The sequence below is a fragment of the Pithys albifrons genome, chromosome 7, assembly GCF_047495875.1.
Source record: "Pithys albifrons albifrons isolate INPA30051 chromosome 7, PitAlb_v1, whole genome shotgun sequence".
Classification (NCBI taxonomy): Eukaryota; Metazoa; Chordata; class Aves; order Passeriformes; family Thamnophilidae; genus Pithys; species Pithys albifrons.
Window position 1 is genome coordinate 33,162,702 of NC_092464.1, and position 288,358 is coordinate 33,451,059.

The following is a 288,358-nucleotide window of genomic DNA, read 5'->3' on the forward strand; positions in this document are numbered from 1 at the left end:
GTGTTTGCTCTAAGTAGCAGAGGTTAGCCTTCACCATTGGGGAAAGAATTTGAACCTTGGATGGAATCAAACTCCTAAGAACTTATTTTATTTTTTTTAACTGCTGATACCTGCATTTGGTATTTGGTCTTTTAAGCCTGATTTTGCCATCGAGTACTTTGCATTTGGAAGATTCCAAGTAATTTCCAGCTTGAGCAATTACCATATTAGCTGTCATATAACCTTGACTGCTGGCCTTACCATTAGTGGTGTGGGATATTACAAGGAAACATGAACTCTCATGAGCAATGGTACTGGTGATTTGAGAGCGGTTGTATCTTTCCCAGAAGCATCAATGAATCGAAAATCAGTCCTAGAGCCTACACCTAGTGTGTCGTGAACTGTGTTCTGTCCTGTATTGGGACAAGAGCTCAAACAACTGTAGACTCAGTGTAGATACAGAAAGAGCACAATTGCAGCCCCTGCAATAGCACCAGAGGGTACAGAGTGCTGAGATCCCATGGTAAGGAGCAGCACACAGCTACATAAGTGTTTGCATCTAGAGAGTGGTTGCACCTGGCCTTGCTATAAGTCACTTTTATCCTGCCTTTGAGCCATGTCTTGCATTCTTCAGACACAGATAGAAATCTAGATAAGATATAAATTCAGAGACCTGAAACAAGAATCAGATTGTGATTAGAAGAAAGCACATGGCCTTGTGACCTGGCCAGATTCTGTGTACCAGTTTTACAAATCCAACCTACAGTTGTATACTTTCTCTACTTGTCTTTTTTTTTTCCTGAAACAGCTGTGCACTGTTGAATATCAACTGTTCTATCCCCTTCTCCCTTCCCTGCTCCAGATTCCGGTATTTGACTGATAGACAAATAGATAGTATCTCTGCATAACATATATCTGAGTTTATAATGTAATTTGGTCTCTCATAGGCTGAAGTCCAATACACTGCTAGGTTACAGGCAGTTACCACTATTATCTAGCTTTGCTTTGAGTAAACTTGTGCCTGGGAAAGTACTACTGACATCTTCCAATTTAGACTGAAAATGTAATTAATTGTTTTCTGTTTGAGGTTTTTTCTTTAATGAGAAATGAAAAGCCAGGTAGGATGGAAGTGCTATTAAAATCACTGGCAGTCCATTAAGAGAAAGAAAAAAGGATTTTTACCTTTTCCAATAGAACTAACTTGAATGTGGCTTTCAGGCATTGCTGCTTCTAAATTTTACTTTAAAAAGAAGTTCTGAACTTTACACTATTTGATTTTTAGTAAAAAATTTAAGAAGTAGAGAGGAAGCCCTCTCATGTGTACACAGCTTTTGAAATGCATAAAAATGCTCCAGAGCTCCTAGGAAGTGGTCTGCTAAAATCCGAAGTCAAAACAAAAATGAGGACCCTGTATGTAATGTGTAATGCTGCTAAAAACTGCAACTAACTATTTTTGCTAATTTTATTTATAAAAGTGCCCGTGGGCCAAAAAGAAGTGGAATTTTAATAAATTAGGCACTGCTTAGACACAGAATGAAGATAATCCATGCCTTATGAAATAAATTAGACTGAAAAACAATAAGGAAAAAGGTATACAGTTAATAAATACTGTAAAAAGGATAGTTCCGTTATATATTACAGATCCTTTAAAACATATTTTCTTTGCATAAAATATCATAGAAGCTATTTTAATATTCCAGTGCAATGCAAACCACTAGAAAAATATAATTTCTATTTGATTTATAAACTATTCTCTATAAATGACAGAAAACCAGAAATGTAAAGTATCTCAAAAGTCAAACAGTCCTTGACCCTGTTTGAAGGCAAGATGAATCATACCTCTGATAGTCTGGAGGTTCTCAAAGACTGATGATGATGGAAATTCTGCCATATTTCCTAGGCAATGTGCAAAAATAATATCTTGCATGAGATAGTTTAACCAATAACCAGAAATTCAACCCTGCCAACAGCCTTTGTCCTGTGAGAAACATAAAGTAGCTAGCTCGTCCCTCCCCTTTGGCAGGTGCTGCCCAAAATTTGTCAGTTTATTCTCAGTTGCCTCCTCTGCCAGAAATTTGTCTGAGGCAAAGGAAATGAGAGCTTTGTCTGTAGCTCCCACAGATAGATTAGTATTGTACAACTCCATACATCTGTATCGTAACCATCCTCATTACCCAGAAGAAATTGGACAAAGAGGTTCAGGAGGCCCTGTTTTCCCTGGCTTTCCAAAATGCATTCCACACCAAAAATGATGTTTTCACCAGAGAAAAGACTCAGAACAAAAGAATACCATTAGTACTACAAGCCATTTTTTCTCAAATGAGAAGCAATTTTGTGAAAGAAATTAACTGAAGGAACAAAAAGTACAGAGTTGGGGTCTGTTTAGACCATGTAGTATAAGTAATGGAGACACTGTCTTCCATGTGTGTACAGTCAGGTTTTTTTTAAGGCTGGTTTGCTCTAGTGGCCATAATTAGGTTTCTTTCAAATACTTTTCAGACTTTTAGAATGAGCCCCAATCTTAAAATTACATATTACAGTCTTACAAGCATTTGAAAATTAAAGAGGAAATGGAAGTTATGTAAAATCAATACTGTTGAAATAATTCCTTAACTACTCTTCCCATGGTATCATATTTGTCACAAGAATTTGATCCCTAGATGTGGTTGTAAGTAAAATGAGTCTTTTCTGAAATGTAAAATATCTAATCAGCAGTTATTTTCTTCTTTGTTCTCCTTTCAAATCCCTGTACCTTTTTCAACCATTTCGTGTTTTTTCTTCAGTATTTGGACTTTACTTCTTCATTCAGAGAGAAAAGTGTCTTCTCATGCTGCTGTCATCTCTGCCAGACTGATCTGTGGGTTCCTTTCAATGAATTTGCTCTGGCAGATAGCAGGGAACAGGCAGCAATACTTGCTACTGACAATGTTTATCTTCTACTAGATTTTCACCAGAGACACAGTTTTTGCTGGTAATTGAGCTGGAGACATGAATGGCAATGTATTTTGTCTTGAAAAGATTTGCAGCCAAAGAGTTTGGGGAAGGAACATCCTTTTGTAGCCAGAGCTACAACAATTTAGGGAAGAGGACTTTGCAGTCTGAAGCTGCTAATTTGCTATTCATTTCTGTGTTGTAAGGGGTGGTTCTTCCTGCCCTCAGCTGATTATTAATTTGGCCTTGAAGCATGAGGATACAGAGCCTCTCTGGCAACATTTTCTGTAAGAAGAACACTGTTAGGAAATGAGCTGAGCTTACTCATGTAGGCTGCTGAGCCATGGCTTTTCTGATATGCTTAGGTTCACAAATGATTTGATTCCCTGGAGTTTATTTGAAGTTTTTAATTAAAATTCTCTCCATTGGTACTCTGATTTTATTGAATGTGACAAAGATTTCTTGGGACTTGATTTTTCTTTAAACTACAGTCCCTTTATAGCCATCACATAGTGTAAAAGAATTTTGAAGTGTGTGTAAATGACATAATTTTAACAATATAAAGGAAACCTTTGGGAAAATGAGAATGCCTGTATTCTGTTTTTCTAGAATTTCATCTTTGTGTGTCCGGACTAGAGACAAGATGGTGAAGTAGGAGAATTTTTACATTTTCGTTCAAGAACTTGTTTCATATATGAATACCTTGTCAAGACATTTCACAAGCATTATTTTCACAATTTTGCCATGCTTCTCTTTCACTTTGAGGGATGTCCTTCTCTGAGAAGGAGGTTATGGAAAAGGAAAAAACTAAGACATTTTCTGGTGGCCAAAAAAGACTTCAGATATGCAAGGATTCTTCCTAAAGCAGAGCAACCAACAGCCAATGGTTACTGAGCCCCAAAAGAGAGCAAGCAATTAAAAGTATAGAACTTCAGCCATCTTATTACTACCCCATTGGGTAGTTGTAGCTTGGATTCTGGTCCATGCTCCCAGTATAAGTGGTTTTGTTTTATTGGATAAATCATACTAGAACTGTCTTTCCCTGTAGATACTGCTCCTGTGAACTCACTGAGTCATTGAATCATTGAGTAATTTGAATAGGAAGGGAATTCAGGGGGTTTCTAGTCCAACCTCATGGACCATAAAAGAACATTTATAAGAGAACATCATTTTGGTTGGGGCTTTATCCAGCTGAGTCTCGAAAACCTCCAAGGACAGAGACTCTACAACTCATTTGAATGCAGTAGGTAGTAGGTCCTTTACTGAGCTTGTTACTGAGACCTGAGGAATAAACAAAGGTTTTATTTTTAATTTAACTTTGTTTAGCTTAACCTTCTACCACTTATGGCCATGCAGTCTAGTGAAAGGGATTGAATACTGTCACTTTCACTGCTTTCTAATGATGAAACAGGTTTCCTGTATCTACAGCCTGAATTTCTCTTTATTTCATCTATGTCTATTTTTTCTAATCCTTTAGTCATGCAACACTCAGAAGCCTGGCTCCATCTTCCAAATAACCTCCATAACACTGCCAGGCTAGTGTTATGTCCCACTCAAAGCCATCCCTACTCCAGACTGAACAAGTACAGTTCCCTGGCTTAAAAAACCCTTGGTTGCTCTTGATTTTTTTTGCTGCCAGAGGACACCCCTTACTCATGTTCAGTTTGTTGTCTACCAACACTCCCTGGGCCTTTTCAGAATAGCTGATCCCCAACTAGGCATTTTTGCCCAACCCCTAACATTTTCTCCTAGCCTGAATCAGTGCAAGGAGTTAGTTTGCCTTTGGTACAGAACTCAGCATTTGTTCTTCATGAATTTCATGAGGTTCATTCTTTCAGCATCTCAAGCTCTTCCTGGAGGGCAGCCTTTCCCGCCAGCCCTTTAAGTGTACCCCAACTGCTCTCATCTGCAAAACTGTGGAGCAATTGTCACTGTGAACTCCTTCAGGTCATTGTTAATGATGTAAATCAGGACACGTTTCAGGACAGACCCTTGTGGTTCTCCACTTGTTACACTTGGTACTGTCCTCTGGCTAGAGCACAGTCCGTTAACCACTGCTATCTTGGCCTAACCATCCAGTTGACGGCTCATCCAGACTGAAACGTGTGAACTCAGGTAAAAGAATGTTGTGTGAGAGTGTCAGAAACCTTGCTGTATTTTATTAAGCTTTTGTAAGCCTTGCTTAAGTCTTGACATCCATAAATCCAGCCACTTTACTTAAGAAATGCTTTCAGGTTGGTTAGACATGATTTACTTTAAATCCATGCTTTACTCTAAATCCATGCTTTATTTTTCCAGTCACCTTCTTCATATGCTTAGAAATGTGTTCCAAGAGGACTTGCTTCAGGATTTCCCCAGGAACATAAGTGAAGCTGTCCCTCCTGTAGTCTCTCAAATCATTCTGTTGGCCTTTTCTGAAGATGGGTACAAATTTGCCTTTCTTCAGTTGTCAGACACCTCCTTTGATATCTGTTGTAGACACCAGCCTTGTAAGGACATCAGTCAGCCCACTCAGCTCTTTCAGGTGCAGCACATCTGGTCCCACTGACTTGCACAAGCTGAGTTCTTGCAAGAAAGCCCTGTCATGATTTTCATTGGCTGCTGTTACGTCTCTTTCTCCTTGCACAGAAAACTGAGGGACCTTGGGGTGAAGAACGAAGGAAAAAAAGTGGAATGAAGCACCTAAACCAGCTGCATCTGTTGTCACTTAAATCACCTACCCTATTCAGTAACAGAACATTTTCATGGTTCAGTGCTATGGAACTTTCGTGCATAGCTCTGTATTCAGGAGAATACTGTAGACAGTAGATCCTTTACTGAACTTGTTACTGAGACCTGAGGAGTAAACAGAGATTTTATTTTTAATTTAACTTCATTTAGCTGAACCTTCTACAAGTCATGGCCATGCAACCAAGTGAAAGAAAGGGATTAAATATTCTTCATATAAGAAAGATAAGCACTTTCACTCCTGTGAAGAAGTCCTGAAATTGTCCTTATGTAAGCTCATCTTATGTTTTCAGATTTTCTTGGCAGGTAACCCAAATTTCAAGATGGTGGTGAGGTTTTGTTTTGGTGGACTTTTTCTGTGCTCTGAATGTGGGCTGTGAGTTGAGCATGCACAGAGGATGTGCACAGGGGAAAAGTATAGGTCACCTGAAAATAATCAGTACTTTTAAAATAAATATCTTTGACACAGGGATCATGGAAATTACTGTTCTTTGTGTTTGAGGTACAGCTCATGGAAACAGAATTGTTTTCATAATACTGGTTTTCAAAGAGTGTTGTTTTGCTGTTGTGCTTCCTCCACCTCATAAGAAAAAACCCCACCAACTCATAAAGAGTATCACATTCACATAAATAACATAAATGTTGCAGAAAAAATAGCTAAATATTGTCAGTTGCAGCTAATATAATTTCTCTAATGCACACATTGATGGAAAATAAAATACAAGTATACACACAGAACACCTACAACAATATGTTCAGGCAATTGAAGAAAATGAACAGAACTTCCAAACTAAATATTCCAAACACATTTCATTTCAGCTCCTAGCTAAGAACTCATCATCATTTGGGACTATGTCTTCCTGCCTAAACCACTACTAAGATGCAAATTCTGTAACATCCCTGACCTAACCAGAGGGAAATGTGCACTTGCAACCTGCAACATCTTAATCAATGCAATTCCCACGTCTAGTCAGTGACAACTATTTTTGAACTGGAATACCCGTCACAGGTGGAGGAGTTTTTGACAGATTTCAGACAGTAATGCACTTAGGTAATCATGTTCAGGGAATTTTTTTTATTTTTTTTTTCTTAACAAACACAAGAATTGTAATTCTAAAACTCTGACAGTGTAGTGGAGCAGAAGTGGCATAAGAAAATAATGCTGCTTTCTCTGTCTGGCCAAATACAGTCTCTGTTCTCTGATAAAGGCAAGAGCTTGTTGCTTTAGAAGGTTGTACCTCTGCTCCCCAATAATAACCTTGTTAATTGTATAGTGCTGTATACAGTGGAAAGATTTTTCCTGACCCCGCAGGGAACTAGTGCTGTGAAGCATGAGATTTGATTAGCCTTATTATCTTAGCTTGCCCAGTTACCAATGTTGTAAGCTGCCATGAAATTATCCACCCCTTTTAAAAATAAAGCCATACTATTTGTCTTCATTATCTCCTCCCATGGAGTTGAATTCCACATGCAAACAGACCTCAGAGATGAAAATAGCACAGGAATTAGACATATAGTCTTTTAACTCTGTAGGTGCTGGGGTTTTTTATTCTTTCATATTGCCTTTACATGTAAACAAACATTCTCCTAATTATTGTGGGTTTGATCATCCACCCCTAAAAGAAAGCTGGCTTTATTTTACCATCAATATTTGTAATCATCTTCATGACCTTTTAATGAGCTCCTCCAAGACGGCTTGGAAAATTGTGTCATTTCTTAGAGATTTTGCTGCATTTGCCGGATCATTTTTAAAATCTTCAATAGTGTCTTGTGTACAGAAATGAAATCAAACTGTACACCAAAAATAAATAAAAGCACTAATAATAAATAAAAATTCCTCAGTTTTCTGGCAAAAAGAACTTCCTAAAAAATATCTTGGATGGTGTGCCAGTGGATATATAAACAAGTATCATCAAAGGATTCCCAAATGGTAATAAACACAGAAAAGAAGCTGATACTTTATTGTCTTAATTTATCAGATCATGAAGACAGCATATTTTAGGGGTTATCAAATAAAGAAGCCGTCTAGAGTTCCAGCTGTTTTAAGACTGATCATAATAACTGATTAACCAAGTTAGACATTGGTTAATGAAAGTACACACAACACTGGATTTGCTGAGTATGCCAGTAATCAGTTTAAAATTTCATTTAAAAATATACACTGTCTCAAAGTCCTTCGGTCTAAGTGCTCAACACCAGTTAGCCACAATAACTAAGTGTGAAAAGGGTAACTTAACTCATAAGAAGCTCTTCTGTGTGTACATCTGTTCATTTTGTCATTAAAATAGTCATCAGAACAGTGATAGAGAATTCAGAATTCAGATCCAGAGTTCTGCAGAGCACGGGACAAAAAAATTTCAGCATACTTGACACCAGTCAATAGGTAATTTCTCCACTGTTGTGGCAGTGCTGGTGGTGGTTACAGGTTCTGTTTTCCATGCATACAACCAGTACTGTAAGGTGACTGAAAACCACATCGTTCTCCTTCCCACATTCTGTATACAGGAGTGTCTGCTCCTTTAACTCCTCTAAGATCAGGGTAGGAGACCCAGCAAAACCAAAAGACTGGATAAAGACCTCTCTCTTACTTGCAGCACCAGCAGAAAACTGTCACATTAGCCACCCTGGTCCCTGCAGCTTTACAAAAAGGAGCAGCAGACTTCACAATAAAAGAAACCCTTTGCTTGAGTGAGATCTGTATCATCAAAGGCAGAGTTCAAAGCTCTGCAGAGTCATAAACTCCAGTTCTAGTGAATGTTAATCAATCAGCCCAAAAGTATGAGGGCTGGAGCTACCCTACCATTTAGTCATTGTGCTCCCTGAATCCTGTGACTTGACAGAGACTGAGATAATCCCTGGCATAAAGCAACTCAGTTTTGGCACTATTCTGACTTATGCCTAGCTGACCATGATCACTAGCCAGAAATTGCTGGGACATAAGTCAGCCCTGGCCAGGTCTCCATCTTCTCTTCCCTAAACTGGGAACAGTGTGAGGTTGGGTCAAAGAGCAGTAATTGCCCATGAAACAGATAAAAGAGATTTACAGTCATTTGTGTGCTGTGGGAGTGGTGCAAAGCTCTCAGATTGAACAGAACCAGCAGGGTCCCAAGGACCAGGGGATCTCTGCTATGACCAGCATGTAAACGTAAGTAGTAAAGAGCCAAAAGGATATGATAATTCCTGCCAGAGGGTAAAAATCAATTTCTAAATTCTTCTCTAAAACAATGCATTTCTCTTTCCCCACTGACCCTAATGGGTCAAATGGATTAAATAGTGGGCAAAAAATGGTGTGCAACCATTTGGGACACATTCCGTAGAGGGCTTTAATAGCTAAATAGCAGCTGTGCAGGCCAGAATGGAAGACATTCAAAGGGCTGTGGAGCAGTCAAAGTATTTTGTGTTTAGATATTTCTGTTACAGCCAAAACCAGGCTCTCATGTTTCACAGGTTTGGATTCAAGCTTTGAGTAGAACTGTTATAAGGAACCGCTAAGTTTTGCAGTAAGGCAATTTTCCTTCATTGGCCACAAAGGTAAAGTCAGAACATCATGAGAGATGTCAGTATAATTTGCTACAACACTTTCTCCTTGATAGAATCATGCTCAGTCTCCACAAATGCAGGGACTGCAAGAGAAGAAGTCAACAAGATGTTGAGTTGTGAAATACGAGATGAGATGACATTTATGTGTTTTGTGGCTCTGGTTCAAAAGATTTTCCATTAGAACATCACAAAAAAATAAGCGAGGGGCAAAGAAGAGAGAATAATCTGGAGTTATTTTTTGGGGAGTGAAGATTTTCTATGCCTGTCAGTTTTTCCATTGTAGCTGCAGGGGTTCAAACACCAAAAGGGTGGTAGAGGTCATAATGTAGCTTCGAATCCCTCATACCATTTTAGTTTCCTTTCCATTTAATAAGGAAAAGATAACTGCTTGTGAAGCAAATTACCAAAAATATGTTCAATTTGGACATTTTACTGAGAAATTGCAGGAGGGCTGTAAGCTGTTTGGACCTGGGGATGCATAATTCCACATGCTTGTGAAGCTCTCAGCACAGGGTTGCTACTGTAATTTGAAGCATAGGTAAAAATAATTCCTGAAGGAATTTTACATGCTGGTTTTCTAAGATGAGGTGCACAAGATCTTATTTACTTGATGCAACTTTATTGGTCAATCTGAGAAAGGTTTTTCACCTGCTGGCTGCTGTTCCACAGTTTTTGTAATTATGCTCATCATATATATATAGGCTGCTTTCTTGGATATATTTGATTGCATAGAAATCGGTTTGTTATCTGGTAGGAAAGCACAATCTGAACCCATTAAAATGAAAATTGGTCACTAGTGGATTTTCTGTTCAAAGTCTGCCCTCACGTACTTCTGTTTTTCCCCATGGCTCCCAAAGGGAGAGCCAAGTGTGAATTGCAGTCAGCTTGTTATGAAGGGTTAGCATGTCATGCGAGGCTATGAAGTATTTTTAAAACAGCAAAATTAAGCAGATTGCCATCAGACTGTACACTTGGATTCAAAAAATTTCAGGAAAGTCAGTATGAGAAAGAAAAAGAAAATGAAAACAAGCTGAAGAATGAAGTGTTTGGGGTATGAACATTTTCTTTCCTGGGGCAAATTTTACCATTAGATAAAAGCAAAAAAAATCCACCAAAAAACTGCATGCAAGACTGACCGTGTGCAACCCAAATTTCCCTAAATCCAAGAGAATCCAAAGGTGAGAGCCTCTGTAGAAGCAAAAAGTGAAAGCTACTCTATTATCGCGGTTCAAAACAAATGACATGTTTAAAGCAAACAGTGACCAGAAGTGCAGCAAAACTGTTTTTTTCGGTGTTGTTTCCATCTCAGTGGTCTTGCAGGTTATTGGGATCACGGGAAACTCCCCGTCTTCCCTTTCCCCTGCGAAATACGTGACTTGTGCCCTGCTGTGTGTCTCGCACTCGTTGACTGCACAGGCAGCGCCACGTGTCGCGCAGCGTGTGCCCTGCGGGATCGGACCGCGGAGTCCGAACCAGCGCGGGCAAAGGCCGAACGCCGTCCGGGACCGCCTGCCCTCCGCGCCGTGGGGACACGGACACGGACACGCGCGCTCTGTCGCTTGCCAGCGCTCCCCGGTGGCCCTCACACACCTGTGCTTGAACACGAACACACGCGTGTCCCCTCACACAGCCCTGCGCCTTCCCGACACACCCACACGTGTCGCCTCACACACACGCGGTCACGCACCACACACGGACACGCACTGACCCCTCTGCCCGCCGCAGTCACATACGGCCTGTCCCACGCACACGCTGTGACACGCGGCCACACACACACACGCCCTCCAACACTGACGCGCAGGCACACACTGAGCCCTCTGGCCCTCAGTCTCCTGCACACGCACACACTCGCACACAGTCTGAAACCGACACAGGCACACACACCCTCCCACACACACTGACACACACGCACACACACACTCGCACAAACACCCTCCCACACTGACACACACTCTGACACACACACACACACACGCACACACATACACTGACACACGCACTGACACACGCACGCACACACTCCCTCCCACACTGACACGCATACGCACGCACACACACTGACACACGCACACACACCCTCCCACACCGACACGCACACACACACTCGCACACGCACGCACACACATACACACACGCACACTCGTACTCTGACACACGCCCACTCCCGGCTCGCGCCTGGCCGGTTCCCGCGGGCGCGGGCCCTGGACGGGGCGCGGGAGGAGCTCTCGCTCCATTGCCGCGGAGGCCGCGCGCGCGCGCGCTCGCCGGCGGTGGGCGGGGGCGGCGGAGCGGCGGCGGGAGCGCGTGCCACAGCCACGCCGGCGGCGCGCGCCGAGGCGGGCGCAGAGCGGCGGCACCTCCGGCTCGCCCCGTCCCTCCGGGAGACCCGTGCACCGGCGACCGTCCATGGGGCCGAGCGGCACCCCTTGAAAGAGGAGGGGACGAGGAGCAGCGGGAGTCGGTGCCGGCCGGTGAGTGCCCGTACCAGCGGGGAGGTCGCATGTGCGCGGCGCGGGGAAAGAGGGTTGGTCCACCCGCTTCTCCTCTCCCTCCAAGCCGGCGGGGAAATGGTGGTGGGAGGCGGGGTCCCGCAGCCATCCCGGCCGAGCCGCTCTCCCGGCGGCGGGGGCGGAGGCGCCCCGTGTGCTTGTGGCGTGGGGGTGAAAGAGCCACCCGCAGGTAGCGGAGCCGGGCGGGCCTGCAGGGGAGCGAACATGGCAGCGCCGGAGTCCGGGAAGAGAGATTTTTTGCCCCCAGAGCCAGGATTAACCCTCCTCCTCCCGCCTCCGGATGCGTCCCCGGGAGACTCGCGCTTCATCTGCCGCTCTGGATTATCCACCCGCCCACCCTCTTTCCCCCACCTCCTTTCCCGGTATTTTCTCTCCTCCTGGAGATTATCAGGTTTCCCGCCCCTCCCTCTCCGGGATCCTCCGCCTCCCCCCTCCGAGGGGATTATCTCCCCCCTTCCCTGCCGGATTATTCCCCCGGTTCGCTGTCCCTGTCCCTCACTCCCCGCTTATGCTTCTCCGCAGCCTCGCCTCCCGGGGATTATCTCCGCTCCCTTTGGGGTGATTTCTTCCCCTCTTGATCTCTGCCCCGGCCTTTTCCCTGCCTATTTTCCTCCCGAGGAAGTCAACCCTCCCCTTCCGTCTGCCTCTGGGGAGGGGGGCGAAAATGTGGTTGTGATCGGGTGGGCAGGAGTTTCCAGCAGTGCTCTCATCTCCTCGGTCGCTGTACGAGTACTACAGGCAAGTGGATGGAGATGGCAGGAGAGGAGGCAGCGGGGAGGGATGTGCGGAGCTTGTAGCGGAGTTCAGCCTGTGGCATTGTGCTCCCTATGTAGAAAAATACCTGCACCCTTTCCGCGATGTTACATCTGATGGAGGTGAAGGAGGGCCGATCTGAATCAGTGCTTTAAAAAGAAACACATGGCTGAGTGGTAGAGCCTTAACGGGGAAACAGCCAGCAGCCTCCGAGTTTCTTTGAGGACGGAACAGCACACAGGAGTAGCATTGTAAGTGGGAGGGTGCTTGGTTGACATTGCTGCTGACTTGGGTACCTTTTCTGTTGGCTTGCAAGGCAGCTGGTTTAGGCTGTTGCTCGGTGGTGAGGAGGAAGAAGACAGGTATCTTTCGCCTCGGCTCTGATGTTAATGTGATGCGTTACGATCTGCGTGCTGGCAGCGGAAAACGAGCGTGCTCCTAAAGCGGAGAGGGAAGGTTCATCATTCTGCCTGCTGTGTAGGTTAGATCATTATCCTTTTGTGACTCCTGGTCTTTGTGCTCGTGGGTTCGCTGGAGGAGAGTTGCAGATCTTCTGGCCATCTTGCAGCACAAGGCCTAGCATTATATCCATTAAACTTCTCCCACTTGGCTTTGAGAGGAGGAGAGGCTGTGAGAAATTGTAGAGAGGCTGGGCAGCTATAAATAGATGTCGGACTAGAGGAGGCTTTGAAATCTTAGCACGCTGCTTCTGAACACATAGTGCCTGTTAAACTGGTTGGTTTGACACCAGCATCATAATGTTTCCTTTTATTTCTGCTGAGGTGGTTGACTTTTAACAGTTTGTCATGTAGCTGGACCATACAACATCTGCCAAAACATTCTTCAAAAGGACAGAGACAAAATTCTAATTTGCATGAAGTGCTGATAATTGGAGTCTCGTTTGAGCTCATTTAAATGTGAATTTTAAAGGCCCCTTCAGAGAAATCTTTAATTTTCTCTTCACTCCCTTGAAACACTTGGAAATTATGCTCTTGGTCTCCCTAATTTTTTCTCAAAGTATTGCACTATACAGGTTACTTGAGGTCCGTGTTGCTGTGAAAAATCTGCAGTACTGAGGTATGGTGTCATAATGCTGGTAGCACTGTTGGGTTTTTACTTTGTTTTTGAGGTGTGTTGTGGGGTTTTTTAATGGAATCTTTGACATCTAACAAAAAGTGTGTATATTCAGCTTCTTTGGATTCCGAGTGCTTGCATTTGTTTTAGATCCCGTGGATCACTGCTCTTTTGCTCTTTCAGCCTGTCTTACCAAGAACTAATTAATATGGAAATTATTGACAAATATACTGTACTAGCTCTGTGGAATGGTGTCTGTTCTGCTGCTGTATTAGTGTGCTAACTGCATACTGAAAGTCTCTAAAATGATTGAAAAACTGTTGCACCTTAAGTGCAACTGGACTTCTCTTGAACTACCTCTTGTGCCCTTTTTTTTTTCTTAAAAATTATTGGAAGCTGTTAACTTAAGTCATTGTTTTGTTTTTATGTTTTGTTTTTAATATAAGAAAGGAAGTAATGGCTGGCTAATAGGAAAGTCTTCATGAAGGCTAATAGGATGAATATCTGCAAGAACCCTGACTTTTAGGACATTCCTTATTTAAAGCATAAAATTTTAATCTCATCTTTTGTTTCCTTTTCTGAATTCGTGTGTATGCAAATCTCAGGGAGGTAGAAAGGAACAGAAATCTCTGCAATAGTAAGTACTCGTTTTGGTATTTTTAGTTGATGTTCAACCACAGTAAAAGCAGGAAAACCAAGTAATCTACAAAATAATTTGGCTTTATTTGAGCCGTAAAGGATGTGATCAGACCATTATCTTCAAACACTGTATCTTCAGCCAGCGTCAACCTCCAGCTTGATATTAGGTCATTGTGTTGGGTATTTTTATGTGCAGAAGCAAAGGTCAGTGGTCTGGAGAAAACTTCATAGTACCACAAAGACAAGCAAAATACTCTTTAGTGTGTCTTCGTACAGTGACTCAGTCCCTGAATCATTCTGTTACTCTAAATGTATTTGTTTGTCAAAATTACTTAGAGTTTGAATGCAATTTTATAAAAGTTCAGTGTCCTGCTTTAAACCCATGCCTTCTGCTATAGCTACAGGTGAGTTAAAGTTCTTGTTTGGTTGACTGTCCCAGGCTTGTTACTGCCCTTTGATGCTCCGTGCTGGACTCTGATCTCTAGATCAGTGAGTCTTGTCTTTATTCTGTAAAAAAAGGGGGAAGATTTTCTTTTTACTTATGAGGCAGGTATGCACATGAAATTGTGATAGCATTTGCCGTTGTACTTTAGGTGTTGCAGTCTGCATCCAGAGGTGAAATGAATTATACTGTCTCAAGATCTGAAAAGATAAAAAAATCACACAAGTTTAAATAAAGTGCTGTGATTTCTTTTGTATGTAAGGTAAAAATGGATAAAAACTGAAGTGGGTTTGCCTGGCTCATGTGGTGAAAACCTGACTTTTTAGAAGCTTCTTGCAACTGGAGGGGCACAAACACTGTTGGGCTTTGTTGTGTGGAAATGCAAAGTAGGTTATGATGGCAGGGTTAAGAGTGAGTCTGTTATATGGAAAGTGGTTTTGCTGTCCACCACAAGAGAAGAAGCTTATAAAGGGTCTTGCAAAAGAGCGAGTTTAGTTCAGGCAGACATGTGAGAGACAGGCTGAAATACAGGTGTGCTGGTTACGAATGCTGTTCGAGGGCTTAGCTGATGCCATGGTCATTATAACCATTTGCGGCTGGATCTCACTGCAACAAAACTAGTACAGCAAAGCATAGGGGTGGTAATGTTCTATGCTTTGGCTTAAAATTGCTTTTTTAAGAATAAAGCAAGACTGAATTGTGTGGTTATGGCTTATGTCATCTGTACAAGAATAATGGAGACAAAAAAAGAGGAAGAGAGAGAAGTCAGGAGAGGTGTTTTTCCATGTCAAAAGGTTAACATTCTTATTTTGGGTTAATTAGAGTCACATTCATTTCACAACCTGTGCTAAATAATACAAACCTGAAAATGTGAGGTTCTCTACTTTTACCATCATGTTTAATTATTTTCAATATGCCAAGAATGCTTCATACTAGCAACCATTCTGTGGGGTTTGCACATCAGTTATTTAAAGAACTTGCTCTAATATTAGTGTCCAGGTCTCATAAAGGCATAGTGGAAATAAGCAAGATACAGAAGTAAGATGAGGTTTCAGATTTACTAGCAAAAAAAATGTTGTTTAGGATGTTACTTATATATGTTTTTTAGAGATAGTGATTTGTTTTGCATTCTGACAAGAAACTGACTGGGGACTGTGTGACATCCACGCTGACTGCAGGGAATGGCCGTGGTTTCTACAAAGTTGGGTTTGGGAGAGCAGGACACAACACGTGAGGGACATGACATGTGAGGGACACATGTCACACATCAATTCTTCGTCTCTTACACAAAAATAATTGCTCTTTTGCTCACCTGAATCCCAAGGGTTCAAATTACTGTTTCAGTTAAATTCACTTCTCCAGCAGGTGGAGACACAACTGTTGATTTCAAGTAAGCTTAAGCTTTCATTTTTGTTTGCAAACATTTTGTCAAGGCTGTTGAAATAGTGAAAATTAGGAGGTAAGAAAAAATTTAAATTTTTATTTTAAGGTAGTTCATGTAAGGCTTTTTTACTGAAATAGTGTTGGCATTCAGGTATTGTTTCTGCAGAAAGAGTGACTACTCCAGTAGTTTGGTTTTAATTTTCTAATTAAGGCCTTATCTCTGCCCACTGGTCAAATGTGCATTAATGAAAAGTTAAAGTGATACCTTTTTAAATATCTTAACACAGAATGGAGGAAAGTAAATTGAGTGTAAATAGGCTGGGGGAAAAATGACTGGGTAAAGTTTTTTTTATAAGATTAGTGGTACAATGTGGGGAACACTTACTTAAATCAGCAGGGGAATAAAAGAAAAATGTAGCAGCCATTCTGACTGTGTTATTCAATTCCTTGATAATTAAAAAAAATTAATTCCACGTGCTTTCATTAGTTGTGCAGAGATCTGCACATAGGTATCATGTAAGAGGTTTTATATGTAAAATATGTCAGCAGCTTTTTATTTGATGTTGATTTATTTTTATCAAGTCAGTGGGCCAGTTGGTAAGTCAGCCTTTATGTATCTTGTTAAAATTCCACCCCATGCCTTTCCTGATCTTCTGTTGAAGTTTACAGAAGTCTTTTTGGCAAGATGAAACTGCTTATGCAGCAGAAGTCCTGAAGCTGGAAAGGCAAACTGTAGTCTAGTGAATGAAGTGAGAGAAAAGTTTTATTTCTCCTTTCCAAGCACTTCTGGCTTACTGTATTGTGAGCTTTTGTGCTGTAGCAAAGCACAGTGTTGCTGGACAGAAATTGCTTGAACAATACAAAGTTTGCTGTAGTCATGAAGCTGCTTACAGCTTTACATTCATCTTTTGAGTTACTGGAGGGAGTTGTAATTAACAATTGAAAGTTTAGTTTATTCATTCCTTGGTAAAGAACATGAGGGCAGGGAGGAATCAGTAAGTGAAACTTAATGGCCATGGAGTGTGTGATGGTAATGCAGTCATCTGAATTCAGATCAGGCAGACAGTTGCACTTCCCAGATCTACTGGTACAGCTTTGCCTCTTACACTGGGGGTATGCAACAGCAAAATGGGATGAGCATGGCTTGATTTGGTTACTTCTGACTCCTTTATATAGATTTAATTTATGCAGTATTTAAACAACTTCTGGATTGTCTGGTTGATGTGGTTGGTGTTTGTCATATGTGATCTTCCCTCAGAGGACAAACTGTGTGTGCACTGCTACATTTGGTCTTTAAAGCTGTGTTCAAGTGAGATTTATTTATGAAGTGCAACTCTGGTGTTACTGGGGCCAGCTTTGTGATTTTTGTTTCATTCTTTAATACCTTTCTGTGGGTGGCCCACTTGCTGCACGGATATTTGACCTTGGCATGAGCCAGTTGTGTGAGAGTTGTCCATCATTAGCTCTGTGATAATCTTACAGGTGTCTTGGCTCAAGAGGGATCAAATGGACACACTACTTTTAAGCACTGCACTCAAGATAAACCAGTAACCAGTCTTGCTCGGTTTTAAACAATATTTCTGCAACACTAGCTGGTCACGCAGCTCTCTGTGTGGCACCTTCACCACCATTCGCCCACTTAGCTCCCTTGAGACAGGTCTTAGGGATCCAGACATTGTTAGAAATCTTGCTGTTTGGATGGGAGAGTAACAGGGTGTGTACACTGGTGAGAGGGTAAGAGGATTTGGGTGTCGTTAACAGGTGCAGAAAGGTGTTTTGTGTTTAATGATTTCCCAGCGTGGAGCCCGAGCGCGCGGGGTCGCCTCGGAAAGGCGGCTCGAGCGCGCCCTCGCGTGGCCACGGCGGGACGATGGGATGGGATGGGATAGGATGGGATGGGATGGGATGGGACGCGCCGGCTGTGCGGGTGCCGGCGTGCTTAGTAGGTACACTGATAAATAAACCAGCGCTTCTTAACAAATAAGTAGATGAATACATTGAAAAAAAATCTGCTGTAGCCAAAACCCGATGCAGTTAGAATCTTGCTCTCGTAGTTGGATCAAAAAGTGGCTCCCATCCAGTAGTCGATTAGTTGAGGAGATCGGTGCAGTCTCCTTGCTGGAACTGTTTGTGTTGTCGTCTGGAAGCTTGCAGGTTTACTGCTGACTGGAATTTATTAGCTATGAATTGAAGCGTGCACATTTAACTGTCAAATCTTGGCAAATAGCTCTGCAAACAGCACAGACTAACGAGACAGCAGCAGAAGGAAATGCGTAGTTCTCACCAAGTTTGCCGTACAGTTCTCACTCTCAGGTCAGATTCCATGCTGTTCAGGAACAGCAGGGGCCTTCTGAAGGAAGAACTTCATTGATACTAATGAGTAGGAAATGGAAAAGAGAAGGATGGACTGTTCAGCAGCTGGACACCTAATAAAGTGGAAGGTCTCAAGGTATATTGTAAGTAACTTGAGATTTCTAAGGTAACTGAGTGCTTCACAGATGATTTCAAGTTTCTAGTATTGTTTTGTTTCTTTTTAACTGTTCAAAACTTGAGCTTCTGGCTCCTACTATAGATTGGGGATTTTTAGGCAAGACATCAGGTTACGCCTTGTTTGACCATACACTTTGTTTCTCTATAAAGCCACCAAACTACTTTGAGACAGTTTTGTATCACAGTGAGACTATCAGAATGGTACTGTTAGGTCTTGCTATTAGTTAGAGTTGCTGAAATAAAACACTTCATTAAGTAAGTTTGCGCTCATAAGAATATAGTGTTTGGTTTTCTTAGATAATTGTATTTGTACAAAGCACTGGCAAAAACCTGCACGGAGAAACTTTCAGTGAAACCAGTAGGAATTCTTTCTTTAGAGTTACAAGAATTAGTCTAATTACAAATTCGGCCAGAAGTTCCTTTTTAAGAAAGTTCCAGAGCAATCTGCTGTTTAGCTTAGAAAGTATGGGCACTATATGGAGAAATGCAACTGTATGTCTGTTCATACTTAACATCTGGTGTGATACAGTCGTACCAGGTATACAGATCTGTTACCACCACCGAGACAGATGATTTTACAGAACGTGTACTTTTGTACACAAAATTCCTTTCTCAGTGTGTATGTCATTATGAGGGTTTTACACATTTCAAATAATAATAAAAATATAAAATCCCTTGGGCCTCCCTACCACAGGCATAAGTGATTTTACTTTGCAAATATAATTACTGTACTTCCAGAAGGTAATCTCTCTGGACAGCTATAGACCAGTTTGAATTAGATTACTCTGGTTTTACCTCCAGGGTGAGTTAATAACGTTGAGTTTTATTTTTCTGTAATTACTTCAAAATTCAGATCACTTTTAATGCTTGCCATTCTTCTGTATTGCTAGATCGGGAGAGCCAAGAGTACTTGTATTTGAGAGGTTAACATTAACCTTTTTTCACCTGTAACTTTATTTCCTTCAGGTGGGTATCTGCTCTGTTCCTCAGCTTCATATGGCTTATGTTGTATTCATTTGGTCTCAGTTGCAGAGTTTCTTAATTTGGAAATACTTACTTAATAAGCAGAGAGTAAGCACACTAAATCTTTCAGCTGTGACATTTAACCAAGTCTAGCTAGAGCAATGTTTTTGTTAAATCTGTATTTCCAGAGTTCTGTGTTTGCAAACCTTTCCAGTAGCTTGGCAGTAAGCTGCATGAATAAAACAAGTTACTGCTTTTACTTCTATTACAAAATCTTGGGACAGAAAACCAGTCAGTATGAAAAAAACAGAGGAGCAGAGTTGATTGTGGGAGATACTCAGTCAAGAAAATGTTTTTCCCATTTTCTTCATGAACTTCACCAGGAAGTGCAAATCTCTGGATAAATGACTGGACCACGGTGGGACACTAATTCAAAAATACAAATGCTTTTATGGAAATGACCTGTTTCTATTTGGATTTTACTTATTTTAAAAAGTAGCAGTGCACTTAAGCACTAAATGAGAGAAATCTACAGAGATGAATTTGTAAGTGGACATATTTGTTTGATAATATTGTGCTGCTTTGAAATAGACAGAAGGATATCGTTATTGTTTTGTGGTCTCGGGACATGACTTCCTGTTTGTGTTGAATCGAGGATGAGCCAGGATATCTGTAGAGACAGTTCATTTTAGATCTGTAGTTCCATCTGGTGTCAAAGTGCAGGAGTGTATTGTACTAATGCAAGATTTGTGAAATACAGCGTTAAAGGATAAAAGTTGTTACTTGCATTGTCCGTGAAGTCCCTATAGCTTTGCCACATGGCATGTGTCCATTGCAAACCTTGAAGTACTTGGGTGCTCTTTAATACAGTAGGTTTTCTGATAATAAGACCTGTTGTTGGATCAGACTGGAGGTCCATCTAAGTCCTTTTTTCAGCATGCAATGCAACTTCTGAAACCATTCACACTGTATCAGGAGCTCCTGTTAACATTATCTGTGAGCAGATTTTCAAGAAGGCAGAAGACGTGGATGTCTCTTGATGAGAAGGACCTGGAGCCAGAAAATGTAGTGTCTGGATAGCCTTAAATTCAGCTTCCAGATAGGGGGATAGAGAAGCATAAAATGGTCCCTGAGTGCATAGACATCATTATCCAAAAACTGATGAAGAATTTCATTTTGCTAATCTGCAACGGTGTCAGAATCCAAAATTTAATGCATTGTTCATGACTAAAATAGCATCTTATGTAATTGCCCTGGGCCTACACATTAACAGCTTCCAAAATGATCTGATAGCTTTGCAGAGGGGATTGAAAACTAAGACAGCAGAATGACTGATAATGCCAAAGGTGTAAGACTTGAAGGTCTCTAGAAAGTCCATCCCTTTGTAACCAACACTTGCCACCCTTTCTCTTTCGGTGCTTTTCTACGAGTCATTAGGGAGCCAGTATAAACGCAAGAGGATGAGCTACAGTTCCAGACACAGGTTACAGCTGTGGGTATTATGGCTACCTCTAAGGAAAAGATTCCTATTTCTGATGCTGCAGTGAAGAAAGACCTTGCATCGAGACGTTTCTGCTGTTTGATGTGATCTTGCTCTGTGTGAAGGTATTACCCATTTGAGCTGAACCAGGGTTGTTAGCAGTAATGAGGTGGGAGTGGCAGTCCTTTAAATAATAGATATGTTTTATTTTGTTTGTGTGCGTGTGCAGGACTGTACACATATATGTACACATACATAGAGAGAGGGAATTTTTAGTAAAATACAGTATTTTATATATATGTATTAAGATGTTTGCGTGTGTGTAAAAAGAACACTTATCTGTAAACAGGAGGACTTTTCATCTGTGAGCTGTCTAGGAAAGCATAAAAACCAAGTAAGCATACATGACATTTTCCCCAGGTAATCTCTCAGAATCTGGCTAATGTTTAACTTTAAGATTTTTGAACCACGTTAGGCTTGTGACTTGTTTATGTAGTTTGTGTTGTGTGCTTTTGCTACTCAGGATGCTTCCATTTCAAAACTAGTCTCCACTTTCTAATGGACCAGTATTCATACATAAATTGCTACTCTGCACTAGAGAGCTGGTTGATTATACATGAGAAACTCTTATTCTTGGATTGGATTACTGTTTAGTTTCTTTAAATAATTGACATGGGTTTTCACTGAAGTGCTTGATAACTGAGATGTGATATGTGTATCATTGTAGCCTACTGTGAAGATTGAGCCAGTACTAGTTCTTGTTTTGGTAACAGAGCTGGTGGCAAGTTTGCAGCAGATTAATGATTACCCATATATTAGTTTAGAAAGCGTTTCAGACTGACCAGGATGCCCACAGATTGTTCTTTGGTTGGCCATTGCTCCATTCTGGCTAATGATGTGTCCAGGTGAAACAGCAGAAATAGATGTTTAGCCTGTTTACATATTCCCTGTTCTCCAGAAATGACTCCTGCTGGCACACTGCGTAAGGTGCACCTGGCTTTGGCCAAGATCTTGGTGTGGCTTTAAAGGTACTGCTTTCAATGTGAGGTTTTAATAAACACAGAAAGATACAGAGTGATGGGACTAAAGAGTGAACATTTTAGTAGTTTGAATTGGTTCATCACTGCACACTTTGAACTTCCAGTCTGTTCTGATAACAGGTGGTCACCTGAAGCTAAAGGGAAGAATTCTGGATTAGTAATGGAAATACTCTTTTGAGTTAGACTGACAGTGTAGTATCTTATATTTGGCAATATCTTCAACTGTTCTGTGGAAATGCATAGGTAGTAAGGGAACAGGTCACTGTTTCAGATTGCTGTGATAAAAAAACATTGTTCCTAAAGTCCCTCTTCACATTGTCCTGTGTCTGTACTCAGAACTGGGAACAAACTGCAGTAACTGGCTCATCTTTCACTTGCCTCAGTCATTCTGCAGGGTAGTTTGTTATCCTCGGTATCACTTGGAAAACACTTCCAAGTTTACAGTAGTAAGGAAAGACTTTTCAGCTTCTAGATCTAGTCCTCTCATGCCAGTGGGAAGGATGGAGTTGGGAGTTCTAGACTGCCTTGTGTTAACAGTGAACAGGAGATGTATTTTGTTGAGTGAAATCAGCTTGATGTGAGATCTTAGAAGCCAAACAGTGATTTCTATACGGAATAACAGTGTAGTGCTGTCTTTCTACTATCTGTTGGAAATGTGGTTTCAGGGACACAGAGAGATGTAAAGATTTCTTTCCCCTTTTCATTCCGTCATGTTTTCTCTTCTTGGTAAAAGTCAAAGTTCTCATGTTTGATCCCTTCATCAGTCGGGTGAAGAGGCGATAAAGAAGCGCTGTCCCAATACAGGTTTCTAAAAAAGTATTAAAAATAGGTTTTCAAGGTGACTTTCCTATTACCTTTTAAGAAGAAGTGTAGTCACTGGCAAACCCGTAGTTGGGCCTAAGTGGAATGTAGAAGCTCTTAGGCTTGACATAAGTTGCGAATTATTTAAAAGTAAGAGCACTTCTGTTACCAAAAATTTGATCTATGCTTTTTGAGGTGCTCTTTCTTCTTGTGAGGAGAGATTTTGGTAGTGGTAGGTGGAAAAACCAAATAACTATGTGGAGGGTTTTGGTGTTTTGTGTTTTTTTTTTTTTTTAATTTAGTTTAGAAATAATGCGACAGTGGAGTTCAGAAAAAATTGACTGACTTTTCTTATTCCAAGTTGCACCAGGAAGGGGAGGTTTTCCTCTTTTCCTCTTATTGGTACATCTTACTTGGAGAAGTGACAATGGTGTGGCTTAACTTTTGTTCTCAAAACCAGGTATGGTAAGTGAGACTTGATCAGACTTGTGTTTTCTCTTGCTGAAGAAATAGATCCTTTGGGAAAAAAATGGAGATGAAGTTCAGCATGCATGTATTTCTTATATAGAAATAGGAGAAAAAGAAGTAAAATTTACCAGCTGTACATTGAATATTGTCTTGTCAGATGATGCCCAGAAATACTCTTGTGCATCTGAAGATGTTGGACGCATCATAAATCTTAGCTAATATTATCTAGAATTGCTATACTCTAGCAAAATTAGACTCTTGCTAGAGCTTCTGTTACGTAGTTTTTAGAGTTCATTGGCAGTTTCTGGCTGAGTTAAAAAGATTAGAAAGGCAAAAGAAGTGAGGAGTCACGAGGACTCTAGATCCTGGCCATCTTATTTTAAAATAGAATTTAAACATGTTAGAAAAACCTCCATATGTCTATAGCACAGGCTGTTTTTAATCAAACCACTCATTCTTTTTATGCAGTTAAGCTGCCATTTTGGTTTTACTTTCTACTTAAGCATTTGGGTGTACTTAGGAAACACGAGGGGTACTTTCTTGGGAGAAGAGAAATAAGCAGTGAATGGAAGGATGGTGGAAAAAATCTTGAGTATATATGAACCAAATAGGTTAATCAGGAGTTATACTGTGTGACATTTCACAGTTTGTACTTAAGGAAATATATGCAAATACCTCTTGTCAGCCTATTTTGAGGGGATCTGAACATATAAACCTCTGAATGAGTCATTCAAGTAGGTCACTTCCTTCCTTTTTGCTCTTTTTTTTTTGGTTGGCATAAGTCCCCAGGCCAGCTTTAACAGATGACTTAACTTTGAAGTCACAGGGACTACTTACTTGCCTGCAGCTGAACATACAATTCAGTGCTTTCCAATAATACTTCAGCAGATTTCACTTCTCTCCAATACTGTCCAACCCCACTTTTTTGGAGACAGCAGGCTGAGAGGAGCACAGTGAGTGGCAAGTTGAACCTACACAGGTTTGGAAACCTCCCTTTCTTTCTCATTAAAGAAGCAACATAATGAATCTTCCAGGCAGAAGTGCCAGGCTCTGTACATGAAGTCAGGTGGAGCAGGTGACAGTCCCATTTAAACACCCCTTTCAGCATGATGTGAGCACCATGTTTTGGTGCTACACTGTGTACAAAAATGTCAGACTGGGTGTGGTTTCCGGGGCCATCAGCTGGAACATATAAGACATTTCACATTTTTTCTTTTTCCTTCTGAGCCACTCCTTTTGCTGTATCTAGTTTTTCTAACTCCATCATAATGTGTTGCCTATTTTCCAGCCATTTTTTCATTTTATTCAATAATTTTTCAAATAATTGGGTATTAAGTAAATGTTCAGGACTTTTGTGTCTCAAACAAAATTTTACTTTTATATCTGTGTAGGAGAGATGACCAACTTTTCTGTGCATGATAGGGTTTAAATTTTGGTTAAATGTTTTAAACGCTGAGTTTGGGGGGTGTGTGCACTCGGTTGTTGTTATGGCTGGTATAAATTGAAAATGTACAGAAAAAGATGACTGCAAAAAAACCCATGAGAGATAATTTGACACTAAGATGATCTTGAATTTCTGCATCTCAGTGGTGATTGAACTCATTAAAATATATCTTCCACTCCTTCCAAAATATAATCCAACAAAAACTTTCAAAGGATTAAAATCAGTTTTCGGAGAGGCATCTTTGTATGAAGTGTCGGCAGTGCTGCATCTGCAAGTTTGTTTGGGATGCTCTTTCTGTACTGTGTGTCTTTTGTGGAACGTATTTCGCTTTCTCAGAGCTCCTAAGACACTGTGTGTGCATTGGCTTTGCTTTGCTGCTAGTGCTGTAAATTCAAGTAAAAATGTTTTGGGAAAACAGGAATGTCTCAGATGCAGCTGCAGTGATATTTCCGTGCTTCAAGTGTATGGTAGACTCCTGCAGCTCTGCTGCACTCGGTAATTTGTGCTGCAGTGTGCACTTCTCATCTTGTCAGTCTTTGCATTGTTTTGCTGTATCTTTCATACAGAAAAATCTACCTGTTCTTAGAAACCTCCATGACTGAAGAGCAAGGCTGGTAGAATTACTATACTGATTTATTCATTTTATGAAGTCTTGAAGACAGTCTTCCTGATAATTTAGAATGAGAGGTCTGACAAATGTGTGCATGTTCCTTTATCACTAAAAGATACCTGGGTTGGGTTCAGGTATCTGTGTGGAACAAGAACTGTCGCTGAGCGATGGTCTTTGCTAAAGATTTAGGAAAACTGCAGACAGTGCTTTGCCTGTAAGTCTTTGGTAAATACTCTTTCGGGGAAGGGCTCTACAGCATTCTGTTGTTAGTATTGTGTTCAAAATGGGTGAAAATATTTTTCAGTTTGTATTGAAGTTTCTGGTTTGCACACAAGACCAGGAAATTACAGGGCTTTTTCGTGTGCTCTGCTTTAACTTGTTTGATATGCTAACAATTAATTTATTAATTACAGAAAGATCAGTTTTGAGCACATGTGAAATTTATGTAATTGCATTGTGAATTTCAAGTACTCAGAATGTATATAAAAATTATCTTTAGTCTATTTAATTCTCTACCCTTTCAGCCATAATGTAATCCTATGCTAAGCCAACATGATGCATGCATGATTATATTTTTATCTTTCATAGCCCTTGATCTCCATTGTTCTGGACATGGGGATGGTAATTAATTTGTGAAAAGAATTTTTCATTACAGACATCTGGCTTCTTTTTTGAACTTCTGGCAGGAGCTCATTCAAACCAGTCTCTTTGGTATTAAAAGGCAAGTGTTGATTCCTTGTGTTTGAAAGTTGACTTATCTGGGTCTGAACTTATGCTGAAAAGTGATGTGGTATTTAAATCCTGACACTGTGCTTGGAAAAACAGAATCTCTGACAGAGTTGCTGCAATTGAGAAAGCTTCTTTCATGTTTCAACTGCTTTAGTCATTGAACACAAATTCCTTCTTATGGAATCAAGTGTGATTGCTATTTTCTCCTATGACAAGTTTCTGTAGAGAAATACTTGGTGCCATCAGTAAGCTTGATTTATGTAAAGGTTGTTCTGTTAATGAAAATAAAAAAATACCTTTCCAAGCAATATGGTGTTATTGCTAAAGTCTTTTCCAAACTGAGCACTCTAAAGGGAGTTTCAACATGAAGATCTGATGCTTCTAATGGATCTCTCTGTGTGGGGACTAATTACAGTAGGTGGACCAGCAATCCAGCGAGCGCTTGTCAGACTGCTGGGCTAGTGCCTTTGTTAGTGTGGCACTGGATCTGTCCTACAGCAGGTGTTCTGACAGTCTACCTGCATCGAATTTACCTTCATTATATCTGTTTCTTCAAGCTATTTTCCCCTCTTTACTGGACTGAAAAGCAAGCTAAAGTGCAGCATGCAGCCTTACAGTTTTGCACACACACGTAGCTGCCTTGCAGGGTGCATGTAGCTGAGCTATCATGTTCTCTTGATTTAGGGAAGTGCAAGCCTGGGCTGCTTAAAAATATCAGCTGCTCTTTGAGTCGATACAGTCAGCAGGTTCTGTCCTGAGTGCAGGACTTGTTCCTGCAGCACATGACAAGCGGAATGTGTGCACGTCTCCTGGGGACGATGTTAACAGAGAGGGGCTCTGAAAAGCTGGAGCAGAATCAGGATTTCATTTGGGCTTTGGGCATGTCTTCAGGAACAATGTAGTGGAAAACGAAAGAACTGTAGTTGGTTGTTTGAAAAATAACTAAACAAGTCAATTTTCTTTCTACAAAGAGGAATTTACATTTTCTGAAAGTGCATTCTTAGGCTGTGTTTTGTTTCAGACCTATCCAAATTCTGAGGAAGAATGGGGCCATTTGACTTAAGGTCTGAATTAGCTTGAGACAATGACTACTCCATCTATTTCTTTCTGTTTTGTGTGCTACATAACCTCTCTGCTGAGCTAGGACTTGTTTTCTCTGTTACCAGTAGTTATGAATGTCATTAATGTGTTTTTGACCTTGTAACACCCAGGGAGTGTTGGTGTCTCATCGTTATGGAAAAAGCCATCATTGCCCTTTCAAGTTTTCTTGAGAACTTGAGGGGTAACTTCATGTTAAATTATTCCTCAATCTTAAAGCTGGTTGTGTCTAAAGAACCAATTTATCTGCAGGAGGTTACACTGCTCTCTTTTTATGCTGTTTTCAGGCCCAATACTCTTCTGGGAAAGAGGAATTTAATGGGGAGTATAATAAGCAGGAACTACCATGGATGGAACTGGCTACTCTGAGAACTCACACAGTGTGATGAGTTAGTTCTCTCAATTGCCATGCTGAAGGTGGTCAGCAAAGCAATTGCTCTTTCCCAGGCCAGGACCCAGAATTCATAAAACCTTCATGTGAAAAAACTGAAACATAGAATTAGTTCTCTATTGCAATGAAATTCCAAGGTTGGGGACAGAGAAGAGAATCAGAGTTCCTAACCTACCATTTCTCATTGTACATGGGAGGACTTTTAGGCTATTTTGGGAGTCCTCTCCAGGCCTTTTCTGTTGATGGCAATGGTAGGTTGTTCTGGCTGCTGATATGCAGGGAATTGGGCCTCAAAACTTGTGTGAATCTGAGAGTTTCTGTTCTCAAAGACCAGTGAGGTTCTAGCTTGTACCATTACCTGCTCCCACCCCTTTCTCTTGAGTCCTGTAAGTAAGTGCAGGAAACAACAGAACAAAGGATTTGAGTGAAAACCAAGAAAATTGGCTTTTATTGTTTCGGCATAAATAGATTTGAAGAGAGTATGTATGAATACTTCTAAGAAACAGCAATTGCAGTTTGAACTCAAGAAAGACGTTATCTTAAAACTATTTAATTTTTTCCCCTCTGTAGACTTTCCCCATGGTTCAGATGCAGCCAAAAACCCAAGTTCCATCATGACCTTATTTTTACAAGAAAAGATGTTATAAAAGAGATCATGTAATAAGTAAAAGTTGTAGTTTTAGACATCTCTACTATCAGATTTACAGCAATTTGCCTGTCTCAGAAAATGATAGAAAGCCTTGACAGACATTGTTCTTCACTGAGTTTTGCACTGGTGTGAACTGTCTAAGAAGAAAAGTTCAGCTGTCTTTGCATTTGCCAGTACTTCTTTTGGAAAAAAATTCCAAACCAAACAAAAAAAAAAACCCCAAACCCACATTTGAACTGAAAATGTGCAGAACTTGGCTCGTGCAACAGTAATTGAGTGATTTGTGTACTGTGGGTGAGTGGAAGTGCATACTTGAGTAATTACTGCTATCAAAGAAGAGAAGGAAATTGAAAAGAGTTACTGGTGGACAGTGTGAAGCTCAAGGTCAACCAAGGCTTTCCAAAGAAGGAGTGGAATAGAACGATGTTTAAAACTCATTATGTAATTGGTAAAATTGTAACTATTTGGTCACAAGTTATTCACTGTAAGCCTTTACTTAAAAGTTCTCTGGTTTTGCTTCAGTTGAGGTGACCAAGGGTATGTGACAGAAAATTTAGAAGTTTCAAGGCAAAACTTAATGAAACCAAACTTGGTGTTCTAAGGAAATGGAGTAGAAAATTTCCAACATGTCATTATGCCTCATGTACAGTTTTGAAGAAAACCCCTTGCAGTTTCACTGCCTGTTCCCACCTTACACAACACAGAACACTGTCATTCAGGGTTTACAGCACTGAGTTGGAAATTGACTTTAAAGTGGAGGTGGTGACCATTCAAAGTGACAATTTTCTTAGGAAACATGAAGTTCTTAATGCAAGCTGCCCAAAGACAACTAGAAAAAACCTTCTCCCTGTTATTGTGCCTAGATATTCTTGAATTGAAATCAAGATTTCCCACTTTTCATTAAGCATTTGCAATCATAAATAAATCCTGATAGTAGTTCCGAAGGTGAAACACGTGACTAAGGGCAGTGTGAGTTACTGCAAGGAGTTTGCCGGGTCCCTTCAAAACACGAGTATCAAAGTTAACATTTTTGTTCCTTCTCCAGAGTTCTTGAACATACACTTCACAGGACTAAAGGAAAGTTACTGCGGAGGAGAATAAATAGGCAGTTGTGTAAATCTCATCTGTGTTAAACTGAAAGAAGAGTTTAGAATAGAGTCTCTTAATTAGGGAAGGACGGAGATGGCATTTGGGCAGTCCTGCAGGTCAAGTAAAAATTTAACATGCTGTCATGTTGTTTTGCCATCTCTGTATCAAAGTACAAAGGTTTTATGTGGTATTTTTTCACTATTTAGAAACATCAACAGTGTTGTTCTGCAAACAAAGTTGGAAATGCCATTTTCTTTCCACCTCATCCTAGTAACATTCCAAGTGTTTTTTGGAAATTTTCTTTATAGGTAAAGGTTTAGCTGTGTCCTTAAAATAAACAAGAACTGTGTCATGTGGCGAGGGTAGTGAAGTAAACATTTTTCTCTTTTCCTGTTGCAAGTCACCTTGAACTATAACATCATTAATTTAACTAATTGCTTTTATTGCTTCCCAGTAAGTTTTTTTGGGCAGAGATGGAGAGTTGCTTGCATGGGAGAGATTAGTTTTGTGGAAGTGGGAATGTTAGAGTTTAGGGAGATGAACTTCAAATGGAACTGCTGGAAAGTGATCATGTAAAATTGAAAACCAAGGTCCTGGGACAGAGATAATTCAATCTAAATTTTATAAATTTTGCAGATTTACTCCCATCTTAAATTTTTCACCTTCAGACTGTGATGCAGTGGAAAACTGGGTGAAATTAAGTAGACTCTGAATGAACTGAAAACTTCCTTATCAAGTTTTGTCTGGTAGGTCTTTTTCCTTCTATAGAAAAATGGGCTAGATATAATAGTAATATAATCAAATATATTTTTAATTCTTGATTAAAGAATATGTTAAGATAGTCTATTTTCCAAAGTGTTTTAATTTATTATTTTGCTCCAGAAAACTGTCTTATATTTCGGTTCTATGCATCTAAATTTATTGAGCGATTTTCAAATGTTTCTGTAGCATCTGTAATAGAACCTGAAAAATATTTTTAGGCCTGCATTGATACAGATCTGATTTAAATACTCCAGTGCTTTAGGTGGAAGAGATAATTTAATAAATACTTTGCAGTAATATAAGCCTGAAGTAGGGCATGCATGAAACGTTAATGGATGGGTGTGACGTGTTTAAACGGGCATAGGTGTAGTTTTTGGAGTGTCTGAATCATAATGGAGCAATCAGATTTTGAAAGTGCTGTGTTTGGATGCTTTCATTTAGAAAAGCATTCTGCTGTTATGAAATAAGTCCGAGAATGTGTTACAGCACAACCTTACTTCACTTGATATTAAAGCTCTTTATCATAAAATTCCTTATTGTTAGAATTCCTCAGCATCTCCTACTCTTCAAGCTGCAGAAAGAAGTTTTGTTAAAAGCAACAGTAGTAGTGGACAATGTGTGGTTTCTGGTGGATTTTGTTGTCTAAGTATTTTCACTGAAGAAAAAGAGGATCAAAACCCAAGTGCCAAAAACTGACTTGAAGCTTAGAGGAGTAGTAGTAGACAAAATATACATGTGGTGTTTTCACTGAAGAAAGAGGATGCTGTTCAGCTGCAAATTTAAGGTTTGGGGAAGAGTGAGGTTCAAAATGATCTGTATTATTTTGTGACAGACCAATAGATTGATCTGACAGTATGATATAACTGTAAGAAAGACAAAATGGATCCTATTATCTATCTGTATTACTAGAAAGGGTAGTATTAACAGTGTCAGTCAAGGCACTTGTGAGACTCTTTTCTAAAATGTTTTGCACAGTTCTGACTGTGTTGAAAAAAGATGCAGACTGGAAGGGGCACAGGCGAGTTTTGCCAGGTTTGCTTCTTTTCTGGTCAGTATAGAAGAGGAGAAATTTCCCTTTGTAGGGCAGAACATTTCCCTCTTTGGGTTAGAAGAATGAAAACTGAGGCATTGTTTGCAAGATATGTAAAAAAAAAAATAAGTTTAAGAATGGAGACCAGAAAGCATCGCTTAAGTTAGATTTCCTGTTAACCAAGATTAAGGAAATGCCCAAGTATCTGAAGTGTGGACAGTCTGTTGAGTGATCAGGTACTTTCAGATGGAAGGATACAAGTACCCCTGGGGTGCAAACTGCAGTGGAACCAGCAACATCTCTGGTAATCAGAATCATCATGGGTTTCTGGAGGTGCACTGTTGTTACTTTGCTAAGCAGTGGAACATCTAATTTTGTTTATTAGAAGAACCTTGTTGCAGACAAACCACCTTACAAAATAACTCTGTAAGGAATGTTCTGAACCACAGCATTTACACTGACAGTAGATTTGTGACAACCCTTGTGAATTTTAGCTTCTTCTTTGACTATGCCTGCCTAGTGTTCCTAGATGAAAGTGCAGCTGGTTAAAAAAGCATGTTCATAGCAGAACCTGAGCCAGTTGCTGTCAAGGCACCTGGTCCCAAGTGGGGCACAACATGCAGCTTTGCCTTTTTCAACATGACAGCGTTGACTGGAGATTGTCAAGTTGCAAGCATGCAATAAGTACTTTGAGTGGAATTCTGCTTTCCCTTTGCAAGGGAAGGTATAATTTCTCTTCAGGTACAGTTTTTGGACTTACATGAAGAAGGGATCTAATTGAGGAAGAAATCTTGATTTCCAGTTGGCCTTAGGTTGAATTTTTGAATGGGATAAAACTGTATAGATGGTTCTGCATGAATTTGCCTTGGGTTTTCCACCAAGAAAAGTGGTACAATACACTGTTTATTGTTTTTCCTTTTTGTTTGTGTCCTAGTTACAGGGGTTGGGACTAGTTTATCACTATGTGGGTATAACCAAAACTGTATATTCTACACCCTTTATGTCATTTTGCAGCAGCTGCCCAGGGCACACCTGACCCCTTCAGGCCACAGGCTGGGTGTTAAAGGAGCCTGAGAGACAGAGGAGTGTCTTCACACCACTAACTCAGGTGTGATAACTCCCCTCCAGGAGGCATTAGGACCTCCACACCCAGCCTGAGGGGTCATGTCTGCTAATTGGCCATTAGGGAGTGGCATATGAGGCAGCTGCAACAACCTAGAACATCAGAGATTCCAGAAATATCCCAGGACTCACAGACTTAATTCATCCCTCGTGAAAATCCTCACCCTCGGGGGGGGGGGGGGGGGGGGGGGGGTACTGGGCACTCCCACCTTAACCTGAGCATATATAATCTTTGGACTTTGGGACTTCTGGTACCACTCATCAGATCCTGAGGAGGATGAGAACCTCTACAGGACTGCGACCCCCACTCTGGACCAGACTGTGACCATCATCCTCACCAAGGTTTTCCTTTCGTTTGACTTTGTACTGAGGGAGGACCACATGGCATGCAGCACATGGGCTAATGAACATCATTCTGTTCCTGCCCCATTGTGCTGGGTTATACATCTATTTTTGTGGGCTAAAACCAGTTTTTCTCTGTATCTTTGTATTTATTGTAATCTCTGTAGTAAATTATAACTCTTGATTTGTAATCTCTCTTGAGTTGGGTTCATTTCTCCCTCTGGTTTCCCTTTAAACCAGCACATTTTGTTACACATAGTGCTCTTGTGGGTATACAACTGTGGTCTTTACTTATGTTAGTATGTCAGTTCTGCTATCCTCAGGTTCTCTCATCCTGCAACAGATAAATAATTTTGAGTCCTGTGGCAGAAATACAGGGTTTCATTTGGAAGGGTGCACATTAGAGAAAAGAAATACTTCAAAAGCTGTGCTTGCTTTGTTGCATCTGTTTTGCTGGCATTTTGGACTTCATAAATACTGATGTTAATAGCAGAGTGACTGCAGAGAATAAAAGTTTCTTCATGCAGCTGCTACTTGCAAAATAGTAGGGAGGATGATTGATGTGATACAATAAGCTCAGCCTATTACATAAATTCAGTGGAGTGCAGGATATATCCTGAAACTTTTGTGGAATTTCTATTATAACTTTGAATACAAAGTCGTATCTTAGACTGCACATCCACTGAATGTGTTTTGCCTTCATTTAAAAATCTGCTTTAAAATATTCTCCTGTAATTGAACCACTAAAGTAGTTGAAGAACAGTAGTACAGTCTTTCTTGTCCAAAGTTGAAATTTCTCCTGGGGCATGTCCTAGAATTCAGTTAAAGTACAGTAGTCTTAGTGTGACTTCAACATATAATTTTCCTAACATCCATACCTGAAATGAAAGAACACTTAAAAAAAATCCTTTTAAAATACTTCTAGTTGACTTGCTTTTACACACTCCAGTTTGTGTTGTATGGTCATGGAAGATTTTGCATTAAATTCCTTCTGTATTCTTCTATGTACTTGTGTGTGCATCCTCAGTTATCTGTGCCTGAAGCTTGCGTTGTCTTCCTCTAATAAAGAAAAGTCACAAAACTTGTCATACCTAATACCTGTATAGGTTTATCTTCAAAGCATCAAGCTTAGTTAGCGAGCATCAAGTTAATTGCCTTTATACTTTACGAAATACTTTTCTTTGCAATCCTTTAAGAAAGAGGATTTTAACGTAATTTCCACAATACTGGATTTTAGTGTATCTCTTATCAATATCTTCTTGTCTGTCCTGATACATATATTCAAATAATACTTAACCTTTTAATTTTGCTGGTTTTGGAGTTGTGATGCTTTGTTCCCCTTTTATCTTTGCTGAGATAATTTTTAAATAGAGCTTTTCCTTCCAAAAGATGCAGCTGTAAGGTCCATCTGTTCAACAGAAAATTTGTGCTTCATCTTTTTTTAGACAAACTTCACAGCCTGGAAGAAGAATGTCTGCACTGTTCAGGATGGGAAAGGGTTGTTCACTCTTCCCCACAGCTTTTCTGACCTTCACAGCCATGAGAAATGGGCATGTAAGATGTAGTTGAGCCAGGTTTGATAAGGGTAGGGACTGCTTGAGCTTCTATTTTTAGCTGTGTTAAAATAACTCCACCTTGGCTTGCCAGTAGACTTGGAGAAAATGAACTGAAAAAATTAATAAACATTTCTAAACATTTATGTAATTTTTTTTCAACATGCAAAAATTCAGTGGGCAGAATTTCAGTATCTAGAAGAACCCTCATCAATTAGACTTTTCCTCCTTCCTTTGCAAATTCATTGCCATGTGTGATTCTGCAGCCAGTAAAGTGAGCAAGCTACAGACAGCAGCTTCCTTCATTAAGCAATCTTACTGTCTTTTAGAGGAGATGCTCTGTGTTTACTGCATGAGGAAGGGGTCTTGTTTGGAAAAGCTGCCCGTGTGATGTTACAAGGGATTGCTGCCCAGGAACGTTTGTTTAAGGTGTCTGACTACAAGGCTGGAGCTGCACTGGCCCAACGCTGTCTGTTTGGCAATGTCTGTCAGACAGTAGATGCAAAGACTGTGAGTGCTTGAGAGCCCAAGTGCTGTGGTACCCGATTGCAGTCGGCAGCGTGTGTGGAGTTAGGTGTGACTACTTTGGAGCCTGATGAGCTTCCGACATCGGGCGGCATCAGGGCGTACTTGGATGTGACACCTCCTGGGACTACCAGGGGCTGTAGGTTCTAGTCCTGAGGACTTCACTGTCACTTGTCCAAGCTTGCTCGGCCGTGGCAGATGGACCTGAGGAGTTAAAGGGTGGGGCCAGTTCTGCGCACGCTGAGCCTCACCTAAAACATCCGCTGCACAGGCTGGAAGGGCACACCCGAGTGGGGAGAGCCCTGCCCAAATCTGTGTTCACAAAGCCTCTTTGTGATGATGATGACTTTGTAGCGTGGTGTAGAGGAGCAGGGGAACTGCAGGGGCCCTTCCCTTCCATAGGGCTTCTCTGGAGCTGTTGCTGAACGTGATCTCTGCTCCATGGATACAACTGGTGGCTGTGAAAACACAAACATAATGTATGTACTCATTTCCTAATGCTTTCCCAGAGACTGAAGAGAAAAATCTAGTTTTTGAAACTTACTCGAGCAGTAGTAACAGACGACTTTGTTAGTCTTGGTCAATAAACTTGGAATGAACTTGTTACATGTTTTCAAAATGTTACCTCATTTATAGGTACTCCTTTTTTAGACTGCCAAAAATGCTGTAATTTATCACTACGGAGAGAAGTGGCCAACACAAAATAACTTTTTTTTCTTTGCCTTACCTTAAAGCATAAATCCATTATTTTGAAACCATGAATGCAAATGGCAGAGTTGTGCTTTCATTAGTTAAGGGCTGGAGAAGTTTCAAATTAATCTTCTTTTGCCTGAGCTTATTTGGTGCCTTGTGAAGCTTTCCTTTTGCATATATCCATCTTGAAAAGTTTTAAATCACATAAGAAACTATTTCCAAAGTTTATGTATGTCACAAGATTTTAATCTAACTTTCTAGACTTTGTGAGATGCACCTGCCTCACCAAAAGTCCTTGAGGTATTTATTATACCTTCCTATCCTGATGAGTAGGCCATGTGGAAATAAATATGCATGTTTATTTAAATATATTATGCATAATTTTCTTTTAATTCCTGTTATTTTGTAAGCTTGGAGACCAGTAAAATGAAACTGAGCTAAAAAAAATCTGCACGGTATCAACTCTGGAAAGCTTTAATTTTCCCCAGTGAGTGACACATTTGTCTTCTGTCTGCAAATCTGTAAAATTTATTTAAATGTATGCTTCCTCTTTCCTTTACATGGAATTAATATAGACAAGAATTAGGCACTGAAGGAAAGAGTAAAACCAATTTTGATGAAATAGTTTGAGTTCAGATCTTGGTGAAAACCTGTCTTTTTCTTACAAATACAAGAAGAGTTATCATAGGATCTTTTATTTGATCTGAATTTACTATTGTAAAATATAGTGTGTAGATTAAATCTTGGAAGCATCCTTTGGTTGTCTGAAGAGCTGTGTGAATTAGGAGGAGTTATTTATGGCTAGTAAGTTTTGCATTAGTAGGGGGGATTTCTGTATTCTCATCTCTCAGGATGCTGCTGTTTGCCACAGAGGTCAAGTTACTTGCCTTCCCCACTGTTTCCTTTTTGATACAGGATTCAATTGGTGATCCAGTTTTCCCAAGTTTGGAGTCATATGCATAGTGGGATTAATTGTTCAATGCATCCAGTATCTCTTGCTTGAGGCTTTAAGCTTGCTATGGTTATGAAGACGTTCTTTGAAAATTGACTGTGGACATAAATTCTAACTGTGTGTGTGTTTTCTCTGTCACCAAATCCAGGGACTGGAGTGGAGAGGGACCTGTTGTAATCTCATTTTCTGTGAGGAGTTCCAGGTCAGACTCAGTTGTGTGTCACTATTTCCTAAGAATCCCTTTGTTTCAGCACCTGCCTCAGCTGAGAGCCTGTGTCTGCTGCTGGGTTCCTCCTGTGGTGTCTGGAGGCTGTTGTCAGTGTGTGTTTTATGATGATGATTCTGTTTGCCATTGTAGACAGCCATGCCTATCTCATGCTGTCCTCACAAAAGCAAATCCTTTTGTTTTGAGATGGGAGTTTAAAGTTTTACACAGATGGGTCTTTGAATTCAGAAAAAGGCTTGTCTTCAGAGAGAGAAGGAGGTGCATAGCAGAGCTCGCAGAGTTAGTATGTTCTTACTAATTTCCTCTAAAAGATTGGGCAAGAGAGACCCAATTAATTTTCTGCTGAAATAAAAACACAAATTTGCTTTTTATTGGAAACCAAAGTATTCAACAATAAGAAACACTTCTGCCAGCCTGGCTTGTGTAGTCTGTTCATGTAGTCGTTGTTCTACAGCACTTTCTGCTCTCCCAGTGAGTAACTTCATCAACATTTTAAGGGCAGATTTGCCCTTGAGGCTCAAAAGGTAATTTTGATGGGATATTTAGATTTGGTAGTCTACAGACTCCTCGGTTCCATCTGTTTCTTCCTTGATAGGACAGAATCTTTTAAGTAAAACTTTGCTATGTAAGTACTTCCATCTTCAACTTTCATTCCTTCTGCTCACAGACAAGATAATTCTAAAAGTGCTAAGGTGGCTTTACCCCGGAAAGAAAAAAATGAAATTGTTTAAAAGACTTCTACTTGAAATTCTGTGTGTATCTACATTATTCTGGAAGATCATTATAATTAAGCCTGGAACCAGCATATCTCCTGCTGTTTGTTTTTAATAAGATCTTTTTTTCCCTGGAAATGAATAAACAGAAGCCTGTTGAAGAGATACACAAGAAGATGGTCTATAATATATTTTTCAAAGTGTCTTCACCTCCTCTCTTCTCTGCCCTTAAATAGTTTCTGAGTAAATCGAACTGTCTGAAAGTACAAGTACGAATATCTAAGGTGTATGTAGGTCAGTACATTGTTTAGACTTTCAAAGCTATTTTCACATGTAAGCAAATATTAGCATTTCACATTAAATGGGAACTGTGTTTGAAACTGGCCCATGACTTGCATAATAAATGCAAAACACTGAAATTAAAATGCTTAGTCTAGTCTGTGACAAAAAGTACCCATGTATTTGTTGCCTGTTCTTCTTAAATAAACCAGCTGACATAATTCCTGTTGGAAGATGCTCTTGGTGAGTTTTTGAAAAATAACATTTGATCATGTTCTGAATTTCCCAGATGAATTTAAAGCAGTGAAACATGGTGGGGCATATAAACACAGCGAAGCATGTGAATGTTCTTGTGCCTACCATGTGTTAGGTAACAGGTACAAAGGCTTTGTTGAAACTTAAGCTTTTTCTCCTGTTAAAATTTTTTTGCTTAACATTGTAGCTGGCTAAAATAAAGGAGTACTTAACAGTAGTATTTTTATTCAACTACTTTGAAAGATCTCCCCTTTTAGAAGGGGACATGAGCTACACTGAGGCAATAGGAAGCCTCGTATTGTATTCAAATGTAAACAATTCAGGAGGAGTAAAGGTGCTTCATCCTGACTTACGTATGCCTGGCTCTTTGTTTTGCTGTCTAATATTGATGCAACACTTTTGATAGCTATGAAGACTCTTTGCCATCATGGCTGTGCCATGAGAGAAGGCAACCAACCATCAGACACACAGAAAGAGAAAGCTGTTCTGGAAAGAGCTGGCTTTGGTTTTGATGACCCGGGATGCAAATCAGCCTGTGTGGATTATTTAAACTCTGTATGTTGTAAAGTTGGCTGCTCTATTCCCAGAATGCTGAAATATGTTAAGGTAGTTCCGATGCTACATGTTTGTGAAACCTTTATTGAATAAAATATTAATTTGAAAGTACCCTGTCTATTTGCAAAAAACTTGAGACATTCTTTTGAAGCTTAATGTTGCTCTTAGCAGTTTCTCGTAGATGATAAAGCTTTTGTGTAGGGACTTTATTTTTTAATTTCATCTTTCAAGATAGGCAAAGCGTTAACTAAGAAAGAACTTATTATCATAGGGATAGAATGTGTAAAGAATGTCTTTATTATGCGTGTCTTTGTCACCATCAAGTGCTGGAATTGCAACTGACAGTTCAGATGCTTTGACCTGAAGGAAGCTTACTCTTTTCTCTGATTATTTATAGGAGCAAAAGGCTAACCTGAAATCCCTTGAAAGCAATTTACATAACTGTTAAAAGTGTAATGAAAGCTTATTAGTGTAACACAGTATTATGCAGCACCTGGTATATGACGTAAATTGGTAAGAAACATCTGTCTACTTCTGCAGATATTGCAGCTTGCATGGCTTACACATACAGAGTCATGAGTGTGTAACTGGAAACTGAGAAAATGTGAAACAAGGCAGGTGCCTGTAGCTGAACTAGTCAAGGTGTAGGACATACCTAGTCTGAGGAAGTTGTGATTGTTTACACGGTAATTTGGTGACTCTACAAAATGTGTGATTGCTGTCAGCACTTTGTCTGTTATAAAGTGGAAATAATACTCCTTCAAAGTCTGAAAGCCTGAAGTGTCTTTTTCCCTCCTACTCATAGTTTCACAGAAAATTCACTTTTTGGAAGCGGGAAGTATGTCTAAAACAGGTTAAAAATAATGCAGTCTTTTGACATGCACTGCTGTAGTTAAAATGGGACACATCAGACAATTTGATTGAAAAAAGGCAGTTCCACTTGACAGACAGAATGGCCAGAATTTTTTTCTTGTGATGGAATTTTCTAGGAAGAATGGAAATCAGAAAGTAGGTGTTGAGAAATGCTGTTTGTTCTGTTACTGTGCAGTGTTTCATAATAGCTTTCATTATACAGCAGTGAGGAAAGTTAAGGGTAAATTCCTCTGTGGGAGAGAGGGCATATAGGCTTAGGCTTTTCTAATTCTCTTGGTGTATACTGCTCTGCAACATGCAGAGCATTGCAGAACACAGTGGTTGTTCCAAGGCTTTACCTCTGTTGGGGATCTCAGTAGGAGATTTTGTTACTATACCTGTGTGTGTGTCTATTTGATTGTGCACATACAGCTCGGTAGGAGTTCAAAAGGATGCAGTTAAGAACAAAGTTTCCTCAGGACAAGACAGCCGGGGTGGTGAGACTTTCTGACTTTTCCTTGGCCAGTATTGTTCACTGTCACCCAAGTTGCTGCAGTTGTGTCTGCAAGTCCGTAGATAGCCAGGAAAATCTCCACTGAGGGTACTGGACAGGCACAATACATTTCTTGTTGCAAGACACTTTTGCCTTTGCAGTGTGTTGTTGGCACCAAGTGGGTGTCAGCACCTGCACTTAGTGCCAGAGTGCAGTAAGTCAAAACTGGTTGTAAAGGACTGCTGGGGATGGACACAAGTATCCCCAAGGTTAACAGCTGACTTGGAAGCAAGTTTTTGGTTTAAAAAGATTGATTGGGAATTACGTGTTCATTTCAAGAACAGTGAATCTGCCTATACGAGCTTTGGAAAACCTGTAGTTGGCTGGTGTTGTATGTGTGAGGGCTGGAAACGTCTTCTAAAATGAGATTAAATGAGAAGAGTAGTGAATGAGTTGCTTTTATTGTATTTGGAAGATTATGGATACCTTATACACAGTTTGTTTTTTTAAATCTTCTGAGTGGTAGCAAGTCTTGAAAGAACATGCTGGGCCTGGGTTTAAGTCATTTGTGATGGTAAGAGTTGGGATAGATCCTTTATTTCCATCTTTCAAACACATGGTAACAAGTTCTTTTTGTATTATGTTCATTTGTTTTCAGTAGACATATTTGCTTAACATCTATAAAGTAAATATTATGGTGTTCCCCAGAGCTTTTGCTCCTCACAGAAGCCTGTTTGGGTCAGTACTTACGCTCTGTTTTTGTTTTGCCAGCAGCCATGCAGCAGGTCTTAGACAACCTTACTGATCTGCCGACATCGACAGGCGCTGAAGAAATAGACCTCATTTTTCTTAAAGGAATTATGGAAAACCCTATCGTAAGATCACTTGCTAAGGTATTTAAACTTGCTACTTTGAGTGGAATCTGGAAATATTTAAACTCTTAAATTATACTGTGAACTCTGAGTATGGATTAAGACATTAATGGCTTTCATGTATGGTATGTCTTATTAAAAGAATTGAAGGCAAACTTGAAGGTGAAGATTGTTATGGAGTAATTTCTGTGCACTCTGATTAATTGTTATATGGAAGATTTTAGAGAAATAAGAAAAATTCAGAGACTACAAAAATAATGTGATTACATTATCTATGAAGAAAAAAGTCAAAATACTTGAAATTAGAAGCAGTTGATTTTAATGTAGTCTTGTAACCACTGTTGTGTGCAAAACCAATATGCCTTCTGACTTAAAGCGTTTTTGCCAAAGATTGAAAGTGAGAGCAGTAACCTTCTTTCTCCCATGGCATAAGCAACTTTTCTTTTGTCTTTAGCTCGAAACTACTTTCTGATCAGCCCGAGAAAGAACTGTCTCCATGCCCATTCCTGGATCTCAGAATAATGCTGTTACCTTTGATTGTCAGCTCTCCACGGATTGTCCTTAGTTTTGGGTTACAAAAGTATTTTATTTATAGATGGTAGCAATCAATTATAAATATGTAAGATGATATTTGCAAAAAAATCTTTGGACTGTGCAATTAAAGTCTAGCTGGTCTTCCCAGTCGGACATGCAGTCAAATATTGTACAGCACTTAGTAAATTCTTTCTTAGCCTTACTTAATAAAAATAAGCTCCTTTCATGAGGAAAACGCAGTTAACTTAAATGCAGCTGTCTCTTTAATAGGAACAGACATCTGAAAGCAATGCCCTCTGGGCAGGTGTGCAATACTCTGTAAAGCTAAAGGGTTGTTGTGCAGGGATTTTGCTCGGTATAAAAAGCTGGAGAGGAAAGTTCCTCCTGAGAATTCATAGAAGAATTTACTTCTGTTAAGTTGTTAAAAAAATTAGTTTTCAGTCGAAGACATTTCATAGTAATAAACTTAGAAGTAATAGAAGTGCCTCATCTGCTGGTGAGATGACTGTGGAGGGAAAGATTTTGGACTAAATTTACTACAGTAAGTAAAAGCATTTTCTTACTGAAGTTGGAAACAACTCTCTAAGTATCTGCTGCATAGGTCATCTTTAATACTTACCGTGAAGAAAATGTTAATTGGAAAGTTTTTTTCTTATCAAAAATTTGACTTTAATGGCTAATTACAATTATGTGGAATTTAATGACTAGTAGATGTAAAAAAAGTGCTTGTAATGGAAACAGATTCTTAACTGTACACATTTTATCTAGAATGCTGGAAGGTTTTAATTGTGTTCACATGGCATGACCACACTCTTATCTTCTTTTGTAATGATTTGGGAAAAAATCCCCGTCTTAGCCAGCAGACCTAAAAAAAGGATAAGGTCAAAACACATTTCGTGAACTGTATGTTCATCTATATATCCATTTCTCCCTAAAAATATGTAAAACTTATTTTTATATTAAAAGAGCTGGTTTTAACAGAATTAGCAATTCTTGGAACCCTGAGATGGCCACATTATTTAAGCAGGCCAGAGTAATTTTTGTGTCCCTTTATTAGCCAGTTATTAAGACTAATCATTATGTGTAAAGTGTGCCATAAAGGACAAAAGCAACTTAGGGAAATGTGCTACAAGCCATACAAACTTACTTTTCAGTCCTTAAGAAAAAAAGAAAGCAAGCAAAAACCATAGCAGTCAGTTTATAATATTTTGCAGTGCAAAGCTTGGCTGATCTTTTAAAACTGGGTTAAGTTCATTTCACACTTACTCTGTGCAGAATAAAGCCATGAAGGTAGAAATTACAGATCTTTTTTGGGATAGAGTTCTTTGACAGTATCTTTCTGTTTTTCAGTGGGTGGTAGGGGAAAGGGGAAGTAACCATAATCATTGTAAAATATATTTTCCTGTCACTTAGCAATGTTTATAGAATCATAGATGGTTTGGGTGGGAAGGGACCTTTAAAGGTCAGCTAGTCCAACCCCCCTGCAGTGAGCAGGGACATTTTCAACTAGATCAGGTTGCTCAGAGCCCTGTCCAGCTTGACCTTGAACATTGCCAGGGGTGGAGGGTCTGCAGCCTTTCTCTGGGCAACCTGTTACAGTGTCTCACCACTCTCATCCTAAAAACATTGTTCCTTGTATCTAAGAGCATTCTACCCTCTTTCAATTTGAAATCATTATGCCTTGTCCTATCACTACAGGCCCTCCTAAAAAGTTTGTTCCCATCTTTGTAAGCCCCCTTGAAGTATTGAAAGGCTGGCATTGGGTCTTCCCAGGGTCTTCTCTTTTCCAGGCCTAACAATCCCAACTTGCTCTCTTTCCTGTGCTGACGTTTGTGTTCAATCCTAACTAGCCTTTAAAATCATGCTTTTTGGAAAACGGTTGTTGAGCTTGAAGCATGCATGAATTTTACTCAGTTTTGCTACTGAACTGCCTTATTGGAATTCTCTTCTCCTGGATTGTTAACTCTTCTTTTGAACCTCAAAACTTAATTTTCTTTCTGCAGTCACACTGTTGCTTTCAGCATTATAGCACAGTCTACAGCATACCAGCTCAATGCCTGAGTCAGACCAAGGAAACATCTTAGGAATAATCTATAAAAGTTGAGTTCAGTATTTAGGATGACAGATTGTTGTAGGTAGAAGCCTTACTATTTGAACATTTGGCAAATACAATAAATATTGAATGCACTGAAAGACTCAGTTCAGTGTCACTGTTTCTGAAATGATGAATTGAAATGGAAAAAATTGCAGTGTCTAAGTTAGGTATTCTTGTTTGTTTGTTTTTTAAATTATTCATACCACTCCATATGGTCCTGCTACTCAATATATTACAGGATCAGAGACTGTTCACTGATAAAAATTCCTATTCTCTTTTATACACATGGCCTTGATTTTGGAGTAAAGGGTGAGGGTGTTTGTAATTAGATTATACTCAGTGTTAGTGGTAGTATGTCAAAAAGAATGTGTGAGAAAGAAGGTAACCCATATTCTCTAAACTTAGAAAGGTTTTGCAGTTGGATTATCTTTAAAAGTCATAAGATTTGTGTTTTTACTGGTTTTGCAGTGAAAGAAGTGAACTTTAAAAGAAGGATATTGTTTACTGTATGTATTATGTACAAAGTAGCATTCCCTTATTAAGGAGAATGTGTGTAGGTGCCAAGCTTCTTACGACTTTGCAATCACAGTTATTTGGTTTGTTTGTGTTGGTGTTGGGGAATGTTTGAAATGTTTTTATGTTAGTTTAGCCTTTCCAAAGTTTGATCATCAGTCCTGCAGAAATACCATTTTATAGATATGAAGTAGAATTTAATAGTCAGATGATTTCAGGAATCAGTTTTCTGGTTTTAGAAAAATTTTATTTTAAAGTCTGTTTTAAAGCACTAATAAAGTAAAGTGCGTGCATACCTTCAAATTATATATGTGGGAAGTATATATAGGTGACTCTCATATCTATTGTTTGGGTTTTTTATATGCCAAAGTGATTAGTCTTTTTTAAATTTCTTGTTGCTACAGTATTGGAAATAACTCTTAATTGTGTATATTGAGAATCCTAGGGTTCTTCTGCCTCTTCTTTTTCCCTAATTCTATGATACAGCACTACCTGTAATAATTAAGTGGAATATTCAGATTTATGAGATGTCTCTCTTGCTTCTCAAAGCTCCTGCCTTTCAATGAGTTTCCGTATCTGCAGTGTTTAGGAAAGGATTATGTCTGCAGGAATAGCTCTAGAAATAGATGAAAAGTGATCAGAGAATTGCAGGACAGTTGAGATTGGAAGGGACCTCTGGAGGGCATCTGGTCCACCTGCCTGCTCAAGTACGGCCACCTGATTTTCCAGGACCACATCCACACAACTTTTGAGTATCTCCAGGGGGTGAGAGTCCATCCTCTCTGGGCAACCTGTGCCAGTGCTCAGTCACCTTCTAAAAAGTATTTCCTGAGGTTCACACAGAGGTTCCTGTGTTTCAGTTTGTGTCCCCTGCCTCCAGTTCTGTCACTGGGTGCCACTGAAAAAGGCCTGGCTCCATCCTCTTTGCAGAGTATACCTTTAGGTATTTATACACATAGATGAAGTCACCCTGAGCCTTATCTTCTCCAGGCTGAACATTCTCAGCTCTCTCAGCTTTTCCTCAAATGGAAGGTGCTCCAGACTCTTCATCATATTTGTGGCCCTTCATTGGGCTCTCCAGAATGTCCAGAACTGTACACAGTGTTCCAGGTGTGGCCTCACCAATGCTGAGTAACACTCATACTTCTGGTAACACTCATCTTAATGCAGCCCAGGATGCTTTAGCTGCCTTTGCTGCAGACTTTTTTGTAGAATTTCCTTTAGTTATGGCAGGATTTTCTTTAGAATATGCTGTTTTGAAGGTGTTTCAATAGGAGGAGTCTGGGGTAAGTGCTTCTCTTGCAGACTTTATTTTTTTTCTGAGCTCCCATAGTTCATTTTTTGTCTTTCTTCAAGAAGGTGTGCTTTTATGGAGTCCTGAAGCAGGAAAGATCCTGAGGTGTTACATGATTCTGAGAGGACTGCATGGTGTCTATAGCATAGAGGTTACAGGAAATAAGGATGTACAAGCTTCTCTGACAGTTGCTGCTTATGAAGTTTCCTGGGTCACACAGTTAAGCATGCAAAGTCCTTCAGCAGTATAAAGATGAAATATACAGGTTTTCCTAAGTGTAATTTTTGTTGCTTTCCTGCTTGGTTGCACCAAGAAATTACTTTAGAAGTTTAAAATTGGAACCACTTGAAACATTTACAATATAGTCTCATATATTTAATCTTACAGGCTCATGAGCGACTGGAAGATTCTAAACTTGAGGCTGTCAGTGACAACAACCTGGAGTTGGTGAATGAAATTCTTGAAGACATCAGTCCCTTAGTAAATAAAGATGAAAATATTGCAGAATTGGTTGGAATACTCAAGGAACCTCATTTTCAGGTGCCACCTTTTTACTGTATGTTACGATCTTACTGTATTGGTGTCCACATATGGATCTAGGAATAATAATGAAACAAAACCTGAACCTGAACTGTAGCAAACAGTAAGATTTTACTCCAAATGAAAGGTAAAGCAGAAAGATTTTATTCTTTGATATCACCTCAGGAATACCTTCACTCACTGTATTAAAATCTACTGGAGTTTCTGTTCTAAATCTTGGACAAATATTTACTTTCCATATGACTCGGGTTTCTGTAACATTCCCTGAAGGCTTCATCCTTAACATTTCCAGGTGATCTCAGTTCCCAATACACCGAGCATTCTGCATTTCGGTTCAGCTCTTGACATTCATACTCATGTGTAAGGTTTGCTGAGTGAATGAACATGACTCTTCTGTGATCTGATCTGCACTTCAGCTGAATTTCAGACTCTGCATTCCTCTCCCTGTTGCTCTGCTTAAGTGAAATGTTGACATATGCTTGTCAAGAGCAGATGTTTTTCCATAGCTGCCCTTCTATGACCAGCTTTCGTACTGACCCTTAAAGGTTAGGGTTTGAAAGTCCTTGCTAGATTCTGGCCTTTCTATGCAGGGTTCAGTGGACTTTAGTACTTAGTTCTAGGTATCCTGTAGAAGAACATAAGCAAAGCTTTTGTCGCAGTCCAAATGAGCTTCTTTTGGCACAAAGTATGCAGTCATAGACATTTTTGGGGTTTAAACACACTTTTTTCCCTGAGTTTTCAGTTACAAACTATAGAAACAGCAGTGAGGTGCATTACTGTTTAACATGAATAAATGCTGGAAATGCTGTCAAGCTGTGTTGTGAGCTGCTGGAAGAAGGAACACTTTAAGAGCTTTTGAGGTAATAGCTCTTCTGAGTGCTGACAGTTCCACTGCCTCTTTTGAAGAGCAGTGTGTTGGCCTCCTGTCCAGAAAGGCATCATAGTTAAGTGATCAAAGACTATGATTTGGGGACTTACTGGCGAATAAACCTGCAGATCAGTCTTTATCCCTTAGCAGAAATTGGTACTTGAAAAGGAGAGGAAGAGTTTGGAGGAATTGATATTAAAATGCAAAAGGATTAGAATTGGGGGCCAGCTGATGCAGTGACAGACCTGACAAAGATCTGTTCTGTTAGATAGAGAAACTAAAGCTGAAAGTTAAAGAGGATGAATCAAAAGATGAAAAGGACATAGTAATCAAAGTGCTGCACTTTGAAAGGTGCTGTAGCAATGATTTCTGGAGAGAGATGGCAAAAACCAGAAAGCAGCTGGGCAAAGGATCTTTGGGGTGGAGACTGAAAATGGCCTGTAGGAGAGTGAGATTAAAAAAGAATTTTATTTAGGGTGAATAGACAATACTGAGGCAAACCCAGCATTAACTCCTATTCAGTGGTCAGATTTACGGAGAGGCACAGCATGATGCTGGTGTCAAATACTCCATTAGTTCAGGCTTAAGCAACTTAAACATGTAATCTAAAAGTTCCAAAGTATCTGGCAAACTAAAATGTCAGTATTTATGTTATTTCTTGTATATTTTTTTGTTGTTCGATTTATAAGGAGCGGATGTGAAATTGAATCTATGCTACCTTGACTTTACAGTTTTGCTCTGATCTTTTGTTGGTGTTCCCTAATTGCATGTTAAAGGTCCATTTAACAAACATCTCTTACGTTTCCCTTCCCTATCCCAGCAGTAGGCATCTAATGAAGACTGTAAGGCTGGGACAAGCCAACAATATTTTGTGGGGATTTAGTGATTTTTTGCTCAGACTTGTAAATGAGAAGTAGTATCATCCACTAGTGGTTCTCTTCTTCCATGAGCTTATTCAGTTGTTTTTTGAACTCATGTGAAAATCCATCATTCACAGCATCCCACATCAGAGTGGAGACTGTGCTCTTTTGGTTTTGACACTGTCTCCTGTCAATTTCACTTAATATCCCCTTGCTTTTGTGTAGGAAGAAAATGAACAGTTTTTCTTAATCAACTTTTCCATGTTACTAGTCATTTGAGAGCCCTGATTGTGTCTGTCTCAAATAAAATGAAGGGAAGCAAAGCTGTATACAGTGTGGATTTATGAAGTGGTGTCATAATTTTCATTGTATCTCCTTCACATGGTCTAAAAGTTCCTCATATTTAGTTTGCCCTTTTAACAGCTGGTGAACGGACTAGAATAGTTCAGTTCCAGTCCAACTGCCTGACCAGTTCAGGGCTGACTGAAAATTAAAGCATATTGTTAAGAGTGATGTCCAAATGCCAAGCCTGTTCCTGTGTTTGACCAGCCTTTCATTAAGAAGGAGGTACCTCTAGGCTCAGCAGACATAGAGGTGGGTTGGTTGTTAAGCTTGATGGGTTTTGTACTGTTTACATCTCTGGGTTACCATTTCTGAGTCTGTCAGTTAATATGTTAAACTAGGATTATGTTTTTCCTTGCAGTCTGTGTTGAATTTTATTTGCCTTGTTCTCACTCTGTTGCTCATGAAGTGCCTCTGCAGGTTAGTCAGTTGTTTTAATCCTTGAATAGTTTAGCAGCATCAGCAAACCCTGTCATTTCACTTCTCATCCCCATTTCCTACAGCATTTATCTGACATGTCAGTGTATCGGCAGGTACAGAACTGAGCACAGATGCCTGTGGGAAATCCCCTGGTGACATGACAACTAAATACTATATTCCTGGCACCAGTTTTTCTGTCTTTTAACCAATATTTTCATCCACTTGAGACCGTTACTGCTTATCCTGTTGTAGTTTTGTTTCTTTAAAAGACTTCTGTCAAAGGTCTTGTAAAAATTGATCCACATTAACAACTCTTAAGTGCTTTATTGCTGTGCTTTGTGACTCTTGTAAGGAACCTGATTAGATTTGAGAAGCATGACTTCTCTTCATTAAAGCATGTTGATTCTTTCCTGTCATGTATTTTGTCCAGTCATTCTGGGATTTATGAAAACTACTAATTTGTTTAGTATCAACATTAGACTTCATGTTTTGCCATTTGTTGACTCTTCCTTAGAACCCAGTTTAAAAATTCATGTCATGATTATTGCATGCTGCTGCTTTCCCTATAATGTTGGGTGGGTCAGGGATAGATAAGAGAAATAAGCTATTTTTAGATAGCATAGAAAGGACAAAAAGTGTGAAAGAAAGAGGAAAGACTATTTGATGGTTAAGATAGTTAAATATTGGAGAACTAACCTATTCATCACTCTGCCAGAATTGGAATTCATTTAAAAAAAGAAGTCTGAAGCAGCTTTAACTCGTATTTCTTTTAATGTATTTTCTCAGTGCCTGTTGTCAGGCCTTCAGTGTCATTCGCAGAAACAATGAGCACTTTTGGTTGCTGCCTACAGGCAAAAAGACTACTTACTTCTTTAAAGTATATCTGCTGTGATTCAATTTTTAAGCTTAAAATTAAAGCATAGTTTTTGACCCTTAGTTTTATGGTTCCATTACCCATGGGGGAGGCAGGCAATACACCAGCTGAGATCAAAGTACTATTATTTTCATGAAGTGTTTTTATTTAACTGAGACTGTATTTACAACATTCTAGAAAGGCTTCTAGGACAGTTTGCAGACCAAAATGTGGATACAATAGTCTTTCTAAGGCTTGGGGAAGCTATATATATGTCTCCCTCTCTGAAAAGGAAACAGAAAATTACCTTCATACGCTAGAAATGAGTGCTGTCCTTTCTGCCTCATTTGGTGCAGAGGCATATTCCAAATTCTGCTAGAAGGAAAAAAGGGAAAATGCGTCAATTGCAATTATAGAAAATGTTATTTGTGTCCTTTCTCCAGTTCAGTAAATGTGTGAACAAGCCACCCTGACTCTTCTAAAGTTTCACAGGCACTATTCTGTAACTGGTTTAGAGGCTGATTCTGTATTTTACAATGAATGGTGCCACTTTATCACAGTATCACCTTACAGTTGTAACCAACCTTAGCATAAAAGTTTCAAATGTGGTATAAAAGTCATCAGTTTATTTGAATGCATCATTTAGTGCTAAAAGTACCAAATTACAGAACCTAATTTCTTTTACACATTTCTGTAATAGAACATTGGGAAAGTACCTGCTTCTGGAGTACAGGTGCATATGTGGCTATAGTATTATGTTTGCCTGACTTTGCTCCATTTTCTGTTTCTCATTTCACTCCATTCTTTCCTTCTGCTTTTAACTCTTTTTAGTTTTAACTGAACTTTTCAGGGGTCAAAGTGTGGAAGTTCTAAGGAGTTCCACAGTATTGATGGCTGGCAGCCCATATGTGTTGAAGAAGCAGAGGGCACACGCAGCACATGGCAAAGGCTGTAGCAAGTCTTACCAGACAGTAGCTGGAGCACAGAAGAAAAGAATGGTTGCCTTGAGGGAAAAGGGAGCAGTTGAAAATTACCACACTGTTGAAGTGGTTAAATATGCAGAAGAGTCACTTCTGCTTATGGAAGAGCTTGTTCAATTACTTTCCAAGAATAGGCAAGCTATTCATCCTAAATTGTAGATTCTGCTGACAATAAAATCTTCATCTGAAAAGCAGCCAGTATTTTCTTCTGTGAGGTTTATAACAGCTGATCATACCTTTAAAATGTTTCATTTAGGAAAGTGATCTTGAGTTGTCTCCTAGACAGATTGTAATTTGTAGGGTTATTTTCCCACATATACCTTCCTCCTTACTAGCCTGCCTGATTTCTCTAAGATCATAAATATTTTCCTCACTTTTTCAGAAGTGCCTTTAAAATTGCTTTATAACATGTATAGATTGTGCTGAGAATTTTTTCAGGAAAAACAGATTTTGAGTTTGAACTTGGCTTCAGCACTGTAGGGAGCCTTGGGTGTTTAATGTTTCTCTGTTTACTGAATTTTTACTTACTTTTATTTTTTTTACCTGTCAAATATGTGCAGCCACAGAAAACTACAGTAAAGAAGTCAGTATCTTCTAGGTTTGTAGGTTATTTTATGACAGCATCTTGCATAGGGGAGTAATACTGGCTGCCACAGGACTGTGTACCCATTGTGCTTTGTAGAGTTCTTGTAAATTCCTTACTCTCTGACAACATTGCCATTTTTTTCCATAAGACCCTTTCTACAGCTGTTCAGCCTTGGTTAGTCAGCTGATCGTGTTTACAGGAGGAAATTTTGCATGGAGCAAACTTTGCACTGTTCTATGGTTGTTGATTGTTCAGTCCATGCTGTTTTGCAGACTGGCAGTGGTTTTATAAGTGTTCTAGGTCCAGTGTGGAAAGGTCAGATTCCAGGAGAGCTCTGGAGTTCAGGAGCACAGGATATCACTTTTTTCCGATACCACAAGAAAGAAACAAGAGAAGTTCATGCAAATGTATTTCTCAGCTCACTCAGCCAGGTTGCTGAAATAAGAAAGTAACTGAGCGACGTAGTTGGTGAGTGGTCCGGCAGTGGTGCAGACACATGGCCCCTGTTGCCAGGTGGGTGCTTTAGTGTTCTTCAGGATTGTAGGCCATGACCTGGCTGGCTGGAAACAGCCTCATAAAACTGGTACAGATCTTGAGTTTCAGAGCTGACAGTTAGGGGTGGGATAGTAGTAAGTTAGCAGTGGCTGGTTGCAAGGAAACCAATGAACTACTTTTCTTAAAGAAATCACTTTATAATTGTGGGCAGCAGTGTACAGTCCCTGATAGTCCTTCTGTGGCTCAGCCATCATGTAAATAGCAGGAAAAAGATCCTGTGATTGAGAGATAATTAAGAAGTAGTTAAAACAATTCATGCTTATCCATAAAACTGAGTGGTTAAAAATGTGTAATGGCATCAGGTTTAAGAACTGAAGAATCTTACAGACCATGTTAATCTGAAAAGGATGACACAGACTGTTAGCTTCGTAGTCATTTTGACTGTGGATAAAATTATAATCCATAAATTGCATTACCATCAAAGGGCAGGGAGCTGTACAAGCATGGTTACGTGTAAGCTCTGTGAAAGGTATAATGGTTGTGGCCAGAAAGTTCGGGAACAAGTTGTTCTACCATGTGACCAAAAGAAAACTGGAATTATTATGTTGATATATCTACCTGGTTTTATCAGGGTAATGTGTTAAAATGTCTAGCTGATGCTGGTTGTTTCATTTTGGAAATGTAGAAAGGTCTGGAAAAAATGTTGCTTGCAAACATTGGCAGAGAGAGAACTATTCTCCTGGTTTTTGGATTGGACGTGTCTTAGATAGTGAAGAATTAGAAACTGCTACCATCTGACAGCTGCTTGATTTAAACAAATGATTGTTTTTCATATTTAACTAGATTTGGTTTACGTCCACAGAATCAAAGCAGCCACAATAAACAGCTGTCTTTACAGTCTTAATGGAAGGGGCAAAATCAGTGAATTAATACAGGTTCGTTGTGTAATGAGCAGATTTAAATGATTGTTCAGGTTTGTGACACTTTGAGGACTTGCACGCTGAGCTTAGCACTAAACTAATTTGGTTACACAACCTTTAGCTTGGAGGTGGCTTACAGAAGGATGGAGCAGACTGCATAGCAATATCATTCATGTTCCCTACGAGCCTGCTCTGCTTTATAGTAGTTTGCTGACTTCCTCTGGCACGTGCTTGTCAGTATCCAGGCAGTAGTCTGACTTAAGACCATACCTCACCAGGTCACTGAAACAAAGCTATGTTGTTTGAGACCTAGTAGGCATCTCCACTGCCTGCTTCTTTTCTTCTCTCTGTATCTGTCAGTGTGACTCTGTGGTGTAAGATGCTTTATCTTGAACTACAATAGCTGTATGATAGTATATGATAGTATACCCATAGTATATGACAGCTATAGTATCCCTTTTCCTCTCACAGAATTATAGAATGGTTTGGGTTGGAATGGATCTTAAAGGTTTTGGTTCCAACCGTCCCACCACAGGCAGGGACACCTTCCACTAGAAGTTGACAGAAGTCTCCACTGTCTTAGTTCACAAGTTTGATTTTTGTTTACCTGTATGTATTGTAGTACAAACTTCTCTTTAAATCTTAAGGTATCTTTTATAAGAAAATCATGCCTAAATTGCATTGTCTTCCAAGCATGATGATATTCATTGGATCTCCCTCTTTTCCTTTGTATATATGTGGACTGGTGAGAACACTGTTAACTGTAAGGTCTGAGCTCTTGTCTTCCACAAAGTAGATTCTGTCAACTTGGATTCATTTGGTGCTAGAATTCTGCCTTGGCTTTGTGTAAGCAGGAAGCATTCATTCTCTAGATTGCTAGAAATCCTTGCTTACCTGTAATTATCCAAATTACTGCTGAGGAGTATGTTACTACATTAAACATGAATATCTAATGATTAGCTATCTCATTTTTTGCTATAGGTTGTTTGTTTACTGTAACAGTTTGCTGGGATACTTTCTCATTAGGTTAAAGACTATTTTAGGGACTCCCTTTTCTGCCTCCTTCCCCTTTGAGATCACCCATTCCTCCCAAATTAATTGCATTTCTCCTATATTTCCTTAAGAAGCAGCATTTGTATTTACAAAAGAGAGCATATTTGCTCATGCTGTTGGCTTATCAATCCGTGTGAGGACTGTTGATGTCAGTTTTTGCTTCATTCCATGTGAAGTGACAGTTTTATGATCTGGTCGCAAAAGGGCAGAGTTAGTGGTTATTCAGCACTAAATCCTTTTGCAAATGGTTATTTCAGGATTTAAAGAAAGACCTTTTCTGTTCCTTTGCAGTCACTCTTGGAAGCACATGATATTGTGGCTTCAAAATGTTACGATTCCCCTCCTTCTAGCCCAGAAGTCAATAATTCTTCAGTGAACAACCAGGTTGTTCCAGTAGATGCCATTCGTATCCTTGGAATTCACAAAAGAGCAGGAGAACCACTGGTAAGTAATTGAAGATGAGTCTGTCTTTAGATTAAAATGCAATTGAAATCATTTGCATATGCCTGATTTCTTGCATTATCTTTTTATCATTTCCATTGTTATGTTGTGTAATATAATGGGTGGAGATGTTGAAGTAAGAAAATACTTATGTGTACTCCATGCCATTCTCTCTGAGAAATAATAGGGTAGTGAGTAGGCAGTCACTAGGCTGAATAACTTGCTAGCATAACTAACTAACACAATATCTGTTTGGTCCTGATACGAGATGACAGGATTGCATGCAACCAAGACCAGCACAGTCATTTTTCAGCCTATGAGAACCTTGTCTGAAAGCACTTTCATGTCGCCTGATACTTCTCTGTGTATTGGAAGCTCTTACACTGTAATAACTGTTACTGTCTGTTTTCATTGGAATAGGTGGGATATCCCGTAGCGGTGTATTTTTGCTTGAGATATGGGTAAAATTAAATTGAGATTCAAACAGTGGTAAACTGGGTCTCATATACCTCTTTCAGGGTGTCACATTTAGAGTTGAGAACAATGATCTGGTAATAGCACGAATTCTTCATGGGGGAATGATAGATCGACAAGGTCTTCTGCATGTAGGTGACATTATTAAAGAGGTAAATGGCCATGAGGTTGGAAACAATCCAAAAGAATTGCAAGAACTGCTGAAAAACATTAGTGGAAGTGTGACTTTGAAGATTCTTCCCAGCTACAGAGACACCGTCATTCCTCAACAGGTCAGTAACACATTTCTAATGATTGTCAAAAGAACTGCTTTTAGTATTGTATTCCGTAAGGTTATTTTAAGATCTTGGATTAGACATATTTTGATTATTTTGTGTATATAATGCTAGGAAGAAGGCTAAAATGTAGATGTCCATATTAATTTAAAGACATTTTTGAAATGTGCAAAAATTAATGTACATTCAGTATATTAATTAATCCCAGGCAGTTAAATGCCACCCTGATGCACAATCCTGTCAGATCTTGGAAGCAAAGCAGGGTCAGTCCCAGTTAGTTCTTGGATTGGAGACCTCCTGACAATACCAGGGGCTGTAGGTTCTAGTCCTGAGGACTTCACTTTCACTGTCCAAGCTCGCTCGGCCTTGGCAGATGAATCTGAGGAGTTAAAGGGTGGGGCCAGTTCTACACACGCTGAGCCTCACCTAAAACATCCACTGCACAGGCTGGAAGGGCACACCCACGTGGGGGAAGCCCTTCCCAAATCTTCGTTTGCAAAGCCCAGCCATGAATGAATGAATGATGAATTAATGCCACACCTAATATGCCTGTCTGGAAAAATTCTACTTAGTATCTGAAATTGATGACCATTTATATGAAGCATGTTTTTTTAACATCAAGTGATCTCTGATGACCCAGCCACAATCACTCTAACATGCAGTGAACTACATGCATTTATAACCTGATTGGTGTCCAAGTTACATGTTTTGTGGAATTCAGAAACATACTGAATTCAACAGATGAGCTTGAACTCGCTGACTTAAAGTAGGGACCTGGATGGTGGCTATTGCTTATCCTTTTGTTGTTGCTGTAGGCTGTCATTTTCTCTGTGGCAGAAGTAACTTGTTGCTCTAAATCAGTGCCTTTGAAACGCCTTTTAAGATGCTCCTTCAGGTAGTGGGTCTTAATGCCTGTGATTGTAACAGGCTGTGTTTACACAGAGTGGAGCCTGAGGGACTGTGCTGTATTTGAGGCAGCGCTTCCTCTGCTTCCCAGCCTGGTACAAAGAAAGTCAAAGATAAGTTTCCAGTTGACTGATGCAACTTACTGTTTCTTCCCCTGCATCAAATTTGAGTTCTAAGCAGTCATGTATCTTGTCTGTTTTAAAACACTGAGTTCATGGCAAAAGTAATTTGTAAGATTCCACAACTGTGAATACAGTACTCATATTCTGAGAACTTTTCTGTAGTTTTCAGTGATTTTAAAACTTCGAATACTAATTGAGTTGTATATACTGAAATGCAAAAATGAGTGTTTTGTAATACATTGTCCAAATGAAACAGTCTTTTTTTTTTAGCATGAAGCTCCTTCAGCCAAGGTTTGCATTGTTGATTTTTCTGTCCCAGCTTGTATATCCGTTTTCCCCCATAGTTTGTATTTTACATGCCAAATGTCAAGTTTTTTATGTTGTAGGTAAAGACACTACTTCACTTTGACAGATAAATTAGTCAGAATGTATTTTATAATGTCTAAGCTTTATTGATTTTTGCACTTTTCAGGTTTTTGTGAAGTGTCATTTTGATTATAATCCTTATAATGACAACCTCATTCCATGCAAAGAAGCAGGTTTGAAATTTTCTAAAGGAGAAATTCTTCAGATTGTAAACCGGGAAGATCCAAATTGGTGGCAGGTTAGTAAAAAGATTAAAATAAATAAAATAAAAAACTGAAAAGCATCAGTAGTTGCCTTAATAATAAACTCTTCAAATTAAGATCTACTCCTGTTTAGCAGTAGATACAAGAAAAAATACCTACACTGCAATCCAATTGCAAGTTAATACCAAGATATTAACAGTTGAAACACTAGTGGAAATGAAATGTTTTAAGTTGTGTATGTAACATTTATTTTACTGTTAGTGTTGTTTGTTTTGTATCATAGTGTACAATTTCTAGAAAAAAGCCTTAGGTTGACTGTATTAATTGTGATAAGCCTTCTCTGTTAGTGACTGGGGAAGAAGTGGACCCCTTCCTGAGTGCTCAGAGTTGAGGAGAGAGAGAGAGGTTAGTCTTAAGGATTTGAAGAAGGGTGAGAATAGCTGTTTGGAGAAGCTGTATCTTTCATTTCTACAGTGGTGGTCAGTGTCTGTGAGCATGTTCATAGTCACAGTTTGGCACTATTTCACATATTAACGGTTCATCCTGTTTTCAGGTCGTATTTCTACATTCAGTTGTTCAGTAGAAATGTAATCCGGTGCTTCTGTTATTTTAATTTTTTCCAAGAAATTATATACAGAATTAAACATCATCAGTGCCTTTGAAAGTGGGACAAGTGAATCTTTAAACACTTTTATCAACTGAGATACTCAGAATTGGAAGTGGCAAAGAATTTAGCATTATTAATTTCCCTTGCTACCCCTATGTTGTTCATCCTTTGCAAGGTAACAAGCAGTAGAGACAGACATTACTTGAGAACAGTATATATGACTTCTTTAAAAGCAACAAAAATATTTGAATATGCATCATCAACTGCTGAATTTTGTTACTTGTCAGTGACAGTAACAACAGAAAGAAAGAGAATAAAAAGTGTCAGGGAAGGCAGAAAATTTATTACTGCCAACTTAATTAGTTTCAGAAGTTCACACTCCAAAACTGTGGAGTAGTTTGACATTTAGCTACCATGCTGATTATTGTATTGCTTTTCAAATTCTCCAGCTGTAACTTGTGGGAGTCCAATAGAAATAAATCTTCAATACTCAATCAGTGGCAAAATTGAAATGTGCTAAATCGCTGTAGTGTATTGCCATGTGGATCATGCCCCTGGGAAGAAAACTTACTTTCTAGAAATGCCAGACTGTTAATGAGAACTTCATACTGTAAAAAATGAGTTAGTCGTAGGTAAAAGCATACAAGTTGAAAAGCAAACACTTCCTGTTAGCAAATGTAAGATTTATTCAAGCAAAAGATTTATGGAGAGTTACAACATTTTGTAACTGTGTGTTTGTATGCATTAAGCTTGCTGAGAACTGACCTTGCCATGAAATTATTTTATAGAGAATCTTAGCCAAATTTTCATTACTAGGAATACTTAAATCACTAAGATTTTAAATGTGTAGTTATTTAGTGCAAAAAGTTTCAGGGTATGATTAGGCATGTTGCTAATGGAATTTAGTGTGAAATAACAATTAATAAGCTGCACTGGAACCTGTTTGGAGCAGCTCAAGAATGCAAAATAAGTGTATTGAGTACTAGAAAATCTTGAAATTCATGACCTGTGAGTTCAGTATCTGGAGCCATAGAATTCCATTTTGGATTTTCATGCTAAACATTTATGGCTGTAGGAGCTTTCTAATGTAATGGGAACCAATAACAAAACTTGTATCTATTTAGTTTAAGTTTCTAAACTTCAATACTCAATGGCAAAACACTGTTCCTGTAAAGGAGAATTTTAATATCCACGTCTGAGTTTGAATTTCCAACTTTCAGTAGGAAATGTATCAATACTCACCACTGAGAAACTCTGGTATAGTGTTGAAGTCAGTCAACACCATGTTGATGAGAAAATGCTTCTCACAAGTTACATTTTTTGTTGTATTTTTTTCCCCAGGCTAGTCATGTCAAAGAAGGAGGAAGTGCAGGTCTAATTCCCAGCCAGTTCTTGGAAGAAAAGAGGAAGGCCTTTGTTAGGAGGGACTGGGACAACTCAGGTGAGATTTAGTGAATTCCAGGAATAGATTTTGTTTTAGCTCCATTGGTTTGGCTTTCCTGCCTTCATAAATAATAGAAAACTCCTGTGTGAGATTACACAGATATTGTGAAATGGTAAATACTGTATTTTGGCTTTGATTGAAGGACAAAGGCTAAAGTCTCTGCTTAGTATTCAAAGATACACGAATCAGTTTTGCCACCTGCTGATAAAAAGCTGAATGAGGTGGAACAGACATAGGAATTAACTTTTCTTTTTTTAAATTATGGGGTTTGTAGTACACACTGAAAGTTCATAACCAAACATGGGTTTTTTGGTTGCTGTTTGCAAAGCCTTGTAGGACAATAATATTTTTTGTCTCTCTTTGTTAGGTTCTTCCTCTACCATTTGTGTATGTAAATAGATGCTTTCTCCTGCCTTAGAACATACAAAATTCTGAAATAGTCCCTATATATTAATTAATCTAAACTTCCATATATTCATGTAAATAAGCTTTGGGAAAACACATTTAACAAATATTGTGAGTTCGTCTCTTTTTATTTTTAGGGCCATTTTGTGGAACAATAAGCAGCAAAAAAAAGAAGAAGATGATGTATCTCACTACAAGAAATGCAGGTATCTCTTAATATTACATATGAGTCAAAGTTCTCAAGGCTTCTAAACTGTCAGTCTTGTGTATCCAAAGCGGAAGATTTAGAGTAAGATATTTGATTATAAATTTCATAGATCAGATAGTTTTTATTGTTTAAAAGCAATAGTAACCAATGAAAATATGGCCATGCTGAGTTACAGCATTTGATAGATGAAAGCCAGAGAAAACCTGGGTGTTAAAAGAGAAGAAAAGCTAAAGCTTTGTTGCCAACAGGTGGAGGGGATGGAATCCTTCCCTTCTACTCGTCATCAGTGAGGCCACACCTGAAGTGTACTGGACACCTCCCCAGCACAAGAGAGACTTGGGCATACAAAAATGGTGAAGGGACTGGAGATCTCTTCTGTGAGAAGAGGTCTGAGAGAGCTGGGACTGTTCAGCCTGGAGAAGTGAAGGCTCAGGGCAGGTCTCATCAATGTGTATAAAATACATGAAGGGAGAGCGCGAAGAGGGTCAAGCTGGGCTCTTCCAGAGTAGCTTAGTGACAGGGCAAGAGTCAACACAGGAGGTTCACTCTGAATATCAGAAAACACTTTTTCCACTGTGAGGGTGACTGGGCACTGGCACAGGTTGTCCAGAGAGGTTGTCTGGATGTGGTACTGGGCAACTATTTCTGGGTGGTCCTGCTTGGGCATTGCATTTGGACTGCATGCCCTCCAGAGGTAACTCCAACCTCAACTTTCCTGTGATTCTGTGAAAGCTCATTAATTGTTAATCACAGTTTTTCCCTTCTGGTCAAACTCAGATTTTTCTCCTTGGGAGTAAAGGTGAGAATCTGACCTTATGCTGTCTATGGAGGGATAAGTATTTCACTCCCAAACCAATTTCAAGCAAGAAGGCTTGTATCAGACTTACTGCCCTTTGAGTACTATTTATATTCATAGGGTCTGTTGAAATATAGCAGGACTGTTTAGTTTTTGGTTTTTTTCTTACTGTGCTGACTGTGTATTAAACATTTTTTGTACATTCTTTGATGCAGAATTTGATCGTCATGAAATCCAGATCTATGAGGAAGTAGCCAAAATGCCTCCTTTTCAAAGGAAAACACTGGTCTTGATTGGGGCCCAAGGAGTGGGGCGAAGAAGTTTGAAGAACAGGTTTATAGTACTGAATCCTACTAGGTTTGGAACTACAGTGCCATGTAAGTTTGTCAGCATTCCAATTGTCATCTCATACATTGTGTCTGTGATTATCTGGAAAATATCTGATGTTTATCCCAGTGACTTGGTGTAGGAGTAATTTTGTCAGAGTATAAAAATTGTATAGAGTGAGAAAATGAAAGGCTCTTCATCTTTTCAGACAACTGAACTAACATATGATGACTGTGAAAATATTTGTAACTAGCAGTTAAATGTTAACTGATGCCACTGAAAATAAATTTTTGTCTGTGCAGTATTTCAGTCTGGGGGTTTCTTCAGTGTCAGTCACCACCTGTTGTTACTGAGGGGATTCTAGAAGTTTCTAGTAGCCTACTGTAATGAACAGCCAGTGGAGTTTCTCAGGTTTGCCTTTAGTTTTCGACCTGTGGAAGCAACCTAGACATTATAAATTGTTGCTTTAGTATGAGAAATGTAGGGAATAACAGTGAACTTAAAATAAAACTCAAGTGTTTGTGCTTTCCAAGATTTGTATAACAATCTCATATTTTAATATATATAATCTGAAGCCCATGGTCTTTCATTTTTTTCTCCCTATTAACTGCAGAAAAAATGTTCCTCCCTTACTGAAGTATTGTTTTCTTGCCTTCTTTCAGATAATTTGCTCATTCACAAGACCTTTATTGTTTTAACTTCTCCCTTCTTTTTCATTGCTGACCAGAGAAGTACTCCCTAAGCAACATTATTATTCTCTGCCATATGCTTTTCAGAATTTCAAAAAGAGTCTGTTCCCTTCTTTGCCCACTGTTTTCAGTGGGCAAAAAGTAGATCTGATAATAACAGGGGAGGGGGGACACATCTGAAAAATGAATTGTGCAGCATAAGGGAACCAGTCTTTCTCATTTTCTGAATCTCTAACACCAAAACTGGCCAGGGTGCTTAGAATTGGTATGTAGGGCTGATATCAAGGTTGACTTCACAGTGTTACTTTTTTAAGGAAATCTTGCTCTGAGAACCTCATTATTTTATATTGGCAAAATAGTAAGAGACTTTTATTGCTTCTAAAATTCTAAAAAAGACCTTAGAATTACTTGTGTCTCTAAAATGCTGCGTAAATGCTTAAATATATATAAGTAATACAACACAGTGTTAAAGTGCTTTTACTTGGAGTTCTTGAACACCCTTCAAATGCATAAAAATTAACTTTTCCCAATCTTGACAATCTAATCATGCACAGGCAGTACCTAATTTATTGTTTATAGAATCTCCTCTCTGCTATAGATATTAACTGGGACAATCAGTAATCTTAGTTGGTCTCAGTTTCTTCATTAGAAGAAAATTCCCCAAGTTATTCACAAACTGATATATATGGAATTTTTCAGGGGTTGGTAAATGGCTGAAATGGATCCTGTATGCAATAGGGAGAAGCATGTTCTTGGTGTTGAGTTCTAACCCAGCACATGGTGCTGTGGTTTCTCTTCAGTGCAGGTAGCTGAACTGCTGAGTCGTCTTCTGGCTGTAAACTGTTAAAGCCTGTTCTCTAAAATTTATATCAAGTGGTTATGATAGTAAATTTTTTATTGTATTAATAACCATTATAAACTTTCTTTAATTTAATCGTCAAAATTTTGGGTTTTTTGATCATGGGGCAAACTCTGTGTTGCCCAGTCTCATCAAACCAGATGGGCTTCATTTATCTAGGGAGGGCAAAAGAACTGTAGCCCATAAGTTGGCAGGGTTGGTTAGGAGGGCTTTAAACTAGGTTTGAAGGGGGAAGGGACGGCAACTGGGCTCTCCAGAGATAGGCCTAAGGGCATAGAGCCCGAGTTGAGAATGAAATCAATGGCCCAGCTGAAGTGCATGTACACCAATGCACGCAGTATGGGAAACAAACAAGAGGAGCTGGAAGCCATAGTGCAGCAGGAAAACTATGACATAGTTGCTGTCACAGAAACGTGGTGGGATGACTCACATGACTGGAGTGCTGCTATGGGGGGCTACAAGCTCTTCAGAAAGGACAGGCAGGGAAGGAGAGGTGGAGGGGTGGCTTTCTATGTTAGAGAGTCTCTTGACTGTTGAAGTTGAGGTCAGCAGTGACAAGGTTGAGTGCCTGTGGGCCAGAATCAGGGGCAAGGCCAACAAGGCTGACACCCTTGTGGGAGTCTGTTACAGACCGCCCAACCAGGATGATGAAGGAGATGAATTATTCTACAAGCAGCTGGCAGATGTCTCAAAATCTCCAGCCCTTGTTCTTGTGGGTGACTTTAACCTGCCAGGTATCTCCTGGGAGCTTCATACTGCAGAGAAGAGGCAGTCAAGGAGGTTCCTGGAGTGTATAGAGAACAATTTCCTTCATCAACTGGTAAATGAGCCTACCAAGGGTAAGGCCCCGCTAGACCTATTGTTTACAGAGAGGGGCTGGTAGATGATGCAGTGGTTGGAGGCCGCCTGGGGCATAGTGACCATGAAATAATAGAATTTTCAGTCCTCAGGGATGTAAGGAGAGCCACCATTAAAACCTCTACTTTGGACTTCCAGAGAGCAGATTTTGGCCTATTCAAAAACTGATTCAGAGCATACCCTGGGAAACAACCCTTAAAGGCAAGGGGGTCCAGGAGGGATGGACATGTTTTAAGAAGGAAATTTTGAGTGCACAGCAACAGGCTGTCCCAGTGTGCCGAAAGGCCAGCCGGAGGGGAAGACGGCCAGCTTGGTTAAATAGGGAGATTCTGAAAGAAATCAGGGATAAAAAGAAAGTTTACAGACTATGGAAAAAAGGGCTGGCTACATATGTAGAATTTACAGATAGAGCTAAGTCATGCAGGAAAAGAATTAGGGAAAGAAAAGTGGAATTTGAAGTAAATTTGGTTATTTCAGTTAGGGATAACAAAACGTCCTTTTATAAATACATTAATAACAAAAGGAGGGCAAGGAAAACCTCCATTCTCTGTTGGACTTGAAGGGAAATACAGTTAAGGAAGGTGAGGAGAAGGCTGAGGTACTTAACACCTACTTTGCCTCAGTTTTCACCAGTAAGACAAGTGGCCCTCAAGACAACTGGCCTCTATAGCTGGTAGACACGGAGAGGGAGCTGAATACACCTCCTGTATTCCAGGAGGAAATAGTTATTGACTTACTGAGCCAGCTGGATCCTAACAAGTCTATGGGACCAGATGGGATCCATCCCAGGGTGATGAGGGAGCTGGCAGAAGAGCTTGCCAAACCGCTCTCCATCATCTTCCAACAGTCCTGGCTCTCTGGGGAGGTCCCAGATGATTGGAGGTTGGCCAATGTCACCCCAATTCACAAAAAGGGCTGCAAGCAGGACCCTGGCAACTACAGGCCTGTTAGCCTGACCTCCGTGCCTGGCAGGGTTATGGAGCAGTTCATCCTGAGTGCAATCACACAGCACCTTCAGGGTGGACAAGGGATTAGACCCAGCCAGCATGGGTTTAGGAGGGGCAGGTCCTGTCTGACCAACCTGATCTCTTTTTACGATCAGGTGACCCACCTGGTGGATGAGGGGAAGGCTGTGGATGTGGTCTATCTGGACTTCAGCAAGGCCTTTGACACTGTCTCCCATAATATACTCCTGGAAAAGCTGGTAGCCCATGGCCTGGACAAGTGTACCCTCTCCTGGATTAAGAGCTGGCTGGAGGGTTGGGCCCAGAGAGTGCTGGTGAACGGAGCTGCATCCAGCTGGTGGCCAGTCACCAGTGGTGTTCCCCAGGGGCCTGTGTTGGGTCCAGTCCTGTTTAACATCTTTATTGATGATTTAGATGAGGAGATTGAGTCCATCATCAGCAAATTTACTGATGACACCAAGCTGGGAGGGAGTGTCAACCTGCTGGAAGGCAGGAGGGCTTTGCAGAGGGATCTGTATAGACTTGAGAGATGGGCTGATTCCAATGGGATGAAGTTCAATAAGGCCAAGTGCCGGGTCCTGCACTTTGGCCACAACAACCCCCTGCAGCGCTACAGGCTGGGCACAGAGTGGCTGGAGAGCAGCCAGGCAGAAAGGGACCTTGGAGTACTAACTGACAGGAAGCTCAACATGAGCCAACAGTGTGCCCAGGTGGCCAAGAAGGCCAATGGGATCCTGGCCTGTATCAAAAATAGCGTGGCCAGCAGGACCAGGGAAGTGATCCTTCCCCTGTACTCTGCGTTGGTGAGGCCACACCTTGAGTACTGTGTTCAGTTCTGGGCCCCTCAGTTCAGAAAGGATATTGAGGTGCTGGAGCGAGTCCAGAGAATAGCAACAAGGCTGGTGAAGGGACTGGAGCACAAGCCCTATGGGGAGAGGCTGAGGGAGCTGGGGTTGTTTAGCCTGGAGAACAGGAGGCTCAGAGGTGACCTCAGCATTGTCTAGAACTACCTGAAGGGAAGTTATAGCCAGGTGGGGGCTGGTCTCTTCTCCCAGGCACTCAGCAATAGGACAAGGGGGCACGGGCTCAAGCTCTGCCAGGAGAAATTTAAGTTGGATATCAGAAAAAAATTCTTTCCAGAGAGAGTAATCAGGCATTGGAATGGGCTGCCCAGAGAGGTGGTGGATTCACCATCCCTAGAGATTTTTAAATGCAGATTGGACGTGGCGCTGGGTGCCATGATCTAGTAAATGGACTAGAGTTGGACCAAGGGTTGGACTCGATGATCTTGGAGGTCTTTTCCAACCCAATCGATTCTATGATTCTATGATTCTGTTAAATTGTGGCTAAAACCAGATGTTCTGGCAGTATGTTTATCACTAATAGCTTCAGATCGTTTTCCCTGGGACTTGAGTTTTCTATCATATTAAAGTTGATAGGAATTAGTGGAAGGTGGAGATTGCTTTCCACATGTGTCAGCAAATTGGAACAAGTGCCAATACAAGTATTACCAAAGGAATCCATTCACTGCTAAGTTTAATATGTTGAAGCATTCAAATCTGATTAAATACAGGTACTGGGTAGTTAATAGGGTGATAGGACAGCAAAGTCAACAATAATAGTACAATATGATAATTTATTTTATTTTTACTTTCTTGCTTAATACCAATATCCAAGATAGTTGAAAATTTTTTACTTAAATATTGGCTTTAATCTTTCTGCATTTACCTTATTTTAAAGGGTAAGATGTCCTGCAAGGCAGAATTAGCTGGCTTCCCCTAGGATTCTGCAACAGTGGCTGGGCTGCTTCTGATGTTTCAGTAACTTTCTTTATAGCCAGCTGAGGTAATTCTACCCTGAATAACAGGGGTAAACACAATGAGGAAAGGTTTGAGGGGTGGGGTGAGGCAGTTTTTGTTGTGTCTTCAGTTATTTTCAGAAGTACATTTGGCATTTGAGAGTTAAACTTCCATTTGATTTCCAAGTCACTTAAATAATTATTTTATGTGAATAAGTCAAAAGCAACATGAATGAGTATTGTATATGGTGTGAAGGAGTAATACAAAGGAAGGAGGCAAATGGGTGAGTAAGCAACACAGAGGAAAGAATAGAAATAAAGGAGGAGCGGTTCTCAGTTTTAAAACTTGCACTAGAATAATGAATTAATCTGTACATGGACAATTACAGCTGTATATTAATGTATATCATACTCTCCCTAATTTAATATGCAGTCCACTCTCATATTTGTATTCCAAATATAAAAAGAAAACATTCAATTTATATTTTAAATTTTTTGTTTAGTTACTTCACGAAAGCCAAGGGATGATGAGAAAGATGGGCAAGCGTACAGATTTGTGTCACGAGCTGAGATGGAGATGGATATTAAAGCTGGAAGATACTTAGAACATGGGGAGTATGAAGGAAATCTTTATGGCACCAAAATTGATTCTATCCTTGAAGTTGTTCAGACAGGAAGGACCTGCATCTTGGACGTAAATCCACAGGTATATAATTTATAGTTTACAAGTGTAGGAGTACAGCGTTGAAGAGGTAAAGAGGTATGCCTTGAAATTTGAAGGCTTCTTACCTGGTTTCATGATTACAATATCAGCTGGATTCATGCATTTGTGGCACCTCACTGGAATGAGTAAGAGAAAGATGGAAAAAAACCAACTTAAATTCTGCATGAAAAAAGAGTCTTGCAGAGTAGTAAATAATCTTTTTAGCCCAGGAAAGAATGATGTTGAGAATTTCAAAAGGCAGTATAGGAGTTTCTAATATAGAAGTAAAAATCTTTGCTTATATGTTCCTGTCTTTTCTAACAGGTTAGTTTTGCAGTGCCCCTTAAGTAAAAAAGGTATGTGGTGAGTCATTCTCAAACTTTGCAGATTTTTTCTTTTCCTTTGCTTCTAGGCCCTGAAAATACTGAGGACTTCAGAATTCATGCCCTATGTAGTGTTCATTGCTGCTCCAGAGCTGGAGACTTTGCGAGCTATGCACAAGGCTGTGGTAGATGCTGGAATTACAACCAAACTTCTCACTGTAAGCAGATGATTTCTTATTTATTTGCTTTTGCTTTGAACAGGTTATTCTGAGATTTTTTAAAAAAATTTACTTTTCTTTTTAGATGGAATTTTTTCTGAAATTAATGTCTGTAAGAAAAATTAGACAAGACTTTTGCTGATTACTTAGTAGAAGTTAATCAAATACTATGTATAAGGAAGATTGCTTCTTTCTTAAAAATAGACCTCTTAGAAGGAAGTGTTGATTACAAAAATTACTTGTGATGTGTTCTTTGGAAAGTGTCACCTTTGATTATTGGCAGCAAATGGTACATATTTCATGGTTCTTTTCATTGTTCTTTTATGCAAATGTCTTTTCTTCACTTTCCCCATCTCTTCCCCCACATAGTCTTTGTTCAGTTTTGTCTTATAATACCTGTGTGCTTTAAAAATGGAATCTGTAGTCCTTGGGAAAGATATTGCAGCTTATGTTAAAAAGACTGTGCCAAACAAACAACAAAAAATCCCAACCATCCAACAAAGAAATCCCCAATGAAAACAACCAATAATGCTGGTAGTCCTTGTTTTCACTGCTGCAGCTCTGAGAATGGCTGAGAGCTGCCAGAATAGGAAGTGTTGAACAGCTTCGCTTCCCCTGAAGTTCCTTGGAGTTGTCATATAAAGTGAAGTGTCCCATTTTATTTATTAGATCTTCCCTCCCTTTCTGAGACATGTGGTGTAGCAGAGGGAAATGAGACCTGCTTCCTCAAGCACAGCAGATTATAAATATTCTGTGTGGGCATGAACTTTCCCAGCTGCAGGAGCAAAGCAAAGAAACCAGATTGAGCAGTTAACAAAACTATCCTCTATGTTCTGCAAGACCTTCCCTGTCGAATTAAAACAGTGGTTTGCTGACAACTCACAAAGTGCTGCAGCTTAGTAGCAGTATCTTGAATAATGCTGATGGGGCATTCAAAGCAATAAAATGGGGAGTGGGTTAGTATTTCCACTAAATGAATGTGTGATTTTTAGTCATGGATTCTGGTGATTATACATTCTGGCATCTCTGTGGATGCTCAGCCTTTCCTCCTCCCTGCCCCAAATGACCTCTGAATTTTGTGGTGCATATACAAGAAGGCAGTGTTAAAACTGTCCAGAGAAGTATAAACATAATTTCCTGCATTTCCTAATATTTGATTCCCTAAGGGACATCCTTCCCTCTGTATTTATTCTCCTTATGAATAATAAAGAGCGTAGTTACATTTCAAGTAGGCATTTATGTGTCTTTATGGGTTCTGAATCACGTCTGTGTGCATGTATATAGAGTATGATTTCCTATTTCATATTCTTGTGCTTCCTGAACAAATGAAAACCAAATATCATTTAAAGTATCATGTGCTGCTTGTTAATGGGTCTATTATTTCAAGCATTCTAAGCCATTCCATTACAAAAATCCTGGCTCTTGTAGTCATACATTTACTTGTTTCCTTCATTTACTGTGAAGGAAAGGCTATTCACAAACTTAGTTTTTCATTTTGGCTTTTGTATTGACAGTTGTATCTAGACTTGAAAATATGAAATATCATAAAGGGGGACAAATCTTGTGACTGCTTACAAACAAAAATTTTGTTGTGCAAAAGTTCACACACTTTTATTGATTTTCTTCAAAATCGCAAGATTCACAAACATTTTCTTGCCATAGTTAACATTATTGGCACAGCTTGTAACTTTTTTGGCCCTTTTAATGTATTTTAACTAAAGTTACATGTGGATGTAATGTAAACTGAAAACTTATTTTTAAAGTATATACATAGCTTTAAATAGTCAGTTATGGTACTGAAAAGATATTTCACTGTATTTATAAGGATTTGCCAAGTCTTATCATCAAATCTTTAGTAAGATTTTGATTTAGTAATCCTTAAAAATCTCTTCCACAGGACACTGATCTGAAAAAAACAGTGGATGAAAGTGCCCGGATCCAGAGGGCGTACAACCACTACTTTGACCTGACCATTGTCAATGACAACCTGGACAAAGCCTTCGAGAAGCTTCAGACGGCCATTGAGAGGCTGAGGCTGGAGCCGCAGTGGGTGCCCATCAGCTGGGTGTACTGAGGGTCTCGAGAGGGGCTTACGTAACAAATAACAGCAGCCAATGTGACATGTAGATACCGGTGATAACCTACAGCACCTGTGCATTTTTACTCTGTGTATATTCAAAAGTACACTGTTCTGAATTTTTATAAAAATGTTGAAGAGAAAGTGTACTTAAATATGTAATTTATTTTAATTTTTCTAACTTTTTACAGATAACCTTTCTATTCATATCACATGAAGGAAATGCGTTTAAGCATTTTTCTATGTTTTGGTTTAGTACCTTTGCCTTTTTCATCTAAGAAACTTTCAGTCATTCACTTCAACATGTACATCTTGGTCTTACATTTTCACTGTGATTAAAAAGAGGATACTTGAAACAATTTTTGTAAAATTTGTTAATGTCAGTGTTTAACTGATCAAAAGTCTATAGCTCTTACTAGGAAAGAACACTTACTTCTTCGTTTTTTTTTTAATTCCTTAAAGAATAAAAATTTCATAGGAGCAGAATTTTAAATACTACAAGCAGCAACAAACAGCTCCATTGCTCCAGCTTCTTTTGGCTTTATGTTGGTGTATTCCTGATGTTTCACAAGTTCCTTATATCTCTTGATTAGATAACTTTTGTGTAGGTTCCCTTATATCTGTCTCCTAAAATAGCATAGAGCAATACCTTGCAAGCTGCTTATTAGGCTTTCTTGGGAGCCAGCCTGTTAGCCCATTAGAGTTGAAGTACTGATGTTAGAAAGTCATATGCAAGGTAATTCAGTGCAATTTGAATAATGATGAAGTAGCTTGAGAGAGAATCTGATAATATGGAGCCTTGTAGGTGACACTTAATGTTTAGGACTATTTATTCACACTTGTGAAAACACATTGCTTCAAGGAAAAAAAAAGGCATTTTCTTTTCTTAGAACATTGTTCTGTATTTGTATAGTGATCGATCTGTGGCTTCATTTCCTGTGATGTCTAGGTGGCTTCTAAATTATCGTTTAAATATTTTTGTGTGGTCAACTGCTGTATTTTATGAGTGTTGTGTTAATGGCATTTCTGTGCTTTCTCTTACATTGTTTTTAATTGCATTTTTCATTAGATAGCTTGTGAATTGGAAGATTACTGCTAAAAAGCAACGTTGTTTATACCTTTTTTGTTTCATGGTGTATTTCCTTTTATTTAGTGACAATTCTCCCCTCAGTAGGGTCACTGATATAATTCATGTTAGGTTCAAGTTCATCAATCAGAACTTAGGTGGATGTAAATTTCTACTTAATGAGAACAGAATGAAAATACAGCTTGTTGCTCAGATGAGCTCTTTTGGTGATCATGTTTTACATTAGAGTGTCAGCTGTTGTATATAGTCACATTCACCATCACGTACTGGGTTAGGTGTCTAAACTGAAGAAGTCTCTGTTTAATTTCTCTTCCATCTAGTGACAGGCACCTGGCTTCTGGATTCTTTTTAAACGTCCAAGTGTGACATAGAATGCTATCAAAAGGCAGCTTCCTCAGAACTGTTTTTGGAGGAAGACGGGCTTAGACACTGAAATAGTATTGCTTCCTGGCGTTCTCAAAAGACTTGTATGTGCACAAGAAAAAAAGATGGAGTTAATGCAGTATAGGAAAAGTGTGTTAAAAACCCCCTCAAAACACCTGTATACTACAGATGATTTTTACAAAGCCTATAAAGTTGGTTGTTGTGGGGAAAAGGGGCAGAGGGGACTTGAAATCCCAGTGTATGTGTAAAACATCAGTTGAACTTGTGTATAGCACGGGAAATCTTTGTGGCTCTTGATACTGAGATTTCAGTCTTGTAGAGGGAATCTAAAATTATCTAAGGAAAATTTGTACCACTACTTTGTTTTATTGCTATACTTTTCAGGATGTGTTTTCTCTGGTTTTGTTTGTTTGGCAGAGCTTTTAAACATGGCACCAGCATGGAACTCTTAGTTTCCTTTCCCAGGAAACATGTTCTGTGATCCTATCACTCAGAGGCTGCTTTGAGAAATGGATCAAGTCTTGTATGTAGCAGTAAATGATAGCAGGGCTGTTGCTTGGCTATTTTAATGATTTGCTTTTGGCACTCTATGCTGAACATGACTGGACTGTGTTTGTGTACTGTGTCATAGGAGACCTCCATATGCTGTAAATAAGATGTGCTGTCTGGACAGATATGATGCCTTTTCATTGCGAGTTAGAAAATTACTCTTATTTGTGATGCCAAAAGTGAGCTGAGTTCACTCTCCCCTAATGAATGGAATGAGAAGAATCGTCAGTTTACACCCCATAGTACTTTATATTGCAAACATCACTTTCGTCTTTTTTTCCGTAGGTTTACTTAAACAGATGAAACACGTGAAACCTGGACACTAAGGTTTAGTCAGGAAAAGCTCTCTGCTCCATTTGTTTCCATCCTAGGGAGAATACTGTTGAAAAAGTCTCCCTAGTTAGCAATCTCCAAAATAGCCGCATATTTGCTAAAGCATAATGCTTTAGCATTTGGCACAGGTTCACACTGTGTGTTTAAATCACGCAGTGAGCACAGTGGAGCCTGGTGACTGAGCACTGGGTGGTGGTAGTGTAGATGCCAATGAGCAGTACAATTCTTAAGCAATAAGAGAAGATGGCTTGCTTAGGTTGCAGGCAAAGATCGTGTGGAAGTGTCTGCAGGTTTTATCTGAGTGTCCACATGCCAGGTTTTAAGGAGAACAACAACCCAAACACCACATTCCTTGCATCTGTTTGTTAAATCTTGAGGCACGTGTTTAATGCTGAGAGGGGGAGAGAGTTTGGCTTGTGTTTTGTGGTGGTGGGGTTTGGTTTTGTTTTTTAGCAGAAACAGACTTTTGTGAGATACTCTGCTTAGTTTGTCACTACCTGGTAGGATGACTAGGATGAGAATGACAGTTACTTTTTTTTAAAAAGAGTGTTCTTGGAGGTTCTTACAATGCTGGTGCCATCTCAGTCACATCCACAGCGGTGACAGTCTCTGCCTGCCAGGGTATGCTAGATCAGCTGTTAGACAGGGACCTGTACATTGTGCAATTAGGGAAGAAAGATACCATGAAACGCTCATTCTGAGCAAGTGAAAGCATTTCAGAGAACGGCTCTTTTAAGTATTTCAGAGGAGTTGAAATAACTGGGATTTCATGTATCTCATTCTGCACTAAACATTCATTTTTTGGAGGCTAACAGGAAAACTTTTTACATTGACTGTTAATGATTACAATAGGTGTGTCTGAGCGAGGTGAAGATGCTGCTAAATGTTTAAGATACGTGGTATGTATCACAAGATAAATATTTAAGTAGTTTAGAAAAGTAAGTTATCAAATAGTTGTCTGTGTATATGTATGTATGTGGATGGTAAAACAAAAAATGCTCATGTTGGTTATCACATTACTAAGCTACCATGACTTAATCCAGAAATTTACCTGCATGTGAGACTTTAGAACTGGTACACTTCTCTACCTGCTTTATTGTGTTTACTAATGTATATTTTTCTAAATATACATATATTTCAATCTAAAAAATTCTATATTTATCTGTAATTTCTATCTGTTTTGGACAGTGCATGAGGTGCTGTAAAATTCTGTACATATAGAGACTTATAGAAGAAACACTGTCGTTGCCCTGTGAATGAAAAGTTATACATAGAAGTACAGTCAGTATGCCAAGACCCGTAAGTTATTTCCCTGAATTCACCAAAAATTCCCTTAAGTGTGCACCAGTCTCAACTCTCATGTAAATACCCTGGTGCATGTACGCAGGTAATTTACCTTGCTGTCCTTATGAAATGTTACTAGCAGGTCTACTTTAGGTTCTGCATCATGTGACAAGATGCAGTCCCAAGTTTAGTGGGATAGTTATAATGGAAAGTGGGATAATTATAATAGAGTATGTCATCTTGCATAGATTTATAAAGGTCTTTCAAAGTGTTTTGCAGATGTACAATGAAGGTAAAATTGGAGCAGAATCACAGGCCTTTATAGGCAAGGAAAATCGAATTTTTAACCAGTACAGTATCCATAACTTGTGCCATGTTCTCAGATCAGGGCAGCTCTGTGTACTTAAGTCATACAAAAGCTTTGTGAAGCAGGATGGCAGATCAGCTCATTGCTTTTGAATTTGTGTTTATATAAACTGTCACATCTTGGATATGCTCAAAATGTGACATTTATTTCCCCATTCTCTGTACTCTCTGCATCTTCTAAGATCATACCTAAGTGACTTGCTGTACAAATTGCTTGCAGCTCAGTGCTCAGGAAGTCATCTGTGTTTGGTTTTGTTTTGAAGAGGGTGATTCGGCTAAGAAATAGGAAACTTTTTTCTCTTTGGAACACCAAAAAACCTTGGCTAGGGTATCCCCTTGAGCCCAGCTGGCTCTCTGCTGTGCTTAAGGACCAGTGGAGGACAATCGAGCAAAGCACTCCAGAAAAAAGGAACCATGGGTTCTTACATGTCCTTACGCATTAGCTAATACTGTGAACATAAATTCAAACTTCCTTCACCTATTCCTTGGTTTCCCATCCAGGCTTCCTCCAGCTTCTTCATTTGGACTGAACCTTGAGGCAGATCCTGTTCGTTACTTGTTGTGCCCATAGGTGCAGCTCGAAGGCAACAACAGCTGGAGCTCTGTCATGTCTCGCAAATCTGTATGGACTGTTGGCTTCATGCAGGGTTTCCTGCCTCACCCAAATTCCCAAGAGTTAAAGTACCGCATTGTTATTGCCAAACTTCATGATACTGCATCTGCAAAAGTGGTGAGATCACTTTATTGATGTCTACGTAGTGGTTACTGGATACAAAGACTTGTAGTCTGTTAGACCTCTTGCCTTAAGTACCTCTCAGCTCCCAGCTGCCCCCTGAAACCTCTCCCAGGCCATTCAAAAGGCTGTCTGTACTTAAAGGTACTTTAATTTGCAGGCTTTGGTGGATTGTCATGACTGATAGTGCTGAAGTGAAGTCCTGCCTCTTTTTTTTTCTCCTGGCTTTCTTTTTTTTGGCCTGTCATTCTTAATTTTCATGTATGTTTAACAGGCTTACTGGTGGGAATTGTCTGGAATTCTCAACTCGTGTCTTGTAGTGGAAATAGTGGGCAATATAAACACCAGTCATTTAGGACTGGTATAACTCACTGGTTTTAGGCCCAAGAGAGACACTAAAAGTAAAAACAGAGAAAAAAATGCTTCTAAAATAACTAATCCCAATTTTTGGCAGCATTGGCTTCCAAACATACTAAAAGTATGCTCATATACACACACTCACATAGGCAGAACTTAGTGGTAAATACTGCAAGTAATTCAGGCAGTATCTACTAATTTACCTGAATTCTTCATGGTGTGATACTATTCCACAAATAATTGCTTTTTCAGCTGCTGAATTCTGAGTCCATTTGCTGGTATTGCAGCTGGGCTTTACCTGTACAGGCTTAAAAACAAACCCCAGCTTGGTGAAGGCCGTTAGGCAATTTCACCTACAAAAAGGAGTTATTCAGCAGAGCTTGAGCAATATTTGTATTTTATGGAATAAATTGCGCTTGAAGTAAATCAGTTTTGTTCTTAGTATTTGGAACCTTGTATGTTCATTGGGCAGGAAGTTCCTTTTGCTACTAGGGCAGTAGTCAGACAACATCGTTAAAAGTAGCCCTGGAAACTCTCCCATTAAGCCTTTTCCCTTTTAAGTCAGTAGCTCCATGCTAATGCTCCTCCCTGCAGTTTTGGCTGTCCTCGTGGTTGAGCCAAGTATTACTCCTCAAGTAGCCATTTTTCTAGAACACAGTAGAGCCTCTTCCAAAACCCCAAGTAACTTCTCCGTTATTTGACCTCTCACATGATATAGAGCAAAGTGAATGGCACTGTTTGTACAGTTCCAGGAGTGGAAGCCAAATTTTTGGCTACAAAAAAATGTGACTGATATTTGTTCGTGACCTAACTGTTGAAATATATTCCCCCACCCCCACCCCATGAAAATGCACATTGAGCATCCCTTCCTCACCCCCAGTCTCCCATCCTATATTGCCCATGTGTAACATTTGTGCACTGTGGTATAAGGAAGGGAACCACCTCTGTGGATTTTAAAATACAAGTTTTCCACTCTCTCCCCCTACACTAGGCTAAGAACTGTAGGATCTCGGTAAGTGTTTGGGTTTAAATATTTATTAGAACTCTGTCACCATGCATTTCCTTACCTTGCTTCTTCTCACAACTGGTTTTGCTGGTTGGAAGCTCTCATGGTTTTTTGTTTGGGTTGTGTTCTTTTTTTTCATTTCTACAGTGTAGTAAATTAAACTGAATTTGACATTTGTAAAATTTGCAAAACTGCTCTCCATTAAAAAAAAATTGTTTATTTAGTTGAAAACTTCCACAAAAAAAATCTTAACTATCAGCTAAACTTTTTAATGTAAATGTAAAAATTATTTAGTACCTAATTGTTTGAATATAGTACTGTAGAGCAGGCCTAGGATATGGGACTTGTTAGCATTGTAACTTCATACTGATAAAGTCAGCTACTATTTGGGATGTTTTTAAATTGTGACTTGTTTTCTAAACACCCCCCCGGTCTTTTTCACAGCTAGTATTTTCACAATAAACGCAGCCAAACATAAAAACGTTAATGTAAAAAATGATGAAATTCTGTTAATTCCCAACAAAATATTTTTGTATATAATAAAGATTTAATATTGAAAAAAATGTAATTTGCTTTTTTGCCTTCTTTTTTGTCATATTCTTGAATATTAGGCAAGTAAGGTACCAGGGAGCTGTCGGTGCACCCTCTGCCTTTTTGTCTTCAGCAAAGTTGCTTTTCTTTCAGTTGCTCTTCTTTAGCTCGATGTTCATGTGTGCCAAATCCCCACTCCAGGCACAGGGAGACACTGGGGCCCCTTCAGCCACCCTGTGAATGTCACCATTGCTGAAGCTGGGTGCCCTATTTTCAGAGCGCTGCTGCACCAAGGGAGTCACTCTCCTGGGCCTGCACTGTAATTAGCCAGTGTACAAAAGCCCAAGGTCTTCAGGATGGAGCAGCCTGAAGGAGGTAAATGCTGGTTATTGGCAGCAAGGCAGAGCCTGCTGGCCTCTGGAGATAGCATATGCTCTCTAAAAAGAGGCTGCTACCCGCCTTCCAGATTGCAAAGGTATGGATTCTTTCGCTTCCTCCTGGGAAATGCAAAGAGAAGTAGTATTTTGGGGAGGTGAGTCAGAGTGCAAAATCTAATCTCTTATGAGACAATCTTCAGCCTTGTCTGAAGCACCCTACAGCTCTTTACCATTTCCCTTCCTAGGGAAGACAATATCTAACCCTAAATCATTTTCTGTATGAGGCTAGCCTGTCACAAAGAACTGCTGGTTTGTCCAAGATGTAGTGGATGCACATCTAGCTTTTCTGAGGTGGATTATGAATTCATTTGGACCAGTGCAGCTTTGATGGGATCCCTGAAGAGAGTATGTTCTTGGCTTAGAGAAGGGCAGAACTGAAGTTGAGAGAGACAGACTGCTTCGTTTGCTCTCTTGGATCTTCTTAATCCCTGTCTGAGCTATTTCTAAAATTGATGTGCATAACAATCCTGCATTCAAGAGCATGGAAGAAGGAACTGGAGAGAAAATGGTGATCATACAACCTGCCTTAGTGTTTCTTTTTTTGTCCAGTTTTTCTGCTCACTCAGTTCTAAAAGGGCCCTTCTACCCTCCCTGCTGTTCCAGAGAGGCTTTTGTGATCACAGGAGTTCTGCTGAAAGCTGGGAAACCCTTCCACAAAGCACCTAAAGGGACAAAGCCAAGACCCAAGCACAGCCAATGACTTCTGCAGATGCACCGATCAATCCTAAAAGCAGGGCAGCAGACGAGGTGAGGAGCCAACAGACTCAAGCGATCCTCAGGCCGAGCAGGAAGACTGGGATGCCCAGAACACACTCCTGTTTGCCCAAGCATCTCTCCTGTTGCCCCAGTCTGAGGCTGCCCATTCAGTGGATTAAGCTGAAGCAAAAGCCTAATTACATCTGAAGCCAAAACAGCTGGAAACAAACAAAACCTTTTTAAATTATCTCTGTGGAACACCCAGCCTGGGGCAGGGGGGTTTCCTACCTCTTTAAACAAGTTCCATCTTCTACATCCGTGACACATCACTCCTTGAAAGCAGTTACACAATATAGTGCACACAAGGCTCACACCAAAACACTATAAGGAAGATCAGAGTACAGGGACAGTGGCACCATGTGGATGCCCACACGGCCACTTGCCATCTGTGTGCACCACCTTTAAAAGTCTTTTTGGAACCCTCAAAACAATGAAAATTACATGCATGAGGTTATAAGTTATTCTATTGTTTTGACATAAAATTTAATAGAAAGTTATGATAAATTAGTTACAGAGGCAATTTTTGAGTAATGATTGGCAAAAGAAGACTCTCCCATTTACACCCATCACGCCAGAAGCAGTTGCACACTTCCATCCTCCTAAAGGATCCCTCCACCTATACCACTGCAAGGTTCAGGCAACACCATCAGCTTCAGTTAACAGATGACACCCAGAAAAGCCCAAGGCACCAGTGTGCAGAGCCACCCTGAGCTCTCAGGGTATAGAAAGTTTCCACAGTGCTTTTCTGAATGTCCTCAGGGAAAGCTGAACTGAGGTGACTTTTTGAAGACTTCTTAGACAATCTATTCAAGACCATGTGGGGAATAGAGCAGTAAAAAACCCAGGACTCCTACCTACCAGCTATGCTGCAGGGCCCGATTACTGATCACCCTCACATAAGTGCCTGCTTGTTTGTCTGCCAGCCATTTCTTACCTGCAAGCACTGGTACTCTGCTTACCTGGAACATCAACTTTCCAAGCCCACATGTACAATGAACTATGATGGAAAAAAGGTGAAATAGTTTAAAGCACACAGTGCTCTACTAATGCTTTGCTGTTAGTCAAAGAAACAAGCAAAATATTTTCACTTAAAATGTCCTATGGGTAAAATGATCATTTTTGTGGTATGCAGCAGGAACCCTTCATGTGCACACACCAAAAGGCATTGCTGTACCTCAAAGTTCAGAATGTAATTTAAACAGCTGAAAATTGCTAAGGTGAGCAAAAACCTATTAGGAAACAGAAATGCTGTACAAATGCATAAATCCCTAAGGTGGCCTTGGTTTCTTAAAAAAAGGGGTTTATATTTCCTGCATTGTGCAGAAAAAGCCAAACAACAATTAATAACAACCTAATCAAGTACTTCTTTGAGAGTCCTCCATTTCATTTGCTCCAGAGTAAAGGCATTCTGCACATCCAGTCTTAAAGGAGCGAGACAGTTGCTGCATTGCAGAACCCTGATTCCCACAGCCTGCTTGTCTGCTTGCTTACAAAAAGCGGTTTGTACTTTGCTGTTTTCTCCCATGCATATTAATGCAAGCAATCAGGTTTCTACTGCCCTGCAGATCTGACAATTACACCAGCTCTTCAATTTTTGTTCCTTGCTTCTCTTTTTTAATTCTTCCCCTTCATCGCTTATATTGTATGTATTTTCCACTGGAACTGCAGAGGAACTTCAGGGGTGCAAAGGGTGTCCCCCGGTGTTACGAGTGCCCCCTGACTGCCCTAACCTCTGGCTGTGCTGCCCTAAGTACCCAATGGAGCAGCTCTACTGCTTAGCCCAAACACACCAACACTACAGAGCTACAGAACAGCAAGCAGGCTAAACATAACCTCAGTAAAGCTCCTATACGTTCCCACCTAAAGCATGAAGTCCATACAGTGCAACATAAAGAACAAGTGGGAAGAATCGAGGTTCTTTCATAGTTACAACTTTTACAGAAGACTCTGTCATTTCCAGATTAATGTTTGATGAAGTAAAAAGCCTTTGCACGACATCAAATCTTCCTCTGTCAGTGAGAGCGGCCACTGAAGGACTGCCCAGCGCCACAGTGCCATCGGCTGAAGCAATGTCAGGCTGCATTTATGAGAGAGCAAAAGACAAGTGACATGAAAACATTTTCCAAGCAGTGCTCTTCCTGCAATCGCACAACTCGGTTCTTTTGTACAAAACCACCACAGAGCTTACAAGGCAGCAGCAAAAGGGCAAGATTCCCTATACTATTAACCTTGAGAAGTATGACGTACTGATCCGGGACCAAAGCTCTATGGCATTGTTTAAGGAGAAACATCTTTCCTACTGCTCCCTAGGTTCAAACTCTCTCAACTGCAGACCACACTTAACTCTCACTCTGAGCAAATAGTACCACTCCCCTTGCCCATACATATTTAAAGGGGTTTTTTTGTAAGTGAGCTTAAAAAACAAAAAAAAAAAATGATAAAAACATACAATTATTTGAATTGGAAGGGACATTAGAGATCATCTAGTTCAAATTCCCTTCTGCTGTGGGCAGGGACACTTTTCACCAGACCAGGTTACTCAAAGTCCCATTCTACCTGCCCTTAAACATTTCTAGGGATGAGGCATCCACAATTTCGAGCAACCTCACCACGCTCACAGTAAACAATTTCTTACTAGCATCTGGATTCAAACCTACCCTCTTTCAGTTTGAATCCATTCCTCCTTGTCCTGTCACTACATGCTCTTGTAAAAAGTCTTTGTCCAGCTTTTTTGTAGGCTCCCTTCAGGTACTGGAAGGCCACCCTGAAGCCTTCTCCTCTCCAGGCTGAACAAACCCAATTCTCTCACCCTTTCCTCACAGGAGAGGTGCTCCATCCCTCTAATGCCCTGCACCATTCCTTCAGCAGTTTCAATAAATGGCCTCAGAGTTTTGGGACTTCAGAATTTGCCAAGGCTCAAGCACTGCTGCTACCGAAGTGGAATTTGTGTTTCCCAAGGGGAGGTGATTACTGTTACTGAGACTTTAAAACAGTGAGACTATTAGCAAATTAAAATGTAAGCTTAAGTTAAAATTTTCTTTTGCTCATAACCCATGAAATTTCCCAAATACAGAAATGTTCAGAAGTCAGGTATCCACCTGCAGTAAATTATGTGCTTCATTTGCCACTGTCAAGACTGACCTTGGCTAAGCACTGCCTGTGGCTGAAATTCACACTGGAGCTTGACATCTCCTTTTCTGGGTGAGAAACATGGTAAGACCAAGGACATGGTCATTCCTGCTGATGAGCCCACAGGCCACACAGCCATAGCCCCATTACTCACCAAACAACACAATGCCGGAACAACCTGAAGATCACAGCAGGCACGCAGCAGGACCAGAGTGCAATCGGACATCTCTGCGAAGGAAACATTAACAGGGAAAGATTGTTTACAGTGAATGCTGGACAAGGCTGGCTGCTGGAAGCGGGGCTTTGACAGAGAGTTCTGCTTTAGGATTCTCCTCAGCTGCATGTTTGGAAGAGGCTGATCCAGCCTAATCCTGCCTGCAGAATAAAATGGGATGGGCTGTGGGTCTGACTATCTCTGCCCTTGAGAAAAGACACCAGTAGAAAAGAGATTTCCTCCCCATCATCCTTGTCTCCTCCCTATGTATCTCCTCAGTGTCTCACCCCAAGTCTACAGGTTGCAAAAATTGACTTAGGCCTCAAATCAAGAACTGTGCTCTCAAAATCTATATGAGATACTGACTTCTGCAAACCACAATTTGAGAGGATTGACATAGCTGAGACTGCCTTGGGGCTGGGAGATGGACCTGATGATCCCTGTAGTGCCCTTCAACTCTGTAACAAAAAGACTATAATTCCTAACTGAAGCAACAGGCATAAAACAGCTTTCAAATCTTGATCCACCTACACTTATGCCTGGACTTTAGCAAGAGACAGGTGATAATGCAACATGCTCAATTAACTGCGCCCTGCTGTTAACAGCATCTGACAAGTGTTACCACATCAGCAGGTTTCTGTTTTCTATTTCTTTCCTGTCTCCACAAATGAGTTAAGCTTTCTTACCTGGGTACTGTGCATATATGGATGCACATTGACATTCTACTACACAGTGCCACATCTACACTGGACTTCCCTTCATCACCCTAATGTCAGGAAATTGTTTCTTTACGAGAGAGAAAATTCCAGGGAAGTCTGCCCTGGACTTTGCAGATATCTTTTAATTAACACTGTGGTGCCAACTAGATTGAGAGGATGGCATTTGTTTGACATTTATGTTTAATCTCCCGTATCAGCAGCTGCAGAACAACCCTCTAATTGCAGCATCTCTATGTTACATCCATTTTTGCTAAATTTAGTTTGCACAATATACACTGTTACACAGGAGACAACACCTGATTTGTACTTCTCAGCATTTAAGCAGGAAGAACTGCCATGCAGTAAGTACAGGAATTAGCTTGCCAAACTGCAAATGCCCACACTCAGCAAAGTCGAGCAGTCTTGGGGGAATGTGTATTTTACATGCAAAACCTGTCAGTGATTGAGGGCTGAATTTAATTTGCAGCCAGGAATGCTAAGCATAGTATACCAAACTCAAAAAGGGAACTGAACAATTTATGTTCGCTCAGCTCACCAGCTGTTCAAAGAAAGCCATAAATGCTTAATCATGAAGGAGCTTCTAAAAGAAAAATAAAATAAAAAAAAGCACTCTTCACAACGTACCAGAGAGAGCACTGATGAGAAGGTGAGCAGCTGAGAAAAGTTCTTCATCCTGAGGCTGATATTTCTGCAATAGCTCACTCTGTAAACTGCACCCTAAAAGCTGCAAGAAGTTAAGGAGGTCTCTTTGTTGTGCAAGTTTTAACTCCTCCAGATCTGGCTTCTCTCCTGTGCAGATATCATCAAACTGAAAGCAAAAGAATAAGCAAAACTTCTTGAAAAAGAAAAATTCAAGCACAGGAGAACATTAGTGCTAATCTGAAATTACTTTTAGAAAGAAAGCTGAAATTCCTTCATCTTACCACATCCCCCAGGGCAGTCATTGTTTCTTCATGCGGAAAGAGTTCACAAAGGGTTTTATATAAAGCTCTTTGCTTGTCTTCTGGAAGCTTCACAAAGGGCTGGAACTGGGTCTTCAACCATGACAGATCTTTCCCAAGAAAGCAGAAAGAAGTAAAACTTAAGTATTTCTATACAAATGGCAGTAAAAACAGGTAGCATTTTTGCTATGTGTTTCATAAGCCCATTTATCACCACACCCTGACATCCCAACTTCTGTGAGCACAAGTTATCATGCAAGGCTGAAACAGATCTGATTATAATTCCTAAGAGGCCAAGGAAGCCTCAGTGAAAACTCTAAGAAAGAAGAACAGCTGCCAAGCATCAGCATTTGGTGTTCAGTATTTTTAATATTTTAGAATTCAGTATTTTAATGCTAATCAGACTAATCACAGATTAAGTTTTCATTTTAAAGTTTATCTCCAGAGTATGTTAATTTGTAAGGCAGAATGAAGAGTTCTGCTCATAAAATTACTTAATCTGTGGTTAGTATGAATTACAATCATGTAAGTCCACACACAGATCTATCAGGACCCTAAATTCTTGTCTTCATATTTCATCAGGTACAAAAAAGAATTACAGCCCTTCACCCCTGAACTAATTATTATTAAAAAAAACCAGGATCAAAATGTCATCTTAATTGAAATCCCAAATCCATTATGGTACATACAACAGAAGTACAAAAGAGTGCACTGCACTGATTTCACAATTCAACTAAGATAATGAAACTAAATAGTTTGTGACACCAAATCACCACTTTGCCAAAAAAAAAAGTTTTCAAATCAATAATGCCAGCTGGCAATTTAGAATGCCTTTTTCCCACATTCCAAAAATATGGGCAGGCAAGTTGTTCTCAACCTTGTTTAAAAGAAATTTTCCTTCATGCCACTCCAGTCAAGAAACATGCTTTCTTTAAAGATGTCCTTTATCCCTAAACAGTTACTTCACTGGGGGCAAAAAAAGCCCAGCCACAGGCAGATATTTTTTGTATTTAATGCAATCGTATGACTGTCTATACAAATAACAGAGAAGGAAACCTACTTTCAAATCAGAAACAATTCTTTTAGCTTTTTTTCCTCCAACAGATAGTGCAGGTTAATTAATTAAAAGAAATCTCCAAGCCTTTTAAGCAAGAAAGCCACAAAGGTGTGTCAAGCTAAAATAAAACACAGAACAGCAGCAAACCATTCTTTCACAAGAAAGTGGGTTTTATATACACATGAAGACAGTTACTCCTTCCAAGCAAGTCTACATAGGAGAATGACAGAATTTATTTCAGGACAACAAATAATCTGTTTTGGCCACAGTCTATTGAACAACCATTAACAAAGCGTGAAATTTATAGATAACAGAAGTGATGTTCATCAGCAGAAACAGCTGTAAGAACTCTACCAAAAACTAATGAAAAGTGTGTTCTGAGGCCTTGAATGGTTTTCCCTTTTTTCATTCCTCCAGTAGCAACCCCATCCCTTTTTTCTACATTCCTACAATAAACAACTTGTACCTGGCCCATTATACCAATTTGCAAACTTCTATTTAATTCACATTTAAATTTTGTTAGTTATAAAGCTTCTCAGGAAATAATGAGGCTAAGTGAAGGTGGGGGAGATGTCTTTGTAATTTTCAGACTTAAAATAGCCTCTAACTAAGAAGCTTTACTGAGAGTGCTTTTCAAATAATGACAAAGTATTTCAATGACCCTTTCTGAATGAAAGCATAAATCATCACTAATCTTACAGAGGTTATCTGGAATCTAACAGAGCTGGCATAAACACCTGACTTTGTAAGACCATATTTATGACAAATGGATTCAGGATGTTCCTAGGAACAGTCCACTGCATATACCCATGGCAGAACCAGTCTTTTATATCCTCTCAGTGCATTCCCCCAAGAGTTCCTGATAAGGGCTATTGAAAGGAACTAACAGGACTTCTTACATACTATTGTACAAGATTATTTATCCTTATCGTGTTGCTTAATTCACTGTAAGGGAACCTTATAACACATTTCTGGTAATACCTTGTTTCAATACACTTAGAGAAGCATCACTGGGAACGAGGTTTTCAGTCCCAGAGTGTATCTCATTATCAACGGCATCTGGGTGATAAAGAAATGAAGCATCTCTGAATAGAGATGAATGGGGATAATTTGAGCCTTCTGTACTTTCTTTTTCAAAACCTCCTTGTTGTTCATCTAGCAGACAGAACTCTGTAATTAGAAATGCAATTAAAAACAATAATTAATAAAATACACAAGCAGTTACTAAATAAGATGCAAGTTAGTATTTTCTAGTGTTCTCGCATGTGATTTCTCCATGTCTTGTTTCTTCCAGATGGAAAGAATGCCAACCATTGGCTATGCATGCGAATTACTGAGCATTACTGCAGCCCTGGTGTTTGTGCAGCATGTACAGATGAAGGTCCTGCGGTGCAGCTGCCACCTAGAAAATGTGACACCAGCTCCTGTGAACTAAAGTAATGTAGGCCGCAAATTCCATGAAAACTTCTCTCCAACACTGTAAACCTGAACGCTGCACATAGGAGATGCAGCTATGAATTCCTGACATGCTGCAATGCAGGCCTCCTGATCCACTCATGACGGAGACACATGAAAGCACTCTGAGGTTCCTAAGAACTCTTGAGAGTCCTTCACAGAGCTTCTTTTGGTCATGGTGCTGACAGGTTCCTCTTTTTAGCCAAGCCACAGATCCATCCTCAAGTTCTCCAGATGAGTGGAAAAAAGGAGGCTTTTGAGAGTCTCTAAAGGATATTACCCAGGCACGTTCCCTAACAGAATCACTCAGCAATATACTGTCTCTTTGCAGTAACTTCATGGAGAAAATAGTATGTCCTGATGGATTATCCTTTCTGCCTCATATTTGTGACCTCACCCAGACAGGACTGCCCTTTTCCTGCCATCCCAGTGCCTTCAGCTTGACAAAGTTGAGGGAATCCTGGAAGGTACATGGAGCCTTTGTAAGAGTTATGCTGAGAATTCTGGAGTACTGAGTTCTGTGCTCATGCATCCAGCATCGTGCCCCAAAGATGCAGAATACAATCAAAGCCCTAAGCATATTATGATCATCTTTTATTTCAAGATTTGAATCCATACCCCTGGGACTCTGTAGGAGGTCTGAGGAACACAGGCAGGCTGGCAAGACAAACTCAATTTTAAAGTAATACCTGACAGCAAAGGGAAGAAAACATAACTAATCAAGCACAATGCTCACGTGTACCAGGCACAAAACCTAAATATAACCTTCCTGCAGTTTTAAGAGCCTGTCTCACTAAATTAAGGACATTCAAAGCAGATGAGAAAGCATGGAGAGCACTCCATCAGCAAAAAGGTTTTTCAAAGGGAAAGCAGACAAAGAGATCTCTGCCACAGAGGAAGAAATACGACAGACCTTTATGCTTGCATAACCCTTTGCAGAGAAGAGTGAGCAGAAAGCGATTAACACAAGCTAAGAACTTCCCAAAGCAACAAGACTTTGGTCAGCAGCTGAGGCACCATCACGCCAACTCACACGTTACTTTCATTGACGATAACAAGGCTTTCACATGAACCCTGAGGAGGAAGACAGAATGACGCTAATAAGGGAAATCAAACTTTTCAGATGATACTGTGTGTTAAGAGATAAAGACCCTGCTGTTAACTCTTGTAAGAGGAAATTCAGAGGAAAACATCGGACTCAAAAATTTGTATTAATAGGACTGTTAATTAATTCTGTATTGAATTTAAGCTCTGCCAGTGGAGGTTTAGGTTGGATGTTAGGAGGGAATTCTTCACATAAAGGGTGATCAGGCATTGGAATGGGCTGCCCAAGGAGGTGGTGCATTCTCCATCCCTGAAGGATTTTAAGGCAAGACTGGATGTGGCACTTATTGCCATGGGTTAGTGACCCCAGTGGTAGTGCATCAAGGGTTGGACTTGATGATCTCAGAGGTCTTTTCCAACCCAGCTGATTCTATGATTCTATGAATTCCATTACATTCCTATATGACAAACCTCCAACAGTGCAGTTAGAACTTGTTATTTAGAAATGTTAACAAAAATGCACAAAACCCAGAGATGATCAATAAAAGCAATCAAATAGACACTTGTGTGGAAAAGTGGAAGAGATTAGGACTGTTTAATTTACAGGTACTTAAGAGGAAGCAAGCCACACATTTTATTTTTTATAAAAATGTCCAAGCATGTCCAACCACATCAGCCAGAACATTTTAAAGAAAATTTATATAGCATTTTGTCTAACAGAGTAACTCAAGCACCGCCAGTGGCAAAGAAAAACAGACAATAAAATGTTTACATGCACCTTATTCCGTAATTATCTCTGAAGAGAATTCCATTAGGTTACACCTACTACTGGTCACTTTCAGTCTCATGAGAAAGGACTACATTAGTCCTTGGATTTAACTTCAAAGTCTATTTCTATTTCCATAAAAAACCACTGATCACTGCTGCTCAGACATTAACAAGTTGAAGTTTAGGCACCACCATACTTACTGTTGCAGGCAAATCCCTAATTTTCTTGACAGTTCCTCCCCTTTACCTTCTCAGTGACACTGAGGCAAAGGAAAATAGCACAAATTCAAAAGGAAGAGAGGCAAGACATAGGTTGTTTGAGATAAAACATGAAACAAGCTGTGCTGTTTTGAAACTTGAAAAATATTAATGTTAAATGTGGAAAAAGTGAAAAAAGAAGCAGAAGTGGAAAAAGAGCAGAGAAATACAGATCATTATAAGCTAGCAGGACACAGGAATTTTATCTAGAAACCACTTAAGTAGGTTATCAGCTATACACCTATATAGTCAGATAGCCTTAATTGCACCTCATTACTTTGAATTACAGTTCTATTATAACTGTGAAGTCAACGTCCTCTGCCATTATCTCTGTGTTCAGTCTGCGTCAGAGCAATTCCACATTTCAGAAACTTTTCACAGGTTACATAATATTTACTTCTATTCCTGAGCCTACAGACTTCCTTAATATCAGAAGTCAATTCAACAAGAATGAAGGAGTATGATCATCTGTGTTTCTTAGCCAGATTAAGTGCATCCTGGATTCAAATCTCAACTGTACTTCAATTACTTCTTCAGTGTATCTCCTGTTTCTCTCCACCTCAGTCCTTTGCAACTTCCAGCTACACACAGTCCATCTGAGTTCCTTTCTTCTTGCGTAATAGTCCCTGAAACTACCTTTAGGTCAGGGAGTTAAAATGAGGATAAACAAGAAAGAAAAACGCAAGTGATTCTTCAGAACACAGTTACAACTCCCCCCAAAGCCAATTTCAACTTTTTTTTTAACCTGAAAAATATTTGACCTGACGTAAGTACTGCATGACCAGAAAACATGACAAGGACATTTCTGCAAACATTCTGAGGGAAATCTGTATATGAAAGTGTAAGTTAGAAAAATTTAAATTCCATTCCTGTATGAAAAATTCTTTTCTTGGCATGACTGTTGTGTAAACATTCCTGGTTGGCCATTGATTTGCATTCAGGTCACTCTCCTGCCAACAGGTGAGGGGAACAGCTTGGGCAAGGGCCAGCTAGCTGGAAGCAAAATTGCAGAAAAAGACCCGAACAACAAATTTGAGAGGATCGGCACTGTGCCCCTGCAGTTACTGAAGTTTGCTGCATACAGGGCTGTACTGACAACAGTGTAGCCAGTGGACTGATGAAACTGAGTTTTCAATTTGGGCAACTCTATTCAGAGTGTTGTGTCTGGTTTTGGACTCCCCAGTACAAGCCCCATATTCACATACTGCAGCAAACTGCCACCAAGATCTCTGGGCGCTGGAGAACAAGTATGAGGAGAGGCTGAGAGACTGGGTTTGTCCAGCCTGGAGAAGGCATTGCTAAGGGAGAACCTTACTGCTATCTGTAACTACCCAATGGAAGTGTGAAGAGAAGGCAGTGACAGACTCTTCTGTATGGTGACAGGACTGAAGGAAAGAGACATAAGTTACAGGGAACTTCTCATTAGATATTAAGGAAAAAAAAGTTCACCACCACATTCATCAAACATGGTAACAGGCTGCCCAGAGGAGCAATGGAATCTCTTGTCTCCGGAGATAATCAAAACATTAGAATACACAAGGATACAAGCAATCTGATCAAACTCTTGAGCTTAGATCTAAGTTCAAAAGTTGGCCCTGCCTTGGCTCAGGCTTGAGCTAGATGATCCTGCAGTCCTCTGAAGCCCAAGTTATTCTGAGTTTACAATATTTTCAAGTAAGTGAAAAAGCATTACTAAAACAGAAGTGCAGCATTTCCAGCACAAATATCAAGGCAAAGGAGACCACACAGCATCATCACCTTCATGCACAAGGAAATCCAAAACTCACTGCCAGACAGATAGCTTTGTCCAAAGCTGAACTGTGTGCCACAGATAATGAGCTTTTCACTTACCAAACTGGCCATTGTGCTTTATAAACAGTTCAATTACACCATAGGCAATAGTGGTTGCAGGAGGAATTTCGAGGATCACACTAGAATCCTTCACCATACTTCCGTTTTCACTTACTGAAACCTAGAAGACAGATTTATTCACCATTTATCTGATTCAGCTATTGTATAGTTTAAACACAGAATTAAGGTGAAAAATACAGAGAAAGAATATGCTTTATTCTCTGTGATGTCTAACTAAAGAACATGTTACGTTTGCCATCTGCAAGAGGAACTAGAGGAAGAGCGAGGTAGAAGCACAATGCCAAGTGAAGCTCTCAAACTCTTAGCTACCCTGTCCTAGCACACAGCTGAGCTCCAGGTGCAGCTTTTGCCACACATGGAACACCACATCACTAGGAAATGGACACCCACTTCAGTATCCTGCACTGCCCAATTTTATCTTTGCATTTCTTTTGCCCAGTTGGAGATTTGTCCCCAGAAGGTGGCACTTGCACAGAGGGTTGTTGTACTGCAGCTCCCAGATTTCTGCCACTGGAAACACCCTGGACACGGAAGTGATTCATCTCCAGCTTTAAAAAAACACTTAAAATGAATAAGCATATGTTTTGACTTCGGCAATTTCTTCTCAATTCATAAGCAGTTTTTCAGGTATCCTCATAATGGAGTTAATTTCTAGTCCCATGATTGAAAACAAATAGCTTCCCAATAAATATGAAAACTCAGTAGACACTGCAACCATTTGTGATGAATGATTACTTGGCTTTTCAAATAAATTTTCTTCAGCAATGCATTTTTCTATTCAGCATTCAATGAATTGCTATAGATTTGCTTTATGTTCTGCTGTAGGCAGGAATATACATAGAAATTGAATAGCAATGTGATAGTATTGGTGGAAACTACATTGCAGACTCACACTAAAAGATGGCATCTTTTGTCAGAAAGGCAACAGAAAAACATTTTACCTTTCTGAAGTTTTACAGTTAAGCAGTACAGTGAGTTCAACATGTTAAGGAAGCATGAAAAATACTCTGAAGGCTATCTAGAGAAACTGTAATTTCTCAGATAATCTGCAATATTCCTTGTTGATTTTAGTAACTTACCTTTACTGTTTTTGCAGTGCATCCCATCACACCACTGACTTTTTCTTCTGTCTGGATACGTTCAGAAATAGTACACCTCTGAGTTGTTACTATCTTTTCTCTCAAGATGCACAGGACTTCACGTTTTCTCTCTATTACTTGTTGCAGTAAACTACTGCTTAGATCTATTGTTCTGAAAAAGAAAAGACAATATTAACAACATCAATACTAGAATTTTCTTAATTGATTGAAGAAGCTTTTATTGTAAAAACAACAAAGGTGTATAAGCAGTCTCCTCAAAATTACTATGTCTCTTTTTTTATTTGGTAGCAGGAAGTATCTGTATTTCACAGGAAGTCCCGACACACATATTGAAGTCTTGATTCCTTACTCTTGAGCAAAAACTTTAAGCTTCCAGGGTAATATGAAAACAACCAGCCAGGCTTGCAGACATGGACTGAATCTTCTCCCACTGTAAATTCACACTGCCATTAACACAGCCATGGCAGGGGATGCTGACTAACAGTGCTGATGGAACACTAACAGTGCAACATGTCAATGCCAACCCTCACTGCTTGCTATGATCTGTTTTGGTGTTGCTGAAGTGGGATTAGCACTGACCAAGTACTTCAAAGGGCAGGATGAGAAAACACTGAAGATTTCACAGATTTCAAGACTCCAGAAGATTAGTGAAAAAAACCACCCACTACAAACTCCTGTGTTACTCATTCATACAGACTCAAAAATCAAAATTAGTGACTAGAACTATCACAATCCAAAATAAAACTAGCTGTGGGAAGGACCTCAAATCTCTAGCCCATGCCCAAACTTAACTCCATCCCTACTCCACAGTGTAATTCAGCACATGTTTAAGTGCTGCTGGAGACAGTTCTAACATTAGGCTCTTCTTAGAATGAGCAGAAGACAGAAAGTGAACTCCAAGAAACAATATAGGTTTATTTTCTAAAAAAATCTTACAAAATCCACTACCTTGCCTTTTGAGGTGTTAACAGATTTTCTGGTAACAGTTAAAGCAACTTCTTAATTGTATTTAATTGATTAAAATTATATTATACTTTTGAAAAATACTCACTGGACATCCTCAGATGAGATGTCATATGTTCCATGAACAGATAAGTCTAGCAAGACACTTGGAAGATTAAAGAATTGCTATCCCTGGCTCAAGTTATTGAATCTTTTCTCCTCCCTTTTAATGTAAATGGCTATTCATGGAGCTAAATGGCAATTCCCCAAAAATGTGACAGAAAGACATGTCTGACTCCATTTAAATCGAGATATCTCCACTTTTAATTAAAAAGTTTTAGATTTATTAGATTTTGGAGTTTTGAATTTATGCAGTTTGCTAAAGTCTGAAGTTAACTTGGTTTTTTTATTGAATTAAAAATATCCTCAGGCAATTTTTGATCTTTGGAGAGTTACATGCTTATATGAAAGTTCAATCAGTTGGAATGAACTGTCTGAAAACCTTAAAGCTGATTGTTTAAACAAGGGAAAGAAAATACCTCTGAAGCAATGCAGCAGCCACTAGAAAAGCATCCCCCAGACATTCCTGAGATTATTAATATAAAACTCTCTTTTTCTTTTGGTGCATAGCCATGCTTTATGCTTGGAATGCAATGAATCTTTGGATTAAGCTAAGACTGAAGAAATGTCAAGCAATCACAAACATCACTGCTCTCAGAAGTGCCTGCCAACCAGAGCCATTAGTTATCACAGTAACACACCACCAAGCCTATCATATACTTCACAATAATTATTTATGTTCCTGAAGTGGTGTGCTAAGCATCTAGAAAATACAAATTAATGCACTAAGACCTGCAATATTAACATTTGACCTGGGAAACCACAGGGGAAAAAATACAATAAAGAAGCATAAAAGCAGTTTGTAATTTTCTTTCACGTATGTTCTTTTGTCTGTTTTAGAGGATGACAAACTTGCTAGATATCCCCAAAATTTAGGGGCAAAAAAGCCCCACACAATCTAAGGTAGAAGAATGTAGATTAAATAAAGATTTGCTATTTCTGAGCGAGTGCTAATGAAAGAAGGTTACCTGATTCTATACAAATGAAATACCAAAATAATTCAAGAGACTTTTTCTTCCATCTGCTTCTGCAGTATTTTGCCCGGAGCAGGACTGGCTCAGACCCTGCCACCCTCTTGGCTCTGAGGGCCAGCAGCAGAGCTAATAGCAGAGTGGCAGAGTTAGAAGGCATACTGTAACTTGCAAAGAGGCACAGTGAACAAATTCAAGAGGCAGCGCTGGATTTGCTGCCACACCACTGGAGTCTACAGAGCAACACCAACAGGCAGGGCCCAAAGCTCCCTGCTGGGCCCCTGATGCAGCGATGCCATCTCAGAGGTGAGCTGGGGTCCCCTGCACAGAGCTGCATGTGTGGCAGAGACAGGCCCACTGCCTCAGCCTCAAGATTTGAGTGACTTCAGTGGGACAGGCACAATTGGAAAGCCAGCAGAAATGCTCCCCTCTGCCCAGTATGTTTAGTCAGTATTGAATTCAGAGATTTAAACACGTACCTTTACCCACAGCTACAAATACCTTTTCTTCTAGGGCAGCACAGTTAAATGCTCTCCTCTAGACTTCTGGCACTGAACTTTCCATCATAAAACAGACTATAGGGTTGTGTGTGGGTACATCATGAGTTATTACTGGGGCACAGTCTGTTGAAGACAAAATATTCTGCCCTTCTCAGCAACTTAAACAAGACATGATATGAGGTAAGCAAATACCCAACTTATCTGAATTATCATTGAAAACAATCATCAAGAGTAAAATACATCAGGGTTAAAGTCTGACAATCAAAGCAGGGCTTCAAGTATTGCAGGGCAATGGCCACTAAATCTATGACTATTTTTACAAGAGCTGAACTTGCTAGCGTAACACTCCAAAGATGAAGAATATATCGGAGTAACACATGATGGCTGAGTTAAATGCCTGAGAATACATGCATGCATGCATTGCCTTTTTTTATGTTACAGGTCACATTTCAGAGCTTTAATTTCTCTGCTACAATCATCATTCTTATTGTCTCTTCCATTATCTATTGTACAGGAGCCCTCACCAACCTTGTGCCGGCTGTCCCACATCACTGTGCTCCTGAGCTGAAGCACTCCAAAGTAAGACTATAAAATACAATGAATTTTGGGTTGCTAAGTCCCATTATCCAACATCCAGAGTATGAGCCTATATAAATAAAGATAATTTAAAAGGATTACGAGGTTTTGCTTGATTGTTTGTTCTGCTTAAATAACCTCCCGGAGGTCAATGATTTACTACGCTGGAAGCTCTATAGGTCAAACATGTACAGAAAATGATCACTTGAGTTTTGGTCTCACTCCACATTTAACTGGATAAAACACTTCCCATTCTCCTGCAACGCAAAGACTTCCTTCACCTTCATTCAACTTTTCTCTTCCTGCATGAGAAAAGCAGTGGAAAATAGAGGCAAAAAGATAATTTTCTGCAGACTGGAGGCAGAAAAGAAGGCAGAACAGCAGAAACCAAATGATGCCAAAAGAAAACAGACAACACCTAGCAATATTGCAGACTCTCAGTTAAAGCAGAGAGGAGGAGCCTGCTCCAAATCCCCCTCCTGAAACTGAGCGTCGTTCCTTTAGGCACAGAATTTGACCTAATCATCCACAAAGAAGAGGCCTTAGGACTATTTTACCTTTGTATCTTGCCTAATCTTCTCAGTAACTCACCCCATGAACCCCCAAGTAAGATGTTTGCCAATTTACTACAGATACCAACAAGAATGGTTGCTCCTGTGAGCACACTCCAGCCTCACCCTGAACTCAGCACTGCTGCCTGCCTGCACAGATTTTCACTAGTCCAAACTACCCATGAGTGAAAAACCATTGCTCAGAGCAATGTCACCTCAACACACGTCCTCTCCTGGCTGTAGAGACATGGGCAGCCCACACTCATAGCTTCTTCTACACTGCATTTATAATGTGCAACAGTCTGATGTCTTCCATACAATTGCTGCTTGCTGCACAGAGTATTCATACCTCTTTGATCCTGCTCTGATAGAGACCTCTAGATAAGTGCCATGGAGTAAAATCCACGAGATCTCCCTCTGCCACTTTCCACCAAACACAGATGCATAATATTTCTTCTGTTAATTCATTTCAAATATAATCTCTCTGACCTACTTCTTACAGAACACAGCATCTGCAACAATCAGCTTATTGATGGCATTTCACTGATTTCCCTACAGAATAACCTGACAATTACTTCACAGAATACCTTCCCCAAGAATACATGTGTCCTTCAGATAGTCATATACATTAATAAGATCCTTCCCCCCAGAGCCTTCTCTTCTCCAAGCTAAACAGTCCCATCTCTTTCAGCCTTTCCACAAATGTGAGATGTTACAGTTGTTTTCATCATCACGCTGGCCCTTCACTGCACTCTCTCCAATATGTCCATCTCTCCCTTGCAGTAGGAAACTGTACACTGCACTCCAGATCTGGCCTCACCAGTGCTGAGCAGAGGGGCAGGATCACCTCCCACAGTTGCCGGCAATACTCCTCCTCATGCAGTCCAGGTACCACTGGCCTTTGCAGCAGGGACACACTACTGACTCATACCCAACCTGATGCCCACCAGGACTCCCAGGACCTTTTCTGCAAAGCTGCTTTCCAACTGGTCAGTCCCCAGCATGTACTGATGCCTGGGGTTGTTCCATGTGCAGCACTTTGCACTTCCCTTTTGCTGAACTGCATGAGGTTCTCACCAAAGCAGCCTGCTCAGGTCTCTGTGGATGGCAGCAGGACCCTCCGGGTGTATCAGCCACTCCTTCCAGCTTTGGGCCATCAGCAAACTTGCTGAGGGTAGACTCACTGACCCCATCACTCAGATGATTAATGAAGATGTTCAATAGGACTGGACATAGCATTGTCTCCTGGGGTACATAATTAGTCACTGGCCTCTAACTAGACTTTGTACCACCAATCAATACGTTCTGGGTCCAGCCATTCAGCCAGTTTTCAACCCACCTTACTGTCTGCTCATACAGTCCATACTTCATCAACTTCTCTCTGAGTATTGCATGGCAGACAGTACTGAATATCTTGAAATAAAAGATGGAATATACTCCTAAATCCATAGCAACCCAATTGAGTTAAGGGCACAGGACTCTGACCCAACATCGGTATGAACTAGTGAGCACAATGTAATACAAAAGCAAGAGTAACGTAAAATGAAATATGCCAAGTTTATATACCTAAAAGTATTAACTTTATTTTAATATTGCATACTATATTAATAAATGTGTTCTACATTTACAATTACATTGCTTCTGCAAACAACGATGCAGAAATCCTGCATCCTTCAGCTGTCATCCCTTTTCAAAAAAGGAGCCAGTGCAGCATCTGGAATCTAATTAAAAGATCAGTAGGATCTTCAGGAGGTTCACCTAAGAAGTGACAGGAAACCAATTTGCTGGCACTGAGCACTTCCAGCTTGCTAAACTCTGAACACTCATATGACTTAGTTTAAAAGGCATATCAGCTTTGACTTTTTAGAGTTTTCTGTTATTTATCTGCAACTTTGACTTAATCAACCTAATACAAGAACATCTTTAAAATGTAACTTAATTTGGCAATATATGTAGAATAAATGAAGCAATGATTGATCAAACAAGCACAAGCACCATGTGTCAGTTAATGACATCAAGAACACTTTGCTGACTGCCATTTCACAAGGGCTGACAGGTAAACATCCTCTTAGTATTGCACCACTCTGCATCCAAAAATCACTAACTTGTAGGCACCAGCATTCCTGAATTGCACACAATGTTCCATGAACAAGATGAAAGCTTGAAGCTTGGACACAATCAATCATAAATCATAGAATATTTATGAACAAGCAAGCCAAATTTCATCTATAACGTATTACCACAATTTCCAGTGAGCCTCCATATTACACTGAAGAATAAAAAAAAGTCTGCTATCCTCATCATTTTCAGTGACCTGGCAGAAGGCAGACTGACTCGATGCCAATTATACACCGTGTATCATAAACTTTAATAAGCTATAACCACCTTTACTATGAAGTAAGAACTAGCTCCTTGCATAAAGCAATACACACATCGATCTCATTTACAGTTACATATAGATTGTACAGCAACTGACTTACAACAATCAAAAGAGAGAAAATATATTTTGAGTATTTAGTTGCCCTCAGGATTACAATCCCAAAATGTGCTGATTTGCTATGGGAGGATTCTCTGTGTGAACAGAGTAGGTAACTTACTTCACAAAACAAAGTAAAAGCTTACTGATCTAAATCACAGTTATTGTAGTTATCAAAGTTATTGTAGGACTTTATCTAGTGCTAGAAACAAGATTATATATCTTGACTGACACAATTTTCCCAATCCTAGATGCATATTAATTTTACAGACTTGGTACACACATTTAACCCAGTATTTTCTGCTTTTAATAAGGCATTTAGTACAAAGAGAGCAAGGTGGCTTATTAGAATAAATTTGCTGACTTCTGAATGCTTATAATAAAAAGAACACCAGCCATTTGTTCCTGTGAAAATGGAGAATTGGTTATTTCTAGAACATCAGTGTATCTAAAGCAAATTTATACTGCTTCTGACAACTTCTGCACTGATAACAAAAACTTATCATCTTTATCTTCAGAGCATCAGAAAAGGCTATTAAAATACATTACATCCCCTGCTACAGATCTAGAGTACAACGCTGTCACAACAAACCACCTTCGTTTCCCAGGAGTCAGGACCTGCAATACAGAGGAGAACCCTGACTTGTCAGCTGCTTGCCAAGTAGGCTTTGGACCATGTCTGTCTTATTGCAACATTAAATAAATCCAATTTCAGAGCAGGACAGGAAGTAAGGAAGTGTTGCTTATCTTGAAAAATGTAGACTACCATTCCTCTCAGTTAACACAGTGTATAATAGGAAGAAAATCTTTATTTTCTTCAACTAGTAGAACATGTGTTGACCATGTTTGCTCATCTTTGCTATTCCTTCAACTTCAAATAATCCAGTTTTCTAGCACAGTCACTCACACACACAAAATTACAAAGCCTGCTTACAAGAACATTAGTAGTTCTGAATTCAGTTTCCATAGCATTTGCTCCAGTAACAAAAATGGCTTTCAGTCTATGGCAACACTACAGAATTGATTGTTCAGTGATTGCAGCTGGCCCCAGCCTTTCCATCTCAGTAACCCTTCCTGGCCATTACAATGCCCACATTCGAAACATACCTGTCCTTGACATCTTTCATAAGCTGCTGCAAGTCAATCTCCTGCTTCCTCAGGTTTCCAAATGAGGACTCGTTTTCCACATAGCCCTTCCCTCCAGTTCCCAGGCTGACCTTTACGAATGATGCTTCAATACTTCCTTGGACAAAATCTTCAAACTTTCCCGTGTATTTGGCAAAGTCAGACTCCACAATCACTAGGAAAGCAATAAAAGTCATTTCTACCTGTGAAGGGAAGTGCTGAAACAGTCCTGAAGTTATTGGAAAAACAGTTAGAGAAAATAGGGTAAGTTAGTGAAGGCAAGGAACAGCATCAGAAGGTAAATAATAGAATTTACAGCTCTGCAACTCTTTTTCTGGCTTCCTTCATGTTTTCATCATCTTTCCTCTGCTACCTTTTATATTTTGCCATTTTAGGAAAACATAAGGTGACTGAAATACTGAGCTCAGATGCTATGAAAAATTTATAAAGAATGACTGAAACTTATTTCAGCTACAAAAAACCCTACAAACCAGACCTGCTTGTACAATAGGGTTAGTATTTTGGCATTATCTTGGCATATCTCTTTATAGGGCTGTCTCAAAGCTCACTGAAAACCACTGAAAGCAGCTGTTTTACAACAACTTTGAATCTTATACACCTGTATGCCTCAGGTGACTCAGAATCAGCTAATCTTCCAAGTCACCTATAGTAAACATATCAAGGACTTGTTTTTTTCCTATATGGAATTGTGGCACTTCCAGAAATTTGGGATTCCATCTCGTTAATCATAAAACCTGCACTGTTGTGGTTGGATGAAGAAAGAAGCACAAGGGTCAACCATTTTTAACAGTCTATGCAAGACCAAAGGAAGGAGTGGTAAAACTTTATTGGCTTGGCCTGGGAAAGCATCCCCAGGGCTACTGTCACCAACCAGACACTGTTTATTCACTTTCTGACCTAGAGCACAGTACACTTTCATGCTGCTATCACATACTGGAACATGAAAGGAGTACCAGAGTAATTAAAAAAGATTTCAAGGCACTGACCTGATCTCTTCATGGGACAGGAGCACAGGTAGTAATTGCCTCAGTTCCTGTGCTAGCTGGGATGAATGAGGAGAGGCTTAGGAAAGCCCAGCTTACCAATAGGTGGCTTAGGGGATGGTGCTATCGTCAAAATGTTGGGTTTTTTGATCATGGGGCAAACTCCGTGTTGCCCAGTCTCGTCAAACCAGATGGGCTTCATTTATCTACGGAGGGTAAAAGAACTGTAGCCCATAAGTTGGCAGGGTTGGTTAGGAGGGCTTTAAACTAGATTTGAAGGGGGAAGGGACGGCAACTGGGCTCTCCAGAGATAGGCCTAAGGGCATAGAGCCCGAGTTGAGAATGAAATCAATGGCCCAGCTGAAGTGCATGTACACCAATGCACGCAGTATGGGAAACAAACAAGAGGAGCTGGAAGCCATAGTGCAGCAGGAAAACTATGACATAGTTGCTGTCACAGAAACGTGGTGGGATGAATCACATGACTGGAGTGCTGCTATGGGGGGCTACAAGCTCTTCAGAAAGGACAGGCAGGGAAGGAGAGGTGGAGGGGTGGCTTTCTATGTTAGAGAGTCTCTTGACTCTGTTGAAGTTGAGGTCAGCAGTGACAAGGTTGAGTGCCTGTGGGCCAGAATCAGGGGCAAGGCCAACAAGGCTGACACCCTTGTGGGAGTCTGTTACAGACCGCCCAACCAGGATGATGAAGGAGATGAATTATTCTACAAGCAGCTGGCAGATGTCTCAAAATCTCCAGCCCTTGTTCTTGTGGGTGACTTTAACCTGCCAGATATCTCCTGGGAGCTTCATACTGCAGAGAAGAGGCAGTCAAGGAGGTTCCTGGAGTGTACAGAGGACAATTTCCTTCATCAACTGGTGAATGAGCCTACCAGGGGTAAGGCCCCGCTAGACCTATTGTTTACAGAGAGGGGCTGGTAGATGATGCAGTGGTTGGAGACCGCCTGGGGCATAGTGACCATGAAATAATAGAATTTTCAGTCCTCAGGGATGTAAGGAGAGCCACCATTAAAACCTCTACTTTGGACTTCCAGAGAGCAGATTTTGGCCTATTCAAAAACTGATTCAGAGCATACCCTGGGAAACAACCCTTAAAGGCAAGGGGGTCCAGGAGGGATGGACATGTTTTAAGAAGGAAATTTTGAGTGCACAGCAACAGGCTGTCCCAGTGTGCCGAAAGGCCAGCCGGAGGGGAAGACAGCCAGCTTGGTTAAATAGGGAGATTCTGGAAGAAATCAGGGATAAAAAGAAAGTTTACAGACTATGGAAAAAAGGGCTGGCTACTTACAAAGAATTTACAGATAGAGCTAGGTCATGCAGGAAAAAAATTAGGGAAAGAAAAGTGGAATTTGAAGTAAATTTGGTTATTTCAGTTAGGGATAACAAAACGTCCTTTTATAAATACATTAATAACAAAAGGAGGGCAAGGAAAACCTCCATTCTCTGTTGGACTTGAAGGGAAATACAGTTAAGGAAGGTGAGGAGAAGGCTGAGGTACTTAACACCTACTTTGCCTCAGTTTTCACCAGTAAGACAAGTGGCCCTCAAGACAACTGGCCTCTATAGCTGGTAGACACGGAGAGGGAGCTGAATAGCCTTCCTGTATTCCAGGAGGAAATAGTTATTGACTTACTGAGCCAGCTGGATCCTAACAAGTCTATGGGACCAGATGGGATCCATCCCAGGGTGATGAGGGAGCTGGCAGAAGAGCTTGCCAAACCGCTCTCCATCATCTTCCAACAGTCCTGGCTCTCTGGGGAGGTCCCAGATGATTGGAGGTTGGCCAATGTCACCCCAATTCACAAAAAGGGCTGCAAGCAGGACCCTGGCAACTACAGGCCTGTCAGCCTGACCTCCGTGCCTGGCAGGGTTATGGAGCAGTTCATCCTGAGTGCAATCACACAGCACCTTCAGGGTGGACAAGGGATTAGACCCAGTCAGCATGGGTTTAGGAGGGGCAGGTCCTGTCTGACCAACCTGATCTCTTTTTACGATCAGGTGACCCACCTGGTGGATGAGGGGAAGGCTGTGGATGTGGTCTATCTGGACTTCAGCAAGGCCTTTGACACTGTCTCCCATAATATACTCCTGGAAAAGCTGGTAGCCCATGGCCTGGACAAGTGTACCCTCTCCTGGATTAAGAGCTGGCTGGAGGGTCGGGCCCAGAGAGTGCTGGTGAACGGAGCTGCATCCAGCTGGCGGCCAGTCACTAGTGGTGTTCCCCAGGGGTCTGTGTTGGGTCCAGTCCTGTTTAACATCTTTATTGATGATTTAGATGAGGGGATTGAGTCCATCATCAGCAAATTTACTGATGACACCAAGTTGGGAGGGAGTGTCAACCTGCTGGAAGGCAGGAGGGCTCTGCAGAGGGATCTGGATAGACTTGAGAGATGGGCTGATTCCAATGGGATGAAGTTCAATAAGGCCAAGTGCCGGGTCCTGCACTTTGGCCACAACAGCCCCCTGCAGCGCTACAGGCTGGGCACAGAGTGGCTGGAGAGCAGCCAGGCAGAAAGGGACCTTGGAGTACTAACTGACAGGAAGCTCAACATGAGCCAACAGTGTGCCCAGGTGGCCAAAAAGGCCAATGGGATCCTGGCCTGTATCAAAAATAGCGTGGCCACCAGGACCAGGGAAGTGATCCTTCCCCTGTACTCTGCGTTGGTGAGGCCACACCTTGAGTACTGTGTTCAGTTCTGGGCCCCTCAGATCAGGAAAGATATTGAGGTGCTGGAGCGAGTCCAGAGAAGAGCAACAAGGCTGGTGAAGGGACTCACCCAGGCACTCAGCAATAGGACAAGGGGGCATGGGCTTAAGCTCTGTCAGGGGAAATTTAAGTTGGATATCAGAAAAAAATTCTTTCCAGAGAGAGTAATCAGGCATTGGAATGGGCTGCCCAGAGAGGTGGTGGATTCACCATCCCTAGAGATTTTTAAACGCAGATTGGACGTGGCGCTGAGTGCCATGATCTAGTAAATGGACTAGAGTTGGACCAAGGGTTGGACTCAATGATCTTGGAGGTCTTTTCCAACCCAATCGATTCTATGATTCTATACTTTAGGGAAGTTCTGTGGCTGCAGACATCACTGTTATTAAACAGCAGGACTGTACAGCCTGACAACCTTCAGCACTCAATTTCAATAGCCTACGCAGGCAAAACTTTCCATTTTTTATAACAAATTTGTATCATTACCAGTTTGAATTAAATGAATAGTCAAGTGAGAAAAGTAGCATTCCTATCATTTCCACAGATGGAGAACACTTCAGAGCATTCCTCTGAAAGAAGTCCTCTAGTAACAAAATTAAAAATATAACAAAACAGACCAGGATTTGTATTCTTTTGATCTGCAGTAATAGTGCTGCCCGAGTATGGCTTTACCTGGTTTTATTGGCTTGTCTTCAGTAAGCACATCACTCAGGGTAACTGTCAAGAAATGGTACTTGGGCTTCTGCCAGCACCAGAATTTCCTCCTCTTGGTAACTAAGCTCAAAAGCTGCAGCTTGTCTGAGGCGTTCAGGTGGGAGACAGGGATCAGGTCACCTCCACTGTCAGTTTCTCTCACAAAATTCTTTGTTGCTTTTGCAAACATCTTGGGGAATCAATCAAGCCTGAAAGAATACACATGTTTTCAAACTACAGTTGTAAAGGATAAATATTTACATTGTCACTTTCAGAAGTTCTTCATAGCATTGGTATTAATGCAGGAACAGGTAGTGTTTTCACCCCATCTTCTCCACTCTGTGCTGGGAACCACAGTTCAAACAATTTCTCCCAAAATAAAAAACTTTTCACAGTAACACAATTAAAAGAAACATTCACAGGTTATTAACCTACTAGAGAGGAAAAAAACCTTAGCCTACCTGAAACTCTATGAAAAAGCATCTACTAACGAGCACCTCGCAGAGACTGGCTGGGATATGGAGTGCACTGGGGCAATGGCAGAGGATTAAATAATCCTTCTTTTATTACCTAATGTAAAACTATTGCACTCCATATAAGGTAAGTAGGTATTACTCACACGAATTATCTTTATCTTTTTAATAGTGAGTAAACACATGTAGGGATAATAACAACTATTCTATAAAAAGCAACAAATATTTGAGCTGGCAGCTTTGCTAGTAAGTTTTGTTCCTGAACTACAACCCTGGAAACTTTCCATTATTTTTTCCTTTATGAATTCTTTTTTATCTTCAGCATTTTCAAATTTTCTGTTTACCATTTAGCTAACTACAGCTAAATTGAACATATGTTACTTGCAAATGCTATTCATATCCACTAAACAGCTACATACATATCCTTATTATAGCTTTTCAATGATTTTAATTAAAAAATACCAGCATCTCTTATCGTGTAAGACTTTCTTTATTCCCAGCAATGCATTTTGCTGTATTTAAAAGGATTTTTTTTTCAGTATGAGAAATTGGATAAATGCAAAGAAGAAAGTGTAAAATGACCATTCGCAAGTGCTAAATATACAAATCTAATAAATTAATATTTGATCCTTTTAAGAAATCTAATCTTTATTAGTTCTTCAATTCTGTATTTTTTGAGCTAATGATATCCCCAGAATTAAATCAGGTTTTTAAAAATCTGGCAGTATTCCTCTGAATCTCCCAGCTGACACTGACTGGAAAGTTCAACTAAGATCATAAGATGTCTCAGCTGGATATTCACACATTCATGATTAATTACCTGCCTCATCCTGCAGAGATCTTAGATTTGTCATTGACAAATACGGGCCACAGTAAGATAGAACAGACTTTAAACAAAAATTGATATTGCAGGGAGTACTCAGGATTATCAACAGAAAATGGAAACCTGAATAAAGATACTAGTGCTTGGACCACAGGCTCCACATTTTAGTTAGGGGGAAAAAAGCCTTCCTGCAGATGGAAACTTACCTTTCCATTAGTTTTTCCCAAATCCCATTTCAGATATTTTACACAGTATTTACTAATTTATGTTGAGGTATCTACTCTCCTCTATGGCCTAGTCCATGTAACAAGTAAAGGGTGTTTTCTAACAACACCTGCATCAAAAGGATTTAAGCAATGTCAAAGTCGCTTAACATTTTACTAAAGAGTCTTCTGGGGCTTTCACTGTAATTGCAGCTGCCACAAACCCTGTAGCACAGCCTCAGCCATATGCACTGGGAATATTTCCACTGACTTTCTTGTTTTCTGACCTTTTCCTAAGAAGAACTAAGACTGATTTTTGCGTTCTTAAATTTCTCCTCTTTAAATTTCCCTGGTTTAATTTCAGTGAGAACACTTTAACAGAACAAAGCAGTGCAGCTCCACCGCAGAAGTAAAAAACCAAACAAAACTAGTTTTCTTTATCCCTGAGACTTCTTTTGCAGGACACTGTATTTTGCAAACAGCCAGATGACAGATTTGTCATGGAGGGGACCCTAAAGAAAATTCTCATTGCCGGCATTAGTGGCCTTTCCCCAGCATAACCTTCTTCAAACACTTCTCTGCATTACACGACTGCTCACTCATTCTGATCCTCTTCCTACACAAGCAATTTACATGAGCATAGCCTCTGAAAAGAAAAAGGCCACCAATTTCTAAGGATTTTATCGTAACAGAAATTGCAAAAATCAATTCCTAGTATTGTTACACACTCACTAAATCTCACGTGAAGAACCACTGCACCATTCTATGAAACATCCAATTCATGGTGTTTTGTCTTCACTTCCAGACACCACACTTTGATTGGCAAAAAGAACATCCAGGAAAGTGCCCAGAGTGCTTGTAAGGACTAAGGAGACTCACCAAGCAGGAAAGGCAGGTCAGTTTTCAGCCTCAAAATGGTAAAGTCAGTGTCTTCCACACTTTGCTGTGCTGGGAATGTCTTTGCAGGGAGCATATTTGCTGGTGTAGCTGTCCCTGCAAAGCAAGAACATTCTATCCAAATTCCTATTTACGACTCCTTGGATATAGTGCCTTTAACACAAATTCGACAATGCACCCAAATATCTAGTTTCACTAGTTCACAAAACAAAGACAGGCAGCAATTGCATGTGCCCTTAGCCAACACTGGGGAGTTAATACAGCCACTGGGACCAACAGCATCCTGACTGAATGGACATGGAGTGGTTATGGACCCAGCACTAAGAAAATTGCCTTTGGAGCTTCTTCCTCTGGAAACTTTAATAGAGCTGTGCTTGGTTTGGTAGAATTAAAACGGAAGGTATCAAAGTTATTAGGAAACACCTGTCAGAGTAAATTCACTCTTGCAGATTGACAGCCAGGCATAAAAGCAGAAAAGGAAGGAGGAACACTTCCTTGCCTACTGAGAAATTTAAAATTAGCCTGAACCTCAGCTACAGAAGGATTATTCAATGGCAGATATAAAATCAAGTGAATATAATTACAGTAACTTCACTGTCTACTTAAACAAACAAAGCTCACCCGGTTTGTTTTATCACAGCTCCCTAACTTGATATAGTGGGGCATTAGATCCAAATTTATCACAGCTCCCTAACTCAGTATTGGGTCATTAGAGCCAAAGCAACATTTTATGAATAACTAGCATTTACCTCTGTCAGCACAAAAGCAAGTTCTCAGCAGTGGCCAGTTATTTCTTACATTCTGTATCCTTTACATAAAACACAAAAATACCTTTTTTTTTGCGTGTGTGTGTTTTACCATAAGGTTACACAGCACACTGGGCACAGTACTCAGGGAATTACAGAACAGGAGTACAACCAGATTGCCAAATATCAGCACATCCCTTGTCAACTTTAGTTATAAGGAAACACAGTCCCTGAAGGACAGAGGACCAGGCAGGAGCCGCGGTGCTGGGAGAGCTGTCAGGCATTACAGACACAGTATCTGTAAGCGCTAACACACAAAGCCTAGCCGGGCTGTTCACACAATGCATTTCAGTCCTTGAACGGACGTGGTCCCCAGGAGCACATCCAACAGATTTTAGCACTGGATGTGGCCCTTTTGTGCCTCAGCCCCTCCGCAGCACGTGTCCCCCCGAGCTCGATGCCGCACAGGGGCTGGGGCAGCCGGGCGGGACGCGGCGCCTCTCCCGGGCACGTCCCGACAGGTGCGAGGGCTGGGGAGGGGCCCGAGCCGTCGAGTCCCGGCTGCGTACACCCCGCCCGGCTCGGGCAGGAAAGCACGGCCCCGCCGGGACACCCTCGAAGGCACCGCTCGGCCTCGCCCCGGGGCGGGAAGGACAGCGGGGCTCATCCCGGCCCTCCTCCTGCCCCCAGGAAGGGCGGCGCGGCAGCGGCCGGGACATGGCGGGGGCAGCCGGGCCCCGCCGCCGCCGCCGGCCCGCTCCCGTACTCACAGAATTCCCGGCGCTCCCCGCCGCCCGCACCGGGATGCGGCGCTCCGCCCGCTGGGCGTGCCGGGCCGGGCCGAGCCGCGCCCCGAGGCGAGACACGGCGAGCGGAGGGCGCTGTGTGGGCAGGCTCGGGCCGCTCCCGCCGCACACGGACCGCTGCTGGCCGGGCCGCGGCAGCGCAAGCCCCGCCCGGGTCCCCCGGCCGAGCGGCGCGGCGGGCGGGACCCGGGCGCTGCCGGCATGGCCCTCGGGGCCCCCGCGGCCTCCCTCGCTGTCCCTGCCTGTGGCTGCCCTGCCATGCCTGCCCGCGGCCTCCTCGCCATCCCTGCTAACGGCTGCCCTGCCATCCCTGCCCGCGGCCTCCCTCGCCATCCATGCCCGTGGCTACCTTGCCATCCCTGCCCGCGGCCGCCCTGCAATCCCCGGCGCAGCGAGCACGGCCGGGCACAGGCGCCCACTGGGAAACCCCTCCGTGGGGATACCCCGTGACGGGCTCAGGTGGGGGGGGCTGATCATTCCCGTTGGGATAAGACAGCTGGTTTGACGTGATTGCCCCCTGTCTGGTAACACAGGCCTTTCCCTACAGGTAATGCCAGGCAGCGATGTCCCGTGACACCGTTAAGATAGGAATTTTTGTGACATCCTCTCAAACCTGGCTCGGGTCGCCCATGGTCAGAGATGCACAGCGCCAGTGCAGAGTCTGCGGGGAGCGACGGCCCTGCCAGCCTTTGGCTGCGGCTTTGCAGGGGGTTTGTGGGTTTTGCCCTTTTTTGTCGCCCATGAGGTGGGCCTTGCGAGGCCACTGTGGTCCGAAGGGAAGCTCCCAGTCCAAGGCCGCCCGCCCCTCGACCCTGCGCAGCAGCACCCTGGAAAAGAAGAGGTGTGGTCGGTGGATGACGTAGGGCAGGTTTGCGGACCACGGCATGAAATTCTCATCTCTGGAACTGTATCTCAGACCTCTGAAAACAACACAACACCACAATAAAACAATTCGGTTGTTTATGATGCCAAAGGAGCAATACAGTGAGAAGCCGATGAGTCTGCAGAAACTCAAGGAGTAGTTTTTCAAGATAATAAATATCAAAGAAATCTTTGTCAAGTGAACGATGCCACAGGCTGGGTACTTGTCTTGTGGTTTGAGGAGAGAGCATTTGAGGCTACGAGGTGTAGTCACAAATGTCACATCACCAGATCTTAAAAGACTAACACCCAGGCTTTCAAAGAAAGGGAAGTTGAAAGCTTAAATGTCCTTAAATGAACAATCCTGGGTAAGAGGTAACAGGTAACAGACATAGCTAAAGGGGATCCATTTCTTCCTTAGCTACTTAAGTATCCACACCTTCCAGTTAATTTCAGCAGATTCTAATCCATTTCCCCTTTCTGATTTCCCCAGGTAACGCCCTTACTGAATCGGTGATAAAATAGATTTCCCTTCTGGGTTTGCACCTGCTTACAGAAATTTGAACAAATAGCCAGGATGGAACTAAGTGCCTGCATTTATGATAATTAAATTTTTATGAACCAAGAAAAAATTATAAAACTCCATTCTTAGAGCCTCATCCTGAGCAAAAGCACCCACACATCCTCAGGAGATCTCTTTTTATGATCAGGACCAAGCTGCAGAATTGCTAGCTCCAGTAATAATCTAGCCAGTAATAGTACACATTTCATAAGCTATCATGTGTTTTTCCAGGGAGTGGCAATGTGTGATCCATTTCAAATGCAAGAGTCTGCTAAAGCATATTTTGAGAAATCAAGGCAGGAAGTTGCACTGAACCACATTACCATGGAAATATTCACTGAGGAAGGAGGACCTAAATAAAACAAGTGAAACTTTCTAGTCATTTTAAGGACATTGCCAGCAGTTGCATGCACACCAAATAAAGGGCGTCCACACCAGGAATATTTCCATGTTTTCAAGAAAAATCTTCAACAAAAGTCTTCCAACCAGTTGAAAGACGCACACTGATGTAGGATAGTTTTCAGATGCTTCTCATTAGAAGAGACAGAAACATAGGTCTCAGTGTTAGCAAACACTTTGGAGTTATGCAGAAATTAACTTAGAGCCTTCAAAGTCTGTTACCCAAACTGGCTGCAAATAGGAGATGTTTATGATTGAACAACCAATTTGAGAATTCAGCCTTCATGGAAATGTTCTTCAGGCGCACACTGCAGTCAAAATTCCCAGCCCACCGTCACTTTGGGATCTGCTGGGATGCCAGCAAGGAGAACATCGTGACAGAGAAAGACACATTCTTAGCGTGGTGTGTACTGGGTTCTGTCTGCCAAATGCTCCATCTCGTGAGCTAAAGCATGAAATGCATCACTGCTGCATTAGAAGATCATTCTGCATTTCTCTTGTATGAGAAGATCCTCTTGCGGAAGGAGCAGATGGAACAAAACACAAGCTTTTGCTGCTGGGACAAACTGCTTTTGATATGGGACAAGTTCTTGGTCCCTCAGATAATAAGTAAAGTGAGGCAATTGACAGGAGAACTTCACAGCCACAACTTAAAAAATTAGTAATGCACATAAGAAGTGAGTAAGAACACAAAAGGTAGTAGTCTGAAAGGAAACAAAAGACCCCAACAAGATAGTTGTATGCTTTTTGAGCAGGGCTGCGTGAAATTCCTCAGACATATTTAAGATAAGAAATCACTGAGCAAGCCACCACAAGATGTCAGCATTGCAGAATGTTTTATCCTACCAGGAATAGAAAAGGTCTTTTCATCTGATAAGCATTTGGTATTAGCTTTATTACTGTATGTAGTGCCTCGTAGCCATCAATGTGTTCTTTTCGGCTGCATCCAGCCTGGCTAGAAAGTGCTCACTCAAATTTTGCCTGTATTTTGAGGTATCCAGAAGTCATCCAAAGGTCTCTCTTGCTGCATGCTGGGCTTTTTTTTTTAAGCCTCACACCGTCTGGAGAAGGATCTGCTGGCCTCAGTACTATGGAGGAAGTGGAAAAAAAGTGTGAAACTATTTTGGGCTTCTATTTAGAAGAGAAGGATAATTGGGGTAGCAAATCTTTTTAAAGGTGTCCAGCAACATGGGCCAAATCACCAGCAAAAGAATGAACTTTTTTCCCTGTTTCTCTTTGTAAGAACAAAAGTTCTGAGAAGCGTTTTATTTGTTTGTTTCCTTATTTCTTTCAAATCAACTGACTGGCCTAATTTGTCTTTCCCATTAAAATTAATCTCCTGTTTTGGTGGGATGCTGTGTCCTTTTCGTCTTTACCATTCAGTCTTCTGAAACATTTCCTCTTGCAAACAACAGCTTTCTGGGCCTCCTGCTGTTACAGCTGTCACCAGCCCTGCCACCATGCCAGCAGCGAGTGACAGGCTTAGCAAAGTGCAAGGGACTGTGTCCTGCCTAGGAGAGGTGAGTGGGAAGGTGGAGGTACAATCCTATGCCATGTGGTCTAAGACCCTCCCTGAGCAGGGAGGTTGGACTGCATGACCCACTGTGGTCCCTTCCAACCTGACCCATTTTGTGATTCCATGAAAATGCTGCAGCTGCCATTTGAACAGAGTGGGAACTACTACACAGCAGTGATGTCCTGCAAATTTGTACTGGTGGTGGCCAGAGATAGTCACACAGCTCTGGGTTGTTGACACTATTTGTTATATTGCGGTTACACCTACAGAGCAGGTCTTCACTATGCTGGGAAAACCTTTCATGTATGTAATATTGTGTTGGCCTGTTCTCTTGACAATTAAAAATGTAATTTATACACTCTATCACAAGACTAAAATGACACGGTGTCCTTGTTGCTTTCACTGCCCTTGTTTTTTTGAATGATGCATTGATTTGGGTGAAAGGCATCTGCAACAGGTGAAGCAAATACCTTTAGGTGGATGGCTTTTTTACTGCCAAGGAGGGTACTCTTAGCAACTGGGAGACAGGAATGCACTTTCTCCTGATAAACTGGTCGCAGTCAGTCTGAGCTGGGGGGGGCTTAGTTCTTCTGCAGCTGCTGTCCAGCCTCACGGCTGCCAACACACCACAGTGTGAGCAATGCAGTTTTTAAGAGAGAAGGAAGACCAGCCCTGTCCTGAGTGGAAGCATTAGTAGGAAAGGAAACAATGAGCAACTGGTACTGGGAAAGCAGGAACTGCAGTTATTCTTTTGGCTAGGACCTCCTGACTGCACACGTCAATACTGAGAACTGGATTTCAATAACATATACTCCTTCCTCTCATTCCTTTCCCCCATCAAAACAAACAATTCCTGGTATCAAGACCAAAGCATCCATGTGAGCATCAGCTTTAGGAAGCTTTGCAGCTAGATAGAATACAGTGGAGCTCCTGCTAAGGTCTTTCTTGCAATATGGCACATCCAGATCTGTTTTCCAGTTCCTAATATTCACAAAAGGTGAGAATATAATATCCTTAAGTTCTCTACTCTCCATCAACTTTAACAGGAGCTTTACTCTGTCTCCAGAATGAAAAAGGGACAGGTTAAGGATGGACTATGCTCACCATCCTCTAGTCCCACCAAAGGACTTAAGAATTTGGTGTACTATTTTTGAACTTCATAAGAAAATTGATTTTTCCATCCAAAAACCCCATATAGCTCTAGTTGCATTCACAGGATTTGTTTCACTGACTAAAGTGCAAGTAACAAACAATTAATACAATTAGGATGATCTCTTCACTCCATCTTCAGTCTGTCAATTGCTGAAATGATAACAAATCTCAGAGTAAACAAAACAGTAAATCTCTCTTGCTCTTAGACAGGTTCTCATCTACTGATAAATCTACACAACCTTCCTTGCTCTAGGCAGCAATCTAGGCATTGCAGACATATCCTTATAAAAATCTAAGGAGGAAAGGATTTTTCAAGGCATGTACTGCAGTAACCCAAAGTAGACTTACTGCAGCCTTTTTTTTTATTTTTAATACAAATTAAAAAGTAAGAAACTGGTAATTTAGGAAAACAATTTTTAAAAGAAGTTTTAAGAAAGAAAAGCAATGTTAACTAAGCAAATAAAACATCTTTGCAAATTCTAACAACTGGTGTTAGTAAAACAGCAAGCAAAACATCAGCTCAAAAAAATCCTCAACGTGAAGTAGTGTCCTAGCTAGAAGAGAAAGACAATATTTCTTGAAGTCTGTGAAATTATAGTCAGAAATATCAGCTGATGTTCATACACAATGTCTGGTGTTCCAGGAATTCATTACTGTTTCAAGAGTCTGTAAAAACTTACATCAATAATTCCACAGAGACAAATTCTCAGTTAAATTTAGCCTCAGTTATACTCAGCTCAGCAGAGCAGTGTTGATTTACCTCAAATAAGAGTTTACACATAGTAATATCAAATATTTCCCTTGGTACAGAGTAAGCAAATATACAAATTCATAAGCATAGAGCAGAATTTGGTATCTGGCCAGTTTTTAACCCCATTTAAAAACAGAGTAACTCTACAAATTCTTATGCATCTGCTTCACCAGAGGGGTCTAAGTTAAAAATCAATAAACCAAGCACAAAAAGCAATCATTGCAAGATGAAAGAACTATAACACAGGCATTAAAAACCAAAACAAAACAGCCAAGATGTGTCAGTTACTATGCAGGGCAAGCTCGGCTGTCAGTGTTTGTCCTCACGCTATGGTGGTTTGAATCCTTTTGCAGTAAACAAAATGACTTTAAAGGAGACATTAATGTAAATGAACTGATCTTAAACACAAATTGGATGCAAGGTCTATATAAGACAAGTTTACCTTGCACTTCTGTAGGGAAGAATAGCCTGTTTTGTCTGGGAAGCACTGATCACACTGGGTATTTGGCATGGTATTAGCTCAAGTGGCAGTCATGAGAAATTCCCTCCATGTCCATTTCTCTCTAAGTTCCTGCTGCCCTACATGTTTACAATTAGGGCACCAATAATGAACATCCCATGCCATCTTTCTCTCCATTTTATAGTTACGAAAAAAATATTACTGCTTCTGTAAGCCATGGCTTTTCCAGCAACTTGAACTAAATGCTTGTTATTTCAGGTATCAATTAAATCTCATTAGATCTCTTTTAAATAATCAGCAAAGAAGAAATTCTCCCTGACATAATGAGAAAGCTTCTAAGTTCTTAAGCCAATAGACAGGAATTGATTCCTACACACTATAAAAGCTGTTTTTCTTTTGGCTATGTACAACAGCTGAGGATATTTTGCTTGGTAACAGATATATGGATCTAGTTTTCTCACCTCTTCCTGGAACCTCCATGCTCCCTCCCACCAAATCTTTGTAGACACTGAGCCTGGTAAATTCTGGAGAATTGCAGTCAGGAATTTCATGTTGGTCAGAAATTATACTCTCTATACTCCAACGTTTTCCAAGATCCTAGTCCATCCATATTGTATCTTACATATATATGGTAGGACTGTGAGAGACAGTTGAGATCTGACTGGAAGAGCTGTCCTCCAAGGGAAAACTGGCCACATTGATCTCCTTTCTTTCCAATTATTTATTTTATCCAGTAAATACTACATTTCCTTGGTTTTAAAAGTTGTTTTATGGACATTTGGTTTGTGGTTTACACATTCATGCTAAAACATAATATTTATGCTGCACATCTGTCTGCTAAAAACTGCTTTTAAAAATAAACTTCCAGCTGTAAATGGATTCCATCAGCTTACCCCTTTCCCTGCCCCAGTATCTGGCATGACAGCCATGCAGAAGAGCTGTACAGAGCAGTACAACTGGAAGATCACACAACCACCAGAGAGATTTGTAAGTGGTAAACAAGGCTTCTAGCAGATGGAAGCTCTTTCCTACTTGCTATTTTGGAAAGTGTACAAAGCACAGATCACTACAGCAGCAAGACTTTTTTCAGCTGTCACTAACAACCTTTAAAGAAAGGTGCTTACAATCCCTGGGAAAAAGTCAGGGTGCTCTATGACCTTTTGCAAGTATGATTTATTAACATACAACTAAATTGGTTACAGACAAAAATAATAAATCAAATTGCACATCAAAGTGCTCCAGCATTATTACAACTTTTTGGAGTAAGTGAAGCAAAAACTAGGAAGGGTCCTGACTACAGAAAGATATCTCAAATATCTGAAAGTCAGTGATAATCTGAAAGTCAATAATAACTTTAACATATAAGATACCATTCCTCATCCCAAAATCACTAATGCTCTATGAAAACAAACAACAAATTCAGCATTTAGAAGCTTTGCGTATGTAGTACCTCATACACGTGGGCGGTCCTGTGGTGTAAAGGAGAGCACTCTGGACTCTGAATCCCAAGGACATGAGTTTGAGTCTCAGTGGGGACTGTGTCCTGGCAGTTCAATGCCTCCCTGCAATCCGATCCCATCAGATCTCAGATGCTGAGCAGGGTCAGCCCTGGTTAGTACCAGGTGCTGTGACAGTTCCGAGGACTTCACTGTCACTGTCCAAGCTCGCTCGGCTGTGGCAAATGGACCCTTAGGACTTAAAATGGTGGAGCCAGTTCTGTGCACGCTGTGCCTCACCTAAAAGATCCACTGCAAAGGCTGGAAGGACACACTCGTGGGGAGAGCCCTTCCCACATCTTCGTTCACAAAGTCTGGCCATACATACCTCATACATGTGGCATGTTTTTCCAGTAATGGAACTAATAAAGTACAGTTAACACAAATACAGGACTGCCTGATTCTCAGGGATGCCAACCATCTCCAACATAAGGAGTTGAAGAAGCTCATCACCTCTGGTGTATCAACATCCCACAGAGTTTCATATGCTTTAATATAGTTTTGTTTTATACAACAAAAACACCAAATCCACAATTTATATAAAAAAATGAACCATTTAAAATAATTCTTTAACATATGGCAACTATTTATGTGGAAAATTTCTCTTATTGCTTTAAAAAGCTGCAGCAACAACAGTATCTAAGAAATGAGCAGTACAATAACACATTTGGTGATAAGTTATAGCATTTACTAAGTTTCAACAGATAAGCCCGATAACATGCAGTTTCTTATGAACCCACAGCTGCACCCAACAGTAGCTAGAAAATAGAAAGGATAAGTTAGTGAATACTGTGAATTTTATTTATAATAGGAATAATCTGTGAATGAAAACACACTCAACCAATAAAACCCTTGCATTTTAACATCACTCCTTTGAATAGCACCATCTGATTCTAGCCCTTGCAAGACATATTCATGTCTCTCTATTATATATGCACTGTGGGCCAAGTTTTGCACTCTTCACCTTGATCCCTCTGTATGAGTTGTATACCCCCAAAAAAGCTGTATTGAACTAAGTAAGATATGCCAAAAGTTTCCTGCTCTGCCAAGCTGGTCATTTGGAGAGATAACACAAGAGACTTACACAAAAGCAGATACAAGGCCATTAATAATTAGGAGTATGTTGAGCAGATACAGCTGCCCATTTCCACAGCCCACTACCCTTGCCAGGTCTGATTCCAGAGTGCAAGTGGGATGAAAGTCTTGTTCACAGTCAAGGAAAAGATACAGAAGTAGGCCACAATGTTTATGGGGAGAGATATTAACTATGGATTTTAGGCATAATTTATCATTTAAAAGCTTTTTAGAATGGACTGTTTTCCTATTCACCAGATATTTTTTTAATAAAGAGAAAAATGGGACACTGAATAAGGACTTGAAGACATAAGGGACCACATAGAAAACCTAAACAGGACTGTAAACACCCGAAGGAAAGTGGGGGGCACAGAAAGGTGTGAGATCTTTGTTAGGTTGGGTTTTTGAAGGGGGTTTGTTTGTTTGTTCTGAAACCAGCACTGGAGCTTTGTGCAACCTGAAAGCTGCCCCTGGTTGGGCCATGGTTCTGGCCCTGTGAATTGGTGTTCCTTTCTGCAGAGTGACCTGGGTTCAACACTGAACTGCCAGACAGTAAGGTGACTGTGTTTGCAACCACTCTATCCGTTAGGAGCCAGGTTTTCAAAGACAGCAGCAATCTTGTTTCTAGTCCTATAAAGAAAACTGGTGGAAAAACAGATCTCTAGGGTGTTTTTGTATTGAAATTTGGGCTAGTTTTGGTCTTCCTTCCAGGCATCTAATTTTCGGAGCTCTGTATAAAGAATCTAAGTCCAGACTGCTATCTGTATTTCAAAAATCATCTAAAAGAAGTAGATCCATGTGGGCAAACTAACACATCAAACATATCTTAGAGAACAGAGATTCAGAAAGGAATGCAATGATTTATGGTGCATTCCATTCCACTTGGTCTAATGGGCACTTTATGCTACCTGGAGTTCCCTCCTGAACAAGTGATGCTTAGTCATAATCCCAAATTTACATTGTACCAAAATCAGAAAGTAAGCATCAAGCCTGCAAATCTGAAAGTAGAGCTGTGGATTTCTGTTCCTCTGAACACTATCCCCTGAATGTTTTTTTTCTTTCTATGCTTTGCAATTTGAAAACTGAGCCAGTGTTTTAAGACCCAAAGGCCTGAGCTGCTCCACCAGCTTAACATAAGTTTATAGAGAGTGTGAAGAGATACACGAAGAAAAGAAGAACTGGATGAGTGCCTCTCAAACTGACCTCCAAAATCTAATGTTTATAGACTCATGAAATAGGAGAGCTATAACAGCAGGCAAGGGTCATCAGAATACTTTAAGACTGATTCACTGAGTTACAGAGTGTGGGGTTCACTGCTGTGTCTGAAAAGCAGCAGTTAAATTGCCTGATGCATTCTTTTTACCATTCAGGGTAGAAATAGTGGGAAAGAAGTCCAACCAAAGTCAGTTATTAAAAACAGCAGTTGTCTTAGTTATATTGAAGAAAGCTAACATAAATTTTTTACAAATCAACACAGCTGAAATTTTGGGGAAGAAAATTACCAAAATTTCATATTTTACCAAGAATAACTCTATAGAATATATTAAGGTTTGTGAATGATGAATATATTTTTATGCAGAAATACACAGAAGTAACATCAAGACTTTTTTTTCCACTTCTTAATATACAGTTGACAGAAGTTTAATAACTAAACCCAATTATTTCATACAAAAGTAAGCAGGGAAAGCTATACCGCAGTTGTAAACGAGGTCAGAGGAACATTCACAGCTGGTTACATTGTGTTTGCAGGTGCATATAAGAGATTTTAAAAAGTGTCTAGTACTTGTTCAATGATTTTGCTTCACACATGTAAGAAATGTCCTGGATAATTCTCAGGAATTATTTTTATGAAGATGATACTAAAATTCTCTAGTTTACCTTCTAGATATGGACATTTTGATAAAGAAAACTTTACAAAAGGATTGCTCAGCCCAGTGCTTCCTGTGATCACTCCCATGCATTTTAGACAGTTTAGAATGTAAAATACAAGGCAACACTGCCAGTCTGATTTCTCAAAAATCAGGACTCAAATAAACAAAACTCATCTCATATTGGGTAACACCTTCTGATTTTAATGCATTACAATTTTTAACTTTGCCTTTTGGCATCTAATTCTTTAATTTCAGATGCTATCAACCATTAGGTCATATGACAGAGTATGGGGGAATTCTGTCCACACAGAGACTATACAAACCCAACAGTATAATATTCAGATATATATCTGATTTATGTGCAAATCAAACAGTACCACAGAAGTTGCCAAATATGACAACAAGCAAGCTTAGTGCATCCTCCACAAACTTCGCTCCTTTTCCAAAAAGCTTTTTTTTATTTCCCTTTCCTCTTTTGTTGTCAAATGAATCTTATTTTTAGTATAAACAGTAATTGCCAACAGCAAAGATAACTACAATTATCAACTCATTTCTGTGCCAAGTTTTGATAGTAAATACAAGGATAAAACACAGGAAGGGAACAAGCTATGAAGACAATCTCATTTTCCTCGAAAAGCCAAACAGCCCCCAAAGGTTAAAGATTTTGTTTGGAATCAAAGCCCAGATTTTGTCTTGATATAAATGTGAACCTTGCTTTTTTTGTAAGCTGCTGGCATGATAGTCAAGTTTTTAAAAGACATATTAAATAGAAATAATAATGCTGACTTCTTTGGTAATAAATTAACAGAAATGATAGTGAGGAAGAGTTCTTGGGCAAAGTGAATAATGGTGAAAAAGCATTCATCTGCCTCTGCGACAATGAGGCTTCAAGGTAACAAAAAGAAAATTCAAATATACATCTAGTCTGACATTACAGGTTTCCTTTAAAATGGTAAACCTTCATAGTATTTCCTTCATGTTACATTTGCTACATGAATTCATTTTTAATGGGTTTTCTCTAGAACAATGCAGCACAATTGCAGTAAAGTGCAAGATTTCTAAGCTACTAGTCTGTCCCCCAGGACTCCACCTTATCCATGCCACATTCAACTGTTCCAGTCATAAGCCAGTTTAACATGCCAGCATTTGTATTCGTTTTATGCCATCCCAGTGGCATGTGAGAAAAATACACGGGTGGTGAGAGGATATACATCTATCACATGGAAACTGCATTGTTGCCAAAGAGTCACAGACACATAGAACAGACTTGAAGATTCATGGATCAGGCTTGAGTTGCAGATAGACAGGAATGCAAATTATTTGGTTAATGACTGTGACAGTGTGATTTGATGGAAAAAACCCAAAACCAACTGCCCATCTCTATAATCTTCATCCAGAAGGGAGGCTTCTGCTACATGTTTTTCCTGATAGATTTCTGACCTATGGTTTAGTAGCTTCACAAATCAAGCCATATATATAAAATTACAGGAAAGGGATGCAATTGGTTTAGTGCAAGACACTTGAATATTTATCTGAACATAACAAACAAACAGAGGAAGATCAAACACTCCATACACTTCTCCATAAGGCAGATGGTATTTTTTTAAATATAAGATCTTAAATATGTTGTTTATTTCTTAAGAGGTAGAAAATATCAAAATACTAGGAAAAATTTCTAGCTTAAAACAATCAGTTTGCTCACTTTTTAAAAAGTCTTACTGTTGCAATTTTTAGGTTAATAAAAACAAATGAAGCTATGGAAGCACAGGATTTCGTGCTCTGTATAGATTTCACTTACTGGAAAAAGAGAGAGCTTCTTCATCTACTCAGTGCTCAAGCAGTATGATCTCCTCCTCTTACCCTGTTAGGGGCTATAAATTTGAAGTGGAAATTTTTTCCAGTGGAAAATTTTGGCGATTCCTGAATTTCTAGCACTACATTTAGCCGGATACAGTTTATGTATAAGGCAGTAGAACGACCGAGATAAGCTCAGAACTATCTCTCTTTTCTACAGGCAGCCGAAGATCATACTCAGATTCCACCACCAGCTGGTAATTTGTTTTAGCCATTTATACCTGCCCAGAGACAGCTGAACTACTCATTGCACTGTGGAAGCCAACCTACAGTTTGAGTTACTAAGGCTTGCACTCTGATTACTCAGCACAGCTAGGAAATGCTGATGCTACTGTCTCCAATGCAATTCCATAAGGCATAAGTTAACTCAGAACTGACATTATTACACATTGAAAAAGTAGTGTAAAAGCTCCTCTATTCCCTCTCACTGTTAACATTCAGTACTCTTTATTAAATATTTTATAAAAAGAAATTAGGGTATTTATACATTCAAACAATCCTTGCAATAGTTGAGAAAAGGAAACAAATTAATTATCAGATTCTAAATTAAGCACAATGCTGGAGATATGCACATTTGCACACATACACATATCCCACACATACACTATATGTGTGTGTGTATATATAGATAGTTGTATTTGACATATATATGTCTTTTGAATCAGATCCAAGAATATAGCACAGATTATCTTCACTTAGCTCCTCCTTCACCAGAGGACAGGATTGTCCAGTTTGGAAAAACCAGGTTCTTTTCTAAGGTCCATGTAGGTTCCATTGCTCACCCAGGAGTCATCACTGGATTTCCTAGCAAAGATTAAACAAATGTTTATGTATTTTTCATACATAATGCTGTGTAATGCAGTGTAGTACTATGCACAGATACCCAATCCAGCCCATGCACCAGGCGCAGTGCAACTCATTACAGCCTGCAAACAAGCCAATATAGCTTGGAGAGTTGAACAGGAGTGTCTGCACTGGGCCGTAAAGATGCATCTCAATAGCCTAATATTTAGCTGAGATTAACACTCATATTTCACTGTCATATGCCCGTGCTTAGTACTTGAAACTACAGTCCAGGTTTATTTCATGGTCTTAAAAGCAGTTTTGAGGGGAAACTTTCCCTTTTACCTGTCCAAATATGGTTAACCACTGTTACTGCATGAAGAGAACCTATAGTTCTCAATCAAAAGCCAAGAAATCAATCTGCTTTTAATCTAGTGCATAACATACTTGGCACAACAGTTAATTATTCTTTTAATTAAATGAAGGCTTGTGATTTGTGGCAGAGAGAAACCAGTATTGAAAAGCCAAATGCGTTAATTCATATCTGCTCTAATACTTTTGCTATATATTAATTAAAATCTTTATTCCATTATTTAAGTCTCCAGCACAAATCTCAGTTTTCAAATCCTCATTATAAGGATTCAAATCCTGATCCTTATTCACAATTCTCATTGTGGATATACAATCACAAAGTATTAAATCATTTCTATCCTTCTGGAAGGAACATTTGCTTTTCTTTAGTAGATGTGACTGGCAAAGGATGAGTTAGCTCACTGGCTTGTCATACATGTAGTGGTCTGAACCATTCTCTTTTTGCATCTATTTGTACCTATTTTAAACATTTCTGTATTGCTCAGAACTACAGTATATATCCAACCAGAAAAAAATAGGATCCCAATCTGTTAACTGTGATACATAGGCCCATACAGCATTCACCTTGGCTCTGACTCTTTCACTGCAGGAGAACAGAGAAGTTGGAGGGCAAAAGACCACATCTTCACTAGTATTTGGTTTTGTCTTTCGATTGCTGAAGTCTAGTGTTTAATTAATTTACAACAGAAAGAGATAAAGTGCCCTCAGAATGATAATTCTCACCTCATATATGATAAACCTGTTTGAAAACAGCCCTGAAAATGAAAGGCTCCAACTCAGCACACTTCCACACTAGGCAATCCCACAGAATTCAACAGAAGTTCAGCATTGAGTAATTAAGCTAAATCCAGCTACTTCACCTTGCTTGAAAGAACCAAAGGTGCTACATGCACTCAGGCAAATTCAAATGCAGACTAAATATCAATGACCATCAAGGCAAAAAAATTAAAAAGAAATTCAGGGATACACTCATGAAAAAGCAATGTATAATTCTGAGTTTTTACTAAGTCTGGAGTATGCTACATCACCAAAGTATAAAAAAAAAGGATTTAGAAGAAACCTGGAGCCTGGTCTGTGATAATTCAGAATCAGATCTATAATAGGAATTTCAATAAATGATAGTATATGCTAATTATTATATAGTACCTGAAAAATCTAGGCTGATGCTCTAGATTGTTTTCTTCTAGCACCTTCCGTCGTTCCCTCTGTAGCTGCTCAATCCTCTGCTTTTGTATTTCTGCTGCTTCAATATTCCCTTCTTCTAGAAACCTGTAGCAGCAGCAGTGATATGAGACTCAATTGGTTCTTCTGTCCCTCATCTTACAGCAGGTAGTTCACAGTGTTTGAAAGGCAAACAGCACATCTGCAGACAACTGCACAGTCAGAAAGCACTTAAGGAAAACTAACTCTTTTAACAAGTTCAGAGTCATGGGTATATTAGATTATTTTACTTGGAAGTTTGTGACATTTGAAATTCCACTGCAGAAAGAAATTTCAAGTGCCTCAAGTTTTGGTTAGTCAAGTGCTGTATGCTCAACATCCAGTACATGAAGCACTGAAGTTTTAACATCTCTGGAAAGGCAGTTATTTAGAAGCATCTAAGAACCAATTTTAGGAAATAGTGGTCCATAAGGACTAGATCATTTCTTGATAAGTAATTAAAATATCTGTTTCAAATGCACACTAATGTAGAAACACGCTGCAGGCATCTACACAAAACAGGCTGAGTTTAGGGCAAAGTAAGTGTATGTAAGATTAAGAACTATTTAAAGGTTAAAACTTCTTACCTTTGGTCTGGTCTAAAACGTGTATCAGTGGATGGGAGTAATGGCCTAGTTTGCAGGTCCAGTTCATTTAACTCCAGTGCAAATTGAGTAAATCCATACCACTGTTCATAATCTTTAGGCATTGGATCTTCAAAAGAAAAGAGTAAATTCAGAACTACAAGTCAATGCTATTAACTTTAGAAGGAAAATTCCTAGCTCCTGTTAGTCATTTATCTATCCCAGATTCACGGTCTCAATTCTGGGGAAACAAAGGGTTTTTAATAATGTAAAAGAACACAGCCCCCTTGATAACTGCACTGCAACAAGACAGATTTCTGTTCTCTCAGCTGAATCAGAGCACAACTGTGGGGAAGGCCATACAATTAAAATAGTGCTTTTTCACACTGCTGTAGGCAAAGCCCCACAAGTTTGGGAGCAGTTCAGTTATGGCTGTCATTACACAACTGAGCTTTGTGGGCTATCCTTCAGTGTTTAACACATGAAATACATGACACTTCTCTACATAAGCAGTGGAGGGGTTTGGTTTTTTAAAAAAGTTTCCTTCCTGTTAAGAGTCCTCAGTACCCAGTTCATGCCCAAATATGAAAAGGACAGAGAATAGAGAAAAGTCAGGAAGCTATGGGATTAAGTTCTCCATATTATTTAAATGATGCATTCTTCTGGTCTAAATTTTAAATGCTTGACAAAAATCTAATATTCTACAGAGAAATAAAAATAAATTGGGGCCTAGTAAGAGCAGAAAACAATAAGCTTCTTCTCAAGCAGATCTCAGTTTCTGTACACCAGCCATTCTGATCACTAACTTGCTCTCCATATGCAGTTTGAAGATGAAGTCGTCCCACAGTATAAACTTTCATGCCACTTCCCAAAGAGTCGATGCACAACTTTCCCAGCTTTATCCATGACACTGCCTTCAATCTCATGTGCATTTGGATTCCAATACTTTGCCTAGAATTAAAAGGAACAAGGGGGAAAAAAGATGCATGAGAACTCAAGTGAGGGTCATTTTGCCATGCCAGTAGCACCAAGCTGTAGAGCACTTGTCTAAAATAAAAACTATTCATTTAGGTGTGCATGACAGTATCATATGCAAAAATTGGTGTTAGCATTATTAATCAGCTTATTCAAATACTAACACTGAGAATTTTATTTATTTTGTTTGCCTTTTTAGGGACAGTATCAGGTGAAGAGAAGCTGACCTTAAATTTTGCCCAATGACAGCTGACACCAAGTCCCAACTTGGTTATCTACATCTTCCCCGGATTTGGAGAAGAGAAAGAGAAGGAACTGATAACAATCTCTAGTTTAGAGAATTTGCAATATTAAAGGTGTAAGATTTACAGGCTCTCAATCTTTAAAATTTGAACTCTAAACATCCACTGCAGCTCTGAAAATACATTACAGTATTTTCAAATAAGTATTTGAAAAAGATCACCCTAATGCTTCTTAGAAAACACTAAGTACTCAGGAAAAGAAATAAGGAAACTTTCCTCCTGCTGATGCAACATGCCATGCTGCATAGGTACACTGAAGTACTTCCTTGTACCTGTAAGGTCTGTTCTGTGTGAAGCACAGCCTTTCTCTAGCAATCAGATACAGGAAAATGCAGGCTAAGCTAGGTCTCCTAGCATGCTTTGCAAAACTATTTCTCAGGTTAGAAACTTTAGCATTGCTTTGCATTTTCATCTATTGCTAAAAACTAAATTTGATTTCAGTTGTAAGGCCAATTCCCGAAGAAGTCATATCTTGAGGACTTGTAGTGAAGCAAAATCTTTGAGTAACACCATAACCTCTTAAGCTCCTCCAAGTACCTGCAAAGAGCTAGAAAAGAGCATTGGGTGAAGCACCCTGCACAAACATTGGTCCTACAGTTGCGGAATGAATGCAACCACAGCCCATGCCTGTGGGTTAGCAGGAGGTATGTGGTAAACCACTGTCAGGAGACACCTTGTGCTTACATCTCTCATGAAACTAAGTTTTCAGCAATATTTCTTCCTTTCCTTTCCCCACACTTTTCTCCATGTCCAGTGCAATCACCCAAGAAAACTACTGTTTCTCTTTATTGTCTGGCTCTGCCTGGTGAGTGGCAGCTCCTTCAGAGTTAAAGTTTCTCAGAATCACAGATAATTACAACTTGTAAACAGCAGTACTGAGCTTCAGCAGAGAGAATCCACCCATTGCTGTGTCTGTTAGAAAAGGCACTGCCAACAGTGTTGTGGTTACCTTTATGAAAGTCAGTTTGCAGTGGCAAGTGTCATCATTAAGATTTTTGATGATGATCTCTCCATAGTGTTCAATCCATCTTTGTCCACTTAAGATGTTATGTATGCAAGATGTCACCTTGTTCCATGCAAAATGATCTTTAAAACTGTAAGGAAAAATACATACAAGAAAAATCTTGTGCCATGCCCGAATGAGCTCATAAACATGTGAAAAAAAATTTGCAGAGAACTTGATTAAAGAAACCCAACCCCCAATTTTTTTCTTCCTGGAATGCTTCATCCTCCTATCCCACACCTTCTCAAAAATAAAACCTATGACAGAAATCCTGTCTCCCACAAACCCCTTTTTGCATCTGCTGTAAACTTTGGTTCTTGAATTCAGTTTTCTCTCAGTGTACTTGTCCTTCTTTACTAGTTTTATGTTTCCAAAAGTAATCATTCCAGTATCTTCTACTGTCTGAAATGCCCCTTTTGCAGCCTGTACAGTGACAATGGAAAACACAAGAATATGGGCCACCAGAGCCATCTTAAGATTTACGGAGTAGAATGAGCATGGCTCAAGCTCTCAAGGCTGAGCCTATGCGTGTGCTTTAGGCAAGAGCAAAAGTTCTCAGCGGATGGTTCAAGAAAGAGTTTCACACTGGAAAACAGCAGACAGGGAGAGAGGAACAAGTGACAATAGGTAATACAACATTCTACCTTTTCTTAAAGAAGTAGATGTTCTTATAAAACAGCTTTATAAGACATTAAGAAAAGTCTTATGAAGACGTACATTCTACAATTTGTGCTGGTTATGAATAGCCAAGTCACTACTGGTAAGGTAAAGAATAAACTTACAAAGCACCAGTTTCCCCATAGGAACTGCTTCACACACATTCCAGGCAAATGCATAAATGTTGAAATTCAACAGATATATGAAAATACCAACTCTTCTTTTTTCAAGGTACACAGGACTGATGTTTGGGGGTTTTTCCAATGTTTGTTTGAACCAACCTTTGAAAGAGTTAGTGCTTCTGATTTATGCTTCTGGTTTTGGTTTGGTGGGGTTTTTCTTCCTCCTCTTTTCCCCCTTTTCTTTCTAAATTAAATCATAGTCACCAATTCTTCTAAAGGTCTAATATGACACAGCACAGCTTGTTCTCGTCTGGATAAATGTGGCTCTAGGGTGTGCAAGCACATCTGTGCCTGCGTGTGAACACAATGTATAACTGCAGCACTTACGCTGGAAGAGTTACATGTGTTGTACCAACTGGAACAATTTCCATGGACTTTCCCCAGAATTTGTTTTTCCATCTTACATCTGAAACAGGAAGAAGGAATAAAAGAGACAGGTTTAGTCATAAACATGGGTGAATCAGTCTGTTTCTGGGTTTATTTTCAAGAAATTCAAAATAACAAGTGCAACAAAAATGTTCAAAGAATACTGTGGACCTCCAAACACTGCTTGTTGGTTTGTTGTTGTTGTTTGTTTGTTTTGTTTGATTTTCATTATATTATTAGTTATTAAAATAGCAAAGTAACAGATGTTTAAAGTCCTCTCTCAAAAATTTCTTCAAAAGAAAGGAATCTGAATAAGCTACAGGCAGCAAATACTCATCTACAATTCAGTTTCTAGTGAATGGATGCAGACATTTTCAGAAACAAAAGCAGAATTTCAAATACAAAAGTGTAACAAGAACATTCACAGTGAAGAGGATAGAGAATGTTTCAAGAGGCGGAAAATGACAGCAGGATTTAGTCTATCTGCCTCTGTAAGTGTAACTGGTCTTTTAAAATCTTGACTGAATCTCAGAAAGACATATCCAAGTCTCATGTCATTTCTCAAAAAAAAAAAAAGAAAAAAAAAGTCAGTGCAAGTTTAGCCACATTTATTGAGCAAAAACACCTGAGAAAGAAACAGAGAAGCATGGCAAAAGGGGTATAGAGTTAACATGGACTATCTACATAGTAACTTTCACAGGAACTTCCGAGCTCAGGGGAACAGTACCCTTCTTATATTAGACACCAAGAACTCCATTCTCTGCCCAATCTGAAAAAGAGAAGAAAATTCAACTCTAGTCTCAAAAACATGCTGATTCTAGTTCCAGGAAGACAAAACACTGTTTCCTGTGCAATTTTGGGAGGAAGCTGTTACACTGGCTGTGAGATAGATGCTCAAACCACAGTTAGGAGATCACAGTATCTCCTGGGTGTGTATGTGCAAGTGATGACTGAGCCACACCAAGTGACTACATTGTAAAGACTGGAATGGGACATAAGGCAGAATGGAAAAAAAATTATCCTTTTCTTATAACTTGAGATACCTCGAGTATGACATTGTTGAGTCGAATTCTGTACTAACTTTCTGTCTTCTGCAGTGGGATGGAAGAGAAAGGACAAAGCAGCAAACCCTACTGGTTTTAACAGTTCAAATGCATTTCCAGACTGTTTCATATTCTGTGTTCTCACAGATGGCAAAGCTGTCCATAGAGATCAGTATGTGGGAAACATCTTGGGAATCAGTGTGCAACTTGATCATGCAAGAACTTTAGAAGAGCAGAGAAATGCAGAGTGTTATTTCAATGCCATGCTCACACTAATTCTGGCACAGATGCTATAATAGCTGGAACTTCCTTCATTTCCATTGCCAATGTGCCTACATTCCTTTGCAGTCAGCTTCCTAAGTCACGGAAAGCTATTTCCAAAATATCTGTCCGTCAGAACCCAGTCTTCTAAATCACTAGAAATGATCAAGAAATTTCTTGATGTTGAAACACATGAACTAAGGTCTGTTTCTGGTGGGATGACAGCACTACTCTGGCAATGTTGCTGAGGATTACCTCCTTTTCTGCTGAGAAAGTAATACGGTAAGTGAAAAGATCTTTGCGTATAGAAAGAAATGAACTTAGTGACAAGCTGCCTTTATGATTAACTTGATGATAGCCTTTCCACACATAAGTTACTAAAACCCCATTACAAGAGGTCACAACATTTAAAAATTGCCTTTGCTATGGTAAAAAGTCCCTGTCTAGACCTCCCATAAGCTCAGCTAGGCACATTCAAAAACACAACAAAGCAAAAAACCCAAGCCCTACTGCACCCTGATTGATTCTCCAGTGCTCATCAAGACCAAATCTCAGACTCTCATTAAACAGATTCTCAGCTTTTATTGCAGAAGACCTCTATTCCCTAAAAGGAAGTGTTAAAATATTTGAGTGATAACAGTTGTCAAAATCTGCTTAAATCAGTCTCATCCATTTTTATTAAGACAGGCTGCTATCTAGTCTTATGTATACAGTATTCAGCTACTGAACCAATTTTTGGTCATCTTAGCTTTTTGGCTAAGAACAAAAGGATTCTCATGTCCCTGTATTTGTTTATACAGGAAAGAATTTCACAGAATAATAAAACTCAGACTAATGGGTTCCAGTTTCTGTTCAACAAGACTACGTCTGTAATAACTATAATCAAGCACACAGAGTCAATAACAATAATAATAAAAAAAAGATTAGAATATGGCTGCATTGTGAATTGATAAACCTCTGGGTGAAAGATTTTAACTGAGTTAAAAGGCATAGTTATGTTTTGTGTACTGTCCAAAATTTCTAACCACAGGTACTATTACTGGCTGACATCTTCACTAGCATTAAAAAGCAAACAAAGCTCAACACATATATTTTGAAACAATGTTAGTAGTTAAATAGCATAAAATCTTACATGTAATAGTGGCACCAGAGAAAGAGAAGGTAAATGTATTAGCCTGGCTGATAAGTTCATTTTTGAAAATTGCTTTCAGAACAGGTTTACATGATTTGCCAAGGTTCAGGATTTAGCTTGTAGTTTTTCATGCTGTCTTCTAGCTTGTTTGTTTCATAAATAGCTTGAAGTATAATTATTCTTTATTAAAAACCACACCTCTACCCCAAAAAACCCCGCCCAAACCCCACAAACAAACCTGATTTTCAAGAACTGCAGATATTTGTACATTAAAAGAATAATCAATTAATATTATATAAAAAAACCCAAAACAAAACACCTTGAACTTTTTCGTAACAGCAGAAGATCCAAGTAAGAAGCATGCAGGTATAGGCTAGCTTTTCTCAAAGCCATTCCAATACAATTTAAGCAAGGAGTTTCAAATTTTCCTAGTTTCTGGATATTTCATGTCAGACATACAATAAAAATATTATGAACACTGTAAAAGTAAATGAGAGACTGAAGAGTTACCTTGCCAAAAAGCAAAATTCACAGATTCAGCATGGCATGCAGAAATAGGTGGATGGTGACTGACCTAATAGCAAGAGACGAAAGGGGAAAAAAAGATGAAAATATTAACATTTGAACTGTGATTTTGTTTTGGGTTCTTTGGGTTTTTTCCCCTTCATTCCCATATGGCAGCTACAATTTGGACATTTACTTTCCCTTTGCAGTTGTGTCCTGAAGGGGGAGGCAGTGAGATTTATAAGGTACTGAGAACTAAGAAGCCTTGAAATGGGAAGCACTTATTTTATAAGGCCTGTGAATTTTGTTTGATTGAAAATCTAGCTATATATTTTGTACATTGTCTATAAGGTGATAATTAAATTTACCCTTAGGACCTCTTACTAGATTAACAGAAGCCACACTTGGAGCACACAGACAAAAATTAAAACAAACACCACCCACACACAAAAAGCCCAACAGCTTCTATGCAGTAAATAACCACAAAGCCCTGACTATGAGGGAGGAGACAGTGATCAGCATCTCTGAGGGGGCTACAGGTGGAGAAACCAAGCCACGAAATTCCATCCAGCAATCCCTATTCCTGCAGTAGTGACACCTCACGTGTTTCTGCTGCGAAACTCTAAGCACATACACTGCGTTTCATCAACTTTGGGTAATACCATGTACATGAACTAGGGCAACTACCAAAAGAGTAAAGCAAGGACTGTGACTAAATAAACAAATACACAATATTTACTATTAAAATGCAATAGTAAATTAAAAAACCCCAAACCACTGCACATAGCAGCCCCTCCTCCTAGGCTGTGAATTCTCCCTTCTGAATGAACATGACTAACAACTGACTAGGACTGGCTTTGACATGTAATGACTACAGTCCTTTGGGCAACTTTATGTTCAAGTCAAATTGCTATGTCCCGTTATGAATTTAATTTCTTAACCACTCACATGGCTCAAATGCCATTTTACTTTCTTTGTCACTCATTTTGCAAATCTCTTATTGAGATTTTTTTTTGCACAGGCTTCCAGTTATTTATTAAACATCCCTTACGTGGCTTAAAAAAAAAAGATAAAAGTTCTAATTACTCTCAGGTCTGGCATAATCCACCAAGAGCAACACTCTCTCTCTTACATACTGTATCCAGATTAACCCCAGATGTCACTATAATACATGGGTTAAATTTAGTTCTCACTTAACCGGTTATAATTCTAGAGTAAGGTCATGGTGCTAAGAGGAGTTATTCTATCCTCACTCTAGCAATAGATCAGGATCTTTCTTATTTTATACATTTTGCCTATTCCATGGATTACATACTATCTGTAATAACAAGTTATCTAGAGAAAACATCAAAATGCTTCCATGAGGAGTAAGCAACTGCTCCTGATGCAAAGAGAAATATTTAATACTTGCAAGCTGCATGAAACTTATTTCCTCCCTTCCTAGTATTTCTTCACCACATACTTTTATAGTAACTCTACCACTCTATAAAATCAAGTCACTTATTTCATATATTAAAACAATACAGCCCAAGCCCCCTCATGTATATTAAAAATCCTGTTTATAAAAAGTAGCCTTTGTACCAATTTATCAAAAATTCAAGTGAAATCTCTTCTTTTAATTCAGTGTAATATTAAGCTCAGCATCAACCTTTTTTCACCTCTTTGTTACTCCAATTTAATGCTCTGCTGGTAACTGCAGTGCTGTATACACCTCATCTTAGTACTGAAGTAGCACAATGAAGAACCAGATACATTGCTTGAACTTTAAATTTGATTCTTGCTTTGGTTGTTTTACTTTTTGTTGAGTTTTTTCACCCTCACTTTTACTCTTGCCTGTGTAATTTTCTGAGACTGAGGAAAGATGACAGTGTTCCTTTCTGTCAGCTCTACAATAATGTGCAAAATGTTGTATCTTCAGAGGTGGGCAAAACCACTTTTCATTTCATAAAGGAAGCCTCTTAGAACTCTTTCTCTGATCAGCTTTCTGGATTTACACCTCTGCACACTGCATTTTTTCTAATTTTTTTGTTATGTCTTGACAGAATGAGACACCTTTCAGTCATTCTTACTTTGCTAGGCATCAGATATTTAAGTTTTATCTCTTTTTAATATGTTTCAAGCTTAACAATAGTATTTTTACCCATATTTAATAATTATTTTCTTACTGAGGAATTATCTTCACAAACACTCAGACCATGATGGGCTATTTATGTTTTCACCTACTCATCCATGGTACCAGATTTGAAAGGCTTAGCCTGCAAAGTATTTGGACAGGAAGCAGAAATATTCATGGTACCATAGAAAATACCTGCAGTTAATCGACTCACACAAGGGTTATATTTGTTATAAAAGACATTAAAAATAGCTGAAGATACGTATTTTTAATGATCCCACACAAAAGAAAATGACAAGAACGTAAATGCTTGTTGCAGTCCTGATCAGATTTCAGCATGGGAGAATTGCACTCCACTTAACTAAGTTATCTAGTTACTGGAGCAGGCAGCCTGACACTCCTTGAGTGTCATCTGTTGGTTGTCATGTTCCATGCCAGACTTAGCAGACTTTCCTCAATAAACAACTTCCTTTGTTTATAATTCAGCAACATCCCCTGAGTTTTGCTGGGCTCAGGTTACGTAAAGTAATTTTGCATTTTACCATTAATTCCAGAGGATTCCAGCCACACATTTAGAACAAAGCAGTGTATCAAGTAGCAATTCTAAGAGTTGCAGCATACAATACCTGTTCTGCAAAGAACTGGAAACCCTTATCTTCACGAATACATTCATAGGTTTCTCCAAGCACAGGATTAAATGGCTTACTTCCAGCTCGGTAGTAACTGGATGCATACGCGGAGACCGCAAACGCAGCTATGTACACCTGGGAAGAACATATTTTGAATTTTGATTAATCAATTTATGACAGACATGAAAAAAAAATCCTGACATCAGATTCTGTATTTTTCCCGTCATTTGCAGACTGCAAACATGCATACCTCCTGCAAGTTAAGCCCTAGTTCACACATCAGAGAATTACTCAGTTTTCAGAGTCATTCAACAGTCCAGGGATAGAATTATTAGGGTCAGACACTCCAAATCTCATCAACTGAAAACAGCATTTCTGGAAAGTGTTGGAAGCATGCTAGCATTCTGCCACACAGCTCAAAGCAGTAACCTTAAAAATCACTGTCAGATTTTAATAAAATAAATGGATTTAATAATTATGGTCTGTGATTCCACAGATCTAACAACTATGTTTTACCTAAACTTGGCACAGGAAGTATTGGATAAGTTTTCAGCTACTTGCTCTTTTCAATGCAGTTTGAATTGTCTTTTATCTTTTGTATGTTGTGACTTAATCATGAAACTGTTCTTGATTATGTCTGAGACACAGGTAACCCTCCCAAACTTTTGCAGTCCACTCAAGCACAACTCCTCCTAAACACTAGGAATTAGAATTTGGGATTGTTTGATTCAAGTCTCTTTTGTACTATTTTTCTGTTTTCATTCCCTTTTCCTCATCTCGTGAAAGTGTAGATACTCTCACAGTTTCAGAAACAGAATCCACTTCAGAAAGGCTCTTTTATGAATTATTGCAATTACCACACAACATCTAGAAATAACTTTGCCCTGGGAATTTCTCAAAGGCAAAGATTACACTGTTCTGATGTAATTTCCAGACACTTGGGAAAAGGCTTCTTTTCACTCCAACATGAAAAACCACTGCTCATTTCCTTTTCCTGTAAGCCTATGTTCTCCCAAAACAAAAGAAACTATAGACTGAAAATGCCAGGGAAAGGCCACACCCTGAGAACAGACCCTAAATTATAACCCACAGGAGTACCAGAATGAGGCAACAGGCTTTTCAAAAAGTATTTATAACACTACTATTTACATTCATTAATACCCCTATCTTAATATAAGACACATTGAGTTGCAAAGGCTTAAATCAGTTTATGGGACAATCTGTATCTTCCATTTAAGAGAATTTAAAGAGTTTCTAATGAGTAATTTATGGGTTTACATATTAAGTAGCCCTTGTACACCTGGAAGCAGAACAATTGAAATGCATTTTTCTCTTTTTTTTTTTCAAGGGCAGAATTCAGGGACACCATTATTGTACCCAACATACAATCATATTGCCTGGTTTTGAGATCCTGATCATTTTGGATTATCTCCAAAACTTCAGAACACCAGTTCATAAAAAATACCAAGCTTGTTTAGTTAATACACAGATATCAAAGTTGTGTAGGGCTGGAAGATCCAGCATTCTCTATGTACAAGTGTGTTACCAGATCAGACATCCTTGACAAAAGATAAATTGTAGTTTTCATACTCAAGAGGAAAGTGTATTAGTTCAATTTTCTCCTCCCTTTTTGCTGTAAATTTTTAATCTTACAGAGCAAGAGCTGCAAAACAGAACTAAGCTCCTTTTTTGTTTAAACTTGCAGAACAGTAAAGTACTTGAAAAAAGAGAGACTTTCTGAAAAGACAACAGAAATTATGCAGAAGAGTGAAAAATGGTGGCTGTGTAAGTGCATACAGACACACCGTTGGACAGTTTGCCTCTCTCAGCTGAGAGAAACAGAAAAATGCAACAGTAATTTTGTAATTTCTTTAGCACTGTTTTTATATTTACTCTATTGGAATTATTGAATGTTACTAAGTATTTGGAGTAACATATTTACCATCCGTTCAAATGGGTTCGGTGTGTGCGCTGCTTTATCCAGTAGTTCACTGTACTCCAGCTCCTCGCAGAGACGCTGAAGGGTGTTAAGTGGCTCATTTAATTCAACAGGCATGGCCACTTTGGAGAGATCCTTTCCTATGTTATTTCTGAGGATATTCCATAGGCTGATGTTACTTGTATTAGGACATGGAGCTGGTAAACATGTTCTCCGTTTAGAGTTGCATCCAATTCCACTTTCAGAAATACAGTCTGAAAAGGAAGGAAGTGGTGGAACAAGTCAATTCACATTTACTTTGTTTCAATCCCTTTGCAAACATACATTAAAATGCAACCATCTCTTCTGTCAAAACTTCCTTCCACCCACAATTCATTCAAGTTTTTCACTTGTGGTTTGAAGATAGCCTGTTATAAAAAAAATGACAAAATCACAAACAAGATTTTATGTACTTTAACTGAGGTAAATGACAGATACAAAAGATGAGTAAAAATTACTTCCCCTTAAAGGCTGTACAAAAGGCTCACACTTTCCACTGAATTTGAAAGAGCAAATATTATAACCATTTGTTTGTAACAGAGATGGATTCCTATCTGTTTAAGGGAAATAAAACCTCCTTCCTTGACAGAGCTTCAATTAAATTGACACTTCTCAGAAGGCAAGATGTAACTTACAGAGACAAGGATAATTACAACTCCTACTGATTTTTCCTACTTTTTTGAATACTCCTACCAGGGAAATTTACATGCAGACCTTTCCACAGTGTTCCTATAGCATTTAAGCTTTTCCAGTGATGTTAGCTTTGAGATACACCCATGATGGAAAAATGATGTGTTTTAAAGGTGGAAAAGCTGAAGCAAGTGTGGAGTTATGAGTTTGCAAAAGATTAAAAAAAAAGAGACTCAAGTCAAAATTCCTTGACGCTAATATCTGAAGTCTGTGTTGCTACGTCAAAGCAATTGGAACAGGATAAATAGCTCTAAGTGTGCCATGAAATGATTTGTAGCAGGATCCAAATAGAGCTACAAGCTTCTGCAACAGGCACTAGTCTTAAGTGATTACATTGCTTAGCTGTACATCAGTTTCATATTAGAGAGGAATGTGTTTGCCACTACAAGGATATATTTTATCTTTACACATCCTCAGGAGTACCTGGGAAGCTCCTGCCTTAGGATCAGTTACTATTTGGAGACCTTCAGGCATAGCCTCAGTTTGTCAACCCCAGTCCTTTCCTGGCTTTCCTCACACAGCTTTCTCAGAGGAATTAAAACCACACTGGGCAGCAACCCAGTGCTGCCCATGCCCATGCCCAGAGAATCTCTGCCTTTAAATGAACAATTTCCAAGAGCATTTCTTCTGCTGTTCCACTGGCATAAGCATGTTGTCAGCAGTGCTTCCAGCAGTGACAGATAATCACAAGGACAAACTTCTCCATCACTGCCATGCTCTCTAGCCCATGCCTCACATGGAGATTTTAAAGTGTAATCAGCAGCATCAAAGTTTTGAGGAAGAAGTTTCTATCTTTCCTGCCACTTGCAAACTAGAAGTCCTATTGCTGAGTTACTGTAACAAGGACAGGTCAACTATTTTCAGTGCCCTGCCTGTATCTTTCCTTTTGCATAAAAATGGCATGGACTCTATGAATCAAAAATCTACCTGAAACAATTCAAGTGTTGAGAATTAAGAGTTTGGCTCCTATACTTTTCCATTGGAAGAATTTATTTAATATCAGAAGATGCCAAAAAGAAGGATGCTCCCTTAGATATCTCAAGAAAGAGGAGGTACCAGGAGAAGGATGCTAAAAACTTGTTTAAAAGAGCTCCCAGAAATGGGATTTGGCTACATCTTTACACAGCTTCTGATTAAAAGCAGACCCATTCTGGAGCAGTCCATTAATTGTGGTAAATGGTGAAAAAACAGAGTAGAATAAGAAATAAGATACTCAGATACCAAATTTTCTATACACTGAAGTTTGCCCACCCCCACCCTTACAGAAAAGCCCACGCAGTTCTGGTTTGCAAGAGTTGTGACAAATAGACAGCATCAATACTTAAGGAGATTTATACATCTGACCTCCAGCTACACTCAATGACTTTTAAGGCCAAACTGGATCATTATCAACATCTGGTCTGACCTTCTACATTACAGTGGCCAGAGGATTTTATCATAATCCCACAATTTATGGTGCAGCTAAAGCCCTGTAGGAAAGAGACATCCAGCTTTCTATTACTGGGAGTGGCAGGCTGCCCAAAGCACAGAAATAGCAGGTACCAGAAGCACATAGAGGTGCCGCTAATAGACAAGAGCTTCAGTGACAGTCTTTGTTACAAGAGGAACAGTCACACTAGAACAGTTGTCTAAGGTCCAGATCATGATATCAAATAAATCTGTATTCTTTCCTATCACAAATAAATAAACAAAAATATTTATTTTTTGAACAGTTACAAAACAACAATTCTCCAGGCAAATTAAACTGCCTGAGTTCACAGGGATGCACTGGTCCTTGGAGATAATCAGGAAACAGCTGCTGGTAAGAAATCACTGTTCAGCATTTTTGAAGATAAAAATACATTGTTAGAGTGGGAAGAACACTGCAGTTAGCTAAAGGGAGTTGAAGGCACAAGGCCGATTAGTTTGTTAAGACCAACTCTTCTCCCTCTTTTTTTTGAGTCTCTTTCTAATTTGAAAGACAATTACATTAGCATATGTACTAACAAGACTATCATGATTAAAACATGCAGCAGGCCTGCCAGTGTGCAATTATTCTAACATTCCTTTAAACACCAAGTTCTGCTAAAACAACACAATTCTGAATGGGGTTGTTAAATTGCAGACTGAAAAAACAGTGTGACAAGAAGAAAATTACTTTTTGAAAAAAAGAAAGCAGTTAGGCCGTGCTACTTTGAAAAATCCTGTGGCCATGTGAAACTGAGAAGTGGAAGTTGCACCAAAGAAGTCAAGAAAATAGATGTTTTTCTGCTGATACAGAACCATTGTCCTGCTTAATGTACAGGCCCTGTTAAACAGATTAGCCAGATTCTGTTGTTCAAAACTAAACCGAGGTTAAAGAAAAAAAACACAGGCTATTTACACCTCAAAACCTCTAATATCTAATTATCTAGTAAAAGAAGAAAAAATATCCCAAGCAAACATAAACACATAAGATTCTCATAATGTCATATAAGAAATAACTGAACTTACCTAAAGTTTGTCTTTCATTCTCCATGTCATTGCTTAGGTTATCTTCTGAAACATTATCACTGATATCACTTACATATGAGTCATCATCTGATACCTAAGTGTGGGGAAAAAAAAGGAGGATTATATCACTCATTAAAATAACCCCAGTTGCATGTGAAAATTGTTACTTTCTGCTGAAATTATTCTTTTAATATATTTGAACCATTTAAGCTGTGTTTCAGTACTACAGAAAAATACTACGAAGTCCTATGAAGACCGAATTGAGTTTGGGAGATATCACCATCACTGAAAATTCAACTACTCCTTTAGTGGAGACATGCTTTGTCTTCTTGGTCTCACAGCAAAGAAGGCTTTCCTTATATCAAAAGCCGAGGTATTTAGAGAGCCCAAGAGGGGTGAAAAAATGAGCTAGTAAATTTCAATATACCTCAAAGTATCTACAGATACCACAAAGACAGGCATGAATACATATTTCCCTAAGCACTTGTATAAAGACTGAAGGCACATAGTGCAATATATGCCATATTTGCATACTAGCTACTGAATTGCCATCTGCCTTGATGTGTATATGAAGACTTCTCCATAACAATTGGTACATCTTACTGTGAAGAGAATAACAGCAAATAAATACAAATGGCATGTTAATTTCTAAATGTCTTGAAAATTCAAATTTTCTTGCAGTCATCTGATGTACAGTAATCTCTCAGAAAGACTGCACTACAACTAGGAGATAAGAAACTACATCACAATCAGACCTCATTTTCTGAAGAACTAGCAGACAGTAGCACTTCCTGTGCATCAAAGAATTCTGTGAGGGAGTCAGCTATAGATAGTCTGCTTTCATTGGAGACCTGGTGAACCAGACCTCTGCCTTCTTCTCTTGAATTTTCCTATTTAAAAGAAATAAAAAGTTTTGAGGGGAAGTACCACAAACAACATTCAGCCATGCAATTCCACAGTCACATAACTTGAAGGGCTATAATACACTGGGAGAAGATGGCACGTGCTCCTATCCAAGTTTCGTGAAAGGTAGCATGTGTTCCAAAGAGGGATTTAAAACCAAAGTAAAATAGACCAAAGAGAAGAAGGAAAAAGAAGGCGGGAGGGGGAGCAATGCATATTATTCAGTAAATTGGTTATGGTGCTGCATGTAAAAATGCTATGCTATTTGAATGATTTAGCCAGATATATACAAGTGTATCATCAAAAAGTCCATAAAAGAATGAAACTCCCATCTCTTTATGTAACATCCTAGATTCACATTTCTTTCTGATTTTAGCAAATTAATTAGTCTTTTCCTCCCCATGCCTTGTTTAAAACAAAGCCTGCAGTACCGTAGCGTATAGAATTCAGAGGGCAAAGTTGCTTTCCTCATAATAGCATATTTTCCTAGCACTTTTTTTATCACTAATTTTCTGCACTATCCTTTGGAAAGCTTTCCTTCATATCCACACCTGAGATACCTCCATGTTAACTAAAACCAACACATTATCAAAGGCATGTAAGTGGAATTGCTTTTGCTGCTGGAGACACATTTGATTGCCACACAGATCTTGGTAACTCCTCACATGGAAGCTCTACAGATTGGGATAAGCTGAGTTCCAAAAGGTGGCCTAGTAAAGGTGAGGTGACCAGTGAGACTCGACTCATTCCATGGGTGCAGCAAAAAAGTTGGAGAACATCGTGCACTACTGTTTTCCCTCATGACTCCACCAACATGAAGAAAATGAGCTAGCTGGTCCAAAGGAGTGCATTAGCTGCTCTCAAGCTTTCCTGCATGAGTTGCTTTACTAACTTGTAACCATAACTGCTTTTGGAAGAAATTGTAGTATTTTATTTTCAGAACAACATAATGAACAATCTGACAAATCTATAACCAAACTAAAAAAAAATCTTGTTTAAAGCTTTTCTGTTGGTAGGTTTTACTATTGTATGGAACGTTCTTCAGTACATGCTGACAATAGCGACATGAAAACGAACCAAACTGCTTACAAAAGACTTCAAAAAATCCCTTCTGATATGGCAGGGAGAAAAGAGGAAACCTCAATACTCTCTCTTCTGTGGGAAGGCAGATCCCTACCAGCCTACAAGTTAAAAAACCCCAAACCTTACACATGCAAGCATTGCAACTGGGATTGTTTCCAATACTATTTTGAATCTGAGAAGGAAAGCGAGCAGGAAAGACTCATAAAAGAATGGCAGGTTTTTATATCTAACACAAGTTTCAGGTTGTCTTCTTCATGTTTCCACTCTGACATGATGAACTACAATCAAACTAACCAACAGACAAACTAAACTTTTCCTTTATGCAAAGGTTTGAGATACTATCTTATCTTGCTTCAATTTTCCCAGGTCAGTCATAGCACCTGATGTATCATTTAGTGACAGGTTTTGTGCAGTAGCCCTGCCTTCCTCAGAGCAACACTACTGCATCAGAGCCCTCAGACAATTTTAAAATTAAACTTTTCCAGTCTTTAAGTTCCATCCCAAACTTTGCCAGAGGGAATTTGTGAATGAAACCTCTAAGGACCGTTTGAAAGCTATTTTTGTCATGTGTGTCTCTGTGTGTGTGTGTAGTGCATAGAACAAGTTTCAGAAATAATCCACTGTCATTGCAAGGACCTCCACTAAATAAGAAAATAAAGAACTTATGAAATTAAATAAGCATGCATTAATGCTTTTCTGGATAGCAGTTTAAGTGCTGTTCCAATTCTCATGGGATTAAAAGCAAAAGGCGTTAGAATGATCAACTACCTTAAGGAAAAAAATCCCAAAACCCAAAAACTGAACAGCTAAACATGATCCACACACAGCTTCTAAAATAGAGCTAAACCAGAAGTGAACAGATGGAATGACTAAAATGCCTTTCAAATGAAAAGGAAATAATTAGTTATATAAAACCCCCATCCACTAAAGTTTTAAAGAGAGATTTATACTACAAGCAAAGCAGAGGTTTCTGTATGAGTTAATATTTAGGAAAATCAATTAGAAATAACATAGTTCTGTCTTCCCTCACTAACACCATTAACACATTAGATCTTATGACCTATAATTGCACTACATTCACATGCTTTCTGCAGCAAGCCAAAAGAGTGTCTGAACATCAGTGTATCTCAAACTGGCTGAATGGATATATAGACAATTTTCTGGCTTCACACAAGGAAAACTAAATGGCTGAAAAGGATCTTGTGTATCCAATTAAATTTGATCCTTTCATGGAAATGTCTGATAAGTGTTCTACACCTTACACAATGGACACTGGTAGCCAACATTCTGAGCTAACAGACATCTCAACAAAAGGTCTACAGAATCTAAAAGTTAACAAGAGACTAAGGGCCAGAGAAACAATAGCATGAGGGTAACAAGGTGGCAGCTCTGTTCATGCTGTATGAGAAGCAGGCAGGAGGTGAGGCAGAACACCAGGAACCGGTAGCAGAAAGCAATGGAAGGTGTGCTCAGGAAACCTGCTCACAAGGAAAGTCTTTGAAATCAAATATCACACAATGCATCATCAGACATGACTCACAACTATGAAAGCAGACTTGCTTTGCTAACACAATACACCACAGGGGAGACATGAAGAAAGGACAAGATGCAGCTATGCAGCACTGTCTAGATGTAGGGGCTTGAGAAACAGACATCACTGAAAGAGCAAATCCATACCCACCTTCACCAAATCTGGACTTGATTTTGCATTAGATGCTGAATCAAGGATCATAGATTCGGCATGTATTCTGCGTAACCGGTCTTTAAGATCTGTATTTTGTGCTATTGCCTGGAATATTTAACAAAAAAATTGGGGATATAAAGTTCTCTTAACTAACTTGAATGTGGCTTTATTGTGAAAAAAGGGGCAAAGAGTATTTGAAGTGCAGTATAAAACACCCTCACCATATAATTTTTTTACTGGTTTAGCAAATCATTGATTTTAAATCTTCAAATGCTACTCCTTATCTCTCAAGTTAAAACTATTTTTGTTTAGTGTGAGGGAAAAGACACATATGTGGAGAAAAAGGTCAAAGATGGCGGGGATATTTCAAGGGTTGCAAGCTGACTTAAGTTATAAATTAGTTTTGTGCATTTTTTTTGTTTTCAAGCCCACTTTCTTTCACCCCCATCTTCAGCCTTGCTTCTCACAACATTAGTTCTTACCGCATCTGAAACCATTTGATTTTCCACATACTGACGGTTCCTTTGACTTCCACTGACAGAGAAATAAGACTTAAATTCACACAGGTACAGGTACAATTCCTATCCTATCAGATTATATAGCGATAATCAGAATAAAAAGCTTCTACTGCAAACTCATGCTTGTTACACGTTATTTATTCATGCTGGGTGCATCTGATGGACAAAGGTCAACTAGAGTAGACTTATAGAAACAGAGTGCAAACCCCTGCCTGCAGTGAAAATATTTCTGAAATAAAAGATTGGGTTACTAACTTTGGTACAATACTGAAGCCTTAGTGAGAGGATGAGGAGTGTCCTGCTGTTTACACCTCTGTGTTATCCCACAAATGCTTCTGATTTTGGAAGTGCTTTTCATTGAAAATCATCTTGGAGGCAGAAAAAACAGTAAGCTCAAAGTGGTGACTGAGGGGAGAAAATAATTTCTGGCTTTACCTATATGTGGTCTGAATTTGCCATACAGGCAATATAGCACTTCTGTGTCAAATGTTCAGCATTGTGTTATATCCACAACATCAGGTAAGTGCAAAACAGAATTTACACAGCTCTCCTGTAATAGCCTCTTCCCATTTTCATTTTTGCTATAAAATGTTTTCTTTCTTCTGCTGTCTTCTTCCTCCCCCAAAACCAAAAATATTGTACCTTTTCCTATTCAGTATTTGCTTTTCTTAGATTGTGTGTAGGTCAAGGATAATATCTTAATGAGGGAGAAGCAGAGGCAGAGATGCTAATTTTGTGGTATTTTATCCACTTTAAATCTGTTAACTTTCTTCCCCTCTTAGGCCGATAAGAGCAAAACAGACTTATGTTTGATAGCTTTCAAGCTGCAAGTCTGATTTTTTGTTCTTCCTGTACATAAACTAAAATGAACAACAACAAACACCAAGTCAAAGCCATCAACACAGGAATCTCTTGCAAGGAAGTCTTAAAAATATGTCAAATTTATCATATCCATGCTTCCATAAGTCTTAAAAGGAAGCTTATTCCTTTCTCCTACAGGATCTCTGCTGCACAGGGTGTGAAAATTTCTTCTGGTATCATGGCTTTGCAGATCTGCAGGCTAAGAATAGCTCTTAGAGGTGTTAACCTCTGCTGAAACTGCCAAGGTTCATAGATGACTTCTGGATTGGCTACAAAAGGCTTATTAAGTATCAGATAAGACCTAAAAGAATTACTATTAAAAGACATGTACAGGATGAAGATGCACAACAGACTTTCACTGCTCAAAAAATTCCAAACTAATTCAAGTTCAGCTGAGTTTTCACCGAGTTCAGCAACCATAAAACTTATTTTTTTATATAAAATGGTATGCAAATAGCACTGGAACAATAAAAGTCACCTATTCATATATCAGAAGTGGAACATCTAAAAGCCAAAACCAAAGAGGAGCAAGTGAGTGAGGAAAGTTATTATGCAATAGGCTTCAGCTTTCTCTAAATAATATGAAGACATCATGGCCTCTAAAGTTATAGGCAAAGAGGTATGTTATACACTTAGAAAAACTATAGCCACATGCAGCTTTCCTAAAGCAAAGGGAAGTTTTCAAACTGAAATAACTCTAAAATGATCTACATCACACTGATCAGTGCCAGAGAGTCTCCTCTGCCTCTGATGTGGTATTTGCAATAAACACTGAAATTTTAAGGCCATGGTAATGATGGCCCTCAGTGCTCTGAAACCAGATCACTGTTCGGTTGACATGTTCAAACATGACTAATCTGAAAGTTCTGGTCTCATATAATTACGTAAAGCACACCAAGCAAACACACCCCACCTCTTTTTTTAAAAGAGCACAATCTTTTTTCATTTAGAACTCTGCTCTACCAGCTCCATTGCTGCTTTTAGAGGATTAAGAGACAATTAAGGTTGGAAGCCAATTTAAACAAGTTGTACTTGAATTTGCTTTGCAGTGTCTTGGTGCATCATGGTGAAGCTCTAGAAGGGACCGCTGAGTGCTTTCAGCCACTCTCACCTTTACTTTGTGCCAGGTCATACACTGTATTCTCAAGTGCTGTTTAGGTAAAGAAAAGGAAAAGGAAACCTGCAAGCTACCAGAACTGGGTGATTAAACAGTGCATGTTTGGAAAGAAAGTAAACTCATGCAGACTCCTAGTCACAGAGCAACCCTCGGATTCTTAACACCAAATGGTACAAATTATGCTATACACCTGTATCTATCCAGCTATCAAACTTCAATGATTTGACAATTTAGGAAATGATTTAACAATTTAGTTTTTTTTTATTTAAGAATGATTTAACACTTAGAAAAGAGTCTTTGAAAAACACCATATATAAAACTTACTATGATTAAATTCTGCAAATTCTAGCATAGGACACCAAAGAAACAGAAATTAACTACTATAAAATTTAAAAGTAGTATCTCATGACAACCAAGTTTAGTGAGCTTCAGCATGTCACTTACAGATGATAAGGCATTCTTCAAGCCCACTATTTGTGCAGACGGAGAGGAAGATGCATCGTTCTCCAGCATCTGCTTCAGCTTTTCTCTCTCTGTAGATATGGTGCTGAAAGCTGACCTCAAGGTGAAGTAAACTAGAATAATTTCATAAAAAGTGTCAGTTAAGAACAGCTGCTACCAATTGTATACATATGAATTATGTAAAGCTTAAATAAGACATCATTTATGGTGACAGAAACAAGAACTGAGGTTTAGAGATCCAGGGGGGGTTACTAAAAACAATATTAATCAAGGATATAGGGTAGATTTTTAGTAGGAGAAATGTTTATGGTGAATGCTACTGTGTTGTCTATATTAGCCACAGTCAAAATTACTCTTGATTATTTGTGACAGATGGCAACAAAGCTAACTAACCACATCTGCTCTTCACTTGCTTTTGTTCCCCAATTAGCTTGAATCTTCAGATGGTCATGACTCTATTCCACATTCCTTTATAAATCCCAGTGGGGAAGAAGAAAAGATGAAAAAAAAAAAAAATTAAATAGAAAAAAAGTCATCAAAAAAGTAGCTATAACACATAGTGTGCACAGCTATAGGGTTAGTAGTTTTCCTGCAAACAAGTCAACTGTGGTGTTGGGTTTTGTTATCTCTTTCTGTGATAATGAAATTTCAGCTTGTTAGATGATTTAGTGACTCAGAAGGTCAGATCCTGAATGATGTGCAAGTTATGCTGCCACTTCTACTCCTTCCTGAGGCACTACCACCAGCCCGATACACTTAAATAAGACAACAGATCACGCAATTTTAAAAACACTGGATTTTTAAAGGGGAAATACACTTTTAAATTTTTTTTTACCTTTAAGACATTTAATCTTTTCTTTAACAAGGAATAAAGGAATAAAAACTTATTTGGGCAATATTTATGGAGGTTTTCAACATTCAGTTAGGTGGAGCACCAGAGGATTTCTGAAGGCCTAATCAAGCCCTGTAATACTGTCATGAGAACTCCCCATCCAAAAATTAGCCCATTTACAAGGAAATGAAAGCAAAAAATCTCAACAGGGATGCACGAAAAGAGCAATAATTAAGAAATCCCTGATACTTCTCTCTTCTCATCATCCACTCTGAGTTAACCAGAAACATCATTATTTCATTGAGTAGTTACGTAACATAATTTAGTCTTCTAAAAATTATTCTTAAGATATATTCCAACACTGCAATCATTACCAAAGCTAACTCTCATAATATCCAAAGAAATCTTTAACAGTATCTCAGGGTGGGAAGGGAGATATATCCACTATGATCTATTCTGTTATGCTTTCTTGTGTAGGTAGCATGACCAGAATCTCCAGTGACCTTATATGTCATTTAATATGTTGTATACTAAGTTTAATTTTCAAGATTATCACATTCTAAACTACCAATGTTAGATTTTATTTAATTTGTATCAAAAAGCCGAAGCAAAATTTTCTTCACTATTCGTTTGGATGAGATGTGCTCAAAAGTAACTTTAGAAAAAAATTCTTTGTCCTCTTAGTAAAATGATACTGCAGAAAGTAGTACCAAGTTAATTGTCCCTTCTAACGTGTAGATTAATATAACAGAAATACCAATCATGGACATTTCAGGTAAGATGATCCTGAATAGGGAATTTCTTTGTTTTGTTTTACAGCATCTTTTCCAAACACACCCCATCCCCATTTCTTTTCTATTTTTGGAAAACATACATCAGCTTTCACTATAATTGACTTTCTGAAGTTTACTACTTACATTCCTTACGTAACAGAATGAAGATACATCAGCACCAGAGGGGAAAAACAAGCAGAGAGTGCTTATTGATAACATCAGCCACTATCGTGTGCCAAAGGGGACAAAGCCAATACTTCCAAAAGCCTTTCAGCTGTAAGTGCTTAAGTACCTTCCTCATCAAGATCACTTAAACAATAAAAATGCTTCCGGTTTGAGGGTAATGGAGTAAAGCACTGCTAATGAAAAATGATTTTGAGGGAAGAAATATTTCTAGCCAAGCTCCCCTTCTGGCTGCTTTGCATGATTTTACTTTTCTGTATTCACTAAAAATAGGTTACTACCATAGCAACCCTTGCATCACCAACAAATGTTGACACTGAAATGCAGCGAAGCACACTAAATGTAGAAACATACATGTGCTCATATGCACACATATGATATGCATGCAAACATATGATATAATCTGCTGTTTTGTTACTAGCAATTGATTTTAGGTATTCTACCTTTTGGAAAAAAAAATACAATCTAGGTTTTTAGCACATAAAACAAAGGGCTGTCCTCTATTAATTAAAAAAAATTAAAAAGTGATGATTAAACCTCTTTTTAAAATGACTCATGACCTCAACATTTGCAATTCCTCAAGGAAATTAAAGGGTGTTTTCTGCTTTTTCTAAACATTAAATAGGAAGCATTCTCAGAAGTCACATCCTTATTTAAATTGTGATGATATAAAACCATATACAAAAGAAAAATTTATTTACCTTTATGTGCAACTTGAAATAAGTCCTCTTGCATTTTAGTAAATTCTGATGATGTTTCAGAGCCATCAGAGTAGTTTTTCTCCTCTACAAAATCTATTGTAGATAAGTTTGGATTGGAAGCATGCAGTCTCATAGGGGCAGAAAATACTGAAGGCACCTGTAAGAAGAATAGCAATGTGTGATGTTTTTATAAACTGTAAACAAAGTTTTGCTTTATTGTACCCACTTGGGTGACATGGAGACAAAAAAAAAGAAAAAATACTGTAAATTACCAATAAGCCTGGAAGGGATGACACCTGGCAAATGAAACCAGAGATGTAGCTTTGCCCAAGATACTATAATGGGATATTTGTCAAAACTCAAAAACCCAAGTCCATCGAGAGCTGCAACATATACTGTATTATTTCCTCCCATTTTTAAGTATCTAATCACGTGGCCTCTGGATGCAAATGTGTACAAAACAATCTAGAGAATTTGCAAAAATCCGTACAGATTGAAAACAACCCACACCAGCACAGACCCCATATTGGAGGCAGACCAAAAACATGGGTAAAAAAACACGGCCAGTCTCCTGAATGAACAGATCTCATTGAAGATATCAAGGACAATATATTTGTGTTTTGTCTGATAGATTACTGCTTAAAATGAGCTAGCACAGAACGCTACTTAGAAAGGATTTGTATTTCCTAAATAGATCATGCCAAGAATAACTAAGGTTTGGAGAAAGATGGGCACTGGAAGGATTGAAATTACCTGTAACATTCCTTTAGCTTCTTTTCCAACAACTCTGGATCGCCACCTCCTGTGTGTTCTCTTTTCCTTCTTTGGGCTTTCAAAAGGTCCAACCTTGTAGCAATAGGACACAAAGCAATACAGATTGCCTTAAATCTAACAGAGCTAATTGTTTAGGATTTGGAATTGGTTTTTTGAACTGTAAGGGAACATGATTTTTGGTTTTGTTTCTAAACAACAAACCTGCATAGCATTTATAGCAGGCGCTGAATATGTCCTGTGAAGAACATCCATGCTCTGTAACAGTTGGTTCATTTCCAGTAAGTATGTATGACAGTTGGAGAGGTCTGTTTTGAACAAAAGAATATTTTCAGTTGCCCTAAAGTAACACACTGATAGGTTTCTTTTTTTATAGGTTAGTCCTGTTTTGATTGTAGATAGTATAAGCTATTAATTGAGTAAAAGCACAGTATTAGACTGCTGGATAAAAAGACTGTGTCCTATTTCCAGGTTTAAATTCAAAATACTGAAATGCATCTATAAAGTGTATATAATGATCATGATATTTTTCCTAATTGGCTGCAGAAAAATTAGAATGATGTGATAATTACTGAAATCTGGGACTTGTCACAGCTCCTCATGGTGAGGGTAACTGACACAGTCTTCAAGTACATTCAGAGGTAGATGTGAGGCTCCTCTATATTAGAGTTAAAGCTCAGTGGTAGGTAGAAATATAACTAATAATTATTACACATACACTAACACCATGACAAAGATCTTCTTCCTCTTAGGAAAGCATGAAAGCAGGAGGTGACTTTGAAGTACAAAGAATTACTGCTTTTTAAAATATTGGATTTTGGATGCTTCCCTTTTTTGAATATGCAGCCTAAAGAAGTTCAAATCTTACTACTGAAGGCGATGTTCCTATATAAGAAAATATACTAAAATATGTAGGTTTCTTGAAGACGTGTCCACAATTGATAGGCCCACATCCAAAATTACTAGTCCTTTTGCAGACAAATGAGTAGCAAGTTAATCAGCAACCACCTCTTTCCTCCCTACAGTTTCAGAGAAAACTCTAACAGTAATGACTACTTAGGGTATAATGCTTCTGTTGTTAAGAAAAAATAGGGAAAATACTTAGGCTGCTTGCACCTTCCTTCAAATATCATTACCTCTTGAGCATTTTTCCATGTCTTCAGAAGACTGTAGCCAAGATGAAATCCTGGACTCATTACTTGAAAAGGAAAATGACAAATTACCTCCAGTTGACATGGAATTCTGTTTGGTCAAGCTGCCTGTCTGTTCAAAAAAAAAACCAAAAAACAACCAAAAAAACCAAAAACAACAAGTGAGTTATTAACAAACATTATTTTAATGCTGTATGCACAAATTTTGACAACCAACAGTCAAGTTCCATGATCATGGAGAAAGATTGCAGGCAGCAATTACATGGAGGGAAAAAAGTGTGTGATCTAGACTAGGTATAGTTATTGAGCATAACGACAGGATCTCTAACATAATTACTGTTCACCTCATCTGTGTAAATACTACCCTTTTACAACATCTCAGTAAACGTTTTCAAACTTAGCTCAGTTTCAGCAGTGCTCACTATCAGATGGTTCAGGAGATGCTGGAAATTCTGTGTAAGAGCTAATTAAAAAGTACAATTAAATAAGCTCCAACGTGAAAAAATTTCTACCCAGTACTATTACCAATTGATCGTGGCCTATAATGCTGTTTTCTTCTCTAATGTAACTACAAATAATAGCCATTCAAATGCTTCATTATTTGCACACCTTATTAAATTTATCATTTTCAATAATACCTACAGCAGGAAATTGCACAAATTACAACTTTTGTCAACATCTTGTTTAAAATCCATTTTAAATGTTTAATTTTAAGTGCCATTACACAACCACTTTACTGGTTATGAGAAAAGCTGACTAAATTGTTTGGCTCTTCTCTGAAGCATACTATTTACAAACTTTGTTACCTCCTGCTCATCTTATATCAAAACTCTGGTACTACTAGTTTTAAATCTATTCCTAAAAGACATCATCTGCATCTCAGTCAGTTGCAGCTTTCTTAGCTGGCCTTTTAAAATTTACAACATAACCTCCAACTTGAGTTTCAGAATAAAATAAAATGCACTAACCATGTGATGTCATTCAGCACACTCATTTGAAAATTAATCTATGCAGTTTAGCTGTTTTATTCTTACAAAAAGCAGTATGAGCTGTAGTCATATATATATATATATCCAAATAATAATCTCAGCAGCTTTAAAAGCACAAGTAATCTGAACTTCAAGATGAGCAATTGTATTGGCATTTTGTGAACAAATCCCACATTTGTATCTTCAGAAATCTATCTCACTTAACCAACTTTTCCAAAACTCATACATAATGGACATGAGCATGAAGAAAGAAGAAAATAAGCATTGCAAAGAAACAGCAAGAGAGTTTGTGTAGCTCCAGTTCCCACAGTTTTGCTGTGGATCAGCATGGCTAAGCTTTAGAATACAAGCATTCCACATAAACTTGTAGATACCCACACATGCCTCTCAACAGCAATAAAAAAAAAGATGTGAAACCCAATCAGGTGTTTCTAAAAGCAAATGAAATGCAACTCAAAATTCACTTGATATATTTTTCTCAAAATAACCAAACTGCTGAATTGATATCAACTAACATCAAGCTAGGGCGGGTGTAAATTGGCAGAGTTCCATTTAGCTTCAGCAGAGCTAAGGTGATTAACTGCAGCTTAAGAACTATCCCCTTCTATTTTTCACATGAAAATAAGTAGGGCTTCTTTGCAGTGCAAATCTGGATTAATAGTCTGAATTAAAGTCTTTCATGCCAAAGAAGAAATAGTTCGTTTCCTGGCAGTAAGTATAAGTTTTAGATATGCTGGTCACACAGATTTGGGTTTGTTTGTTGGGGTTGTTTTTTTGGTTTTGTTTTTTTTGGTGTGAGGTTTTTTGGGTTTTCTTTTTGATTGTTTGTTTGGTTTTTGGGTGTTTTTTGAGAGCACTGGCTAAATATATCATGGACTTTGCAATGTTCCACTTCTGCCCTGGATATTCTTCCCCCCTTCTATCCCTGCTGTCTTCCAGGAGAAAATAACTCAATGGCTACAGATTTGCCACTTCCTTGCGGACATCCCCAGCAGAGCCACAGAGCTGCTGCACCACGGAGTGCGTGCAAACATCTCTCTGCAGAACAGCCTCGTTACCGCAGGGTGAGTTATTGTTCTTTCAGCTGCCTGCTCGCACGGATCCCTCCATCTCAACCCTGAGCAAAAAGCTGTTCAGGCACATGTTCGTGTTTGCCAAAACCATACTCAGTTACAGGATAAAGTGATGAACTGCAGGTGTTGAGGAACAAGCCCATTCAGATCACACAGTAATTATGCCAGGGAAAAGAAAACCTTAGATAGCAGGATAACAAGGAGGTGGCTGCTGCTTAAGAGACACACCAGAGCTGACAGAAATGGAGGGTCATTGCTGTTGCAGTATGTAAAACAGTTATTGTCAATATAGACCTGATTCCCAAGAGAGATCAATGGTTCTACATTGGAGCAGAAGAGCTTCTTTGGGTGAAAGTCAGCCTATTAATGTAGAGACAGCTGAAGGCACAGAGGCTTGTGCAGACACAGAACACACACCCTCTTCCACAAAACTGCATCAAAAAGGTCATTTATGGTTTGGACTGAGCATTTGTAAGGTCATTTGTGAAACTAACAGCCACAGACTCTACCAAAAGAGAAGTATGCTGCCAACTGGACCCATCCAGATCCCACACCCACCCTCAGCATGGTGAGTGGGTATTTAAATACAAATTTAAATATATTAAATATACAAAATATAAATTTAAATATAAGCAGTGGCCCCAGGTGATGGCTTCTTGTATAATCCCTATATACTCCTCAGCCAAGTAGCCAGCTTCATTAATGTAAAAGGGGAGTGGTTTTATTAGCTAAAGGATATACAGCAAAATGCTAAAGGGAAAAATACCTAGCTGAGTGCTCTTCTGTGACCCAGACTAATATTCACCAGCACATATCAGACAAATACCAATATATGTCCTGAAAATTATGAGGATTCCAACTCAATATACAGTTTTGAAAGTCAGTATAAATATATTTGTCTGTAATATACCTATAATTTTCTGGATTAAAACAATCAAACAATATTATAAAATTTCACAGTATCATAAAGACAACTGCTTGGGAGTAAACCAATAAAATATATAATTTTCCCCTTGATATTTTAGAACATAACTTAAATGCCACCACAAACTTCCATTATTCTCTTTATTTAATAAACACAAATCAGACTAATTTAATTCCTTATGAAAGCTTATTATTTATAAATAATAACTATTACCTTTCTACCTGGAGTAGAATCACAGAAACCAGGGACAGAGTCCGTAGCAGAAGACACAGGGAAGAAAATACTATTGGTGTCATGGGGAAACATGGAGATCTCATTCTGACGGTACATTCTGTGATGACGAAGTTTTGCTACCCATTCATCAAATAGCTCCTGAGATTTCACCTACACAAGATTGCAGGTTTTGTAACATTCACATTCAAAATCACTAACAGAGACACTAAGGTATTTTGTGTTCCTTAGACAACTAGCCTGGATGGCCTTCATTAGCAAACTATTTGAACAGTTTTACTAAGGACACTTCTACAAAAATGTATATTGTATGAGCTTAAGAATGACAAAAAAATTTACAGGATAAAGTCAGGAAAAAGAGAAACTACAGTTAGTAGTTATGAGTTCCAATGCAAAACACAATACTTAGCAACTTGTAGATAAAAAACCCCACAATATAAATAAAACCCCACACATTAAATTTTTCATTTTTTAATTGCCATTGTCAAAGGTAGGTCAAAGTTTAACTACGAACAGAAATTTGGTTTTGGTGATGTATTTTAAAGCAATTTATTCAACAAGGATAGATGAATTCCCATACTTGACCATGGAAAATACTTCCTATAGGTAACACAAAGATACAACTACTGACAATAAAAGCACTTGTGCAAAAAGTGAAAAAAGTGCTGGGTGAAAAGAGTGCTGCTCAACATAAGGCATCTTCAAGGTTTCTGTTCAGAACAGAATCACTGATTCTGAACTCTGAAACAGTACAATAAGGGCCTCTCAAGTTATGAGTGTAAACCAATCTACTGAGACTACACAGTAAGTTATTAGTGTAACTCACAAAAAACTGCTTCCCCATGCAGAGTTATTGTTGTTAATTTGGGAGCAAGGTTATAACAATCTTTAAGACCTACCTTCAGATGGTATATCTGCTCTTCTGTATCCAAATCTATACATTTTGTTGATTTCTTTACAGACATGACAGAAAGTCCAACATCAATGCAGCCATGAAGTTTTCCTCTTTCTATCTGCAAAAAAAGAAAAATACAATCACTCCAGAATAAAGCAAAACGATGAATATTACCTGCTGAAACCATCATTTCCTCCCCTCTCAGCTTACTGTTTAGAACAGCTGAAACTATTTCTCATTATCAACAACAGAGGATTATTGCTATTTTGGATAAAATAATGTGTACTTTATAAAGGCCCTAAAGAGTTTCAGATCACTTACATCAGCTTGGCATTTAGAATACTTCAGAATCCCTCTGTCCAAAAAGAAGTATCTCTGTAACCAGAAATGTAGAAAATTAAAAACAAACAAAACACACCAAAAAATCTAAAGAAAAAATCACCCCAAACACACCCTTCCTCATTTTCCTCTGTTTGGAGAACACTTTCTTTGCTTTTAAGTAACATTTTTTGCCACAAAACCACAGCAAATAAGTCCCACTCATGGCATCAAGCTTTCAGATACACATTCTTCTCCTACCTTGTGCCAGCCTTTCAAAGGCCATTTTCTCTTTTTCAGCAAGCAGCCCTCCTGCTTCTGCGGCTCCTGGGTACAATTCATTGCTCCCCGGAGTCCTTCTACAATTTCCCAGCTGTCCTGCTTAAACAGAAAATCCAAATGTAGATCTTATTTCTTCCAAAGAACTGAATTGTAAAGAGAGATTCAAGAGGAAGAAGGCTATAAGAAAAAAAACAAAACAAAACAAAACCCAGTTGTTGAAATCTAACCAAAGATCCATCTTTGCACTTTGTTACATATCTTCCAAGAGATAAGAACCTTTTTTATTTTGATAGAAACAATACCAACTCAACAAAACACAATTTTTATGATAACATTCTTCATTGGATGTCTGTGCTTACCAGAATGTTATATGTATATTTTTATATACATATACACAGTGCATAGTCACAATTTAGCATAAAAAAATCTTCTGGTATCACACACAGAAACAGTCATGTTAAGTGGTATGTTTTTTAAGTTATGAAGATAAAAATAAAAAACACTGAAAATTAAAACCCTCTCTATAAACTCTTTTAGTCATATTAAGTAACACAAGATTTTTTGCTTGGTGTGAATTGTAGCCTCCCTAAACTAAAAAAAAAATAAAAATTTAAAAAGTCAGGGAAGTAACTGAAGTACTATGAGAAACATGACATAAAGGGAATAAAGGGAAGGGAAGGTACAATAAAAACACCCTTCATCAGATGCAACTCTAATTAAAAGAGAATCTCTTTTTTGTCATCGGGAACTCTTAAGTGAGAGACCCTGCAGCAACATAACAGAGAAGAGACTCAATCTCATAGTATTTTTACAGTTTTTATTTATGGAACAACTGCAAATGACAATGTAACATGAGTTTCAAGGTGTCTGAACAGAGATCTCATGAATTATTTATTGCCAGCTACCACAGGATTTGGCAGATAATGCAGAATGATAAACAACAGGAAATGGCATGTGCTAGTACCATCCCCTTTTATTTGAAAAAGACAAAGAATAATAACACATGGAGTGTAATGACAAAAAACTCTAGTATGAAACACCTTAGGGAAAACAGATCTATAGCAGGTGGGTAAGTACTCATGGTCCTCCCTGTAAGATACTGAGGCAAGTATTCCCCAAAAAAACTTGACTGGGTTTTTTTAAGGGACTTTTTTTACCCCTCAAAACAAAAATGAAGGAAAATGAAACAAAAATCAGCAAGAGTGAGTGCTAGTTGTCCACTTTTATCCAGCTCTAGAATCCTTAAAATTTACCTCTATAACCCTAGAAAAAAAAATACATTGGGTAATATATGCATTACTTGTTAAATAAGGCATTATAGCAAACCATCTTCAACAATACATTCTTTAATCCCATCATATTACTGTTGGCACTCCACCACTTCTTTATTATTTATCTTGTGCTGCACTTAATGGAACAAACTGGAAAGCTGCTCTGCTTTCCTGTTTTGAGTTGTCTCCCAACACTCACTACGCAAGAAGCTGCAAACATCAGAAATGTGGGGCTGAGCAGCTCCTGTCATTCAACATCCCACAGACCACCCAGTGATGTCATACTGGCTAAATGCAAGTCAAAAGTGCAGTTGCCCTAACCAAAATTTTTATCAGGGCACATATTTTGGGTCCCTACAGGTCAACAGAGACTTGGCAATTTACCCCTATCAGTTGTATAACAAATAACTTCTTTACTCCTTCCTCCAGTTTACGAGATATTTTGACAGATCCTTAGATACCATTATTTCTAACCAACGATGATGGAGTCATTTTGTCTCTATTGAAAACCAGAAGGTACACTCCATATTCTTTATTTTTTTTAATTTGCACTACTTTGGGACTTACTCAGAATTATCAATAATCATGAACCCTTTTCTGCTCTGGGGTAAATTACCATGGTATCAGATCTGCGAGCACAGAAGTTACTCAGGGATACCCTGAGTCAGAGGCTGCCGGGAGTCAGGAGCCCCATCAGCCCAACACCAGCCACAGCAGTGCACACTCTGCTGCTCAGTCCAACAGCTCTGCTCTTTCCCAGGGTGATGAAGCAGAGAGCCTGCCCGTGCCCATGCAAGGACAGCTGCCTAGGGCTTGAGAGCTGCTGTTCAACAGCTCTTCACGTGCAAAGACAGACCTAAGTCTCCACAAAAGGACCTTCCCCTCACACATTCCCCCCACGCCCTTTTTTTTTTTTTTGACAGAACGTTGCAGCCCACATTTTTGGAAGCCAAAAAGAAATTATGTTCCATCACCTCTTTTGACATAATTTTAAATATAGGCAATTAAATGCTTCCTTTTTCTGTAAAGATTATTTATTGACCCTTATTATATAATCACAAGGATTGGGACTCTTATAATGACAGAGAGCAGACTCTTTCAATATCATCAAATACAGTGTAATGCTACAATTTACACTAACACCTGAACTTACTGCTGCTTAAATGTCAACATGTGGATAAAGTCTCATCTTCTCAGAAAATATGATCTACTAAATGAGCCGGTATAAAACGTAATCTTGACATTAGCTGATTTCAAACTGGGGACTTGAATAAAGATAAACATTTTAAAATGTAAGAAACCTGACAGAATTAATGAGAGATAATTCTAATTAAGAACTAGCACGAGGACCTGCAAGATTAAGGAAAATGTTGTGTTTATGGTTTTGTTTTTTTCTTCTTGAAATTAGCCAGAAGAGCTTAAAAGCTATTTTGCCCAATTACCAAGCAAGCTATTTTCTTTGCCTTGCCAAAATATATTAAACTGCAGTACCCAAACACCTAGCTTTTCCATGGAGAATTAATCTGGTAGTAGTCAAGACCAGTGAACAGTAGCTCCTTTTCAATATTCTAGTATTGTATTGTACCTATAATACAAAGCAACTTTCTCCAGCTTTGGAATCAAGTTCTCACAGGCTTTGGTTAAGTATAAACATGACATATCATTGATTGGGTGGTCTGCTTGCAAGCACCAAGCAGAACCTTGAGCACAATCAAGGAAAACATAGGACTCCAGATTCACAGAATCTAGAATATCTTGGGTTGGAAGAAACCTTAAAAATCATCTAGTTCCAACCCTTCTGTCATCAACAGGGACACTTCACTAGACCAGTTTGCTCAGAGCTCCATCCAGCCTGGCCTTGAACTCCACCAGAGATGGGGCATTCATAGCTTCTCTGGGCACAACCTGTTCCAGTGCCTCACAACCTTCATAGTAAAGAATCTCATCATCTAATACCAATCTCCATTCGTTTTAGTTCAAAACCATTCCTCCTTGTCCTATCACTATCTGCCCATATAAAAATTTCTATTCCATCTTTTTGGTAAGCTCACTAAGTACTCAGAAAGGCTGCAATTAGGTCTCATCTTGCTACGAGGATGGACTTAGAAAGAACAGGACTCCTGAAGTGAGACAGACCCGTGCTATATTGAGTGTATAAACTGAAGAGGAAGGAAGCAGCTGAGAAACAGCTCAGCCAATTACACCTACCTGGAATATACATGGTGTTAACAGTTTAGATCAAACTTTAAAGTACAGAGCACATCCTGGCCTGCATTACAACTCCAATTTTGTCTGGGTCTCTCCTGCAGTTCAGACCCAAAGTGTCTCATGTTCCTGAACGAAAGCCACACTTAACACTGTTCTTCAGGTCAGCGAAGTGGCCTAGAATGTGCTTTCACAATTAAAAAGTCTGGAAATGTGAAGAAAAGCTGAAGTGGGAGCACTAATTCCCATCAAGCAGGCTCAATGGTCTGCCAGATCTCAGGTGGTAAAGGCAAACTTCCTGATCACCTTTCTTCCCTGGAAACCTCACACTTCATTTGCCAACTTTATGTAAAGGTAGCTTAGTGGAATTAGAAATGGATCCTCTGAAAAGCTCATAGAATTAACAGTTCGGGGACCTGCAGGATACATGCAAGGTGTAATGATGCATTATCAGCACCTGGTCCTCTTCCATACACATCCCTCCAGAACAATAAAACCTATCCCATCTGAACAGCCAAATTCTCACAGTTTCCAAAACACTGCTGCTGTGAGTGGTTTTTGGATCCATTTGCTCTTGACCCAGAACCTACACATCTTGATCAAGATTTTGGTTTGTGAGAGATCTGACACCTTACTGAATGAGGAAAGACTGTCAGCTGGCTATTGCTGGAAGCAGCTGCAGATGTGAAAGAAAACTGCTTACTGTCTAAAATGAAGGCAAATTAATCAAGCTGGTTGATTATCAGCTGTACTCATACGTCTGAAATAGCAGAGGAGCAAACTGGAGATACAGGATTTCCTGAAAGCATTCAGGTTATGCTGCCTTTTGCTGATTCTTATCCCACAATAGGGAACTGAAAGAGATAGCCCAAACCACAGCAAAAACTTAACCAACAATGACAGTCCCTCAAAAAAACCCTCCAAAACTCCCAGATGAATGGCATTAAAAATTCTAGCATAAGTCTGATGTCCAGATGGATTGTGTCTTAAAATTATGGCACTACAAAAGATATTTTGCATCATTATGGGCCAAAATCCACACAGAATTATCAACATTGCATTTGCTGCCCAGAAAGAAATTTCACTCAAGGCTAAGGGAGGAACAAAATCTTTACTTCTCTGGGGTCTAGAGGTGGTAGTTTCCTATCTGCACTGAAAAATCACCCTGTAGATGCTACTTGACCTATACCTGTTCTGTGGCTGTGGAAAAAAAAAACCAAAGATACAGTTTGGTCTTCAGAGATAAATGGTAAATGTCATGATAAAGTAGGTAAATGTAGTATTTTTTTTTGTTCAAGGTGATAAAACCTCCTCATTTTTTGCAATGTTCTGCACCACACAGTTCCTCATGGCAAATTATTTCAGGAGAAATTGTGAAGTAATGACTTTGAACAGCTCTCAGGCTGATGTTTGCAGTTTCAGCTCCCTGAATGAAACAGATGACAGTGCCAGACTTTCTTCCAGTGCAAAATGCAGTCAGTTGTACCAAATATTTTAAGTGCCAAAAATAGAAGCCTGCTTTGTGGAGGATAAGGGTTGGCATCAGCTGCAACTACAGCATTTGTTACGGTTCATAAAATTGGCAGAAATTATTTAAATTTCTTTTATGTAATATGAGGGGGTTTTTAAGTGGTTGCCCTGTCATAAAGCTTTTCTCTAGTGGATCTATTTTAAAAGTTAGCTAACATATTAGACTTAAAAATAACTACCGCGGTATATCTTCTTTGGATCACAGGTCAACTTAAATTTGAATAAGATCAACATCAGTTTTCTCTCCTCCCAAAACACAGTTTGCTTGTCTTCTACACATCTTGTAGAAGAGATCCCTTTCCATAACTGAAGGAGAGAGGCAGAGATAAGTAAAGAGGTGAGAAGTGGCACTAGATTCCAACTTGCCATGGGGCTTCAAGGCAAAGGTGGACTTAGTGGAAAAGGATTACCTTTTCACCTGTTGAGTTCACACTGTAAATGTGTTACACCTGACCTGAAATGGGCACCAAATGTAGGAAGGGAAGTAGATGTCTCCCAGTCCTGCAGCCCTGCATAAATCAACTCCTCTTGAGCTCTGGCCCATCTTCTGCATCACAGGACTCACTCTCCACACCTGCAGCACACCAACATATAACAAACTTTCCGCAAACTCAGCAGCCTTGCACTACTGTGGTTCCACATCCCAATCTCAGGTCACTTGGTGCTAGTGTACACCAGCAACAGTCTGTGCCTAGGAAATCACACAGACTCACATCGCAGATCCTGCTATTTTCTGGGCAAACCTCCCCTCGCCCTAACTCTCCTTACCTTTACACTTTCTACAATGTCTGTCTACTTAATCGGATTCAAAGAATTGCTGCATCAGAGCAGCAGCACAGAGAAAAGCACCTGTCAGGCAGAACTGTTGTTAACCTGCAAGCTATGAGCCTAGTTCTGAAAGTTTCCGAGAGAGATGTAAATGTCTGAAGGAGGAATAAGCAGCTCTCCATGAGGAAGGCAAGAATAACAAAATCATAGCATGTCCATCCCTGACCTGCACAGCACATGGCAACATCTTTTAAACTTTCACAATATTATTGATAAAAAAGTATCAGTAAGTGTGTTATGTTCTACTATTCCACCAGCAAAACCCAAAACCAATCCAAACAAACAGACAAACAAAAAGCTGCTGGAAGCTGTTGCACATGTGGCCCTTTTTGGATTAGGGGATTTTTAACAGTTTTCTAGAACTTTAGATTGTTGCTGTTTTCTTAATAGAATACTTAAAGTGCAGTCATTTAAACTGATATACAGATGGAAAGGGCAAATTAAATAACTCTCGGGCATTGGCATCACTCATCCCCAGTCTTGTCAACCCTGTGTAGGTGGGTATTAGTAGGGATAGACTACGAAGCTCCGGTTTGCTAATACAAGAAACAGAGAAAATATATAAATTATATAAACCAAATTAAATAAATCAAAGTACTCAATCCAGCATAAGAAATCCTCTGTGGAAAGAAGAGAGCAAAAGGACAGGATGCAAGAAAGATGTCAACATTCTTGCTGTCCACACCAACAATTTAGATTTTATAATATATCACGTATTATATGATTTGCACCATTAGAAGAGGGTAATCTGTGTGGCAGGGTAAAGATCTATACAGTCTACAAGACCAGGGCCTTTTGGAGAACAGGAAAGGGGAGAAGATATCTGTTCATCACCAAAACACTGCAGTGTCCAGGCCAGTATGTCTGGCAGAGTACTGTCTCTGCTAGACCTAAGGGTCTATCTTCCCACATGCAGCACAGAAAAGTCTAGCTAATAAAACATTCACTGAAACATGCTACCATCACAAATTATAATTAACAAATACATTCAAAAAGTAAGGGAAAATGACCCGTAGACATTATTTTCAAGTAAATACCCAAAGTGCATACCACACTGCATGTTTAAATGTTATTTAAAAGGGTTTTTTTTCTCTTTAAGTCTTATTTAATCTGTTTTTCCCAGCAAAACAGTTCTGCAAACTGCAAGACAACTTCAGTTTGAAAAAACAGCCATGTGAAAAACACCAAAACCATCAGGGAATTAAAGAAGAAGCAGCAATACACAACCATGCACATAAACACTGACAATGCTGAAATAAATTCTAACTTAGAATTAATTTTTTTCCCTTTCTAAATTTCTTGACTTTGAAGGAAGATCTCTAGATCACTTCAAAAGATGTAAACAGAGTGATAGGATAAGCTAGAGTGTTATTGCACTTAGGAAAGAAAGAAATAGAGAAAGTATTCAAGTATTCCTTGTAGGTTTAAAAGTCCCTATTTAAAAATATCATAAAAGTCAGTGGAACTTCAAAAATTACATGAAATTTCTGGAAAATGTGTTTGTAAATTTTCAGACAGTATAGGAAAAAAAAGCAAGTAGAATCTTAGCTCTGCTTCGTGGTCACCTTGCTTTTCTGCACAAGGGTCAAAGAGTAAAAATTTGGGGACTGACAAGATGACATTAAACCTTACAGAATTTTTCCTTTTCTCCAAAGAGAGCAGGTGAGAACAAAATGGATAAGAAATAGGACCCACTAATAATAGTATCAGAAGTCCAAGCTAGACAGATTTTACCATGTTATAATGGCAGTAAGTGAGGTTCTTGAAGAAATTACTTTTGCATAAGTATGGCTGCTCATATTGGCTGTATAACACATCAGTGGATTTAGTCATGCTTATGTAAATTTAATTATTTAAATACTACATGATAGCACTTGATATACATGAATTGTTGAAACAGACAATATGAAATCTTCTAAATTATACTTTTGAAAGGTAATCTCATACAGAGGATATGAAAAATAATGTTGCAGAAAACAAAAACGACATCCTGAAAGCAAGGATTTCATTTCTCAGTATATAAAACCAGCACTTTAAAAGCCATAAATTGTTCAGAGATTTGTCTGCCTTGCCAACTGTATGCACAGAGCCAGAAGTCCCAGAAAAGCAGGTGCTGTTTCAAAACACAGCTGAGGTCTGCAAAGCATTTGAGGGACTGGGATGCTCTATTCCAATTAAAATTTCAGCCTGAGGCAGCTTTAAGAGCTCCACTAAGCCAGCACTTGAATAGATGAAAGTTTATGTTAAGCATATTGCTCACGATTTTGCAAGCATGGATAGAGCATGTTTAAGCTTAATTCTTAGTGCAGCTGCAGGTCAGTGTCTCTTGCCCACAAACAAAAGCTCTCTTCAGCAGCCTCATCTATCAGATGCAAACACTTGTAGACATGCCTTTTGTAATCAAGAGGTTTAAAGAATAGCATCATCTCTGCAGAAAACAAAGCAACCTTTACCTTAAGTACCCAGATGCATAAATTTTACATGAATATTTTCCTGCCTAAGATCTACAGCAACAACCAGCACAAATGGGCATTCAAAGAGTCCTGTGCCAGGTTTCTGAAAAATGTATTATCTTTCACACATGCATGCACACCTTTCCCTGGGAACTTGAAATAAACCGAGTGATTACACAATATTCTACAACAGAAGTAGCACCTTATAGGGAAGATTTCAGGATCAAGACACTACAGACACTCTATTTCACTATAAAGACACCATACATACAACAGGATAGAAATCAAAACTTACTGTTAGCATTCCAGTTTTACACATGCCTGCTATTCAGTAATATAAGTTTACTGCATTTGACTCAAAGCAAGATGCTGCTACCAATAACAACAACAAAAAACCAACAAAACCAAAACAAAGCAAAAAGAGTAAGGAAAACTAAGAAATCATAAAGAAAAACAAATAAGCAACAGGAAAACAGGGTTTAAGAGTTTTATTGATATTCAAGAATAAAAGTAACACCCAATCTTATAAATGCTTTCAGTTTGGATAAAAAAGTTTGCATTACCTGTCGACTTCCCTGCTTGGAAGAGCAGCTGCTAGTACTTCTTGAAGGAGACAACATCTTCTGGGATGCACCAAAGTTTTTTTCTTCACTCATGATCCAATACGAGTTGTTTCATGTAAGTTCACTTGGAACACCATTAAAAGGTAATTTAGAAAATATGTTGGAAGACTCCTCAGAGAAACACTGAGCTCATCCTTTACCCAAATGCAGTCCCATGGAAACTCCTAAAAGGGAAAAGCAAAACAAAAAGCCAAGTTATCAGATACTGTCACCTCCTGCCTTCCTGTAGAATGGCTCATAATAAAGCCTTTGGTAATACAAGTTAAGAGCATTACTGCTCATCACTGTACTGTACATTATAAGATATTAATTCACTTTAAGATACATTGGCAAGTCTCAAACGGGAATTACATGAATTTTGGATCCTAAATACATGTTTTAATTGTGATTTATTCAGAGGACAAAGTACAGTATCAAGCATCTTTCTACAGATTTTAATTAATTAAAAGAGATTAATAAAGACAAGCAAAGAGAATAATAAATATCTATATGAAATGGACCAAAATAGCCTCATAATAAGAAGAAAGCATCTAATAAAATGTTTCACAAAAATGATGGTGTGTCATCAAAAAAATAGCTCTTTTTTCTCAGTTTCTTGGCAATTTAAACAAGTAAGCACAGCTTCAGGTTGTAACTAAAAAAATAAAACCTTCATATTAATAAAAAGGGATACCTAAAAGTAGTGAGCATGAAAACTCAGCCGCATAGAGCTGTACATGACCACTTTTACCTGGAATCAGAAAGTTTTAACTACTGTCACATCAGTTGTCTCAGTCAGTGACTGGAAGAATAATTAACAGTCTGTTTAATAACAGTGCTTCTTGCAGCATACGCAAATAAAAGTCATGCCAGAAACTTGCAAGAACAAATTTCCAGCATGGGCAAGAGTTGTCATGGCAACTGCATATTTTTAAAAAAAAACAAGCAGAGGCCATACCAAGAGGATGATGCTTTCCAAAACTTGGCATGGTGGAGAAGCTGTATGAATTGTGTATCACTTCAAATTTTATTGTCTTGGGAAAGGAATTTGCAATTAGGACAAGTCCAAGAACCACCAATGAGGAAGGTAAAGAAGGTCCCAAAAAGAGAAGGGAAATTTCTTAGCCTTTCTAGCAATATGATTCACTCTAACATTTCAATCAACACGCCCTCTTTTCACCTGAAACAGTCCCTCTTTACAGCATTCACTTTACCTAGTTAGAAATACTCTTTTACCACCCGAGTAAATCTGTGCTCAGCAACAGTAAGGATGCAGCCCCAGCCTCCTCAGGTGAGGCTGAGAAAGGGAGCTCTCCTGGGGCTCTTCCACCGATGAGTCAGCCTGGAAAATATTCCAGGAACCATCAGGCAGGTACAAAGGCAGCAAGCACAACGCAGGGCCGAAGAAAACAGAACAGAACAGCAATGTGATAGCAAGGGCTGTGTGGTTTGGGCCCAGCACATGGACTTCAGACTTAAATAATGACTGAAATTAGGAGCAGTGCATTTTGGATAGGTTAAAGTCTCTTCCTATCTGGAAGATAAATTTGTGTGGCATTTCACTAAGGACTAGGACTTTTAACAGGTTTCAATTTGTCTCACTTTATTTTTTTCAGGAGGTCTAGAAGTATCTCGGGTTTTTAACAGTGAATAAATACAAAAGATAAGTTGCTTCCATACTTGCAAGCTCCATTTAGCAAAATAGTTTCATCTGTATTAACAATCAGAAGCCAAATATTCACAACAGGAACAGAAACACTCTTCCTGCAAACTCATCATTCAGATACCCACTTGAAACTACCAAGCAGCAAGTGCTTTTCTTGTGGAACACAATGTTTGTTCAGATAACCCCCTGTCCTCTTTACCAGCCTACATTCAGAATGAGAACCTTGTCACAGCTTTCATTGGTGACTCTGTAGCGTTTTGGCAATGATTGGCAGAGTTCATGGCAAGAAACAGGCTCTAGTTTGCAGCAAAATGCACTGAAAATTACTGCCATCAGTATCTTGCAGGTATATCTCCAGGGCACACTCCATTTAAGATATACAATGCCCTTTGCCTGTTTGAACACACAGCACAGTAGTTGTGATGTCCTGAAATTGACAAGTAACTGAAAACAATCAAGAGGTCTCATGAACTTTAGTACAAAGAGAAGCCATATAATCAGAGGAGTATTTCTAACATCATGTGTTTGGTGTGGAGTCCAAATGAGGTTAAGGTTTGGCCAGAGCACAATTTTACGACAGAGCAGAGGGGTACTGCCACTGCAATCTCCTGTAACAATTAGGTTTGCACTGCAGGGCAATCTTGGAACACAGAAACCAAACCTCTTTTGGATTCAATGTGTTCCAGGAGTGCATCCAGTGTTCAAAGCACTGAAACCACAACACCACACTAAAGCTAGTCCTGACTAGTCTCATCCAAGGGTCACTTTTGGGTCTTCACATTTAACTGGTTGTCTAAAAGGATCCACTTTTACTGCATTGCTCTACATGCTAACATTGATATCATATAGACATAGACTTATGCCACCTAAGAAAGTACTTAAGATCTCCTAGGGCAATGTCATTTGTCCTTTTGGAATCAAAGAGAATGAGATGGGCACTTTTCCAGAACTCAAATGAGCTGAAGATGACTCACTACCTAACAGGAGCTGCTTGAACCAGGAGCAGGAGACAGGTGGGGTAAATCTGGCAGAGAGCATCTGAAGTATTTTGTCAGCCTGCTTCCAAAATTGTGCTTTTGAATTTCCATTTATTCTTTCAAATTAATTACTGCATGGACTGAAGGAAAGGCTTTTGTTATCAGCTCTGAAGAACACAGAAATGAAATATGCCCTTCTCCAAAGTGCTTTATTTTATTAATGTTTCCCAGTAATTTAACTTACTATCTTGAGACTTCCAGATTTGAATATGAAAGTTTATGTGAATAATGATTATGGCCCCAACTCCTTTGTAAAAAATGCTGCATGCTCCAGCAACTACTTTGTGGTCCTTTTTTAAAATTTTCTTCCAGAAGGAAAAGAAAAAACCCAAACCCTGTGTGGTTGCCCTTCAACAATAAGTCACCTATTCTTCTACGAAGGTGAGAATACACTGATCCTGCATCCCAAGTTGACTCTCACATTCTGGCTTCCAGCAGCAGTAATTTGGCCTCTCTGGGCCTACTGATACTTTACATTGCCAGTGGAACTTAAAGCCACCAGATACAAGAGCAATCACAGCTTCAAAGCAGGCATAAAATCAGTGTTATGCTAACTAAGCTAAGATTGCAACTAAAATTGATGTTTTGAGGTCATCATGATCCAGTTGCTTCAGGTTCATTACAATTTGCTCCTCTTTATGCTACAGGATGGCCTCAGAACTATATTTGTTCCAACATTTCTCTGGAGCACACAGTGCCACTTACTTTGGTCTACTCCAAAAAGACAAATCAAAGGTGTGAGGTTGAGGCAAATCCAAATAAATTTAGGACAGTAATTTTCACAGTAGAGCTAAGTATTGGCCTAATTCTTTGCTATAAAGTCAACAGCTGCAAAAGTAGGCCAAGAGTACTTCTGCAAATGACCTCACCAGGTGCATTTTAAAGAATTAAGAATACATGAGTATCAAATATTACTTTTAGCTGCTACATCCTAACCCCATAAACAGCACTTATCTCTACTTATCATCTGTTGCTAAGAGCTGTATCATTCTACGTCAATTAAAGCTAATGTAAACATATGATATTAGGTAAAACAGGAATACCTTTTTTTTTTTAGTACTATCCCAGGTTATCCTCAAACCTTTAAAATTGCATGGGTTCAAAGCATCTCCCACAACTCTCAAAGCAATAAGCTTACAGCAAAGTCCAAGATTTTCCACATTTCACAAAAGAAGAGAAAGCTAAATTTAAAAAAATATGTAAAACTGCAGTAAAAAAAGCCCAACACAACATTATGCAGTTATTTTTGCTATGGTTCTGGAAGAAAAATAAAGTCTTAACAGCTGTTTCAGAGCTGATTCAGCAATGAAGGAACACTATGGAGATTTTGAGTGGCAAAACGGGGGAAGCATATGTCTTGCTCCATAACTGCAGTCAATTAAGGTTTTGTGGATAGAAGAATAGGAACAACAGAAAGCCTGATGAGAATCAGGCGGACACAGCAAGCACAGAACTGAGCAATCCAAATCAGAGTTGCAAGCAACACTGAGTGACTTTCACAGAATTAAAAAAAAGAATTTGTCCTGAAACCTTTGCTCTGTAGCTATTATAAAATTACATTCACTCACATCTGCCTGGATAAACAAAGCAGTAGTCTTTTCCAAGTATTGCTTTCATGTCTTTCTCTGTTATATTTCTATTTGCCAGCTTTAATCTATCCCAGTGTCTCATCTGGCTCAAAATAGGAAAGAATTATTTATAGACTACAGATACACCATGTACAAGTATTGGAGATATCTTCTCAAGGCAGGTATTTGCTATTCCTGAATTACCATAAGAGTCATACTATTCAAGGTCAAAGCACATAAATCCTGTTCTGCTGCTATTTTCTTTACAAAAGAAAACTTGCAGAAACAAACATAAAACAGTTTAAAACAACTAGGTTATTAAACCTATCTTTGAAAACAAAGTTCAAACAGCTTAGGGAGACTAACAACAGCAGGAAGCATTTCAGAACTGCCTTTCATCAGATAGGTGCTTGCCCAAGTCACAACCTCTCTTGAACAGATGCTTTCATCAGTCGTGAACAAATAGTACTCTGCAGTAGTCCATGATGCAAAGAAACGGTTCCATTTAGTCTGCCTCCCTAAGAAGGCTATTGTAGCGATTAAATCATGCTATTTCAGTGACCCAAAAAAGGAAAATGTAGTTCAAAGAAAACTCTCCTAGTTGTCTAATCAAGAAAGATACAGACAGAGAGGGAAAGGGGAAAACCTAGACAAACTAACATACCATATTTAACACCAGATTGCTTATCATATATGATGCTCATCACTTGATGAAAGAAAATCCTGTATGTTCCATTGCACAGAAAGCAAAAAACAAACAAAAAAATCCCCCACAAAACAAAGCCCCAGAAACAATCCAGAATACATCCCACGAAAAACATCAAAGAAGAACATGCTTCGATGTCAAGTCTAGTTAGACTCTCCTGAAGCAAAGCAATTATCTGCTGTTTCACTAACCCTTGGGGTGGATAATTCAATCCTTACATTAGAAAAATCTTACATAAATTTAGAAATAGGTCATTTGGCATCCTGAAATATAAGTACATATAAAAATGCCACCTTTTCCTGACATCTGCCATAGAAACTGACTATAATACGGCACACAACATGATTAATTTAAAATACATAATCTTGACAGTTCCCATCCCCCCAGTAGATCTGCTATAGATTGCACTTTTATTAAAAAATACTGAATATATATGCTAATAGATATGTTAAAAATCTTGGTGATTAGTGATACAGAAGAATACATGCAGTAATGACGGTATTATTACAGTAATTAGTCAGTTGTCATACCACCTTTTCCACCCAACTTTCAATTGCAGTTGAGAATCATAACTAACAGGATTAACTTAGTTCATGGTCATGTCCTAAATAACAATTCTTTTTCTCTTATTGCCCCTTTCAGAAACAGCCTTGCCTAGAGCTTGCCTGGCAGCTCAGGGCTTGCTAGCACACACTGCCAAACAGAGAGGTCTCATATGCCCCCTTCCAGCTCTAAATACTCAACTGATAAGCCAAAAGCTGGGGACCACAGGAAATGTTTTGAGACTCAGTAACTGAGGGGTCCACAGTCCCCCTGTCAAGAGGATGGAGCAGAAAACAGCAGCTACTCAGCTGTGATCAAGTCCTATACTGGGAGGAGTACACTGCATACAGCAGTGCTAACAAGGTTGACAGTCCTCCCTCTGCTCAATTAACAAAGCAGTAGCGGGTCTGTTTGCACTGGAAGTGATGTTCATCTAGAGAAGACCTTACAAAGGGTGATCAGGCCATAGAAAAAAGAGACAAGATTATTATCATTTTCAGTAAGGAAAGTAACAGGCACATGGTATCACTTTACAGTCTGTACTGAACACCTTGGAAAGGCCCATCTCTTAGTGACAACATCCCAAAGTGGGAAACATTTGACAGGATCTTGGTTGTCTTTCATTTTTCGCTCTTACTACTTATAGCTTTGCTTTGTTCACTAAAACAATGGTACTTTTACTGTGCCCTGAGGCTTATTCCTTTTCAAAACTGCAGTCATTATTACTAAAATATTACTAAAATACACAGTTTGTTTTCCTGGATTCATTAAGATAGGTACAATGTCAGTTCTGGAAATATCTGTGAGTCTGTCAGCATGTAGTAATTCAAGATCTTAAGACAGCACTGCCTGCACATCAAGAAAAAGACATCACCTTTCTGGCAAATAATTGAAGGCATCTGTGTAGCTTTGAGCCACACTGTTTTTTTGTGATTTGATAAACTGCATAGTACTGTGAGATGCACGAATCCACCAAGGCTCACATAAAACAATAGATTTTATTAAACCAGCTGACATAATTGGTTTAACTATGGAGAAAGAAACCCAAACCTCTGCTTTCAGGTGGAACAGCAAATAGAATTAGTAGAAAAGTTTTGGTGGCCCAGGAATGATCCTCACAAACGTATGAAGAACAACATCAGGACGGAGGTATGAACAGCAAACACAGCAGAGATTCTTTATCTCATGCAGGAGAGTCAGATGTGCTCATTAACGAGGGACAGGATCCAACAAACCTGCTTTGCCCATTTTGATGTGTTGTTATTCCTTACACACTTTGGCATCATCTACTTTCTAAAAAAAAACCCTAAAGAAAAAACCCAAAAAACCAAAACCAACAACCAAATCAAAAACCAAACCCCACCAAAACCACTTCACAGATCTCACAGAATACTCTGAGTTGGAAGGGACCCACAAGGATCATCGAGTCAAATTCTAAAGTGCATTTGGATCCCCCCCTAGATATCTGTTTTTCCATAATACACTGGAATTGTAATTTATCTTGCCTATGTCACTTAATTCCTAAAAGAAAAAAAGTAAAAATGAAATAGCACTTCCTTTTGACAATGTTTAGTATTTCTCCTTATAAGCAGACCTATTACCTCAATTTAAATCTCATTAACATTAATACCCATGGTAACAAGATTCAGTTCTTCCCAGGATGCACAGAAATCAGTTTACACATTTTATAAAGTGTAATGACCACAAGTTATGAAAATGTCACATTTTTTTCTTGAGTGGCTTAATGTATCTTTAGAGGCTTCTGTCTCTAAGTCCATTCCAGGACACTTTTTTCAGTGTACTTCACATTAGTATTTACAAATGCAGTGCTACAGCTTTTTTTTTTAATATTATGCAGATTATTTCTTTACAGAAGGTCTTTCAAATTAAGATAGCTTGAACCATCAAAAGAGGAGTGTAATATTCTGAATGAGGGTGTTGGCAGACTAGTGTTAACCCTTTCTAACATCACCTTAGGCAAGGGGCCACTACTTCCTAACACTCTGTTTCTGAACACGCAATGTGTAAAAAAATGTTGACACTTTTGAGATGTGTTGTAGCAAACAATTACATATGAAGTATACTGAGGACAATTAGTACTACAAGTGCTAAGAGTTTTTGTTATTAATGTCAAAAAGTAAGAGTTTGTAAATTCCAAGTTTTCAAATTAAAAAAAAAAAAAGCCGATATTAAGAAAAAAAGTATACACAGAACCACAGAATCATCAAATGACTTAGATTGGAAGGGACTTTAAAGATCACCTAGTTCTAACCCCTCGGCCATGTGCAAGGTCACTTTCCATGAGACGAGGTTGCTCAGAGCCCCACGCAACCCAGCCTTGAACACTTCCAAGGATGAAGCATCCACAGCTTCTCTGGGCAACCTGTTCCAGTGCCTCACCACCCTCACAGGAAAGAATTTTTTCCTAATATCTAATCTAAATCTAAATATCACAGAAATGTGTTTGATTTATATACAAATTAAAAATGCTAAGGCTTTGGCTGAAGCTCTTCAAGGACAAGACAGGATGATGACGACAGACTGCAACTGTCCTTTTGCTTGGAAACACGCATCACTCACGTACGTATATGCAGGTGACAGGAACCATGAGTCAGATGTAGTAAGCGATGCTCTTACAAGATTCTGCGTCACAGCTGGTCTTAAATCCATTCATATTTATGATTGTAATGAACACCTTGACAATGGGAACCAGAAAAGAGGTTCCACAGATCAAGTTTTCTGCAACACTATCCTCATGGCATAGCGTAAAGATGAACTGAAGGAGACTTAAAAGCAGAGAGACATAGGAACCCAGATTATAAATCTGGATTATTGCATGCAATGTTTTGTATAATTAATACAAAATGGGAAAGTATCAATGAGAATAGCTGGGTCAGCCAAAAAAGATGCAGGCTAGAGGTAAGGGCCTCTGACTGGTTAATAGGCCAGGTCTTGAACACGAAACAGACCCTAAAAGGGATCCTCTCCCCTGCTCAAATGGTACAATCCCATCATCATATCCTCAAGTTCCGAAATGCTGGAGGGAAAGACAACTCCAGCTAGGGTTACCATAGAGGCTCAACTTGGACAGAGTTCATAAGAGAACTTTTGACCTTGAAAAGGGAAGAAAAACCACACAGGTGCAGAAGTCACACCCATGTTAGGGAACAACAGAGGGTCCATTTCAGAATAAGTGCTTTCACGTTCAGAGCTTGTCTTGCCTCTGCCTAGCTACAAGGGTACAAAATCTAAAAACAAGTTCAGAAATTAGCCAAAAAAGAAAGCTTCAATTAAGATTATTGCAGACAAACCAGAACAAGGAGGATCTATAGAGTTCTAATGCACTGAGTTTGTTTACACAAGTCTACAACACTATGATGTCCCAGTGTAAAAATATGACCTGCCCTCAGCAACAGAGCTCAGAGTTAAAACTGATGAGAACTGTTACGGGTCTCAGTAGCAGCTCAGTGTCTTCTCTCCACTGACAGGTTAGAGCACAAATTCATATTCATTTTGAAACTGCCAAAGTAATTAAAGAAATTCTTACTCCCAAGCAAGATACTGTCCCTTTTCTGGAAATCAGTATTTCCTCCGCCAAAAAATAAAGAACATTCTTTTAAAAGTATTAAAAAAAAAATCACAGCAGTCCTTTCTAATCCACTTCAGTGGCTTGTCATTTGCCACAGGGAGTCGTTCACATACCTTGCTTTGGCCAAAATTACAGGGGTGGTCATCACCAACTTATGATCAAGTGGAAACAGTGTTATTTTAAACTGATCCTGACAGTTCTGAAACTCTGATTCTACATTTAGATTCATGTTAGTGCAAGCTAGCAGATACCTATTTGAATTTAATTAAAAACAAATGAAATTCAGCATGATTAAAAAAGTTTAAACTATGCTCTCATTCTCAAGTATTTTTAGAGGTTTAAAAGATAGAAGATTTTAATTAGGATGCCTCAGCAATATGAGAGAATGAATAATTTACAAAGAACTTGGTGAAAAGATGCTACAACATAGCTATCCTTATTTTTTTATTTCTAATGAGTACCCTCATTTTTCACTTCAGCTCCAGTCACTGCAAACAGGCCACAGAGAAGGCAGAAGACAAGGTGAAGGGTTTTATGATGTGTTCAGTCTAGCATCTTGGTTGCTTCATAGCACTTTTGAGGTTGGTTATCCTTGAACTGCAACTAAAAAACTGGATTTTAATTACAGGCTATAAAAGCAACAATAAACAGAAGTGTTTATGAGTGATGTAGAGTTCCCTTGAACAGTTTAATATTACAAGAGTTCCACTATTCTTGGTCTTTTCCCATCTCTCTACTTGCCTCCCAGTCTCTCATCAGTTTTGTGATTGTTTCTCAAGTGCTGCCATACGGTACTGGCTTTTCTAGACAATCAGAACTTACAGCACAAAAACAGATTAAATGTGATTAATTATGGTTAATGAATAAAGTGCATTCTGACATATTTAACAAGTCTTATTTCATATAATGTTCTTGATGAATTTCTGAAAAGGAAAATAGAAAAAAGCAATTTCTTAGAGGAAGGCACTAAAAGGTTTGGGTCTTTTTAAATAAAAATGCCTAAAATAACAACATATGAAGTTGCAGGAAACAAAATACTGAAAGCTATTTTCTTAACAGATGGCACTCACGCCTACTTCACCCATGCTGACCTAATTTTTTTTCCCCTTAACTTTTACTAATATGCATCTTTCATTGAATGTGTTTCCCACAATTTTGCCACCAAGTGATACTATTAACATAAAAGTTTTGAGAAATGTATTCAAGTACATCTTAACATTACCAAAAGTAGCATGCATAAAGGAAAAAATACCTTTACAAAGTGTATTACATAAAATTGCACTTTTGACATAAATTTGTCTTTTCAAAGGCTGTCCAATATTGAAACTACAGAATTGTCATCAAGTGTTGACCAGAAAATTTGACATTTGCAAACATTAAAGCAATGTTATAATTCACATTGTCTTCTGAAAAAGAATAAATCCATGCAATACAGACACGGTTAAAACAGAACTGAATTTCATTATTTTGTTCTATGCATTTACTTGTGAAATGGTAGCAAAATTAAATCCATGAAGAGTTGGAAGAGAAATGAGAAAAAAAATTCTGTGAATGGTAATTTCAGTAAAAAAAATATTTTCATATAAGATGCATCCAATTTTTTCTCCCAACATTATGTTACACTCTTTTGAGATCCTATCATAAAACATGTCAAAAAACCTCAAATCTTTACTGTTGTTATCCCAAAATAACAAGGATTTACACAGGACATCACATTAAAAAGTATCTCTCGGAATGACCAATGGCACTTGGAAGGATTACATTTGGAGAAGCTACAGCACCAGCATTTTCAGTTTTACAGTCTTCTCTTCCATACTCAGAAAACAAGAAAATTAGTCCACTGCCTGTCCTCACAGCAAACAAACAAGGTGTCTGTGGAAGCTGGCAGTCGCCCAGCTCCTATTTCAGCCTTTTCTTCTCAATCCTGCTGGCTCGCCTGACTGCTCAGCAGCCCCCTGATGTCCCTTATTATAATGATATTCCAGAGTAGAAAACTCACACTAACAAAGAATAAGAAAATATGTGTTGTTGAAACTTCTCTCACATTGTTCCCAGAGTCAAACCTTGAAAAATTGTTCTCTAGTGTGATTCTACAACACCAGTTAGACAAATGAACAGCAAGGATGATCATTGCTTCAGGTAATTACCAAACTATAAAACACAGTGACAAAACAAGCAGGGTCTTCTGCCACACTCCAGTATCATTTTGCATCACAAGAGATGATTTCAGGAATAGATCGCTCATGCTGAATGGTTGTCATGCTTTTAAAATGTGGAAATTGAGAAAATACAGTACAACAGAAAACATTTCTTGAGCACCTGGTGCTGTATTCCAGCTCTTCATTTTGGCCAATTGAGTAAAAATGCTATTAAAGCCACATACCAGTTCATTTAGGAAGTACACACGTAAAAATGCAAATAGATGCAAATGTATATGCATGTCTAGTACAAAAAAGTTACTGAATTACTCGCAGAAAAGGATTCTGATCTCTCTCCTTATGTTTTTCTCCTTTCAGCACCATTAGGTTTTTGAAGAAAGATTTTGAAAGTGGGACAAACAGGAGTTACATGCCAGGCACTCAGTGAAAGCTGATTCCATCTTTGTGCTTCCCAAAACACCCATCCTAAAATGAACTTCCTTTAGGCTGACCCAAAACTGCAGTAAAAGCTTTCACATCTCACATTTTGCTTTCACATAAATTATACCATTCCCAGACATACAAAGTCTAATCTATTACCAATCACCAAGCTATTTGGAACCAGTATCATTCCCACAACTGGAATGTACATTTGCCTTTACTCCCTATGGCATCCAGCAACTAATTTTGAAGAGTCTGTCATTTGTTCTTGCAGGTTGTCCATACAAATCCAGCACAGAGTGCTTTAAAACAATTTGAGCTTCCAAGAAATGCTGCAATGCACTTCTTTTGCTGCCTTGTGCAGAGAAATCTGACTTTGTATGAATTTTGCCTAGGGACTTCACAAATTGCTCCAGTAGGGTTCACACCTCCTGTAGCCACTTTGAACACTTCACAGCTCAATTTCTCTCCATCTTCCTCCACACCCAATTCCCCTTGCCTGGGATACTTTGCTACAGCTAGGCAAGGACATAGAAATAAAATGAGACACTTGGAAGTTAAAACCAGCAGCTTAACCACCTTACATAGTAAATCTAAGAAGCTTAAACTCACCAAGAAGTGCAGGAATTGTCAAGTTGGACATTACACATTAAGCATGAGAAAGTAAATACATGTGACAAATGCATTACTACTCATGTGAATGCAATGATTCTTAGCTAATGTATCAAAAATAAGTCACACATTAGTTATGTCTGAACAGAGCAGAGTGACAACATTTTGTACATAAACAACCACTGGAGATTTTTATATTTAGAACTGATTCCAGGAACTCTGCAGGCCTGACTTTTCTTCACCTGAGCAAGCAGTAAGACATTATTTCAACAACATGCACTTAATCACCTTCACCTCTACATGCACAGAAACAGGACATTTCACAGGTAGCAAATTAAAATAAATCATGTAAAAGCAAACAGGTCAAATTGGGTTACCATGATTTATCCAAAACCACTGAACAGCCTTCCATTTGTCTTCCCAGTAACATACTGAACCAGAACTTCTTTGCCAACACTAACACAAATAAATAAATAATTAAATAGCAGCAATGCTGATTTTCACTGTCATTTCAGAGTACTGTTAAATATAAACACGTGCAGTAATATGAATACTTTTGTGACAGCAATAAAATATTCTTTGTAAAGGAAAGCACATCCTCCTTAACCTGTGCTTTTACCCATTGTTCCCAGACTCGTCTAATGAGAGGCATTTTACTAATTGTCATTTGTGGCAGTAGCAGGCTGATGCTGCAAGGCTGAAAGGCAATTAAAGGTCACTGCCAATTAAACTACATCCATGACAGAGAGCATTTAGAAGCCAAGGCAGAAGCCCCTTAGCTCTGAGTCATTGCAGAGTCAACAGATCCGGACAATTCACTCAACACTTGCATCGTATGGGCTTTCTGAGCTGGCCACTGTGCTCAGATAAATCAGTGCCACCTGCCTCAGGTGGAGACACAGGTGAACTGCAGACTTCCTCTCCACTGAATACACCATCAGCAGCTGTATTCCATTCATTAGGCAAGAACTTGTGCAGCACTTTCCATGGCAAACTCCATAATTCTTGTTGGTCATAAAGCTGCTTTATTTCCAATACCTATGCAAAGTATATGCATATTGATACACATGCTCTCTGTATATACATCTGCGGTGATAATAGCACTTTGAGTGTTAATGATCCTTTTTTAATCAAGTCTTAATATGCCCATTCATTTTTTCCATGACAATACCTTTGTGTTTTAAATGCATGTATCATATCTAGCACCTTATGGTCAGATTTCTGGGCTGTAAGTTAAATACAGTTATGTAACTGTAAAACATGAATTTATCTTCCCACAGGTGACATAATATTCTGAGTTGGAAGGGATCCACAAGGGTCATAAAGTCCAGCTCTTAAGCAAATGGCTCATACAGCACAGCTGGAGCATCCCACACACAAATCCCAGACTCCAGGCAAAAGGTGGTATTAATGGTTCTTTATCCCTTTCAAGCCACTACTAAAAGAGCCTCCAGCTTAAAGTCAAAGATCCCACTTCAGAGGTATTTCTCAAATTTTATGTTGCTAGTCATCAATTAACCAATTTTGAAGATGCTAACAAGATAAAATCCCAAATATTCAAATCTGTCTAAACAGATGCACACTAAATAATCTGTGGCTTGACCAACATAACCTCAGAGATATTTATATCCCACTCTATTAGGGTTTTTGACCTTCACAGTTTCAAAGAAAAGAAGTCGTGATAATCACATATGTTGAGTTGCACTTCAGTCTTAATGGAGGTTTTAAAAAGCTTCAAATTTGCTTTTTCAAGCATGTAAAAGAGGCAAGACAACACTGATCGGAATAAAAAGACATTTTGAAACAAGATTTTAGCCTAGTTCTATTTTATTGAACCCTGAAGTCTGCTCATGATTTGAAAATGTTCTTATACTTCTGCTTTGAAAGATACACATATACAAAACTCTGAAATGCAGAAATACAAAGTTATAAGAAAATCCTATCACTCCTTTCTTTCTTTCTTTCCTTATATTTCCTTAAAACCTTGTAGTCACTGTCCTCTGTACTTCCCACCACCTACGGAGATGATTATTCATGTGTGGTGCCACTCTCCTACCCCTACTTTACTAAAGCACAGCTCATTTCAGTGATAGTGTTTTGATAGACAGACAATCTCAGTATAAATACTCAGTATTTAGGAATGTTACACATTTTTTCTTTTAACAAATACTCTGATATTGTTCATAAATCTTTCATCTGGAATATTAGTGGAGGGAGAAAACAAATTTAAGAACACCAAAGCCAGGGACAGTGAGAGCTTGCATGCCTATCTGGAGGTGGGAAGAGAACAGCCTCAAATGAAAAATGAAGTTTCTCATTTTGTCTTGAACAAGACAACTCAAATTTGTCAAGTGAGATTTAATGGTACAGTGTGAAGCTACTTCACTGGGGAGGTTGTGCTTACTCTCCCCCCTTTCATTTCAAGGGAAAACTGTTATTGTAACTGTTGTAGTTCATTACAGTCACTGCTTCCTTCAGCTTAGTGTTTGAGAGGGTGTAGTTTCACTTTCCTATTTAAATGAAACGAGCATTATTTTTCATGTTCATACATTACATCATGTCTTTTGGCGCCAGTAGAAGTAATATACACCACACTTGAACACAGGCTTATTTTTGCCAAATATATCCAAAGTCAACCCATATAACAAATTTATTTAGCTTTGTGTGTATCAAGGTACATGTGTATTAGGATATGCAATTTCTATAAACATTCAAATTATTTAAAGACAGCTGTTTTCACACAGATCATAAGTCACTTTGATGAAGATTCTAAAAACGGTCTCACAAAAGAATAAATGTTCTGTAACTACTCAGGATAAGGATGGACATACCCTCTGTGACACCTGGCACTGGCCTGTGCTAGAGACAGAAACAGAAAACACAGAGTACTTCCCTATTGGTTTTACATGGTAACATTCTGGTAGCAGAGAGGCTACAGGGGTGGCTTCTGTGAGAAGCTGCCAGAAGCTTCCCGTGTGTTAGACAAAGCCAATGCCAGTGGCTCCAAGATGGACCTGCCATTGGCCAAGGTTGAGCCCATCAGCAGCAGTGGAAGCACCTCTGGGATAACAGATTTTAAAAGGGAAAAAAACCCTCTGCAATTGCAGTTAAAGAGAAGAGTGAGACTATGAGGTTGAAAGAGCTCCACAGACATCAAAGTCAGTGAAGAAGGAGGGAGGAGCAGAGATTCCCCTGTAGCTCATGATGAAGACTATGGTGAGGCAGGCTGTCCTACTGCAGCCCATGGAGGTCCCACACTGGAGCAGGGCAAGAGTACAAGGAGTCCTGCCCCGAGGGGGAAAGCACAGCAGAGACAAAGTGTGATGATATGACCACAGCCACCATTCCCCAATGCCTGCATCACTGTGAGGAAGTAGAGAATTTAGAGGTTTAGCCCAGGAAGAAGGAAAGGGTAGAGGAATGGTGTTTTAAGATTTGGGTTTATTCTAATTACCCTATATTTGACTGGTAATAAATTAAATTCCTCAGGTCTGTTTTGCTCCTGACAGTAATTGCTGAATGAGAGAGTGGCTTTGGTGGGCACCTGATGTTCAGCCAGGGTCAACACACCAAAACATCCATTGTGGCAGCACCTGCACTCTGGTCACCTGCATTTCTTCATCAAGGACTTTGCAAATACAGGGTAGATTGAAATTTCACAACTGGCAGAGGAAGCTAGTTGCAGAGGGAGATGCTGAATCATGCCCTTAACAACTGTTACTTAGCTATCACCACCTCTTAATTAGTGGGGTTTTTTAGATTTCATTGATAACTGTATGGCAGTGAGAGGGAAAAAAACGAAACAACAACCCAAAACCAAAATGACGACAACCAACAAAAAACCCAATACAAAACATAACCACCACCACCCTAAAACAAACCCGAATCATAAAACCCCACCAAAACCAAATAACTCAAACCTAAGACATAAACTATATGTAAAAATGTTAAAGGTGAAGTACAAACGACAATTTGCCCAAAGAAAACAAATAGCCAATTGCAACCATGGAAAATTTGTGACTTTATCCTACCCTCATTACAAATCAAAATCCACTGAACTTTTGAGTTTTTAACTTTGCGGCCCATCTCACTCCATACAGAGGAAAATCCAATTTTCTTCAGAGTCCTAAAAGCTTGAGTTAAACAACAAATGTTGTTTCCACTTCTCCTGAAACAAATGTTTTCCCTTTAAAAACTACTGGCCAGATAAGGGTAAAACTATAAGTAAGTTTTTCTTAGGGTAGATTTCACCTTGCTAATTACGTGTTAATATCATTTGTCCAGTGATGACAAAAACAAGATCAGCAGCTAGGGAGTGGCACATCACCCACATATAATGTGTTAAAAACTGCATTAACAGTTTTTAACACGTTAAGCCTTTAGATGCAAAGAGTTGCTGCCCAATGAAAGCTGGCATTAAAAATCACATAGAAAGAGACAGGACACTTCTGTACTCCTCCTTATAGTTCTCATCACCAACACTGAATTCTATTGGTGTCTCTCAACCAGAAGCACACTCAATTTTTTCACTGTCAGCACAGTGAGCACTGATGTCTCTGGACTATTACTGTAACTGACAATATCTACCTTTTAGCCAAAGCAAGAGCCCCCAAGAATTAAAATTATTTCATTTTGCAGCTCTTGACAGATTGTTAGCAGTTCCAAACAGATGTTGTGCTACAAAAACCCAATTTTCTTGTGTCAACAGGTTCATTAACCATTTAGTATTAGAATTCTAAAATAGAATATTAATTATTTAAGTTTCTTTGTGGTTTTTTGAGAGAACAATTCCTGCTCTTTAAAATAAGGTACTACTTGCAGTACATTCAAGCACAGCTAGGGACAGTTGTCAAATTGTTCGGACATATTTACTGGAAGTAAAAGAAAACCTCCAGGGGACAAACACATACAGGTACAAAGCTTAAGGGTAAAAAAAAAAAAGAAGAAAAAATTTTGGTACTTTTTCAGGTAAGTCACCAGATGAAATCTGGCCTTAAATCAAGAATTTTTTTTAATAACTTGCCATCCACCAAAAATACAGCAGCAGAGCCCAGGTCTCCTTCCAGGACATAAGGAAGCAGAGAAGTCACCTGGATAGAAGACCAGTGAAAGTTACAGTAAAGCAAGGTGCTGAATTAAATGCTTCTTAATGCTTTTTAAAAATAATTGTATACTGTATTGTTCTGTGCTCACTACTGCACCTGCAAGTTACCAGCTGGCATGTTTCACTCCCTATCAGATAAGACTTTTCTTGTTTTTCTGTTAGGATCTTAGTGTTCTTGCAACATAACTTCAGCCAGCCTGAGAATATATTTTTCTTCTAAAAAGTTCTTGCCATTGTTTTGTAACTAAAAGGCATGTGTGCCCACACTAGATATTTTGTTTTGTCTATGAAACATGTGTATAGTCAGTAACTTTAAAAAAACCATTAAACAAATATTGCAAATGTTATATTTTCATAAATACATCTCTGTTTATTAATCACTATTGATAATGATCCGTGGTCAGGTTTGACCATCTTTCATCCCGCATATATGCTTTGATAAGAAGTGCAACAAAAAAAATCTACAATGGATTACATGATTGGACAAGAACATGAGGACAAAACAAGATTAAAACACATTAATGCAGAACCCCACTGATTGTGAACTACACAGGTGGCCCAAAGTAAATTACACTGTTAACATTTTACTCAGTCTTTAAAGTAATCTTTATTTCTCCTAAAGAAGTAACTACTTCAATATTCATAATATTTTTCTGCTTAGTAGGAAGCTTCTTCCAGCCTAAAGGAATAATGTAATTTTCATTTCTTCTTCAAACACCTAATGTCACAAGAACCTGCCTTATGAATTAAAACAAGGATATAACCTTTTCCAAAAGCAAATGGGATTGTAAGGCATTTAAAGTAGTTGTCAGTGAATGAGCAAAAGAGGCCAACACCACACCACATTCACTATTACACATGCCAGGACTGGAGATTCAGTCCCACATCCTCATTACCATATTAGAGGAGTCCACCAAGAGCTGCAACCCTCTCTTCAGCTCTCCTGCAATTAGCTAGCTCACAAACCTTTGCTGTTGCACAACTGGAAAGCAAGGGCCCCTGAGGCTATACAACTGTTGCTCTTCATAAATTAATTTCTAAGGAAATGACAAATCTTCTGCCTTCTGACTTGTCTGAAGCACTATTTTTATTCTTCATCTAGTGGGCAAATAAAGGATTTACCAGAGTTTATGTAAGCAAAGATAGGAAAAAGATACCCTGTCTTTTCTAAAAAGCATAAGGCTGATAGAAGCACATGTTCAAACATATACTGAAAACCAGAGATGGTCTATTGGACTTCCTCTTAAAACAAGGAGCAAGATTTTATGGCTTCTCCAAGCACAAAAATTATGTACATCAAAGGACTGACTGAGTTCATGATCTCCAGATGAAACACTTCTGCTTCTCCTCAGTGGGGGTTCGATGCAAACATTTTCAGTGGTAAGAATCTGGACTATCTGTATCACTTTCTGTGAGAAAAGTACAGAATCTCACTTTGTAAAACCCTCACTGCCATGGCAGTAACATAACTTGCTCCCATTATTAAAAAATGAAGGCTGACCCACCTGATTGTCTCTGGAACAGCCAGACACAGAAGTTGCTCCTTTTTTCTGCATATAAGCGCAAGGAATGAGAAGTTTGCATAAAAGGACACAAGGCTCATGATCTTCTAAGTTACTTTTAGCTATGCTAATTACGTATTTCAAGCACTCAAGTTCATAGTCTCTCCCAAAGTAGGAAGCAGTAACTATTATAAAGACCTGAATTTTTGTGTCTGAGACCTACGGCATCCCTAATGCAAGGGGAAGAGTCTGTGGCCTTGGGTGGCCCCAAGGGGAACACCACAGGGCCGAGGAGTTCACAGCCTTGTCACACCACTTCAAGCCCAACATCAGCCTGACACATTGGCATTTACAAGCAACCCTTTGGCCTAAAAAATACATTTAAACTATGACTGATTTACAATGCTCTGTTAATGAAAATGTGCCTGTATATTTGGCCTACCTTTTTGTAATTCCACAAACATTTATTTTCTACTGAAACAAATCCTAAAAATTACTTTATTCTGTAATCATAATTTAAATGATTACGGAATAAAGCCCTGATTTAACAGCAGTCCACTTGTTTCAAACAGCTCCTCTGTCTAAGCAAGTATTATCTGTTTTAGATCAAGGTATCTATGACTAGAGTTAAGAGACCAATTATTCTTCCGTGGGGTAGTTTATCCCTTTTCTTCACCCCTCCCTTCCACAGATGCCATCCATGATACTCAGATGTATAGCTTATTTTAGTCTTAAACAATAACACAAAAATAATTTGTTTCAATTGCAACTAGGAAAACAGTAAGTTAACAAACACCCCTTTTCTTCCTTTCTCCACCTTTTTTTTTTTTTGCAGGACACCTGTGCTACTATTCATTGAACAAGTTAGTACAAACATTCAAACTCCAAAGAAAAACCTTGAAATTCATCTGAGAGAAGTGGCTTAAATTCATAGTCATGAGCCCATACAAGAAGAAGAGCTAGGGTTGTGTACATCGGTTAGTTCTGCCTTTACAAGTATGTGAACACCAAGATTTGATCTCCTTTTTCTTTGAAGGAAGTACTAAATGACATATTTTACCACAGAATTTGTTTCTGTACAGAGTTTTTCCTATATGACTATTAGTAAAGAGCCAGCAGGCAAGGTCAAGCTGCCAATATGCTTAACATATCTGTTTATATTCAGATTACAAAGTAAAATTAAACACCTTTCACAAGTGAGATAAAAATTTAAAAAAACAACTTAGACAATATTTGTCCTGATTTCAGCTTGGAATTTTAGGTTGGCAAAACTAAGAGGAAATACCAATAAAGGAATACACAGGGGTTCCATGAAGTTTCTTTAACACAATTTATAAGGATTAAGGAATAAGGATCATTTCCTTCCCTACATTTTCCTGTGTTCAAGAGAGTAGAAAAGAATTCCTCTAACACATGAAGCTGCTTCTATAACAGCCATAGATTTAGTTTTCAAGTTTATAAAAATGAATTTAAGATAACTTTGCTTCAAAGTAAATTCACTTTCAGCACCAGGTACTGTTTCTTTCATTTTCCTAAGATACAGAGCTATTCAGTGAAATAACATCATGTATTAACTTGACATTTAATATATCTTAATATGGAAGGATGTTGCAAAGTATTGATGCATTCCAAGAACATAGGTCAACAGGATTGTACTATGTCAGTATGAAAATGAAAATATTATTGTTAAGATAATCCTAGTTCTCATTGCAGCCTTCTGCTACAGCTATTAGAGGAGCAATGAAAATTTCCTTTTTTGTAACTGTTCTAAATCTGTTAGTTTTATGTTCCTGTAAATCTACCACCCTTTCTTTCAGCAACTATCAAAGCTGTCTTTCAATAGAGAACATTCTTGCCCTGAAAAGATTAGGATAAGCAAAGTAAGGTCTTGCCCACCATTTTTCACAGGTTCCCTGCATGACTTCCTGCAAAGTCACACACATCTGTTCCACAGGAACCCCCTCTGTACATAAAATTGCCACGTGTTGTACACTGGGGTGGGGCAGGTCTATGTTCATTTCTGATACGTCCTGAAACTTTTTAAAAGTCATTAGGCAATCATGAAACATTGGTTTGCTGCTTAAACAGAGAGCTTCCCAACATTATCAGCTAAATGTTCTCTAATAGTATTGATAAACTCCACTATCTTCATAGGTATTGCAACTGGGCACCTCCCATTGGAGCACTATGGCAGTACCTACCAACAGAAATAAACCAAGCAAAAATGTTTTCCACTTATTGCTCTCCTCTGACACCTTTTCAGCTTCTAATTTATAGAAGCTGAAAACATAAATAGCTGTTAGTGTGCTTTACAGCAGTCACATACACCTAGCAAAGATTCAGCCCTTGTGCCTGTACATACTTCAATTTTCATGACTCATCTCCAGCTTTACAGAGGAAAGCAAGCTCCTACTGGGCAACATAGAGGTAGTGATACCTTTTGCATGCTCACAAGCAAACATGAAAGATTTAGCCTAAAAATTCATCAAGCTTAAAGCAGTGATTAAGCCTACATAAACACTGATGCAACTGTAATAGGAAATTAGTGCAGAATAGCAGTGCTATATTCTGATTTTCAAGTATAAGATCCATGTAAGCCTGTTAAGACAGATTTCAAAATATTAGCTTATATATAGGACTATAAGAACTGCACAGTTCAAAATATGTAGCCTTCCAAAACTGCAAGCAAATACATAAATTATATGCATGTAAGGCCTAAAACATCCTACCTGCCCTATGTGCTCTAGAATACTAATCTAATGCCTACAGGTTTAAAAGACCAAGAAAAAATATATACACACACATATATATATATGTATATATAACAATATATCTATATATATACATACATACATAAAGTTAAAAAGCACCACAAGCAGTTAGCCAGGAAGTTCAAATGCATTATCAATGTCTCTACACCAAAAGAGCAAGTGTTAAGTATTCAGAATTCATTGTGACTAATTTACATACTAGTAGAGAAGATAAAATGCCACAAGTGCCATGACTGGAAATATGATCTGGGACAGAACTTCATCCTAATGATAAATCTCACAATTGATGAACACTCAGGCAAAAACCCCACCAGCAACACAAGAAGTTTTTTAATGTCACAGATAACATAATCTCAAACTTGCCAAATTCCTATCTGTGGCTGCAGACATAAAGAACATTTCAGAAGGAGACAGAAACCAGAGTCCAATAGTGAAATGGGTAAGAGTTCCCCTTCTGACCCAGGTGGTGATGAGTGGAAACCCCAAAGCCTAAGACTGGAGGAAACCTATACATAGTACAACCTATCAAAAGGGGTTTTTCTTCCCAGTTCTCTCAAAAGTAACACACCTTTGAGGTATTTTTGAACAATTACCCTTATCTCAGCAGAATAAGATTACAGAAGCAGAGTTTCAGCTTTATCTATTCAATTTCCTTGATACATCCTTCAACTCTTTTAGACATAAAATTAATCACAATCTGTCATCCTACAAGGGGACTGAAGTGCTGCCCGTGCTATACTACAGTCCTCTCCCATTCTCCACTGACTGAGTCATTTTTCATAGCAAGAAGATTCTTACACAGCTTCTTTGATGATGTTCCCTCTAGGCTAAAAAAGGCTCCACACCAATTTAACCTTTGCTTTCCTATAGGAAAGGCAATATATCCATGACAGAAGGAAAACTGACTTACAGTCAGTGGGTAGGCTCAGTGCAAACTAGGAAGAAGCCAAATCTCTTCTTTTACCAAAGAGAAAATATGAGCAATTCCATTAGGCAAGATGTGGCAAGCTCACATGAGTCTCATGTAGGATCTGAAAAACAAACAAAACAAATCAGATGAGAAATAAAGCTTCCGGCTGCAGTGTCTTTGTACCCGGGAGGCATGAAGGAGGTAAGTATAATATATGACTATCTGAAATATTTTCTAACTTGTTTTTCATGCAAATCCAAAATATTTCCCTAAAATACAACCTTTACAGCTTTCTGAAATACAGATACGTATTAGAAGTCTGGGTTAACCACATTCTCCTATTAACCAAGCAATTGGAGTTTTAGTCTACTAACAGAGCAATGCATTTTGTAACAGGAATCTTTCTTGCCCCAAGGATCCAGAATTCTGCATACATGTGTAACTACACTGAGGCTGTGGGAAACCTACCCAAACATCTTGTCAGCACAAAACAAAAAGAATCCTGCACAGAAACAGATGCCAGGGTACTACTACTCTTTGACAAACTTGTATCATTATTCAGCTGGTGCTTTGAAGCAACTAATACACAGTTTTGACATTTAGTCAAATGCACTTTTTCTGAAGACAATTTTACAGTTTTAGCAGCTTGCAGGACTTCTCTGTATGACATGAACCCTGGCAAACAGACTGCTTGGGACAACCTGTAATGTTCTCAGTTTGAGCTAAAAAGGACCAATGGTTTAGCCGGCCTTTATGTTCATAGGATATATGGTTCTTCATTCCAATTAGCAGATTTGAATTTCTATTGCACCAAGTCAGTTCCCATATCAGCTTGATGATAATCTTTCCAAAAGTCTGCAATCAAACAATACCAGACAAATCAGTGTATGAATGCCATATTCAATTTATAAAACCTAGCGTAGCATTAAGCATTATGCTTTCCTGATCTTTCTCCAAAATCAATGAGAAACAGAATTCTTCAAATTATTTGTGATAAGTTTTGAATCTAGATTGTTAGAATTTAACTTTTTTTGTCTTAGCTATTATTTCTACGTGCTGTCATTACTTCAGTAATGAAATTAAATTGTTTTGCATTTCTTGAATTGACATTACTTTATTTAATATTATTCTTACAGTGTTAGCATATTTTCCAAGGAAAACGGAAATCCTTTTCCCTGTTTTCAACTCACTGAGTTTTGAGCAATATTTTTGCCTTTTCCAATTGGTTGTCTACATTTAATATTTTTTAATTTCACATTGACATTCAATTCCTTGGTTCTTCTATTTGTTACATTCCTAAAAATGCCACCATCCCAAGCTGGCCTGGAGTCTAAATCTGTGATTTAACTTTAGGCTTATTTAACACATGAACTTGTGCATTTTTAATAGTCCAAATATTAAGGGTAGAATTTTTTTAAACTAAAGTTAGAAAGAGCAATTGATGTGTTAACTTGGATACTTTAGATTAATCAAAGGTTCTTTCATTTGTACCGCCTTTTAATATTAGAGTTTAAAAATAGCTATTAATATAAGAGCTTATTGGCATTTTAGCCTGTAGGAGCATGCAGTGGGCAGAGGCAGCTGAAATAATAACATATTTCAGTGATGAACCAGTTTTATGATTTTATTACTCAGGTTTTCCCAAATCTATCACTGGCATTTATCCCAGTAACTCAAAAACTAAGCTGTTCCACATTTGAAACTTTCAACTAATCATATACTAAAAACTTGTGATGGTTAAGGCAACAGATTAACCTTACAAAACGCCTCTGGGAAAACAAACAAACAAAAAACAAACAAACAAAAACAAACAAAAACCCCCCAAAACCAAAAAGCAAAACACCAAACAACTGGATCTGGAAAAGAGCGCCATTGATTCTTTGTGCTATTTGCATAAACAACATAAGAGAAACAGAAAAAGTAATTGTACATAGTTTACAAATAATTATATTAGTTATTAGGAGTACATTACATATCATACTGAAGTAACAGGGACCCTAGAAGGACCCTAAAGGAAAATGACAGATAAAAGGAAACACAACCTAAGCATCCCCCATTGGGCACATTAGGCCATCAGCAGTTCTGTGCTAACATCCAAAACAAATCATAGTCTAATAAATTAATATCCTCAAAAAAAACCCCAAGAAAAATAACTGAGCTTTTCAACACAGCCCACAAGGACAAACCTTATGCAACAACTCCACGGGTCAAGGGATAGAACAGGGACTTGCCACTACCACAATTTTCATCTCTAAGCCTTTATTTAGCTAGGAGTTACCCAAAACAATATCTAAAATTTCCTACTTTATTATGCAGCTCCCTCTGTAAGACACTGGTATTGCCTTCACAACTGCATAACTCATGAACTCCATGCCACCCAGGACAAGCCAAATGCAGGAGCCTTAGAATGCTGTTTCTAATAGTATCTCAGAAGCCCATCAGGGAGTTGAGGCTTTTATCAACCATTCAGTCACCCAACAAAAACTGATGCAATTGATGACTTTGCTGTTCCACAATCTTTCCACAATTTTGCAGAGACAGCAAGTTTTCCTCCTTCCAAAGTGAAATTTTCCCCAAAATTTGCTTGTTCAAAAAAGGGTCCTATGTTGCCTGTTTCTCCCCAAACCACTGTACTGCCATGATCTATTCTCATCAGGGAGCATTGAGAAGCACTTGTTATTTGGTTTTGGACTATTTTGCGGTACAGGTACACATTTTCTAAAATCCCTTGGGCAATCCAGATCAGCTTAACTGCACTGTTGATTGATTTATAACTCTTTTTATGTCCGTGTAATGAAAAAATAATCTGTATTTGTACAGACATACTCACAAACAGTAAACATTATAAGAATTCTAGAGCCTGATGCACTGGAATAGGAGGATAAATTGAACAATAGACATATCTCACAGTGGGTGACTGCAGCTCATGTGAGCATCATAGAGGGATGTCATTTAATCCAGAACTGAGAGAATTAATTATTTGGTACCCAAGTTAAAAAAAGAATGAACATGCAGTAATTGACCTTTTAACAACTCTACAGCAATTAATTAAGATGTTTTGTACTGTATTAGTCCTAAAGAAGCTACACATCTCTAAGAATTTTTGAAAGAGCCTTTCAGGAGTGTAACAAAGACCTAATCTGGTAATAGAGTGCAATTTGGTGTAAGTCTGAACGAAGCAGAACTGGGCCCTTTGGGAGGAACCAACCAATTCTCTCCCTTATCTAAGTTAGCCGTTTATTTCCACAGCAACTTCTACTAAACCCAGTAGCAGCATGACCACAGAGTAAAATGAGAACAGAAAATTAATCAAATTAATAACTAAAGAGGAAAAAAAAGCTAATTTTAGCAACAGTGATTGCAGAGTCATTTCACTTCATAAAGATGATGGAAAGAGCAAACCAGGCAGCTGCTGACAGGAGGGTAGCGTAGAGCAGAACTACTGCTTTTGAAAGTAACACAGGTTTAGAGAGGTTGACACTGAAAATGTAACTAGGAACAAAATGGCAGGAAACTCTAAGAAAACAAGTAACTTGTCCAGAACAAAGTGCAACAGACACACCTTCTAAAAAGCAGAGTTAAATGAAAGTAAGCAAAAGCTAACAGCAGTGCCAAGTCTGACTAAACAAAACATTAAATTCTTACTGTTTGCATGATGGATAAGCTAGTCTCAAGTGTCATGATTCAGTGCTAGCTTTAATTGCTCTGGGATAAATATAGCTTTCGGAATTCCATAGCTCTCCCTCAGCTTTCGTGTCTTTCCAGGAGGAAAAAATATTTTTGCTAGAAAAGGCACACAGGCATATACAGCAGCATGTTATCACAGCAAAGCAGGAAGCAAACCAGTAAAATGATTACATTAGAGTCTCCAACACTCATTCAGAACTCTTGTTTCTCAAGACACCAGCTGCTTCCCTATTCCACTACTCAGGTTCCAGTTCCAGCAGGTGATGGAAGAATGCATACCTGTACCTTTTCAAACTAAGCCATTTTCTTGCTTTATTGCCAGGCTGAAAATCTTGCCTGCACCAGGCTTCCAGTCAAGATGGTGCCCTTACCAGCAAGCTTCCATGGTACCCAAATGCTTCTTGCCGTGCCACCCAGACAGGCACCACAGGGGAGGAAGAGGAGGAGCAAGACTGTACACACATGCAGCCTGACCCTTCCCTGCAGCCACTGTCTTAGCATGACAAACATAAGGTAGTCCAAAATCTGCTATGGCAGCAGAGACTGCAGCACTCTGATAAAGGCATGAAACAAATTCTCTCTTCTGTCTTCTTATACCCAAAAAGGATTTCAAAAAAATTAAGCAAGAGTTCAACATAGCAGGCTTCATCTTCCCTTTCTGAGCTGATAACAAGTTTCAGACAGAAAATTTGCCTAAGTTAGAAATGTGTTCTCCAGATTCAGCATTTCTGTTCACCTTCATTTAAGAGGTCATTTTCTAATTATAGCATCTACAATTTTTCTATAATTCATAAAGTTAAATTAAATGAAAAAGTAGCCACTGCTGCCATAAGTCTCTCCACTTTCCCTTAGGCCCTAAGTCCACACACACTTCCCTTCCCCCCAGACTGGCCCTCCACCTGTTTTCTCTCTGGTTTCATCCATCCTCCTCTCTCTTCTTTACTGAGCTGAACTCTTAAAAGTTAAGAGGTATGATCTTCTTCATCCCTGTTTTTGGTGAGTGGGGAAAAGAAGAATAATGCTACTTATGGAAAACACTTATTAGATTATATGAATTACCAAATGTCACATTACCTGGCCCATCTCGTCAGCTGTAACACTCCAGGTGTGACTGTGTTGGAGCTATGCACATGCTACGAGCAGGACCAACTGGAGCGCTGCCAAGAAGTTCCTACTACACTGAACAAGACCGAAGGTTCAGTGCCACAGCTTTGTCCTCTGGTCTACAATCTCTGAGGTGCAGATCAAGATGGATAAAACAGGTCAAAGGAACTAAGTCTCTTGCTTATGAGATTTTAAAGCAAGCCTCCTGATATGCATTTTTGGCCTCGGGACATCTGCGCTCTACAGCCAGCTGAGCTGCCACAGACAGAAAGGCTCCCTACTGTCCATGCAGCCACAGACTCAATTTACCAACTTCTGATAAAGTGCGAAATCATGACAGTCATTGCCATCAAGATTTTTCTTTCTGAAGTAACCGACCAATGTGTGGATAAAGAGCATGAAAAATAGGTATAGGTACTGGAGATACTCTTAAAGAAGGCATTTATATTTTAAAATTCTGCCAATCACAACAGACTAGTTAGTACAGATGAATGTTCAAAAAAAACCCCATAATGCACAAAACATCATGCATGTACTATGGATACATGTCATCTTACAGCTATGTGCTACCTGTCACAAATCAGAGTTGAGTGACTCAGAACTCCTCAGGTTCTTTCACGTTGAGCTGGTTGCCTCTCAAGCACCAGCAACCAGAGGCAGGGCAGGCAGCTGGGGCTGCACGAGTCTCAAGCACCAAACAACTTCTCACCCACTCCCCACATTTAAAATCAGCATGTAAGGTGCCCTGAGCCGAGACATACCACATGTTGCCTTTTAAGAAATCCGTAGGAAAACCCACACAGGCAAAAGGATGGAACAGTGGAGATCAGCCAAAGCAACCTTGGCATCAGTCTGGAAAAGCATAGAGCTACAGGGGACAGTCACATAATGCTATGAAATCTGGATCTGGGGATTAGCAGGAAAGAAGATACCAGAAAAAAAAGGTGATTTGTTTTCTTGCCACCCATAATACTGGAGAGATTTTGCTCTCCTCTCCAAAATTAGAACACCTACATAAGTATAACTCCTTCTTCCCCTCTGAGAGCCACGTGTATACACAGAAACCCACAAAAACCCAAGCTTTATCAGCCTCAGGTCAGAACAACTGAGGTCTAAGTGTTCACACAACTGTCACAGGAACATTAATTCAAAAGCAATTATGTTAAAAAAATAAGACCTATCAGAGTAAATATACAACATCCACCAGAATAAATAAATGCCATCCTGCAGAAGCTGCAATTTAATCACAGTAAGTTCATTCAGAGAAATTTTCCTGCACAAAATCCCCCAACCAAATAGATGTGGCGAGTAATGATGTCTACAAATTCCAGAATGTATTTACCAGATGTTTTTCTCTACATCTGGTGACCTACAAATTTGCCTCAGCTGTAGCAATAGCTTCTGAAAAACCTCGGCAACAGCTACTACTACTCTATCTGTGACTTTATGGGGAAAGAAAAGTACATATAAATAATTTCAGTTAAATATGTATATTCACATAAATGCAACTTGAGGGGGTTTATGTTTATAAAGCATATAAATTAAGTCACATTTAAGTGAATGCTTTCACAGTCTGAACAAATTATTCATACATATTGGCTTTCCCCTTCTCCCCTGTACTTTATGTATTTTCCTACCGATTTGAAACTATATTCTGTTGGGGTGTTCAAGGTGACTAAGAATAGAAGGCAGGGGGACAGAATCTAGAGGTTATTTATATGGCAGGACTTCAAACAATTTACCCAGCTATATCTCAAGTGAGCTGATAAAGAAGCATTAAAATAACAAGGATAGAGATCCTACAGTATTCAGAGTCACTCAGCAGGCCTCTCCTACTCAAGGATTCTCAATTATGAGACAAGGACACTGATCAAGGACAAGGTGACACACCCAAGAAGGGATTTAGAGATGAAAGTGAGAAGTGAAAGTTGTTGGCCACCCATGCAATTCAACATTTAACCTTGCAGCACAAGCAAAAGAAAAGGAGAATGTGACCAAGGACTCTTGTCTCTATCATTCAATAAAGGGCTGAAAGTCCTAACACAGATGAGAATGGGGTTCAGGCAGACAAGTAGTTTGCCCTGGTAAACAGGCAGGACCAGATAAACATTCTAAAGTAGCTGCGTATACACAAAAAAAAAAAAAAGAAAAAAAAAAAAAAAGAAGGGAGGCCTCCACTACAAAACTAATGACCTTGAATTTAATTCAGGGTTAAACATAACAGGGAGACCAGAATCTTAGTGCCTAAAATACATATTGAAATGCACACACTATTCAGACAAGCCAGTAGAAGTTGGATGGTACATATTTACACCACTTAAATTATGATTAAAAACAAACAAACAAAACCCACACAACTGGAAAAGAACTAATAGAAGCTGATTGAGTAAAAAAACCCCACAAACAAAAATAACAAAAACCCACACACATACACACCCCCTTCCCCCCTCCCCCCCCCAAAAAAAAAAAACAACAAAAAGCACAGCCTTGCTCAGAGTATGCAGTAGATTCAAAGAAACCAGCCTTGGTACAGGCTTTCTTTTATTAGAACAAAAAATATTACAGAGAGGAATCACATGAACAACAGTGACAGGGAATGCAGTTCATCAGTCTTGAAGGCAAGGTCGGGACCAAAGGAGCAAGGCAAGCAAAAGTTCTGCTATGATAGTTGGGAGTGAACAAGGAGAGGAAGGTACTCACATGCACAAAGTGGACATCTGATCAACTCATCACCAAATTGATGAAGGTATGAAAAGAGAAAAAAAGCTATCCTTGACATAAATTAAGGCATTTTCTACAGAGCTGTACAGGAAAGCATCAAAAAATGTCACTGCACAAGGCACTGCCAGCATCTTACCTGGTCAGGAAACAAAGAACAGCACCTAAAACACACATGAGACCAATGTAAGTTTATGCAAAGAAGACTGACAGCAGAATATTGTCCTGAAACGAATACCACGAGCATACCTAGTCACTAACACTACAAGATCCCCTGCACCTCTTCAAGTCTAAATGTAAGTCTCCTAGACTGACTCGGGGAGAGAGTCTCACACACACGAACAGAGCAAAGCATTATCTGCTTTACAAAGGTTTAGATGAAATGCAGGTGCTCTTAAAAATACCGAGAGAAAAACACCAGTTTTATTCAGGCACACAAACTAGTTATGGCTACATTCATCTAGAATCCTAGAATGAAGTTTTAGTCCAAACAACGAAACTTTGAAATAATTTGTTAATGGGACACAGTTCTGACTATTTTAAGATAATGCTTGGTCACTTTACAAAGTGCAATATACAAATGCATTGGCTGCTACAAATACTGAACTAAGTATCCAGGAACTCTCTTCCAGTCCTGTGATGTGTCAGTACAGCCACTTTTAGCAAGGAAGTCTTCATATACCATTTGACAATGTTATTACTGCTGATTTAATCTGGGCTGCAAACTGACCTTGCCTTAATACTCTTACAGTTCCACTAATAAAGCAACATTACTTCAGCTTTACTTGCTTATATGTATTTCTTCTGTGAACAAAGTTTTACTGTGTTTTTTGTGTTTTGTTTTGTTTTAAAGGAATATAATTTTAAAAAGTGGCAGACCAAGGAAGTGGTCCTTTTTAGAATCTATGTTTAGGCAACTAGACATAGGTAGCTTCAACTGTGTCAATTTTGAAAGTGAAATTTGAAGATTTTTTTTTCTTGTTTTCATGTCAATACTTCGCATGGCCTTGCCTTTCCAAGGATGACAACTACAGTTCCCAGAGTTCTGGGACTCAGACACAGAAAAACAAGTGCTTCAGAATCTCAGTGCAAGGAGAAAGTAGGAGATCAGAATAATTCCCTTCTTCCAAGTCAATCCAAGGACAAATCTAACCCATCTATGCCTTGTAACTTTTGTTTGCACTCCTCCTACATTTCACAAAGCATTTTTGTATGCAAATATTTCAGTGGCAAGGCAGTTAAATGCCTGCCTGACATCCGATCCCGTCAGATCTTCGAAGCTAAGCAGGGTCAGCCCCGGATTAGTACTTGGATGGGAGACCTCCTGGGAAATGCCAGGTGCTGTAGGTTCTAGTCCTGAGGACTTCACTGGCACTGTCCAAGCTCACTCGGCTGTGGCAGATGAACCTCATGACTTAAACGGTGGGGCCAGTTCTGCGCATGCTGAGCCTCACCTAAAATCCACTGCGCAGGCTGGAAGGGCACACCCACGTGGGGACAGCCCTTCCCAAATCTTCGTTCGTGAAGCCGAGCCACACATTTCAGTGGCATTCACAGACAGGGCAAAACAGTTTCATAACATGACTTGGCTGTATTTACTCAAAACAACATCACAATTTTCAAAGGGAAAAAAAAACCAAACCACAAGGACACACAGAAAAGTTGCTTGATCAACCAGAATAAGAAGCGAGCAATAAAAAAAAGAAAAATCTGTTTTCCTGCCCTTCATCTCTAGTTCCCTTTTTAAATACCACCTTTCCTCTAAGCTGTAAGTGCATTATGCTAGGCTAATATAGAAGATATCATTTAGTCAATAAATTAATGTACAACAGATGCACAGCCTACACCTTCTCTCTTCTTAAATAACCCATCACAAGGTGGATCAAGTAGCAATGCACTTGCAGGCTCTTGAACAATGATATTAAGAATGAAAATACCTCAAGAATTCTAGTTCTGCAAGATGTGAGTGCTGGGAGACAGGCCACAGTGAGAAAGGCATTGCCTCTTTCTAACAGTAAAGAGATAAACAATTTTTTTTTTATTTTAGAATATAAAATTAATTTAACAGCAAGTAAAGGTGATCCTTTTGTAGAAGGTCTCTAGAGACTGAACTATTTTAGAGATTAATTTGAGAAAGCTAAAAGAAAAAACTCTCATCCTGCACTGAATAGAGGGTGTGTTTATGCTAACGATGCATTCTAGTCATATTAAAGTAAATGATGCAAGCTCACTTGACAAGGAACATTTGGTAACTCAATCTGAACTGTCACGTCTGGAATGTGAAGACAGAAATGGCATCCTCAGTTAGAAAAACATGGATGTTTTCAAATGCTGAGTGGTGCCTCAAAACCCAAGATTTCCTAAAACTTTTCAAACAGGAAGCAGTTACCACCACAGACCAGTCCCACAAGCACTTCCCAAAGTGAGAATACTCAATCACTTGGTAACACTGAAATACAGCCACTGTTATACCCCTCTATTACTATGAAATGAAGGAAACAACTTGTTCAAAAACAGAGATGCCTGACAATATAGCCAGAAATAAATCGGAAGTTGTATTTTCCCTTCTCAGCATATCAAACCAATGAACTAGGACTTAAAGCAAATTATTAAACCTTTCTGGTGAAAACAATTACTTTGCACACATTTAAAAATACCCAATGGTATTTTTATTCAAGACCCATTACTTGAAATTTGATCTTTCAAAATGTATTATTATCACTTGTAAGGGACATTCAGTACACTAACAATCGCATGCAAATGACGGCCTTGTATACTTAAGTGTTCCTGCAACACAGGAAAAAAAATAATTTACAAGTCACCCTTATCAAATATGTCCTTTTATCAAAGCCTAATATTATGTTTTTCTCCCTTTTTCTTCTTTTAAAAGCAAGTTAAAACCCAGCAAGTCTCATTGGCCAAAGTGATATCCTGGCAATGACTCTGCTGTTGATTTTGAAGTGGAAGTGTTGATCCTGTCAAACTTCAAGAAGTACAATATAGTATTGTACATTGGAAAATCAGCTGTAAAACCGTGTGTGTGTGTGTGTGTGTGTGTGTGATTCAGCCACCCTGTGGAAAATTCTAACCTCCTATCTCCAAAGCTGAAATGAAGTTCCATTTTTATTCAGTGAATGAAAAAAACATGATTTCAGCAGTGCATTTGTATACTTATTCTAAGAAATAGGATGTTAAATGAGCTTGTTTCAATGAAACAAACCGGATACAAGCCAAAAGGCAACAATTTACTTCATCCACAATAGCAGTTCCCTACCTCAGCAAGTTCTCTTTCCTCGACAATTTGATATCCTCTAAGCACTGGTAAATATTAAATAAGTGAGCCTTATTTTTATAAGCTTTACAAAGTTGTCACAATTTCAAGTGCTTCTGGTTTTAAGGTCTTGCGGTTGAAATCGGTGGATTTGAAAAACAGGAAGAAATCTGCAAATGAACACAGTGATATCACTTTAAAAACAAACAAACAAACAAAAAAACCCAACAAAAACCCAACAACAAAATCAACAAATCAGAAAAGAATGATTGGTTTTTATATTTTCTGAATTTCAGCAACTATGGCAGTAGCATAAGGTCTGTGAATTGTTACTTCCTAGCTAGGTCACTCAGTAAAACATATCAATACCAGTCAGTTAAGGAAGACAAGAATAAATCATTAATACTTTGGCTCAACATTTTTGGCACACAAATTTTAGATTTCCTTTCCTTTAAATCTGTTTGTTGGGGTGGAAAATTAAGAATAACATGGCAAAACATCTCCATATGCGCCTAAACCTGCCTCCTCAGCCTAGAAGTGGTACAGATACCACAGCTGTAGGTAAATTAGTGTTCATGATACACCTTTGTTGCCCACCATTTTATTCAGTAAACAGTATTTTTTGATACTAGAAAGGGCACACCTACTAAATTCACACATTAAAAAACAGTATCTTTCTTGCCAAGTCATGACAAACTCCTGTAGACCAACACCTAAACTCTTCCCCTTTCATTGTTTGTCCATAATCAAAAACCAAACAAGAAGTATTAACTCTTCTTTTCTAATGTGACTGTTACTAGAGTTAAATAACAGGACTGGATGTAGTCTAGATTTTCCTTTCTTCATATACATATTGTTGTTTGACTTCAGTATCAGCAAATTAGAAAATCCTCAGACAGACACCACCAGTCCTCTCTAGGAAGCCTCCTCCAACAATGCTGTACAACACCCTGTTGTAGGAAAGATGAACCTCTATCCCAGCCACTAGGTTGCTTATTGGCTTAGTTAAGGCCCAGACAAGGTCAGAAAGAACCCACTCTGACTGGCTTTTCAAAGATAACTTGCAGGTCTAAGAGTTTGAAGAGCAGAGTTGCACTACCCTAGGCTTCAAAATACACTAGTAAAGTTATCACAGAATAGTTGAAGCTGGAAGGGATCTTTGGAGAACATCTGGTTCAATGCCCCCTGCTCAAGCAGGGTCATCAGGGAACAGGTTCCCCAGGTCAATGTCTCAACAGCTTTAGAATATCTGCAAGGTAGGGAGACTCCAAAACATCTCTGGGCAACCTATGCCATTGCTCAATCACCTCCCAGTGAAGAAAATACTTCCTGATGTTCAGAGAAAAACTCCTGTGTTTCAATTCCCATTGCCTCTGGTCCTGTCACATATTGTAACAAGTGACAAAACCATTATCAGAATGTTATCTTTTAAGGAAACTAAACATGGCTGTTCCAAGTGATTCAGCTAACCCTATTTAGCAGTAGCAGCAACTAAGATGGAGTTCTGAGAAGTTACCAGGGTAGACTAAAGAGCTTTATTTATTACTCTTACTAGCAAAAAAATAGGGAGAAGTCTTTCTCAGGTATAGTCTTAACAACTTTTGCTTATTATTTTTTGTTTGTTTCTTCATTATATTATTCCTTATTTAAAAAGCAAACACCTGCAATCTTTTAGCAATTATGCCAACTCCAAATAGCCTGATGCATGCTAGCTGCCCTGTTTCTTTTGAGGTGGCAAAATCATTGCTAAAAAATGAGCTTGCAAATTCTTAAAACATCTGCTACCCAAATGGCTGCATAGTTCCCAAGAAATGAGAGCTTATGTGCCTCTAAGATGGCATAAATGCACATACATCCAGTGGATGGGGGGGGGGGGGAACCCCCATACAGCTACTGAACTGTAGAAAGGTATCTCTCAGCAAGTGCCAGCCTGCCTTCCTTTGGCAAGCAACAAAGTATCAGGGAGTGAACCTGAGAAAGCCACCACAAACTCCTAACCAGAGGCATTTAAACAAACTTGCAGAGACTCAGTAGCCCATATCCTTTGGACTTAGCTTCATCTGTTCCCAAGCAGGCAAACAGTAATCACTTGCACGTCTGGATCACTGTCGCTACTCATGATTTACACACTGTTATTTTAAATCATTCAAGCAGTACCACAGAAGATTAACAGACACTTGCTGTTTCTTTTTTTAAGGTATACGAGCCTGTCGGCGACTGAATCACTTTCATAGCGAAACTTCCCCCCAACCCCCTCATTATTAGTTGCACTTAAATTCAGTTTATGCTGCCAAAGCTCTGTCTAGGGGATCTCAGCACTCATTTGTCACAAGCAAAAGACACTGAAAAAATAATAGAAGCATTCCCAGACCTTCAGAATACAATATTGTATGAGACTATTAAATAAGCTCATTTTGTAGCAATACAGTCATAGCCAATGTAGTCTCAGATGCCAATACAAGCAACGTCTTCCACATTGTATTCAGGGAAGACACCCTGGTTCTGTCTTGCAGCCTGAGGTAGCACCAGAAGACTTTTGACAATAAAACTTATCAAGACTGGTTTCAAAGTCATATGTCACTGCAGATAGGACAGAAAAAGTTTTGTAAAAATAAGAATTGTACATTTCCCTTCAGCAACTAGGAGTATGATGTAATGATCCCTCCTCACTGCTATTTTTCTAGGCACACTGACAAAGTAATTATCTTGAAGGGGAGGGAGACATTGCAACAAAATGTTTTTAACATGTGTGGCTGGTAAGGTGAAAGAAAGTACCAGAGACCTATAACCTACTCTGCTGACAGGAAAACTTGAAGGACTTAATCTTCTGTAACAAGCAGAATTAATAGTGACACAGATGGGCTTGTGCACTGAGAAGGATAAAGTCTCCTGCACACATGGTTCTTTTACTGATTGACAAGCTGTTCAGAAATTAACTCCTCAGTGATTTCATCTATTCTCTGGGCAGAGAAAAGTATACACGTAAGGCAAATGGAGTCCAGCCACACAGCTGTACTTTATTGGACCCATTATGAAAGGAGCTTCATTCATTTTCACCAGCAACTATACGAAAGTGGAACAGACTGAGGTCAGAAGAGTAAAAAATGTGTATGCTGTGAGTAGGAAATGCCACTATAATTGTGAAAAAAAATGGTGTCAAATAAGAGGGAAGTAACCTAAAAATGACCCAAACAACTGGCACAACAGATAAGAGATTAAACTTGTGATAACAGACTCATTGCAGTGTCATCACAAGCTATAATAACAGAATTGGCTGCAATTAAAATGAGGGAAGAGTGTGACTGCATTCAGTAAGGGAAACATTTCAAACTTCTATCCTGAAAACATTCATCAGAGGATACACTGAATGGCCAGAAAACCCAGTACCTTATTTTTTTCCTAATGATAGCAAAAGAATTCGTTATGAAATTCAACAGATAACACTACAGTAAACAGAGAATAGATAGAAACACTGTTACAAACAAGGATGAGTTTCTCACCCACCCTATGTATTGTTACAGTCTTCATTCTAAGAGCAGCAAGTTAATACAAGTGCTGCATGACAACTGTAGCACCACACACTACCATGTTTCTTATGTTTCAGTTCAACCAATATGCAGGCAGAATCTGAAGCCATCATTAAAAAGTTACTATTACGGAAAGATGAATCTAAAGAAATACCTCTTTAATTTCCAATCCCTACATTACAACAGAAGGCAGAAGGGAGATTTGTTTGCACATCCATGTTAACGTAAGTGCCAAAGACAACGCTCAGAAGGAAATAATTATGTGTTGACATGGTAGCAGCTGTGTTTGCCAACCTAAATATAATTCAGGCATCAAAACTCCACAACTTAGAGACTAGAGAGGAAATCTTCAGTTCAAGTACTTGTAATTTAACAACTAGACTTGAAAGTGAGAATCTAGAAACAGAGCTATAATATACATATCTCATGGTTGGACAAGGAATGTAGAGCTTGCCTACTATGTTGTTCAGTGACTTCAAAGGAAGAATTTTCAAATTCAGACTAAATTGTTATGAAATTGAAAAGCAATGCACAGAAGCACATAAAGCATTAAATCTTCAGCCTTCCTTCTGTGACTTACCAGATGCTATTAGGCAGCCTCTATCTTTATGTCAGGCTGCCTGTCTTACAGCCAGATATACAATTATTTAGTTTAGATATTAAGAGGTAGACGCACATAGCAATTCTCAATGCATTACTTCATCTTAGGGCTCAGATGTCAGTGAAAGTCAGTTCTCCCTCCTGTTGCACATAACAGGGATTCCTTGCTTATCGGTACGTATTTCACACAGAAAACTATTTAAGAGGCATGTCTAGAATAGCCTTTACACAAACACTGGGAATCATTAGCAAAGAGCAAACAGGCATTGCAAAATCTGCTCAGCACCTGCCACAATGAAAGTGGCTCAACTGTATTTTTTTACTTTTGTAGTTAACATCACAGAGCGCCCAGACACTGAAATAGGATTAAGCCCCGCTGTGCTCAGTGCTACACACCAACACGTGACTTCTAGCCTAAGGAGCTTGCACTGAGTCAGTGTCGTTCTGGCACACCAGAGAAGCAGGACTTTAGGGGCTGAGCTGCAGTGGCCAAATAAATTTCTCAGTTTCAGCTAGCAGTCCTCAATGCTTTTACTAACAAGGCAGGTATCAGAATTGCCACTGAATTTGTATCTTAGAAGAATACAACAAACCAAACAAAAAACTCCAGTAGTACAACAGTTCTGATCATTTAATAATTACCTCAGTTGGGAAAGATGAATGCAGAAAATCAGAATTTGTTCATGTTTTCTGGTTTCTTCCCTAGTTGAGGTAGTCCTCAATGCTATTTTTAAATGTTTCAAGCAACTTGCAACAACATGCCATGAGGTTCATGATGACAGAGCTCCAAAACTACAACTCCAATACCATTCATGTCATAACTTCATATGTAACAGAATTCATTTCTGAACATATGCACTATGTAAAAGTCACAAGCATCTTCAAGAACTTTGCATGAGCAACAACCTAAAACATATTGAACGGAGAAGGAGTTATAGATATCCTTGCAACCAGGGTCAGACCACAGCTGTGCTTTTCTTAGCTATTATGTCTTCAAGTTTATGTAGACTGTCATATTCATTAGCATCAACACCCACATCACTCACCCTTGAAGGCAGGCAGAAAAATTCACTCTAACGTAGTAAGATAACACAGAGGAGATATATTTTATGTTCACAGAATAAGGGCAAGTACCCACAACAGGACAGAATGTCACATAGACAAAATCTCCTTGTCCTTCAGATAAGTGAGAAAATAAAGCAATGAAACATAAATTTCAAGGCAAAATATTCAAGGACAACACAAGTGAAAGCTGCAGGAGCCTAAAAACAGTGTCGCCCAAAGTATAATGCTTTAACATAACTATTAATGCAGAAGACCGACAATGTAAATCCATCATCTCAAAGAGCAGAGTAAATTTGGCAACACATTAGTCCCTATCTGGAATGGTTTTTGTCAGATCTCATAATATCTGCATCCTATTATCTGAAACTTGATACAGGAAAAAGCAATTAGATTCTCACAGAAGTTTCTTCAGCTATATTAGCAGCGGTGTATGACAGTATCTACCCCTCAGTCTTTTACCAGCAAAACTTCATGACTTTGGCAAGTCAAATCTTAACATAAATGAACTAAAGTGAGATCGAATTCAATATGATCAAAATATGCTGATACAGACACTATGCTTCTTCTGACCTATAAAATACCCCATGACTGCACACTTACACACTCATTCTGCTGCCTCGTTCATCACTGCATGGTTTTGAAATGCACCTTACAGCAAATCCAGTTTAAACCTAAAACATATTAGCACTTTATGTATTAATTAACTTTTCAATAGAAAGGCTCTTCTCATTTAGTAGCTAATAGTACCATTTGTAGCAACAGAAAACTTATTTTTACAGTTAGAAGCCATAAGATCCAGGAAATCCCCTTTGACTCTACTTCTCCACAGTATATAACAAGACCAGAGAATGCAACAAACAAAGGAATGGCTGACACACATTTGTTTATAATAGATGTGGCTTGAACAAGACACGATTCTTTACCACTGTGTGCACACATCTACTTAAACCAAATAAGGTTTTGTATAAAATACAGTACACTTACATTTGCAACAGTGAATGAGCTAGCCACAGTGTTGCAACAAGCAGACTCCAGCCCAGTCTCACCATCATTTCCTGTCTTTATTGAACATACTAGTAATTTCAGAACAACCACAATTGTTCAGTGCACACAGAGAATATCTCCAATACCTAAAAGTTCCCTCCCACCTTTCCTGCATGAAAACCCAGATATTACACAAAATGATAAAAGAGAGGACACAAGTGGGCCTAAAGCAATGTATGGGGGAAGGCAATATAAGAGTGAAGATAAAGGTAAAGATTTGTGAATGCTATTGCTTTGAAAATGGCCTAGGAGCCACAGGGGAAAAGTACTTAGCTTAATCTGTTGCAAGTACTGACTAAGGAATATTAAAGATATCTTTTTTTAAAACGTTTTCAATAAAGAAAACAAAGCTCATGGAAATGAAAACTATTGTTACTCATGGCTTTACAGAAAATGTTCATGAAAACACATGCTTTAAATAACCAAACCAGACTTACAAGCTCTGTTGAAATTAAGTAGAGTGAAACACTCTGAACTCTATGATTAATCGATGAAAGTCAAGTGATGAAGCAACTGTTCCCTGTGTCCCTTCTCAAGAAAACAGAGAAAGAGCACTGCTACCATCATTAGAGGCCTAGGACAAAACTAAGCCAGACAAGTTACCTTACATTTATTAAATGCTATTCCAGACTAGCCATTCCAGATATCCACCTAGTAAAAATAAAAGTGCATTGGTGAAGAGTACTTCACTGAGTTGTACACCAAACAGTTTTCAAGTAATGGAGTATTTGAAAGCTCCTATTCCTTAATTGGTCCTCAAATGGAAATTAAATCAACTTGGAAACCAAAGCTGGATTTAATTAACTTATTTTCTTTAAGATGCGGGCAAGAAATAAAAATAACATTGGTGGGTTTTTCTTTATTTATTTTATTTTACAAGAGCACACAGAACTACAGAATTAGAGGAGAGTGACGGCTTTGCAAAGAAGCCCAAGCTTTTTTAAGTTCCATTCACTGCCAGTCGGCTGCGGGGCGATTCCCCAGAGCCCGCAGCAGGCGGGCAGACCTGTCCCAGCCCAGCCCGGGGACAGCCACTGCTCCCCGCGCAGCGCCAGCCCGGTGTCGGTGCCACACGGAGGGCGCCGGGAGTCATATAACCCCCCAGCAGCACCCTCCCAGCGCAGGGAAAGGTGCCTAAGTTGGCTGCCGCACCGGAGCAGCCGCGTGGGGCTGTGACAGCGCGGTCGGGGAACCCGAGGGCCGCAGGAGGAGGCTGGAGAAGGGCTCGGCGCAGCAAACGGGACAAGGCGCTTCAGCAGAAGCAGCCCCGGCCACCAGCCCCGGGCGCCGTCGCTGCCAGTCGGGAGGGAAAGGTGCTCTCTGTGCACTAAAACGCTACTTCTCTCGCGTGCCGAATTCGCGTCCCAGGCCGGCTCGCCCCGCGGACCCCCGGCCCGAGGGCAGCGCCCACCGCCGCCACCCGCCCGGGGCTTCGCCCGCCACGCCAAACCGCCCTGGCCCGCCCCGCGCCTTCGGCGGACACCCACCTGAGCTCCCCACCTACGGCCCGCCGGGCGCCCCCGCCATGGCCCCCGGGCAGCGGCGCCCCGCAGGCAGAAGCGAAGGAGGAAGGTAGAACGAGTCTGGCAGGACCGACAGCCGCCACCATAAAGAGCCGCTCCACCTGCGGCAGTCCGTGCAGAGTGTTCGCTCCGACTGCCGGGGAGCGCCCGCGAGCGGGACCGGCGGCGGGACCGCCGCGCTCGACTGACGGCCGGGCCGGCCAACGGGAGGAGCCGCCCCGCTGCCCCCGCCCCGCCGCCCCGAGCTGCGCTGTGCCAGCCCGCCTTCCCGGCCGGCGGGGCGGGGGAAGGGGGTGTTTCCATGACGTCACGGGCAGCGCCCACGGACAGGTGGGGAGTGGTCCCCGAGGGGACGCGGGGACAGGATTCCCGGGCTAAGTCGGAGCTGAGCCCGCGAGCCGCCCTTAAGCAGCTGGGGCGGGGCAGAGCGGGCGCAGAGCTAATCCCGCAGCGGCCCTGCGGGAGCCGAGGGAGCGATGGCTCCCCTGAGCCGCCTCGTCCCAAGGGAGCGGCTTTCTGCGTCGTAGTAGCGAAGTGCGAATGGGTGCCGGGAGAGAGGGCTTTTCGGGGGATCGCCGCACCCACAGCATCCCGAGGGCATCACTTCCCACTCACGGCGAGCAGTTCCCGCGCCTGCCCTTGCCCGCCGCCCCGAGAAGAACTCCTCCGAGGGAGGAAACCACCCCTCCCCGCCTTCCCCCTCTCCCCCCGCCCAGCGCCCGCATCCTAAAATTAGCGTGTTGCTCTGCGCCTTATTTAAAAGGAAACAACCTGAATGACTAATTAGATACAAGCCGTTAGAAGTGCGCTGGACGGCTTCCACGAACCCGGAATGTGTGCGCTAAAGCTTTCACAAATTGTTGCTGCTCGCGAGAATGCAGACGAGATGTGACCTGGCACACCATTCACACCGGGTTTATTTACAAAGTGCGATTTAATTCACACTTAGGAGAAAGGGAGGGGAGGCGGGAAGAACCACCCTGGTTTCCTTACGCAGCCTCGTGTGCCCAAAACTGATCAGCTGCTCTTCGATTCCATTCAGAACTCGGTGTTTTTCTCAGCGATACGGAAACAGAAACTTTTTTTCATGTATACTATTCACACAGCATTAAAGAAGAGCAGAAGCATTTGGAAAAGCAAGCTCGACATTCCAAAAGGTAGGGAGGGTATTAACAGATGAGAACTTGTAGTAGCATAACCTAGGAGTAGAGTACAGGGTATGAAGGGTGTTACAAGGTGATACACCAGAGAGTATCACTTTTATTAAGAAGACTACCCAGTGGAGGCTTCCCAAATCATAGGCACCAGAGTGACCCAACACTCCTAAAGCTGCTTTCAAAGCTGGCTTACAATCTGATACTACAGTAGAGAGGGCGTCAGTCCCCTCTGTGGCTGACTGTAGCCCTACAGCCTAATGATAGCTTAAGGAGATGTTGTCTACACAATGAAAACTCATGCAATGATTTCTTGGTCAGCATCAAGCATCAAAGTCAATGAAAAACACAACAGAAGCAGTTTTAGTTTTTATTATGTTGTTTAATGTAGCTCCAAGCTGCCATTGTAGGGGAATTCAGCTTGCAAACACTGGAATTTAACAATAGCATATGGCAATTCCTTAGGTTTCAGGTTTTATAGAAGTTTGATTTTATTAATCCAGGTTTTAGGACAACATTAGTACTTACTGTGATTTTAACAAGCACAATTGTTGACCTAAAGGTCAAAAATAGCCTGCAGCCACACATCAATTAGCAAAAAATTAGACAACTGGAATATGTCGATGGTGCACCTTTCTAGTGATCACATGATGTAATAGCACATTGCTAGGTAGCAGCATGTTTCCTGTGCATGTGCAGCCTGTTCCAGCTTCCACTGAACCCAAATGCAGATCACCTCTTGATTTGGAAAGTGTCTCCCTGAGGATGTACAGTCTCCACACTCTGCAACAAAAAGGACACAAACAACGCAAAAATAAAATTCTCTTCAAGACCAAAATCTCCATCTTGAGTCCTGCCATATAGCCATTGTCCTATTTGAGGTTCCTGAAATATTTAGAACCTTTACTGTTCCTGTGTAAAAAACATGGATTAAACATAACTCTGGGCTATATTAAATTATTTCACTGGAGTTATGGCAAGAAGGAATTTGATCTTTCTATGGATGTAGGACTTTGTTTCCTTTCCTTTTGTTCTTCTGTTGAATAGAAACAATGAAAAAATACTCTAGCGCTTTTATTCCTGGGCTAAAGAGAAGTTTAAAAATAAATTAATAACAAGCCTTTTAAAAATAAGATCATTCTTTCTGTTAGAAAAGCAACACAGAGAAATAGTGACAGTTCATTAACTAGGATGGCAAAATACAAGGTGGTTGTACACATCAGGGGTAAGGCATGGGTAGAAAGCCACTGTGTGAATATAGATTACTGTTTTTCCTTCTTATTAGATCCATCAACACTAACTCATCTGGTTTATAATCATAAAAGGAAGGTGGTTAGGGTGTTCCTCAGCAACATGCACTTAACCTTCGATTTATCCTTGCTCTTAGGGTTTTCTGTTCTAATTGATGGAGCCTCATGACACTGTAATCTTTTCAGAGCTATTAAGAAAAGGAACTCCTTTCTGCATAATCCAACAGGGTTTGGGGTTTTTTAAAAACTCAGTTTCCCTTTGATCTATTCTATTCCAGAATTAAATTAGATGGTTTGAATTAAAAATCTACCAATATGTGTGTCCTTTTAGCTTGCCTTTTCCTGTGGTTTTGTAAAGACAGTTCACAATATTTCTACTGGTGCAATGAAAGGAAATGTCTTTTGACTTCCAGCTAGAATTTTGTCCTTCAGTTATTAGGTGAAAATAATTACTGCATCCCTATTGAACTCAAAGACATGCAATGACGTTTCATGTTTAAGCAATCTTCGTCTCATGAGTAAGCAAGCTTCTATACCATGTATATGGACCAGAAAGAGAAAGGTTTGTTATGAGAAAAATTATGTCCTATGGTTTGAGCTGAACAACTGACAAATAACACTTGTGAAGAGCTTCTACATTTACAGCAGATGGATATATTTATCAGTATTCTTGTGGCTGAGAAGGTGCAAGCAGCAGGAGAGTCATGCACATTGCAAAGTTATTGGATTCATCTGTCTTTCTCTTCTGATGACTATGCACATATATCTTCAGTCCTGAGCAGGATTTATCTGTCTTGAAATTCAGAAACATCTTTCCTTTTCCACAAAAATAAATCTGTCCACGGTACTCTTCTTCTTTCCACCAGCCATCGCCATCATGTCCTTGCACCAGTAGCTTTGATTTTATTCTCAGTCAGCTCTGAGAAGTCTCTATCTCACTGACAATGCTTTGACAAACATTGCTGTTGTCATGTTGCACTTTCTGGCTGGTATTATGGAAAATACTGGCACTACCTTTCATGTGTCTTTCTTACTGGTACCTATAAATGCTTGCCTGTCTTCCTAGGCTGACTAGGCCTCTTTTCACATTACTGTAGTTACTGGGTCTTCTTCCATGGCCTATTTGGCTTCCCAACTAGAATTAGCCTTGTTAAATTCCCTTTGGAGCCCTTCTGGGTACCTCTGAGATAAAAGCACATCATATGTGTTGCAAAAGTCATTAATTGTTGCAGTGCTTTTAGCAGTCTTGATTGTGCCCTTCTTTTGTATGGTAGTCAGAGCTCTACGTGTGTGGGGGATAGTAGACCTGCTGTCACAGCACTCTTCACTCTTCTCCTTGCAAGCTGCTAAACTGATTGTCGTTTACTTATTCAGATGAGGGTAGAAAGAAAGCCAGAATGCTTACAGTCTTTTCATGTTGGTAAAGCAAGAAAATGGGAAGGTGAAAAACTGAAAAGGAATGAATATCCACCAGCTTGGCACTCAGCAAGAGTCTCTGTGCCAAATAGTCAAAAGAAGTTTACTCTAGCCCAAAATTTACAAAGCTTGAATACAAGCAACTGGGCAGTAAACATTAAAAAGATGCACAGATTTACTGTGGCTGCCATGACAATGCATGGTGTATATCTGCTGCATAACACGTGATACGCGCAACATGACATGATAACCTAACATGGTAGCTTTACAGCCTCTTTCCACAGCACTGCTGATCCATTCCAGAAGGTGCCAGTGCACACCAAGGAAATAGAGAAGACATTCAACATACATTGCTTAAAAAAAACCTAAAAGCCAAAAATGCAGAATCTGAAGAACCCTATCTTTTGTGCATATGTGTGTTTGTGCATTACCTGCCACAACAGGATCTGTGGACTTGGAAATCACTGAATTCCAAATAATAACATTCATCACTAGTACTAAAAGTGTTTTTTTTGCTTTTGATTTTAGTTTTATTTGCCAGTTTTACTTAGCTCCACTTAGCTCCAAGGAAACTGGGAGAGCCCAGTTGCATTCAGTCTGGCTCCTGGCTTACTGCATTTGAGGGCCAACTTCTGAATGTCAAGTGGTCACTGTGTGATGAACAAGCAAATCTAATATCTAGACCTCTAGATCACCAGAGAATTAAGAATTACTGAGTTTCTTAAACTTCACACAGATAAGGATATTTCTCAAGCAGAAGCTTTAATAGTGCCTTGGAAATGAGAGGCAATTCCAAGGTTTTCAAGAGAAAGTTGTTCTGATTTTTTTTTAATAGTAGCATCTTCCTTTCTTCCTTTAAGAAGAAAAGCTAAACAAACTGCCTATTGAATATTCTGGATTTCTCAGTCTTGTGCTAGTTTCATACATACCAGATGCTGTTTTATAACATTTATCCTCCTCCCCCTCATTGGTGACTATTACTCATTCGTCCAAGTGTTCTGGAATTTTAGTATTTATCTAAAATGCATTCAGACAGGGGAAAAAAAAGTAGTCCTATTTTTTCCATATTACTCAAGAAAGAAAGTATCAAAGTACATGGAGGTTTACTGTATTCAGAAATCATGTTTACAGATATGTGATACATGTCTCTGTGAAATCTGGTATCCAGGCACCATTCTGCTGGCAGAGAGCAATACAGCTATTAGGCAACAGTGTAATTCTTTGCACTGTGGGATAGATTATCCCTCCCTACTGACGCAGGCCTGGTTATTCAAATTGCCAGTGAAGGGTTCTATCTGGAGTAGGAGACACAGAAACCTGGGGCACAAAGAATTTGCAGAAATCCTTCACACTCACAGGTCCTTTGGCTTTCTGGAGTCTTACCTAGATACAGATGGAAGACTTAATGTATTGTCCATTGCAACCGAAGTTTTTGCCTACTTCACTGGGCTCTGGGTGAGGCCCAGGCATACCTCCTGTGTTATTCTTTTCCCTTAACTATTGCACACAGTATGGAGCACTTTGAAATCCAGAGGTTAGGGCCCTGCTCTCCTTTTCTTGGAGGATCTGTACTGAGATTATTTAATCATGCTTTCTGCAGTGAGAGTAGGATCCCAGTTTCTCTTTATAGGACTAGCTTTGCTATTCTTTTTTGAATACACATAACAGATAAAAATGTGGAAACATTAATGCACAAAAACGGCTGATGTCAAGTTACTTGATTCTTTTGGGACCTATGAACACAAAAGGTAAGAAAAGACACTGAATTTATCTGGAAGGCCATGGGATAGATGCCTTTGAATTTCACTTCAAAGTAAAAATAAATTATACTGTTTAAACTTTGTAAATTGGACCTACATGTCCTGCCAGCATGAACAAAGTTTTCCATTGTGTGAACTCCTTAAAATTGTTAGTACTTCACTTGAGTACATGTGATACTCAGCAAGTGTCAATAATGGTGGTAACAAGCATTACCCCGACAATGTGTGCATGTCCAGCTGCAAACATTAAACTTGTTAGCAAACAGTTATTCCTGACTGGTGTCGGAATGAAAGAGCAGAGAATCAACTCTCCTCGTACTCACTTGAACATTATGCTTCTGGCCTCCAATCAAAGAGCTGTTCCAGAGCCTCCCTGCTCCAGTGATCAGACAGTCTCCTAGTTCTCAGACTGGACATATTTACATCCAGTTTGATACTTTACACCCTGTTGTGGTTTAACTACAGCCAGCAACCAAGTACCACACAGCTGCTTTCTTACTCCCCAACAATGGGAGTGGGGAGACAATCAGAGGGGTGAAAGAAAACTCATGGGTTGACATAAAGACAGTTTCATAGGGAAAGCCAAAGCTGTGCATGCAAGCAAAGAAAAACAAGGATTAATTCACTGCTTGCCATAGCCAGACAGGTGTTCAGCCATTTCCAGGAGTGCAGAGCCTCATCACATGTAACGGTTACCTGGGGACATAAACTCCAAATGTCCTCCTCTTTCTCTTTGTTCCACCCACTTTATATCTGAGTAAGATGTCATATTGTACGGAATATACCTTTTGGTCAGTTGGAGTCACCTGTTCCGTCTGTGTCGCCTGCCAACCTCCCATGCATTCCAGTGTCCTCACCAGCATTACTGTATGAAAGGCAGAAGAGGCTTTGGCTCTGTGTAAGCACTTCTCAGCAATAACAAAAACATCTCTGTATTATTAACACTGTATTCAACCCAAATCCAAAAGCCAACCCCAGCCTAGCTACCATGAAGAAGCTTATTAACTCTACCCTAGCCAAAAGAAAATTAACTCTACTCCAACAAAACCAGCACACTCCCCAGACCTGCACCTCAGTAACAGGTTAATGTAGCAGACCCATCCACTGCCACAGCTGTTAGGTACCTGAACTTGGGTGAGAATTTCACCAGAGGACAGTAGAAAGCATGCCTGTTGCTGGAGTGAATTAACTGCTCATTTTGTATCAGGAGGTTTCTAACAGGAAAACTATGCATTCTGATTGCCAAGTTGCCATTAGCTGGGAGAAAAACTAAGCAAGGTGGGTTGAGTTCTTCTGATGTAGAGTAGTACTCTCCTTTTTCTGTACTGCAGCCATTAGTGTCATGGTCTCAATTTTAAAACCATTCAGATGCATACTAGTAAGCTTACTTCCCATTTTCAGTGCTGCCAGCAGACCTTATTTGACAGAAAAAACATGTTTTTCCAGACATCATAACCCTGGCTCTCCATAAAACAAGCCAGTAAGTCCAGACCAATTTTTTTTTTTTTTTGGCCAGAGGCCAGCAATGGTTCCAGGCTGAAAGAACAGCCAAGAAATGAAATCTACTTTATTTGAAGTAGCATTGTTGATCCAGGCAGCAGCATCAGACCATGTCTAGAGCAGTTGAAATCAACGGAAAAATCATCCTTTAGGTTCAACAAGTTTTGTGTCAGATGACTCACCTAAATGGATCAAAATGTTGAGTGGCTGTGATTTGCCCTTGCATCTCAAAATATTGATGATAATTCAGGCAGCTGTAGAAAAACAACCATCTCCCCCCCTCCACTATTGCCTCATGACAATGGAGGCAAGACAGGCCACCCAGTCTATTGCTCAATGCATCCCTTCATCCATGTTGTTTTGCTAAGGGTTTACTGCTGAAGAATGGATCTCTGTGGTTAAGAAATTTTCAACAATGATAAAGCAATAAGGACCTTTAATTGAACTCAAAGGTAATTGCTGAGAAAGAGAAGAACAGAATTATTTATGGCATTAGTGCCACATGACATGACCCGCTGACAAAGTAAAGTAGAGGAAAAGCAAACCTCCCACACAGCCTACCTTGGGCAAACACAAATACAGAGGTCGCTAACAAAAGGCATGAAAGAAAGTTTACTCACCTGCAACCCAGGTATAGCCAGTTCATCATGATCACCCCAGTCCAGTCAGTTGTTGATCAGGCAGGTAGTCATTTAGCACAAATTCAATTAACAGTGTCCTCAGCCATGGCAGAGAAGTGCAACTGCTTTTCCGCTTTTCTGCCTCCACAAGAGGTGTAGGAATGGGATATCAGCACAAGGTTTTAAAGTCAGCCACTTCTAAAATCTCCTTTAGAATACAATAGACAGAGATTTACCAGCTGTTAAGATTTTTGTTTTGTTTTAATAAGCTGCTATTTTTAAATGGAATTAAAAACCCCCAAACTAACCTGTTGAAAATTTCAGCAATTATTAAAGAAAAATTGTTGAGATCATTGGTCTGTACACATTTGAAGGAACCAAGAGTGAATAAGTGTATTCAATAATATTTAAAAACAGAAAGTCCTCCATTCACAACTGAAGAAGGAAAATATTTGGCAGAGACATGAAACTGTTTATATACATTCATAATCTCCCAGGGCTCAATACTGGAGCCAGTCTCATTCAATATCTTTATCAATGATCTGGACAAGGAAATTAAATGCACCTTCAGTCTGCAGATGGCACCAAGTTGGGCAGGAGTGTTGATCTGCTGGAGGTCAGGAAGACTCTGCAGAGGGATCTAGACAGGCTGGATCGACGGGCCAAAGCCAACTGAATGAGATGCAACAGGGTGCTGGATCTTGCACCTGGGTTGCAACAACCCCACACTACAGGCTTCGAGAAGAGTGGTCGGAAAGTGGTCCAGTGGAAAAAGACCTGGAAGTGCTGGTGGACAGCAGCTGAATATGAGCCAGTAGTGTGCCCACATGGCCATGGAGGCCAGTGGCATCTAGCTTGTATCAGAAATAGCATGACAAGCAGTGATCCTCCCCCTGTACTTGGCTGCACCTGTTGAGGCTGCATCTTGAATTCTGTGTTCAGTTTTGGGCCTCTCATGACAAGAAAGACATTGAGGTACTGGAGAGAAGGGCAACAAAGCTGGTGAAAGGTCTGGAGCACAAGTCATACCAGGAGTGGCTAAGGAAGCTGGGCATGTTTAGCTTGAAGAAAAGGAGGCTTAGGGGTGACCTTATCACTCTCTACAACTACCTGAAAGGAGACTGTAGTGAGATGGTGGTCAGCCTCTTCTCCCAAGTAACAAAGTATATAATGGGAAAAAACAGCTTCAAGTTGTCCCAGGGAAGATTTAGATGGGATGTTTGGAAAAACTTCTCCACCAAATGGGTTGCGATGTATTGGAGCAGGCTGCCCAGGGAAGTGGTGGAATCACCATCCCTGGAGGTATCTAAAAACCATGTAGATGTGGCACTTTGGGACATGGTTTATAGGCAGACCTGGCAGTGCTGAGTTGATCTTAATGTTTTCTCCAACATAAAGATTCTATGACTATCACAGTTAGTATAATGGAATGACAGGAAATAACTATCTGTGGGGAATTCAGCGTTATCCTTGTTCTGACCAGTAATAAAGGCAACAGATATGTCCCAGAGACAGCTTTGAAAAGATAAAATTAAACATAGCTGGGCACAGGTGACACAAGAATGTCTAGTGAGAACTAAAATAAGAACCAGCTGAATTTGAAAAATCCATCCCACAAAATGAAAAATGGCCTTTGAATTAAAGGGCTTATCTGACCTCAAAGAACTAAGGCAGTGTGTTATGGCAAACAATTACTTTGCAAGGAGAAAATGAAAAAACAAAATATTCACTCTTTAAATGGAACTCATGTTGATTTTAGGAATCATACAGGTTATAGAGTTTTAGCTCAGTGCTGAGGTAAAGAATTAGTGATGTATTTCTGAGGCAGCTTAGGAACTACTGTAGGCTGAATGCAAACAGTCATAACAGTGGGTGGAGAAAAACAAATATGCCTCCCATGCACTGGCTTTGATAAGCCCAAGTGAAGTCACTTACTAAGAGTGGGAAAAGCATTTATTTTCTAAGATGTAAACAGTATTTCAATATTAAAATACTGGCTAATGAAGAACGAAGAGATTACACTGATTCAGAGCCTTGGAATCCTGTCAGTAAAGTCTTTTTCAAAGGGGCTGTAAAAGAACTTCAGAATCAGAAGTGAAAGGTAAAGTCATATCATGAGTTAAACCTCACTGAGAGAGAGAGACCATGAAAAGCTAGAATAAATTACTGCCTCTTAAAATGGAAAAAGGTTAATAGCAGGATGCCCCAAGGATCCTGGCTGGAGCCACTGTTCTGTATATTATTCAGAGTCTGGGAGGATGAATGGTCTGGTAGTAAAATTTGCTTGTGATACAGATTATTTGGGTTTGGCACAGTTTGGGAGGATTATGAAGAATAACAGATGGATCTAATAAAGCTACTGTAAACGTCTGGAAGCAATATAATTGTAAATGAAATACCAACTGTCATGGTTTAATCCCAACAGCAAGTAAGTACCATGGTGCCACTCATGCACCCCCCTCCCCAGTGGGATGGGGAGGAGAACTGGAAAAGGGTAAACCCCATAGTTTGAGCTAGTATCAGTTCCATAATTGGAATAAAGTGAAGTATAATACTAATACTACTACTACTAGTAGTAATGAAAAGGGAGGTAACAAAAAGAGAGAGAGAAATAAAACTTAAAGAAAAAAACCCCTAGTGACGCACAATATAGTTGCTCACCATGCACTGACTGATGCATAGCCCACCCCTGAGCAGTGGTCACTGCTCCCAGCCAACTCCCCTCCAGTTCACATACTGAGCATTATGTTCTATGTGTGGAATATCCCTTTGGCCAGTTCAAATCAGCTGTCCTGGCTGTGCTGCTTCCTCCCATGTTGTTGTGTACCTCCTCACTGACAGAGCATAGTAAACTGGAAAATCCTTGGTATAGAATAACTACTACTTAGCAACAACTAAACATCATTGTGTTATCAATATTATTCTCATACTTAATCCAAAATACAACACTGCACCAGTTACTAGGAATAAAATTAACACTATCCCTGCTGAAATCAGGACACCACCAGAGGAAGTTCAAGATAGGGTTTGTTAAAAGGAATGTAGGTTGTGGCACACTTGTGTGCAGTGGGCTCTGATTGAACTGCAACCTCCAAGGACAGCTCTAAGCACAACTGGCAAGAAGACCATTAAAAAAACACCAGTAAAACTGTCACTGTGGTTTCTGTCATCTCAAGACCGTTTGCAAATATGAACTGATTAGCCAAGTAGTATCAGCAATGTACAAAAAATGTACACGGCTAGCTTCAAAAACGAGAAGTAGTAACTGGAGCGGTTGGAGATGTGTGAGAACCAGTTCCACTTCCTCCCTGTGAAGGAAGTCCATATCTCATGGGTGAATGCCACAGGGCTACCACAGCACAAGCTGTGCCAGAGGCTATGGGTTGAAGGCTTTCATTTACTTGGAGAAAAAAAAAGGAAAAGAATGAATCCCTGACTTAGGCAGTGATTAAACCATTCTGAAGAAGATGGTTTAAAGCCTTTACCTATCTGAAACTTCATTCCTTCCAGTTATTCCAGAAAGTGCTTTAGACAGGAGATTAGGGTTCACACTTCATGCTTACTCACTGAAGAAGCAGGAACAGTAAAGTTGGAGGATTGGACTACATTTTCCTCTACTTTTCTTCTAATCAAAATATTTCTCTGAGGCTGAATTGAATATTTGTGTCAAATAAACCAGTGTTTTTCGTGGCTTATTTTGACAAGGAGACTGTAGTCTTGACTGTAACCAATTTTTGTTTAAATTGTCCATTTCAGCTGTCAAATCAATTTCTAGTGCTCAAGATGCAAGTGCATTTTGTCAGCTTATCCAAGACATCTGCTGAGTAATTGTCATGAAGTGAGTAAAGTACTAACATTTGTAAGAAGAAAATGAAAAGTAATAAACAAAACAATATAATACCATACAGTGTTCTTCTGGTCTTCACTTTGTCAGTTAACAACAGGCTGCATCTGAGCTCTAGAAACTAAAAGGCATTTTTCAAAGACATCCCACATTGCTTTCTTGTGTGGCTTTGTTTACAGTCCCTCATTTTATTTACTTCTTTCTTTCCTTCACCAGACTCACATATACCTTAAGTTCAAACCCAGGCATTCTCTCTGCTATTTTTTCCTTTTTTTTTCCTCTCCACTATTTTTTCCCTTTTTTTCTCTCCTCTCACTTCCTCAGATGGCCATTCTATCACGTTGGTACGTATTTGAGATTAACTTGAATTTGAAAAACATCTTTTTTTTTTCTTTGCTAAAAATCTCTATGCTTTCAATTCTTGAAATCTCCCACTTAATAGAAAATTATCCAGACATAGCCAGCTGACAATTTCACAAATCATCACTGTCATCATAAAAGGTCCCCATTGTCAATGTGAGTTTTATATTCAGTATCCATTCCCAAAAAGACTAAAAGGAAGGAAAGTAACACAGTGTGATGGGTGAAGAATGGAGGGTACTGCTTGGGTTTCTGTGAGCCCACACAGCTCAGAGATGAGGTGCCCAGAAAGGGGATTGTCTTTTTATTCAGCATATGTAGGCTGAATGACAATGACAGACATCTTCAAACTGCCAACTTAAAAGATATGAGTCATTCGGGTGAGATTTCTGAATATAAATGTCAGACAAAAATTCAGAGTAAGAAACTTTAAAGGGAAAGAGAAGACAGTATTACATGGACAGCAGAACTAATGAAGTTTGATCTCCTTCAGATTTGTTTTGCTACGTTTCTTACAAAGCTCCACTAATAACCATGGATTTCCCCTCATCTTTCTAAGTTTACCTACATGTCCTTCAGCTCTCCTACAATATTCTCACCTCACCACAGGTCCTCTAATTATCAGGCAGGGAAGAGACCAGATGTGCTGTAGCTGAATTCAATCTCTGCACCTGGTCAATTAGTAGCACAAGCTAATGGGTCAGCCTGTTCTCACTCGAAAGAACAGTGGCTGGGTATTTCTGCCTTTTCCTCCATCATGAAGGAAACAATACCAGGCTTTTTTCTACCTAACCCCAGGTTCTTTACATAATTTGTAGGAACTTTGCAAATTTGCCAAATCTGCCAGAAACCAATCTGAGATTCATAGTTAGTAGAACTAAATCAATAGAATGGTAAACAAACAACCTGGACGAGCAGTCATTGCTTCTGTACAAAAACAGATTAAAAATAGTTTTCTGTTTTGAATGCGCAACACTCTGGGGCCTCTTTTCACAATGAGCAGACTTAAATAATTTCAGCCATTTTAAACGTAATGAAGCCTAGCTATCTGATCCAGCTGAAATAACTTTGTAAAATGGAAATCAGCACCTAGAAATACAAAAGAAGAAAAAGGCAAAAGAATCTCTAATAAAATCTGTGTTGAAGCACTGCAAATATGGAGCAGACTTCTGGTAAAATAATATCATCTAGCCACCAAATCCATTCCTGTCTATTTTAGCTTGTAGGGGGGTGAATGTCTGAAGTTGAACTATCAGGCTCAGCCTAGAAGCCTGCTACCTACTAACTGCAACTGGTACAGGCTGGTAGTAAATTTTGGTAAAAGCTGGACTAAACGAAAGCTGCACATCCTGAATCCTGCAATTATTGATGAGACATGAGACAGAGTCATCAATTACAAGGCTGGTCATATGCATGTGCAGACTATCGAGACTGGAGAAAATGAGGTTCTTGAATTCTAGAAAGAAGAGCTGGTGGTAAAATGAAGGGTTTCCAAAAAGAAGTGGTCTCAAGAAAAAGAAGGTGGCCTGGAAAAAGAAGGGTGGAGATCTTGCCTGAAGGAAAGGTCTTGAAAGTGGAAGAAGATCCCAGAGACCTGAGGGCTGTGTGTTGGTAAATGCTAGGGGATGGCCTTCCTAGATGAACAGTGATGTTCCTGCTGGAAAAGAAAGTTGAGACTTAGCAGACATAACAGCAGGGTGATGGGAAGAGTGAAGGAGTGTGTGAAAAAATTAAAAAGTGTTTTAATCTTGTTGGTTGTTAAGTAACCTCCAGTTCCCAGATGGTGGGTTGTCGTTTGATCTGTATCATCCATGCCACTGCCTGATTTAATGCAGTCTAAATTTCCTGGGCTAGAGATGATGTCAGATCATGTGAATTTTGCACATTTCTTTGCTGTTGTAATACAAGAGATAGAAAAGAAGTGTCATATAATTACTGTTTTCCTCCAAAGCTGTTTTCTCAGCTAATACAAAAACACTCAAAAGCACACCTCTCAGTGGGAAAGGAACACTGACACTTTTAACCTTGAAAGTAGGCACCTGAACCAGAGTAATGTGGTGTAAAAGGTAAACACTGGCCTGATACAAAAAACCCCTGATATTCTAAAAATGTGTGCATGGCCTTTTCAAGTTGCAATAAAAAAAGCCTAATATAGAAACTCATCAATAACATTAATAACAGCCTGTAATCTGTTAAAATGTGTGTAATTAAAAATGTGTTTATCAGGAATACAATTGCTTGGTGTCCAGCTGAGTCATAGTAGCACTATTTTTTCAAAGAAATTGCCCACATCTAACAGTGACATGTTTTTGAGTGACTACGCCCAAGTCCTTTTTGTGATGTGAAGCACTGGAGATTTGCAATGACATCCTACATCTTACTGTGTTTTAAGTTTATCTAGATAGTAAGGACAGTTTTGTATTTTGTGTCTGCTTCTTCTTTCTCCTCTGTCTCCACTACAAACTCTTGACAACTCTTTCTGAAGGTCAGATACATGCTTCATGAGCATGTTAAGCTATCCAGGTGGAAGCAGCATTTTGTCACTGTTTTCAAGAAAGTCACGTAAATAGAGCTGAGAGAAGTCAGAGGTCTCTAGTTCCTTGATCACATAGAACCACTTTCTTTGACAGCTCAATACCTCGAAGTAGACCAGGGCAGGCATTTTCTTCTGACAGCATTCCACTGATGTAATCATAAAAGCTGCAAACAATTACCTTCTCAGAGTGTTTCTGAAACTTACTAGTGAAGGCACCAAGGAAGTGGCAAATTATTCTGGTTTGGAATGCTAGTGACTTTTACACAAGCACTGTACAGCAGAATCTGTTCATTGCATAACAGCAGCTCTTTCAAGGTCACAGATTGATAAGTCCTATTCACATTTGCAGAACCAAATTCACAGTAAACACATCAGAAAGCCAAGAGTAGGAGAAAGTGCTAAACACTACATTTTGGGTAAGCTCTACTTACATGAGCTGGCTCTGTAGTGACTTCTGCCTCTAATTTGTACAGCTTGCTGCACTGAAAGAAAGAAAGAACCACTGCTGACACAAGCACACATGCACTTTAGAGCTGTGGCTCTTTCATTTGCTTTCTGCAATTACTGGGGAGCTGTTCCCTGGCTAGGGAACACTACTTTTTGTCATGCTAAAATTTCAAGCTGCTGTGGAAGTTTGTGTCTGGATTTCCACTCATTGTTGATGAGGAACCCCATAAAAAAACAAAGCTGTGGTAATTGGGACTAAAGAAGAAAATTACTTATTCCATTAGCAGGAAAGCAAAATAAGACTTACAAGTTACTAATATATACTATGCATTCTGAGCCCTAAACAATATATGTCATCCAACTTCACCCATGTGTCTTGCAGCATTGCTATCATCATATCCCCAGTCTTTATATCTCCTAAATTCTCTTCAACTCCAGATCTGCTTACAGTCCCTTGATCTGTTCATGCAATATCCAAAGATCTACTTATGTGTCTTGTCTACAGCCTTTGGGCTTTCTGCTGAGCACAAATGACCACAGGGTATGAAGAGCTACCGGCACAATCACTGGTTAATCAGCTGCTGTCAGAGAGAAATCTCAGCTGAGTTTCCCCTGCTGCTTCCTCTTTTCTCCTCCCATCCAGTCATCTGTCAGGTCTTCATGTCCCACAGATCTCTGCTCAGCCGTCCCTTTTGTTGAAACTCTTTGAGAAAGACTTTATTTCCTTAAGATGTAACATCAAAAAAACAAACCAACCTCCTCTCCCTACGAAAAACAATCCACTAAGAGGAGTGTGCACACTTGACATCCTTATACACTGGACACTGAGAACTTGGTGAAGGATTGGAGGTGCATGGCACACCAAGGAACAGAAAAACTATCAAAAATCTAGGGAAGAAAACTCAGATTAAGCTCTAAATTTCTTTTCATCCAAGGCCAAAATGTCAGTTATGCCCAGAGGTTTCTCTGTGACACAAAATGTGAGTAGGACAGCATTCCTGCTGCCATCCTGGATTCCAGGGAGCGATTGTGACTCTGCTGCAGCAGCACCACCACTTTGCAGCGGGGGAAGTATGGGGTGACATCCAAGGCATTACTCATGTCCTATCTGCCAATAAGTGATGATGGCACTCCCTGGCAGCTCTCCCTGGCTGCAGCCCAGAAGGCCCATGACATCTGAGGGGAGGAAACTCTGAATATTCTCAGACTCTTAAATCTGACTTCTCTCTACCCAGTCTTCCGAGAGCTCCAGATGTACTCTAAAAGGCCACACACATCTTAACTGTGTCAACATCAACAATTCTGAGCAAATTCTGGTCCTCCAATAATCCTGTGGTCTACCTCGGTGTGATCAGTGACATTGTAGGGAACCTGTGACAGCTACACGAAACAATCTGACAGCTCAGTAGAGCTCTGCACAAATACTTTTGCTAATTTCAGGATAGGAGTAATGTAAATTTAAAACTCAGCCAACAACTGTGAAAACCACTGGTCTCAATCCAAGCCATCAGACCTGGCACAGGATGGCACATACAACCTCGTTGCTGAGAGAGATCACTTAGCCCTACAGCCAGCATCAGGGAGGAGGAAAATGCAGTGAAGTTGATTCATATCTGTAATATTTCCCATGTAAGTGTGTGGAAGTTTAGCCTTTTACCACAACCTAAATTTTAAGAAAAACAACAACTTGTTTCCAGTTCAATAACAGAAGTTTAAGACATTTTATATTAGCCTGAGAAAAGGGAGGGCAGAGTATGATGTAATTATCTTCTTTGATGCTCCATACTTTTCAAATTCATTATATTTATGTTCTATGTTAAACCATTTGAAGAGATGCTTTCAGTCAGAAGCAGAAAATAAACGAGAGGGGAAGACTATATTTGGAGAGTCACATCTTATCAGACCTCTAACTAATAAATATAGCATAGCTGTGATGAGATCTTTCAATGCTGTCATAAGATCTTACAGAAAAATAGAAAAAAACCAAGCAAAATTCTCATGTAAATATTGATATGAGTAACAGAATTTAATTACCTGACTTCCTTAAACAGCAACAAACAAGTTGACAAGGTCTTGTTTCAAGACACATTTCTATCCATAGATACTTCACCTGGAAGCTGGGCAACAAAGATCTGATTTTCTCCTCTTAGTGCTCACAAGATGATGGCTGAAGCAGATTTTAGATGCCTCATTCATTTTTGAGCACTGACTGTGATCTTCTGCAAGATGCCAAGGGGAGCCCAACCAATTTACACAAACCAGAAATCTAACTGTGAGAAACTATAAACAGAAACTGTGGTGTAGGAGTCTTGTGATATGCAGTTAGGGATGACCAGCAGGATAAGAATAGAACTTCCAACAGCACCATGAATTTGGAATCTGTATTCTGATTTTTTCTAATGGTATTTTGTCTTTTTTTTTTAACAGTACTCCAGAAAAGAAGCAGCTATACTAGCAAGAAGGGGAAAAGAATAAAAGAAATTTTTCAATGTTCCTTCCTTTCCAATGTTCAGTGGCATAAAACTACAAATCACATATTTATTTCCTCGTCATTCAGTTCACTACAATATGAAGAAATCTCTTCATTTGATTCCTGTATATTGGAAGTCATTCTGCTTATCACAGAGACACTTCCCATTCTGCACAGTTCCTCTGCTGTAACTCCACATGAGTTATAGCGAAGAGTGCAACTACAGAAATCTAACTTTAGTTCATTTGTTTCTGAAGCTGTGCTGCTGCCAGCAGAAATTCACTGAAAGAACAGCTTCAAAGGACATGTTTTTCCTAATACTATGTATTTTTATAATTTTACCACTCATTGCCAAATACAAGAGTTTAAGCTATTGTAGTTCTAGCAAGCTAATGGAGATGAGCCAATTTTTACCACTCAGAACCCTGGCTTTATTTCCACATTCCTGTCCACCCACTTGTTTTGTATTGTTCCATAAAACCACCTCATGCCTGGGCTATGTATTTTCAAATGTGTTACGTTACTCTCCAATTACAGTGATAGAGTAGCTGGAATTTCTACTTCTATGTAAAATATGCAAATTGTAGCATAATCTAAATAGTTTTGGGAAAATTATCACCTTTGAATAAAGAAAACAGTGAATGAAGGAGTAAAACAACTATGAGGTAGCCCTGACAACTCAGGAGTGTGAGTTACACGTTACAGAAAGTTTGAAGTTTTGGGAAAATTGGTTTCTGACTCTGTACAGAAAAATAACTCCCCAAAATAAAACCCCCTTCAAGCTGCTTGCTAATACATTTGAATGAAATTAATTTCTTTATATAGCTTACAGCATACAAAACTTCGCAATGAGAGTCAAAAGTCTATGGAAGGGATGAGTCAGTGAAAGACAGAGGATTGGGCACATGTGGGGTAGCTGGTGTGATGCAGCAGTTGTTTCCTGTAGGACATGGCAGAAATGCAAAACAAAAGAGATTTTGAGTTTGTAAGCAAAGGGATACTTGGTAAATTAAGCCAATTTACCTGACCATTGAAAATCAACATGCATTAAAGCCCCAAATAGTTGTCCTCATTTAGGATTAAAGTGGTCCTAATGTAACTAAAGTGGTCCTTAATCCTTGGGGATTTAGTCCTTGATGAAAAAGTGCTCTGAATTGATTTAAAGGAATTTTGTAGGATGAAATCTTTAACATGCTGGTTTCTCCCTTTTTAAATTATGTCAACAGACTTCATACTTCTCCTTTACTCACCATAATGTTGGTGATTTTTCCCAGGAAACACAGCCCAATTTGAAATATGGACATTTAGAGTGACAGGACAGAATTAGTCTTGGGCAAATTGCAGCCAAGCACTGTATTGGGAGCATTGCAGACTGAATAATATCATTCAGAAAACAGGTAAAACCAGAGTAAAAACATAAACGTGACTTGTCCTGAGATAAAAATTTCCAGGCAAAAGCCCAGATGTGGCTGCCTTAGGCCAACAGCACACAAGCTACTGATCCCAGGGTAAAGCACATTTACATCGTAGGAATCATCTTTTGCTTCAGCTGTGGCAAAAATTTCCAACCAGGGCAGATTTACCTTCAAGAAATTGTGTCATGTCCTTAAGGGTGGAAAGGAGGGAGTAGGAGATAGTTGGGATTTTCCAAAGGTATTTCATAGCTCTGGGTTAGTCCACAGCTCCAGGGAGAAAGCAGTCCCTACCACGGGCACTTCCCCATCTCGTGATACAAAACACACTGTGGTACTTACAGATGAGAAGAATTACACTCCTCCTGATTTCCCCCTGCAAATCCATCTCTGCAAGGCCTAAGAAGATAAACTAGGAGGAAGGCAGGACACAGTGATCTCCAGGGCATATCCAGCTTTCAGCCTTGTACACCCAGCTTCAAGATGTGATGTCAGCACCAAATGCGTCAGCTTGTGCAGACCCGTCTGTCAGAGACTGGACATGGCTCAGTTTAATTTTACGCAGCCCCAGCAACTGTTCCAGGCTAGTGGCTTCTTATGAACAGCCAGCAAATTATAATTGACATAATTAAAGTAGGAAAATCTCAATCCAGTCTCAGCTCCCAAGGACACTGGCAGCTGGGAAAATTATGTGGATTATTTGTGACACTTGCACACCTGCTTTACTCTTGTTTTAAAATCTTCCATTGAGGAAGATACAAAAGCATTTATTTTCTAATGAGGAAAGCCAAAACTCTGACATTGATAGAAACCATACAGATTGCATCAGGCTTTGAATCTTTTGACATGCTTACCTAATCTTGTAACATGCACTTACCTGTAGTTTGGGATTGTCTACAGTCTACTTCTGCTATCAATCACAGCAAGGGTTTTCTCCATTCTGACTTCTGCATGAGCTAAAGTATGGGAGGACATTTCCATCTCAGCTTCACTCACGTTGAAAAATTAGGTTCCAGGCTCTGCAGGTCAGCTGTGCTGGCCTCCTCTAATAGATGTCCAAAAGAGTCCTTTTGAATACAAGAGTGCTCCTGTATTTCTATATAATAGCTTCTAAGTGAAAAGTATTTGTGTGGCAAATTCTGTGCAAATTTTGGCAGTGAAACAGGCCAGGTGAATGAGCAGATCTAGTATAATCCTGTCTCTGAATGACAGTAAATTCTTAAACACAGTTTGGAGTGCTGAGTTCAACAACCATTGACTGCTCACTCCTAAGGCTGATAGTTAGACCACTAAGGCCAAACACTGAAGAAGAGGTTCATTACAGATAGGGGAATACAACATCTGCTGATATTCCCAATGTACAGTGGGGCTTTTCAGTCACAAATGCCAGACTGTGGGGAATACTCTGGATCTTGTCTCTCTTTCATGATGTAGGATGTCACCAGACCAATGTAATCATACAGGAATGGAAACTTACTTCCATCATGCTATAGCCTGCTGCTGTGACAGACCCAGAGGGATGAGAAACATCAGGTAAGAAGCTAGATGTGTACATGTCTATGTGTAAGACACACAAAAGGGAAGAAAACTTGATTTTCTCTGTATCAAGATGATTTTTTCTGGTCTAGCAGAAGTGAGACAGAAATCCTTATTGATGCACTTATCCCAGTGGCTGAAGCATGTCTGAAAAGAGTCTCTAGAAAAGAGGAACTGACAGAATGGTCTTTCCCTCAAGAGTCATTGAGAAATTAGCTGTGTTTCTGCATAAATAAAACTCTGCCACAGCAGAGTGAAAATGCAGGAGATACTGATGAGGTTTGTGTTGCTGCAGCACTCCTTACACCCTTGCAACTAGGTTAAATCCACAGCCTCTGAAATCTGGTCAGCTGGCATTAACATTCAGCTTCTTTAAGATGCAGCTTTCTAATCCAGCTGTCATGGAGGCAGTCTTACCTGCTCAAGGAGAGGGAGGACAGTGAAGAAGACAAATAAAAATGGGATGGGAGGAAGGAGAATGCAGAAGGGACAGGCCGGCAGAAGCACAATAGGTTTCAGGTATGAGCTAAAGCCAGTGAAGAAAAAGGTGTTTCCTATGAGTCTGTCTTTCTCTTAGCAGAACTAGGATAACAAAACCCCATCTCTCAGGAGGTAGCCCTGTTATGTAACAGAACACTTCAACAAAAGGTAAAAAGTAGGGTCATGTTTGCAAAGCTGGACTCTGAGTGACAACTGGGCACTTCTAGCATCAGTTCCAAAGTGCAAACATAGCTAGAACGGCTAATTGCCCCTTTTATTTTTTTTTAAACAATAAGGTCTGATTTCAGATTTACTGGAGGAATCACTTTGATTTCTTGTTAATGCACTATTTACCAAACATGATCTCAACACAGGTTTTAGATAGCATATTTTTGACAAACTAAATATTTTAATTTTTTTCCCCTAGCTTTTTCTGACATTAAAATAAAAAACAAACCAACAAAAGACAGTTCACAGAGCAAGCAGAGTTTGACCTTTGCTGCTCAATACACCTTGGAGTGTAGTCCATAAACACAACCCAAGCTCTTCCCTTTTCAAGGGCACTCTGCCTAGGGTGCAGCACAAAACTGCACTAAGGAGGGCTGAATCTGTGTCAGAATCTTGCAACAAACACCTTCAAGAATAAATCACAACCATTTTTGTCTCATCTTTCTGGACATTCTTCAAGAAGCAAATGTCTGGAACATTTTCAGTAAGTCCTGCAGAGGACACAGGTGAAGGTTAAGCAGAGTTATGTATATTCTGGACAATGGGATTATGAGACACAGGGATGAAGACATTATTCTTTTTTTTCGTACTGCCCTTTATACCTATGTCTAAACATCAATTACTGTTGTCTAGAGGAAAATTATTTACTTTAAGATAAATGTTACGGCCTGTGATCAGCAAGTTATTGCTCAGTGTTAAATTAGATTTTCAAGTTTATTTCTGCACTTCAAAACTTGCAGTATCACAGTCCTATGATGACAAAAAGCATTTTTTGTCATTTGGCTAAAGGAAAGTAAGTGTTCCCCAGTAAACAGCTTCATTACCAAGTCCACCGACAGTACATCCAACACTCAGGCCTTGCACTGTTTGAATTGTACCTCATACATAGTTAAATACCAGTATTGCTCATTTAGCCTCTCATTTGCCTCTGGTTCTAATAAGCCAAGCATTAAAGTTGATTTATAGAACTGCACTCACTCAGTATGAAATTTGGCACAATACTCCTTCTCTCTCAGGACGGGAAGAGCCTGGCATAACAACAGATTTCCAGCAATCAAACAGAAAGTCTATAAACAGTTCTACTGCATTAGGCCGAGCTAATCCCATGAGCTCCCTGAACAGTACGTGGAGATGCAGCAGATCTGCTGACATTTTTCTAATGCAGCTTTTAGAAGAATGGAGTCTTGACTCAGCTTGATGACAAGAGAACAGAGCAAAATCAATAGCACTGTTCCTCGTGCTGGGTAAAACACTGGCTGTAATGACTTCAGACCCTCCCCAGGCACTTCCATTGGCACTTGACATATGCTGCTCTGCTTTGGGACCCAGTACAGCCAGTTCCCTTCAAACGGAGGGATCTTGCTCTGCTCAGGCTAGACGAAGAAACAAATCAATACCCAGAGCAATGTTTCCAGATAGCTGCTCCCTCTCCTTTCTTGGAGGACTTTGGTCAGGAGCCAAAGATGCAAAGGTCTCTTGGCCTCAGTGTGTCACCCATGGCTGAACATGTCCTTTGGAAGGCCAGGGAACACCACACATGGATCGTTAACAGGCAGGCTCAACTGATGAATCACCTGGGGAATTGGTCAGCGCTCTTTCCCTCAGAAACGCTGCCTGTGTTTCAGAGTTGGTACCTGGCTGCAATGCCTGAGCTACTGCTAAATGAGTAGAGGCGTCCAGGCTAGTTTCTCAGTAGAAGAACTTGGCATTGATCCAGTGCTCTGCTAATGCAGCTCTTACCTCTTTGCTACCAATGGTAGCTCAGTAAGAATTAGCCTCAAAATCTTTACATCATGCTGTATTGAGCAGCACAGGTGTATGAACCCCTTAGAATGGAAAAAGAGAGCAAGACTAGAGCAGAAGAGAATAACAGAAGCTCACATTTCTGCTGCTACTTTGGAGTACAGAAACATTGCTTCCTATAGGAGTTTTTACTTGACTGCTTAACATCCTTTTAACCAGGTCTTCTCCTAAGCACAAATTCAAAAACAGAGGAAGCAAAACAGAAATGAAAATACTGTTGTCAAAAATCCAGTAATGCACCTGGCCTGTGAGGCACAAAAACATCTTCAAAACTTTATTTCCCGTTGAAATTAAACCTGTGCTTCAGATGTTCCTAGACTTTTACTTAACAGAGGAGAGAAACTTTCTATATATTTACATTTAATTAACATTTTGGTTATTGTTGAACTGTAGCTCAATATTATTAAAAGGAAAATAAACAGAACTTGGGTAAGATAGCAATTTTCCCTACTCTGTATTTCCAAAACAGGTTTACTCAGAAGATGACACTACAGGACTATCAATTTCAGCAATGAAAGATGCTTCCACAAATTGCTATTACTTTATCAGTTTGAAATTAAGGCTTAGCTCAATGAGCTATTTAGTGCTACCAGTGCTATGCTTTGCTCTGAAATTCCTCCAAAGAAAGTGGGATCATGGGGGTTCTTTTTCTTCTACGTGAGAACTAATTACAGAAATTAGAGGATTCACATCTTTATGGACAAATAAGATACAAAGTTCAAAACCATATAAAAGAAAACATAATTTGCTTGAGCATTTCGGCAAGTGTGGTTTCAACTGAATAATTTATAATTGTTTCAGTGTGTATATGTGGTCCTGCTATGTATGTTCCACTTACTAATGAAGTAACTACATAATTAATAATACGAAGCTCCTCCACAGTTTTCAGTTGTTATCTCTTGGTTATTGCACAGAATGAGACCACAGGCAAGTGTAAATGCTCAGCCAAAGAGCTGATCAGAGAGAAAAATTAGACCCCATTCCTGCAGCTGCTGCCTGTGGAGGCACAGTACTTTTCTATTTTAATACTGCCTTTTGCTATAAGATTACTTCTTTTGAATTTTTATGGACTTTCAGTTGTGTAAGTGCAAGATGAGGCAGCTTTTTGGAAGTCAAAAAATCTGAGGATGGTGTAGACTGTATTCAAAGAAGCAGTATCTAGGGAGAAAAGGAAGCTATTAGTTAGTTACAGGGCAGAATGCTGGATGGGTCAAACACTCAATAGAACAGTCAATAACACCATAGTCCTGCCTTGATTCTTCCTTTCTTTTACTTCAGCATCATCCTTTTATGTCTGGGTGAATTTTTTGTAGTCTTCTTCATTTCTCACTCTTTTAATGAAAATTCTTTGATCCTTTTAAATTGCATTTGCTCTGTTCCTTCCTAAAGCATTCAGCTTTTCCCATATGACTGTCTTCTTTCAGTAGTCTCCCCAGTAAACATCATCAGATCTGTCTCCATAATTTTTGTGTGAGCACTTCACCAGTTTTCCTTTCCCTTGGCTATCTCCACTCCTTTTGTTCTCTTCTTCCCCGAGAAATGGGAGTCCTGGAGACTTTCTTTCTCCTATGAAGCCTCTTTACCTTCCCCTCAGCCCCTTCCACATTTCTCTTACCCCTTCCTGCAACTAAATTTTAATCCTTTTGTTTGAGTGCCTGTGCATTTCTCCATCTAGATGCTGCATATAGAGCACACTGATCACCTTCACGATTTCTTCTTTCCTTTCCACACACTTGCCAATTGTGAACTATGTAGTTGATTTTTCAGTGACTCGAGGAAACTTTGCCTTTTTTTCGTGACATTGCAGCTTGGTCGGGGATGCCAAAGTGCGTCCTAGTAAGTGGAAGCAAGGGCAGATATTATGCATCCAGTGCCAGTAGGTGGCCAGAGGGAGCAGCTCCTTGCATTACATAGGCAGCTCTTTAGTGCCACAGGGTGGTCTCTAGTGATCATTTCCACAATAAAAACCTTAGTGTATATGCATTGCTGTTTAATGGCCATTATTGTTGAAAACATTACTAGAAACTTAGATGTTAGCAAAAACATGAATCTTTCGTGCACTTTCACTTCCTACTGTTAATTGGCATAGTGCCTTTTCCCTTCTTCCCAGGACTTGCTGACTTCTTGTCCCCACTCTTCTAACTGTAATGAGCTGAAGACCAGGCTGATTTTACCTTGACTTTATTTACTTTCCTGCTTTTGTCTCAAATTTCCTTAAACTTCATTTTTCATACCCTTTAGTATGACAGCAAGAGTGCCCAGCTCCATTGCAGAAGAGGCTAGTGGCTCTGCTGAGATGTGGTGACAGCAAATGAGGCTTGCATGGCTTCTCTACCTGTCTGGGATACAAGTCTGCTTTACATCAGTTGCTCTCAGGCCTCGGCACAGCAAAGGCAGGTCCTGCTGGATCTGCAGCACCTCAGCCATCACAGCTGCTGACAGGTTCTCCTGTTTTCCAGAAACTCCCTGGGTACTCTTAGGGTATGCAAGGTGCATTGGGTCTCCACAGCAAGGCAGAACCAGTTAGGGAGTGGAATCAGCGTATCTGCCCTTCCTCTTCATTCCCAGACCCTGGAGGCAGAGGAAAGGCTTGCCTTACATGGTTATGTTCTTTTGCTCTCTGTAAAACATCTTACTTGTCCTCCTGTCTGAAGAGGCATATCTGTAAACATGTAATTGTTGCAGGACTGGGAAGGGACATCAAACCAGCTACTTCCTGTGTTTTCCTGCAGGATTTGAGTTCAGATTCCTGTCCACTTCAGATTCGTGGACCTTCTGGTTTTGCCCTCTCTGCTTTGAAGATTATGGACTCTATCTGCATTTGAATACTCTCTATTTTGAGCATTGTAAGCCCAAATTCTTTCCTTTTTCCCCTCTGCTTTTACATCAGTCTAGATTTATATTGTGCCTAACATTTAGGCCTCATTTGTGTCACTGTAAAACAGAAGAGAATCAAGCCTTACAATTGTAAACAAGATATCCTCAGAGACACAATATCATTCCTACCCACTTTGATTTTCTTTTCCTGTAAGTAAAAGGATAATTTGAATAGCCTAATTGAAATTGATCTTGATTTTCTGAAACATTGAATGATGCTGTCCTAAATCAAAATTGTAGCAGCTGTTCTTTTAACAATCATGAGACCAAAGAGAAAAATAAATGTCAAAACAGCTAAGAAATATTATCAATATTAATTGGCTGGCTCAGGAAACAATACCAGCCTTTGAATTGCAGAGAAGTATATTCTTACTCAGATATGTGGCTTGCAGAAATCCAAGAAATCTATCCTGCTATTCCCAGATGGATAATGTCAGAAGAGCTAAATCTCACAGTGGCAGTAGCAGTGGCAGCAGCCTAGGAGAGGACTCACTGCAGGCTATATAGAAATAGGAGACCCTCAACAAATCCCGCCAGGGCTTAAGAAAGGACTGATGAGAATTATGTAGGTTTTGCATATAGAGGTGAGGACAGAGGAGAAGCAGAAGGAAAAAATCCAACATCCCACTCCAAAACTGAGTCAACTCTGAACAAAATTATAACAGTCACAAAGAAACAAAATTTAGAATATGTTTGTTTTTCTACTGTGAAGGGAAAACAAGTCTAAAAGATTGCATTTTTAGAAAGATACTGAACAACAAAATTAGCTTGGAGACATGTCTGAGGCTTTCGTTACATAGGAACATTAGTATACACTAAACAACATGCAAAATGTCTTTTTAAAGTGAAAAAATAGTGCAGTAACCATTCTTCACATTATTTTAAGGAACATTGCTGTAATCTTAAATGTTTTTAGACCTGCTGCCCTAAACTAGCTGTCAGTGCAATTAATTGAAATATTAAAAAAGTTGTTGTCATTCACTGAGAAGTGTGCCAAAGTAGAGCCTGCCTTCCTGTAAATGCTAACTTTTAATGCTATTAATGAAGTCATGTTCTGCTAATGCATTCAATAATTTTCTTGGAGCAAGAACTGCTGCTTTCTGGACTTCAGCCTGTAGTTGTGGTGCCATCCTTTTTGATTTTCATAGCTGCTTCTAAGTTGTAGATTAGCCATTAAACTCAACTGCAATGACAATTTTGGAAAGACAGTAATGCTTTATGCTGAAGATAATTCACAAAGCCTTTATTACTTGAGTGCTTAGAAACAGAGAAGAACTGTAATGTCTAAATCCCACAAAAGCTGATTATTTTCTCCCTGAGCTTCAGACACAAATCAAGAAAATGTGTCTGAATAGTGGGAAAGGAGCTGCAAAAATGTGATTGCTGAAAACACTGTCCTGGGCTAGAAATCTTTATCCCATATCCTATTTATAAGTTCTGAATTACTAGGGACCATTACATAAAAAAATAATTGCATTGAGTCTGATGCACTGATGCAATTATTATTGTAGTAATTTATATGCTGCAGACTTTTAATTTCTTGCAATCTGTACATGAACTGTGAAGCAGTGAGGCTACAGAACATATAAATATATATATTTGAGATAGTAATCAATGAGCAAACAGCAGCACAAAACCAAAACCAAGACTTAATTCAAAGAAAATAGAGAAACCACAACTTTCTCAGAAGGAACTGGGCTGGGTGTGGTGGGAAGTTCACAGTGCATTCACTGTAGAAAAGCTCTTCCTGAAATGGACTGTTTAATGCTGGATAAATGAAAGATAAAGAGTTGATCCTGCTAGGACATAAATCCGGGACTACACATATAGGATGACTACACATATAGGATGTCTTTTTAACCAAAGTTGTTACTGCAGTCCTTAAATTAGCTTTTCTTGCTGTATGAGATTCAAGGCAACAACAGCAAAATATTCAATTCTTTTTAATTACTGGGCTGCCTCTTCTACATCTTCCATAACATGGAATACAAACAGGGAATACAAACATTCGTCTCTGAGTTTTTTGAGCCAAATTTTCAACACTACAGAGAAACAATACAGGAAAGGACATAGAATCATAGAAGCAATTAAAGATGGAAAATATACATATATATAGATACACTAAACTTGCAAGTCCCTATTGAGATGTTTTAATACAGTGCTATGCATGTGAAATTTCTCCATACAAGGTTTTAATTTTGGTCATGGCAGCAGGGAAATAAAACCAAAGTAAATAGTGAGAGTAAATCTTTTCTAATGAAGTTTGGGTGTAGGAGACAAAATTTAGGCAAACCTGTGAGATGCATGGCCAAATTAATTTCTAGTTGACACCTGCAATTTTTTAAGGCCTTGGATTTCCTGAAACTGACAAGAAATAAGCAGTTAAATTCTCATCTCTGGAATGTTTTGTACATGTTCTGTAGACTTCCTGGCACTTGCATTTTCTGGGATTAGACATGTATTGGCAGATTCACAGTCTCATATATATTAAAGCATAAGAGAAAAGCTGTAGCATTTGTGAACTCACCAAAGTCTTTCAAATAATACTTACACATTGCTTGTAGTGCTATGTAATTCCTAAAAAGCTTTGCAAGACAGAAAAATTCCACCTACTTGCAAATTTTAAATAAATGCATACTTGCCCACAGTTAGAAAGCCTGAAGCATATTATTTTAAAATTTCAAGTGGTATCATTCCTGAGCGTAGTTAAGACTCTGCTTCTACTTATAAAATAAAATGCCTACACCACTTAAAACTTGCAAAGAAACAGAGACAGTCACAAGACTGTACAAAGACTGGTTCCATCTACATTTGCTGGAAAATATGGGCTTAGGTAACAAAAAACAGGCCTTTTTTTAAAAGGTGGATTCATGAGAAGGGCGAAAGGCTCCTCCTCTGTGGCTGGAAAGAAACTGTAGGCATGAACAGGTCACAGGACAGTCTCTCACCCATATGGAGTACATCCACAGCTGTGGCAAAGAGCTCTACACAGCAGTCAGAGTTCATGAGCCCATCCCTTTCCTCTGCCACCCTTCATGTATGTGTGAGTGAGACAAAAGCCCCAGTTAAACAAAAGTAAAAGAAAAATGAACAACTGATTATGTTTATGCAGGTACTCCTTTAACAACAGGTTAAACCAAACATCTTCTGGCTGAATGTTTTAGCAATCACTACAATCATTTATGGGATTCTCTGAAGACATGTAGCTGTAATAGCTGTAGACACCAAACAAGGATGGGTCACAAATTATCAAACATTTCAGAATGTCATTAGTGTTTACTTATACCAACATGAAACTCCAAGTTAAAGATTCTCATCATGCTACTATAAAGCTTTTGTTTAGACTTACGTACGTATGCTAGTTAAGACTTATGTACCTATGCTATGAAAGTTAAGAAATCTGCCTCTGGAACATTTTGATGTTGAGTGCTGTCATAAAGCATACACTTCATATTTACTACTATTTTCAGTGAAGTTACCAGCTCCCTTGTAACATTAGGTCCATAAAGAGAAATTGAGCATATGATGTGCACCAACAAAGTGAACTTCTGTAGATGAAGTCATAAGAAATACTTACCCAATAAATACCCTGTATTTGAAGTCCCTCAGGGTCAGCTTCAAGGAGTTAGACAAATAGGGTGAAAAAAGGAAAGCCGTTGTAATTATGCTATTATATTTTTCTCCCATGAGGAAGGACTGGCTGGGTCATTTAGAGACTCTCTGAATTAAAACCTTTTAGTTCTTGCAAACAAACAAACAAACAAACAACCCAACCCTCCCCCCCAAAAAAAAGAAAAAAAAGTTAAAACATTCCCCTGAACTTAAAAGGCCTTACAGAACATGAGGATCCAAACTCTTTCAGTTAAGCAAACAAGTGATTGGATCACCCAAGAAAGACCTGGAGAAACCTAAAGATAAGCTAAAAAATCACTGTTCTTAGTGACCTACTCTGCTGTTCTTTAAAGTAAGAACCAAAATTTGTAACCGTAAGGTGAGAAAGAAAGGATGTTTGGAAATTTTAACTAAGTAGAAAGAAAATTACACCCATCTGGAAGATCACTGGAGACTGCCCTCCTTTTTGAAGAAGTCAGACATCTCTGAGACCTGGTTACTGGAGGTTACTGCTGCTGCCACGGCAGATATTAATGGTAACAGGCAGTGGGAAGGTCGAGATTGAAGGTAAATCTGGGTGAAAAAACACCTCTTGGCACACCATCCCAAACTGGAAACTCTCCCAGACTGAGTCCCTAATCACAGTGCACAAACTGGTAACAGTTTCTGTCTCTTCCTCCATGCCCTTTTTTAGTCACAGTAGGAGTGGGGCATGGGACCCTGAAAGGATCCAGCTGCCAGACACCAAACTGCCGTGGGTGCACAACTAATGACAATGTTGTCTGCAGGTCATGGTGTGAAGCCCTTGGAGGGGACTATCCCAGCTCACCCAGGCAGTGGAAGAGGCCTTCAGTGTGACCTTTCCCTCTTCTGCTTTCCAGGCAATAGTACCAGTGCTATACACAGCATTGATTTCACTGTGTGAGAAAAATAAAATCAACTGCTTTAGCAAAGGAATAGTTTTCTTGAAATCTTAAGATGATAAAAAAAGGTTATTGGAAGACATTTTCTGAGAGAAAAACATGAATTTGGCTCACCTGATCAATCACAACATCAGCCTGCACTATCTAGAAACTGAAAACAGGTGTAAAAGAGCCATAGGCAAAGAGCCAGACAGATGGCACTGCAGTAGATGTAGATTCACTGGGCTTTGGGGTTTTTTATCTTCACTTCTGGAGACTTTCATGATGACTTGATTTTAAATTGCATTCTGGATTGGCATAGAGCAGCTCAGAGAACTAGCATCCTTAAATTTAAAACAAAATATATTGGCAATGTAAATGTAATTTAGGCCAAGCTCCCATCAATACTTTTTATACATTCTGGCTAAAGAACAAAGGCTCTTTTTTATGCTGACTCTACTTTACAACTATTCTCTCCCGTGCTAGAGCCCCTCTTGTTACCTTTTTATCTACAGTATATTCACCATATCTACTGAAGATTACTGACCTGTATTTTTCATTACTGAAGAATCAGAGCTCACAGCCCTGCAAAACATTATTTGGTATGTGCACTGAGTAGACATCACACCATTTCTCATCTGGATGATTTGCTAACGTGGAATATATATAAGTAAAATCAGTGGAAGCAAAGTGCAGACTGCTGGAGCCAGGTAGCTTCAATTGGATGACTTCAATTAGCTGAAGCAAAATTAAAGGCATCCAACAAACAGAGGCATACTCACTGAACAGACACACACTCCACTCACCCCCTCTAAACCTTCAGCTGAAGATAAGACATTTGGGGTTTGTTGCTTCTGGGTTTCCACAGCCTTTCCTTTCATACTGCAATACCCAGCTCAACAGGTGAAAGCACAGGTCAGTATTTGTCCCTGCTGAACATGTAATATGCCACCCTCTACTAACCTTGCTTGATTTCTGCTTTCTTTGCTTCATTTGTGTCATCTTGATTTCTATCCCATAATCCTGTTCATCTGTAGAAGACTACCCTATGTTTTTGATGGATTTTCTGATGTGGAAGTACCTTTCAACTGCAATTGTATCTCTCTAGGGGGAGATTTTTCTGATGTGTCATTGGATGCTGGTACAGAGAGAGATGTCATCTTTCTGAGAATTTAGTGAGAGCAAACACATATAAGAGGTAATTTTGTAATGTCTGATCAGACTGCTCCTCTTAGAGTTAGACACTGCAAAACAAACTTACCTTGCAACATACACATTGACCACGAATTGACAGGAAGAAAGGCAACATGGTCTTCTGAAGAATTGCAAACGCTTCATGGTCAGGCATGTGCCAGAAAATCCATACTGATAGTTAAATAATTACCATTGATATCCTCATGAGAAATACCCCAGCTAAGTAAAATTCTGACCTTAACTTACAAATATTATTTTTACTAGGACTTTAAATAGTAACAATGCTAGATTTAGCTACACAAGTATTACAAAACATCATGGTTTTCAGAGTAATTTGAGACCATCACCAAGCACCATCAGCAAAACATTATTAGAAACAGATTTAAAGTGCATTTTTGCTACAAAGGTCACCATGTTCCTGCCTAACTACTAGTGGAGAAACTGTATCACAACCTGTATATCCATTTCAAGCTTAATACTTCAATAGATGACATCAAGGTAACCTCCACTGTAGGAACAAAGCCAGCATATGCATTAGAGATTGCCACTTTTAAAATTCTTATAAGTAGTCAGAAGGAAATATTTTGCTTTCGAACTGAATCTTTTACCATTTGAATAGGCTATTTCAAACTTGAGACAGCTTGATGAAATACACAACATGAATCGGCTTAAGACTTCAGAATAACCTAAACTTACTGCAGAAACATCAGTGTATTCAGCTGTACTAATCACCTTCAGTGCTTTTTGCCAACCACCTGCATTAAAACTGCTTCCTGTAGCAATGAAATTTGTCTTTCAAATTGTCTGAGGTTTGTTTAAAATTACCCTCAGGTGCGTATTACGATTCTTCTGCAGCTTTTTAGTACATTGGCTCCCTCTCCTGTTCATTGTGTGTAAGCAAGAAACTGATCAAATGCTGCCAGTTAAAGACGTTCCTCCACACTTCCCCGATTGCTTTTTGGAAGTATGTTTCTGAGGCTCACAAGAAAGTTGCTTAGGTACCCAGCTGAAACCGAGCCCTTTTCGGTCAATGAAAAAACAAAAACAAACAAACAAACAAACAAAAAAACCACAACCCAAACAGAGAAACAACACAAAAGGATTTTCCAAGTCCTCACTCAGAAACTTTTTTAAAGCCCACTACAGAGATGCGTAAATTAAAAACTATATTTGAATAGTAAAGTACAAGAAGCTGCCTGCAGTTCATACAGTATAAAAGAAGTATAAAATTTAATAGTAACATGTAAAATGAAGAAGAGAAACACCTGATGGGGGACAATTTGTACATGAGAATTACAATCATTCACCATGGCAAAGATTTGTGGGTTTGAAAATGTGGTATGTTTTCTTTAAAAATACCACTGGAAGGACTCCAGATCTACTATCTAATATTCGACCAGGGACAGGATTGTTCCTCTGTACTTGGCACTGGTGAGGAGGCCCCAAGTGCTGGGTCCAGTTCTGGGCCCCTCACTACAAGGAAGACATTGAGGTGCTGGAGCAAGTCCAGAGAGGGGCACAGAACTAGTGAAGGGTCTGGGAAGTAAGTCCTATGAGGAAAAGCTGAGGGAGCTGGGATTGCTTAGCCTCGAGGCGGCTCAGGGATGACCTTATCACTCTTCAACTCCCTGAAAGGAGGTTGGAGCCAGGCAGGGAGTCAGTTTCTTGTCCCAAACTAGTGACAGGAGGAGAGGACACAGCCTCAAGCCGTGCCAGATGAGGTTCAGGTTAGACACCAAGAAGAATTTCCTCATGGATGAGGTTGTTAAGCATTGGAATGGACTGTCCAGGGAGGTTGTGGAGTCACCATCCCTGGAGGTGCTGAAGAAACAGCTGGACGTTGTTGGCTCTTAGTGCCATGGTCTAGTTGACAAGGTGGTGATTGGTCAAAGGTTGGACTCAATGATACTGGAGGTCTTTTCCAACCTACATGATTCTGTGATTCTGTGATTGATAATAAACTGACAGAATAACTGGAAATGACAGAGTCCTATAGGAAACATGGTAAGGTATGGAGAAGTCTGATTTCCTTTCCTCTGTTCTCCAAACAACAAATCATGAGTGGAAGGAGAAACGTGAGACATGCTTTCAGGGAAAGGCTGGTTACAGTGAGCCTAGGCACATTCCTGCAATGAAACCTAGGTAAGCAGAGCACCAGATTCTAGAGGGTACTGGTGACACTAATAATATTTTTAACATTCAGTGTATGTGGTGCATCTTTCCTACTTGTCTAGAAGCACTATACATCAGGGAATGCTCACATCATCACGCTGCATCTCATACAAAAAAAAAAAACAACCCTGACAGATAGTGCTGGTAAAAGTTACACAAAACTTGTAGTTAGGTCTATTAAAAATTTTGCATTAAAGATCAATAAAAGGCATTTTCCCATAGTTTAAGAACCATCATATATCTTTAATTGTCACCAGACATTCATGAGTGACTGGAACCATCAGCAGTGAATTTCTGCAGATTATTGTAAGGGTGAGAATACTACTCAGTGTTTCCAGTAACAGCTTTTGATTTGAGTGCTTATGACCAAAAGTACACTTTTAACACACAAAGGAAAGGGAAGATGCATTTGAAGAGTGGATGACTCTGAAAGGAACAAGGCAGGGGCTCACACTGCATAAGCAAGCTGCATTTAACAGCTCTAATGAGATGTAGAACCAGCAGAGTAATGACTTCTGATCTCTACTGCCAGGTTTATTTTTATCCAAGACTGCTTAAAATTAAACGCGTAAATAACCTGGAAAGAACACACCTCCCCTGCTACAAGGGATGTGTTTTGGACACTATATGCTATAGTTAGTTTCTCCTTTGCTAATTTTCCTTCTGGCTCTCCTTTTGCATAATGACATCTCCAATAGAGGCATAGAACATCTTCCCAGCATACACGTGGTGGTTAAGGCAGCCTTCTGGAAACCTGGGGATGTGAATCTGTATTGTGCCACAGAAGCAAATGCCATCCATGTCCCCTACTTCCTGAGACCTCAAACCAGAAACTAATTATTCAAAACATGATCATTGTATTTTCTGTATTTGAGATCAAAAGAACAACCCTGGAAAAAAATGCAAGTACTTAAATGCAAGCTCTGAATCACGAGCAGATAGTGACAACTACGTGGAGCCCTGACTTAGCCACTGCAGCACAGGGAAGGGACAGGATTTCACATCCTTTCCCTGGGTTAACATTTCCTACTCATAGCTCTGGGCTGCTCACCTCCCAGAATAACCTGGTTTTCAGGACATCAGTTTGAAATGGCTCAATTCATCCCATATGCAGTGAAACAGAGACTTCTGTTGATTTTGACCCTGGAAGAGTTTTTAGGATATGTTTTGGATAAAGGCCAATGACAAGGCTTACTACAGAGGTATATGTGTGCACTTGAATGGCCTTCAACATACATGAGAAACTAGAGTATCTAATTCTTACCTATCAGCTGTTTAATTTTTTTCTTCCCTTTAAGAGAAGAATAATGTATCACATTTCTTTTGGATCACTGATACTGTATTTTATACTGAAAAAAGGAAAGTATTACATAATCCTGTGCAAAACTAGATCTATCAAAATGAACAGATCTTTAACTGAAACAATTATCTACAACTGGACAAGCAGCAACAAATGGAACTTTCCCAGTTGATTTGTTTGTAGAGTTGTTACGCTTGAATTGTTAATACTCTTAAATAAACAAAAAAGCTTCTGTATCAATACATTTCAATGGGATGTGTTGTATTTTTTAGTTTTAGAAGTATCCTAATTATTTTGAAGTCATACTGTGAAAAGGTGTACTTTGGGATTTTATCTTTTTTTACAGTCATTCTTGACAAGTTTCATTCCTTTGTGTAACTACACATGAAAATATTCCAATTATCAGTTTTAAAGGCATGCCCCATCAAGGCTGTAAACTAGTAGCCAAGAGCCATTTTTACAAGACAGTGCAATGTTTGGTAATGGTGCCTTGATTCCCTAATTTGGAACTGTAAAGGAACTAAAATGCCAAATGTCTAGACTGTCCAAAACACTGAACTTGGTACTTCATGAAACAATGGTAAACCCCACTCCTCCTACTCTGTAATATAAACTAGAAATCAAAGCAGTAAAGCTTGATTTCACAACTGATCTGGAAACTTCCTTCCCACCTGCAAAGAACCCACCTGGGCCCTTGCATTAAGACTGATCTCAAGAAGTAAAAATCTAACCCTCCTCTGTTTCAGTATTCTTTGCTTATCTGTTAGTAGAAACACCGTAGCATTGTTTGTCCACTGGCTCCTCGTTACCTTGAACAAATCTTTGAAGCCCCTGCTGTCTAGGGCTGTATACATAGAAAAGATGAAATTTTAAAGTTCAGAAAGGCCTTTTCCCTAAAATGTAACCAATGATGCACACTCAGTCTAGAATTAGAGAATTTGATTTTCTCCATCTTCAGTGGTGTGTATAAGAAGCATTTTTACCAAGGTCTGTGAGGTACAGACAGATAGCACCAGCCAAGTTAAATTGTGTCCCCTGCTTACTCTGGGCACAGCATCACTCTGCATCCTCCTGAAGGATGGAAAGCTTATTTTTTGCTAATTGTTGGCCACTTTACCAAAAAATGCCCTTTCCTAATTGATCTGGAGGAAAAAAAGGTAGAGAAGAGCAGCTTGGAGATCAGTCTTTTCTCATAAAGGTGCTGATAGAAGAGCATGTCAGAACTCTCTCCATACAACCCATCGTAATAATTTTAAAAGACTGCAGAGATGGATATGGTTACATTCTATAACTGCTCTAGCAGATTTTGGCAAGGAAAAAATTAAGTTCTGCACAGCCATAACGGTGCTATGACAAACATCACTTCTGAAAACTGGAACAGTAATAACTACAATTTGAAGCTCTCTTAAGAAGCTCTAAGTTGCTGTTAGTTAACATTGTCTGTCTCCCTAATTTTAAGAAATGCAGCTTGCATGTCAGTTTGGAAAGAAAAAATAATCACAACACATATGGTAGCAACCATTGAGACCAGTTAGTAATCTTGGTTCTTTACATGTTTAATTCTGAGTAACAGCCCTTTGCAGCTAAGGTACTAAGTACCCTGTTCTACTTGCTACAACTCAACTCATCCCACCCTAGAGCAGAGCTACAGCTTTTGAGCTGAGTTAGCTCCCATGCTCCTCAGGAATCACAGCAGAAGTGCTGCTAAGAAGCATATTGGTAAAAGAGCTTTGATGGTTCTAGTCCAAAATACTTTCTGCCACACTTCTAAATACTTCTGTCATCTCAATTAGCTTTCTTCACATGGAGCATTTGTTTATCTATTTGTTTCCTAATGATGTAAAGCTGGGCACCCACCATTTTTCACTTCATTTCAGACACATACAGCAAAAAACTTGAAATTTTCGTTTTAATTTACAGTATTGATTGCTCCAAGTTATGCTTTACTGTTGGTACACAGTAAATACATTCTTCTGAACAACTCAGTATGAAAAAAATGCATTAAAAATACTGCTTTACAATGTGTGAAACAGAACCTTCAGAAGTAATGACAGGTTACAGCCAGGCACAGAGGAAGACCATCCATTTAGTTGTTTTTTTTTTTTTTTTAAGTATACCAGCACATTGGTTTCCTGCACCCCTTCATATGAAGTTATAACAGAAGATTTTAGGTGAACACTTCTGCTGAATTAAGATTAAGTAACTCTCAGATTGGTCTTTAGCACCTGTATTTTCAGAACAGGATGTTTTCCTTTTCTATTAATTACACTAAGAATGGCTGTTTTCAGAAGATTTACTGAACAAAGGGCTTCAATAACACATCAAAACTGAAGATGTTGGAATTATATTCTATGGGTGCATGCAGTGCCAAAGCCTGGACGATTTAGGTAACATGCTTCCCCCTAAACAAAAGACAAGTGGCTGGGCACAACTGCCATTTCACAAATACTTAAATCAGATGAAATGTATTTTTATCGCAAGCTTTAGACAGATTAATATATACTGCAACACTTAGCACTGATTAAATTTAGAAAAATATTATCTTGGCCTTGAGTGTATTAAAGTCTTTGTTGTTGTTGTTGTTGTTGTTGGGGGGGGGGAGGGGAGGGAATTAAATCTTAAATTTAAGTAATGTAACAAAAGACATATGGTGGAAGATGCCAAAACTACTCTGCTTTTTAATCTGAAAAAGTTGGGCTCTCAAAGCTATTATGCTGCTGACAATTACTCATTTGATAATCTATGTATGTTTTTTAAGCAACGAAGCGGCAACTTTTTTCTTGTTTGTTTTTTTTAATTGTTATGATCAAGAATGACTGAACACTGTAGCCATTTAAATGAACCCAATTACACAGTTTCTGCTAAGTTAATGGCTGCCAAACAAGCGTGTACTCCAGTGACCCACCATGAAAAATTATCTGATGGGTGAGACAGATTTTAAGGTTAGACACAGTACATGTAAAAATAGGAAGTTTAAAAACCATCACATTTCCATTGCCATCTCCTTTGTGAAATAAATAAGGCAGCAAATAACTTTTACTTTGAAGTGGCATCTTTGAGGTATGCTATTAAGTCTACTCTCTCAGACTTCTTCTTAATACCAGCAAAAATCATCTTTGTTCCTGGGATATACTTCTTTGGATTTTCCAAATACTCCATCAGAGTATCCTCACCCCAGGTAATACCTGGAGAGAAGGAAAAAAATATAGTTAATGACTTTTAAATAATACAGAGAATGAGAATACAAACATGTTTGTTATTTTAATTTTTAGCAGACTTCAGTACTTCTAGAACTATCACCAAAAATTCAGTATTTTTGTCCCTTAACTCAAAAGGGCAGCTTTAAGTTTACCTTTGTTCTTATTAGCATCCGTGTAAGAGAAGCCCGGAGCTTGCCCAGTCTTGCGTCCAAACAGCCCATTCAAGTTGGGTCCAGTCTTATGCTTGCCTCCTTTTTCGACTGTGTGGCACTGGGAACATTTCTGGACAAAGATCTTCTTGCCCTTCTCGATATCTCCCATTTTCACTACTAGACCAAGAATACACACAGAGGTCAATATCACAATTTCAAGGTCACCGACTGAACAGAAACTTGAAAAGCACCCCGCTGGTTTATAAAACCAACATCTATGGCCCGTGGGCCTGGGAATTCTCCAGCACTCTGTGTATCCACAAGCTATAGCTCCTGGGCTTGAAGAGCAGTACAGAATTATGTATAAGACATCAACGCGATAAACGTGCTTGAAGAGCAGGAAAAGCCTTCCCTCAAACAAAGTGATCGCCCCACAGCATTTAAAGGGTACGGCGACAACTCTTGAAGAGCAAATTTAACACAATACCCATAACAGGAGCTTCTTGGTCGTGAACAACCTTGTGTAAACGCACAACGCTCTGTTCGTAGGCCTTTCTTTTCCATCTGGAAAAGCGCACCAGCACCGCACCCGGGCAGGAGCGGAGGGCACCGCGCTGCCCCCACGACCCGGGCTGTCCCCGGAGCTCCCACCGGCGGGAGCGCCAAAGGCGCCCGCATAGCTCGCCTGTGGCTCCAATTGCGCCGATCCTGACCTTGGGACTCTACTCCGGGATCCCACACGCGGCGGGGCCCCCGGCCCCACGGTGACCTTTCCCTGCTCCCCGGCCGCCGCCTCAGGCCGCGTCCCCGGGAGGCGGGAATGGCGCTCAGAACCATCGGGCGCACCGCCGGAACCCCGCCCGGCCCTCCCTGCCCCGCCGGTGCCGCCCGCAGCGCGGCTGCCCCGCACCTGCCTGCCCCGCTGCGCCCTCAGACACGGTGACCGCGCTCCTGCACCTCCCGCTCAGTCTGCGCCCAAGGACACGCCGTACCCGCCCTATGTAACCCGGCGTCGCCGCAGCCAACCTATGACGGCGCCCGGGGACCGCCCCCACGGCGGAACAGCCAATCAAGCGCCGAGTCCTGGAGCTCTGATTGGTTAATGCCCTGTCCGTCAAGGTGACGTCACGGCGCCGGGGGACAGTAGGGTAGGTTGCGAGGCCCAGGCCTTCGGACGTCCTTCCTGCGCCGCCTCCACTGCCGGCGGAATGACGTCACACGCCGCGCAGTACGTATGGCGCGCGGTAGCGGCGCCGAGGGGTGGGGGAGATGCGCTGCGAGCGCATGCGCACAGCGGAAGCGGGAGCAAGGGCCGTGTGGCGCCCTCAGCAGCGCGCGCCAGGGTGGGCGGGGCCTGTGCCGTGACGTCACGGAGCCACGCCCATGTGACGTTGCGCTGAGAGGTCGCGCGGGGATTGGTGGCAAAACACCTCCCGTATCATCCAGTCCGAGCTGTGGCCGAGCACCACGTGTCAGTCGGAGCACGGCACTGGGCGCCATGGGCTGTCTCATCTCCGGGGACAGTGACTCCAACACCTCCCTGGGCAGCCCATTCCAGTGTCTAATCACCCTTTCTGTGAAGAAATCCCTCCTAATGTCCAACCTAAACCTCCCTTGGGGCAGTTCGGGGCTGTGCTGTCGCTGCTTGCCCGGGAGGAGAGGCGGCCCCCCGGCTACCTCTCCCCTCAGGTGTGTGCAGTGACAGCTCACCCTGAGCTGCTGCTCTGCGGCACGGACAGCCCCTGCTCCCTCACAGGACCCTTCACCAGCCTATCCGCGAGTTTTAAAAGCTTCTCCAAGCGAGCCAAGGCATTAAGGACGTGGAAATGCCGCAGAAAGCCGGAGGGAGCCGAAATCCCCCTTAGCCCGTGCTGCTGTGCGGGGCTGCGGGGAGCACGGCTGGATCCCCCCTGTGTGGGATGCCAGACCATCCCTGACAGGGGTGAGGGATGTTACAGAAGGAACCACCACCTGAAAGGATGAAGGTGCCCCAGACAGCCACGCAGCAGCTTGGGCAGCGTGGCCGTGCTCGGGGAGGATGTGTTGATATTCACAGGTTGTGACGGGCTTCCAAGCAGAATTTACAAATTGAATTCCAGACATGACTGCCATCTCACCCTCCTCGGCAAGGAGGACCAAGAGCTGTTAGAAAAGCCCAGAGTAATGATGTCCTGTGTTCAGAAGAGGGGAACTGTTTGTCTTAACTATGGACATTAAAACAGTGAGAATTTTTCACTGTCTGGCATTTGAAACACTTCTTTTCCTCTGTGTGCTTTTATGTTGTGCTGGAACTGGTATAAGTATGCCCCTGTAACTGCCCATGGAGCAGTTCTCATCTTAAGTACCAACATGAAGCAGGAAGAAGTGAGTGCAGTAATGACTTCTGAATATTCTTATGAATTACCTGCATAATTCTGCAAAATTCTACAAAATTCTACCATCAGAGGAACCCCAGGAAACCCCCAGGTTCCTCTAATGGCAGAATTTTGCAGATAATTCATAAGAATATTCAGAAATCATCACTCCCTACTTCAGACAGACCATTGCCTTGCAGTGTTATGGTATCTAGAACTTGAGACACAGGTTTTGTACAGTTTCTAGCACTTCATCACAAGGTATATATAAAATACATGTTCTGAAACTTCAGACCATCAACACTGTGATCTTGACAGTTCACTGACCACAATTAAAATGTTTTGCTAATGATATACAGATAAATTCATATATTTCATGAAGAGTGAGGTAACACATGTAATGAAACAACTTTAAATTGGCACCTGGAATTATCCTGTTGTTGCCTAACTCAAATCTCAAATCGTGTCAGACTCCTAGTGCTTTGAGGTTGAGTGGGAAGGTACTGGTTTAAAAACTAAATGCATCCTCTGTTCCTTTTATTTGCCATTTGGTTTTGAACCTTCATGGTGCATTTCACTCTTGTTTTCAGACTTTTTACCATGATTGTAAGGACTGAATTTTATTTAGTAAGGTTTCTGTGTCTTAGATGATTCCAGGAGCCAGTATGTAACTTAATATCACAAGACTCATGATAAAATACCTGGTCTCTCATATCTTTAAAGGAGGAAGGAGTTGAAAGCACCTTTTAAGCTGCTCTAAGACATTACAGCAGTGTAAATTCTTAAGCTTCTTTAAGCATTGATGCCCAACTGACGTCTATTCAAAGGTTCTCCCTTTATTCACAGAATGCAAACATCAAGCATCTATAGCTCTCTTAATTTCTGTTGCATTTTGCTTTTGAATATTTCTATGGTGAGCATTGCATGTTGTGCTTCATAGTTAACCCTTGTGATGCACATGGAGGGACATTAAAGCAAAAACCTTCTTCAGTAGGACAGGTTATGTTGTGGGACTTCCAGAGGGAACACTGAAAACAAAGTCAGGGCTTTTCTGGCTTTGTAGGTTTGAATTGCCGGATTAAACTGAAACGACTCAGGGTGCATTTTCAGTGCTCTATACTTTTCGACATACATTAACATCCATTAGAGTGTTTGCCTTGGTGTGGTTTGCCTGTAAGGCTCGTATTTTAGTCTGTCAGTTATTCACTGTGGTTGCACCTGGAATACCTTTGCTTTTACTAGCTCAGGTCATTATACATGGATACAGTAGTTATTTTGCAATCAGAATTCTGAATGTAATTCTGTGTAATTCTGTCCCAAAGGGAGGAAAAATAAACCAAATGTGTGAAGTCCAATAGTAAAGGAAACCTGTCAAAGGGAGCCATGCAGCTCTCTTTAAGAGGTACACTGCAGTTAAAAGACAGATGGCCTTGCATTATGGGCCTGAACTGGAACTGAAAAGAACATGTGATTGTTTTCTCAGTTCTGTGGTAAACTTCTTGTTTGGTCTTTGACAAATACCTTAGAACCCATGTCTTGTGTGGAAGTCATCAGGAATGAGCTGCATGAGTACCTTGGCCTCTTTTCATCCTTTTACCATGTGGAAGTGGACCAAGCCCGAGCTGGTGCCAGTTGTCAGTGAACTGTGCCAGTGCTGGGGAATCCGTCGTTTGTGCTGCAGTCACAGTCATAAATCTTACTTCATCACAAAACACTATTAATTAATTTGCACCATTCAGAACTGTTCAAAAGGCCTGCTGGCCTTTTTTTTTCTTTTTTTTTTTAATATTTGCCTTTTCAATTGTTTGGGAGAAAGGTCTATCTCTCTATAGTTTTTTCAAAGCTGAAAAAACTTTTATCAATATGAAAAAGTAATTCTGGGCTGGGCTTGAATAATCCCAGCTAAGATCCTTCAAGAATAGGATTCTTGATGCTAGGATCCTTCATGAATATTCTACAGTGGCAAACATGTTTTGAGAGTTCCTTTTCAACATTGTTACAATGCAAATCCTGTCATTTGGAATATACTGATGGCTTTATATTTATTATGTATTTTACAGGGCTTTTGGATGGAAGACAGGAATGTGTTCACCCAAACAGGTGAGGAAAAAAATTGAAAAACACTAGAGACTGAAAAGGGAATAAAACTGCCTGATGAATGGTGTGCCTCTAATCTTTGCTGCTTTAACAGTCTTAAGACAGAGAAGGCAAATATGCTACTGCTTTGAATGGCTACAAGGGCAGCTCTGAGATGCTGCAGTTGCTAAGGGTCACTATACATTAGGCTCCTTCTTAAGAAAAAGCTAAATTTGGACATAGCATATGCTTTTGTGTAATATTTTATCAGACAAGTCTTGGTTTTCTTTTAAGCACTATTTTTAGTGATTTCTTGTAGAAGTGTGTTTATGCTTTGTGTAGTTGTCTCAGACAACACTGTGATTTTTATTTATTTATTTAATGGCAAGTGTTACATTGACTAAGGTAAAAGCTATTCTTAAATTACAAAGAATTTCTGCTGTATTGTCCCATGCCTGTGCTACAAAGACAAAATATTCGGAATATTTTCTGCAGCCCAGAGTGCAGAGTAGCAGCTGAAGGATTTGATTCTAGCAGGTGAAGACAGAATTTAGAATTCCTTCTGTTTCGGCTGGTCCTGTAGTTTTAGAGAGTGAATTTTGTAGGCTGTGAATGCACTAGTTGGCACTAAGGGACATAAGAATGTCCTTTAAGTGGCAAGTAAAAAGAATTGCCTGACCAGAATGTTGCAGATTCCAGTCAGGCACAGAGTGAGGCAATGCTGCTCCCCGTGGCAGCAAACTGGTAGAAAAATACTGGGTGCCAGAGGTAGAGGCAGCAGTCAATGCAGCCAGAGTACAAAGCAGAGTGGGCAGCTGGAAGATTGCCACACTATTTCATAGCTGAATCAGTCGCACAACCACTATAATGCCATGGCTTACTGAGTGATAAATATACTGATGAGTTTAATAGGTGTGAAAATAGCAAAGTACGTTGACTGCTCTTTGATGCTGTGCTTTTGTCTCAGGCACGGAGATTTGTTCAGCAGTCTTTTATTTCATGATGAAGTGTCACCAAGAGTGCGGTAGGTACAGGTCTGTCATTCCAAGCATCTGTCCTGTGGGGAGCCAGGTAGATTAAAACGATCCTCGGTTCAGAGTTACTCTTTGTCAACTTAAAACAGACACAGACCTCAAGCTGAGAACATTGACTCAATGACTGTCTTTTTTCTGTTGAAATAGAGGATTGCCCTGCTCAAGCATTTGTCTTATTAGCTATGTGTAGACTGATAGATGTCTCGTTATCTATAGACTCACAGGTGAGTGTAATGAAACCTTGGACCTCAGTATAAGAAATGTAGGGTACAGCTCTGTAATTAGTTCGTCATATGAGACAGGTGACACAAGAGGAGCATCTTGTTTGAATGAGTACAGAGTATGTATGGCCAAACTTCGCGAACGAAGATTTAGAGGCAGGGTTCTCCCCACATGGGTGAGCCCTTCCAGCCTGTGCAGTGGATGTGTTAGGTCAGGCACAGCATGCACAGAACTGGCCACACCATTTAAGTCCCAAGGTCCATCTGCCATGGCCGAGCGAGCTTGGACAGTGACAGTGAAGTCCTCAGGACTGTCTGCAGCACCCGGTACTAACCGGGGCTGAGGGGGCTCACACCCTGCCGAGCATCCGAAATCTGACGGGATCGGATGGCAGGGAGGCATTTAACTGCCCGGTACGGTCTCCACTGAAACTCGAACTCACGACCTTGTGATCAGAGTCCGGAGTGCTCACCATTACACCACGGGACCGCCCCGAGTACAGAGTAGTAAGTACAAAACATAAGAGCATGAAGTTGGGTAATTTGCAGTGAAGCATGGAATAGCAAGAAAGGACTCTTGAATGCGAGAGTTGTCCTCGGATGGGACTGCATCATCTCAACATTGGTTTTACTATTAGAAAAATAATTCTGAATCCTCAGAAACTAGTTCCTATACTGAAAGCAGTCTAAAGAGATAGGTGATTCAAGATAGTAACTTAAAAAGAGCACTTTTTTGGCTCAAGGAAAATGTTAGTTAAGTTAACCAGTTAAGCCACAAGGACATTCACATTGAAAAGATTCAGGACCCAGCAATTTTCCAGAACTTCAACCTTTCTTAAAAATATAATTTTGGTTGGTTTTTTGTTTGGTTTGTTTTGTTTTTTTAAAAACTTTAAAATTAACATTAAGGATTCAGGAATTGAAAGACAAATTGAAAGGGCATTATTTTATTAAGTCCATTATGTTTTTAACTTGAAAGCTAGTCTCATGCTATTGTGGAGTCTGCCACAGTTTACTGGAAAGCTTAAAATAGTAAAGGTATAATTAATGCCCTTGAATATTAAGAGTTTGATTCCATATGACAAAAAACATGCTACAATGACAGGACTATGCTAATGTAATGTAATCTACTACACAGAGCTTTTTCATTCAGGGTCTTACAGATACATGATATAAATGACTGATGAAACTTTTCTGTAGGGAATGTGTTATGTACTCATTGTGAAGTTGTAGCTTATCCTTGGGGTGGTGTTGGGCTTTTTTATTGGGTTGTTTGTGTAAGTTTTGTTTCATTTTTGTTTTTATTTATTTGGTTTTCTCTTTGACTGTTGTTATTTGTTTTCAGAAAAAAAAATCAGTTTTTGTATGTCTTTGTTGGTGCATAATCGATCCCCTCTTTTTAAAAATTGTTGCACTTTCCCAGACTTTTTTGCTTTTTGTTACTTACGAAATGAGCCGGACACAACTAAATGCAAGATACACAAAGAACATAATATTCTGTTTTCCTTGGTGCTTAACATTAATCTGTCTTGAATTGTGCTAGAAGCAAAGCAAAATGCATGAGTCTTATTTTGAAATCATTCCTCGGGGAGGTAACAACTGTTTTAAAATCCATTTGTAGTTGAGTTGTCTTCAGCAATTATTTGCAGTAAGTTTCTTCATACTTCACTTTTAAATTTCCTGTGTTATGCTGCTCTGTTATTTCTGTGCTAAATCCTTTAGATACTGTCCTGTACTCTTCTTCTGTCCTAATAAATTCAAAAATCATCTCTGTTTTAAGAAAGAAAAATGTGATTGTTTCTGAGATGTGTAAAGGTGGGATAGAAAGTGAGTTCTGTCCTCATGGAAAATAAGGTCTCTAATTCCTGTCATGCCATTTTAGTTATATCCTCTTGGTAGCCACTGAGCCCTTTGTAGACTGAATACTTGCACAGAAAATAGCACACTGCTGAGACACTTTTTCCTGACTGACTTTCCTGGAGATCTCACACATGAATAAAGTAATAGGGGATATATGCCATGATTCTTTGCTAGCATCTTTTTCTGTAAGCGAAAGTTCAGTGGATATGGAAGCTGCAAGCAAGATTCTCTTTGAACCATATGTTCAGAGGATGATCCTGGCAGTCTCCTGAACTCTCCTGATTTGCTTGAAGAGAGAGTCAAATACATCTGATCTATTAATAGGACAGCTTAGAAGACTGCAATGAAAAAATTCTGAATGAAAAACACAAGGGCCTTTTGCTCCCTCTTCAGGTCCTCTCTGGAAAACAACTGAATAATCCCTCAATTAAGTAGTTAAAATCCCCCAATGAATGCTCATGTGCTGCTTCTGCTTTTCCAATCCCTACTTGGCTGCAGCTCCCTAAGATATTCATTGAACTAATATTAGCTGTTCCTGAAAAAGCTGTTCCAATATTATGTTCCTGAAATCTGTGTAACAGCAATATTAATCTCTTCCAAACCCAGCATTTATCCCACTAATGTGTTTCTTGAGAATAGTCACATTTTCATAGCCTCTAGACCAAGAAAAGCTCTTCTAATCTTCTCAAATGATCTACACACATCCTGGGCTACCCTAGCTGCTCTTCTCTGTACTGTTTGAATTTATTATGGTTCTCTAGAAAAGGACAGACAATTAGTCTTTAGATACTTCTTATTTCTTACTTTATTTTTAAAAGAATGTGTCAGTTAAAAGAAATAAAAAGCTTTGAAACCATAGAACTTGTGTCTCTTTCAGCAGTCTTGTCTCTGAGGTATTTTCTCTCTCCTCTTCCAGAATCGTGTTTTTGTGCTGCTGTCTTAGAGAAGGAATGCTGCAGCTCCAGCAGTGCTGTGTGGTGCTAAGAAGCCTCACAGCTAGGGATCCATTCAGGCAGTGTTGTCTTTCTCGTACCATCCTCTGGTCTCCATGCAGGCAGATGTGTTTCTTGGTGCCAAAGTTTATGCAACAAAATTCTACTTTCCTCTCTCTTTACATCCAGTGGTAAGCTTGGCTTGCTTAGACTAACTGGGTTTTCCCATACTGTAAGTTGATCCAAATGTCTGGGCTTGAAGTCTTTGTAAGAAAGGGAACATGCAGATTTTGGAAGGGATTCAAATTTGAGCCTACCTGAAAGCTGCCCCCTCTACAATGCTTCTGTTTGCAATGTGTCAGTGATTTTCCAAAAGTTGCTTATTGTTGGGCTTGAATCAAGATAATAAACTCTTTGGTAGCATGTCTGAGACAGAGTGACCTGCTCTTGGCTCACATCCCATTTTTCGTCTGTGCTTTCTGTCACTTACATGCTGACCTAGGCTGGCCACTGTTTTTATTGCACTCAGCATTGTGCCTGAGCAGCTGTCTATGACAGTGGGAACACTGAATACAGGTGAAAGCATCTGAACACTAAAGGAGTATTGTTCTTGCAGAACTAGTTCATGGGGATGAACACCTTGAAGTAAGCATGCAGTGCACTCTTCAAGAGGTCTCACTTGTGTCTCACTTGTAGAATTGCTAAGTCAGAGCTGTGTATTTAAAGCCAGGTAATGATACATTAGCAAAATGCAGCTCAACCTAATTTGCTCTGCTTATAAACCATATTATGTTCCATTTGCATGAGTAGCATTGAATGCAAATAGTATCTTTTCACTTTTATACAGGCCACACAGCCTATATAGAAAGTGTTGAAGACAACAGAGTTTTTCAATATAGTTTTATACATTTTAGAGTAAATCTTTGCATTAAAATGCAATCTGGTAATGTTACTGATGCACCCTGAAGGAAGAAAGGCAAATCACTTATGTAAGTGGAGGAGAATAAATCATAGAAACTCTGTCAAACTTAAACTGGTATGGTTAGTAAGCAAGCAATAGTCTGCAGTGGTAATATGTCACTTATTAATACACATAGTGCAATAAGGACAGTAAGTTGATGAGTTCAATGAGGTTGCCCAGATGATTACCAGCTGAATATTTGGCCAATACATTTCAGTCTCTGCAGTGCTGCACTATTCACATGAGAGCTGCCAACTTGTTTTATGGAGGCTGTTACTCATACTACTCAAGGCAAAAGGTCTTTTGAATTGCTGTCATGTGTTGGTGCCAACTTAAAATGATAAGATAAAAAGTAAGCAGATAATCACAACTTCCCCTCCTTCAAACCCTGAACAGGTCGTTAATCCGTTACAGAAGTTCTGTCAACCAGCTGTGTCAGGACTGATTTAGTATACTGAACTTTTGCCTCTGCCTTAGACTGATGCCTAATTCATGGCCTGCAAGTGTTTGGAACAGTACAGGAACTCTCTATGTAAAAATGTCTTCCACGAAAGAGATGCGGAGCAGTTTAATTAAAAAAAAGGCCTTTTGCTCTTTTCTGTATGAACTACATACTTGGAAGTATGTGTGTGTCCCGGCCAGTGCACAGCCTTCTTCAGGGACTCAGAGAGAATGCTGACAGCTTCATGCCTATATAGATTACTTACAGAGGAAATACTTAACATGTTCAAATGGAAAACCATTGATTAAAACGACAGATGAATCTACATTTTAAGCTGTGGACAAATGCTCACTATAAAGACAGCTGTGCCATGGAAGATGTTCTTTCTTTGAGCTGCTGCTAATGTCTCTTTTACCTTTGTAAATGGACCTAATGGATGTGCAAACAGAACTCATCTTCACTCTACTGGTACAAAATCAGCAGGATTAGATCAGATCAGCCTTGTAATTAGCGTAAGTTAACCTAATGATGTGTGATAAGTATTTTTGGGAGCACTCAGTGGATCATCTGCACTACTAGATCTGCAAGGTTGTCTCAGGCAAAGAGATGGTAACAAGCAGCTGAGGGCTGGATCTTATACCAGAAAAAAGCTGCCTTTGCAAAAGTTCATCTTCCCATGACCAATTGCTGGAGCTCTAGGCCAATTCACCCCCCAGCAGGGAAGATACTTATTCCATTTTCTGTGCATGATTTTTACAAACAGCAACAGCAAACAATAAAGCTTGATGAATTGTGAAGCTGGCTCTGAACTCATAATGTCACCATCAGGAATAACTGAGTGCTTCTAGATGTCTTGTAAAGTCCAACTGCAGTGCAGTTTCTTTCCAACTCTGTTTCTCATCACTTTTTCTCTCCAGTCTTTCTGCTTCTGTTTCCTTATTTAATTCACAACGATGCTGCCAGCATTAATTACATAATAGCTACTAAAAGTTTTGTAAAGGTGAGATGTGGAGAAGGCATAGAGCTTTTAAACATAACCTTCCAGTGGTAAAAGTCACCTGAGTGTGGTGTGAGTTATCTGTACTTAACCAAAGATGTCTCCTTTAGTCATTGAGAACTGAAGTGTCCTGATCTCAGAGGGAGTAAAATGTATGGAGTGAACAGCAAATGAAATTAAAGTATTTTCTAAGTGCCAGTGGTAGCTGCCCCCTTAGCTAGTAATTCTGAACCTGCTAAGCTTTGCTGGAAATAGGTCTTGGTCTCTGATGACCCTTCTTTTGTGCAAAAATAGGCTTTGTAAGTCCACCTCCACGTATGATTAGTGTTTCTTAGATGGATCAATGATCAGTGAAAACAGACTAAAAGTGATTATTCCTAGCATTACATATTCTGTGGAAACATGTTTGTTTTGGATGGACAAATACTCCACTAAAAATGACTCATGCACAGAGTTACATACATACTGTACAGCACTGTGGTGGTGACTGGGAATGGCAGCTAATTAATGCAAATTGACCTTTCACTCAACAGTATCACCCTCTACTCTCCTGAAAAGCTTCTTATGCATGCCAGAGTATGCTTTTTCTGTTTCTTACAGTTAGTACCAAACCCTTCCTGACCATGTACCCCTGATAGAGAGGTGCTGGCTTTCTTCTGTTCCAAATGGGCCATAACCTCTTGGGATCAGTAGCTGCCATCATCAGTTCATGCATGTGTTATGTAAATAATAGACATCTAGGACTTCATCTCAGTCTTTGTAAGGCATAAGAAGAATTGTTTTTTTTTTTCTCCCTGGATCTTGTTTTACCATCTGTATAGTGATAAAACGTTTAAAAATATTCAGCTCTTGTGTCAGGGGTATTTCTGTTGTCCTCAGCAAAAGTGTAGTAGGCATGATTTTTTTGGCCCCCAAAATGCTAGTTTTTGATCCTACTGTTGCTCTTCCCTCCCTATTATTCTTGGTTTGAATTATTAGGAAGAAGAACAGAAGGAACAAAATTTCCTTATTTCACATTTCACTGAGTTTTAGATTAAATATTACACTTTGCAAGAACTGGGAGAGATGTGAGAATCGGAAAGGCAATATCTTAGTTCTTTAATCCCCTCTTGCTTGCACCTTGCAAAGAATTCCCAATGATTCTGCCCTTGCAGCTTTTGTACATAATCACTTATACTGATTCTCATTTACTTTTATGTGGCTTAAGGGAAGGAAAACATGGACTTGATTCTTGCACAGCTTCAATTAATAGTAACTGAGTTTGTGCTTGTGTAATCAAAATTTGCCTCATTTATTTCTGGAAGGAAGAAGGATAAAGTTAAACTGGATATTTTTATGGGATTCTGAGAATTCGGATTTCATGAAGTGCCCACATTCCTGTGACTATTTTTTTCAGCTTTCAGTTTTTAATGATAGAATAACTAAAAACTTATTAAAATCAGGGGAATAATGAAATCTGAGGAAAACTGAAGCAGCAGTTTATTTCAGTAAGAGGGATTAGCCACATGTTTGGATTCTTCTGAACTTTACCACACTGCATAAAGCAGCTTACTGAGAGCAAACACCTTCCCCAAGTGCTGTGTATAGCAAAGTCAGAGCCTTATACAGGAGCCAAATTAATTTGGTTCCTGAAGTTGTGCATCATGACATAACGAGACATGTTATCAAGCTGGGCTTTTCTGAGGCTTCAGTCTCATAAATCTGTTTTGTAGGTGCTCCCAAACACTTTAATACACATTAGCTAAAGAGGCCAAGAAAACCAATTAGCCCATAGGCAAGTCAGCAAGATCGGTATTTGCTAGCAAAGTGGGTGTGCTCGGCAAACACTACTAATCTGCTAAAACTAATCATTACATGCTTTGTTTGAGAGAGATATTTTTGTCTTACAGTGTTGCTACTGCTTATTGCTAAGGAACCTGCACTATGCAATTATGGCTGTAAGAGGAACAACTTGCCCTTTTATTTCTTTAAAGAAAGATAAGATATAGTGGAAACATACTTAGCCAAACTGTCCGGTGTTTTTCAAAGCTTGTATTAGGAAAGAAATATAATAACTTACCTGAAATGACCCACATTCATTTGCATGTCCCATAGTTTATCTGAATCAGTGCAATCAATATACATCAGGGACAAATCATGTGTAAGAAGTGCAGACAATATTCTTACTGATACTGTTGCCTAAAATCGAGGGGAAAACATTTGACACAATATTAGTACAGCTAAAGTAGAGAGCAGCTCTTTAATGAAGGTGCATGAAGTACATAGGTGCACACCCACTATAGGGTTCTTACAAGTTTATAACACTACCTAATTATCATATCTAATGAGTACATCCAACCCGAGAGCCTTTTACCTCTTGTACCACTCTCAGAACAACCCTGCTGGAGCCTTTCCAAGGGTTCTGGGCCTTCTATCTTGTTTTGGCTACAATATATCTTATTATTCTGGTCCAGGTGCATGTGTCCCAAACAAGATGTCCTTGTTGAAATCTCTTTCCTTGAAAAGACGTTGAACAGAAATTCAGGAATGTGGCACAAACCACAAACCATGAGAAAGAGCTTTACAAACTGTAAGCTGCTATCTCAAGTGTGAGAAACTATACAGCTATATTAAAATCTACAAATATATTAAAAATATTAGAATCTAAAAATATATAAAAATCTTAAGGTGTCAGTACCACTCATTACGTGAGGAATGTTTTGTGTTGCCAGGTGCCAAAGACTGAAAAAACATCTGGAACATGTGATGTGCAGATCATCTTTTTAAAAGGAGTGAGGGAAAAAAAAGCCTAGCTTTTATACTTTTATGTAACAAGCTCTGTATTAATGAACAATGTTATGTGCTACTAGTTATTTGTCAGTAATGCAAAACAAAAAACATATCCTGTTTACACTTGCAGAGAAAATACTCATTCATTCTATGCTGATAAATTATTTATATTTTACCTTGGAAACTCATTTTATGCTTAATATATTTTTTAAACAACAAGAAAAAGAAATACTAACTTTAAAGGGCAAGAATTTCATCACTGAGCCCAGCTAAGAGTTTCTTGGCAATTGTGCCAAGTAGAAAAATATTTAAGGTTAAAACAAAAATTAATTTGCTTCATGGTTCTGTTGTGGTATAAAGAAAAAGAAAAAAAATCCTGAAGTAGAGTATTACTGGGCTAATCTAAGTGGTTCACCTAGAGTTCCAAAATCTTATTTATTTCATGAGAAAGGCTTGTTTACCAGGTCTTGTTTCAAAGGGTCTTTAGTGTAAAGGGGTAGGAGAGGTTATCTGATGGTAGACTTTTTTTAAGCTTTATTTTGTATACATTGATCACACAAAATATCTTGATTCTTCGAGCTGTATACAAAAATCTTCGTATTGATAACCCACTTGTTTTCCTCAGTGAGAAGGGGGGTATCCCACATTCACTCCCAAGAGGGAGGTGATGATAACTTCTCAGGACTCCTCCCCATGCTCAGCTTGAGGACAGAGCCCTGCTGGGATGTTAACAGGCCCCACAGGGACTCCATCAGTTCAACCCTTGCAGCTCCTGTGGGATCTCCCTTCCCCGGCTGGTGTTTGCTCAGAAGCCCAGTTAATGATATAGCTGTGGCATGGGAGCTGCACACAAGCTCTCTGCAAGTCACCTATGGCTCAAGGTACAATTTGGCCACTCCATCACTGAAATAGTCTCCATAACAATAGGTCTTGCACAGTTACAAAGAGAAAATATGCCCCTTCACTCAAAGAATTTAAATACAGTCCTGTGCTTATTTCTTTCCATACTAACATGGGTGTTTTGAAGATAAACTTCAAGTGCCAGATCAATTTTATTCACACATTCTGATACAACATACAGGAGTCGTGCACTTCATTGTGAAATCTGTGCTGTGATGCTACAGGGCTCACTGCAATCAGCATGAGGTGTGATATCTCACAAATTACCGCGCCTGCATAATTCATGCCTCAGTTGAGCTGTAAAGAAGATCTACTTTTAATGTGTGACACTACAAAGATGGCAGGAACTTAAGGTCTTGAATTTTGACAATCACTTGTATATTGTAACATTTATAATGACTTGGAACTTTTATTCAAACTTTGTATCTGTCTTAAGAATGGGAATCTTTTACAGAACTAGCCGTACTTAACAGAGCAGCAATCTTTAAAAGTGTATTCCACAGATAATTCTAATTGATTTTCCAGTTCTACAATTAGAACTGGTGCTATATGTCTGCTAGTGCTGTAGACATGAGGAATGTTTCTTAATGTTTCTTTTCCATTCACATTCTGGTACAGTTGTATTACTGTAACATAATGTGAACTACAAAGAAACACTACGAAGTATTTTCAATTTCCATTTTGTTGTGTTACAGAGTGACTTGTTACATTCTTCATTGGATTAACTGAACATATGCAGATAAAAATATGCATAAATAAGGACAGTCAGTTGCTCTGACATGGCAGAACTACTTAAGTACCTTTGTAGAACATTTTTCATTCTAACATCTAAACTTAAAGCAGCAATAAAATAAAGATGAACATGGATTTACATGACTGCCGTGATTTAGAGAAGCTTTGTTAGCTCAGGTTGTAACAGCCAGCAAAGCTTTGCATTTTTAAGGGTGGACAGTTGTTTAGAGTGTTTGTAATATTTTTGAAACTCATCCTGGGTAATCAAGCCTGAAGCCAGCCAGAATGGGTGGCAGTACACAAAGGTAGAGCTTTGTCTGGAAAGCAAGTAAGACAGAACAGTTTTTCAAAATTTGGCACTGAAATGCTTTCAACAAACTTTTGCTGGAGTCTTCCAGTATCTCACAAGAATTGGTTGCTTGGTATTATGTTATATGCCCCTTTATTTTTAGTCCATATAGGATATGGAGTCTATATGTCTGTTGAAAACAAGTCAGACTCATGCTGGAGGGATTTAAGCTCCCAGTTTGGAAAGGCCCAGAACCAATCCAGATGGACAGCATCCTGTTTTCTTAGCAATGAGTGCACTGTGGGCACTCTTCAAACATTTTTTGATAAAATAGGCACAAATCAAGTTTCACGTGAAAGAGAGTATCCTTATGGAGACACTGGCTTCTGTGCCATAGTTCCACAGCTCCCCTCCTGATGTGGTGCAGAGCATTAGCTGGGGACACACACGTGTTCAGTAATGGTAATAAAAGACACATTGTGACCTGTATGACCTTCATGGGGCGCTCCCACTTAACTATTTTTCTATTCTACAAGACACATGAGGAACATCTAAAGATCCGTTTCTTCTCTCAAGTGCAGTTTTGACCTGAAAGTTATGCAGTGTGGGGAGCCTCAGGACCTTCACCCTCTTTTCTAGATCAGGCCAGAAAACATTTTGCTGCCCTTTCCTGTTAATTGCCCATAAACTCAGTAAATTATTAAGAGAATAAGACATATCACTCTTGCCAATTTTAACAGAAAGAAATTATGACTGGAGAATACATTGTCTTGTGTGTAAATTGAAATTCTCTGCAGTCTTTTGTTCTTGCAAAGGGAGGAAATAATTTACCTTGCCTAACCCTAAAACCTGATTAGTCCAGGATCTGCAGGTCTGGGAAACAACAGGGGTCAAGGACCTGGGGGACAGCCAGAGGAGTGTAAGTGCTGTGTGGCATGATAAACAGCGAAAACAGGCCAAAAACCACAGGGACAAAAATACCCCCACAGTTTTAATTCATTCTGTGCTATCTCTAAACCTATTGAAAACTCCTTGGTGTGGCTTGTAAGTGGATGGATAGCTGCCGGTGTTCTAGCCTGGTGTGTGTGTGTATAAATAGGGTTCTTGGCAGTGGTGGAAGAGTGTTTTTCAAGACCTTTCCCGATTTTTGCAGTCTTGTTTGATGTGAACTTCATTACACCTTTAGAAGGGAGGAGGCAACTACTTTTCTCCAGTACATTCTCCATTTGACTGGGAGGACGTATGTATGTGACCCACTGCTAATACACTTAGAAAAGCACATCTGCACAAACCCAGTGATTGATTCTAGTGCAAAACTGCAGGAAAATAGATAGTGCTCATCCTTAAAGCAAAGGCATAGTTGGTCCATGAAAGTGTACTGAGTTACTGCAAATACCTGGTAATTCATTTCCCACAAAAGACAGTAATGGCTCAAAGGAGCCCTCACAGGCTATAAGGTAAATAAACTGAGTGTTAATAGCTCCCAGGTAGGTCTGCAGAGCACCACTCAGAGGATATTTTTCAGCAAAGTTTCCGTGTGTCTGTCACTGTTAATAGTCCATGATGGCAGGAAGAATATTTGCTCTGAATGACCTTGGACTATGAACGTGGAAGATTTCTTTTTTTTTGTGTATTTCAGTTTTTGTTTTAAAGGATAGATTCTTTCCTTCAATTTAAAGGAAATAGAATATTGTAGGAAAAGAAAATGCTCAAACTAGGACAAAGCATAAAATATTTTTAGAGACCAAGCATATTTCAGATTAAGATGTGAGTGCATAATAATGGAGAAATTATTGCAGTTGATCAAATACTTAGAGTTCAAGGCTATGTACTTTTCAGTATGTGTGGGGACAGAGTTCAATCTACTCCTGTGTAAAACCTCCTTCCTCCTTACGTAGCTGTTACAAGGGCATAGTCACAGCAGTCTCTAGTTGCTTCCTCTTAAGGAAGAAAATCTCCACAAAGGTGCTGTGATCTCTGCCTCAGCCTGTATTCCTTGATGATCCATTCTGGTGAGCAAACGTCACAAGCAATACACGTCACAGCCCTATAAAGGTAACTGTGAAATCATTGCAGAATTATTTTCAGGATTCTAATGTACTTAACTTGTCAGTGATTATATGAGAGGTTATTAATTTTCTGCTTTTGAAGAATTTACATCTTCACTTTACCTTAATCTAAAATCTCGTTTTGATCAAATTTAGGCGCTTTGCTGGTGCCATCAAGTGGCAAAATGTTGGATTGCAAAGTTCCAGCAGCATCGAAATTCACTCAGTCTAATACCTCTTGAACAGTAGCAGTGAGGAAAATAATCCTTAACAAGCTTTCTCCAAAAAAAAAAAAAATTATGTACTAGAAAAATGGACTGAAGTACATATGGTGTCATGATTACTTCAGTTGCTTCAGTATGATCTGAATTCTAACTAGTACAAAGGCCAACATTTTTGAGTATTACTAGTTGATAAATATAGGCAACCTGTGAAGCAAGCTTAGAGATCCTTGTTAAAGAGATACTTAAACTGAAGTGGCACAATACTGTGTTCTGGATTTTCTTCCCAAGTGTGCTTGCTGTCATTTGTTACTAGCTAATCCCTTTTTACAGAACACAGCCCTTTGATTTCATATCATACCTGCACTTCCTATCACAAGAATGGAATGAATATTCAGTTTGCTGATATATTCACTAAATTCACAATCTGGTTAACAGAATTTAAACTTACAGTTCATCATTTATACACACATCACTTTTTTTCCCACCTGAGTGACATCATAGTATTTTTCGGTAGGAAGGCTTCTGTTCAAAGAGAAAGCATAAATATGCTGTATTTCCTTTTAAAAATCAAATCGGTATTTTTTGCCTTCATTTCTCAGATGACTCTTAATATCAAAATTCATAGATGATGCCAGTGTGAAAATTATCATGGGTTTAAAAATCTACGTCATGCAGGGCTGGGGTTTGGAAAGTGCTGAGCAACCATACCTGAATTTGAAGTTCCTGAGAGTGTTGAGCATTTTGCCCCGTGAAAGCCTGGCTCTTCAGTCCCTCACCGCACACATACTTAGCAATCAGCAGGAGCCGTGGGAATGCCTCAAATGGGTGCAAGTTCAAACTTGTGACCCTATAAGGAGTTATTTCTATATCATGGGCATCACTTTCAGCTTCTTCATAGGGCTCACAGGATCCAGGCAAACTGCATGGTGCCTTTCACTGGCAAGAATCTGACGAGATTTGTGAGCACCAATATATTTCCACATTAATGTTTAGGGTATTGTGAAAAGAATAAAAGCTTAGAGTGCCTATTTTTAGATTGCAAATATTTGCACATCTCATTCTACATTGCTGTCTGGTGCTTTTCTTGGTAAAAGCACTTCACTTAAACATTTTGACTGTGAGATGTATGTCTAGCCTACATTGGCTGAGAGTCTACACCACTACCATAAAGTTGATGTCCTTTAACAAATGTATATGGTGGTTCTTTGCTTTTGCTCTGTTGTCTTCTGGCAGTACAGCTAATGCAATTCTTCCATGCTCCCTTTCTGCTATATCCTCTACCCTATCTAATATTATAGTTGAGCCTGCAAAGTACAGTAAAGGAAGCATTGAATTCTGAAACTTCCTGATAACACATTTTTGACTATGAAAGCAAAATGTAGGCTTCCTGTAACTTTAAATTTTAACTGAAAAGTTTCCCTCAGTAATTCTAGGTCAACCTGTAATCTAGAAAAAGATATAGGTTTAAAACAGGCGTAGATCAAAGACTAGCATTACACATGTTGGTGATTGATTTGTGAAACATGCTAATTTTTTCCAAATTAAAAATGCAATATACATGTTTGTTTTATTCTTTATGAAGATTATTTCAGGAGATTTAGAGTGCTAAAGCCACAGTATAATGTATTTTAGCAGTCCTCTTTTCAGCTGTAACAAACATATTTCCCAGGGAGCTCTCAGATTATTGCACAAAGTAGAGGACATTTTTGTAGGTTAAAGCAAACAGAAAAAAATTGTGTCTTGCAAGAAAAACATAACCATGAGAAAATACTTCTGGTAATAGTGAAGTGATATAAAATACTTCTAATGGAATAACTCTACAAGTTCTGTTCTTACCTGTCTCATGAGACAGATGGACAAGAAGGAATGTGAAGGGGAGTTAGTACCTTATTCAAATCAAAGGTTCTGATAGGATTTCAAGTCCCTCATTTTTTCTATAATATTGGGGCAGGTAATACAGTAGCATCATGTTTCATATTCGAACTTTTAGGGGAAGATCCACAGTAAAATTCTGAATATCAAAGAATTCATTACTCCATCTGAATACTGAGGAGGAAACAAATGAATTCTACCTAATTCTGGCAAGCGTCAACAAGAAAAAATGGTTGCTTTTACTACTGCTACTGGTTATTTGTACCAGCTACAAAAAACCCAAAAACCAAAAACCACAACAAACCAAAACAATGAAACAAAACAAAAAAAGAGGCAGATTAAAGAGGTGTGATACTATTGCTTTGTTACTGATGATTGGCAGCAAGAAATAAACTTTCAAGTAGGAGGAGAAAGTTTGGACTTCCACTCAGAATATCTCACTTGGTGAATTCAGACTCACTGTAGAGTTCCAGTCTCATTCTGATTATCCCATGATACTTTTAATAGAAATATTTTTTTCCTTAATTGCTGTGAGTTTTGGCTTTACTTCCATGCTGAGGGGAAATGCTTTAATCCTCCTTCCACTTGAATGAAGTTGTATTTCAACACTGTTTGGTTAGCTGTTTGTGAGGAGAGGTGCTGTGCTCTCCAGAACACCATGTAGGCATTTATACCTAACCAAAACTTGCCTCTGCTGTGAGCTCTTCTTTTGTGCAAGAGAAAAGCACTAGGACTTGTACTTTCTACCCAGTGAAACTCTGGTTCACAGTGACAAAGTTTTCTCTCAGAGGTGAAGCACTACTGCTTCCTCCGCGTCCACCAAGAACCAGCAGAGCATTCACTTGTGTCTGTGCCCTGGTTCTTCTGGGAGAATCCTGGGGAAGCCCAAAGGAGCCCATTCATTTCTGAGACAAGCAATGGTGTGTAATAACATATACTATAATTTTACAAATACAAAGGGAAGCGCTCTGCTCTCCACAAGCTGTAACAAAACTTTTGACTAAAACCCAATGGTTTCTAGGATATCTGAGGCTTTGGGACATATGATTTTAAAGATAAAAAGCTGATGTAGCATGATAAAGTGAAAGAAATCAGATTAATTCTATCATGCTGGCAGTTTATAGAGTGTTGAGTGGTATGCTGTGATACCTACATATATCTACATGAGCACTATGGGAATCGTATCCTGGTGATTCAGATTCAAGTACAACTGGCTGGCAGTGAGCAAAATGTTCTGAGTTGCTCATCCATAATCTGCAAGTGGGCAAGAAACAGATATCAGACTTTCTTTCCAGCAGAACTGCTGTGGTTCTATAATGTTCTGAGTCCACACTATTCAGACCATAGTCGAATTTCCTTTCTATCCGGCTTAATTAACCTTTCTCAGACATACATTTCTAGCTGCCAGAATTACAGATGGAGCTTGTAATAGAGTTTTTGCCCCTGCCTGTTGCACATATAGGGAGAGGCCACATTTCATAGCTTCTCTTTGAAATTCCATGACAGCAACTTCCCACTGAGGCAGGGATCTATGTCATCATTTTTACTTCATCAGTCTCCTGGCATTTCAATCATCATCCATAGCACTAGTGTGATCTGACTGCATTCAGCTCCAAATCCACAATGTACATACAGACTTATACCCACCTGCAGTCTTACCCTGCATACCAACATCAGTCCCACTGATAGGTAACAGTCCATACCTCCTCATCAAGAGGGTTCTGAACATATATGTCCCATGTCCCTGCAGCTGCTCTAGTCCAAAGCTACCATGCAAATCCTAAAACTTGCCTTCATCTTCAGAAAAAATGGTTCATTGCACAGCACTTCCAGGTGCCTGGCTAGGGAACCTCAGGTTTGGAACCATTCATACCTCTCTTTAGCAGCAGGATCCAGACCAAGGGTCAAGAGATCTCTGTGAGCAGCACTCTCTGGACACAGTCCAATGCATGCAGAAGGATGCATACTGTCTGTCCAGTTCTGTTCCCTGGCAAACTGGCATGATGATTCCTTGGCAGAAAAAGCTGAGGGGATTATAGCTCAGTGACCAAAGTCCCAAATCCTTATTAATCCAGGGGAAATCGTCCACAAAGGAACTCACTAGTTTCCAGGATGATATCACTCCAAAGCAAGAGATATGATCATACACATTTCAGCCTCAGAGTTTTCAGAAATCCATGGTCAAGAGAATGAATTACCTCACCAAGAGGCTTTGGTGAGGGAAAGCTTTCAGTGGGACAAGGCAGGAAGGCATAGGAGAGTGATATATTGTTATCCTGAGAAATCATACCTATACAAGAATTGATTTCTAAATGTAACAACTTTTCAAATACTGTGTTTACAGAACCCCAAAGAGATACTGTTGCAAAACAGGAGACAATTTTGGGGGAGTAGCCCCTCTCATCCCAAACTTTATTATCGTCTCTTTGGAAGAAAACATTTATAGGAAAGTGGTTGAACAGAACTCTGAACTAAGCCGACCTCGTTCAGTCCAGTGCACTGTGACTATGCTTTGTCTTGTGTTCTGGTAATAATTGACATCACAGTGAGAGGGTGTTAGAGACCTTCTAGAGTGATACACAGAATGAGGCAGCTGGGGATGCCAACAGGTACCTGGTTAACTGTTGTATGAGGGGGAAGGATGTCAGAGCACACCTGGGAACTGGGATCCAAGACACACATAGATGATGGACAGTTTTACCTCTCCTCAATAAGGCAGTAAATACAGCCTCTAGCCAAGCCAGTTACAGAAAATTTGATGGGGAAGAATTGAGTGAAGTCATGTGAGTGTTGGTTTCATTCTTGACAAGTTGGCTGAGCCTAACTAGATTTCAAATAAGGCAGGCAGCACAGCATCATTACTTCAGTGAAGTGTCAATTTTTATTCCCACTCTTGGAGATACCAATTTTATTTGCTTAGGTCCTGTGTGGGATTTTCACACCGTCCTTCAAACAGTTGGACCTGGCCACTGGTGGAGTTTGGATTCTGGTTAGTTGTCTTGCTGGATGTTTCTGCCTTCCTATGTTTGACAGACGTGGTGATAGATTTTGATCTGTTTTACTTTCTTTTGCTGACCTGTTTTCTCAATGTGGTTTTTGTTTGAGTTGAATTGACATCAAAATAAATGGATGTGTTTGCAAAGAGTGTTTTTGTTCTGTTGGGGGGTTTTGCCTGTCAGAGGAAAATTAGCTGGAGGTCCTACTTTTCTTGGAAAAGCAGTATGAAAAGAAGCTGAAAGCATGCCTTTTGGCAAGTGATAATACATAAATAGCTTTTCCAAATACCTATTAAATGCACTGTCATGTTATTAATATCCAGTAGAGCCAGTAATAGTTTTATTATGATTTTGGACCACTGGTTTGTTTTTAAAATGGATGGCTTGGCCATCACATTAAAGTGAACTGCTCTTTAATGTTTGTGTCATGTGCAAGTGATATAGCTGTGTCAGTGATTTCCAGAGTTCACAGGTTTAATGTATTCTGAAAAAAAAATATTTTCTTTCTTTCTTTTTCATCCTTCATCTTAGTCTAGAGCTGAATGTATGGAAAGGCTCAGCAGAATCTTTTAATTAATTTCATTAATTACTCAAGTGTTGAAAAAATTCTGTTATTTCCTTCCAAAAAAGTACTATGGAAGATTTATAGTTGTGGTTTTAAGATACGATGAGAATGACCTGCCTCATTTGTTATTATAGAGGGTGTGCTGACTGAAGGAAAAAGGCTTAGGACATCACTTCTAAACTCTCAATTTTCACACAAAAGAGGTCAACCCTACATGTAAAACTATCAGTGCCTAACTTTTGTGCTTTGCTGCCATCTGTATCTCCAGATTAGTGAGTTTCTTTGGGAAACAAATAACTGGGAGCATGAAGGTCCTTGATAGATCCCTGTATTCCTTACCCAACTGCAGTGGGTTCTGTGCTGATATTCTGTGCTGATGTGACAGTGGTGTCAGGGAAAGATGGATATCACAAAATAACAGAATCACAGAATGGTTGAGGTGGGAGGGGACTTCTGGAGGTCACCTGATCCAGCCCCTCAGGCAGAGCTACCTAAAGCAGGTTTCCTAGGACCACGGTCCAGGGAGAGAGACTTTCCAGCCCCTCTAGGCAACCTGGCCAGTGCTCCACCACCCTCACAGTCTAAAGTACTTCCTTATGTTCAGAGGGACTGTTCTGTGATTCAGTTTGGTGCCCATTACCTCTGGTCCTGTCCCTGGACACAAATGAAAAGAGCCTGGCTCCATCTTCCTTGCAGCCTCGCTTCAGGTATTAGTACACATTGATGAGATCCCCCCAAGTCTTTTCTTCTCCAGGCTGAACAGTCTCTGCTCCCTCAGCCTTTCATTGTATGAGAGATATTCTAGAGCCTTCATCTTAGTGGCCTTTCACTGGACTTTCTCCAGTAGCTCCATCTCCCTTTTTCTGGAGAGTCCTGAACTGGACACAGTACTACAGTTTGGCCTCACCAATGCAGAGTAGAGGGGAAGGCTCACTTCCTTCAGCCTGCTGGCCAGTCCTCATGCAGTCCAGGATACTATTTAGCTTCCTTATAGAGAATACCTGTTATTGGCCCCTGTCCAACTTGGTGTCCAACAGCACACCCAGGTCCTTTTCTGCAAAGCTGCTTTCCAGCCAGTCAGACCCCAACACAAACTGGTGCCTGGGGTTGTTCCTCCCCACATGCAAGACTTTCCACTTGCCTTTGCTGAACTGCATGCGGTTCCTATCAGTCCATTTCTCTAACCTGTTCAGATCCCTTTGGCTGATGCCATGGCCCTCTGGTGTATCAGGCATTTCTCCCAATTTTCTATCATTAGCAAACTTGCTGAGGATCATTCTGCCCCATCATCCAGATCATCAAAGAAAAAACTGAACAGGACTGTCCCCAGTATTGATTCCTGGGATACATTGCTCATTATTGGCCTCCAACTGGATTTTGTACCACTGATCATCAGCCTCTGGGCCTGACCATTCAGCCAGTTTTCAGTTTTCTCATCCAGACCATAATTCATGAGCTACTCTGTGAGGATTTGATGGGGAACAGTGTCAGAAGTATGACTTAAAGTAGACTATGTCCATGGCTGTCATTATGTCTACCAAGTAGTCATTTCATTGCAGATCATCATGTTGTTCAGCCATTACTTCACCTTGGTTAATCCATGTTCCCAGTCACTTTGTCCCTCATGTGCCTGGAAGTGGTTTCCAGGATGAGTTGTTGAAATAAGGCTGAGCAGTCTATAGTTCCCTGGGTCCTCCTTCCTGGTCTTCTGGAAGCTACAAGTGGCATTTGCATTCTTCCAGCCCTTGGACACCTCTCGCAATTGCCCTGACTGTTCAAGGTTTAGAGTGGCCTCAAGATGTTAACACCCAACTCCTTCAGCATCATCCCAGCAGGGCCCATAGACTCATGTATGTGTGTTATAAAGGCTTTTCAAGACTGCAAAATAAAACATTTGTGTGCTTTGGTCCCATCTTGTGTCATGAAGAATATATAGAGAAAAAGACTGTCAAAACCAGTTCTACTTCTAAAATGCTGTGGCAGTCAAGAGGCAGAAGCAGAAATGAGGTGGCATTAAGAAGTATGATCGTTTAAGAATTCTTCCCAGCCTGTTCAGGAGATCTAAGAAAAGGTAACCTCAACCCAATCCTAAAAAATGACTATTACAAGCCTGACCACTTTACTACTCAAGCTGTCTACTTAAGCATATTAAACATGTTCTGCAGTGAGTTCTTCATGTAGTACTTCAATTTCTACCTCTCTATGGTTTTTCTTGAGAGTTTGCCCACAGTTTTGCTCTTACTCCACTGCCCTGTTGACTTCTTGCTCCTACAATCCCACAGCCAAGGTTTATCCCATGCTTCAGCAGTTATGTGGAAAGTGGGATAAAGAAAGCTATCCCTTTTGCTGGGGCAAAGGGAGGAAGGAACCTTACAGCAAAGCAACCCTTGAATTCAAAGAATACTCTGCCTTCTTAAGCAAAATATTCTGCTCCCAGGGATTAAAATGGCTTGATGGTTCTGACAGATAAAATAGTAATTTATGGTTAGCTGTGGTAGATATCTCAGGTCAGGGATCTCACAACCTTTCCATTGACAAATGCAGAAAAGATGAAGGCTTGCGGGGGCAGTTATTAAAGCAGTACCCTCCACATGCTAAAACTGAATATGCTCCAGATGGTGAAATGTGACATAGCCAGTGGAAACAAAAAATAGAAACATCATTTCTAAGTGAGTAAAACTATGTTATCTACATGGTATGATGGTGGGCCAAGGAAAGATGAGGTCCGTCCATTCAGCTAAACAGGAAGAAAAGTTAATTTCTCTAATTCATATTTTTCTCCTATTTTTGGTGAAGAAAATAGAGGGATGTGAGCATTCCAGTGAATAAGACTGTGGCATCATTCTCTGGACTTCTCACTGGTTTTGATAGCCATGATATTGTGAGAACTACACATGCATTCAGATTCAAAAGAAGCCAGAGCAAGATGTTTATTGAAGTGAGAAATTATACATGTTTTTATCTTTAAGCCAGTGTTAAAAGGCAAAAGTTAGAAAACATTGATAGCTCAATACACGCTGCAAGAAATCCTCTCTTCAGGCTTATGTCAAATACCCTTGTAATTTTTTAGGTGTTTTCCTCTGCCTCCGCTCCCCCTTTCCCCCCCCCCCCCCCCCCCCCGCTTTAAAAATTTTTATTTACTTTTTCTATGAATAGTTATTTAAAGACGGAAAGTTGATATGACCAGAATTGTTAAGGCATTTCGCATTTTTCTAACTCCTCCAGGAGCTTCTTGTGGCAGTTTACAGCCCAGGTTCGGCTGGAATACACGATTCTCCTCAAAATCAAGCTTTACAAAGACAGTTCTTTCTGCCCTCTTGTGGCCACTGGCCAGTTTTGCAACGACGTAAATTATAAAGGCTTGCATCGCATTTCGATAATCCCAAATGTCTTGTTTTTACTTTAGGAACTGACATCAAATTTTGTACCTTCGAGTCAGGTTTTCTGTATAGAATCTATTTATGTGTATCTTTCATTTGACTATAATTTTGAATTGTTCACATGAAAAATGTTGCATATTCGTAGGCGGCAGCTTCTTCACACACAACCTTGGTGAATCTCTAACTCATTTATAATTTAAATTGCACTCAGTTTCCATATCATGTCACTCAATCAATCAATACATCGATTCCACTGGAGTTACTTTAGATTTACCCCAGACTGATGTCAGGATCAGGCCACAAGGTCAATTTATATTTTACAAAGATCCTATACAGTTTTAGAGCAGCCATGTATTCCTTGTATGAATAACGGTGTCCAATACAGGTTTACAGAAAGATGATTTGTTTTAATTAAGGCTGCTATTTAACAAATTTCCTGGTAGGAGAGATAGAATAGGTACGCATGCACACACAGTGACGTCTCTCGTGCTTATTGGCTGGTGAGGGTCTGAAGAAGAAATTTTGTAGCAGATGTGTGAAAGCATCTAATGCAATAGTGATTTAAGAAAAATGTATTATGAAAAAATAAGAATAGATTATTCCCCATCAAGATAATACTAAAAAATGAGAATGCTTTTCTGTTATATGCTGGAAAACAGGGGAGAAAATCCTCATTACCTTGTATATTACCTACAAACTTTTGCCTGTGTGTTCTTTTTCAGTCTGTCCAAGTTACTATATTCTCATATCTGTGATTTCTGGAGTAAGTACATGTTGTGCCAGTGCCAAACTGTGCACCACCTACACTTGGCAGCAGAAGGAAATAAGATGCAGAAATAATTCTTCACTATATATCTGACAGAGGGGGGTGGGGGGGGGGGGAGGGATGGGGGGGGCTCTGCAATCCTCCAGGCCACCCCTGTAGATTCATAAAATCATATGCAGTATAAATGTGTGCAAGAATATATTTGCTAGAAAATGTCTTGAAATATAGAACTTCTAGGAGCATGTGCTGGTGGTTGAGTTGGCACAGGAAGTAGCTGATTAAAGAAGTTCCTCTCTGTTCTCCTTCACTAATTCATACAAATAGGAAGTGTTCCAAGTCCAAATGCTTCAAACCCACAAGTGTCCTAATATGACAAAAAAGGGGAAAATAACTAATTCATCAGCACACTCCAGAAAATGGGAACTGTTAAGCACTCCTACCTACCTGCACCATTACTGTTATTGACCAGGAAACCCTCTGCTGTTGCAAGCGATCTACATTTGGTGAAGAACTTGGGATCGAATTATAAAGGTGTATACGGACATAGACATGAAGATTCCTTTGTGAAGTAACAGTTTTGTCTTAGCCTCACATCTCCCAAGCTAGAAGAATCATAGAATCACCAAAAAAATGTTTGGGTTAAAAGGGTCCTCTGGAGATCAAGTGGTCCAACCTCCTGTTGAAAGCAGGACCTTAAAAGAAAAAATTATCTGCTGAGGTGCTGCTATGTGAGACAAAGCAGTACCTGGGTGCCTCTGAGAATCTGGGATGTAGAAAAATCAATTTTCCTGTGCAGTTTTTCTGAGCTATGTCTGTCTTAATCACCTTTTTTAAGACCTGCAAACAATGGATACAACCTTCTGATTTTCTTTTCATTTTATCCACTATCAGCGGGTTGGGTTGTAGTATGGTCATAAAGGAATGGAATGAACTTTATTAGCATTTAATACCTTCTGTTTTTAGAAAACTGTTATAACCATATACTTTTCTAATATTACAGATACAATGGTAGCCTACAAAGGTATCTGAGTTTTATGAATGCCTATCTAGTATATTTCTTCCAGCAGGTAACTTTACACCTCTAAGCGAATAATTTGGATGGCAACTGTAAGACACTCATTTTTTGTTGGTTTTCACCAAAATTTTAATTGGATACAGTTCTGAGTAAGGCCATGGGACTGACCTTTTGGCTAATCACTGTATAGAATATATGTGCATAGATATGAAAATAGGAAAAATGTATTTTACACTATCAATCATTCTTGAGACAAAATACACATAAGGATACTGTAAGCCTCTCTTTTCTTTCCTAATAGCACAGATTTTTCTCATCCATATCTGCTACAAAAGATCTGAGTGGCACTAACCACTCTACACTTTATGTAGGCTCTTCTACACTTCATGTCATCAGGAGAGCAGCATGAATGCAAATCAGGTATCTGTGGCCGTCCATGCACCTGCACTAGATGTACTTTAGTGGATGTCACTAATGAAAGCACTTCCAATTCCTGCTAATGGCTGCTCTTAAACTTGAGGCAGTTTTTAAAATGTCCTATTTAGAGTTTGGAAATTTCTAGTGGTCTGTGATGACTCAAGCTAGCCCAGTTGTCATATTTTGAAGAAAACGCAAAAGGCAGCTGCAAAAACAATTTAAGGAAATCTAAAACTGACAGATTTCAAATGCCAGGTTCCCAAGTCTGGCTCTTTCTGAAGGTAAACCAAAAGTGTCACTTTACATGTCACTAAATCTGTTCAAATAGTATATTGAAATCAATTACATGATGAGCCCTTGGACTTATAAATTTATCAGAAGATTGTCAGCTATCCTCTCTATAAGCTTAAGTCAGAATCTAAAATAAGCCTGGTAGTTTTGCATGAAGACTTTAATAATAGACATAAATATTACTTGTATGGCAATGAAGGGTGGGAGCTCCTGAACCCTGCTAGAATACATGCCAGGAAGCCTCAATAGTCTGTCAGCTGATTTACTCAAGTCCTTTCCTTGCTTTTTCCCAATTCAAGAATAATATCTATATATGGATAATAAATAATCCAGTGAGTGACAGCTAGAGCAATGCGTTGCCCATTGTGCCCCTTCTTCTCTCGCTGCACTATCCAGTGATTTTTTTCTTGGCTCACATGCTCTCAAGCCAAACAGAAATTTTGCACAGCACAGCATAATTCCTCCTGTATGTAGTTTTCACCTAGCTGTCCCTCTGCTGAGGGAGAATAAATCAACAGCCATCTTCTGTATCCATGCTGTGAAGCTTGCAATAAGAGGCCAACTTAATTGTACTTGCTCCTGGGCCAGTGTTTGGGCTTCTGCTTTCCTCCCACAGCGGCCATCATTAATGCCAATTGATGTGTACCCTTTCACTGTTGATAGGTGATATGTGCCTTAAGAAGGCAGCTTCTATTGCGGCTCAGGGATTCTCACAAATTTTATTTGTTCTTTGTTCACATATGTGCACTGAGGTTTGCAAGACCAGAAGCACAACTCAAAGGCATTTCCTTCTGCTGTTCGTTTGATTGTAAATCATTCAAAGATCCCAGTTTTCCTGAATAAAGAAAGAATATCACATGTTCTTGTGGCAGGCAGTGACAAGACTGCTACTTCATAGCCTGGGTCTTCAACTTTTCCCACACACACAATTTGTTGACTGGTGTCCTTCAGCATGGACTTGGCCACTGTACCAAAGTGTTATACTGCAAAACAGGTATTTTACCAGTGCTTGTTAGGTAAAGTGTTTTCTGAGGCTCAGAGAGAAGCACAAAGATTGGTTTGGGATTCTTATATTCAAAACCTGTAATCTCATTGTTTTTAATCTGTTTTGATCTCTTTTTTATTTTAAGTACAAGTGAGTAGAGAGAATAGATATTCTTAGGAATGTGGTTGGATTCCTTTGGGTTGAACTAGACAAGCCGCAGGCTGAATGAAGATTGTTGTGTTTTGAGTAGCTTCATTAACTTTGTAGAGGAATGGCAATTCAGGCTCTGTCCCAACTATGAATTTATGTGATCAGTTTGATTAGGATTTTTTTCCAGGTTCCTCTAAAGATATGTGGAACGTAAGGATATCTGATTATTAGTTATTCAGCACAAAAGACTAAGATGAGACAGGAGAAGTAACAGATACCCAAACTTTGAGCAACAGGACATAACAAGACTATAACAAAGAGCAGAACTCTTAGATCACTGCTTGATGGGACTTTAAAGAAACCTCTCAATACCTTGAGAAGGTTCAGCCAGAGCGCTGTATCCGGTATCTTGGATCTTATGGGAAAGTGAAAAAGAATGTGATATTTGAGAGGGCTTGTAGGATCATATAAAACTTAGTATGGGATGCATTAAGGGATATGGGAAAGTGCTAAACTTGTTTTGGGATATTTAGGGGAGCACAAAAGACAGTTAAAGGGACAGATCGAGATAGATGGAAGGAGAATGAGCATAGGAAAATGAAGAAGAGGAAGGATAAAAGAGGTTGGCTGTATGCAGTCAAGCTGTTGTCAATAATTTTAGCATTCTATGCCCTGTGCCTGACCACATCAGTGTGTCTTATCTTCTTGTTAAACTCAATAATTGACTGTTTTCATTTATGAGTGTGTATGGTCACTGTGAAAATGTGTGTGTATGATCTGCTAGCAAATCTCAAGCCAGGCTAGCTGGTGAGTTGAGTGAGTGGTCTGATTGACATGCGGGTCTGAGGGGCTAGGAACTGGAGAGACTATGGTGTGGACACAAGCTATTGAACAGACAGCATCGAAAGGCTGCTGAAGAAGGGACCCATTTGTGTGTATGATTCTAATACCAATTTAAAGCTAGACTAACTGGTGAGCTAGAGAAGAGATGTGGGAGCCAACTACCTGAGACAAGTTGCCTTTGAGATTTATATCTAACATGACCCATAAACAACAGGAAAACTGCTTTCTCAGCATTTTACTTGATTTTCTTTAGCTGCATATGACACAAAGGCTGTCGGTGCTTTTGATCCTGCTGCTGTTATTCACATTGTAGGCTTCTTTTTGTTTGAACCATGCATCTTTATTTTTATTATGCATCTTTTGCTTTTGCTTAAAATGCTTTCAATTATAGGTTTTACAACCAACAGGACATAAGTTGCACAGAAGTAAACAGAATTTATACTACAGTGCCACTGAAGAAAACTTCTACAATAATCAGTACAATTATCATATCATTGCCTTATATGTCAAGGATTTGTACATAATTAATGTATTATTCATAACATGAAGACAGGTTTACATTTCAATTCACATGTTTTCTTTTCACGACCTTTGGTTTTGAAAACACATTGCAGCTTTTCCAAGTCTTTCAGATTCTGTCTTCATAATTTCATTCCAGTATTAATGTAATTATTAGAATTCACATCCCTAAAAATAGCAGACAAATGAAACAAAATCTGTTATAATTAGGTGAGACAGTGTGTTGGTTTGAATACTTTGGCAAAATGCTGATATAAACCAAAGGACAAAGCTCTCTCCCCCCACTGAGAAAAGGGAGAAAAAACCCCTGGACACTTGAACTTTACTAGTTATATATTTACATAAAAAAGGGAAAATTAAAAGTAGACTACAATATAACACACACCCACAAAAGTTAGAAATAACAGACAATAACTCCCCACTCCCCATCAAACACAAATCCCACCATTCTAGCTACAAATCACCCAAGAGAACTCAATCCCCTGAGGGACAGACCCAAGCAGAGAGAAGACTAAGAATAAACATTTTCCTTTCCTGTAGATAACACAGTGGTGAGGTGGTGCTGGGCCAAACCAGCAGAGCAGCACAGAGTGTGTCCCCCTACACCACAGCCATCAGGGGAAGGAGCAACCTCCTCCTCCTCCACTGTATTTATATCCCCGTTTGCGTCATCTGGTATGAAATTTTGCTTTGGTTGTTTAAATCAGGTGACACCTGTCCCTCCTAATCTATCAGGGCCTACTAAAATTAAGTCCTACATCTAGGCCTAACTAAAACTAAGGCCTAAACTACCACCAACAGTGAGAAAGGAATGAAAGGAATCAAATTAAATAAGAAAAAATCCTGTCTTCCTGGACTGAACTTCTACTCTGCATGTGTCAGATGCAAGTCAGGGGCAGCCAGATGGAACTTGGTTACAAGGCAAAAGGGCAGTTCCAAAAAGGCAGCAATTATGAAAAGAAGGACTACTATTGGCTAGCTGGTTTATTATTCTTTGTTATGGCCAGGAAATAGTTCTCCTATCCTGAAAAAAATACTGAGAAGTAAAAATAATTTCCATCTTAACTTGGAATGAGAAATCAAAATCCCAAATACTGTCTCAGTAAGAAAATCTGGGGAAAAAACAGGCTTGGATAAGAAAAAGCATTTTCAAAATGCTGCTATTCAGCTTGAATTTTTTTTTAACTCAAATTTGTATAAATGTAGAAAATGAAAGAGTAATTTTTAGGGGAGTTTGTCATTTTATAGTGCTGGAATGGGATACTTTATTGATTTGGATTTTTTATTTCACCAAAGCTATACCTTTTCAAAATGAAACCTGATCAAAAAAAGCATCAAACCTCATCCTATTACAAGAACATTTTCAAATTTGGTTATTTGGTGTCTTCTCATTAGAAATGATTTTATAAAGAGATTCTCTACTACTTTTTTTGATGAAACTTTGATGAACTGCAAATCTTTCTTTTCGCAAACTGAACTTAAATTGGAATGCTTAGGAATATTCCATGAGGAATTTTAGCTGTATTTGGTCATCGCTAACCTATGACTTAATAAGCAATTTAATATGTGGCTTGAACGCTTATGTAGTATTACCTGGTTCAGATTCCTGATTGACAGCCTGTGACTTCCCAAATCTCTGTGGCAAATTTAGAAGTGATTGACTGGAACTTTTAACAAGTGAAGATCTCCCAAGCCTGTGTGATACCTTTGGAGCGTGATTAGGTATGTTCTCTCCAAAAGCTCTTCCAAATCTCAGGGGCAAATTAGCAAATGGCTTAATGCTTCTTTCTTCTGGATAATTTCTTCCAAATCTAAGTGGTAAATTAGCAACTGAATTTGGCATCTTATTTACTGTAAAAGGGTTCATTTTAATGATACTTTTTGATCCCCAGTCTGCCATTTCTTCAAAATTGAGGCTCCTCTGCTTTTCTTCCAAAATATCATCTTTAACCTAAAGAAAAATAATTTAAAAGAAGAATACCAATCACACAAAGCATTCCTATTTAATTTCTTCTTAGAAAGCTACTGGGTAACAGTTCTTTTTTTTGTTGTTGTTTATTTGTTTGGTTTTTGAATATATAATGCTTTTTAACTGTATTTGCTAAATTCTGTATTACCTGTCTCATGATGTAAAGAGCAGCTGCTGCCTGAAAAATAGTTGTATCAGCATGACCCTTCTTACAGAGCAGTGTTCTTCCTGGGGCATATTGAAAACCATGTACTTTTGTTACAAAATAAGTTTCCAAGCCTTAACAGAAAATATGTACAAACATGGTTTTAAATTTCAGTTAAAGACACAGATGCTACTTAACCTAACTTCAATTCCTTGTCCCTATTTGGTTACTTCCCTGAGAGTTTCTCCAATTACTGGAAGAGAAGGGGAATGAACCATTTCAGTTCATACTTCATGATTAAAACATTAAATATACTATCCCTCTGATTGCACCTGCACACTCCTTCTGGAAGTATATAAAAGATAGTAAGCTCAAGACCAGAGGATTTCACCAGCAGAGCTGAAATTGTATATTGTTTTGAAGGATATTTATTATCCCAACAATGATAAGTCAAAAAGAGAGGCTGGCTTTCATTTCCTAGGGAGTATTTGCAGGGCAGACATGAAAAATAATACAGATGAAGTGTGCAAATTTCATTTGGCATCTATTGAGACATAATAAATGTGCAACTCTGCAAAGAAATTTTTACAGTCAGTTTCCAGAGTACAATTTTAAAACCATTAACTATATTAGATTTAAAATGTTCTCTGTTTATCATTATTTTTTGAGTATTACAAGCATGCCTTTATTAATTTTGGATTAATAATCTATCTGTTATATTATGTGCATAAAATGCCTGACAGGAAGGTTAATTGAGACCCTACTGTGTAAGTAAGAAACATTTCAGAAGAAGTCTTAGCTTAAGCGCAAATCTGTATTGCAAGGAAATTGAAACATAAATTGATTTACACGGTATGTGTGTCTGAGCAAATGAATTTAACTGAAAATTCTTTCAACAATCTTTTTTCATACTGCTAGTGCTCTAATGCCAAATGAATTTAGGAGAGCCTTTGCCAGAAACTCCAATACACTCAGGATCTGATCCACAGTTCTTCCAAAAAATGTCATAATAATACAAATCTTACCTTGTAATATTTCTCATCATTGTCTTCTCTGTTCTGCAGACTGGACTTCATCAGTTCAGTTAGGCACATACTATTTGATGTTAGAAAGATCACTGTAGCTACAGCTAACAGATTAAACTTCTTGGTTGAAATTTCTTTCATTTTTCTCAGGTTAAGCTTGCTTAGAGAGCTCAGAATTTGTACAGAAAAGAAAACTACCATCTTTTTATATAATCAGTAAGAAAAGAATTTTTTTTCGCCATGACATCAGTCTCCAAAGCTCCAGTTCTTAATATTAATTAGGGAAATAATTTGAATATATTTGGAGAATGTTCAGAATTTCTTTTGTGAAGCTTTTTCAACAATGTAACTTCTTGTTAGGTACACACTGACTTTACAAATATTTTCTTCTGATGAAGTATGTCTTAATTAGCCAATTAAGCCATTACAGTAGGGATAGGCAACACAATGCTCCATCACCAGTAGGCAAAATCATCTTGTTTCTTTCTTTTGTATCGGTGTCCTCAGAAGGACTATGAAATGAAGCTTCCTCCATGTAAGTATTCTGCTTAAATTATCCTTTTGGACCATAGAATGCTTGTTTATGTACCTATGTACAACCAGGGACATTTGGCCCATTGAAAGCAAGTGCTGTCTATTGAAATTATTGAGCAGGTCAGAGGAGATGTTATGCATCACTGTGATCTATTAAAGTGCATAATGCCTCAAATTGGATGTGTTAATTTGCATTCAGAATGGATTAGGTACATGCTTTTGAAACCCTGCCCATCAGTTAAATTCTTAGAACTTTCAAAGGTTATGTTACATCTATATCCTTAAGGCCAAATTTCCAACAGTGGTTTTTAAAAAGGCATCTGCACTTTGCTACATGCAGTGGAAGTGCTGGACTGCCCATGCATGTTCTGTCTCAGAAGGAGATTCAGAATGCACACTAAGTATACCCTTAAAGTTCACATTGAATGGTTTGCTAGAGAGGCTGGTGAGCCAGGCTGACATTAAAAAAATAAAAGCATATTTTGTTGTCCTTCTATTTGTTATTCTTGAACTCTTGAACTGAATTAAGACTTAAAAGCAGCCTCATATGGAGGAAGCCTAATTGCTCATGCTAAGTGCTCACCCTGGAAACAACTCTAGACATATTACTTTGCAATTCAACACTGGGGTTGTAAAATGTCTGTTCCTCTGCAGCACTGGAAATGTTGTCTCGAGAACATGTTTCACTCTGTGGGCAGCATGGATAGTATGGATTGTTTATCTGTTGGCAGTATGCTACTGTCTTCACTGAAGGAGTTGTGAGTAACCTTATTTTAGAATTAAGTTGGCTAGTTTTATGGGTGCATGTGTGGAGTAATTTCTACCTTAGATTCCCTGAAACTGAGATTCTGAAAGCCATAACCAGCCTTCAGAGGGAAATCCTATTGGACAGATCTGGAAGGGAAAAGGGAACAGCTTCTCTTAGATAAACTTCACCAGGTAGAGAGGGTATGAAAGATTCTGCTTATTTTTTATGTGACAAGAGACCATCAAGTTGTTAAAATAGATGAGAATTTCTTCCCTATATATAATCCAAATTCATTCTCTTTAAAGCCATTCCCCCTTGTCCTATTACTCCAGGCCATTGTAAAAAAGTCACTCTCCAGGCCCCCTTTGGTTACTGGAAGGTGCTATAAGGTCTTCCTGGAGCCTTCTCTTCTCTGGGCTAAACAAACCCAACTCTCTCAGCCTTGCCTCATAGGAGAGGTGCTCCAGCCCTCTGATCATCTTTGTGGCCCTCCTCTGGATCCACTCCAACAGGTATATGTCCTTATTATGTTGGGTCTCTTTTCACCAAGGGCTGAATGTGGGTTCCTGGCTCTCTGGAGCTTCACATCAAGGGGCTTCCATTGATGGGAACAGATGGATTTTCCAAGTTCCTTTTCTTTATGGTAACAATAAAGACAGTAATGAATGCAATTCATGTTCTAATATCTATCTAACATGTGGTCATTTACCAGTGGGCCTTTCTTTTATCTAGTTGATGGTTTATGAACCTCTCTTGATCAATGGTCTTTCAATTAACTGTGTGAAGATATTTGCATTCTAAATTAAATGGAATTGCCAAGATCCAAAAACTCTCCTGCATTGTTTGGCACAAATACAAGTTCTGTTTTCCTTAGGCAGAATAGAAAAAAATGTATCGCTGTTGTCTAAGCTGAATCAGGCTTTCTTGACATTCATCTTGTCTTCTATGTATGTTGATTTTCTAAACAACGTAAAGGGAAATTTTCAGCTATTTTGCGTGCCAGGCAGTCAGGGAGTTCTACTTTCTTATGAATTAATTTGCCTTTGATGTCTCTATAGCAGGAATGCCTTGTAAATTTCAACTCAAGCAGTTATGATTGTTCATTATCTTTCATGAGGAAGGACTTGTCAGATCCCAGTGCTCAAGTGCAAATAATGTGAGCACTCTTCACCAGTGTGACTGAAAATTCATCTGTTTTTAAGCCATCTTCAGTAGCAGCATAAACTGGCCCAGCAAACTTCAAACTGAGGCAGCTAAGGCATCCTGGCATGATCTATTAAAATTATTTATTTGCAGAGGGAAGACACATTTGTTGGTGGCCCATTGTGTTAGAGACGTGGGCTGTTTATTCTTGAATTGCTCCAGTTTGATCCACAGAGGGTCTGATTAAGCATAGAGAGGGGAAAGTGCTCTGATTATTATTGAAAACAATTTTTCAGTTCTTAGTCTCTGGTCCTACACTTGTTTTGTCTTGCTATCTTACATCACTCAGCAGCCAGGCTATTCAGAGGACTTGACCATAGCTGGACTTCTATTTTGAAAATTCCCCAGTTCAATATGAATGATCTCTGCCATCTACATGTGAAACAAGCCCCACAGGCAGGGCCAATTTTAAGAATTTTCCCACAGGTTTCCCACATACTAAAAATAAGGTAATGTTTGCTTCTTTTCTTCTCTTCATTTAGTGTAGGTAGGCACATTTTGGCGCATATGTAGGAGCACTTTGGCTTAGTGATACAACAGTAAGGTGGATCTGTGACAAGTTGATGTATATGTACTTTAAAAATTTGGCATTAAAATGTAATTAGTACTAATGGCAAAAGCAGCTCAATTTCATAAGCAACTCCATGCATAGTTATTTGATTCCAGTAAAAGAACAAGTTTTAATATTGCTCTTTCTTTATATAAGAATATACTGATAAATCCTTATTCATTATTAACAACATATTGTGTGAAAATTGCATGTTATATGACTCATGCCACCAATAAGAATCTGTACATTTCCATAATGATAAATCATTCATAATATATTCATTTTGCCATTATGTATTATTTGGCCTATCCTATGGCTCATTTTGAAGTAAGAAGATTTAAAAACGAATATTTTTTTCATGGGCAAGCAATTCTATTTAGTTTTCACCCAGTCCTAGGGCATGCAGTGGGTTTTGCTGGCTTTGCTCTGTTCTTCAGTTCTGGTACACAATGCAAGGTGTATTTGCCCAGAATATATATGACTCTAAGTTGATAGATATACTTTCATTCCACTTAGTGTCCTGACACTGTATACAGATGTAGGCCGAGTGTCCCTCTCATACTGATAATAAATATTTATGTGATCAGAGGAGCCAGTGAAGCTTGGTTCCCATGACTTTTTGACTGAAGATTAAATGACTGTGTATATTCTCTGAGGTCCAGTAAGGATTAACCTTACTGTAGGATCTCTGCATGAGCAACTTGTCTATCCTCTCTTGTTATGCCTGTTATTTCAGCGAAACTTCTCACTGATAAATCTAACTTCTAGACTTGAAAGTTATCAAGGGTGACTGACAGACACACACTTACAGACAGAGAAACAGATAAGCCTCATTTCATTAGGAAACCAATACTAAATCAGGAATGACTCTGCTGAAATACCACGGGTATAAAGCCTCAACATCTGTACAATTACTGAGAACACAGTCATAATTTCTATCTTTATTAATGAGGCATTAGCTCAGCTATTGGGATTTTGCAGGATAGGGGGATTTACTTTACTATGAAAGCCCCCTTCTTTGTGTACTGTAGCTTGGTATGGAAAATTAACATTTATGAAACAGCCCTTTCTGATGTTCAGAATGAGACCTTCAGTTTTAAACCACATTTTCACCTACATGTAGCTCTGAGCTTTCCTGTTATCTGGGTAGCAGTAAACAAAGGACAAATGAATACAAATAGTACAAATAATCTTATTTTAAGATCAACCTCTATGAATCAGTCACCAGTGTTAGAAGATATTTTCTCTCTTGATTAGCTGAATCCAGGATATAGATGTGTCATTTCGCCTTTTTTTTTTTCCCCGTGAGATTTTGGAGCAGCTGAACAGCAGTAGAGAGAAAACAATGGGAGGCTTGAGTAAAAGGCTGAAAATGACTTTGTCTTTTTGGTAAATAAGGTGTGAACAATAATTCCAGATGGGACAGGTTCTTCAATTATACATTGGTGTTAGTAATAAAATAAACATGTTTTCAATAACATTTGGGATATAAATAAATTCTTTTTTAGTAACTACTCTGCAGAGTGTGGTGCTGTACTTCCCAATCTACTACAGTGTGTAGCAGCTTTTGCCCATTATTGTCTATTAAAAATTAAAACCTTTTACCATACATTATTAAAAGTGCTTTGGTTGGCTGGAAATCAAAAAAGACTTCATAAAGTCTTACAAGAACAAGGAATCTGATTAAATCTAGAGTCCACAGACAGCAATGGAAAAAGCATGAGAAAAAAAATACATTAAATTATGTCTCTAAAAACTCCTTCAGGACTTTAAAAAATCATTAGTAGATTTTACTCAAGTCAACTATTAACCAAAGGACTCTTAATAGATTCATTATTCCATGTTCTCCCTTTGCTTTTGCACTTTGGAACCAGTGTTAGTCATAGATTCAAATACCTTCATTCTTTGTTCTCCCCTTTTTCAGAATGTGTTTTTCCTTGAAATATTGTGCTCATTTAATAGTTCCCCTGTGCCTTGTATATAAACACTGAGAAATTTGAAGATTAAGCTATATGTTCGCTGAATTGTGTGTTGTGGGGTCTGATTTTCACTGTAGGAAAGAATGTAAGCAATTTAGAAGAGGAAAAAAATTAAAGGAAAACACCTATGTTCGTTGGAGAAAGAAAAGGACTGCAAGCATTTTACTGACAAAGCTGGAGAAGCAGGTCCAGATTATATGAAATAAAGCCTCTCTCTCTCATATAGTTTTTAAAGGGAAAAAGAGAGAGAAAAGTATGTTCTTTTCATTCTGCTGTTTATGATATTGATGTTAGCATCCTGGAATGGGAAGGAATATTTCACAGAGTAGTCCTGGACTTTACATGTGGTGGTGAAGAAGCTGAGAGTGTCCTCACTGAACCTTGCGCTGAGTATTAGCTATGAGGCTTGTACATCTCCCTGAAATTGTGCAGAATCTGCTGCTTCAGCTGGTTTGCTACAAATCCGTGGGGTCTGATGGGATTCATCCCAGAATCCTCAAAGAGCTTGCTAATGTCATCAGAAAACCTCTCTCAATGATTTTTAAGCAGTCTTGGGAATCTGGAGAGGTCCCACCTGACTGGAAGCTGAAGAATATTGTTCCGGTTTTCAAGAACAGCAAGAAGGAGGACCCTGGAACCTACAGGCCTGTCAGGCTCACTCCAGTGCCTAGTAAAGTTACGGAGAAGATTATTCTGGGAGTTACTGAAAAATACCTGAAAGACAACATTGTCACTGGTCACAGCCAGCACAGCTTCATGAGAGGAAAGTCCTGTTTATGAAACCTGATTTCATTTTGTGACAAGGAACCCCCCTAGTTCATCAAGGGAAGCCAGCTGACATAATATTTTGGATTTCCGTAAAGCTTTCAATACTGTCTCTCACAGGATCCTTCTGCACAAACTGTCCAGCACACAGTTGGATAAACACATCACATGGTGGGTGAGCAATTGGCTCATAGGTAGAGCATAGAGGGTGATAGTGAGTGGGGTAACATCGGACTGGTGACCTGTCACTAATGGGGCTCCACAGGGCTCCATCTTGGGCTCTGTGTTCTTCGACATCTTCCTGAACAACTTGGAAGCTGGACTGGAAGGGATGCCAAGTAAGTCTGCAGATGACACAAAACTGGGAGAAGCTGTTGACTCCCTTGAAGGCAGGGAGGCCCTGCAGAGAGACCTTGACAAATCAGAGAGCTGGGCAATCAGCAGTCATATGAAGTTCAACAAGGGAAAGTGCCGGATTCTGCACCTGGGATGGGGCAACCCAAAAGTTTGTATAGATGGGGAATGGGATACTGGAAAGCCGTGCCACAGAAAGGGACCTGGAGGTCCTGATGGATGGCAGGTTGAATATGAGTCAGCAGTGCCCTGGCAGCCAGGAGGGCCAATCGTGTCCAGGGGGCATCAGGCACAGCATCGCCAGCCAGATGAGGGAGGGGATTGCCCTGCTCTGCTCAGCACTGGGGTGGCCTCACCTGGAAAATTGTGTGCAGTTTTGGCCATCACAATATAAGAAAAATATTCAGCTATTACAGAGTGTCCAAAGGAGGCCAACAAAGATGATGAAGGGCCTTGAGGGGAGGCCGTAGGAAAAGTGGCTGAGATAATTTGGTCTGTTCAGCCTGGAGGAGACTGAGGGGAGATCTCATTGCAGTCTTCAACTTCCTCATGAGGGGAAGAGGAGGGGAAGGCATTAATCTCTTTTCTGTGATGGACCGGTGAGAGAACCTGAGGGAATGACCTGAAGTTGTATCAGGAGAGGTTTAGGTTGGATATTAGAAAGAGGTTTGTCACCCAGAGGGTGGTTGGGCACTGGACCGGGGTCCCCAGGGAAGTGGTCACAGCACCAAGCCTGGCAGAGTTCAAGAAGCATCTGGATGATACTCTCAGACTCATGGTGTGACATTTGAGCATAATCCTGTGCAGGGCTAAGGGTTGGACTTGATGATCCTTATGGGTCTCTTCAATCTCAGCATATTCTCTGATTGTCTGATTATGTTGAGGAAAAGTGAGAAGGAATGTAAAGCAGCACAGCCACCCCTCTGGGGCCATAGTCAATGACTGGGAATTACTTTTGATGCTTGCAGAGAAATAATAATTCACAATCCTATGTCTAAAGGTTCCCAACCCACCAACATGAGTAAAGAATATTTATTGGTCCTTCTAGAAGTTACCAGTAGTGTTCAGCATTTCTGGGATGGCCTGACAATGGCCTGGAAGAGTCACTCTTTAATTCTTGAAGTATTGGCTTGGACACCAGAAACTTTTGATAAGACACTATTCCTCAAAATTCTCATCCAATGCAAAGTCAGTTTGTTTGCTACTCATTTCCCTGAACCTCACATCAATTTTATGAAGACATAAAATCAAGGAATTTTGGTCTCAGTAGCAAAGGAGTTCTGGTGGCAGTTGTTGCCTTGTAAAGGAAGTACCAGGAGCAATGAGAACTTTGTATGGTGCCAGTGCAGTAAAAGAGTAAGAGACAGAAAGTGCAGGAGGAGAACAGCAAACCCAGGCAGTCTGTGCAGGACAACTCATCCAAAGCTTAGTTCCTTGCTCTTGAGTGTAAGAACTAAGTAAATTTTGAGTTATAGGGCTATAATTCCATTGCTGCATTGTGGTGACTGTATAAGGCCACTTGAGCTCTGCTCTCATAGTTTATGATTCCACCACAATCCCCTGGTGGGTTTACAGACCTGTAATTTCTTACATAGTGACCTATTTATTTTTCTGTTTACAACAATACATCACTGGAGAAATTGGTAACAGTCACCTAGTTCTGTCATATAGTTGCCTATACACTTGCAATTGTTTTTGTAGAAAAAAATAAAATTGTTCTGACAGAGGCTGGGGTCAGAGCAGGGAAGATCCTTTTCTACATCTCTGTCTCTTTAAAGATTGTTTAATTTAGCAACTACTTTTCTAAATGCAGGAGAGCATAATGACTACCAATTTCACGTCTCTTTATGACAAAGAGCTGCAAGACTCCTCCTTTCACATATTTTCCTTTCTTGCCCTCCTGCTGTATATTAATTTCTCAATTAAAGTTATCTCACCAGCCTCTCACACAGGATGTCACTGCAATAGAAAGCTGAGGGGAGGTCAGCGTCGAACACCACAGGTGGATGCCAGGACTGAACAAGAGGCAGGTCTTGGGCTTGATCTTCCTCTAAGACCATGCCATGGCTTTTAATTCAGAACAGATGGACATAACTGTTAATTTGATTAGTTGTGAGTGTGGTGGGGAGGTAATCACAGCAAAAGGGGATGAACACAGTAGGTAGGTAATTTAAGTGTCATATGCTAGTCTGCTGTAGTGTCACAGCTGTATTCTGCTCCACAGGTAACTGTGCCAATTACTTCATGCAAATAAATAAATGTAAGCATCTATCAATCAGCTCAGTTGGCCAATCTACTCATTATACCCCGAGCACTGAGAGAGAAGATATCACAAACTTGGCAACAGTGCTGTAGAGCTGATCAGAAGAGTTAAGTGTTTGAATAGAAAAGTAGGGGATGCCCAGAAGCTTTCGATTTTAAGTAACTGACCTTGGCATTTAGAAAAACTCAGTGTCTCTACTAACATCTTTCAGTACAACTTTCAGTGATTTTACTGTAGGTCAAAAAGCATATCTGAGGCCCAAAGGAACCAAACCTTTGTCTCCACGTGCAGATTAATGGGTGTAGAACAGACATATCTGCAGGACTGTGGTTTTAGATAAACACAAGTTGTTGGAAAGAAGTTTTATTATGAATTATCACTAATTCTAATCTAGAAAATTACCATTGTAGAGTCATAGAATCAGTTACATGTGGGGAATTTTTTGTTTCTTTTGGTTGTAAACAATAAGGTGCTAGATGTGACACATCATAAATATTCTGTCTTATTCTTGAGCCTGGGATGTGAAATAATTTACTAAAAAATCTATCTTGACATCTGCTTTTCCAAGACTCCTAAGATTGGATATTTGCTTGAGAAAACGTAAACTCCTACCCTGCATTGGCACTAAATCTATTGATTTAGATCATAAGTTGGTATTTTCAGGGCATATTTTTAATTATACTACAGATAAAACCCTAAAATGCTTAGATGTTAAGAACTGGTCCCCTGCTAAGCACTGGTTGATGCAATACATACTGCAATTTTCCTAGGTTAGGCCATGGTAGTGCCTAAAACAGCTCAGACTTTTCTACATTTTGCTTATGTATAGATCATCGTTATTGGTTAAAATATCTAAATCAGGCTATTACACAGTTCTGCTATCTTCTTTGGGCACACACTGCTGTGTGCAAATAAAAGAAAGAAAAGGCACGCCAAAGGATTTATTCAGCAGTGTCTCCATGTAACCACATGGGGGCATGAGATATTTATTTAAGAGAGATTTTCAGGCCTATGATTGGGAAATGTACGAGGATAGGAAGCCTGCCTGGTAAACTGGGATCAGAATTGACACTTTTTAGATCTTTGCTTGCAATGAGAATACTTAGCAAACAATTACTGAAAATGAAATTAACCTAAATATAGTAGCAAGCAAAATACAGCATGGACAGAAAAGAATATCAAAACAGATTTTAAATATCCCCATTAGTTAACCTGGCCTCTAAATATATTTTTATGATGCTAATTTCATGCCTCTGTAAACAAAATCTGAGATCTTCCATGTAGTTCTGTGTCTATGACTTAGATAACCTGGATATTTAAATTAAAGGAGAAGGACGATGCTCTGAGATATAGCAACCTACATCTGGAGTTAATCCATTTCATTAATTGACTAGATGGCCTTAATTTTTGTCATTCGCTTGCAAGATGAATAATATGCCCTATACATTACATCCCAGATCCAGCAAAGCACATAAAATGATATTTAATGATGTTAAGTGCTTGAGTAGTTCTCCTTGAGCACATGCCTTAAGCTGAGTATGTATTGAAGTGCATTCCAGCACAGAGAAAGTGGCACAATCAAACCTTTAATTAGTTTTAAAATGGAATTCAAAATGCAATGCAATTCTTTGCACTTTACATTGAAAAAAATGCATGCCTTGAGACTCTCTTGGGACAGAAATGACTAAACCTATTTATCCACTTTGTTTTCCAAAGGGAATGAATGCTTATTGTTCTCTGCTGTTGTTCTCCCCTAAATTTATAAATCTATTTTGCTCAGTCAACTGGTTTGTTTAAAACAGAATATTTATATGACTATTTCCAAGTCTATTATTTATGGATTTTTTTTATTTATAAGATAATTCACACATTTTATTTGTATTTAAAAGGTTGAAATAGTTTTGCTTCTGCTCCTGTAATTTTAAAGCAAAGCAAAAATGATCAGCAGTAGCACTGTATAAGCAAGTGTTCACAGTACCTGAAAATTTGTTTCTTTTCAAAATAAGTAGAAAATCAGGATTTTGTACTGCAAATTTCTCATCCAGACATTTAATACTCACACAGCTCAAAGGAACCAAAAATCTAGGTCTTGTATTTCATGCCATTTTATGCCTTCCATCCTGCAGTATTTGGTGTGTGCCTTTGACATACTGATGTCTGTCCAAACAAGATTGCTGCACACGGGTGAATTCAAAGTCAAAGAGGGAATGTTGTTCTCCTGCTCCTCTCAGAGAGAAAAAAACTGAGAAAAATACCTATCTATGGATTCAATCCATACTTCACTACAACTTGGAGTACTGTCTTCTTTGGCTTTGGTATAAACCCATCTTTGTGGTAAATGTATTTCTACAAGGAGTCTAAATAATGCCCAGAGTCATAGCAGGCAGAGGAAAACTATTTCTGAATATAATGTGGTTGGTACAGCACAGCAGAATTTGTTCTTGAACTAGCAGACTACAGATTTCAATGTCTAGCTTATATCCATTTGTTTGCTCAAATGGTTTAATCTTGACATCTTGCATTTTTAAGTGCTCAATGAAAGGTTGCCGGAAAATCCTTTCCAACAACTGATAAAATGACTTGAGACTACTGATCCATTTGTATAACAAAGAAGCTCAGATGTCCCTTGACTGTGTTCTCACTCAGAGTTAAAACACAAGTAAGTATATGAGATGAATTGCACCAAGAATAGGATGTGTCCATATTGCATTCTTACCTTAAGTGTGCACTTTCTGTCACCAAAACAGTCTGCAGAATGTGACTGCATTTCTTTTATGTTCCCTAATATGTCTGCTCCTTGCTAGCAATGAAGCACTGTATATATTAATCTCTAAAACTATCAGCTCATCTCCATGCTCTCTAAAATGAATGAGGCAATGAACATGGTGTCATTACTTACTGTTTTCCAGTAAGTTTTTCTGATCCACTAATGCATCAAATATATTTGAATTTACTATTCACATAACTTTTTATGGAATGCTATTAAGCCAATTTGGTTGATAACCACCATAACCTTCTTAGTAAATTATAGCATAGTGAGGTCACTATTCCTGGATGTGGTTTGCTATATCATGTGCTGTGTGCCGAGGCCATGGCATTCTCATATGAAGCAGGAGAGAGCAGCTAGTTGGTTTGATTTGTGACTTTTTTAAAAGATTGTTTGTTTTTAGATGGAGATCTGATTAGAGTGAATGATTTAATATTGCTCTTCCTCAAAAGCAATGTAGTCTTGGGAAAGGATCAAACAGCCCCACTAAGTTGGCTACCACCTTCCTGACTTAATGTTGTTTTTAAATAAAACATCTGGCACATTCTCCAGCTGGGATGTTATTTTGTTCTTCTTGACAAAGTAATTCAAAATTCACTGAAAAACAAGCTGAATGGAAGAGGGATTGGTTTTTTTCCTCCCATAGATATCTGTAGCTTTCTTTCAAAGCTGATATGACCTTTCATCTGGACAAGGAAGGCTTTGATTCAAACTCTAAGATCCCCCTGTCTCCCACTTAATTGGTGTTAGTGAGGTAGGTCTGACGGTCCCTAACACAGTCTGTGGAATTCTTTACTATGTTAAGACCTGTCTATTGTGGCTCAGTCAGCTCAAAGACATCAGCTTTCTCTCATTTGACTTTTGTCCCAATGGGAACAGTTACAGGTTTTATTTGCTTTAATTATTTTCTCTTGTAAAACCGTTGAATGCCAACAAAGCAAAATACTTGTGAAACCAAGCAAAAACAGACATTCCTGTAACCTTTGGTTTTCACAAAAACTCACAGATAAGAGAGGAAATGAGGAGGATCACATTAAAAGATGCTCTCAATATTTTAATATCTTGCCCACTTTTGGGGATGATCAGGTCTGTTTTCCTGTTATATATTTGTTAATTGAAGCAATAAAGGCAAGCATCTTTGCTCCTAGCATATGTACATCAGTTGCACACTGAAGTATTATTCTCTAGAGAAAAATGGTCATTTCAAAATTCAAATTTTATTGTGATCAAATTAAAGAAAATCTGTGCCCTTCCTTCATGGTTGGACACAGCAGAATAAAGGAAATCTTATCTTCACTCTGTAGGAGTTGGCATTAAGTGTAAGAATTTGGCAAAGAGATCTTAATATGTGGGGATTTTTCTTAAGCTCCTGTGCTAATGTAGACTGTACAAAGTGAATGAATAGAGCCCTCACAGCCACACTATTATCAGAATGAGAGAAACAACAGGAAAGACATACATAAAATTAATTTCCTTTTCTGCTCTGGGGGCACTACAAAAGCCTTGTCACTTCTCTGTCAGGGAGCACTGCAATTCCAGATTCCCACACCTGGACTCCAAGGAATATTACAGCTAAAGAGCAAAAAGGTGCTAACAGTTGCATTGAAATAGCACTAGTATTACACCTAAAGAACTCCTACAGTTTCCTGTGTGGACAGTCCAGGTTTCTACACTGAAAGACTTAATGTTTTGTAATCTATCCATTTTCCAATGGAACTAACGACTTTTTTTTCCATGGACAGTCTACAATTACAATTATTCAGTTAAACGTCATATTTAAAATAATGATGTACTCAAAAGTGTGTCAGTTTTTTCCTACAACAATGATTAGTCACATAAATTGTATTATGCTTTTGCTTAGACCCTGCCTGCTTGTTTACTTTTGCAACTACAGCAAAGCTACAACTTCACTAGAAAATGCAAATTTTTCACTTGACTGTGAGATGGTGGGAGTGAACAACCCCTGGTAAAAAAGCATAAGTGGAAAGGATTCTTAAGTATGTGACTCAGTCAAATGCTATCAGAACATGCAGCTATCATATTCCTGAGGATCTGTGGGCAGCAGCAATTTGCCAGCTAGTATTTAAGGTACAGGAAACAATACAATAGAGAACAATTCCTATTTAAGTATCATGCTGAGTTATTGCCGTGTTGCTTTGGGTGCTGGCAGACAGTTCCCCAAACCAAGAGCTATTGACCATTGCATTACAGAAAAGTCTAACTCCAAACTAACTCAACATTCCAGAACTGCATTTTGGAGAGATCTTTGTGGTGAATTTATTGTCTGCAAAGGTAGGGGGTAGGCTTACTTATGGCCCTGGCATCTGATCATGAGAGCATATATGAATTTCAATATTGAAAATATTAAAGATGAAAGAAGAGATTCTTCATCCACTAGGCATAAAAAGCACAAAGTAAAAATCATTATTAGCTGATATGTTTGAGAAACTATGTGACAGCTATGACCCTGCAGCTGTTACTGATCTTGGCAGTTAGAGGTTTAATATTGATTAGAAACTGATATACCACTGACATGCACATATCCATTTCTTTCTGAATATATGTCTGATCTTTTTTCTCCAGGTTCATCTCTGGAGCAAAGATCTCAGAGTTCAATGCACTACTCAATAGTAGCTTCTGCATCCCACAGCTCCTTTTTTTCAGTGCAGCCTATTTCTAAAAGTTGATAGGAAGGCAGTGCCTTTGAACTGCAGTGAACATAGATATCTGCAAAGGATAAGATTCGATTATAAGCAAAACCCATGGTTAGGGGGAAAAAAAAAGAAAGATTAAATGAGGCTTTTATATTGATGAAAAAATCCAACTCACCATTGTAAATAAGAAGCCTGCAGTCAATGGAGACACAGATTTACAATTCTTTTGCTAATCAGGGCCAAGACAGAAGACTGTTAAAAGAGCTAGTCCCCTGCTCAGCAAAGAAGAGATATTTACAGATAAAACCTCTTTTCACAAGTAATGCTGACATGCCCAAGCTGAAACTATCTGTTACAAATACATCAGTGGACATTGAGATTGTTCAGATGTGGGTGACTTCCAGGTTTTGAGGAGACCAGAAGAAACATACAGCTCCCATGGCTGGATCCTTGGGTGAGAAGGTTGGTTAGTCCATGCTGGGGTCCATGGCAATGCCATAGGCTGATCTGTTGTCCACAACAGCAGCTTCTGCCTCCCATGGGATGGAGTGCTTGGTCCCTCTGTATGTGAAATTTGAAGCCTTCAAACTGCCATTTACATGCTGTTCCAAGTGCTTCCTGGCTTTCTGAAACAGCCTTAGACTGCCATTTTTAGCAGTCACAGTTGTGGAAATGAAGGATATGAGGATCATTATTACTCCAGTTCTGCATCTGCAAGTAGCTGCTCTAGAGTCTGAAGAAAACATATATAACCAAGTGCATTAAGCAGCCACTGTGTAGGGGTAGTCACTTATTTGGGATTTGATTGTGTTTAAGGACAGTGATAATTTATTTTTAACATAGTATTATGTAGTTTTTCCGTTGTCTGACTTCTTTAGGAAAGTATAACAAATGTAGTGATTATACTCTGGCATCTTGAAGTGCCTGGCTGTTTCCATATCACTACTAAAATCTGAAAACAAGGAGAGATTTGAGGCAGTTGTTACATTATATATATAAGCTCAAAATCTCCTACATGAGCTTAGGGTTTTTCTCATGTTTAAGCACCTAGGGTTGATTCAAAGTGACTGAGGGAATAACCAGGCTTTATGCATTAGAAATGAAAGGCATTTGAACAAATTCCAGTTTGGCATTTAGGTCTGACATTTTAAGATTTGCTCTTAGCTCACTTCCGTTTAGGAAAATTGGGATTGTGCTGTACTCAGCTCTTCGAGCATTTCCAGATAAATACCTTTGGAGAAGAGAAATGTGGCTAAAGAATGCACTTGTTTTTATTTCTTATTCACAGTTGCAGCAACAAATCCAAGCAGCTTTTTATTTTTAACCTCGTTAGGGCTGAATGTGTCAGAAAGTTCAGTCATAGCCCAAAGAGTTTCATTTACTTATCTCTAACATTTTGCACCGGCACAGATATAATCTCATTGGGGTATCTGTGGAGAATGACATGCAGAGGGAAGTACCTTCTATTGTTTGCTTGTACTCTATGTTGGGATAATCTGTGAAGCCCTAGTGGAATGCTGATCAGAAGCATTAAGGAAATTACCATAAAGCTCTATTAATGGCTTAAGGGAATCTGACTAAACAAACAAGACCACACTGAGCAATAAATGTGAGTCTCAGACTGCATGACTTTCCTCATAACTACTCTAATTAATTGCTACAAAAGATTAATTTTTATAATACAGCATGGATATCAAAGGGAATGGCATAGTGATTTAAGTGTTACATGTCTCCCCGGGAGACTCAGATTCTGCTCTTCATGCTGCTGTTGTCAGCCTTCCAAAATATAATAGCTAAATGAATTTCTTGTATTTTACTGCTGGAGTTTCTATGGTATAAAGACCTTGGATGTTCTTCTGCTGAAGTCAGTGGCAGGTTGCTATTAATTTCCTTGGAAGCAGAAGCAGGTCCACAAACAAATCCAGTTGGAAACTGTGTTTGCACTTTTTCATAAATTTAAAACTATGTCTTCATACACAAAATATCCTTGCCAAAATCCTGCTTTCCAGCAGTGATCCAGCTCTACATGGTGACATGAGCTCCGTACAACAACTTTACAAGCTCACAAGTGGGATGTGTAATTAGCTGAAATTGATTGTATTGGTTTCTGAATCAAGATGTGTCAGAACCATGATTTACTGTGTTTGGAAGTGCAGCAGAGCAGGATCTGACCTAGGCTATAAAATTTGTGAAATATGTTAGAGGAGATGACTGCAGTAGACTGTCTTTGCATGGCCTCTACTTTGGTCACTTGTTAAATTCTGCCCTAGTCCAGAAAAACAGTGAGGTGGAGTTCCTTAGATGAGTTTGAGTCTAGTAAGTGCTTTCTTTTTGGACTGAAGCAAAGGGTGTCCATGACACTTTTTTATATGCTGCTCTGCTGCTGCATATTAACTTGTATTTAGGATTCCAAACTGAAACTTTCAGGTTAGAGAACGGAGCAACTGCCCAAGAGCTCTGGCACACAGGACAGGACTCACACCAGGTAACACTGTTTGTCTAGTTGTCTATCTGAGGTGATTGACTTGGCTCCCTTCATGATCCAGAGAGAAAATTATGCACTTTTCAGGTGAAATTCCTCTGACTTCAAGGCTTGGATTTTAGGAGAAGGTGGATGGCACCCAGACTGACTCAGTAACTCTACTTTTGCT

At 39.4% G+C, this 288,358-nt stretch overlaps 5 protein-coding genes and 1 long non-coding RNA gene across 22 annotated transcripts; 1 reads left to right on the top strand and 5 right to left on the bottom strand.

The window, feature by feature from the left end:
- The first annotated feature begins 8,638 nt into the window (after positions 1-8,638).
- Positions 8,639-74,533, top strand: PALS2 (protein associated with LIN7 2, MAGUK p55 family member). Of its 10 annotated transcripts, XM_071560935.1 has the most exons (13): positions 8,641-8,782; positions 29,867-29,976; positions 40,357-40,475; positions 45,278-45,430; positions 53,099-53,251; positions 53,767-53,994; positions 55,498-55,629; positions 57,543-57,642; positions 58,188-58,256; positions 59,270-59,431; positions 65,054-65,256; positions 65,666-65,794; positions 67,692-74,533. In XM_071560935.1, exons 3-13 carry the CDS (start codon positions 40,359-40,361, stop codon positions 67,866-67,868), a joined length of 1,623 nt encoding a protein of 540 aa, XP_071417036.1. In that variant the 5' UTR covers positions 8,641-8,782; positions 29,867-29,976; positions 40,357-40,358; the 3' UTR covers positions 67,869-74,533. The 10 variants fall into 10 exon arrangements, with proteins under 10 accessions (XP_071417043.1, XP_071417036.1, XP_071417033.1 ...); XM_071560942.1 differs by lacking the exon at positions 29,867-29,976 and having other exon boundaries at positions 8,639-8,782; positions 40,354-40,475; positions 65,641-65,794; positions 67,692-67,782; XM_071560932.1 differs by lacking the exon at positions 29,867-29,976 and having other exon boundaries at positions 40,354-40,475.
- A 1,607-nt stretch (positions 74,534-76,140) lies between these two features.
- On the bottom strand, positions 76,141-103,901 carry GSDME (gasdermin E). 3 transcript variants are annotated; one of them, XM_071560945.1, is made up of 11 exons: positions 103,844-103,901; positions 102,310-102,423; positions 99,911-100,108; positions 95,495-95,687; positions 88,231-88,402; positions 87,131-87,251; positions 82,736-82,924; positions 80,680-80,807; positions 80,381-80,564; positions 78,978-79,051; positions 76,141-77,771 (listed from the first exon to the last, which is right to left on the bottom strand). In XM_071560945.1, exons 2-11 carry the CDS (start codon positions 102,401-102,403, stop codon positions 77,541-77,543), a joined length of 1,584 nt encoding a protein of 527 aa, XP_071417046.1. In that variant the 5' UTR covers positions 102,404-102,423; positions 103,844-103,901; the 3' UTR covers positions 76,141-77,540. The 3 variants fall into 3 exon arrangements, with proteins under 3 accessions (XP_071417046.1, XP_071417044.1, XP_071417045.1); XM_071560943.1 differs by lacking the exon at positions 103,844-103,901 and having other exon boundaries at positions 99,911-100,140; positions 102,310-102,399; XM_071560944.1 differs by lacking the exons at positions 82,736-82,924; positions 103,844-103,901 and having other exon boundaries at positions 99,911-100,140; positions 102,310-102,399.
- A 12,398-nt stretch (positions 103,902-116,299) lies between these two features.
- On the bottom strand, positions 116,300-199,083 carry OSBPL3 (oxysterol binding protein like 3). Of its 5 annotated transcripts, XM_071560946.1 has the most exons (24): positions 198,853-199,083; positions 180,350-180,470; positions 157,724-157,947; positions 148,853-148,969; positions 148,595-148,648; positions 148,278-148,391; positions 147,361-147,531; positions 144,146-144,272; positions 143,214-143,317; positions 142,992-143,084; positions 142,239-142,395; positions 139,732-139,862; positions 136,789-136,896; positions 133,877-134,011; positions 133,122-133,215; positions 129,924-130,174; positions 127,979-128,116; positions 125,246-125,309; positions 122,261-122,339; positions 121,041-121,185; positions 119,621-119,765; positions 118,818-118,944; positions 118,177-118,299; positions 116,300-116,679 (listed from the first exon to the last, which is right to left on the bottom strand). In XM_071560946.1, exons 3-24 carry the CDS (start codon positions 157,814-157,816, stop codon positions 116,583-116,585), a joined length of 2,667 nt encoding a protein of 888 aa, XP_071417047.1. In that variant the 5' UTR covers positions 157,817-157,947; positions 180,350-180,470; positions 198,853-199,083; the 3' UTR covers positions 116,300-116,582. The 5 variants fall into 5 exon arrangements, with proteins under 5 accessions (XP_071417047.1, XP_071417049.1, XP_071417052.1 ...); XM_071560948.1 differs by lacking the exon at positions 180,350-180,470; XM_071560951.1 differs by lacking the exon at positions 136,789-136,896.
- Positions 199,084-200,621: 1,538 nt separating this feature from the next.
- On the bottom strand, positions 200,622-206,632 carry LOC139674753 (uncharacterized). Its single transcript, XR_011698338.1, has 3 exons — positions 206,589-206,632; positions 205,254-205,333; positions 200,622-200,825 (listed from the first exon to the last, which is right to left on the bottom strand). It is a non-coding gene; the product is annotated as an uncharacterized lncRNA (long non-coding RNA).
- A 29,020-nt stretch (positions 206,633-235,652) lies between these two features.
- Positions 235,653-238,133, bottom strand: CYCS (cytochrome c, somatic). 2 transcript variants are annotated; one of them, XM_071560953.1, is made up of 3 exons: positions 238,028-238,133; positions 237,114-237,290; positions 235,653-236,946 (listed from the first exon to the last, which is right to left on the bottom strand). In XM_071560953.1, the coding sequence occupies exons 2-3, from the start codon at positions 237,280-237,282 to the stop codon at positions 236,798-236,800; spliced, it is 318 nt and encodes a 105-aa protein (XP_071417054.1). In that variant the 5' UTR covers positions 237,283-237,290; positions 238,028-238,133; the 3' UTR covers positions 235,653-236,797. The 2 variants fall into 2 exon arrangements, with proteins under 2 accessions (XP_071417054.1, XP_071417053.1); XM_071560952.1 differs by having other exon boundaries at positions 238,024-238,132.
- A 32,197-nt stretch (positions 238,134-270,330) lies between these two features.
- Positions 270,331-272,031, bottom strand: NPVF (neuropeptide VF precursor). Its single transcript, XM_071561253.1, has 2 exons — positions 271,891-272,031; positions 270,331-270,702 (listed from the first exon to the last, which is right to left on the bottom strand). Exons 1-2 carry the CDS (start codon positions 272,029-272,031, stop codon positions 270,331-270,333), a joined length of 513 nt encoding a protein of 170 aa, XP_071417354.1.
- Positions 272,032-288,358: the final 16,327 nt, after the last annotated feature.

Coding starts and splice junctions, on each gene's coding strand:
- PALS2 (XM_071560935.1), top strand. CDS start 40,359: ATGCAGCAGGTCTTAGACAACCTTACTGATCTGCCGACATCGACAGGC. Junction 45,431..53,098: donor TCAAGGAACCTCATTTTCAG/GTGCCACCTTTT, acceptor GTTCCTTTGCAG/TCACTCTTGGAAGCACATGA. Junction 58,257..59,269: donor TCTCACTACAAGAAATGCAG/GTATCTCTTAAT, acceptor TCTTTGATGCAG/AATTTGATCGTCATGAAATC.
- GSDME (XM_071560945.1), bottom strand. CDS start 102,403: ATGCTCCCTGCAAAGACATTCCCAGCACAGCAAAGTGTGGAAGACACT. Junction 100,109..102,309: donor TGACCTGCCTTTCCTGCTTG/GTGAGTCTCCTT, acceptor TGTTTGCAAAAG/CAACAAAGAATTTTGTGAGA. Junction 95,688..99,910: donor AGACAAGCCAATAAAACCAG/GTAAAGCCATAC, acceptor TTGCTTTCCTAG/TGATTGTGGAGTCTGACTTT.
- OSBPL3 (XM_071560948.1), bottom strand. CDS start 157,816: ATGAGTGAAGAAAAAAACTTTGGTGCATCCCAGAAGATGTTGTCTCCT. Junction 139,863..142,238: donor ATTTCAAGTTGCACATAAAG/GTAAATAAATTT, acceptor AAATTATTCTAG/TTTACTTCACCTTGAGGTCA. Junction 130,175..133,121: donor GAATGAAAGACAAACTTTAG/GTAAGTTCAGTT, acceptor CTTCCTTTTCAG/ACTGTATTTCTGAAAGTGGA.
- CYCS (XM_071560953.1), bottom strand. CDS start 237,282: ATGGGAGATATCGAGAAGGGCAAGAAGATCTTTGTCCAGAAATGTTCC. Junction 236,947..237,113: donor GGATGCTAATAAGAACAAAG/GTAAACTTAAAG, acceptor CCTTCTCTCCAG/GTATTACCTGGGGTGAGGAT.
- NPVF (XM_071561253.1), bottom strand. CDS start 272,031: ATGAAAGAAATTTCAACCAAGAAGTTTAATCTGTTAGCTGTAGCTACA. Junction 270,703..271,890: donor ATGATGAGAAATATTACAAG/GTAAGATTTGTA, acceptor ATTTTTCTTTAG/GTTAAAGATGATATTTTGGA.